This window comes from Lepisma saccharinum, chromosome 8 (genome assembly GCF_977018435.1).
Source record: "Lepisma saccharinum chromosome 8, izLepSacc3.1, whole genome shotgun sequence".
NCBI classification, from domain to species: Eukaryota; Metazoa; Arthropoda; class Insecta; order Zygentoma; family Lepismatidae; genus Lepisma; species Lepisma saccharinum.
In genome coordinates this window covers 83,270,053-83,525,115 of record NC_139236.1, presented here as the reverse complement: position 1 = coordinate 83,525,115, position 255,063 = coordinate 83,270,053, and the positions used below count along the sequence as shown (strand labels likewise).

Genomic DNA, 255,063 nt, shown 5'->3' with positions numbered 1-255,063 from the left:
GTAAGGCTTCTTCTTCTTTTCTTCTTTGATTATGGAAAAGGCATCTTCTTCTTTGATTATGGAAAAAGCTTCTTCTTCTTTTCTTCTTTGATTATGGAAAAGGCTTCTTCTTCTTTTCTCTTTTGATTATAGAATAGGCTTCTTCTTTTTTATTATTTCTTCTATATACAAGAAAATCTAGTAGCGTCGTCTCGCTTCCTTTTCTTTATGCCTTATACATGTTTTCTTTCCTTTCCCCGTGGGTCTTTCTCATTACTTCCCTGGCAATTCCCCAGCAACCAAGCTATACTTATATAAAGGAGTAGGGTCGGCTAAACTGACACTAGCGCCACCTCCTATGTAACGACCAAAAGGGGATAACCAGGATCGCTAATAAAAAGCGCTGCCATGGCCCAGTGCGACTAACAAAGAGCGCAACCGAAAAGTGCTTCGGGGCGTCTAATTTGACACAGCGCCACCGGGGACAAACAACCAAAACACTGACGATGTTCTCCTCGTCAGAGAAATTAAAAGAGATTGAGATACATTTCTGAATTCATTAGCTCACTTAATAAATTTCCTAAACGTTTCATATGCGGCTATATTCTTAATTCTTTTAATTTACTATATACATCATTCTATTTACTTCTATTATAGTATTTGAACTCTTCTTTTATATATTTCTCAATTTACTATAATATATATAATCCCTCTTCTCCGCTCCTAGTTTGTACAATGAGCTCTGCTCTTCTTTATATGGCGTGCTGCCATCTATCGTCGATTCCGAGAAACCATTCCTCCTTGCAACCTTCATTGTGTCATCGAAACTGGCACGTGACAACTTAAGATACTGCCCTACAAAATGCGTGCTTTGCCTTTAAATCTTACAATTGTGATGTTATATTAAAATCGTGCCCAGTTGCATGAGACCCCCCCCCCCATTTAAATTCCTTATGACGAGGGCACTGCATAAAGTAGAAGAGGAGAATACATATTTTCTCACGACTGTATTAATTACAACTCATTGTTCATTTCAGTTTCAAATTAATGTGATTCGATTTTCATATTTCTACCGTCACGGTACTAGTTTACTATCCTTCGGACAGATTTCTTCATTTCTACAGAAGAAACTACTTACCGTAATAAGTTCCTGTAGTATTGTCTAACATCGGGAAGGTGTTTTGTGTGAAATTCAGGCAAGTTTTCCGTATCCTGGAAACGGATTTCTTCAAATTTAAAAGTTTGAGGTTCATTTGGGGGCAGGTGACTCCGGCCAATTTCTAACATGCCTTTAACAGGGACTCTATAGGGGCTATCCACCGGAAGGAAGTGCCTTCGCGCGGACGCCATACTTGTAGCACAACAACTTCCGGTTCGTAGGCTCATAGCATGCCGCTAAAGGGAGCTGAGATTGTGTCATGTATGAAAGGAACGAATGGGTGTGTACAAGGGGGATGTAAACTACGATCAGGGCTAAATAATCTTTCACGGATCTCTCTTCATCCATTTCCTCGAGATCTAGGCGCAAAATTTATTGCATTCAAGCTGTCAGGCGTGATAATTGGAAGCCCATTAGCAGGAGTAGACTCCGCAGTAATGACAACGGATGTGTAGGAACCCAAAAAGTCGGAACCTGAAAAAAAAAAAATCCCGTTCCGATCCAGAGTTCGGAAGAAAAATGATAGAGTTTAAAAGTAGTTTATTCCATACATATTTTTTTTTATACTAAATGTCCGAAATTTATTGAAATTAGCAGTTTTTATTCCAGAAATGCAAAATAAATCATCACCCAAAGGGGAAATTGTGTGTATAATTAACATTTTTTTTAGTATCGGGTAATGTTGAATATTTTCCGCTCCAATAATCTCCCAATTTAGTCGGGAAATAACATTATTTTTCCCGTTCTGAACGTCAGGACTTTAAAAATACCCCGTCCTGTTTCCTTCCCAACCAAAAATTTTGCGTCCCGCACCCCTTGCACTTCATTAAAGGTAGACGAGAAATCATTCAAATCTCGATTTTCTCTCAGTTTTAGTGATATGAGCAAAAATATTACTTTTCCTTTCAAAAGATGCTCGGTCATAGTCAGGTAGGTTACACGTTACGTTCTTGAAGTACACACGAACTACTAAATTTTTGTGTAACCAGATATTATTTTTGTGTGTGTGTAACCAGAGGAAATAAATTTTTGTGCAACCAGAAGAAATATTTTTTTTGTAACCAGAAAATTAAGTGCGGGTACTATTATTAATTTTCGTATTTTGCAATGGAAATCTTTTCAACATTGATAGAGAAGAGGTCCTAGGTTTGAACACCATGGCCAGGCAATGGTGTGTCATTGTGTTTGTCCCATCAGTAATTTTTCCAGTTTATTATTTATCTTCATCGTCATGTTTAACACAAATAGCAGAAAATTGACTTAAAATAACAATGAGCGTTTTGTATTTCTGCGTTCAAACGGGAACGAAACCAGCAAGTGTGCATTACCGCATCCCTCTGACTCGCCCTGACTGAAGAAAGAAGAAAAAAGCTCCTTTTCCGTTTTTTATATGTCCGCACATCTCGCATTTTTTCACTTAAAACATAAATGTATGCATCCAAAGATTTACATGCTTTAAGCGCTCTCGCTCTGTAGGAAAAATTACTTTCTATTAAATATGTAGGCTACAAATATCGCCAAATGCAACGACGATCAGCAAATGGATATCATCCTGTAATAATGCCGTATTACTACCTATTTGCTCATCCAATTGATATGGAAAGGCCTCTACTTTGCCCTGATATCTCTTATTCTCCTCGTCGTCAAGTGGTTTTATATGATCCATTTCATCCGGTATACAAAACGAGAAGAAAGGCCTCAAGTACGCGCTTGAATTACCCAGCCGCCGTGAACCGGAAGTTGTTGTGCTACAGTTCGACAATCGATTGTGCCGTTCGATATGTTTTTGTTTACTCGTGGACAGCCCCTATAGAGAAAGCCGGGGAGCCGGAGCGGAGCGGAGGCGGGGCCGCGTTAGCGGTTGGTGGCGGTAGGTCAATTACCAAAGGGGCGGAGCCCGGAATCGGTGGGAAATTTCGACTTGAAATTTCAAACGAAAATAGTGAAGAATTGCAATTACTTTGATCGTCAATACGCCTTAAGGAATGTTCCGCGAAGCTGATACATAAGTACGAATGTCAAAAATTGACGAAACGAAGAATTTATAGGTGTCCCCTTTGGATTACAGAAAATTTATACATGAACAATGTGCACACAATTATTTCTTGAAAATAACACATTTCAAATTACTTCCCTGGCAGGCAACACATTGTGCAAGACGGTCTTGAAAGCTACGCATGACCCATGTTCTCTGGTGTTCTGGCTGTTCTTTTTCTCCCATGCGATTTATTTTGAACACTTCCAACTTCACGCCATTGTTTCCAGCATTCATTGATTGTTTTCCTGTTAGTAACTCGTCCACGGCATTGTTGATCACCATTCTCCCTGCGGAATGAACGATGCACCGCTACAATTGACTTCGTCAACGCTTACTGCTCCACACAAAACATACGTTGCTGTAGAGGTCAACGCTCCATTCCTACTGAAATCCAAAGTCCCAGTGTACACGAGGCAGGAGGAAACCGCCCTCCCAATGCATTTGTTTTGCAGTGTTGCCAACCTCAAACTGTGTAGTCGAAAATGCTCCACCATGTATTACGTAAAACATCGAAATCTGTCTATAAAAACATTCAACGTAATTCTCGAGAGGGTACAGTGGGTAAACTGTCCGAAATTTGTATAAAGACGACTGTCGTGGTAAGGAAATGAATGTCAATAAAGTAACAAATTGAATATGTATTGAATAACGAAAAACGAATGTTAGGTCCTGCTCATTTCAACATTCAGTGCAGACATTTGAGGGGTTAGGGGTGGAAGTAGAGCTATACACATAGCTACAGAATCTCTGGAGGTGAAGTGATCAGCAGCGCAAATAGTTGAAAGGCGGATCTGAGCGTAGCTGCGGTTAACGTAACGCAGATAATTAATTACTTTCTCAATAATTTCGTTATTTTGGGGCCTCCCCTATGGCGCAGTGGTAGCGTGATTGCCTTGTAATCAAGGAGTACCGGGTTCGATACCCGGTGGAGGCACAAGTAGTTCGGATCCCACTTTAAACTGTAGGTCCAGTCCCGATTAGTCTTTCTGTGCATAAAGTGGACACCAACTCAAACCAATAATTTCGTTATGTCATGTTTCAGAAATTATATCAACTGTGAAGCCAAAGAATGTAGATAGGCTAATCGGGACTTTAATCTACAGTTTATTGTGGGATACGAACCGGAGATCAAACCAGGGACTCCTTGGTTACAAGGAGAGAGCGTAGCCAATAGGCCTTCTGAAAGTCCTGTATCCCTGTATGTATCCCCAGAGAAAATGTCATAGTAACCAAATTATATATACGTAATATTAATATATCAGAGGTAAGGGGTAATTTAATGTCATTAAATTAAATTAAGTGCATATTTCGATAAGACTGCAGAAGCATGTCACGACCATACCACAAACTGTTGACTGACTAAACGTTAAAATAGCCGAATGAAGTTGAAATTAGTTACACCGCGGTGGCTCAGTGTCGACCTCCGTGGCGAAGTGGTTAGCAGAGCGCGCTACAACGCCAGGGGTTCCGGGTTCGAGTCCCGGGTAAGGCATGGGTATTTGTGATTGTCTGTCCTGAAAAAGTCCTGAAATAGAAATGTGAATGAAATGATATGAGTGAATGTGATGGGGGGAGCTTTCGCTTAGGGGGCTTTCCTTTTAGTAAAAAAGAAAAAAAAAGTCGGTAACGCGTCTGACTACCATGCTAAAGGTCCCGGGTTCGATCCCCGACCGGTTCAAATCCGGGAACTTTTCTAACGTTGGAAGCGGCCCCGGCGCCCACCCAGAGTCGAATGACATGGGTACCTGGGAGAAACCCTGGGGGGATAAAGGCGGTCAGGGGCGTAATGCTGATCACATCACCCCCACTCACGACCGGATCAAGAAAGTGTGGGGCGTTACCCCCACACCCCCTATACGCCTTCATGGCGTTGTGCTAAGCACAGGGGAACACTTTGCTTTACTTTTTTACACGAGCCCTGCCGCTCTTCACGTGTCCATTGTTGAATTTCAATGACGGACGACAATTTAAATTTGTTCAGTATTTTGATTTTTAATTATAAAGAGGCCTGAATCATTGCTTATTATTATGAAAAAGACAGAAAAAAGTAGGCTCTGCGTTACATTAAAGTAAATGAGAGAAACCAAAAGTGAACATGGTTGCGAGATTTCTTAACTGTTGTCCGTATGCTCTACCAAGTTATGGATTTTTTTTTGGGAGGGGGGAATTTTCTAACTCCGGACAGTGATGTGCCGTACACTATAAGTTTACGTCTACATGCGTTGTCTACACGTAATCTACACGTAGATAACATTGGGTTGTAGTTTACATAGACTACGTAGACAAACTAAAGTACACTAAAATTAATTCTCAAGGCTTTCATGAAAGTGAAGTGACATTTTCGACTATATTAGTTCCCAACGAACTGACAAGAATCCTATTTACAACAAAAGTTATCTTCTCTTCTATCATGAACTATGGAAGAAATACAACAGATGGCAGTCATGAGGCAAAATTAGTCTTTTTTTCATAAAACACTAGAATATTTCCTATGATAGATTTTTCCTAGGTGAGAAATTGTTTGAATTTGGAAGGAAGAGCATGAAAAGTTCTCCTCACACATCAGCAACTGATACGCAGTATGATTTTGTTTTACTTGCACGGCGCCCTTTGCTAAGTTATACCTCTCGCTAGATTACGTCATCTGCGTGTATAAAATAGTCTACGTGTAGGATGTAGACTATCGTTGTTTACGCGTAGACGCACACCAATCACTGCTTCCAGAGATCTTTCCCCAGGTTACCCCGTGAAATCATCATTGCGCAAGTGTAACACGTTACATTCGAAAAGCAAGTATCCTTACTTTATATTACTTTGCTTATGTTTTCCTTTTATATTGGAATGAAATTTATTGTTTGCAAATCAAAAATTGTTGTTTTGCTCTTCTAATGAACAACCAGCATCGTTGTACCACGTTCACACAGAGGATATACAGGGTGTTTCAATAAAAAGGTAACAACATGTGTTTTGGATACTTTCATTCACCATTTTATTGAAACAACCTGTACTATGTAGAAATATAAGCGAAAAACACTTCGTTGCAGTATCACAAGCTGATGCGATTTCCACTCAGGTAAAACAGCGGAAGCAAAAAAAAACAGGCGAAACAATGGCGGGTTCAGTTCACAGAGCCTACTGTCGGATAAAAAAAATATGTATACTAAACTCCAATTAAAAATTAACCAGTAGACCTACATAAAAACGAATTACATCCAAATTTAGCTTATTCAATTCTGCGTTAATCTATGCTAACCAAATTGTTTTTCAAGCATCACTTCAATTTTTTGTCGTTAGAACAAAAGTGCCGGTATTTTTGTGTTTTCCAAACGACCTTTTTTTTAAAAAATTATATAAATAAAAAACGCGTGGTCCAATAGTAATGAAATTGAAATGGGATGCCTGCAGATAGCTTTTTAATGCAATCATTAATTTTTTTTTTTAATCGGACAAAAGAAAAGTTCTTATCAATTTTCTGAAACCACTTTTTCTTAGTATTGAGTAAGTAATCCTATAGCGCTAGAGCCCAATATTGGGCCCTGGCTTACCTACCGACTGCTGGCCTCCCTCCCATGCAGGCCATCAAGGGGGCGTGGAGATCTGCAGCCAGACTAGGGGGACGGGCGGTCGGCCCGACCAACTCCCAGCCGTTGTAGGACTTCGCGACCAGATTACGCTCACTCACTCCGAGCTCCCCAATTTCTTCACGATGGTGGGTTGCCACCGGCCCTATACACAGGCCGAGTATTAGTATTGAGTAGTCCTACAAATTCAATTTTGCTCTTTGTAGTTTTTATCACTGTAAACTCACATTACGAAACCGATTTTATACAGATTAATAATTAACGGAGTAGCTATATGCTTTGTACGTTCGGAGTCCAAACTTGAATATCCACAATTCTTAAATCCGATATAGACCATATTCGATCCTTCGTTTTTCGCTAGTATCGTAACAGCGTGACTGATAATGATGGGAACGTATTATGTAGGTTCACAAATTATGGGGTAAGGGGGTCACTTGACCCTTTTATTTGCATCTCTGTCGATTTTCTAAATTTATCTAATCTTTTCTGTCTTCACTATTTCATTGTTTAGGACTTCCTTTCCCTTTTATTTGAACATAGTTTGCTGTAGATCTTCTCTTGTGAATTTATGGATGTTGTTTATTTAAAAGAGCCAGTAAAAACTTTGATTTCTTGTTATTATCACATAAAATACACTTTATTATCGTCTCATGTCTTTTAGTAGTGAACAAAAACTGTAAAATATCTGCAGACTTTTTATCTATACTTCATTTCTGTGACTAACAAATGCTAATAATTCTGTGCTACCATCTATGAACAAAAATTTCACACTTAATATTTTAAAGAGTTCATTATCAGTAAAAAGTGGGTTAATGAAGATAGATATAATAGTTATAGGCTATTAAAGTTTTTAAAACATTATGAAATCAAATCAATAATACAGTATTCTAAGTATTTCATTTAACCAAACAAACAGTACATGAATTAACATTTTTTTATTGCAATGTACTGCACTATTTGATTAAGGTGAAACATACAGGCAAGATTAACGTTTCTTTCTAACATCGTACCAGCTAATATCATTTGTTTAATAATCCTCGTGCTTAGACAATAGGCAGTGTTTTGGTTTAATACATTCCGATAAAATCCACAACCGCTACAGCGAAGTCAAGTTATGTGGATGATTTTCAAATCTTAAGTTATGCACTGAACTTCAGCAAATAGTATTAGGTTACATTTGTATGAAACTGTTTCGTGCTAACTTTTAAAGCTTTGTATTGTGCTCTACAACTATTATTCTCTCCGGTAATCACTATAGTTATAAAATTACATGTTAGAAGTTCCTTAAAATTGGCAATATTCTACCGTTAAAAATTAAGTCTGCCTATTAATTTAGAAAACAGGACGCAACCGTTGTTTATTTAAATTTGAATATTTTATCATGCATAAAGATTCATAATAATTATAAATTACATTTTCGTACACCATAAATAGATTTTTAAGAACAAAATAATTAAAATTGCATTCATTAGGATGACTGTGTAATGACCGTTTATACTTTAAAGGGGTCATGGTCATTTTTACCGTCGTTGAATGGCAGCTCAAATTGACGCTGTTAGACAGTCTTTCTCTGGTCAAATTTTTACAGCGTATTTCACTTCTGGGTTGAAAGCCGGGACAATTAAGCTTTTCGAAGAAGAAAAAAGATACCTTGACATCTAGGTGCAACCCGGGACTGTCCCATCAAAACCGAGATGTCTGGTCACCTTAAATTAGGGATGTGAATTGTTTGACTATTTTAACTTCAAAAATGTTGGATTTTAAGTTCCCTCATTTGTTTCCAAAACACTATATTTGTAATTATAAATGTATAAAAAACACTGTATTTGTATTATTGTAATTCGACCTTTAATAAATAATGTAGTATGACCTAACTGTGCTTTGGTGTCCAGATGAAAGCACATATGAGAGTTTGACTTGCAATTGAACAAAGCGCCCTGGCCAAAACGTATTTTTTTTCTCATTTCAAAATCATTGTTCGCCTTTTTTGTTGAGGGTACCATAAACATTTGTGGATACAAGGCTTTAAATAAAACTACGAACTGAATTAGGTAATTGTTTAATGCACACTTGCATATTTCTGATAAGAACGTCGCTCTGAAACAATTTACTATTATCCTCAACACCATCCTAAAAATTTCACAAACTCCCTATTTAAGGTCCTTTGGCTCTTAAATTTACACTTACATCCCCCAGGTGGGAAATTCTGGATATACCCTTGAAACAAATAATGAGGAAGGGTTACTCACAAGTAAGATATTACTTTGAACAGTAAGATATGCGAAATCAGGCATTAATGTGTACCTTTTGAAATTCGTTGCAAGGCTGAAAACAACACGAAACAAAGTTAATTGGTGGTTTAATGAAAAGGAATAAAATGGGGAATCAGGAAAAAATCAATACCTTGGAGATAACTAACTTTTAAATATTTGCAGCAAAATTTAATAAGCAAGAGCGTTTATGTCACACAAGGGTTTATAGTCATATTGAATATCCTGGTGTGATAGATTTTCATCTAGGGAATGACGTTGGAAGTGGTACCATTATTTTGGGAGCTTGAGACTCAAGAGGATCACCCAGTCGACTCCCGACTGCTAAACTTCTTCCAGGAGAACCCATTGGCCCTAGTTTCCCACTGATTGATACAAGTCCCGGCCTCACCCGTCGCCTCGAATCGAACTTGGTTTTCCCACTAACTGCAATCTTCCTGTGCGGTCTTGGATAGTAACAAGGAATGGTGATTTCAGTCACTATCCCGGTGTAATAGCCGTTGTTCGTGACGCTGATCGGCCTGCGTCTTGCACAAGGACGGCTAGGCCTGTTTGGGCGCAATGGTGGGTATAGTCCTGGGATGTTGTTGTGTCTAGGATCTATTGGCGGGGCTTCTGTTGTGGTGGTGCAGCAGCAGCTGGGCTTCTTGCCTAGTTTAACACGGTCGGTTGGAGACGTTGCTGATGATATTGATGTGCAAACTGAATTGCATATGGTTTGACAGCTTGGAGTGGTCTGATTGTCAGTGGGAGGTGAGGGGAGTTCCAAGTCAGGATCTTTTGTTGGTTTGGTATTGGTGTTTCCAAAGTTGACACCACCAGAAGGAATGATTGAGCCAGGGTACATACTAGATCCTCCACCACCATCGACATTGCCATTGCCAAAGTTGACAGCACCAGAAGGTGAGATATGGCCAGGATACATACTAGATCCTCCACCACTATTGACATTGCCATTGCCGAAGTTAACTCCACCGGAAGGTGACATAGGGTCAGGGTACATACTCGATCCTCCACCATTGACATTGGTATTGCCGAAGTTCACACCACCTGAAGGGATGATAGAGCCAGGGTGCATACCTCCACCAACATTCCCACCCATGGGGCCGTTGACAATTGAGGGCGAATTGGTTGGCTCATGATACGGAACGTACCCACCACCACTGAAAGTCTGCGCACCCTGGTTCCCATAAGCACCACTGTAGCTGTAGAACCCTGGAGAACTTGGATCCCCAGCAAACCCTGCAGTCAGAGCAGAGCATTTGCCATTGACGCACACTGCACTAGCATTGCTGGCTGCCTGTGCTAACTTCCCAGACTTCTCATAGGCAGCACTTGTGCTTGTGCTGACGCTGACCCGTTGGCCGTTGACCCTCCCGCTGAACGTGGTACTCTGGCTAGAGCTCCCGGAGTACTGTCCAGTTCGGTAGTACCTATCTTGAGTCTTGGTCCTGCTTGCAGAAGCCCCGGACACTGCACCTTGCTGCCGAAGAAGCCTTATGATGGACTGGATGAGTTCTTGGTCCTCGGGTGACTCTGCCTGCGGACAGGGTGGTTGGGAACATCTGATTGGCTGAGGCGAGGAAACGAACGAGCTGCGGTCTCCGGATCTTCCCTGCACAGCAGCAGCCGTCAATGTACTCATCTGAGGTTTACCTTGCTCGACATCGAGAGAGGATAGTTCAAAACTACCAAACCTAGATGAGACTCTTCCATCTCCTTGACCAGTTTCAACAGGAGCTCTTCTGAAACGCAATGCTCTATGTGCTGCTGCATCAGGAATGGTTACAGGACTGCAAGACACCCGATCTGAAATTCAGAAATAATGACTTGAAAGTATCCCAGAACCAGAAAATAACTTACACATACTTTGAACTGACATTGCAATAAGCAGAGTTATGTTTGAATTAGTGCATTACATCTGACTTCAAATTTTAGGACTTTATTTTCCTTCAAGATATTAAATGTACTGATCTACCACATTTGAGGCTCAAGTGGCAGTAGTGTCTAAGGTGTAAGCTGTAAGCCATAGGGCAGTGGTTTTCAACCTTCTTGCGACCGCAGCCCGGCATTTTTTTCTTTAAGTCAAAACCTCGATGTCAACAATTTATAAAACACTGCTCCACTGATTTATCCATGGGCCGACCTCCGTGGCGGAGTGGTTAGCACAGCACGCTACGACGCCATGGGTCCCGGGTTCGAACCCCTGTCTGAACATGGTTGTTCTTTGTGAATATCTTCACTCCATCAATTGCATCATATCATCGTCTACCCTCATCGATTAGGCAAAAGATAAAGCGACTCTAAATAACAACAAAAAATTAAATCAAATAATCCACACCCCAAAATTTCCTCAACAAACCTCTAAAAAGTTTCACGTGGGCCAAAATTTTGGCCATTTTGGGTCTAAATTTACCCTGCACCCCTAAATACGACCTTACACCCCACTCCCTCAGATATAAAAATCTTAATAAACCTTTGCACTACTTAGAGGCTTTACATAATATGTTTTGTGAGGGAAAGGGTGTATGTGTGTGGGTCATGTAGTATACATTTTAAGAACAGGTCAGCCCAGGGAGGTGCAGTCTGGCGTTCGGAAAAGTTCGGAACCATTCGTAAACCTCCACGGATGACGTCAGCCACGGGACATGTCAAAGACAAGCACCAGCAACGGCATAGGAAATCACACTTCTTCCGTGTTTTCGGAAATAAATTTGTTATAAAATCGAATGAATGTTCTAGTGTGTGTATATATAAATAAATGTATATATATATAGAGCAGACTATATCTAGTAAACTGTGTCGCTGAAAGTTAACTATCAATAGAATTACATGTAATGAAAAGCGGGAAAGCCGGCTCGGAGGTGGAGCAGAGAGATTTGTTCAGAATTTTCTATTTGAGTGGTGTAAATTCGTGTTTATGGGGGTGAAAAGTTATAATTAGAGCCAAAATGACCACAAAGTTGTCCTTTTTAAAACATTATGTGGGGTGTTAGGGCGAAGTTGTTGGATAAATCACTGGGGCCGAGATATTACAACTTCACGTTTATAATCCAAAAGTTAATTTTTTAGCACTTTCATCCTGCAGTGTTTGCAGTTTCTTTATTTGTTCTTCACCACATTTTAATTTCTTTTTCAGAGTTTCCAACACACTATCTTGTTGGAGATTGGGTATATTGGGTATATTTCCAGTACTCAAAGTCTCTGAATTATGTGCCATGCAAATTCTTTTGCGAGGAGACAACTCTTCAAGTGTGTCCACTGCTCGCTTTCGAATCTGACGTTTATTGGCACGTAAACTCCGATCAATTATGCCATTTGGCTATTGAACACTACTACAATTCACCACACAACCACGCAAATTTAAACATGATACAGCGTTTCTATTAAGCTGCGGTCTACAGGTAATAATACTCAGCAGTTCTGCTTTTAAGTTCCGTTCGTAATCGGCATACAGAAAATGCGATGAGCACACTGTCGCTGTTTTGGTGTTAACAGGATCTAATCTCTTCACTTTGAAACCCACATCTTGCATGTAATCGGATCCTTTAGGAACGAAAAATAGCTTACACCCAGGCACGTATCCAGGAATTCCTTTAGGCGAGGTGGGTGAACACCATTTTTTAAGGAGTATTTTATGTTTAAGGCCAGTGGTGGCAATTTGTTTCCAAAACTGGGGGGTTTGCAAGGAAAGTTTACTTTCTCTTGATAGACAAGGCTTAGCATTAAGAGGACATAGTGTGGAGGCAAGAAAATGGGGAACAACTATCCCCTAAATCGTCTTCTAGAATACAGTTGGATCGCGAAACAATTAATGCACAGTGAAAACCCTTCCGTTCCCAACACATCTAATGTTTCGTCTCCCAATATGGTTAAATGCTTACTTATTTATCTCCAGTGATGTGCCCAAGGGAGGGTTGGTGGGGTCATAGCCCCATTTGAACGTCAAAGACAGGAAAAGATGGCTAAATGAGAACTGACCACCAAAAATAGTATACGTAACCACTTTCTTTCCCTTCCGAAAATTCTGGAAACGCCACTCGTTATCTCGGACACATTTTTTTAAATATAGTCCCCAGAAGTTTTTATGATTTCATATTGGAGACTGAAGTAAAGCCCCTTGTACACGATCAAATAAATCATGAACAAGTCTTTGAATTGAACACTTAAAAGGCAATGAAGTCAGAAACAACGCAATTTTTCTCATTGGATCCAAGGTCCGGTCAAAGTATATCTATTTAGGAATGGTTCTAATTAACGCATATTTATCCTCATTATATTCTAGAATGTTCCGCAGATAAACGATTCATAGATATTGCCAGTAGTTCGACTCCTCTTATTCAAGAACATTCCCTCTCGCGTCTTCCAGATATTAGAAATTACAACGAATTGCCCTACGTGTGGAGCTACCTTTGTTTACAGCTGCCAAATACTGACAAGTCTCTACATAGTGCTAAAGTTCACTGCGACGACACTGAAAGCTCAAGTAAAGTTTACGTGCAATATTATCAACAACAGGGTAATTCTCAGTCTTGCTTTCATAAGTATTTATCTCCTTAAATTATCGTCACATTATTCAAGAAGATAAAAACCTAATTTTATGTAGTGTAAACTGAAAAATTACCTGAGGGGACTTGAGCCACCTGATCCCCATCTTGGGTACGCGCTAGTAACAATAACAGGATTATAGAACATTCTCAGTCATATTATTCACTAAGCCGAAAGCCTAATTTTATCTAATGTAAACTGAAAAATTTCCTGGAGAGAGGGTGGGTCAAGCCCCTTAAACCCCACTTTGGATGCGTGCTATTATCAATAACAGGGTTACAGAACATTCTCCGTCTTGCCTTGATAATTATTTCTCTCCTTAAATTATCGTCACATTATCTTATTTCACACAACAAGAAACCAAAATCCTCATTTTATCTAGTTTAAACCGAAAACTTTTGCTTAGATATGTGCCTGTCCTACTGTATTTCTTGCGTTGTTTGGGCACAAAGCAACAGCACAATTGCGCGGCATTTTCCTGAAATGTTATTGTTGTTGAAAAAAATTCTCCACTATCACACAAGAGCTACAGAAAAAGAAAACACAAGGCACTTTCACGTTCCCTCACACAAATGCAGATCCTATAACAAGCGGAAAGGTCTGTGACAGCGTCAGTTCTGTCCCGTGAGTGACGTCAGGGTTGGGAACGCCCACGACCCTCTTTTTTCAGCTTCGGGAGGGAAGACTGCGCTACTTTCTCAACTATATTATATACTTACTTTGGGTCAGCCGCCCTGGTGTTTAACGCAATGATGCCAAAAGCAGGGAAATTTCCCTCGGCACAGGGAAATTTGAGGGTGAAAAGGGAAAAGGGAAATTTAATGAAAAATAGCTAAAAAACAGGGAAATTTAAACTCACATTTTCGTTTCATTCTTTTAAAAAGTTCGAAAATATTTTTTTTCAGCGTGTACTTTTTCCAAATGTACAGTGACACTTTTCAGTAAGCTTTCTTTCTCCCTGTTATAGATGACCTTGACCGGTCAGTCTTATATTTGTCGCGTTTCCTAGAAAGGCCTCAAGGCACGAGCCGCGCTGCGGCTGGAAAGAATTTGGGACGGAATTTTCATTTTTTTTCTGTTCCGTCCATCATTTCAGAACGTGTCTTAGTGGCTGTGTGTGTGACTTTGTGTGTCCTGTGTCGTTGCAAGGAGAATGGAAGAGGTGACTGATAGGAAGCTACCTGCAACTCCCAAAAAGGTTAGAAAACATGTGAAAAAAAATCTTATTGAGTGGCTGCCCATTACTTCACACTTTTATGATTTTCATAAATATTTAACAATAATAATAATAATAAAAAAGTTTGTTCCTCAGGCAAAACAGGCGTCAAAAGAAAAATATTAACAGCAGGCCCCTAGCTAAGCTTTGACAATGGGTGGGTTTCAAAGTCCGACAATCATTGCGCCGCAGACGAAATTTTTTTTTTGGTTTGGGGATTTTTTCAATACATTAGTGTTTTATTTTAAATTCAAATGTTTATTTTAGGATAATTATATTATGAAACTATGATCAGTTTCTAGTATTTTATTCAATGGAGGGTTTGAACCCACTAACCCGCCTTATATACGGTCCTGATTAACAGTTATAGTAATACAAAGATACAGCTTCAGATGTGTTTTGAAAATCGAGGGAAATTTAGGTCGAAAAAGGGAAATTTTATACTGGTAAAAGGGAAATTCTGCATTCGGAGATTGGCAACACTGGTTTAACGTATTTCAATTCGGTCCAAGAACCTTTTTTCCGGATGAATTCAAATACTGTCAAGGAACCTTTTTCCGTACGAATTTAAATACGGACCAGGAACCTTTTTTTCCCGGATGGATTTTAATACGGTCCAGGAACCATTTCTCAATGAAACAATACGCCGCAATTTGGACCTAATATGAATTGTGTGAGAAAGTCCTGTTGCGGAACCCAATAGAACCCATTAGATTTTATGGGTTCCTGGACCTTCAACAACCCTGGTTAACCCCCCCCCCCTCTCCCTTGCGTTTTTGACCTCCACTGAAACTTTATTTCATACACAAGTATCCCAGAAGGCCTTGCATTAAGGAAACCAATCTCAACAATCTCGACGTAACGCCTCGCATATGTCTCTCAACGTGGCTACTCCACGCGAATCCCATTGTCCAATTATCACGAAGACACAGTAATTGCTTTCCCTTGCTGTCAAGGTCGTGTTTGCCTACTGCGACGACAGGTGTGGTGACCGTCGTACATCCTCCAGAGGACAAAGGACACTTTTTCCCGTGAGTCATTTCGAAAATAGCACCCTGGGATTTCAAGATGAGGTCGGTGTCGTACAAAGTGTGCAAGTGGACGCACAAAACAATGAAACAGTGGTCATTGGTCTTCAAAAGTTGATTTCTGTGGAAAATCGTCGAGGTGGAAATTATTATCTGCAGTCGGTTAACGTAAAGCATTTTGAATGCAGGGTCTGGTTGTCTCAGATGGGAAATTTTTCGACAATTTCCCTGCATAAACTGCCCTGAGACTGGGGTTTACCCAGAATAAAACACATGGGCATCGCCAGAAATGTTTGTAGGAGGGGTCATGGCTATTGATAAAACTTGAATTGGAAACATAGCTATAACGACTGAGGGTTTGTCGTGCTGACCACACGTCACCCAGTAACTGTTTGGATGATCACAAACCTCTGGTGGTGCGAGTGAGGCCAGCAGTCTGTAGGTAGACACTGGCTCTCACAGGCTGATACGCCACGGGTGGTTGTTGTTATTATTGTTATTATTATTACTTTTATTATTATAGCAAAACATTTATGATTTTCAAGGTGTTACGCGCAAAATTAAAGTATGAAAAGGGCAAAATGTGGTGAAATTCGCGATATAAACTAAAAATTAGGTAAATTAAATTTGCATTATTTTCAACTTAGGATGCACGAAAAATGTGATTTTATCAAAACATTCCGGAACAATAACTTTCTTCCGTGTTACCGTCATTGTACAAATTAAGGTCTCCACGCCTACAGGACATATGATGAAACATTTGTTGATTTTTTTTAGGGGGTGTAGTTACGTTCCTCAAATTACTTGAAAACAGGAGTCCAATCAACAAAAGTTGATTCTATTCTCGTTATTTAGCACCCCTCAAATCTATAAAAATCGTCTCTGTACAACATTGTAAAACAGCGAAATCTGGAAAAATTCCTGGAAAGAGGCTCAGGTTCGGTGAGCTAATGCGTGGCTACGTCAGAGCTCTGATAAATGGTTTTCTGGTGGCAACCCTGGAGAGCAAAGACGGTCAGAGCCAGGTCTACAACCCCCCCACCCCCGTTTAAGTGTCTTAATAGAACTGTGCACTGAACAAGGAGTCAGGGTTGTTCAAGATCCAGGAGCTGTGCCGCGTGCGGAGGAACCAAAACCATCAGATTTCTGTTTAAAATATTTCAATTTGGTCCCGGAAACTAAATCAAATGTAAATGTAATGTAACGAACCTGAATGTTTGCTTAATATTTGAAGACGCAGGGGGGAAAACGATGAATGTCGATTTTCGCCCATTTTGGAATCGCAGCGCCATCTGACAGCTCAGAAGCTGTACTATAAGAATGAGAACGGCCTTGGCTGGGAAACGGTGAGAAGTGACTGAAAAACGCATTATTATTTTGGCATATATTGACGTATTTATGAATAGAAATACTTGTTTTTCATTTCCTGGCAAATCGTCTCGAATGAACATTCATCGTTTTTCCCAGGGGGTGCTCGTTCGGCGGCGCAGATCGTATGCGCAGTTGTCCGTGGATACATGACGTCATCGTCGAGAAGCTCGGCACGGAAAAGGCTGGTTCCTTATGCAAATATTGAGATATTTGACAACGAATATCTTCTAAAATATAGTAGCAGGGGAAAAGTTACAACTTTTACTGTTAAGATTCATCCTTTCTAATCAATTTATCACAAAGTTGATTCAAATGTGTAAAATGGTTTTCAAGAAATCGTGTTACGAAGGAACCCCTGTTTTGTTCTCTCCAGGCTTCCAATATAAGGGAGTTTTAACTTAAGCGCGTTGGATTTCTTTTTGCTGTATGTTTTAAAATAAGATTATTTTGTTCTTGTCAACTGAATTCATGCCTAAATGCTATGGGAAGCTGTGAAAACTATTATCAGAAAACTAACGGAAGAAATCTAAAATATCACAGCCTTTCCAGTCGGTAATTGCGTAAGTAAACGAAAAGACAAGATTGTTATAAAAAATGCGGGATTGCCCATTTTTGTGAAAAAGGCATTGTGCGAGATCTAAAATCAGAACTTTTTAATATTTCATGTAAATGTAAGGGTGTAATAAACGTGACTGCTTCCCGTAAAATATCACTGCACTCTCCACGTTTCTCTTCTGTCTTTTCTTTGGCGCCGTCAATAGCTTCAACACGTTGTTTATATATATATATATATATATATATATTTGTCACATATTTGTTTTAATTAGTATTCTGCTCGTTCCGCCACTTGAACGCAGCAGCTAGGGCTCAAAGGGCAGTGCAGTTACACCGGAAGAAGGCTCGGAAATGGCAGGCTTCAGAAGTTAACTCATCCAAATTAAATTAAACAGGTATGTGCTCTCTCTAAATTTAAATCATAGTTCACAAATAATTTGATTAAAAGTTTTAAAAGTATCTGTTTTATTTAATAACGTATTAATTGGTGCATTCTTCTCCAGCATAGCTATAGGCAGTGACCACACTACAGGGGGAGGAACGCCCCCCTATTCTCGTTCGACAATTTCTCTCTCTCTCTTATCTGCCCCCAGTAAAACGACAGAAATAAATAAATGAATGAATGCTCTTTTAGCCAAAATATGCATTTTTGTGTCGTATGTAACGGAATAATAAACATGATTGCCCCGGAAAAATACGATTTACCCCTGCATCTTTTCTATTGCGTCGTCACTAGCTACAACATACTTGTTTTGATTTCTATTGTTCCCACATATTTATTTTAATTTTAGTATTGTGAATCATATTCCACTGTGTTACCTCACGTAGCCACTCCCCCCTTCCCCACACACACATGTACGATTTCAGTTGTAAGTTTTAGACTAAGCTTGTCAAATGTCCACTTATATCTTTCTATTCTTGAGCCATTTAAAAAGAATCATTTCGCCCCTTCTTCTGAACGATGTTTTTCCACTGGAAGCCCCTTTCCAGATCGAGATCCGGGGCTATAGCCTTCCCAAGCCACCGTCCCCTCCAAATACTGTCCTGGCCTCATGAAAGAAAAATATATGTATTTATACGAAATTTGACTTGGCAGTTTCTTTTTTCGAACAGGAATAAGTTTTAAATTTTAATAGCTTATAAATTTACACTAGCAATTTTGAGTAAAGGTTTTGCGTAACCCTAAAAGTACATTTAGAGACTCCAAGGTCAATTCTCGATATTTCAGATATATTAATAATTTTCATCAGAACGTCCAGTAATAATTATTTGTTACTTCAATAACCTTCTCGCAAATGTTTCTCGCATATTAAAACATAGATGCCATTTTCTGTTTATTTCCTTGTAATGCTGACCTCCGTGGCGAAGTGGTTAGCACAACGCTGCCAAGGGCCCCCAGGTTCGAATCCCCGCCCGGGCATGGGTCTACTTTCCTTTCATCAATTTCATCATATCATCACGCATCCTCATCTTTGCGATTAGCCATATGTGACAGATAAGCGAAGTAAAATAAACTAAGTCTATTAATCAATTATGTTTTTAAACTCTTTAATTCTTCTTTAGAATGCCACGTTTTTGTTAAAATTTAAATCGATTTGTAAAATGACGAAATTCTAAAGGAGAACACGCAACTTTCTTTGTAGCGCATCGGTCAGAAAGTTTCAGGAATGTGGATATTCAAAATACATTTTTTCACATGTACTTTGCCCCCTTTTAAATGTAGCGCGTTTTCAATTATGTTACTAATCATTAAAAGGATGCCTCAATACCATCTTGGAGGATGAAAATTAATATTTTCCCCCTCCTAAAAGTAATAATATACTTTCGCTCTCTGAATCTCCCATATAAATGCTAGGGGCCGTCTGCTTCAGCCGAGCTCACTCCCTCTGTGGTGACGTCACGCGTTCGTGCAAGATCGGCAATCTTCGGATGGCTTTACCTAATCTCTATCTACCTTGGTTTTTCCCCCTGGCCCTTCATTTGTTAAGATATTAAGATTTTTAAATGTTTGTTGCTTCAAATAATGTGCAAGCTGTCACAGACAACTATAGTTAGATTGGTACAGTTTTGTTTGGAACTTGTATATATGTTTATAAATACGTCATAATCTGTTCGCATTGACGTCATTTTTCTATCTCGGCTGAGGAAGTGTATGAATGTTCCGGTCGTTGTTACTGAACCCATTAAAATTTATGGGTTCCTGAACGTTTAACAATCCTTTATCCAGCTAGTGTGAGGCATATCGTGATAATAGGGCCTTTAGGTTCGAATCCCTAATAGAATATGTCATCAGTTTATCATTCATCTTAAAATTCGCGACCAACGAAAGAGGTACGTAAAAGAAAGCTACGTGGAGCAGCCTAAGTAGAAATAGAAATAATTATTAAGATTGATTGATTTGGTTTATTTTACATCGCTTTTCTTCCACTTTTGGCTAATCGCGAAGATGAGGATGAGTGATGGTATGGTAAGATTGATCAAGGGACATCACAAGGAGTACCTATGCCCAGGCTGGGATTCGAACCCGGGACCCGTGGCGTCGTAGCGCCCTGTACTAAACACTCAACTACGGAGGTCGGCAGAAGTATTAAGAATTAAGCACTTAAAACTTAGTGTTTTGTCTATCCTCCAAGAAAGACAGCACTACATAGCCAAATGTCGATGATAAATAATGTAATAAATTACCTAAATATAAACACAATTTAATTTAACTATTGATATGATTTTTATAATGTTTTATGTCCGTCTGCATAATAGTTAGGACACCCTAAGAAAATATTTAATTTAGATTAACAGCATGAACACACATTGGTGAAAAATAATTATTAATTTCGATTTTATATAAAGTTGTAATACTTGTAACATGGCCAGATCTCATTCGTAACATTAGAACCGAGCCTCTTCAATAGCGTAGTGATACTGTCGTTACCTTGTAATCAAGGGACACCGGGTTTGAGATACCTGGTGGGAATCACATAATGGCTCGGATCTCACTGTAGATCCAGTGAAGCCTAGCTGTGATTTTTTAACTTTAAAACTAATACATTTCTAATCCCACTTAATCTAACAACTAGACTTTTTATTATTAGGCCTACTTGAATAATGGACAAATTTACAATAGTTTCTCCCAGCTTCTTATAATTTTAATTGGTACCTTGCGAATATAATCAAGACCATCTGAGAGACTCCAGAAGGCTTGAGAAGGTAATGATATAATCCATTCAGGATCTCACTTGTGTTATCGAAGGTTTTGAATGAAATATTGGAATATTATAAGTAGAGACCGGATGTTAGGCAAAATGCCTATTCTTTCCTCTTAGAGATATGATGAAAACGAATGTTGCGAGGGCCAGGGGGGAGGGATTAGCTTCATTTAAAGGCAATTTAATTTTGCCTATTTTGCCTATTTCATACGATATTGCCTATATTATTTCATAAATGCCAGATATTGCCTATTTTAGGCATTTTCTTTAAAATTGGGACATGACTGAACTCTGTGCATACAATTTCCTGTTCCCAGGATTAGTTTCCGATGCTTCCAAGGAATTTAAAAAATAACAATTAGCGAGTTATTGCAGCTAATAAGAACTTGGACAAATTAAGGGCAATTCAAAAAGTTCTGAAAGGTGAAAATATACAAACTGAGTTAGATCCACATGTTCTCGCGTGCTTTAAGTATGCTCCGGTAGCATCTGTGGAGGTTGAAAGATCTTTTTCAATTCTAAAAAAAATGTGTTGTCCGATCGCAGACATAACTTGTCGGTTGATCACCTGAAGAAATACCTTGTTGTGATGTGCAACCGCAATTAGTGCTTCTTATTCAGAGACTGCCAAACCATACAGTACAAACTTGAAATGCATTTAAACAGTTTCATAGTTTGAACTGCTGTGTAGAATATATAGTGTAAATTTTTTAACTGGAATAACCGTGTGTGCAGTGATAAAGTGTATAATTAAATAATTTGCGTACTGGTTGGAAGTAGCCAACAATTTCTTTTGTCAGACTATTGTGTGTAGCCATTATACAATATGGTATGTTTCTATATTATTGAAACACCTATTTCTTTTTGTATGTCTATCTTCATTATTTTGAGTTAAATTTCATTGCCTTTTTTATTGCCTATTTGTATTTTAATGCCTATTTTGCTCCCTATTTTGAAAATTATAAGTGCTTATTTGCCTGCCTATTTTATATGTTTTTAGTGCCTAAACATCCGGTCTCTAATTATAAGCAACAAACATAAATGTAATTGTTAAGAATAGCATGGAAACGAAATGCACGTATTCAGTAAATTAATGAATTGAAGAGTAGTGGCAATTTTTCTAGTTCAACGAAGTATATGACAATAAGGTAAGAAAATGTAACCGTACTGATTTAGGAAATTAGTTGAAATTCAAATTCTTTATTTCCGTGGTCGAGGTTCTCTTTTGAAACCTAACCTGAGTCACAAATAACTTACATTTCCGATCTGCAGTTATAATAGTAATGTGTATCATACAAAAGTTACGATTAAACAATAAAATGTTAGTATTTGTCACGTAATGGTAATTGTTACTGGGTAGTTTAGTAGTTAATTAAATGCCTGTAACTTATGATATAATCTATATCTTCTGTATGTCATTCTTTAGTTTCTTAGTGTGAGTTTTTAAGTCCTCTTTATTCACAGATAGGCTAATCGGGACTGGACCTACAGTTTAAAGTGGGATCCGAACCACTTTGTGCCTCCATTTAGTTTCTTAGTATTCGTTAAAACATGATAATAATTATGTAATATTATTATTTGTACATTATCTTTCTTTATCCAAAGAAATTGATTTATTTTAATAGGTTTAACTATTTTATTTGTATTTCTCGTTGCTTTGTCTGTCACATTTGGTTATTCGCGACAATTTGTAATTTTATTTTTGGTCGTTTTTCTGCCTCTTTTTTTAGTTTTGCGGTGGTCCATTCGGTGTGGCCACTCGGGAGTCCCGAGTTTGGATTCCCGAGATGGTGACAGCACCATAGATAGATATTTTGACGCTGTAAGCAGGATTATGCTTCCCGCACTACCAAGCACCGACATTTTATGTACGTCTTTCGATATATTCTTCCTGTACCATGGTTTGTGATATATACATCCTACAAATTTTGAAATGAGTAATTTTGTTATAATGTTACATTTAAAGATTCGTAGTTTGCATTTCTGATTTTTTTTTTTAAAAAAAAGTTGAGCATATTCGGAATATTTCATTTATATCTTAGTGTATTTTCCCCTGCCAAGTGCAAATATCTCCGTCACATATTCTGACTTAGTTATCTTCTAAAAAAAAAATGTTGAATGGCGCCTTGAGCTAGCCCCCCCCCCCCTTTTCAACCTTTAGCCTACCCCTTTGTACGGGCATGTAAGGTGAGAATTTTTCCTGCAAGGAGCGGCTCTGGGGTTCACCCAGTCTCTTAAGATCGTGACAGTGTGAAGCACTATCTCCACAAGCTCCCCCCGCTCAAAAGTGGAATTGCCAAATATCGTAACGGAAGTCTGAAACGAGACCGAGATAATCGAGCAGCAAGTCTTAGTCTCGTCTCAACAAGTCTTCAAGGTTATGGTCTCGTTCACATCTCGAGTTTTACAAGGTCGGCTCGCAACCATTCCCATATCAGACAACAATTTGCTCAGTGGCTGAGCACGTTACGTGGTAGAAATTTCGATCTCACCACATGGCTGTTTATGGGTGTCCATCAATTTCAACATTTCATCACTCATCCTCATCGTCTCAATTAGCCAAAAGTTGCAGAAAAGCACCCCTAAATGACAAAAGTACAAACACAAAAATAGACAACAATTAGATTTACCTGGCCAATAATCGAGGAGTAGAATGTCCACCAGGAGGAACACTTGTAACCGAATGTTCATTGTTGAATACGAAGACAGACTAAGATGGACATTGCTTTGTCCTCACAACACAAAACAACACTTATATAATAGTTTTTCTTTTCACATGGCAAATTTCCCTGGTGACTGACTGTCTTCACTTAATAATCATGCACTGAGGTGGAAGCAGTTTTTTGTGAGATTCGTGACGTCACATCCGTTGACAAATTGGAAGTTTGTGCAGGCTGTGTAAGCACAAAAAAAGAAGTGATTGTCTTCTTGAGGTGTCAACGATGGTCGACCGAAATGCACTGATGTTGCAGACTGGAGAAAGAATCAGAACTGGGGGGTGGAGGAAACAGATTACGATCTGCTGGAGAAGATCTGTGCAACGGATTTGCATGTTTTTGAATCTGTCTGAGCATCTTACCTCAGCTGGGAAGTGTGGTAAGAAGGAGGAAGCCCATGTCTTTGATGTTTCCTGCGTGAAGCTTGAGAGACCAAGGTCGTTGTGCTGCTGTGCATCGGATAAATATTTAACCCACCATAAGTAGCATTGTTAAATGTGGGAGGTGAGGTATGGCTATAAAAGACGTCTTGTGTGGTCGACTCACTATCCTGCCACCGATGGTTGCGGGTTCCAGTCTCTGTGTAAATTTGTGAATGTCCCCCTCTTCAATTTCATCTGATGATTCTCATCGTCACAATAGCCAAACGTGGCAGAAACCCGACGCTAACTTAGAAAAATACCTAACACTATATGGCTCTAAAATGCAGTGACGTGCGGTGATGTCGACACTTGGAGTAGCAATAAGTGGCGTGCCAAGGGAGGTTGGTGTGGGTCATAATCCACCTCCCCCCTTTAGGGCCCAGTATTCCTAAAAGTAGAGTTCGATACCCGGTGGAGGTACATGGCATAGTGGTTCAGATCCCACTTTAAACTGTAGGTCCAGTACCGCTTAGCCTTACTGTGCATAAAGTGGACTTAAAACAACAATTCAATCAATCAATCCTAAAAGTAGAACGTCAAAGAAAGGAAAGAATTGCAACATGAGGAAGGACTACTGAAAAGAAGCACGTGTTAATCCCACCCACTTTCGAAAATCCAAAACATGTTGATTTGACTATTAAGCCAGAGATCCCGGTTCGAACCCCGACCTGGGCATGGGTGTTATTTGTGCTTGTCCCTTCATCAATTTTATTGTATCATCTTGACGATTGGGGTGTAAGGGGTGACCTTCCACGTAGTACACCCAAATGTCAACCTCACTTCCACGTTAGTGCACCCTGGACTGAAGACTAACGAGGCTCTGGCGACTGGCCCCATGACCAGTATAATTTTGTTTGTATTGTCCTGTTCATTTTCCTTGTGTGTGCTGAGTGCCCCTTTGCAGCCTCAGCTTTTAACGAAAGTCAGAACATTTTAATATTTTATGATTTTAGTTCTGCAACGTTAGAGTTGTGATTTGTAACGATAAGGGGCTGGACCCCGTATAATGTGACGGGTGCAAAATAGCCTTAGTGCTGGCGTACCCAAAATTTTAAATTCAAATTCAAATTCATCTTGACGATTAGCCAAAAGTGTAGGAAAAGCGAAGTAAAACAAACCAAATCAAACAATCAATCAATCAATGATTTAATTTAACTTATGAAAGTTAGCGTCGCTGACACATTTGGTTAATTGCGAAGATAATACAATACAATTAATGAAGAGACAAACACAAATAACACCCATGCCGAGGTCGGGGTTCGAACCCGGAACTCTTGGTGTCATAGCGTGCAGTGATAACCACTCCCCCGCGGTTGGTTGATTTGGTATTTTACGTCCACTTCTACGTTTATCCAAAAAAAATGTGCATTGCTTGATTTCCCTAATTTCTCCATCTCACGATCTCGTTACTGAATTAGCTGGGCTCGAGCTCTGGCCTGTGCATGAGTGCTCCTTTGTAACCACTCTTCATCCGTTTAATTTAATCAACGTTCATCGTCATGGCAGAATTTAGGTAAAGTGATGGAAAAGCAACTCTAAAGAAAGGGGAAAAAATACAAATAATATCCTCCCAGTGCATCTGCAGGGCACTGTGAAATCAGGAGTCTAGAGTTCTCTGTTTATGATTGTCCCTCGTGACTTCCATATGCTCATTAGCTACTTATCGCGATTAAATCTATGCAGCTAGAAAAAGAGGAAGGTGGCAAAAATTCAATATATTAGAAGAGATAAACAGGTAACAAAACACACTTTTTTCTACTTTCTTCAATGATATTCATTTGGCTTTTTTGAGTTCTGGGATACATTTTTCATTCCAAATTATTTCATTATTCACAGCAGAGTACAACACATAGGAACAAGAATGCGCGCTCGTCATGGGTTCGAATTCCGGCCTGAATTGTTCTTTGTGAGGTCCCTTCATCAATTTCATTATATCATCACTCATCCTCATTTTCGCGATAACCAAATGTGGAAGAAAGGTGAAGTAAAATAAACCAAACCAACAACAATTAGAACGCGCGCTTTCTTGCCCAAATTAATACATCCGTATTTATGACTGTTTAGCTTACCCATTTTTTTTTTGGACGCCAAATTATTAGTATATTTAAATATAACACTACTAAAACGAGAGCGAGAGGGATCGTGAGCAAATATTTGTTATTTAATCATTATATATTCCATACTTGAAAAAGGAGAGAAGAAACCATAACATTTTTGTCTGCACATAATACAAGTACGTTCCCATTCATATACAAATAAAACTACATACCATATTATACGTACATATTGTACAACGTTTAAAGAGAGAGCAATGGAGGTACACGTCCCTTTCTCTTCGGGCGATTGTCTATACCTGGAACTGGTAAGGCGGAAGAAGAGCCAGCTAGGGTATCCAGCCTTGCCAGCTGATCACATCGAGGGACGAGAAGCGCGTGGAAAGAAGTGTTGCATATGAACTGAGGCTTGAAGACAATAAATATTGTGATTTGAAAATAATTAGAGACGTGAGATTGATTGATCTATCTCTGCTAGACTAGCTACTCCTCAGTACACGTCACTGCTAAAATGGTAGTTCTGTTGTACTGGCTACTAACCAGCTCAATTTCCACTGGTATCGACACTGTGGCATATTTTTTTTCAATGGATATCACTCGAAAACTTTTTATTACTGGTGGATCGGCATGTCGGAACATTTTGTAGCGAAGGATCACATCCCGGTACTTTTAGATGATGGCGAATGTCTATTTCGGAAAGTTCCTTTTTTTTTATGGATTACACACACGTCACTGTTTTCCGTACTAGTGGATCTGCGTTTCGAAATATTTAATGCTAAGAAGTCACATTCCAGTTTATTTAATACGGTTTCCTTCACGTCCTAGAACTTTTACTGATGCAGTACATTTTATTATGGCAAGACGGGCTAGTACAGCCAAAGACGAACATAATAAATAGTCCATTGTCTATCACTGTTTAATTTTTTTCTTTACTTTACATCCTGTATTGTTTTAAATAATGGATCAGAGGTTCTAAACTTTTTATACTTGTGGATCAGAGTTCATTTTATATTGGCGGATTGACTTATCAAAACTTTCGATAGTGATGGCTGACAGGCCAGCACTTTTTATATTGGTGGATCGGCCATTTTAAACTTTTGATTCTGAAATATGACAGGCTAGCACTTGTTATACTGGCGGATCGGCTTATCAAAACTTTTGATACTGATGACTGACACGCGAGCACTTGTTATACTGGCGGATCGGCTTATCAAAACTTTCATACTGATGACTGACACGCTAGCACTTGTTATACTGGCGAATTGGTCATTTTAAACTTTTGATTCTGATAGGTGATATGTTAGCACTTATTATACTGGCGGATCGACTTTTCAAAACCTTCAACACTTTTGGCTGACACTCTAAGCACTTTTTATACTGGCGGATCGGCCATTTTAAACTTTTGATTCTGATAGGTGACATGCTAGCATTTATTATACTGGCGGATCGACTTTTCAAATCCTTTAATACTTTTGGCTGACACGCTAGCACTTCTTATACTAGCGGATCGGCTTTTCAAAACTTTTGATACTGATCGCTGACACGCGAGCACTTGTTATACTGGCGGATCGGCTTATCAAAACTTTCATACTGATGACTGACACGCTAGCACTTGTTATACTGGCGAATTGGTCATTTTAAACTTTTGATTCTGATAGGTGATATGTTAGCACTTATTATACTGGCGGATCGACTTTTCAAAACCTTCAACACTTTTGGCTGACACTCTAAGCACTTTTTATACTGGCGGATCGGCCATTTTAAACTTTTGATTCTGATAGGTGACATGCTAGCATTTATTATACTGGCGGATCGACTTTTCAAATCCTTTAATACTTTTGGCTGACACGCTAGCACTTCTTATACTAGCGGATCGGCTTTTCAAAACTTTTGATACTGATCGCTGACACGCTAGCACTTGTTATATTGGCGGATCGGTCATTTTAAACTTTTGATTCTGATAGGTGACATGCTAACACTTATTATACTGGCGGATGGACTATTCAAAACCTTCAATACTTTTGGCTGACACGCTAGCACTTATTATACTGGCGGATCGGCTATTCAGAACTTTTGATACTGTTGGGTGACACCCTAGAGATTCTTATACTGTTGGAACGTTCTTTGTGTACTATATAGTGATAGTTCACACTCAAGTCATGGGCGCCAGTAAGATTTCTTCCACGGTCAGCAAGAAGGACTTTATTTTCAAAGGGACAAGCAACGCATTTTCCCCAAAGCACTGCTTCTAGACAACCAGATTCGTCGCTACATTACCGTAGGCATTTTTTCTTTCTTCGCGGATTTCACGTTATGAAAATATGACATTCAACGCCTCCTCATTGCCCCCATTTGGACGCTCACGACTTCAGAACTTGCAAACCGGCGGCGGACTTACAGAATTTTTCATACTTATGTATGGGCCTTTTGGAACTTTTTATACTTGTGAATTGGCGCTGCGAACTTTTTTATGAAGGTGAAACGCTGCGACAAGGATAACTCTTATAAACTCTTCTTCAACGTCATAATTTCATGGAGGAAATTATTCTGATCTGGATACGCATCAATACATTGTTTTGGTTCCATTGCATTTCTCTAATACCCTTAGCTACAGTGCCTGGTAACAGGCAGTAATATGCAAATATTCATTGCTTTCAAGATTGCTGTATTGTGCAAGCTTTGCAGCCATTGTTACTCCTGTCTTTCGACTGTTATTTTGAATACATTGTTTCATGTTGAAATCTTACTTTTCAACAACAAAGAGGCTGTGTTCCAATGGAAACACAATAAGTGGTGATAACAGTAAACAGATATAAGTAGCAGGGAACTGTAAACAACTCTTTAGCAACCAGGATGTGGCACCGTTGCGCGAAGATGAAGCTTTCTTGGTTGCTGAATTTATTTTTAATATTACAGGTAGTGTGTTTTATTTAGTTTATTTCTAACACTAAAAATTTAATATGCTCTATTATTTTGTCTATTACTTTATGTACTTTCGGTTTTTTAAATTTTATTTTACAGTCAGACCGTAAATTTATAATTTATTACAGTCCAGCCAGAGATAATGTAAGCAATTTCATGCCTTGGAAAAAACGAATGCAATGTGACACTTACTTTATAATTGTAATCGTATTTATGCTTGCTTAACGACGAATAATGAATAGATTATTTCGGGTAATCGACCAGGTGAGATTGCAATCTTCAGAGCTGACGTCACTCGTACAGGGATGGAAATGAAGTAGATATGGTCAATTATTTGTTCTTAATACGTGCATACTTTGTGGTAAAAATGGGTAATTCATCAACTAAACAGTTCTGCAACCACTGTATGGAAAGTGGACATTATGCCTCATCAGGGGCCTGACGACATGTGTGGTACTGAAGCCTCGTCGTGAGATGCACCACGTGGCAAAAACGGGATGCCAAGTACACCAAAACTGATCTGCCTAACCTACTCACATAAGGGGGAAGTATATTAAAAACAGAGAAAACAGAGAATCATAGTGTGTGTAGGTTAGGAGGAGTGAGACCTCAGTAAAGACAATTTACTTTCCCTTTGTATACAAGGTTAGTAACTAAGAGGTCACAGTGCGGGGGCAAAAAAGTTAGGGGCAACTGCCCCCCCCCCTTTAATCGCCGCCACTTGTCTACAGTCATTTGTCAGTCGCAAGCATGGTAATTGTTCTCCGCGATTAGCTTCCTCATAAGAAAGGGATCGGGGGGCGATATAGCATACAGACATCAGAACCAACCGCCTCTTTGGTGTCCGATGTCTGAAAATACATGCCCAAACTACAACAAGCCTAAAAGTAGCAATAAAGTCACCAATGTACTTAAGAGTAAATGATTGCTCCTCTTTTGCGATCAAAGCTCTTGAAACATCTAAAGCCATGTCCATACTTGTATCCGTAGCCTATCGTATATCGGTATGAAATCATGCTATAGGCGAGTTGTCTGATATGGGTATTAGTATTGAACCCATATCCGTATACTGAGTCTTTTTTTTTCACCAACATATCGGCATCGTTTAGATTGAAAGATCATAGAATTCAGGACAAACCATATACAATAATTGCTTGTAGGCAATTACAAATTTGATGTTACTCTTGCAGGAACCGTTGCAGTTCGAACAATATGCACAAAAATATTTATTTCGCTGTGTCAGTTCCATAGGGAGCCAATACTTTTACGTTACAGCGTAACGTTATCTTTCCCCCAACTAAACGCACGACATGAAAATAGGCGGCTGGGCAGAATTGCGCCGGTGCCACATATGGGAAAAGCAAAGCGAAAGCGGGACGAAAGTCGCTGGTTCCCACGCACTGTGTGGCAACGTCAACCTGGCTGCGTTGCCTAGTTCGAGCGTCAGACCGACCTCTCTCCGGGACACTTTTGTGTCATCCCTGACCTTTCGAGCAAATACCGTCAGTTTGTATCGCTTAGCTTCCAAAGACCAACTCTACAACGAGATCTTTCATTCTCTTAAACCTCCAAACACACGGGGTTGTGCTCCGACGTGGCAAAAGCGCGAACTTCTGCCACCCGCCTAATTTCATGGCCGTGGGTTTAGATTCGTTTATATTCGCAGTTTGACGTTGGACTTGATACACAATCTTTCTTCTCCAACCTGAGTGGGGCGTACCCGATGGCGCATTGTTAGCGTCGTCGCCTTGTAATCAAGGATTCCCGGGTTCGATACACGGTGGAGGCACATAGTGGTTCGAATCCCGCTTTAAACTGTAGGTTCAGTCCCGATTAGCTTTACTGTGCATAAAGTGAACTTGAAACATCAAATCAATTAATCAACGAATTCTCCAGGCTGATAGTTCAAGACAGCGGCAGTAGTAAACGTATTATCCCTTTCCTGTGCAGATAATACAACTTTAAAACGATCTAATATAAGTATGCAGAATATTATTGAGGAAAATTACTGGAATGGAAGCTATAGCGTACTTCCACTTTCTTGTGTAGATCCACATGCGAAAGTGTGTGCCCTTCGACAGTGACAGCACGTACGGCCGTAGGCCAGGAGCGCACAAACAAAAGGCTGCGTGCGCTTGTGTATACCACGAGCGCACAAAATCCATGGCGATGTTGCCACGTTATCAACTGTTTTTGCCTTTCAAGGGACCCCGGCTGGGTCTTTATAAGTTGACATATTATGTATCATATATTATGTGAATGGCTATATTCATAACATAATACGGGCAATGTATCGCTGTAGAAGGAGGAAGACACCAGCAGACCGCAGAGACATAGTCGAAGCTAACCTAACCTAACCTATCTTAACCTTATAGTTGATCACTAAAGAGGAAGATATAATTGGTAATATACTGTATATGTGTAATACTTCTTGATATTTGACTTTTTATGCAATTAAATGATCCTCTACACAGGCCAGCCATTACATAGTCGAAGATGTGGAAACGCAGCATTGGATGTTGTGCGCTCGTGGCACCTTTCATCAGGGTGCGAAATCCTGGGGGAAACGGGGGGATTTCCCCCCACCAACAATCTTGTCCTCAAAAATCCCCCCACCAAAAATTTCCGGGGGGGAGAGTTTTTGTTATAACAAACAAAAGATAAGCAATTACTTTTAATTTCAAATATACTATACTAAAAATAATATCGAAAACACACACAAATTAGTGTAGTTGTGAGTATTGAATGCATTCTGTCTCAAGAGATCATTAACAAATCTACATCAATACGCACAATAAAAGTAAAACAAGAATGCAAGACAAAAATAACTATAAAGTCTAATTGATTTATATTAACATAAAGCACAAACTAAACAAAAACTTACACATAATAAAATCACATGAACTTTTTCTTAACTTATTACACATCTTTAACAGTTAGTAAAGGAATTAGTTAGCTGCTTTGCAATATCTGATATGTATACAAGTAACAAATTAATATCCTTTCTGTACTTAATAATAATAATAATAATAATAATAATAATAATAATAATAATAATATATTTTAATTGAGTATTTTTTTTTACTTTTAATAACACTACAAATATGTGTATCGTATAATTTACACATATATTTGTGGGGGAGGGAGTTTGTAAATTAAGAACTTTCTCCCCCACCAGTTTTCGATGATTTCGCAACCTGCCTTTCATATACCAGGAGTGCACGCTTTCACATTTTTGTGCTCTAGTGGACTGCACCCGCACGTACGTCCCTCCCCCCTCCCTCCCACTCGCTTGTTGTGAAGGAAATATTGTAGAAATTGTCCACAGCAGGCACGTAGCCAGGGGGAGGGCTAAGGGGGCTAAAGCTCCCCGAAATCCTTCAAATATCTGATTTAAATAGTGTATAGGTAGTGGTAATTAACTTTACTTCCTTAGCAGGATTATACATTACATCGAAAAAAGTTCAGTGTTTAATAGAGGAACCAGGTTACATTGTTATATTCTACCATTTAATCCAAAGAATAAATGGATCAACAGCTCTCAAACTGTAGTTTTCTTTGTGAGAGGTCACACAATATAAACTTCATGAGTAAAATTTGGCCCTAACTCTTAAAGCTTTTTTTTTAACGGAATATGTAAAAAAATAATAAAAAATACAATAACTATGCATTTCAGTACACTCACTGTATAAAATGTAAGAAAAACAATGGGTAACAGTTGTGTTGGATATTCACTCGTACAGTGGATCGAATAGCAAGGTCTCTCCATTTTATATAATAATAATCATAACAAAACGATAACATTAATAACAGTAATAAATTTGGATTACAATTGGTTTGTTTTTAATTAATTATAATAGTTATTTTTTTAAAATGACAATTATAGCCGTGGTAATAATTATTATCATTATTAATTATACTAATCAAGTTTTATCAGTGACCTGCTGCCCCCATCTACAAATATTTCTGGCGACACCTGTGCTGATAATTGATGAGCCCCTCACCGAAATAAAATCCTGTCTACGGGCCTGGTCCACATTGCTCGTATCCATAGCACGCGTAATTTATTTGATGTTGCGGCAAAAGATGGACTACCATGCGATCATCCGTAGCGATACGGAGTTCCGTTCATACTGGGGTGATCACTAACCTAGGCACGGGAAACTGACACGCTACCACTGCGCCACCGGGCTGCTTGGCAATAGGACAAAATATTCGCCTCGTGATTGAAAAATTGCACTTTTTATCAGCGTTGTAAAATAATTTTAGACGTACAACTATAGCCTACGGCACATAACTGGTTCGTGTGCAACTGTCCAGGCGTGGCATTCTTGATTGTAAAGATATCGTTGAGGTTCAGTAGAGCTTTTCTTTCTCATCATTTTCTGGAAAACTTTTCTTGAAGCACATTGATATTCTAAAGCCTCCTTAGGCTGTCAAGTGCAGTCTAGGGTATACTACGTGGAAGAGGGGCTGACATTTGGATGTTCTAGACAGGTTGGCCTTTTACATCCCGTAAGTTAGAGCAGGCCCGTAGCCAGGATTGTATTTCGGGGGGGGGGGGGGGGCTCATCCCTTAGCACAGGCATCGCCATAAATATTTGTAGAGGGGCAGTCCACTGATGAAACTTGATTAGTATATACATCATAATTATTATTACCACGGTTACAATTGTCATTTTACAATAATAACTATTATAAGTTATTAAAAATAAACCAATTTTAATCCAAATTTATTGTTATTATTATCATGGAGAGACTTTGCTACTCCATCCACCGTATGAGTGAATATCCAACACAATTATTTCCCATTATTTTCTTACATTTTGTAGTTAGTGTACTTAAATTTATAGTTGTTGTATTTTGTTATTAACTTTTACACATTCCGTTAAAAAAAGACTTTAAAGGTAAGGGCCAAATTTCACTCATAAAGTTTATATTGTGTGATATCTCACAGAGAAAACTATACATTTTAATAGCTGTGGATCCATTTATTCTTTGGATTCAATGGTAATAATAATAATAAATATAACCTGGTTTCTCTATTATACACTAAACTCTTTTCGATCTAATGTTTAATCCTACTATGGAATTAAAATTAATTACCACTATAAACTAAATTAGATATTTGTAGGATTTCGGGGGGCTTCAGCCCCTTTAGCCCTCCCCCTGGCTACGTGCCTGAGTTAGAGGGAATACTTTATGCCCCCCCCCCCCCACTCCCCCACGTCCTCAATACATAAGTTTCATTCTTCCGTTCTCTTTTCTTTTGTTGATCATTTTATTGTTCTCCTTTCTAAATACTTTCTTCTGCTCTATTTTCGTTCTCAACACTCGCCTACTACGGTTATAGTTTATTCTGTTCTTTATAGTATTTCCTACTTTTTCTATGCAATATTTCTCTCGCATTTTTATATCTATCTCTTCCTGTTCTGCCCCTTAATCATGCTTTGAAATAAAAGAAATTATACGTAATATTGTTTGTTTCTCTCAATCGTGCGATTAACAATGATCCAAAACCAGGAGCCACGCATGATGACACCACAACATGGTGCTGGCCTGTTTCTGCATATCGACCATTAACTTTGGTGCATTTTATAAAATTTCTGCAGGTACCCTTGGTGTGTTTACATTGTCTACATTAGAGTGCTGCAGGAAGAGGATTTCGCTCCACCGCCAATTAGTTTCCATGGACGACGCTAGATAGCGTACGGAATTGAGAGCTTCTTCGCTCGAGAGAATAACGCTAGAACAGGCAAAACGAGCGGTGTACACTCGAAGCCCAGTAGTACACGTATAACCGCCATCTGTCTGTGGTAGTGGAGACTCAAATACTTAATTTTATTATTTTTTTTTTATTGATAGAGGCAGAGCCCAATTATAGTGCTTTAATTACATAATATTACTACAATAGATTCACTTCAGTGTTCCAGGAATATTATTTTTAAAATTGTATAAACTCATTGTAAAAATGTTATTTACACTTGAAATTGTGTTGAAAGAGTTGCACTCTCTCCACACCGGAGAGGCATAGAGAATTAACGTTTTCGCTCTCTTTCAATGAAAGATTTTGTGCTTGGGACGCGTTTTGGAAACTGGAACATTGAACGATACGGCTGATAACAAGTTGGAATCGTCTATTATACCGTTTATTACTTTATACAAAAAGAGCAGGTCATTTACTTGTCGCCGGAGTGCTAGTTTGTTGAAGTTGTTCTCTGAAACTAGATGATCGTATGAATCGAATGTTGGCTATTCTCCACAGGTTTTGAATTTCAGGTATCTAAAGAAATTTGACTGAATACGTTCTAGTCTATGAATTAAGTATATTTGAGTGGGATTCCAGATTACTGACGCATATTCTAGTTTTGACCGTACGAGGGAATAGTAAAGTATTTTCACTGGTTCTATTTTCGTGAAGTCGTGGCTTGACCGAATTATGAAACCTAAGTTTCTGAAAGCGTCGATAGTAACAACTTCAATATGCTTATTAAATTTGAGCTTGGAGTCGAAGGTCACCCCCAGGTCTTTAATATCATTTTTGCGTGTGACTTGTATATTTTTAATGCGGTATGGAAAACATACGGTGCCTTGCGTTTTGAGTGACTACGCTGCATTTTGTTGGGTTAAGATCTAACTTGTTATTTTTGCACTATATCTTCCTGTAGTTTCAAGCAATCTTCAGATCGTGAAGTGAAAGACGAGGTGAAATTGAAACTCTCAGCGTAACTGGTTTCAGGTATAGACTGCCTTTAGATTTTTTTTTAGAAAAGGTTGCTAAAGTAGCTACTTCCAGCCTGCCCGTTGATCGTAAAGAGGGACGAGAAGCGCGTGAAAAGTGTCACTTATGAACTGTGGCTTCAACAAGACAATAAATATTACTATTTGAAAACAATAAGAGAGGTGATATCGATTGATCTATCAATTTTAAGATAACAATATATTTCTTGTGTACCTTCATTCGAACGTTAATTTGAGTCCAAAAAATAAAGTATCACTGTAAAACGAGTTATTTCTAATTTCAAGAAGTAAACGAGACCTCCCCGATGACGTAATGATAGTCGACCTCCGTGGCAGAGTGGTTAGCACAGCGCGCAACAAAGCCAGGGGTCCCGGGTTCGAATCCCGGCTAGGACTTGGATGTTTGTGTTGTCAGTAAGATGAGCAAAACCGAGAATAAAGAGAGAAACTGATAGGTACGAATGTTGAGAAAAAGTGTGAATGACGGGGGATACCACCTAATAGGGGTATTCCTTTTAAAAAAAGTGGTAACATCGTCGCTTTGTAATCTAGGGGTCCCGGGTTCGATACCCGGTGGAGGCAATTTGCATCTCTGTGCATAAAGTAGACTCAAAACAAATATTCACAAGTAGTAAATGAAATCTACAGGTAAAATGCCAATCCGTATATTTTATAAAATGTTCAATACAATTTCGAAAGTGTAAGTATCAACTGATACAATTCAAAATTTTTCAAATTTTTCAAAACTAGCATTCAGCCAAGTTGTTAGAAATCTATGTAAACCACACTTGTCAAATATGTTCTGCAACACAATTTCAGATTTAAAAAAAAAAATGATGTATTCCTAATCGCAATCTCCGCGGCGGAATGGTCAGCACACCGCGCTACGACGCCAGGGGTCCCGGGTTCGAATTCAGGCTTGAGCATGGATGTTCTTTGTGAGTGCCCCTTCATCAATTTAATCATATTATCACTCATCCTCATCCTCGCGATTGGCTAAATATGGCAGGAAAGCGAAGTAAAATAAGCCAAATTAATGAATCGATTCGAAATTCCAAATTTGTGTTGTAACGCTGATCAATTGAAGTAACATTTTGGCGTGTGTGAGTATGCAAGTTCCAATTTTTGTTATCTTTATGAATTAATTTGTATTGTATGCATGAAATAAAATGAATTTACTTGTGGGATATTTACAAGGAAGATATATGCTTGTTATATCATATCATATAAGAATTTAATAAACGTTACACTTTCTAATCGCTGCGATTAATGGAAAAATATTATTGTGAAAAATACGAATCAGTAACTACATATCGGGATTTTTTTACAATTGAGTAGAAACAGAACCAAAATAATTTATTTTCAAAAACTAGAATAGTAAAATTTTCTGCAGGTTTTAGCCATTAATGATACAATAAATAACATTTTTCTTGTAACAGTGTATTTGTCAAATGCTATGTGGTGGAAATGCTCCTATTTTTCCTGTTTTCTCTATTGATTTTATTTAAGTAAACATACCCTCTTGGTATATAGTTTGACATCGAGAACAATAGAATCTATTAGTTACACTTTACGTAAAAGTTTGTTGTATTTTTGAACAATGGTTACAACGCATTAGCTCGCACAGTGTATGTTGTTTACATTTTTTGTTCAATGAAGTACCATTTCACAATTTAAATAATAACGTACACGTTTGAAAACTTGGTAACTTGGAGAAGGTTATACCGATATCTACCCATCAGACGGTAACTAGACGTCCTCAGAGCAAGATGAAAATTCGGTGGCGCCTCTACTCATGTCTACTTCAACTACTTCTACTTCAGGTATTCATATCTTTCCATAGACCTCAAGTAGTTCAAAAGTTGCCAAAGCTACAATTAGTTTTTTCTTTATACTGCTTTAAACAGTAACTAGTAAGTATAAGTAAGTAGTCTTACCTGCAATCTTACAGAAAAATTGTCATGGAGGATTTCAAGTGTGACGTCATCAAGATGGCCGACAGATCTCTTAGCTTCCATACGTTTAAATTGCTTAACTCCTCACTTTTTGGGAGCAAATGGCAGTTCCTAAAATGTTCGAGACAAGGATTAACATTTTAGTCATTATTAAGCCCTACTTCTATTGTAACATACTGATTCTGGATTTTGGAATAGTTTAACATAAATAAATTTGGAACTATCAAGCTCATATGAGCTCCACCATTGAAGCTTTCATAAGGATTACATTTGTACCGAAACTATATGCTGATACAAATATGTTTCTACGTGTTAATAGAAATAACTTAATACCGTCTGGAAATTATCAGAGACTGAAATTATGAAGTGAGCAAAATTACTCTTATACACTACTGTATTAGCATATAAGATGCAGCTCTTTTACTTTTGGTATTAATGGGGCAAATAAAAGTGATCGAATTTGACTATTACCTGCACGATTCGCTTATTCGAGTAAAGGCTATATGAGCACATTTACTTGGCTTTGAAATATGCTTTTTAGACTTAAGTTTTATGTGACAATCAACTAGAACTTATTCTAAATAAATATTTATCTCTGCAAATTTGTTTCTCCTTTTATAACTTCGTGGAATTGCTTTTAATTCTTGAAGGAATACAGAAGCTGGGAATGTACCTCTACACTCGAGCAATAATTGTAGACCACCCTTTTTGTAAGGTTGAATATATTTTTTTTAAAAAATAAATGCTTCTGTAATTTGCAATCAGAATGATACAGGAAAAAGACTATGAAATGTAGAAAATTGCCTTTGTTCCACTAATAGTCATTCTATACATAGACTTATTGCATGATAAAATAACAGCATTTTAACTGATAACTTTTCACAAGTAAATGGCACATAGAGACTGCAAAAATATCTTCAAAATAACAGTGATCTCTGTAAGTTTATGGACAAATTTCAATGTAGCTATTTGAAAATATTTCCAATCTTTCCTATATATTTTGTATGTTCTTAATTTATGGGTGTCCAAAGCGGGTGAATACAGGTAAACAACGGTCCTTGTGCCAACTAGTTTACTACAAGTTTTGTTTTGTAGAAAGAAACTGGATTCATAATATAACATTGAAAAGTTGACCCAATTTGGAAGCACTATTGAATATTCAAGGAAACTGAGCTTTTGTAAACATAGTAAAATATCTATTTTGGGTTTAAATCGACGGTCATACCAGTACCATTATCAGCGGAAACAATTGGCTTGGAGAGTTGAAACACTAAACCTTGATTTCTTTCTGAAGGAAATATTCAGAGGAGTAGTTCTGAGGGTTTAAGTACAGTAGATTCCACTGACGATACTAAACGGCAAGCTTTGTAAGGGCATTTCGCCAAAGTAGAAGTTGGAAGATGTTTAGCACTACTTAATAAACTTAGTCACCGACAAAGTTTGATTTATTTGCTTTATTTTACTTCGCTTTGTGTGCTACTTTTGGCTAATTTGCGAAGATGGGGATGAATGATGATGAAATTAATGCATTCACACTCACAAACATCCATGCCCAGGCCAGGATTCGAACCCGGGACCCCTGGCGTCGTAGCACGATGTGCTAACCACTCCGCCATGGGGACCGGTTCGCCGACAAAGAGAAGTAATATTCTGGTAGAGAGAGAGAGAGTAAATGCTCAGAAAGATTATTAATGAAGAAATGCAGGCCTAAACTTTGCGCACACGGAGTCGATTGTTCCTGTACGTCTCCACACCGACCCGATAATCCTTGAAGCATTCAAATGGTTTGTTGCTGATCCATGTGACCACCCAGTGGCGTGCCTAGGATTTTCGAAAGGGAGGGGATATGTATACTTTTTCTTGGTCTTCTAAGCATCACCAGTTCGGTACCTTTGACACAACCCCAGAGGAAAGCCGACCGGCCACGTATCTGGTTTCGAGTCACCACCTGTTTTTCGTAAAACCAATGTTGTCACTTTTGCCTGCAGTGTTTAGACATCCATTTATTCACTGCGATGTTATACTCCCATGGTTTTTAAATTGTATTAAAAAATAGCACACCACAATAACACAACCTTGCAAAGACAACGCAATCGCAACCTCACCTTCAGAAATGCCTAAAGAAACTGAATTGGCATCATCTCATTTACTCCACGTTGACTTGACAAGAGCTGTCATTTCTTGGACGGACGCTATTGGTGGGAAAGGTTCGAGGGGACGATTTATTGGACTCCACGTGGACTTGACATGTTGTTGTTAGAGGGAAAACTGATCTTTCGGAACTTTCTTTGAAGTAAAGTGAGGTTGCTTTGGGGACGACAACTATAGTCAGCACTCATTTTGTCTTATTTACCTTTGACGTTCTTTTTTTTTTTAGGAATACTGGGCCAAAGGGGGGGTTATAACCCCTATCAACCCCCCCTTGGGCACGCCACTGTGACCACCCATCCAGAACGACTCGGAACGTTCGGGCGATCTTCGACATCTGACGTGGCTATTCGGTTTATTGGTTTGGTTTCTGCGCGCGCATCCTCGTCTGCGCATTGTGGTGTCGGTTCAGTGTGCGCAAAACTTGGGACTCTTCTTTGAGCACTCCCAGGCGCAAAAGCCACAATGGTCTAGTAGGTAGGGCGTCGAACTGCCACGCGGGAGACCCGGATTCGATTCTCGGGGTGGGTTATAGGTGGGTAAAGAAAAGCAGATGTGCTGAAACAGGCGCGCACATATAAAATTTTTAAACGGGTGGTTCAACTGCTGAAATATATTTTTAAGTGCAATCAGCAATAGAAAATTGCAAAGACCAATAGACCAAAGGGGAGGAGGTTTCTAAACCTCATAACCTCCAATAGTGCCAGATATTCACTCACATGGTATATGAAAATTATTTTCCTTAATTTTACTGTTCAGTGGCTATATCATTAGACCTCAATATTTTTTTCGGGTAGATCTACATAATAAAAGGGAAACATGTTGAAACATAATACGGGGAAATTTAAGCTCGGAATTTTTCGTCGTTCGTAAGGGAAATTTCAATTGGGTCCAGGAACAACAATGCGTTTAGTTCGAGAGCGCTGTATCAATGTGAATGTTTTGTAGGTTGTTGATTTCGATTCGTTTCTGTTTGGCAGGAAAATTGATTTCGAGAAGTGTGTTCTGCTAAAATCCAAACTGAATTTGTACAGGATTATTTGAAGTGAAATAAAAATTTCAGAAGTATAAACTATTTCTTTAAATTCTTGCAACGCAAGTTATATTATGGAAAATCCATATGAGCGCTAAGTTCTTAAAATTCAATTTATAAATTGTGTAAGTGTACACATTGTTTTGTGATTGTGAATACAAATGGGTACTATGCAGGGATGTAGTCCCAAAAATTTCAGAGGCTATAAGGAACATTATTTTTTTAGGATTTGTGAGCATTAGAAAGAGTGGTTTCTTGCAACGTTAGGAGAAGATCCTGTTTCCATTAAATTTTTTAAAAAAATGCATTAAAAAAAGGCCACTGATGCTCGAATACTCATGACGATGATGATATACCCATAATTGTTTGTTTTGAGGCATGTGTCAATGGAGATGGTCATTTTTAAAACATGAAACAAGTGTTTTATTAAGGGAAACAGTAAAACGTGTTATATAGGTATTTTACTTTCTTGTTGATACTGCTTTTGTGAATTGTCAGCTTATGTACTGTTAATAACTTTAATAATTCTGCTAATGACACAAGAATTAAAAACTAGGTACAAATACTTCGAAGACCTCACCATTTACATTGAGCAATAGATTCTCCGGTAACGGTTCCGATTTTTTTATGATTTTATTCTCCTAGCAGAAAAACTAATTATCATATAATTTTGGAAATCATTGTCACACGAAATTTGAACCTTCCTTAAAGTAATGAACACTGTGTGGATTAGAAAGAAAAAATATTTATGTTGAGAAGTAAAACACTTAAAAATTACCTTACGCAAGCATGCACACTTCCCATGGACAATCATTTTCCATTGACAAGCGACAGTAAGTATCATAGTGTGAATGAATGCAAAAGTAAATCAGAATCTCAGTACAATGCATTTAGGGATTTTCTTTTAATGCTAAGAGAACCAAACCTTGCAGCCTTACCTTCAGGGTCATCTCAGATTGTAGCAGAAGGTATACGTGAATGGGTAAGATTTACCAGAGTGTATATGGCATATACTGCTGTACCTAGTCATATCATAAATTCTGTTACAAAGTTAATAATGAACTACAGGCACATTGAGCAAGCTAATGTATTAATATTTGAATGTTACAAAGGTACAGGTCTTGCCAACACAGAGCACCAATCACTGTTCAAAATGACCATCTCTGGCCTTCACACAGGCCCAAAGTCTCTGAGGCCAGTCATTGTTCGCAGCATGCATGGTCTCGAGGGGAAAGACTGCCACTGCCTTCACAGAGAACGCTTGAGACTCATAAGGTTTGGATGCCTCTTCCTACAGACCTTGCCCTCCAAAATGGACCACAACCTGTAGTCAAATGGGCTGCTGGAGGGCCAATCAGCCGGAGCAATGAAATCTGGCACATTCCTCTGAAGCCGCCTCTGTGTGCTCTTTGCTTTGTGGGCCGGTGCTGAGTCCTGCTGGAAGCTCCATGGCTCATTGTTGAACATTGTGCATTTCAACGATTTCACAAGTGGCTCCAACACTGTCGCTTGGTACACTTTTGCAGATATTTTCACAGTAGTGGAGGTAAGTTGTGCCATCGACGAAACCCTCCACCAAACCATCACTGAGGTGGGATGATGGCATCTGAGGATCCGTGGCGTGTTTTTACGAGCTTCCTGGGATGTCGAGGCATAAACACGGTTGTTTTGACGATTGTAAGACTCTTCAATCGTGAAGACTTTTTCGTCCGTGAAAAGGATCCTTCTGTGGCCACCATTTGCGTAACGCTGAAGGAGTCTTTTTGTTTTCTGCTCCCTCTGGACCTTAAGCTGTGGAGTGAGGAAGTGACCAGTACTTCACCGATAAGCATGGAGTTCTAGGCCACTTCGGAGCTCACGCGACATCAACATTTTCGAAATGTTCAGCTCTCGAGCCAACACTGCTCGTTTCCTGACAGGATTTAGTCGAATCTGCACCGCCACTGCCTTGAGGAGCTTCTAGCTCCTCACGCTGCGAGGTCTACCTTTCCTGGGGCGGTCCTCAATTGTCCCTGTGGCACAGTATCTGTTGATGGTCTGATGCACGAACATCCTGCTGATATTCAGCTTTCTCAGGGTGTTGAAAATGTCAAATGGTGATTTGCCAACTTTGTGCAGTGCGATTACTGCTACATGGTTCTCGTATAGCTACACCCCACTCCATTCGACTTGCAGTGAAATTCACCTTTCCGCTACCACAGCCAAACACACAATGATACTGATTGTTGTTTGATCCAACATTGCGGGGTTACCTTGCCAACCAGTGTTGCCATCCCTGTCTAAACTTTGCAACAGAATTTATGATATGACTAGGTATGACTACAGCCCTGGTAGTTCGGATTTTAATGATCAATTACTGGTCATGTTTTGAGGATTAAAGGAATCAAATGGCAGTGTAAAAGAGAATTTAGAGAATTAAAGGAATCGAATGACAGTGTGAAACAAGAGTTTAGAAACACCCATTTGCAGAACTCACAAAATCTCAGAAAGAGCAGTTGACAGAACTTGAGGATAGAACCATGATGTGTATGGAAGATATGAAAACATTGTTAGAGAGTTTGGCAACTCACTCTGAATGGAGATTGTTCAAGTATAGAGCGACCACAAAGAAAAGAACCTTGGACGAAAAGTCCCCGCTCAGCTTTCCCTTCTTCCATTCAGCTCGGGGCCATAAGGAAGTATGGTTCACTCTCCCCCTCTCCTCCTCGCGGGAGTGCAGTGCACAGGAGTTGCGGGTCTGTGCAGGTTTCTTTCCTTGTGGTTCCACTATAGTTGTAGCTTGCTAATTAGCAAATGATCAAATAAAGGAACAGCTATGGACGAAAGTTAAAGTGTTGAAGGAAAATTTTGAGTATAATTGGTAAAGTGAATACTAATAACATTTGTAAGTTAGAAGATAGTGTAGCTGGGCTTACAGGTAAACTAACAGTGAAATTCTATCAGTCGGATTAAAGAAAGTAATAGTGAAGGTTTAATTCAGTGTGCTGAGATCTGTGAAACAAAGTTAACTGGAGTAACAACTAAACTGCTGATGACAAATTCTTCATCAACTCATAATGCTGTAGTGAACAATAGCAACATTCCTGAAGTTTCATGTGACACAAGAGTATCTTATCATAATCATCTTTGTCATCTTCCAGTTCTTCAGAAGACGAATCTTTTCAGGTTCATATCTCAGGCAAACATAAATCTATTCTAATTCTGTTTTCTTGGTTCCTAGTTCGTCAATTAAGGTACAAAAATCTCGATATAAGAAGCCTCATAAAACTACACATGTTAGTTGTGTTGATCAACCAAATAATATTTTACATTCTAGTAATGGGTCAGAATCTGATATGTCTGGCAAACTATTTAAACCAAATTATAACTTAAAGCACTATAGGCATACTGAAACGACTAGTAGTGATGTAAATAAATGGTCTACAAATACAAAATTATCCAATTAAATGAATTTGATATGCTGCCTAAATTTTTTTGGAAAATATACGTAGAAGATTGTGGTCCTGTAAAATACATCAAAACATTAACTTCACATCTAGATTTGCTTCAGATTCCCAATGTTCATAGATTGGAATGCATTGAGAAATGTTTTCAATAGCCATCCAGAGGATGGTAGATAATATCCACATGGAATCCTTTACAACATAACAATATTTTGTACAAGAGTTTCTGAACCAGTACATGTCATACTCATTGACACAAGCTCAATTGTCGGAATTGAGGTACAGAGAATATGATCAAAATGGTGGTATGAGTATGGAGGTGTTTGCCACTTGTACTTATTCTATATATTATAATTGGATAGAATATCGTAGAGATGCAGGAATGACAGACATTTTAATTAATCAGTTTCCATTGCTTTCGGCACAGACTTTATTAGGTGCTGGCCTAACGAAGATGGACAACATCATTAATTTACTGAAGAGACTGGATTTAATCAAAACAAGACTGGCAAGAAGTTCAGTTTACCTAGTGAATTTGAAATGAGAACATCTAGGTTCACTTAGGATTCCAATGTGCCAGATTTCAGACATAAGCAATGATACAAAATACAGACAGTTAACATGCAACCAAAGAATAACAAGCCAAATCAGATGAATAAAGAACAGTTTTCCCCTAACAGTAGACACTCAAATTTTGGTTCCATATCTAGCGGTAGCTCTTATAATGCACAAAATGTGAATGACAACTATGTTCGGCTACAGGATTTTACGTTTAGAAAAGGGAACCAAAATGATTATGGTAATCAACAATTCTTTAGAAGAAACTCAAATGTAAATATCAGAAATTATAATAATCATAATGCTCAATTTGGGCAAGAAAAGTGCAACACTACAGAATGGTAGATGTTCTAATTCAGGGCAAGGCTATCAACGAACGAGATCCAATTCAGATTATTGTGATCCTAATATGGCTTGTTTTCCTGAATTCCCCAGACAATAACCAAAGTTTTGACAGTAGTGTAAATTTGTGCTCTAATTGTCATCGACCTTGTGAACAATTCATAAGCTGTTTGATCCCTCAAAGAGTGGGAGACTGTGAATGTCTTCTACACTCACAAATAATAAGTATTTATGTATTTTATATTGTACTTATGCATAAATTAACAGAGAGCTGCTTAGTTCAAGATTGTTGTTTTAAAGGTGTTGATTTTTATTTGTTTTTGTTTGGTAGGAGGATTGATTTTGAGTAGTATGTTGTTAAAATTCAATCTGAATTTGTACAGGATTATTTAAAGTGAAATAACAGTTTTAGAAATTCTTTAAATCCTTGTAACATAATTTATATTTTGGAAAACCCAGTTGAGCACTAAGGACTTAAAATTCAATTTTTAAATTGTATAAGTCTGCTCATCATACACACATCATATGTACTGTAACTATATACTCAGTGTAATGTGTAGTTGCAATGTCATGGTGACTATGGTCGGTCAGTCAATCCTGATCCATTGATTTCATAGATGCCAGCTTCACACTCAACATTTCACTTGCAATATACGAAAACGAGATCACATACACTCCGTGATTCTACCCTCATGTCCTTACAGAAGCTATATAGTCAGAAATTCCTCTCAGACCATCAAATCCTGCTTCACACTAGCTGACAGTCAACAGTTGCCAACCAAATCAACAGAGTGGGGTAAAAAGCAGAAGAGGTTTCTTGGTAAATACATGCGAAGTTACTAACAAACAATGTGAAGTCGGTACATTACAAATGCTTATTCCTTTACCTCAGCCTGATGCTGTAAAGACAGTGGAGTTGAGGGACAGGAGATGGATAAGTTGAAGCAATAAAACTCCAACCTCAATGATGTGTGAGGAAACCTGAAAGAACCACCTGACGGCTGGCATATTTCTCATTCATTCAGGTGAAGGTAAAAGGGATAACAGTAAAATTCTATATCTGGTTTGTTTGCTCTCACCACTGTCATGTGAGTCATCTCTTGCCATTTCAGAAGCATGGGAATATCCTTGCCGAACCATAAAAAAATTAGCCCAGAGAGATCTAGTCACCTGCAGCTAGAAGCAGCAGCGTTAACAAAAACTTCTTTTTTGTTGCTGTTTTGGCAGTCATTGTGTCAGTGCAGCTGTTATGAAATCCACCTTGACACACGTGCAGTATGACAATATCCATAATTCGCATAAACTGAGACCGGGATAAGAATCATTTCCAAAGAACTTTGGAAGGAGCTATTGCGAGCTAAAGAGAACATGGACATCTGTTACCACATACCAGTCCATTTGGCGGAATATTTCACCTGGTGGCCAGGGAAAGAAAATGCATTTTCGAAAGGTCTCAGATCTACCTGAATGGAACTGGCCACAAAACCATTAATGGCAGCTCCTGCCAATGCATCTCTTTCTTGCTTGAGTTTCTTGCCATGGAATATTCAAGAGAAGTGTTTCACATTGTAAGTAAAATTTACTGAATAACTCTTTTGCAGTATTTACCATCAAATAAAATTTCAAATATAATACAGAAGTTTGCCGGAGCCACATGGACGTCTTCGCAGAACTTACACAGAAGTAAGGAATAGTATTCAGCTTTGCGTTAACAGAGCCTGTGAAAATTGCTGAAATATGTAACTATTGCAAATGAACCAACAGGAAATAGTTAATGTGAATATGATGTCAAAAGAACAAAATTTAACAGCCTAATCTAACCACTATCGCATGTGATAAAATACATATTTATTTCCAGAGGAAGATAAATTCTTGCTACATAATCAATCCACCATTACATCACTGCAATTGATCAAATAATATATATTTTTTAAGAAGACGTAAGTGAGTTACTAAATTATTTCCGCGAAACTTACTTCTAAATGTTTGATTAATTTCGGTGGCCTCTGCCACCATCCACTTGGGAACTCGTTGCTCCACTGTTGGGTTGACTTCCGGTTCCTATTATTTCCTCGCTTACCTCTAAAGAAGCGCTGGTGTAGTAATTTAGTAACTCACTTATATCTGCTTATTATCAACCACGTTTTTATTCCCCCTAACATAAATATATTTTTTAATGTAGCGTTAGTTGTTTATCACCCATAGTTAGTTGCTTAAGTGGCTGTTGAAATGAACTGAAGAAAATGTGACCAAAAAAATATCATGGTCCAAAGTGCTTTGTGCCCCTTTGCCAGTGTCTGCACTGGAGGAGGTGCAAGTGGGTGTAAATGTCCACGAAGCTGACCACTCTCTCCTGACTACTTCCCTCAAAACAAGAAAAATAGATAAATATATGCTCTTTTAGACCAAATATGCATTTTTTTATATATCATTTAGGCATATACTAAATGTGACCACCACAGAAAATATTTTCATCTCCCCTCTGCTACATCACTAATAATTTTCTGTCACTGTCACTGGCCCTTGCAAGTTGCTATTATTATTATTGTGCTAAGGAAGTAACTCGAGCTATTACTTTCAAAAAGTAATTTCTGAAACATATATTTTAAGAAGATTAATTTCAATTAATAGTAATGGAGAATATGGAATTTTCAGAGTAAAAGATCATATCATGGTGAACCTTTACATTCTAACCATCTTACACGTCTCAAAATATTTATTCTCACAGTGAAAAGGTTTATTATTACGATCTTTATGTGTACTTACAAAAGACAATAAGAGAATGGTACTGAGTTTTAATCTGTTAAACTTATTCCATTATGCATTGTGTTGGAAACCATAACAAAAGATAGTGATTAACATAAACCATCGCACTTCATTAGTTGGCAAGTTCTAGTTGAGACGCGCTATGTCACGTCTCTACACCATGATACCTTTAAAAGTATTAGGACTTTTATTAATATTACAGGTATGGTATTTATTTTATTAAAATTTATTAGTAATTTAAAATTAATATTTGAGACTTCTAATCAAGAATTTTAATACTTCTGTGATAGGTTTGCTGTATCGTGTACCAATATTGGGCCATGTAGGAACTATTTAAGATTTGCCAATTCATTGCTTTTGATATCATGTTGCAGTTTATTTATAAGTATCATCTTATTAATAATGGTGATATTGCTCTTTATATTCGTAAGACATCGTATTGTAAACTCCTCATCTTAACTTCTGATAATGTGGTTTGGTGCAATTTACTGCTTCAATTAGTACAAAATGAACCAGTCGCATGCCCAGGATTTTCGAAAGGGAGGGGTTATGTACACTTTTTCTGGTAGTCAGCCCTCATTTCACCATCTCTTCCTACCATTGATGTTCTTTTTTTTAGGAGTACTAAGCCAAAAGGGGGTGGGGGTTATAACCCCCCCTTGGACACGCCACTGAAATGAACTAATTAAGAGTGAACATTTCTGTACGATCAACCATAGATTATTATAATGTATTTTCTGACAGAATTTAACTTAAGCACCCACCCTGTTTGCCAGACCTGGCTTTGTGGAATTTCTTATTAGATAAAATGAAGCCATTCTTTGCCAGTTGAAAATGAAAAACTGTTGTCTTTCTTATCTCCCTCTCAATAGTTTTATATTATATATATCTTATCTTACATGAAAATCTGATATATTTCTGAATGTTTTAATAGCAGGGTAGGGCAAAATCTTTTCTTTTGTTTCAAGATGCATCAGTGGATCTTAATGGGATATTTTTACCTGTGAAGTAGCTACATTTAACCAATGTGAAATATGAATAAATTCCAAAGGAATAAATATGTTGAAAGTATTGTCTTGATCCATATTTAGGTTAACAAAACTGCCTGATAACCAGGTAGAATCATAATTTAAAGTCTTCCATGTTTGCAAATTGTTACTATTTACTTTTTCCATACAATATAGCCTTTCAATTGAACTTAGAAATATATATTTTACGGCTGATATAATCATGATTGCATTTTTAAATATTTACTAAGAGAATGTTAAATTTACCTTTAACATTCATCTTTGTTGCACTTAGAAAACAATTGTTAATGCAGAAGTTTATTAAACTTCACTTATTGTTTAACTGTAATGTAAACATAATTGATGTTAGAGAATGAGGATGTGGCACATTGTCTTGCCAGACAAGCCAGCTGTAAGATGTCCTGTCCTTTCACTATTAAGAAGAATCCTTTAAAATTATTTATATTAGTTTCATTTCTGCAGGTATGTTAAAGATAATTTTATTTTTGAAAAATTGCAACTATTTGAAAGTATAAAATTATTTTCATGTTATAACAATAATTTGACCATCATGGAATTTTTGAAAACTTCATCAGAATTTTAAGCAATGTTTAGCTGTTCTATTCAAAAAATAATGTAAAGGTTTAAAAAAATTGCCATGTGATTGAGAGTTTTTAAAATTTTATATTTATTTTCTATAACGTGCATTAGACATGTTCAACATGTGCGTTTGTTTTTGTCATTCTGCAGATATCTATTGCATTCTGTGATCTGGTTCATTTTTCCTTCTAATACTAAAAACAGTGTTTACTTTATCTCTTACACATAAACACTGTATCCTGACATTGGGCAAGCAACTTGTGAATGCCATTGTCTGAGGGTGCACGTTTCCGAAATTGCCACTGGAAATGTTAACAAGCTGACATTGATGAAACCCGAATGCACAAAATGCCTTCAGCGTACTATTTTTTTTTTGGCATTTGTGCTTTATTTTAGGGCTCCGGTGTAACCTAGTGTTTAGTGCTGTCACCTTTAATGTGAGTGGTCCTAGGTTCAATTTCTGGTGGGAGCCCCCAAAATTTCGGTGTTGACCCAGCATTGTGAAGACAATAGGGGAGTTACTTGAAAAGAAGTAGTAACGGGCTATGGTCATTAAAAGCATGCATCACTCAAGGAAAAAGTCACTCTGGCCCTTAGAGGGCTGTTGCAAAATGGAGTTTTAATTAGTGTATTCTATGTTGCTTTTCTGCCACCTTCTGCTAATTGCAATGATGATAATGAGTGATTATTAAATAAATTTGATGAAGGGACAGTCACAAAGTACTTGCATGTCCAGGTCAGAACTTGGTGGCGAGTTCGAAAGTGCTGCTTATTATCAGCTGCTGTAGTGCCGAAGCTACATCCTAGTGACCAATTCACAACCTAGTGAATGATGTTTTGTTCAAAACGAACTTTTCAGACCCTCTATATCCACTGCTGTGTTTACAATTTAATGCATCCCTGCCCCCTACAAAACGTTACAAATCCTGACACTCATTATAATTGAACAGCCTTTTATTGCTGGCTTGGTGGCAAGGCGCTAAGTGGTTGACTTTCCATTTTACTTTCCAAGTTCCTGGGTTCGATTCCTGGCATGGGTGTAATTTGTGAGTGTCCCTCCATCATCATCATCACCCATCTTCATCGTTGTGATTAGCAAATAGTGGCAGAAAACTCAGGACTAACTTCCAAAATTCCACTTCAAATCTGCCTTATTTTAACTCACACTGAGAATTTCAGATACTGTTGCAATTGAATTAATACTGTTGTAATTTGTTCCGCAGATATCCTCATCATTAAGTCAAAGGATACCAGATGCAAATACACGTTCAGTTAGATCATTAGGTGAGTGTTCACAGAATTGTTATAATGTAGATTTCACTGTCTACAAAATATAGAGTTTCATAAGTAAAAATTGTGGTAAAAGAACTAAGAGCTACTTTGCGCATCCATTGTCCTAATTTCTATGATTTACTTCAGGATATAAAAATGAAAAAAATGTTTTTATTAACACCTAAGGCCGGTTTGACGTACAGCGTACTGACCTACATGTTTCTACCATGGGTGCTTTTTACCATACATCCACATCATGGTTCTAAATGAATGTCTGTTCCATGCCATCTATTGGCATGGAAGGAATCAGATTTTCTTCTGCTTGCTACTGAGACTGTATTTTACTGCCACCTAGTGCCCTTTTGCAAACATATTTCGAAAGTTACTTTTGTTTGCCCCTTGTTGTGGTAGTTTTTCATAAAAAAGGATGGTGGGGAGCAGCAGATTGAAGGGTCTTGTAAGTGACAACATTCGTGAAATTATTGAAGAAAGTGACGATGATTCATCCTCTAGATTATTGTCAGGTAGCGAGGAAAGTGATTTAGACTTGATACATGCTTCAAGGTGTTTCACACAAAATTGGACTTCTAAGAGCAAAAGAAGAATGAAACAGGAACTGATGCACAGGCAAAGTAACAACATAATGTGAGTGCTTAACTTTGCTTATGTTGAAAGTTTCGATTGAATTACATTAGTGGTTCCGAAGATTCAGCATTTTAAACAATGTTGTCCGAATCTACCGTGTTTCTGAGTTTAAAATTATGGTCCAGGCGCTAGACTTCTGGGTATTAAAATCCCGGCCTTAGGGGTTAAAGTAGTTACATCCAATCAATGTTAAGCTGTATGGCAGAGGGATTAGTGCAATGTGTTATGAACCAGAGGTTTTGGATGCATTTGTGAATATATTATTTTTATTATTAACACTGTATTATTGAAGGACTACTTATCAAACTTTACTCAGTTTTAGGTAAATATATGTGTGATCATTAAGGGGAGCAGTATCAGAATATTTTATATTTCTATCTTTTCTATGTTCAAAAATTTCAACAAAAGTAAAATGTTCTTGAAGAGTTGTTTTGGATGTACTTTCCTGGGAAATTTGAGTAGCTAGCTTAAATAGCCCCAATTCTAGAACCAATTTTTGAGATTCATCTTTCGGATGGTGACTAACCTGTTTTCTTTAATGATGAAAATGGAACAATTTTTCAACATTACTTTGCATGGTTTTAGGTACATAACCAGGTTACATTGTGGAGTTTTATCTGCTCACATTTGTTCATTGAGAGGGTTATAGTGATTGACTCAGAGATTTTTCAAATCGCCTTTTCTTCTATTTCTAAGTGCACTTGTGAAATGTTAAAATTTCAATTTCTGACAGAACCTGGTTCTTTGAAAGAATTCTGCCCTCTGTGATGCCTTCCAAATAGCATAGTAGTAACATTGTCACCTTGTAATCAAGGGCTCCAAGGTTCGATATCTTTGGTGGAGGCAATTGCTCTGTATTTCAAATTCTAATTTAAACTGTAGTCCCAGTACAGATTGGTCCATCTTAACAAAAAATTGACTCAAAAAGAACTTTATGATTTATGATTGTTAAAGAATTTTTTGTTCATGTCTAACATTTGAAAGCTTCACTCTAACAAGTTCTATTTGCAAAAAATTCAAAACAATTCATTCCTACAAAATATATTTTAAAAATATTTTATTTATGTAAAATTAATAATAATTTATTACCTTTTTTATTTCAGGTTACGATTATGGGTGTAAGTATTTTGTCGGATGATTAGTTTTGTCTTGCTGACAATGCATACTCAGATATTGCTCACAATTAAGTAATTGCTTCTTCTTCTTCTTCTCTTCCATTCCCTTATGCCGTTAAGCGTTGGGTACCTCATTCTGCCCATCTCATCCACACCGTCCGGTCTCGACCCATTCTTCTCATTTCGTTCTTAGTTTTTCCATATTTTAATCCTATCTTTTCTATTCTATCTTCCCATGTATTTCTTGGCCTGCCTCTTCCTACTCTACCCTCAACCCTCATCTCCATCACTTGCTTGGCTTTCCTATCTTCATTCACTCTATTTACATGTCCATATCACTTCAGCTGGCGTTCCTCTACTACTTCAGTCATTGTCTTCTTTTGTTTTACCTCTTCTCTTAATCTTTCATTTCTTATTCTGTCTCTTCGAGTTTTCCCCACTGTTCTTCTAAGATATTTCATCTCTATTGCTTGAAATTTACTTAGATGTTTATCTTGGAGTGCTAAGCTTTCTGTGCCATAGCCCATGATGGGAACTACAATTGAGTTGTAGAGGTGCATTTTTGTTTTTGTACTGATCTCTCTTTTTCCCATTAAAGTATTACTCATTTGATAATATGCTGATGCTGCCTTCTTTGTCCTATTCATTATCTCTTGATCAATTTTCCCACTGCTACTTATGATAGTTCCTAAGTATTCATATGTTTCTACTTTCTCTAGTTGTTTCCCTCAGCATATTACATTCAGGGCTTCATTTTCCTTGTCCTCTTTAGTCACCTGCATGATCTTACTCTTTTCTATATTAATCTTCATGCCTTTCCTTTTAAGTTCTTCATACCATTCTTCCACTGCTTGCTGAAGTCTCTCAGGTGTATTTGATATCAGTACGATATCATCGGCATATATATATATATATATATGTCATTGCTAAAAGAGTTAAATTGTATAGTGGAACAACAAGCAAAAAAGCCTGCGCAGACCCGCAACTCCTGTGCACCGTACTTCCGTGTGGAGGGGAGCATTTCCTTATGGCCCAAGTTGAACGGAAGAAGGGAAAGGTGCACAGAGACTTTTCACCAAAGGTTCTTTTGTTTGTGGTCGCTCTATAATAACGATGAAGAGAATTGTACCACTCTAAAAATACAAATTTCTGAGAGAGACATTTTGAAGGAACAGTTGACATGAAAATTCTCTGAGCTTACAGGTATAAATGAATGTCATATATTGTAGTAGCTTAATACATTGATTTCATTGAAAAAAAAATAGTTCATAATAACAAGTGTGTTTATACATCCATATTTTGATGTCAGCAATTTTTGTATTTCACGAACTTAAGAATGCATTGCTATTATTGAAAAGATGTAAATCTACTCATGAATATGAAATTGTATGCATAAAAAACACAAGTTGTACTAGCATGCTACTTCATTGCAGTACAAGTTTCAAATGCTTCATATCTTCGTAGAATCTCATTAAACCTAAAAGAAATGGCCTAAGGGTACCAGAATTTGGCCCAGAATTCCTGAAACAAGAAGAAAATCAAAAACAGGAAATATGACTATATAAAATTGACTACTTAAAAAAAAAAAATACCCTCCCCCCTCTCTATTACAGCTGTATCTACCTTTAACAAAAATCCTTTGTATGCCATTGCCTACAACTATGGTTAGGATGTTCAAAATTTAGAAAAATAAGCAAGATTTTTGTAGCTAACAACTTTCAAGTTTCAATTGCTAAGTGCTACTCACCTTAAAATAGTTGTTTTCTTAACTGTAACATATTTATCTTTTGGTTTTGTTTCTGAGAGTAAACATATGTTCATTAAGAAATCATTATTTTTAAAAATATAAATTTTCTTCTTTCCAGCTATTTACAATGATGCAGGTAAGTGCTTTAAATATCTGTTAATGTATAATTCCTTTGAGTAATAGTCCTACCTATATTCTGAGAGTATGAAAAGTTTATACTATTATTGTTGGTTGTGCGAGTAATTGTAAAAAATAAAGGTCATATTGTGATTCTTCACAACATCGTATAACAGTACCTTATTTCTAGTTTGGTTATTTTAGATTGATTTTCTATCTTTTTATTTTGAGAATGAATGCTGGTACAATCATCATCCATGCACAGCTATGGATTCTCAAACCTTGTAGCGTCTATGAATGCCTGCTTTGCCTTTTTGCTAATACCCACGATTTTTTGCTATTTTTTTATCTTAAATATTTGTGAAAGTCACTTTAACAACTTCATTTAATAACTATTCATCATCATCATGCTTAGCCAAAAGCAACAAAAAAGTAACAAAAATGAGAAAATATATGTAATTAAATACATAAAATTTAAGTCGATAAGCGTGCAACTAAGAAAATTGCATAACAGTGCTCTTTTATGTGCCTATTTTCTTAATTTATGTAAAGTTGAAGTCCTGATTCAAACGCCAGTTTGGTATCTTTGACACAGCTCGAGAGGAAGTTGACCGAATGCTTATCTGGTTTCGAGCCAGCATGTTTTTCTCAAGAGCTCTCTCTTTTAACCTGCAGTGTTTAGACATCCATTCATTTACTGCGATGTTATACTCCCAAGGTATCCACATTGTATTGAGAAAATTGCACAATACAATAACATAACCTAACAAAGACAACACAACTGTAACCTCATGTTAAGAAATCTCTAAAGAAACTGAATTGGCAACATCTCATTTACTCCACATGGACTTGACAAGAGCTTTCAGCTCCTTAAACGAACACTATTGGTGGGAAGGGTTTGAGGGGAGCATATACTGGTCTCGACGTGGATGTGACAGATGGTTGTTTACTCCTGTAACAGAGGGAATTGATCTTTCAGAGCTTTCATTGAAGTATAGTTGTGTTCGAACCTGGACTTCAACTATACCTACTTGCCTATTTTGTAAGATTTTTGTGCCTATAAATCTGAACCCAAATTATAATCATGAGTGAGTACTGTTGTAAGTTAAGGGAATTTGCTTTTCAAAAGTAACTTCAAATAGAGGACTTAGTCAATTCCATTCACTCTCTTGCAGCTTCTGCAGCGGGTGCAGCGGCAGCTGGCGGTGGTGGTGGAGGTGGTTATGGAGGAGCAGGAGCAGCTAGTGGTGCGGCTGCAGGTATGGAATCGACATGTGACATAATGAAAGACCACAGTATTTGATTATAATGGGAGAAGTATTATGTCTAGGTCTGAGCTGATACTACTTTGAATCAATACCAACATTCTCTGAATGTTGGTGACAATGGTTCCACATTAGCATTATAACACCATTAAGCCTTGTTTCCATGATTATGAAAAACTAAAAGAAGACCTTGCTAGAAGGTTGAAACGTTACGTTTAGTTTATGTTTTTAATAAAATAAATTACTGCCTTGGTCAGCATATTTAGTTTTTCACATTAGCATGCAATGTTAATTGGGCATTATCCATTGTCTGGTCCTTTAAACTATACTTATTTTAACAAAACATTAAAATACTGACCAAGGCAAAATTTTATAGTATAAAGAAATATATACACTAAAATCGTAACGTTTCCACCCTCTAACAGGCTCTTCTTCAGACGACACTGCATTTCGAGAGACCACCTCTTCTTTTGTCTTCATGTGAAATTTCTTTTGCCGATTGTGGGAATTGAACCTACGACAGACCTGTGACTTTGCAACAGATCCGTTGTTCTAATGAACTACTCCACGGCACCTCCCAAAAAATATTTTTTTGTGAGTAACACAAAGAACCAAATTGGAAACTAAGGAAAAATCAAAGCAGCAGCCTTCATAAGAATGGTCCCAAACCCAATAAGCCATTCCAGGGTAGCCCCTCCATATGGGACTGCCTTGACGTGGCTAGGGGCTCAGTAGAGAGGTTTTTCATCATTTCATTCATCTCCATCTCCATTAAACCTCCCTGTAACTAAGGGTTTTAGTAGAGGAGACAACTTCTATAAAAAAAAAACCTATCCCAAGGTGTTAGTTGCACGTGCCGATGGGACAGTGTTGGCTGCAGGGGTAGTTGCAGTCGCGAACGTGGTCTCGGGGATTTCGGTTTGGTCCTTGAGCAGCCATCATTTTTGGGGATGGCCTTCCTCGACATGGAGGGCATATCGAGGTGACAATGCTAATTACAAGGTAACGTGGCACTGACGTGACGTTACTTGTCCTTTCCAATATACTAGGTGGGCTCTGGGGCCTCGCACGTTTTGGAGGTTTCCATCCATTTGAAGGTGATTTTGTACCCATATACTAATTAATATTTAAAGGAGGGTCAGCTTCTCATCAACTCCAACTGGCGATAAACTGTTTGGTTGAGTGGTCCTCCCAAACTGGTTTCACCTTCTCATCCGAGAAATCCATGTGCATCCACTTTTGCCATCAGCGTACATGTCATCTTGACCCTGACCTGTACATGGGGAAATCTCCACTGTGCTTCGTGAATGAGGTCCGCTTTTTGGGCCTCATTTTTGATAAGAAATTATCATGGCTACCTCACCTTCGCCAGTTAAAGTTCTCTTGTCTTAGAGTTCTCAACCTTTTACAAGTTTTATCTCGTACTTCTTGGGCTGCTGATAGTACTGTACTGCTCCTCCTGTACCGTTCACTTATCAAGTCGAAGTTCGATTGCGGATGTGTTGTCTATTCATCTGCCTGTTCATCTAGGTTTCACATCCTAGACACCGTCCACCATGCTAGTATTTGTGTGTTGTGGTGCTTTCCATACCAGTCCAGTTGCCAGTTCGTACGTCGAGGCATCTGAGCCATCGCTGTCTCTGCGAAGACAGTGGCTGGTAGTGAACTACTTCCTCCATCTTTGCTTGATGCCCTGACATCCTTCATATTATACCGTCTCAGACGAGAGTAGGCTGGCAAGCTATCAGCTCCAACATAGTGCCACTAGACCCTTTGGTGTTCGTGGAGACGAGATCCTGTCTACACTTGGTGTTGACAGTGATCTTCCTGGCACCTCTTCACTCATTCCGTGTCTCCCGACCTGGGAGTTTCCTCCACCTTCTATCGATTTTTCTCTGACTGCCCTTCCAAAGGCAGAAACACCAATGGTCGAATACCAGCTGTGGTTTCTACAACTTCGTGCAAAGCACCCCTCTTTTAATGTGTTCTATATGAATGGGTCCAAGACAGTCAAATCAGTCGGTTGTGCTTTCGTCCTAGACTCGCAAAGTTCCAGTTACTCTCTACAACCTGCCTGTTCCATCTATACGGTAGAGTTGTATGACATTCTAAAGTCAATGGACTTTGCAGACATCAATGGTCTGAAGAAAGTCCTTGTGTACAGTGATTCGACCAGCGCGTTGCAGACTCTGGATTTGCTGAATTCCCGGCAGGAAGAGTAGAATGCGGAAATGGGGAACAAGCTTCATGCTATTAAGCCCACCATTGGTGTTTGGCATTCCTCCGTCCCTCTCGTTGTGAAGAAGTTCTTATTACTTGACTTCGTATTGGACACAGCTGTCTAACACACGGTCACTTACTGCAGGGGCTGGATCCTATGATGTGTCGTATTTGTGATATTGTCTTAAGTGTCTGTCATATTCTTATTGAATGAACCGATCTTTTTTTCCTCCGACAGGCTTTTAATATTCACAGCCATTTGTAATGACATTTGGGCGATGACGACAATGTTTTATCACGTGTTTTTATCTTTTTGAGAAGAGCTGCCCTTTTCCACAGTCTGTGAGAAAGCTTTTAGTGATTCTGACTTTTTAATGTGTTGTGTTTGTCTAGTGCAGATCTCTTTACAACCTTCCACTTTTAATTTCTCCCAAGGGGCATTTTACACCCCTTGTTTTAATTTTTCATTCAAAGTCATAATTTTAGGTTAGGGGATATTTCCCCGAATATATTGAAGGCTGCAAAATGACCTCAAGTGCAGACGCACCCTAATTCATTCCATTCCAGGGTAGAATTCAAGCACATAAGGTACCCATCTTGTCAAAAATTACAAATAGTATCCTAAATGGAGCAAAACATATTACAGAATTCAGGTGGGCACCGTGGAGTAGTTGATTAGAGCAACAAATTTGTTGTGAAATATATCATTTTTGAAATATATCATTTTTGAGCCAATGTTTTTTTTTCAAGAACAAATTGATTGCTATATCTGTAATAATAAATAGACAAACATAAGTAATTATGTAAGGAAAAGAATGTCACTTATGCTTGTAATTATTCACACAAATGATAGAAATAGCTGATAAAGTTCAGTGTTTATTTTTAAAAAGTTAACAGACTTTAGAATTGCATGAAGTGTCTTAGTATAGATGTAAGGAAGGAAGGTAATTGTAACATAAAAAATTCAAGAGATTTGTTGTTTTTGTAAGGTAATTTCAATAGACCTTACAACTACATTGGATTGATAATTTTATGCAATAACTGTACTTTTCTGTATTTTATTAATGTTGTCCTTTTTTCAGTACTAAGCATTCTAAGGTATAATTTTTTAATAGTTTATTGTTTCAGAGTTAAATATATTTACCATGAACATGAAGACAATTGGCAACAATGTTTGCATTGTTTGATTATATCTCTATGGAAAAATTAATCTTTATTAAACACAAGCTAAGTCCAAATTTCTTGGACTTAGAGTGTGTGTCTTTGGAGTTTGGAAATGAAATTTAAAATTATATACACAACATGATCTAATTGGCGAAAACAACATGTGAATCTTATTTATATGATCTATGCCCAAGGCTTCCACATATTTGGTTATGTAAATGACATTCCCTTCATAAGCACATGCACTGTTTGCACCACCAATTGGTGTGGGATTTCTACTAATAAGAATTTTTCTTGTAGACAGTGAGGAGGATGATTCATATTCAGGTGAGTTTAAAAATGTAACTGTGAATTGTGTCATGTGTGCTAAGTTATGAGCTATTAAATAAAACCAGCTGTAAAATGGGTTATTGTAATGCATCATTCGAGATAGTAGATGAAACACATTCTTAACTTCGCAGAAATTAACATCTTACTTCCTATTTCACTGCTGTCAAATCGTCGTACCAATGACAAAACCAGGAATGTACTAAATCTTACTTTGGAGATAAAGCATTTTATTATTATTATTATTAATAATAATAATAATTAATAATAATAACATTGGTAAATGTCATCATCGGTAAAATATGTACGTACTTAGACTGCTCTTTAGTAGGTTATATAAGTTAGCATAAGAATCTTATCAACAGAAATTTCACTAGATAAAAAAAAATCAAAATTTCCACATTCGCAGTTTTGGCATTGGTGCAACGAAATACTTTTGAGGAATTATATAAAAATTACCTTTTCATTAAACCATAATAATATAAAACTCCTTATCCTCACGATTAACCAAAATGGCAGAAGTAAAATAAATCAATCAATATAAAATCATCCATATCTCACTCAGTACACTACTTAGAAACATGTAGGAGTCTCACAACACTAAAAGTTCTGGAAAAGTCAGGGAAATAAATCTATGATAAAAAACTGGAAATTTTAGGTGATATTAAGTGTGATTGCTAGCTTATGCAAAGTCTGATGGTTAAAGCTTAATTTTAGGAATAGACTGAAGTGAAAATTTTTGCTGATATTGGTAAAATAGACAAAATTTAGTGATACCAATAACTGATATACCGATCAGATATATACTGCTGCACAATGAAAACCGGACACTTTAATATTTGACATCTGAATTGCAATAACAGCTAGCAGGTATATTACAGAATGTTCGGCAGATCATGTAGTACCATATGCACCATTCATAGGCTCGGACTTTGTTTATGCATTCGTACTTAATTCAGTTTCTGCAACATTTAGTTAGCCCTAGAATCAGAGCTTTTATCGACCCATATCACAAAAAATGCAAGTGTCCGGTTTATTTTGTCCAGCAGTATAGAATTCCAAAAGTTCAGTGAAGAACCTGAATTTCTTTTTCATCTCTTTAATTTATAAATTAACCATGTATTGGAAAGGATTCATCTATTGGAATGAAACTATCTATTTTAGACACTTACTTGATAAATCAAGGTTATATGAATTATACCTTTAAATCCATATAAATACTAACAAAATGGCAGAATTTTACACTAATTTTCAGTCTATTTATAGACATATTGAATCAGTAAATCATTTGTAATTTTACCAACAAACTAATATCAATCAAAAATACCTGTTTCAGATGATACCAAGAGAGTAGTGATAAATCAATCGCATCCCCTACATAACTTGTAAAGACAAGTGTTTACTTGTGTTCCAGAAGGAATTTTTATGTAAGAAAGACATTGGTAGAAAATAACGTCACATTCCTCAATGAGACTGGGATCAAATCTGGGTAGTGTAGCTCATTCATCACTCATCCTCAACAATGGTGTACTCGCTATTCATGGAGAGCTTAATGGTAACGTGTGAGAGGTAATAAATACACACGTGAATGGCAAAACACAACACTTGAGTTTTAAGCCCTCAAAGACTGGACCAGCATAATGATTAGGTATACCTGTTTCTGTCTGTTAGACGAGAAGTTCTGCAGTGAAGAGTTGTACTTGAGACTGTACGTTGCATAGAGAGTCTGACTGACAACCGTCTCACTGCTTGTACTGCCCAAAGCTCACTGACCGATCTGATCTGACTGGTCCCTCATCGCCGCTGTTCCGCTTATTTATTGCAATCGAATTTGCTTAAGTAATGCCAAGTCAGTCTGTAGCTTCTTCCTCGATTACACCTGTTTACATGTTTACAACGTGATGACCTGGTTAGTTTAGGCAATGTCTGACAAGGCATTCCTTAGATATTTCCTGTCTGGGATACAATGGCTGGTCTAGTGGTTTGGAGTTTTTTTCATATTGTCATTTTCCTATTTATGGATTGTTACGATGACACCTCTCCCAACTAAAGATAATTCAACATCTTAGTTGCTTATACTATGGGAATGAGAGACGCGGTAATAGATAATTAAGGTACTCATGTTTTCCGCGAAGCTGTTTTACATTATTTTTTGTTAATTTCGGTAGCCACTGCCACCATCCTCATTGGAATTCGTTGTGTTGTTGCTTGGCACGCCACTGATGGCAGTGGCTACCGAAATTAATAGAAAATAATGTTAAACAGCTTCTTAGTTGTGCGAGTGGAATCCTAGTCAGTATACTGATATGCTACCATCACAGGAATTAAACAATTTTGATGCTAATTTCATAAACTATCACAAATAGTCATTGAAGATCTCTTAAGATAACTAAACATACTTCCATAAATTAAATTACAGTCTATTTGACTAATTTATGTTATTTGAAATTCATATGAAACAGAAGTGTGGTAACCAACAAAATATTTTAATCTGTAAATTTTAAAATATTTTAATTTGATTAATTCCTGCTTAACATATGTTTTAATTGCTTACATTTAAAACGTAAAACAATTCTTTTTTAGGTACAACCTCACTTGTAGCAGCAGGTAGGGGAATTTATTATTTGTTTATTTCTAAACATATTTTCATAATTTATGGCTTATATTAGCATTAAAATATTTGTTTTCAGCAAAATTAACTATTTGCTGAATAGGGCGATGCTGAATAGGGCGAGTTTCATAGGTTCAGCATTTCCTAGAAAGTTACAATAATTTATCCAGACTATTTTTTTTGCTTTTTTGGCAATTTTGTGGAAATATAATAAATGAACATAAACAAACATAATTATGACATACAAAATATTTTGGTAATGAACTAATGAATTTTGGAATTTCTGTTTGCTATTGCAATAGATTCATGTTTATATGTACACTGTAAACATTTTTTTGTGCACAAGAGACTGGTAAGACAAACTCATATTCAGAAGAAACGTATTATGAAATTTATAGTAATTTCCTTCTGAAAGGTTATGGATAAAAGCTTGGCTGAATACTGATTTTATTGAATGTTTTACATTTTCAATTATTAATGCCTATGAGTTGAAAATTTAGAGGTAGGGGTTATTAATGAGAGGGAATAACTGTTTATACTGTATTGTACAATTTTTTCAGGTTCCATAGGTGTGGTAGGTACACAGGCACAAGGAGGTTCAATAGGTAAGCACATACTGTTTTGCCTTAATTTTTTAAGAGAGAATATGTGTGTGTGTGTGTGTGTGTGAGAGAGAGAGAGAGAGATAGATATCGAGATCATTTCATACAAAATTACAGTTTTACATATTCAATGAGGGTTACATGTTCGATATCATGAAAATCTGATAAGCACTTATGAAAATATATTAGATTATTATAAAGTAACAAATAAATTTTATTTGGAAAGGTGTTCAGAAAATAAATACAGTGTCTTTTCCGGTCGAGTCGCCTGCGGAACAGCGGTTAGCGCAGCGAAAAGTAAGATTGCGTCTGCCGGCAAACAGGATGCAATATTTGCATAACTGGAGCCGCTGTATAATTACATTGACAGTTACAATTAAAATGAGCATGTACTTTGTTACACGAGGTGTTGGAAATGATGTCCTCCTGCATCCACACATTTACGGATGGCATCACTAACACAATCAGCTCCTCTTCCAAAATTGCTGCAATTTCCCTCCTGATATTTTCTTTCAATTTTGCTAATGTATGGTTTCAGGTTTGAAAGCTTGATAGCTTGCCATGCAGTTGTCATGAAAATGTCTGTTTCTTGTGCAAGGTGCCGGAAGGATTTCTGAACGTACTTCAATGTTTCTCCTCATTAAGCACACGCCGTTTTACCCTTTGCTTCTTATCAAGAACAGGCCCTGATTACCTAAATTTGTTCACAAGTATCCGAACACTGTCTCCGTGTGAAACAGTAACATCTGGGAATTGTGCTACAAAACGTATTTTAACGTCCCTACAAGAATCCGTAATGAGGTAAGAGTCTTTCATAAAAATTCATTGTTTCAAATTGTACAGATAGCGTGGCATTATTAGATTGCAGAAAAGCACCTGTAATACATAAACTAAAGCAAGACAAACTAAAACACTTGTTAACACCTTAACAATTCACAAACACGTGCAAACTGGACACCAGCTTTCTGGATAATGAAGCACTGACCCGACCAGTGGCAAGTCAGCGTAAATCTGTGGGTCTAAATGCCGGCAGATGCGATCTTACTTCCCGCCGAGCTAATCGCCATTCTGTGGGCGACTAAAAAAGGCACTGTATAACTGTAATAGTTTGAGTACTGAGTGAAGGTGATCCAGTTGAACTGCAATTGAGAGACTTTGCTGTTCCCAGGGTGGGTGATTTCATGTTGCAAATATTAAAGTAAAGCAGCTTTACTCTAATAAATGGGTACCCAAAGGAGCAACCCTGGAGGTTAAAGATGACTGAACCATTGTGTTGACATTCGGGCAGAGATTTTGAATGTGTGGGACCCTACCTCCCCAACCCTCATATGCCTTCATGGCATTTTGTAATGTAAAAGGGATTGATGAAAGAATATTTTGAGCACATATTTTGCAAACTTTATGTAAAATCTATTTTTTTTGCTAAGAAAAGAAAGCTCAGACAAGTGCTTGAAGATGTCTAGCTGCTATAAAAAAGTCAACTCAATAGTTCTAAATTTAAAGACAATTACAGTGGTCACTAAATTGGTATTTAGTTGCACTTGCAGATCCTGCCCTTGCTAAATTACACTCTGAATTTTAAATATTCTAATGTCAAACTGTAACTGAAGTGATGTCAGAAAGCTAGTGTGATTTTCAATATCTAATCCTGAAAATTGTCAAAATGTGCCAATTCTGAGAACACAGCTCAAGATTAATACATATCACATGGTCCTGGACACTATGAGAATCTTCACAAATGCATTAAAAACAGTTAAATTATTTTCAGAAGCTATTTATGTAATAAATCATATTGTGTAATAAATTTGCATATAATTTTCATGGATATGATTTTATTATTTTACAGGAGGTGGTTCTTCACAAGCAGCTATGACTCAATCTATAGCTACTGGTATGTAAAAGTTTAAATATTTTGATATTTGTAATACAGATCTACAAGTCTTCCTTTTATTATATTATATTGTTATTATAGCAATAGTATAACTAACTACTGATTACAAGATTGTGGTCCATATATGCAGAGCTAGCTAGTTCATTCAAAATATCACATTTCTACCAAGGCTTCATGTATCTACATTGTACTGCTTTGTTTAATTGTAATTCAGAACTAGGTTCTAGACGGCTTCAATTTTGATACACCATACTCCATTGCCTCTATTTTGTGCACATAAACATTTTTAAAGAGCACCTCAATTGGCTTCTGGAACACACCTCATCATTCTCTTTTCTGTGATAGAGATTGATCTATTGGACAAAACACCATTCTGTGAGAGAGATTGAAATGCCAGAAACGATGGTTAAAGATAAAAATTATAATAGAAAACTGAATGTAATTTATTCTAAAAAATAAAATGAGAGAGAGACTTACATGACACAGATACATACCCGAAAGTCTGATCTTCAATTTTTTTTTATAATATCCTGTTAATTTTCTTCAGGTGATAGGAATAGAAGCTAAAAACATACATACGATTCAAAGGTACAAATTAATACATATAATAGTCCTCAACTTCGTTAAATGTCCTCTGTTTCCCCCAATCAAAGGAAAACCACAGCCATAAATCTGGGGAGAAGGGGGTGCTGGCCTCTGTGGCAGAGTGATTAGCACAGGTTCAAACCCCATCCTGGGAATGGGTGTTCTTTGCGAGCGTCCCTTTATCAGTTTCATTATATGCCTGATCCTCATCTTTGCGATTAGCCAAAAGTGTCTGAAAAGCAAAGGAAAGTAAGCCAATTCAACCAATCAAATCTAGGGATGTAGGCAGGCATGTTCCGAGTTACCAAGCATCTTGCCACTCACTCCCCCTTAAACAGGACAGGGAGAGAAAAGATGTGACAATGCTTTCTACTGTCAACCGTGGTATGCTGTGGTTTTGGCAGGAAGAGGGATGGGCTAAGGATGCTTGTGTGCCACAAACAGAATGGAACAGATCTGATACATTTTTATCTGTTCATTTCTAATACACCTTTTGAAGAGTATGCAAGGTTTTAGCTTATCTTTTCATCCCCTGGGAAGAATAATGGATGGTTATTGATAATTTGAGGAACAAACTTTTTAGTGAAATTTGTTTATTGCATTTTTATTGCTATGAAATAAGACGAGTATCTAATAAATCCATTCTTTTTCTTTGCAGGTTCTGGATATACAGCCACTCAGACAGATGCTATGTCCAGGGGTAGACAGACAGGTAATTTTATGATCATGCTTCGTGAGAATTAAAGACAAGGGGAATTTTAACATCTTACGTACTTAATTCAAAATTAGTGTGAAACACACAATAATATATTTTTGAAATGTTAATTACCATGTCCTATGTATGTCTTTGATACATTTCCTCATCTATCTGAGCAGTTATGGATACTGTGGTGGCAGAGCACCCACAGACTGAACATAATCTACAAGTAAAGAATTTCAAATTCTAATATTTATTGTAGTGGTGCACCTGTTAGAAAGTGCTTTTCATCCATTCATACAACAACAAAATCATAAAAGTAAATGTAATCTTAATTAAATGTTTTAATGAGTGTGACTCAATTATCTTAAGATAAATGAGAAGTAGTAGTATATCTGTGAAAAAGACGTTTGTTATGGATGTGACATTGTAATAGTATCTAGTGAAAAAATCTCTTTCGTACATCTAAGTCACTAAGTCAATGGGGTTGTTACAACGCAGGAGTGTCCGTGACTATAGTAGGTATAAAGTATGTAAAATGAAATGATTTTGCCTAAATGCAAAACCAGACTAGTCCTTTGAGGTATCTAGGTGTTAGGACAATTTCAGCTCAGAGGATCTAGATGGTGGTCTGTCCTCCTAGTTCATGAACTATTACAAAATCTTCATTACGGAATTGTAGCTCAAGTGGTGTCATTTCTTAATCTCCAAAAATATAGTTCAGTTACAAATTTGAAAATAACATCAAAATTTGGAGTGTTAGCAGGACAGTGATAATCATCTTTACATTAATCTTGAAATGCATTGATGGATTTTACATAAATGCCACACTATACCCTGTCCCATCTAACTGTAGAGCAGGGCCGCACATATCGGTAGAGGAGGAGGAAAATCGAGTTTTGAAAGCACAGTGTTGCCAAATGTATGGTCCTGACCCTACATGTACGGTCCAGACCTTAGCCCGTACGCTAAATGCATGGCTTGTCAAAATTTGCTCTTGCAGTTTCATCCTTAATATTTCCCTAAGAGATTCTTAAACCAATCGTTTACGGACCTGGAGACAAAAATACGGTCAGTTTGCCATGTGCGTTCGGTATTATCTTTTTCAAAAGTTTGCAATGCTGCATAGCAGCAAAGGAGAAAATTGGGTAACTCCCATCGCCCATTACACAATCCCGTTTCTCTCACTGTTCACTGGTGGAACAGTCTTGTGTCACTACTTGTGCAGAGACTTGTTCTCGTTCGCCTGGTCTACAGTTAGCTGGTACGGAGTTTAGTCCAGTTCTCTAAGGTATTTAGTTTGCAGCAGTTATCATGGTTAAAAATACCCTGACACTCCTACTTCTATCAGTTGTGTTCACCAATGCTCCAAAAATATAACCTATACAGTGTTTTGAAAATGTCAAAAATGTGCAAATGCCATTCATAATGTCCTCTGTAACAATATATTTAAATATTTTGATGACACACATACATACATACATACATACATACTTGTGTGTTCTTCACTCCAAGATCGATGGTTTGGGGCTCTCATTCTGCCATGAAGGAATAATAGTATATTTTCAGGAAAATGCACTAAAAGAAATAATATTTTCCTTTTATTGTCATGAGTGCTCCTTTGCAAAATATTGGGGCATGCAACTGAATGTAAATAAATGCAAACTCTTTTGCTTATTTGCAAAATAATTTCAGCAAACCTACGAGGGCAGATCGAAAAGTCTTTGCCCCAATTTTTTTCAGCCGAAATAATAAACATGCAGGGAAATCAAAATATAGGAATTGTTCTATGTACCTTGCACTATTTTTCCACGTAGGCACCACAGCGGTTCAGGCATTTGTCCCATTGCGGCACTAGTTTGGAGATGCCGCTGTTGTAGAATTTGATCGGTTGATCGTGTAACCATCGCCAGACAGCGGTCTTCGCTTCGTCATTGCAAATTAACCTCTGTCCTGCCAGGAACATCTTCAGCAGACCGAACATGTGGAAATCACTTGGGGCAAGGTCTGGCTATAGGGTGCATGCTCCAGAATCTCCCATTCAAATGACTGAAGTCTGTCGATGGTCCTATTTGCCACATGAGGCCTGGCGTTATCATGGAGGATAACCATATTGTCCACATCGAGCATCCCTTGGCGCTTTTTTCTGATGGCAGCTCACAGGCATGAGAGTACGCCACAATAACTGTTAGCGTTGATGGTGTCATCTCGTGACATGAAATTCAGCAGGAGTGGTCCTTGGTGATCCCAGAAGACCGTGAGCATCACCATGGCAATGTTTTCTGTTGTGAGCGAGGATGCTCCGACCAGTCATTGTCATGAAGGTCTTCTCAGCCAATTTCCAACTCACAACACCCCCATCCACCGCACACTTCTTAAAGCGAGACACTTGTACCCATATGTCGGCTGCATTTCCCTATGGATCTTGATGGGCATTCGTCCCTTGCTTCATAGAAAACAAATAACACTTTGCTGCTCATACAACGTGGACGTGTTCAGTACTACAGCCATCTTTGCAAACTGACAGCAGTGCCATACCGCGGAACAGCCGAGAGTTAAATGGGCCGTTTCAAGAAAAACCTATTACATTGAATGTGTATCTCAGTTTTTCAATCTCGCTAATATTTCGGCTGAGAAAAAATAGTGGCAAAGACTTTTCGATTTGCCCTCATATTTGAAACTAAACTAATTGCCAAGAATATTATTCTTAATGATTGAAGGCCATTTAAGTTCCACATTCTCTGCTTTGTCATTGGAAATATATTTCCACTGGCACATATTAGTTGTACCTACAATCTAAAGAAAATTTTATCTTGTGTGTTAGTATTGTTCATGCTTCTATAAAACATTGCAATTGGTATTTTCATATATCTACACGAGATTTATTTCCTAAAAATTCTTGATGTATTGAATCCTGATTTACAAAACTGAATTTTAAACTTTAACATCAATAATTGCAAAATTTAAGGTTTAACATAGACAGAAACACTAATTTGGTTTCAAACTTTCTAATACATATTTAAGCTATCAACAATTAATTTGACAAAGTCTATTCTCATCTAGGAATATGCTTAGGAATAATTCTATGTTTGAAGAACATCTGTAGTTATTTCAGAAATAAAATTTGTAACTGGCTGAAAGTAAGTAGCTATGTAATAGTGTTAAATTGAATTAGTAATAAATTTATATTAACAGATGAATGAAATTGTGCATTAACTGCATTCGCAGTTTTGTGTATGAAAACATTAGTTTTCAAGTAACTACACATTCGTAAATTTCTTTGTAACTCAAACATATCAGATTACTGGATGAGTTACATGGCAGGAGGGGGAGTAATGACGATAAGATTAATTTATGTAATGTTTTTGGGCCCATGATCACAGTTGAACACTCTGTAGATTTCCGAGCTTACTTGAACATTATTCCTGAGAGCTTGTATTTATTTTGGCCATTGTGTATGCATCATGAATGGCTTTCATAAAATAACAATTTCCGCATGGTCAAAGAGATCATTCAACAATGCGAAAAACATTTGTTCAAAGTTGAAATCTGGTTGAAGCTCGGATAGACTAACACTGCATTTCAATTGGGATCTGAACCATTGTGCAATGTGCCTCAACTGGAAATAGAACTCAAGGCTCTTTGATTTCAAGGCAAAAGTGTTATCACTATGCCAATAGAGGAAGCCCTTGCATTCAGCAGGGATCGAACCCCGGGCACCTTGAGTACTAGTCATTATTACGATACCAAAAAGGGGGTCCACCAACATGGAGAAAATTACAGGATATACATGACACCATATAATTCGTATGTATCAGCAAATTAAAGAACATGTATGATACTCTTTCAGAATGGAATCATTTATGTAACATACTGTTCTAAAACTGAAGTAAAAGTTGGTTTTAAGTTCACTTTGTGCTAATCAGGACTGAAACTACAGTTTAAAGTAGATCCGAACCACCACATTCCACCACTGGGGATTGAACTCATTAGTGTAAAAGTAGGTCCCACTTTTGAATAGTGTGTTCCAGATAGTGCGGTTATTAAATATAAATAACAGCTTATTTGTGATATTATGACATTTAAAATATAAATGAAAATTCTTTTTTTATTTTCTACATTGTAACTAATAACATTTTAAAAATATATCCTCAATAAAAATTCAGAAGTCTATGTATATATTAAGCTAAATATGATGTTAACGATATAAGTGCATAATTACATTGCAAATATTGGAAGTCTTTGGCATGGATTAAATACTTTTGCGCCTATCATGAAAGGCATAATGCATTGAGAAAAATATCAACCTCTAAGCTCCTTTTGTATGCAAATATTAAAATCAGTATATTTTTAATACATAAACTTTCTTGTTCACACTATTTCTAAAACATAAAATTCATTTATACTCTGTTCTCGTTTATCCTCAGGTGGATATGGAGGAGGAGGTACGTGCTCAATAGGATTATTAGTAGTAATATTTAACATATGAATTAAGCTATGATCGTTCAAAAGAAAATTTATTTGCATATATGATATAGCATTATAAATAAAGTGAAAATAAAACAAGAATGGACCATCACAAACACAATATTCGCAGAACTTACTTGATTGGCATTTCTGTAAATCTGTGCGGGTTTTGTTTTCCTTAGGAAGACTTTTCAACTTCCAAATTGTTTGTTTGTCGTCCTTGTCGGGAAATGACGACAGAGTTTTAACAAATGCTTTTAAATTTTTATGAAAAGCTGGCCTCTTCCACAGTCTGTTAAGAAGTTTTAATTTCTTTCTTACTTCTTAATGTGTTGTTTGTCTTGTACATCTCCCTTTACAACCTCACAGTTTTAACCTTACTCAAAGGGCTTCTTACACCCCTTGTTTTCAACTTTAAGTAAGAATTTTAGATAAGGGGATATTTCCCTGTATACATTGAAGGGTGCAAAATGGACATATATGCCGACCCACCCACCAATTTTAAATTAATCAATCAATCACTAATCAAAATTTGTTCTATTATTTTTACAGGTTATGCAGGTGCCAATTCTTTAGCTGCAGGTAACTATCAGTAATTATTTTTACTTAGAATACTTTAATGGAATATCATAAATGTTCATTGCAACTATAGTGTGAAATAACAGTTGTAAAATATTGCAAGAAGAAACAAATTGAATTGAAAATGTATTTAAAACTTCTTATCAATGGACTTCACAATGTAAAAGAAAGATCTTCATAAAATAGTACCAAGTATAAGGAAACTACCCTGTTTTTTTCATTTTTCTAGTAATTTTATTGCATATTACATTTCACTTTCTGATTACTCAAATGCACCTTATTTATGCACTACTGGTTCTTGAAAACATTTTACTCTTTTCGCTGTTTTATGTGAAAATGCCAAGAAGAGGTTTCTTCTATTCAATGTTATATACATAGAAGGCGCACACTAAGCTGATAATGTAACCAATTCATAAATACAAAACTTGAAATGGAAAAAAAAACTTAATAAAGTAGTGCAATGTTTCTGAACACTACTCAATACTCATGTTTTCTGTGCATTTGGTACTTTACTGTTTTTTATGTTATTAAGTTATGGGGACTGGTCAAAACAGAAGCATGTCAAATATTGATGATGATGATGAAGTGGTTAACATTTTTAAAATTATTTCTTTTGCATTTTAGGTGGAGGAGGCTATGGTGGAGGTAAGAACATATTTTTACACAAATTTTAAGAAATTGCAGAAACACAATATTAACATCAGTCAAAAAATACTTTAAAATAAATGATATTCTCTTGTGACAAAAGTAAATCAGAAAATCGGTGAGTGTGTGTTCATTAATAAAATTAACAGTCTCAGAGAATACAGCTGGCAAATGTTATGCAAAGGAAGACCGGCTTTATTGTTCTAAAGCAATGCTTTTCACTCCCGCCTGGTAACTGCATTCGAAGGAAGCTTGTTCATCAGTATCCGATGTCAAAATGAAAGTTTTCCATGTGGGCGCAAGCAGGGGGTGGGGGTGGGAGAGGGGGAAGACCGGTTGTTGAATCAGCATTGTGAGAATGGAATTTCGAGGCACGCTGAAGGAAACCTTAGTTTTTTAGCACAAGTGTTCCACAAGTTGCAACACAGGTATGCTGAATGTGCATAAATTATATATCGTCTGAATCTGTGATTCATTCTGCATATAACGGTATATCTTTCATATCTCTAGGGCATTTAGTTTCTGAGCTATAGTCATTTCATTGTTACTCTGCATTTCACTCAATTCCGAAGCTTGAGACAGTGGCATACAAGCCTTTCGTTTCAGGGGTTCAACTCGCGTTACATTGGTCATATGACAATGATGCAAAATTTTTCTGTTTCTTACATGCCAGCGATAATTTCTATGTGCATTTTGAACTTTTCATATCCTTTTTTTTTGGGGGGGGGGGGGGGAGAGAATCCCCATTTTTTTAAAAAAAAGTATTTTTCAGTATTTTTTCCCCCCTTTCCCTCTCCATATGTACGCCGAATGTGCATAAATTATATATCGTCTGAATCTGTGATTCATTCTGCGTACAACGGTATATCGTTCATATATCCAGAGCAAATAGTCTCTGATCTATAGTCATTTCAAGGTACCGCTGCATTTTGAAGCTTGAATCAGTGGCATGCCAACCATTTCTTTTGGGGGTACAACTCACGTTACATTGGTCATATGATAATAATGCAAATATTTTTGTGTTCCTTACATGTCAGCGATCATTTCCATGTACATGTCGACACTGTCATGTACTTTTTTTTGGGGGGAGGGGGACCCCATGTTTTTAATTTTAAGTTAGCCCCCTCCCCCCACCACATATACACCGAATTTGCATAAATTTTATATAGTCTGAATCTCTGGTTCTTTCCACGTACAACGGTATATCACTCATCTTTCTAGGGCAATTAGCCTTCGATCTACACTCATGTAATTGAAACTGTGCATTTTGCTCAAAATCGGCTCGGGACCAAGGGGGTTACATATGAAAATGGCCTTGGGACTCGAGAGGTTAAGGATGGGATCGAATAATTGGTACTCTATTGATATTGATCAAAACAGGCATATCGATGAATTGGTTTATTGGCAAAATTGTCGATATTTAATTGATCCAGTATTTTTAAAAAAATACTCAGAAACTTGGTGTATTAGTATTTGTTATTACTTTCATAATAAATATAAATATAATTATGTACGCCTTGAAGTTTCTTTTCAAAAGCAAGGTCCATTGCAGCAACTTAGTTATGTACATTGATTAAAGTTGGGAATAAACCATTGAAGATCTTCATGGAACATTTGAAATTTTATATGGGATCTGTAGATCATTAGGCATCTATATCATTAAATTTTATATTGGTACTTTATTGTATCAGCAAACAATTCACACTGTGTTTCATCTGTACTAAATATTATTTGATACTTTTATGAGATTTCATTACGTGCAAACACAAATTCAATACCGTAAAATTTGTCTCCTCTGTTTCTTGCAGGATTTGGTATGGCTCAATCTTCAGGTAATCTTTATATTAAAAAATATTTAAGGGAAAGGACTTATGTTAAATTAGTCATGTTTTAAAAAGAATCATCAGAATATGAATCCCCACAGTGTTTTTTTTTTTCTACCTGCTAGATATTAGTTTCAGCTAATATTTTTTTAAGAACTGAATATATTGATTGTAAACTTACAAACGTGCCATCTCATGTTATCCTAATTGAAGGTTCAAAGTGTGAGTATTGGCTTGGGCATGGATCTTGTTTTGTATAGTATGTGTGTGTGTGTGTTGATCCTCATCAATATCATCTAATCACAACAATAATTAATTAATAACAAATAAATAATAATGATTGTGAGTAGCTGAAAGTGAAAGAAAAATTAAACTAAATAAAATAACAGGTAGTAAATACTGTTATAGAGCAGTGTACAAAATTCCAATATCAATCAATACATTTCTCTGTAACTTTTCTGATTTATTTATTATATTCAATTATAGCATTGGCAGCTGGTGAGTACTAAAGTTTCTTACATTTCCTCCCATTGTTAATGTTGGAAGTTATTTACATATACTACAACAACATATTAACTCAATTATTGCTTATTGTATTTGAAGCAATCTTTTATGAACTGAGTTTATTTTTTAAAATTATATTCTTATGCAGTTTTACATAAGTGATTATTATTACTCCAAATCTTGTTTTTCTATGGAAAATACTGAGAGTTTACCTTCATATATAATCCTATTAGAGCAATGTTTTCTATGTAGAAACAAAAATAGCTCACATCTTGACATGCTCAAACTATCTGTATTTTTATTTACCAACTTTTACTTTAAAAAAATAATTTTTAATATTTCAATTTTGTTTCAGGTTCAGGAGGTAACTATGTTATTCTAAGTTTTGGATGATTGTAGGCATTGTACACTATTTTTAAGCTTTCTAGTTATTTTGGAAATGAAGTTATAAACACTATTACAACACTTCTTTGTTGTCAGTGCGCCATTCAAATTTTTCATACATTTTCAGAAATTGAAATCTACCATAGAAAAATTACATTACCTTTAGCTTTAACCTGCTTTATGTAAGCACTAAACCTAAAGTTTTAATTAATATTTTTGCAGATTAATATTGCAGTAATATCTATTAAAATAAGTTAGTGGCTCTTACCTCACATATTTTCCCATATTTTATAGTGATATTTACATGCATTTTTAAGCTTTAGTGAGGAATAAAATAAAGACTAACATCTGTTTCACAGTACACAACTCTTCACAAAAACATTTTTAAAACTTATCATTATTTTATGTAAAACTTGTTGCTCAGCCATATATCAAACCTGGATATTTTGCACACACTGCTAATGGCTTATCTCTGTCATCATCTCACTTTCAGCAGATTAAAAGACTGATTACCAGTGTCATCTCAGGAATTTTAAGAACAAATACAAAGTTAGTAAGCTATAAAAACATGTGAAAGGTCAGAACTTGGCTTCGTAGCTTAATGGTTGAACGCTGATACCGAATGCCAAAGTCCCAGCTTGTATCCCTGTTCAGCCACATGACTTTCATTAAGTTATAACAATGTCTGAGCACCTTAATATATTTCATATGTCTATTCAAGTTTGAAAGCATCTCTAAGCTTGAAAATAAATAATATTCATCTGTATAACAAGGAATAACAATCTCCAAAATTAATATTAACATTGGAACTCATTGCATAAAGGAAAGTGCTTTGTAATGGGGCAAAGTACACCACTGTGTTATCGCTAGTTCAATTCCTTGACAGTATACATTATCAGTTTAGCTTGCACTTTAAACCGTAGCTTCAGTCACTTTATTTACTTTACTTTGGACTGACAATGTTTCTGATAGTTCTTAAATTACTTAATATAAATTAAGGGTGTAAGCTTTTAAGAGAGTTTTAAGAATATTGTTGTAAACCAATACATATTTTTTATGAATGAACCTGTACACCGATGAGCCATTACATTATGACCACCTACCTAATACGGTGTAGGACCACCTTTAACCTGCAGAACTGCAGCCACTTGGTGAGGCATCGATTCAACGAGGTGGCGGAAGGTATCCTGGGGTATCTCATGCCACAAGCGCAACAGCAGATCCTCCAGTTGGCGTACAGTGCGAGGCGGCGGTGATGTAGCATGCACACGCTTCTCCAAGTCAAACCACAAATGTTCAATGGGGTTCATATGTAGGTCAAGGCATTAAAGCAAATTCACTGTTATGTTCCTCGAACCAGTCCTGCACAATCCCGGCAGTGTGGCATGGTGCATTGTCCTGTTGGAAGTAGCCGTCACCAGCAGGGAACTCTGTTGGCATGAAGGGATGGACTTGGTTCCCAATAATGTCCAGATACCGGAGAGCTGTCAGGGATTGGTGTACCGGAATAATGGGCCCCAGTGTGTTCCATGAAAACATTGCCCAGACCATCACACCTCCTCCACCGCCTCTCTCTGCCCAACCGTACAATGACGTGCCACAGCCTCCAATGGAAATCGGTGTACATGCTCTCGGCCGTTGATGTGACGAACCAGGAATCTGGATTCATCAGACCAGGCGACGTTTTTCCAATCATCCACGTTCCAGTGTCTATGATTTTGTGCCCACTTTATGCGCTGCTTTCGGTGGAGTGCAGTCACAGTCAGCATTGGGGTATGACTGGGCCTTCGACTCCGAAGTCGCATGTGCACCAGTGTTCGATGAATTGTGTGTTGTGAAACATTGTCCTGGTCACCATTGTTGTACCTGTGGGCGATTTCTCGCACTGTGGCCTTGTGGTCGCTCCGAACAAGGCGCGAAAGTCTGTGCTGGCCTCTGGCATCAATGAGCTGCTGTCGATACATGGCTGGACGATGTGTCGTTATTTGCCCATTGTTGCACCACTTTCAATACTTGCTCACAACAGCGGCACGAGAGCAGCCAATGAGCCGCTCGGTTTCAGAAATGCTGGTACCTAGGTGCCATGCCATCACAATTTGGCCTCTATCAAACAGGGAGAGATCGGCCGCTTATCCCATTTTGATGCTGGAGACACTACTAAGAGCGAGCCTGTAGACCTGCCCATTATATACCATGCTGCCAGCCTGTCACGTGTTACTCTCTGTGTTCTAGGCATACTTAATGTTCCCGGTTCGGGGTGGTCATAATATAATGGCTCATTGGTGTATATGTTAATTGAATTTCTAAGATTATCATTATTTCTTTTTAACAGGCTATGGACGATCTATTGCTAATTCTCAAGGTATGTGGTGGAAAGACTGCAAATATTTCTTAATGTTTTGTTATGATTGAAAAAAAACAACATGTGAACAACACTGTGTTGTTGCTGATATTTTTGTATCCACCATATTGCCAATAATGACTGGACACTCCCTGAACTGTAGGAGGATCGCCCATACACCATCAATACACATCATGTACTACTAGAATGACTCATGAAAGACAGTGAGTGTGCTTAGATGTGTATACTGCTGCCAGCAGTCAAAATGAGCAGACAACGCAAGCTGACAGGCTGAATAGGGTATGATTATCGGTGCCCACTGATTCAGGCATTTCATCCGAGAGATTTTGGACAGGTTCCAGATACCAGGTACAACAGTCGGTGATGTAGTTGTGAAATGGAAATGTGAGAGTGTGATACAACCACGGCCTGGAAAGTCAAAAAAAAATGAGCAATAGGGATCAGCAAGTGCCCTGATATGTAGTGAAGTCAAACCAACAGGCTTTATTGGACACCGTGACCACAGACTTGCAAATGGGATCAGGAAGTGACATCAGTACTTGTACCATCCATTGAGAAGTGGTGCCACTGGGTCCATGGGAGATCTGCAACACATAATCCAATGATTACTACCTGGAATGTGCTTGATTACAGTGGTACAAAGAATGTGTCTTCTAGAACAATGGAAAAACATTCTATGGAGTGATGAATCATGCTACATGTTGTGGTAATCTGAGAGATGTATGTGGACATGGTGAATGCTCAGCCAGTGGTTCTTACCGGAGTGTATTGATCCCACAGGGAAATTCGACAGGGATAGAATCATGGTATGGGGCTGTTCTTCATGGTGTTGGTCCCATGGTTTTGGTGCCTGGAACCCAAAATGAAAATACCTATCATGCAATACTAGACAACTCTGTGCTCCCCCCATTGTGACAACAGTTCAGAAGTGGCCCTTTTCATTTCCAGCATGACAATGTACCCATCCATGCAAGGGCCATAGCTGAGTGGTTTGATGACATGGGAGTGAATAAACTCAACTGGCCACCCCAAAGCCCATTGAACAGCTGTGGGACGAGTGTGCCACCCAAACACCATTTTGCAGAAGGAACAGAAGCCAATACTGGCCGACATTTACTGCAGCATCGTGGAAAGTCTTCTTCAAAGGATAGAGGCTTTAATAGCAGTGAATGGTGGACCAATCTCATACTGACACCAGACCTTCTCCAGGTAAGCACATTCCTATAAGTGTCCGGTCATTAGCGGCAATATATTAAAATAGCATCTAGAAATCTTACGAAGGCAAATATTTCTGTGTGCCCTTATTAAACAATTCCAATTCAGATTATTCGCAGCCAATGTAATTATATCATTCAATTTGTCCAAGAGCGGAAGGTGGTTGATAAGGGTTACATTCTCCATTGACTAAACTCTTTTCTTAAAAAATATATATATATATATATATATATATATATATGTTGCACGTGTGTGTTTCTGTGTGTAAGTGGTATTCAATACTAAAAGTAGGGGTGTGCGGAACAGACATTTTTTGGTCGGGACAGGATCGGGATGGGAAATTTTTTAAATCCTGACATTCAGGGTGGGAAAAAAATCGCAATTTTGGAAAATTTTTGGGTCGGAAAATGTTCAAAATTTCCCGAAGCTCTGGAAATCTCAAATTCTACACATCATTTTCACTTTAAGTGATTGGTTTTCTGAAAAAAAGACTAACAATTTTCGATTTCAATTAAAAGTTCCAGACACTAACAAGCAGAAAACATTGAGAATTAACGACCTTTTAAAATGACCACCTGGTATTTCCCAACTTCTCGGGATCCCAAAAAGTCAGGAAGTCATTTCCTGAAGTCAGTATCGGGATGGGAAATGTTTTTCCCGATCCTGGTCCTGACTTTTTGGGATCCCGCACACCCCTAACTAAAAGTATTTAAAAGAGCTCATAACTCTCCTTATGAAATCTGCACCCACTACTGGATTATTTTTTCTATTAATAATAGTTGACTCAATGTTGTGTACAAATTACAACTTATGAAACTCTCAGTTTCTGTGATTCCATAGACAATATACGTAATTATGTAATAAAATTGTATCTTCAAAATAAGGAATTCAATTTACTATGAAGTATTCAACCTAATTTTGGTACGGTTTCACATGTGTTTTATTTTCTTTCTAGCATTGTCAGCTGGTATGTACTTATTTATTACAAGAATTTGAGTGTTTTAAATATAATATTATGCTTGACTGTATACCAGGCTAGACTTAGGACAAATAGTTACTACAAGACTTACAAATTTATTTTTGTTTATGTTCTAATTAAATTAGGGTCAGGTTCAGAATTTCAGAGCAATTAAGTTACTTCTTCCCTTTATCAAAATTCATGTCAACTAGATAAAATTTCTGCAACAGCATTGATATACTTCATAAGCATTCATTCTTTGCATTTCGTATTTTTACTCGGCCTGAGTGAAAATTAGCAACGTTAAATGAAAATTTCAAACTTTTATTCAAAATAAAATGTGTGATTTCTTTTAATGTTTTAAGAGGTATAATATGATCTTCTGTTTTATGAATTATGATTTCATATTTCCTTTCATTTCAGGTGGAATGGGTAATTGATTTTTATTTTATTCTTTACTTATAAGTGTTATGGAAACGAAAAAGTTCTCTAATACCACATAGAGAATATACTTTGTTAGTACAACTATTCTTATTAATTTTATAGTAACAAATATAGTTTATAGTGGATTATAATAGAATGATAGTTTGTTTCCTGGGTGAACTCTTAATTCATAAGAATAAACGAGAGTACTCTATGTGGAATATTTCTATTTCAAGGTAACAAAAGGTAATGCATCTTATTCATTACAGAAATAACTTCCTTGGATTGCAGGAAATGTTCAATGCAGATAAGGGGCACTGCATTTAAAGCTATCATATAGGTTGAAGCCTGAAGGATAGGTTTACAAATCCAATCCCTAAATGCAATTATGTCTAGTTCTAGTGCCACACAAAATACTCTTAACTACTGGAGAGGTTGGTTACTAAAAACTGTGTTTTATGGTACTACATAATTCGATTTGGTAACTTCAGTATCTACCTTATGAGTAAACACACGTAGGCTATGTTAGTGTTAATATTTAGTGGTGTTTCATGTGTATTTCTAAATATGTTGTGATTCTTTCATTTCTTTACTTCTTGTTCTTCAGCTTAGTGAATTGAACAATAAAAATTATATCTTTGTAATTGTTATATTTTTTCATGGATGAGTTTTGATATTTCTACATTAATAAGGATAATTATTATATATACTAAGTGGTATGATTATGATATGTATAAAAATATTTTCTAAGTTAAAGTAGTACATATTATAACTTGAATGGTGTATTATTATTTAATATCCACTCAACCATGATTGTGTAAGAGTTAATGAAGATAGGAACATTGTTTGTAGATTACTTCGTGTCAAATGGTAAAAGGATTGCAGTATGTCTAAAAAAAGTATGAGCATTGCCTGCATTATGAACATTGTTACAGATAATGCTAATGATTTTCCGTGACACAACTAGGAGGTACTACATTTAGTATTTTTTTTAAAATTATGAGTTATTTATTATTTATGCAGGTGCCATACTTTGTTAGTAGTACCAATTCTTTTACCTCACATAATGTAAAACATGTTTCATTTTCTGTTATTTTTATAGTTTCAACAGCAGAAGGATATAAATGCATAAATTCTTCAACAGTGCATAAATGATGTGCTTGTAACATGTTTGTGTGAATATCAAACTTCCTTAAAATTTCCAGGGATGTCTCATTCACTTGCAAATTCAAGAGGATACGGAGCTGGTAGGTGTCATGTTTTTAATTCATGTACATAATTTGAGAAGCCAAATGTTTGAATAGTAACTAACATCAGATCAGTTGATGTTTCAAGCCAGCTGTGGTGTGCCCTTATTCAAAATATATCTAAGATTTCTCTTCTGTTACTCAAAAAAAGTTTCATTTTCCAAATCTGCATTGACAAATTCCATTTCTGAATCACTTTCTAAGGCATATGTTCAACTAATCACGTAATATAAATACTTGACCTTGCTAAAGTGCAAAAGATATCTGAAAGAGAGAATAACTATAAAGTTATGAAAACCATCTAACTAACTCTCTAACCTTCTTAAACCCGAAGGTTCATGGCTGCAGCAACACAGGCCTTCCATCTTTCCCTATCTTGAGCAAGTTCTATATACTCTTTTCCATCCCTACTGATTTCCTTTAGGTCCATCTCAACGCTATCCCTCCATCTTCATCTTGGCCTTCCTACAAATCTCTTACCATCAGGTTTCCCAACAAGAATCCTGTAAACTCTTCTTTCCTCTCCCATTTGTGGACATGAATACAAATTATGTAGTTCTAAATTATGTAACCTTCTCCATTCACCTGTCTCCTCATCCCTTTTAGGTCCATATATATTTTCCTAAGGATTTTATTTTCAAATACTCTCAATTTACTCCTTTTTCAATGTAAGGGACCAAGTTTCACATCCATATAATAATACAGGCAAAATTACTGTTTTGTATATTTTAACTTTTAGTTTCTTAGATATTAAACGAGAAGACAAAAGTTTATGAAGAGAAAAGTTACATGCATTTCCTGAATTAAGCCTGCTTTTTATTTCCTCTTTAATATCATTTTCATTTGTTAGTTTTACTTCTGAGTACTTGAATTTGGAAACTCGTTCAAACGAGTTGTTATCAATAATTAGATTTTGATTATTACCCAACACTTGGTTTCGGCCTGTAAGCATATATTTTGTTTTCTCTTTGCTAAGTTCCAAACCTATCTCTTTAGCTGCTTTGAAAAATATTTTAGCATTATTCTTAATTGTATTTAGATCATTCCCTAATAAGTCTACATCATCTGCATATGCTAACATCTGAGTCACACCATTTAATTTTAGTCCTTCGTTAGTTTCTTTTACCTTCCTACAAGCATATTCTAAGGCAAAATTAAAGAGCAATGGAGATAATGCATCTCCTTGTTGTAACCCATCATGAACTGTAAATTTGTCAGACACATTAATGCCCACACGAATTTTACTTTCTGTTTAACTGGTGCATACTTTTAACATATAGCAAGCTTCTTATGTATTCCAAACTCGACTAATATATTATATAATTTATCTCTTTTGACTGATTCATATGCTTTTTTGAAATCAATGAATAGCTGATGGACACTTTGATTATATTCCCACTTTTTCTCAAGTGTCTGTCTGATGAGAAAAATTTGATCTGTTGTTAATCTACTACGTTTAAATCCACATTGATAATCACCTATAATTTCATTAGCATATGGTGTTAGTCTTGTTAAAAGAATGTTAGATAATATTATTTATGTTGTTGAGAGTAGAGTAATTTCACGGTAATTATTGCAGTTCATTTTATCACCTTTTTTAAACACAGGAACAATTATGGATTCTTTCCACTATTGAGGGATTGATTCTTTATTCCATATTAAACAAATTACTCTATGAATTTGACATATTAAGGAATTTCCACCATATTTAATTAACTCAGCTGGTATTAAATCAATGCCAGGTGCTTTGTTATTCTTTAGCCTTTTAATAGCATCTTTAACTTCAGTCAAGTTAGGTTCTGGAAATAAAGGTTCTGCTGTGTGTACTTCATTTACTTCTGATTTATCTCCTACATGAACATTTAAGAGGTCATTAAAGTAGTTCTTGCATCTATTTAAAATATCGCTTGGATCAGGCAAAAATCCGTTTTTATCTTTTATCAAGTTTACTTTAGGTTCCCACCCCTTTCTAAATTCATTTACATCTTTATATAAATCTCTGATATTTTTGTTTTGAAAAGCGTGAAAATTTGAATTTCTTATTCTGACTCAAAATGACTTTCTGCAATCTAATAAGAGTCTTCAGCCATCAAGAAAACCAAGAAACACATCCATAGACACACCAAACTCCTGCCTATATTTTAGTACACTATTTCGATGTATTTTGCTAATAAAAAGGCATTTTTCTCACTTACCAAAGTCTAGAGAAGAGGCTGAACTTACTTTCAAGCATTTTTTGTGCTGCATAGAGTATGCAGTAAAATTCTTTTAAAACTATTTGATGAGAAAGTTGCAACTTAGTAGGTTAGGTACTTTAGTTTGGATGTATGTGAGGACTTGCAAACAATTGATCACTTGGCAACTGATCGACTTCCATTTATTGCCTGAATTTTAGTCATTGTTATCTCAGTATATGAAGAATGTATTGTTTCAAAAGCAATAATTACGTAGGTGATTATTTGCTTGACTGTTTTTCACTTAATTGTTTTCTCATTGATCATCAAGGGTCCTAAAATTTCTCTCTAATATTGCAGTATGATACTGATCGCTTCTTCCTTCCTCTTTATTTCTTATGCAATTTTTTTCATGGCTGCAACTCGGTGAAAATGTATTTGATCAATTTTTGGTGCCTACTCTAATTATATTAAAACATTTAGGACTCATACTGCACATATGAAGATGATGATGATCAAGAGATAAGAAGAAACCATAAATTTTATCAGTTTTTGAAACCTGAAATTGAAACACCTTACATTTGTTGGAATAATTTCCTCTCTGAATTGTTGTGGTATTAATCATGTTTAAACCTTGAAGTTGCTGTAGGCACACTCAATTTCCTCCCTTTCCTTATATTCTCTCTACATCTTCTGCATCTAATTTGAAGCATTAATTATAAATGAACTCTGAAAAATGAATTGAAATTATTTTTGTTCTTAATCGTGATACAGTTATTCAATATTTTCTCTGAAAAATATGTGAAAAATATATTCCAATACACACGAAATACTTTTATTTCAATACAATAAAAAAATATCTTTCAAATGCACATAATTATAGGATATTAAAATTCTCTACGATATTCAATTTATTTTCTAGGAACACAGCTTCTGGCTTGAAATATTCAATATTGATCTCTCTTGCTAACTATTTTTTCTTTCATGTTTCTCATTTCAAATATTTTTTTCAATGTGACTAATATTATTCTATTCTTACAAACCAACTAATATTGAAGCAGGCTTATGGGAAACAAAACAAAAATGATATTGATAATAATTTTGGAACAGAAATATTTACCTGTATTAAAAACTATAAATAATAATGTAATATAAATTTTGCTAGTATATTCTATTATTACCTCAACTTTATGTGTATATCTTTTACATAGATAGCACACTACTGAAGCTGTTGGTGAAAAAGTTTTCTAATGCTTTTCTTAATTGAAGGGCTCGGTGGTAAATAATGGTGACATTTTGGTTATTATTGAATTACAAAGTAAAAATAGAAATCCTTCAATTTTCACGGGTAATTGTCATGTCATGCAATTTGTGTTGGACTCATTGAACGCTTCTGAAATTTGTAAGCACAACACAAGAACAATTTATCTACAGTATAGCTTCTAATAACCTTTCTGCTTAATAGACTATAACCCTTGTCTGGTATTACGGCAGGTGGCCTACATGCTGGGTAAAGAATTGAGGAGTGGAGAATATGCCACAGACCAATCAGACAACAGTGGTGACGCTGAGAGTTACAAAGTTATGGGAGGAGGTGCTGCATGGACCTCGTTCTACAAGCTGCTGTTTTTCTCACCTTGCTGGATTGGTCACTTCCCCGCTCCCCAATTACCCTGCCAGCATGTAGGCTGCCTGCCGTAAGACAAGACAAGAGCTATAATAAGACCAAAATGTCATTACACCCGAGCCCTTCAATTTATCTATGGATAATTTATCATTTATTTGTTACAGTATTGTTATATAAAAAAATCCTGCAATATTCCTTCAATGTTTCAATATATGCTACCTTTATAAAACTTGCAGTTTATAACCGTTTTATAAAGTTTTTAAGCCAGATTTTTGTCATATCGTGAAACAAATGTTTGCTTGATAGAATAGGAAGCTTGATGACAGTTGACATCTGATGTTGTTTGCTTTGAATCTTATTACTGCAATACATTTTTAAATTTTAAAAATCTATGAGATTATTTAAACTTGAATGAAAAGTTATGTTAATAATATTAGATCGTCATGCATGAAAATAGGATAACAGCATTCACAAAATTCATGCATGAAACATGTTACCTGAAATAAAGTAACTGTAAAAGTTATTAGTTTTAAAAGTAACAGTAATTGAAACTGAGCTACTTATTGAAGTAATATTAACTGATTTACTTTCTAAAATGAGTAATTTGTAAATATACCTCAGACACCCTTAATCGTTTTTTTCAAATACTGGTATTGACTAACACACCCTATAATATTACAACATATGCACTGCTATTCTGTGCTGAGATAGGTTAATCGGGAATGTATGTATAGGCCATAGTTGAATTTGAAGCAAGCTTCAACTGTGAACTGAAATTAGTATTCCCAAAATGACAGGGTGCAATACTAGCCACTGCATTATAATATATATGTATATCACATTTTACCACTAATGAAAGTTATTTCTGAAACAATTTACTCCACATAGAGATATAACAGTCTTATTAATTTTGAATAGGTAAATTTTCCTTCTAGAGCCGTATCTTGTACACTGATTTTAATATAGTATATTTCTAAAAAGCTACTGTATATAAAGGAATACATTTGATATTTGTACAACTATATACGAGGGCTATTTTTTTTTCAACCTCCGATAGGGGATGAAATCTTAACCACACTAAATAGCAAAATGGGTTTATTGTCAAAAGTTACGTACACGTATAATCTACTATTCAACGTAATCACCAAGAAGATTCAGACATTTATCATACCGATGTACCAGCTTTCCAGTACCCTCTGCACAGAAAAGTGCCACCTATCTGTTGAACCAGGCCTGCCGAAGCTTTGCATTTGTGTGGAAGCACCGTCCTCCCAATCACTACTTCATCGCCCGGAAAAGGTGGAAAGTCACGGCACCAGGTCTGGAATGTAGGGAGGGTGATCAAACACTTCCCAGTGGATTTGTTGAAGAAGGTCTTGTGTTGATGCTGCAACATGCGGTCGGGCATTGTCATGAAGGAAGACAATGCTCGAAGACAGCATGCCTCTCCAGCACACAGCTCATTCGATGGTGAATTTCCGCTGTATTGTGCCCCTCTGCCTGTCGAAATTGTATCACACTTCAACTGAAGCGTTGGCCTTAGCAGTGGTGGTGGTAGTGGCAGGGGGCATGCCAATCACGCTGCAGGATGCCCCACTTCCTAGCGCTTCACGGGCCTCCTGGCGGCACCATAGGAGGTTGAAAAGAAAATAGCCCTCGTACATTTGTTAAGGGAAATAATACATATTTAAGTTCTTGAACTAAATATTTATCACTCTTCATGAAATTGATGCATTTTCTGCATCATCAGTACTTTCTCATAACAGTAAAATGTTTATAGTTGTGCAGTACTGATACATTTGAGGAAATAATAATGGTATGAGGACAAATTTTCTAATAGATATTTAAATGTATGTTGGTATGTTTTGTCATTGTTTTCCCTTCTTTTACTTCTTAAAATTATTACTGCGCTACAGTTTCTACATATTTTCATTCAAAAAATGATTTAAAAAACTTGTTAATTATTGGCTTACAATTAATTGAATGTAACTTTCCATATCAGTAAGTTAATAGATGAAAGATAAACTTAAATATATTTGTGGCAAGCAATTATTTGAAGGATACATTAGTTTTTAATTATCCCACAGAAATCAATGAACCCAGGGAGGAAATGTTTTACTCCAGGGCTCAATTTTATGTGAAATCCCTTTGGTTTTGGCAAATACTGAATATTGGCAGCAATAATGATATGTCTGCTACATTTTTGCAAAAGGTACTGATTAACTCATACCTCAGAAATGTGACCACCTTCAGGCATGATCTAAATATTTTGGGAATGATCACCAAAAGGTTTATGCACATGCCAAACTTCTGATTATTGTAACTCTTCCTGCATTAGGAGGCAAAATCAAAATGTCTGTCAAGAAAGTTTTAAAAAAAAGATAAGAAAATAAGTTGATTTCCTTGCATGTATGTGTTAACTACCCACCACATGGGATTACCTAGACTTCACTTGATATTTGACTTTGATAATCAATGCCTTTTCTTCTCTAATTGAAAGACGTGTGTTCGTGCATGTGCATGTGGGAGGGAGATAATGCTTATCCCATAGCAAAGGACTGATCACTTTAAAAATACTGTAAATAGAATATGATGGATTACTACACAGTCAATCAAAGTGCCATTTTTCCTGTATCTACCGCCAACCTCTGTGACTGACATGCTATGATGCCATGGGTTCCAGCTGAGGCACGGGTTTTCTTTGTGAGCATCCATTCATCAATTTCATAATATCATCACTCATCCTCATCTTTGTGATTAGCCAAAAGCGAGAGGAAAGTGAAGTAAAATAAATCAAATCAATCAATTCTATGTCTTTTCACTGTAATACCAGAATTAGAAGTTGAAATGTGTCTTAAATACAGTGAACAATCTTTGTACTGTACATGTGGATTCTGACCTAGAAAAACAAAGCAAAATTTGAAAATATTATATTTTCATAGAGAACATTCTAATCACATAACTTTTGCTGATTACATTGGAAGGGCGTAGCATGATATAACTGTATCCAACAGCCTATTATACATGAATTAATTAATAGCATAGAAAATAAAAACACATAAGTATTATCGTCATTAATAAAACACTTTTCAAATCTCATAATAGTTTGTGTACTTTAGACAAAAAAATTATCAAGATTTGCACTAATGTAAGTTCATTTTATGATTTATAAATTCTCATAGTAAGAATAATTATGCATACAAATAATATAGGTAAAGAGGTTTCATCTAATTTTCTGTTTTCATATCTAGCTACACAAGGTTTATCTGCAGGTATGTAAGCCAGGGAAATTAATATCACACTGAGAGGACATGAAAATCTACTTTCATTAAACTTACAAAAGAAATTAACACGTTCCTTCTCATTTCTACACTACCTATCTATAATGCTTTCGTATCTCTAACAGATTAATTGAAATTATTATTTGAAACGCTTGCTGTAAACATTATTACATTGTGACAATAAATTGTTGTTACAAATCTTGTAGCATCTATTGTATAATTGAAGCAAATTAATCTAAACTTCATTTTGCATTGTTTATGCTTAAACAATGGGCAGTTGAATTATGGATTACTATAGGTTAGGAGTAAAACTAAAGAATGAGAAGGTTTTGTGAATTGATTCCAAAAATTGAAAAATTAAACTTTAAATCTGTGCCCTTGTGCACATTTGTCTGCCAAATTAATCATTTAAATAACTCAACATGGTGATTAACTTTAGTTAGAAAATATTTTATATTGTGAAAAGTTTGAAATTATCTAAATAACATATTTCCATTTAAATTATTTCATAACAGCAATAAATAAAACTAGAACAGTTGATTTGTTAAATCACACTGACAAACAAATGTCTCTGCTTTAATAGTATAAAGGTTACATTTTTATTGATCTGAGTAACATACACACATGCTAAAATTTACATTTTGGACAACAATAATTCTTAAATTTTGACATAATTGAAATATAAATATTATGTGAATGTTTACAAATTGCCACTGTTTACAGCTTTAAATTAATCATCTTTTGATTTCTACCTGTTGAAAGTGCATTATATTTAAATATATTTGCATTAGTTGATGCATATGAAATTTAAATTACTTGTTACGAAGGTTACATTAAAAATACTTGCATATCATTTTTGCATAAAACTTTACTTTTAGTAATTTTTAGGAACAATTTAATTTTCATGGAATATTTTAAGAGAAATGTCGACATTTACATAGTTCTAGAAATTCATGGAAAATTTTGTGTATTTATTTTCTGTTTTAAGTGCACATTTTATAATTATAAAACTGAATTTAATTCATTTGTATTAAGAATTGATGTGACACAGCAGGAAAGTTGTCGATTTCAATGACTTTAAAAGTACATTTGTTAGGTTTTTATTAACATGAAAACAGTACAAGATTGTACTGTAAGTTGGAGTTTTATTGAGTCTGATTTTATTGACCAGTATTCACATATTGGAAACTGACTCTGTTACATCCTACTATTAATAGATTGTTAATAAATTATAAATAATCTTGCTGAAAACAATTTGTTGAAATATTATATCTAAATGACCTACATGGAGAATGTTTTGGAATATAAATTAAATACAAGATTGAAATGTTGTTTGATTTCTTAGGTGGGTTATCACTATCTCAAGGCATGTCATTAGCTGGTATGTAACAACTCATATTAATTTTTAAACAATCCTCCATTCTTCCACACTGACATTTCCAGACAACTCTAAAAGATTTGTTGGATCTATATTCCAACATTAGAGCAAATTTTATATGGATCACATAGGCTCAGTGAATGAGGACATTATGTGGTCAACTTTGAAGTCCTGATCTGGGCATAAACATTCTTTGTGAGTGTCCCTTCATGAATTTGATCTAGTCACCATTCCTGTATCGGACAATCTACTTTTTCCAAGTAGGAATTTTTATATCAGCAATTTTTGGGTTTATTATGCTTGCCAGTTATCAACTGTTGGCACTTCTTACACCAAAAAGAAGAAATAACCAAATTTGCTGGAAGCATTTTCAAAGGGATTTTATGTTTTTTTAGAGCATAGAAGACATCTTTTTTAGTACTTTTTATTAATCCACTTCAATTGCCAACCTAATTTTCAACAAGAATAGAAAAATAATGCCAAAACTAAGTGTTTTTTAAAGTACAGCTGACCTGAAACATTTTAGTTGGCTTCACAAACGTTTGGTCATCTGTGGCTATTAATATGGATATAAACAATTTATTTTTGTAGCTTATTTCTGATACAACCACATCATTTGCTCTGATTTTTTATGAGCTTCATTATATTAAATATGTCGTTTGAACACAAGCTATGCAATTTTCCCCTGCACGTAAGTCCAATAGACCTCCTCAGTTATAACAGCGCTGCCTTGCAATCAAGGGGTCCTAGGTTAGAGCTCTGGTGGTTTGGATCTCACTTTAAACTGTAGGCCCAATCTCAATTAACCTATCTCAGCATGAAGGTGACTTTATACAAGCTTTGGACATCTAAATCGAAGATACATATATCCGCAATATGCCTTTCATTTATCATCCAATTAATTTGATTCAGTAAAGTATGTATGCACCATACATAAAACACGTGTTGACTCAAGCATAATGTTCAGCATTTATCCAATATGAATTAATGTAAAGTTAAAACATTATAACCAACAAAAGTTCAATTTCAGGTACAAATAAGTACATTCCAAACTATTCTAGCTACTTATGTAAAGTATAAATATTAGAGATTAACAAGCTTGTAAGGACAATTTACATCTTAAGGCACTTCCATAGTATTACAACTTGAAGACATTGAAAGTAAAGTGATTATAATGTTCAGAAAGTTTCAAGTTTGTACTAAAATTCTTTTAAAGTATGATTTTTGCATCTTTGAGTGTTCTTATATGTTGCAATAAAGTAAACTTGAATATTTAAAATTTAAATGAAACCGCAAGAAAATGAATCAGGAAATTGATTCCTGTTTGTGCATTACAAAAACAAATCTTGTAGATATTTTTTTTACTATCATGACTACTTTTCCATTCAAAATTCTCATACATAAATTCGTCTCCATTTTGTAGGCGATGGTAGTGCCTTAGGATTAACTAAAGGAACTGCAATATCTGGAGGTAATTGAATTCTTGTACTATTAGCAATTATTATAAAGTATAGTATGTCCAGATAATAATCTTACCTATTGAAGATTCATGCAATCACTGAACAGCAAGAAAGCAAACTATAAAATAGGACTGTGAGAAGTGAAATTTACTTTGTTATTTTTATAAGAAATGTATCTTTGACTACTGTTAAATCATTGTTGCAAACAATCAAAAATCCAGCCTAACAATATAGATCCCTACAATGCACCAATGCCTACTTCTTGCAGTGGCAATCTTATTTATCCATGTTTCCACACAATGCTTAAAAAACAACAACTTATTGACAGTGTGATATTTTATAGTGTGCTTTTATGTGAATCAGTGTCTATCACTATGTAGAGACAAGTATTATGTTTTTCAATAGGTTTTCAAGTTTATCAAAGTTTTAAGTCCACTTTATGACTAGAAAGGTTAATCAGGACTGTATCTACAGTTTAAAGTAGAATCCAAATGGACGACATTGTCCACTATGTCGTATTGCAGTCCAGAACCAAACATGGAATTTTCAACTAAGAATTTCTGTATAATTGTCTGTTCAGATTTTGAATTTGTATTTCCTAGGACAATGACAAAGCATTTTTCGAAATACATAGCTACATTCATAAAGTTGAAAATTAAATTTAAGGTCTGAATAAGTTCAAAAATATAAAAACGAGTTGTATATTTACAATCTTCGACATTAAACTTTTCAAACTAAATGAGTTTACAAAACTTATATATTCTAAAGACACATAGTCTTACTTTGTATGTTCTAGACACACACATCTCTAGTTCATATATTATAGAGAACTATCCTTGGTTCATAATTCAGGCATATTATACATAAACCTGAAACAAAATCAATGAGATTATTGTGTTTATCATGTTGCTTAACACAGCTCAGAATATTATATCTTATAAATTCTTCTGCAACCTGTTAAATGGATGATATATACACCAATATTTTCCTTGAAACAAATAATACTGATTATGTGATGAAAGTGTTAAATTGAAATTGAATTTTGAGCAATGCAAAATAAAATTGTGTTTTATACTCTCACTCATATCAGTACATCATATTGCAGAAGATTTTATAATTTGATTCATTGATTTATGTTTTAACTTAGTATCTTATAGAAAATAAGATGGATTGTTTAAAATAAAATATTATTTCTTTGAGATGGTGACCTAAAGGTTTTGATAAGCATTTAAAAGATTAAGCTCTTTGAAACAGAAATACTGATATGCAAGTATTTTTATGTAAAATATACCACCATTTACATAAAATGAAGTTCTCATGTGTGAATACAGCTAATGTTACTAAAATAATTACCACTTAATTCTTATACCATCATCATGTTTATTTTCCTTTTGTCAGTTTCATGAATTTCATAAACTTTAAAAAACAAGATTCACATCTGTACATGTTCATTAACTTTCTTCATTATCAATGTCCTCTTAGTGTGATTATAACAACAGTTAAAATGTGCATTTCTGATTTAGAAAAGCAAAATATTAGATGAATGATTATGTAATAGTTCCAATCAGCCTGCTTCTTGTAATTTACCATACCTTTAAAATGTACCAGATTTTCTATTCCCATCTATCTCCTTCTTTGTAACATATGTGCTTGTGGTTCTCTGTGCCAAAATAGTTGCTTTTAGTCGACTTTTCTAATTCATGTTTTAACATTTTTCAGGTGGTGCATCATCAATGGTAGGCTCAAATCCATATGCTGCTGGTAAGATTAATTTCTATGTTTAATTTTTAAAAGTAAGAGGGCAATGAAATAAATTTGAATTTGCTTCCCTGATTGGCATGTATTATTTTTAAATGGGTGTTTACACCTTTGTTGACCATCCCATTACTGTATACACAAAAACCTTTGGAAATGGGGGAGAATGGCTCACCCATAATTGGTCCTGTACTGAACATTATTGTGCACAGTCACTGTGCGCTAGAGTAATGCATGGGACCATTTTCACTCGCTTGTATGGTACCTCTGACCCCCTGTACCCCCTAGAGAAAGTGAAATATCTTGCATGGTTTATGCCCGAAGGCTTCGCTGAAGTGAATATAGCACCCAAATGACCATTCACAACAGCAGCTTTAATTTTACGTAGTTAGGTTAGGATTGTCAGGTTTGGTACTGATAGTTATTTTCGACTTGTTCTTTCGCTATTTTAGTGTGCATACAAATAGTTTTTACTAACAAAAAGCAGCGAAAATACTCTGAAATTACAGGTTTTAACTTACGTGGGCCATTCTTTGGGATCAAATATCTCCGTTATTTGTACTTTCCTAAAGCTGGAATCACTTTTACATTACATAAAACATTGAAATCTGTCGATTAAAAGAAAAGTCGACGTAATTCTCGAGGGGGTACAGTGGCTCGACGGCCCTGCTTGTACTTGTATTCAAGTATCTCAAGTTCAAGCATGCTTGAGTTTCAATTTCATTGTGTCTTTCATGTCACAATCCGTATTTGAGAGCCAGCTACCAGACAAATTACAGTTATACGTGTACGAATGGGCTTCGAGTGTATACCTCTTGTTGTGCCTCTTCAAAGAGACAAAATTATTCGATCGAGCAAAGAAGCTCCCAATTCCGTATGCTGTCTAACTTCGTCCATGCAAAATATTTGGTGCTCTAGAAAAATGCTCTCTCTGCAGCACTATACAAGCGTATGTTTTATGGAATCCAAATTTAGGCTGAATCTATGTACTATGCCCACAGCTGAGTGGAGGGAAGGGGCAAGTTGATCATAAGCCAGAAGCGACAAGTCCTAGGTTTGACCTCTTGTAAAGAGGGATTCAAACCATATCCATCAATGCAGGGAATTATGAGGCAACTATAAGTGAATTTTCAGCCTGAACCAAGAACAACACTGGAAGAAGGATGGTCATAAGTGAAAGTGGAGAGCTTGTGGGTGGGCTGTGCTTTAAAGAATAAAAACTGTTTCGCAGTGGCGCAGATATATATATATATATATATATATATATATATATATATATATATATATATATATATATATAGAGAGAGAGAGAGAGAGAGAGAGAGAGAGAGAGAGAGAGAGAGAGAGAGAGAGAGGCAGGCTCTGTCCGAAAGGTACAAAGTACAGACTTGAAGTAGTATGGTCTTGGCAGAAGTGACGTCACCTAGCACAGTTCAAAAGCGCCAAGAACAGAAGCACACAAGTGCACAGCTTGCAATGCAGATGGTTGGTGACTAGATCACGTGGTTTTCGCACTCGTTGTTCATTTGTTTTATATCACGGAGGTAGAAAGCCAGCAACACAGGTAGATATATACATTATGGGCCAGCAAGTTGTTGGTTATAGTTCTTCTAATGTGTGGAAATGTATGTGTACGAACATTTGAAAATGCTATGTGATTTCTATGGTGAAAAATAAAAGTGTTTAAAACGCGAGGAAAACAACAAGTACTCGGTTTTATCTACTGATCGTATTTGGCGCTGCAGTCGAAGTGCAATTCGAAAGACGTGTACTTCCAGTCCACGACTTGAAGACCACACTCCAAGACCATACTCGGAGGATGCTCGCTTCAAGTACGGTCCTGCACCTTTTGGACATGGCCATAGTGTGTACGTCACACATATATGTATACCTAGGTGAAATGTGGGGCATGAGAAATTCAATTTTAGATGCGAATATGGAGTTTTTAATGCAAAATTTGCCTAAATAATTTTTATTTATTTTTGTTATTGTTTATTTTTTACAATTTATGACTATTTTATAAAAACAGGTTTCAAGACCAAATAGCAATTCCAAAACATAACAAGTTCTGGAGCTTCTTCTGAGCTCATTTTGAATTTAATGGGATTGAAAATCAGGAGTTCGTAGTAATGTGAAAATTGCAAGTAAAACCACATCTATTCATTTTAATGCAGGTTGCGATTTAAAGGGGTTGAGGAGGATTCCCCCACCTCTAACTTGAGTCATTCCAAATGAGGAATAATCATTTCCCACCCACTGAACATGAAAATCATATTTTTAAATATATCGTACTTAACAGAATTTCACTTCAGTTCAGTTCACTTTAGAGCCCGATAGCTATATATAAAATATCTTTAAATTAATTTATGGCAGATATGTACCATATACAGTGCCTTTTAGAAGCCATATATTCAGTATTTTCTCAGACTTCTAGGAGGTGCTTTACAAGTACATTTTTTTTATCAAATACGAAAACGGTGCCCTGTCTTGAACGTATGTTAACAGTACTTTTTGAATGCTTGTGGACAGCTATAGCATTGTGTTGTTGTTTTTTTAAAAAATACTGAATCGAGATGATTCCCGATCAACTCGCAAGAGATCTAACTTTGAAATATTTATAAAACATTTGACATAGTAATTATTTGTAATGTAATTAGCTACATTTTATGATGCTCTTCGAACACTGAAAGTACTATCATTGCATATGCAAAACCAAAATCCTTCAGGTCTCAGAGCAAAATAATTTTTTTGGTGGGCAATATGAAGAGGCGGTTTGTAGAGTTAGGTTTCTTTCCGGATGTAGTCTTATTAAAATCAGATACATATGTGTGTTTTATGGTGACATGTTAATTCCTCGTTTATATAAAAAGTTGAACTTTAATGTAAGCGAAATATCTACAAAGAAAATTCAATACACATTCACACCTCACTTAAAGACCTCGTGAATCCAATCTAAATTGTACCAATGCAGCCACATTGTACAGCCAGAGCTGAATGTGAAAGCGGGTTCAGTGTCATGAACCTTACCTTACTGATTAGAGAAATCATTTAGAAGTTTAAACCTGCTTTTCATTTCAATAAACTCTCAGTGCATTGTTTTTATTCTGAAAAATTTGCAACATAATGGATCAAGTCAGAAGCATTAAAGTGTCCTTGAAAGCCAACTGGCAAATCATCGAACCTGCAGTGAGTTTCATATATTTCGTGCATTCAACTGACTAATGCAATTTTCTTACAGTTTGACTTTAGAATTTAACTTAAAATGGTGACACCATTAAGTTTAGTTTATGTTTTTAATAAAATAAATTACTGCCTTGGTCAGCATATTTATTTTTTTAAAATGGTATTGTGTTTGTGTTGCATTACATACCAAAATTAGATTTTAAGCAATTTATGTCCAATTCTAAGCATACCTTTCTGCTTTACGTTTGTTCGATGCTGTGAACCATCGAAATACAGAATTTTATCCTGAATTGATTAAACCGTGCATCACAGGTTCACAATTGTTACTAATGGATTAACTTTGAAATTACAATAAACATAAAGGATTTATTTGAAATATGAACAAGATATACGCTTGGTATAGTAGTTTAAATTTATTTTAAGTAAAATATTCAAATGTGATACCAAAGTTTCGAAACTAGATCATCTCAGACATCAAGTATCGTCTCGTTTTGATATTGCAGAGATTTATTTCAGTCTCGTCTCTAAATTTGAGACTTTTTTTGTCTTAGTACCATCTCTATTTTCAAAGAATCTCTTAATATATAGGTTTAAGTACAGTTTTCCGAACACCCTCTGACAAAGTTAAAAATCGGTGAGGTACAGGAGTACATTGTACCCCCCAAATTGGTCGTCTGTCGTGTTGCGTCTCGAAAACAAGACGAGGCAGAAATTGTGGCAGTATTTGGTTTCGGAACATTCCATTGAAAAATTCAAAATGAAAGATGGTCAGTCATATACTCTTCTGATGCAGGTTTATATCTTCGAATCGACGCGATCACTTGTTTACAAAACATGTACCCCTGTTACATGAAGGGGCATTCATCTGCAGCGTGATTTTCTGAAAGTAAACTTTAGCTCATTCCATCATTCCACACACATTTTAAACAATTTCCATCCCCTTAAAAAGATTTCCAGACACAGGTCAATGAACTAACTAGTAACAAGCACAATGTAGTAGAATAAGTTTACAATAGATTGAATTCCTATGGTAAGGAAAATAATGCTTATAAACAATTTACACTTTTTGTATTGAGCAATCAGAAATTACTAGGTTATTTTAACAGTATCGTCTTGTGTCTATCAAATAATCTGAGAGGAGGATACAAGAGGTACAACTAGAATATTCGATTTAGGGGGTGCAGTACCCCCACCTTCAAAAATTGGGGGGGGGGGTACAATGTACCACTGTACTCCCCCGTTTCTGTGCCACTGATGTTTCGTGAAAGTTTCAAGATTTGCAAATGTTTGAAAACTCTAGCTCTGTCGGCCTTGTTTGATAGCCTAATATACTCTGTACATCCATTTGCATATTCGAGATGTGTAAATGATGATTGGTTCCACCAAAATGACAGAAATGTTCTACTTATCTAGAAGGGAGATCATGCATGTTAAAAATTACAAAATAACACTTCAAATTGTTAGCGAAAAATGCAGGCTCGACCAGGACTCGAATCTGGGTCTCGAGCATTCCGTGCCATTGCTCTACCACTGAGCTACCGAGCCAGGCTGGCTTTGCCTGATTTTTCACTTCTGCTGTTTTACCTGTGTGGAATCGTCTCTGCTAGTGCTACCACAACACACAGTAGACGTTGACTTTGCCTCTTTCCTCCCAGTATAGAGATGTTACTTCATTAAATGAGGCACACACACAGGAGATGTACTACATAGAACTGTTAGCGAAAAATGCAGGCTCGACCAGGACTTGAACCCAGTCCTGAACTGTCTCTGATCTCTACACTTTGAGGAAAGAGGCAATATTAATGTCTACTGTGTTTCAAAGGCAACAGATCTCGTTGCAGTAGCACTAGCTGAGACAATTCCACACAGGTAAAACAGTGGAAGCGAAAAATCAGGCGAAGCCAGGCCGACTCGGTAGCTCAGTGGTAGAGCAATGGCACAGAATGCCAGAGACCCAGGTTTGAGTCCTGGTCGAGCCTGTATTTTTCGCCAACAATTCTCCGTAGTACATCTCCTGTGCATGTCTAATTTAATGAAACACTTCAAATGTTATGAAATTCCTTTTTAAGGCCTGCTTCTGCAACATGTCTGGCATGCATATTATAATGTGATAGAAATTAACAATTGTCAATGTTTATTGTAAATATAACCATGCTAAGGATGTAGAAACTGAAGTAAAAAATAGTTGTATAGATGGGAAAGGGGCATCAGCTTTATTCTCTTCTTTTACTATTATTTGTTTAAATTTCTGAAGTGAATCTTGCCATTAAGTGTTTTCAGAATAACAGAACTGCTTGATGGAAATTTCTACAAATACAATGTTTTATCAAGAGAATCTTATACTTATGTCTTTAAGCATATCAGTTTTGTTTAAATAATTATTTCCAAACACAATTTTCAAGTATTGAGTACAAATGGACTCTCATGTAGTACATAATCATAATAAAATTAAAGTTAACGCAAGAATCTATGAACACATGCAAGTATTGCACGAGAGTTCAAAATTTATTTGTTGTCAGTATTCTCGCTAAGGCAACCAAATTGATTTGTAGTGATATCAAGAATTACTATTAGCAATAAGTTCATAAATGTGTTTAATTTTTCTCCAACAGGAGGATATGGTGGATCTTATGCAGGCGGTAGTTCACAGGCAATAGCTGGTGAGTTCATATATTATTCTTTGCTTATGATTTTGATCAAACTTAAGCTCTTTATTAATGTATACATTTATACTTTTTTTGTAAAAAAAAATGTAATGGAAAATATTTAAAATGCCCAAAATTGTGCTGCAGCAAGAAATTTGCACATTGTACTTTTTGTTATAGTGAATGTACGAGGGCTATTTTTTTCAACCTTCGATAGGGCATGAAATCATAAGCACAGTGAATAGTGTAATGAGTTTATTGACAAAAGTTACGTACACGTATAATCTACTTTTCAATGTAATCACCAAGAAGATTCAGACATTTATTGTACAGATGCACCAGCTTTCCAATACCCTCTGCAAAGAAAGGTGTTGCCTGTCTGTTGAGCCTGGTCTGCTGAAGCTCCACATTGGTGTGGAAGCACCATCCTCCCATTCACTTCTTCATCGCCGGGAAAAGGTGGGAAGTCACTCGGCGCGAGGTCTGGGATGTAGGGAGGGTGATCAAACACTTTCCAGTGGAGTTGTTGAAGAAGGTCTTGGGTTGATGCAGCAACATGCGGTCGGGCATTCTCATGAAGCAAGAATGCCCAAAGACAGCTCATTCGACGATGAATTTGTGCTTCATTGTCCCGCTCTGCCTGTAGAAACCGTATCACAATACGCACCTAACACTTGGCAGGAGAGTCAATTGTAGTAGACATCTCTACGTGCCTGTCACTCAGCTTCAACTTAATCATTGGCCTTGGCAGTGGTGGTGGTAGTAGCAGGGGGTACACCAATCATGCTGCGTGATGCCCTGCTTCCTAGCGCTTCATGGACCTCCAGGCGGCACGATCGGAGGTTGAAAAAGAATAGCCCTCGTACATACATTTGTTACTCCAAGAAACATTATTATGTTTCATGTTATTTGTAGTGGTGGTCTATTGGGGTATTGATAAAGTTGATTAAGTATAAATGGTTACATTTTCTTTTTACAAAATTACCAAGTATAATTCCTGTAACAGGTATAATCAATTACAGGAACTGTGCTTGAACTATGTTAAACATAACCTTAATGTTAAAAAATATCAAATTTTACAGTAAATAAATTTTAACAAACAATTAATTGACATGTTTTTAACTAACTGGTTACTTCCGAACACTGATGTAAATACTATTTATACATTATATTGCAGGAGGTCCTGGTGCTTTGGCAGACACATCATCATTGGCCTTGTCTCGAGGTGTGTATCTTGTAGAATATTCCAAAATATCTCTTCCTCACGTCAATTGTGCCAAGTATATTTTCCAAAGCTTTGTCACAATATGTACATCTATCAAGGAAAGAAGCTCCCAATTCTGTGCGCTGTACGTATGTCCATCATATTCAAATTCTGATTTTCAAAGCAGTCATTCAAAGAATTTGGCTGCTATGCACATTTCAAATTAAAAGTAATTGTGGTTACAGCATTGGTGATTTGCCATTCCAATTTGGCAGTCTGATCCTCGACAACAATGTACTATTGTTCAAAGTGCACATTACCAAACTAATACTTAAGGGATGTCCTAAAATTGCTGTGAAATATTTTCTTTATTCTCCGGAAATGTAAACATGACAGCACTTTGACAGCAGTTTGAAAATATCAAGTTCTTGCTACAATCTTGAAGTGATTCAAATGATTTTACTCCAATTCTATATATCCAGCAAAAATATCTAGCTATTCTACATAAATATTGTTTAGAGAATCGAAAATATCAGCAGACTATAGCCTGCAACATTACAAAAATTTATTATTCATCTGCTTTGACCAATTTTACTCAAAACAATACTGGATCAGCCATCAAAAGTATCTACAGGTTGGCTCAAAAAGTCACTTAACACCCTCGGTACAAGGCCAGTGCAGAGCGCAACATGGAAATGGTGATGATCAATCATTATCACATCAAGGGGAAACCACATTTACGCCACCCACGCGGTTGGTGGCCATCTTGATGTACGTCATCTTGAATTCAACTTCAGAATTTTAAATGGGAAGGTGTGATATGATATATCAAATCAGGCTAAAATTTTACGAGAAATGCAATGGCGAAGGCTTCTTCGACCTATCTTTAACCAGTAAAAAGTTATGACTGAATTCTTGTACCAATTTGCTCCTATTCGAGGTGTTACAAAAATGCCTTAAAATTTGTTTAGCGCATCAGTAATGCATCAAGATCAAAGTGATGTCTAGGGAGAGAAGTTCGCATGCCATTGCACATGATTTTAATCGGATACATCCACGAAGAGCTGTGCATTATGAATGGTTGTTGTGAACAATTTACAATGTGACGCTTCCATTGAATTAAAAGTCCTTCACAGTGACAAGGCTAATGTTTATGTCATAACTTTTTACTCGTTAAAGATACATAAAAAAAAAACCTTCACCATTGCATTTCTAGCCTGATTTGATATATCATATCACCCCCTTCCCATTTAAAATTCTGAAGTTGAATTCAAGATGGCCACCAACTGTGCGGATGGCGTCAATGTCAATGTTGGCCTGGCAACATTGGTCATCACCATTTCCACGTTGCGTGCTGCAGTGGCCTTGTACCGAGGGTGTTAAGTGACTTTTTGAGCCACCCTGTAGTTATATATGCTATGTGAACTTCTGCTAAACAAATCTCTAAAAATGTATGACTTCATATATCTGATGACTGATGAAATCAGTCTTCTAAACAGTGCAATATAATTTTTATTGTGAAATTAACTATGCAGAAGTTTTTGATAATTATGGTTGTTGTTATTGGTGACGGCTGTGCAATCTGGGATCTGATTGAAAGAGCTGAGGTTACAGATGATGGGGATGAGAGTGGTAGATATTTTCTCTAAGTCAGTCATCACAGATATCACTGATGAGGATGTAATTCTCTTTGAAAGAGTAGCTGGTCTTCTTATGGTGCAGGTGTGCAAAAATGTTGGTTGATTTGATTTTTTTTTTTTAGTTTCGCTTTTCTGTCATTTTCGGCTAATTGCAAGGATGAGGATGAGTGATGATATGATGGAAGAACATCCATGCTCAGACCAGGATTCGAAAGTGGGACCCCTGACAAAAGTGTTGGTTAGGGGAGGTAATAGATGGGGCAAATTTTGCATGTCATATTATTTTTATTTTAATTTTTATGAATAGGAGGGCATGAAGTGTGGAGCATATATATGTATATTTTTGACCAAGATATTTGTGAAGTTAAGAGGGTGATGAAACACAATCCTAGCATTGCCTGGAAATATATCACAGTGACTGAAATGGTCACTGTACAGGATATGTTGTCCCATGAGGGCTAGGGAAAATGTACTGGCCCTATTAGCGTTATAATGGTGAGAACTGCAAATATGGAGGTGTTAGAGGTGAGTGGTGTGGTGGTAATTTACCAAATGTACAAACGTGATTGTAATGACACTTCATTACTTTGTGTTAACTTGATAAATCCAGAACTGGAGGATGTGTTCTAGAACATGCTTTGTTGTGTTATTTTAAAGTTATACATGTAAAGTTACACTGGGAAAACCTACACTACATAGAACAGATGCGATACTTGTGTGAGCAGTTTAATGACCTTATTGCAGTGCTTGAAGTGACGGGAATGGCTTTTCCTGTCTGCAAATTTCCACAAAGCATCCCTTTTCCCCCAGATATCTCATTGTCACCATGTTAAGCTATTGGAGCCTCCCCAGCTAAAGCTTGACCACACATCCCCCAGACAACATTTTCCACTTCAAGCACTGCCTTATTGTGTTGCTACTGGCCTTACCCACAACAATCTGTAGTGGAAGAGAATCACATGATCACGGAACCCATAAGTAGTTCACTGTGCTGCTAGTGCAGAGAAGAACCAATTCTACTGTAGGGGCACTAGGAACAGTGGGGCTCAAGCCCGGGTCCTATCCAGAGGAGCAACCTATGACCATCTGCTTGACCCAGCACTGAGGATCGACGTTGGACCCAGAGGAGGAGGACAGCAACCCAGATAAGTAACCTGCTCCTGTTGATGTGTTCACTTACTCATCCTTGCTTACCTTTGTCATAAGCTGCATCATGAGTGGGGTACTTTTCTTCAGTAACAGGAATTCACATATACATATTTAAAAAACTTATAATTGTAATTACTCTCCAACATTTCACTGCATAATCGTGACCATCGTTTTGGGGGCCTCCCATTCAAGGGGTCCCGGGTGGAGGTGCATAGTGGTTCGGATCCCACTTCAAACTGTAGGTCCAGTCCCGATTAGCCTTACTGTGCATAAAGTGGACTTAAAACACCAAATCAATCGTGACCATCGCATAATCATCACACCTCTTCTTTTTAGTGCAAAAATTAGTTTATAACCTTTCATCGCATAAATGTTGTATCAGTGCATCAGATAATGAAACCACTGATAGAGGTTCAGAATATTTGGACACAGAAGTTTAAATTTTGTAAGTCCGTAATTCACAACACTGTAGTAATTTTTTTCAAGTGTAATATATTTCGACTGTAATGCACAAATCAATAACAAATAATGTGTTAACTTTTTCGGACCAGAAAGTAATAATATGCATCAATTTGTACTGTTCAATTTCAACATTCGCTCATGAGCATTTGGTGCATCCTAATAATGGAATGACAGTTTACTAATAAATAATTTTTAAGTACCAGTAATACCGGCACAATTTTCTTTAAAACTTCACATTAAGGTCCCACCCCATTTTTTGCAAAATAATTTGGCATAAAATCTGTGATGATTATTCAGTGAAATATGGCACTTTAAAGAGACCTAGATTCTAGGACATAAGATAAATACTCAGTTGGGGTGATTGGTGGGGGGGGGGGGGGCGCTCTCGTTGTCTCCAAATTTTGACACCCAAATACCCATATATAGGTCTTGTGTAATATTACTTTTGGAAGCTAAGTAACAGTAACTGCAATACAGTAGTGTCTCGTTTATCCGACCTTCGCTTATCCGACATTCTATATTATCCGACATACCACCGGGAAAAAAAAAATCATCAATCTGCAACAAGAACTGCAAGTTGTGAGCGTAGTCTATTTTTTGTTTCTCCCGACTCTACAGCGTGGAGCGCACACCTACACTATGACTCATGTGTCTGTCATTCGCTACTCAGTGCAGTGCAGTTTAATGTGTAAAATTATAACATTAGTTTGACGTTGAATAGGCTTTTTCTTAACACCTCCCTATTATTCGACATTTTCGAAGTTTTGCTGGCCTGTTTATGTCAGCTAAGCGAGACACTACTGTACATAATTTTTTGGGATAAACTTCCCAAGTTTACTGTTTTGAGCCTTGTGCACTAAAAATCATTCCTCGGATACATTCTCTTCCAATTTGCACTATTAGCCTTATCTCTGAAATATACTTTTTTCAATTAATTACTTCTCTCAATTGTATTTTATGATGAAAATTTTCCCCTAATTATCTATATAGGCTATCGAGGTGGTGGAATGGGACTTGTTGCTCCAGCTAGACCCTTAACACGTAAGACTATTTTTTACTCAATTCAATAATATAATTATACTAACTAAGACACCATTGATACTGCCTTGAACAGACTAAAATACTGATATTGATAATCTTACGTAATAAGTAAAACGTAGCAAGAAATTGTGGTCGAAAAGTTATAAACCATTAATATATTATGTTTTCAACAAGAATACGCATTATTTTTGTTTGATGGTTTTTTTTAATATTTACAAATACAATTAACCCTTCGTTGGTTGCGTGCGGTATCTCGTTCCAGGTGTGTGATTTTAACCTAATTATTTATCAATTATTGTTTTGTCAACACCCTCCCTCTGTCTAGCTGAGTTTGTAACCTCCCTCTTTTACACCACAATTTCGTTTTCAGTGTTAGTAAGATATTCGAGCCACTAGGGGGGGTTCGTTGAAGTCACTTGCTCTCTGAGTCCATACGTGGCTATAGACGTACTACATAGTTTTCACTGAAAATCTGATATGCCATTCCATGCCTGATTAAATAAGAGTACCTTTTTATAATTTTATAGAATTTCAATTTTTATAGTTTTATAGAATCTCAATTGTTGAAAGAAAAGATCTAATCGTAATAATTGAGGATTTGGTGTTTTAGAACATTAATTTGGCATATTTTATAAACCTGGTCTCTGAGACCATGTGTGATGTATGTAATTAAAGGTTGTCATACCTTCATATGCATATGTGTAAAAAAAACAAAAAAAAACTAATTATCATGGCTTTGGATAAATAGCATTCAGACCAAATACTATGAATGGTTTACAAACAGTGATACTACAGTCTGAGGGGAGCCTCCCTGATGGCATAGTGGTAACATCATTACCTTGCAATCAAGGGGTCCCAGGTTCGATACCTGGTAAAGGCACATCGCACAGAGGTTCGGATCCCACTTTAAACTGTAGTTCCAGTCCCGATTAGCCATCCTGTGCATAAAGTGGACTTAAAGCAACAATTCAATACAGTCTGAGGGAATGTGGATTATCATGCCACTCATGAGTTAAATATTCCTCAGCTTTGATTTGGAAGGTGTTTGACAACAAACATGAAACCATACAAGTTTGTAGCTTCTGCTTGCAATCATGATGACTGACAAAGGGCAGGATAATGAATTCACACCCAATATGTGAATTGCTTTGGCTCGTAGAGACAAGAAGGGGGGTTGATTAACTTGATTAACTTTCAATAAATTGTTACAACCCAGATGTGTCCATGACTGTAAATGCTGCAATTTTATATCAGCTTTTAGTATGTTGTTTGACAACTGGCATGAAATACCAATGGTCACTTTAATGGTTCAAGTGGGCCAAACTCACAATCTGGTCACACCAGAAGTCACAACCAGGACCCCTTGATTACAAGATACAGCATAACCACTGCTTCAAAGTAGAGATGTGCAATGTATTCGTATGGCTGATAAAAAGTGATTTTCACTCAGAAATGAGTATTCATTCTTAATACCAGGCTCATATTTGTCTGAAATTGGGATATTTTGCACAACTTGTTTAACCCATCGGTTTAATGATTGGTTGCGCTTGCTTGAGTCACGCCTTTGGTCACAGGTGAGCACAGTGCTCACCCATGCTTTTCAGGCATTTTCACCACATTTTAATTTTTTAAAACTTATTTTTTGTACTTCTAGTGATCTGTTAATTATATCCCTTCTTTATTACATTTTTGTTTCAAAATGTTTATTTGTTTTCAAACAGCATAATATATCATTGAAGCAAACAACTCTCAGTCCTAACAAAACGAGCATGTTTCTCAAAGCTGCCCTGAAGAACTCTGGGGCAGTTCCATTTGTGCTTCACAAATCTGATATAATATAAAATTGCTTCGACATTCTTCATATTTTCTATTAATACGTCAAAAACATGTAGGTACAAAAACTCACTAGAAACAGTGTAGAGTTATTGACTAAATAATGCACAAACCTAAATAAAAATAATAATAATAATGTAATTGGTTTGTGAGTGAGCTGTGCACAACACTCATGGTCTCTCTCAAACTTCCGTTTACATCATCTCATTAGAATGTGATCAGGTCATGTAACACATTAAAAGTCAGCTAGGGAGCACCACAGACCAATATTTTAAATACAGTAAAATCTAGTTAATCCAGACTAATGGGTGGGAGGGATAAGTTGACCAGTTTAACGAAAGTCCAGATTAACTGAAATAACCTAAAAGAACAGTAGAAAGTGCATTAAAACTCCGTTTATAGCAGCAAAACATGTTTATTATGGTGTATTTAAAGGGCATAGGCCCAAATTCACTATACAGTACAGTACAAAGTCTGCGGGAAACAGAATTTCATCAGTGGTTGACTGCCTTTGCTTTGGGAAGTTTTCTTGTTGACTTCTAGCCACATTTAAAACCTTGCATTATGTTTTTTTGCCTGTCCGAATTAAGCGAAATCCGGATTAACAAGGTTTTACTGTACTGTTAAAATAACACTTCATTAAAATAAAAGTGAGTGCAGGTTAAGTGCGTTTTATAAGTCAAATTCACTTTTACTTTTCTTATCTATTAAATCATTGCAATATTTCAAATAATTGTCTCTTGCCTTACAGCTAACTATGGAAATGGTTATGGATCATATGGTAAGAAATTTTTACTAATGCTCATGATAACGAAGTAAAGGTATACATTGACCATTATCAGTAGTATATTAATCTGAAGAAAAAAGAGTAAACATATGCTAGTTCAGTCAGAATATACTAGTACATAACTGCAATATTTATTCTCTTATCAGTTGTTGACCATGGAAATAATTAGAGGTGTGTCGGATAGAAATTTTTTGGTTTGGATGGGAAATGTTTTAAATCGGGAAGGTATAAATTCCCAATTTCTGAACTAACAAGAAGAGGCTACAGCTTGGAAAATTGAGTATGGACAGTTCTTTGTGTAGTGTTAGGGAACATTATAGGTATGAAGCTAGCATCACTAGCCAGCCATTTCTGAGGAAAAGTGTTACAAATTTCAAAGCTTTACAAGCATGCCTCATGAGACCAACATATTGTCTGACTGCCAAGGGGTTCCGTGGTAGCACATCAGTTTCACATTCTGAATCTTGTAGGTTTCATTTCCATTCAATTTCTCCTACTTTTTTATTAACTTGAGCAGCACTGTGAATATCTTGAATGCTACACACTATTTCATTTCTCAGGAATAAAAAAGGACATTCCTAAGAAATGTCAGACATGTACAGTGCGGAAACGATGAAGAATTAACCACTTTCATTACGATCATTTTGAATTTCCCAACTGGTTGGAAAAACATTTCCCAAAGCTGGGATCGGGCAAGAAATATTTATCCCAATCCCAGTGTCAAATTTTGGAGATCTCGCACCCTAGAAATAATTCATACTGAATATGTTTGCTATAATAATAATAATTTTCGCTGCGGGAGCTCAGTCATTAGGGCATCTGACTACCATGCGAGAGACCCGGGATCGATCCCTGGCGGGTGAGAACCAGGATGTTTTCCAGCTATTCAAGTGGCTCCAGCACCCTCCCAGCCTCGTATAAATTGGGTACCTGGAGGAAATTCTAAGGCGTAAAGGTGTCCAGGGGCCTGATGCTAATCATATCACACTCACCTTTGGCCATGATCAAGCAAGTGTGGTGCCCACACCCCTTATATGCGTTCATGGCATCCTGCATAGCACAGGGGAGCACTTTACCTTTTTTTAATAATAAAAATAATCTTCACGGAAACATAACAAAAATAATTCAACTGACTCTCTCTTGTATGTAACTACTGTATTATTGCCACATTTTTTTACAGTTGGGTCTGTTGTGTTTTTTCTATTTCAGGTGGCCCAAGCACTGCTTATGCACCTAATTATGGAGCATATGGTAAGAACCTATATATGAGTGTCTGAAGTAAATCTTCACTATGGGGTGATTCTCATTTAACATATAAGGATGGAATGGATGACCTACTAAATTACCACAATATCCACATTTTTTTGAAGAGGAGTAGGGCGTAAAGGTGGCCAGGGGCATGGTGCTAATCACATCACACTCACCTTTGTCCATGATCAAGCAAGTGTGGGGCCCTAAACCCACACCCCCTATATGCCTTCATGGCGTCGTGCATAGCACAGGGGAGTACTTTACCTTTTTTAAATATTAATAATAATAATCTTCACGGAAACATAACAAAAATAATTCTACTGACTCCTTCTTGTATGTAAATACTGTATTATTGCCACAATTTTTTACAGTTGGGTCTGTTGTGTTTCTTCTATTTCAGGTGGCCCAAGCACTGCTCATCCACCTAATTATGGAGCATACGGTAAGAACCTATATATGAGTGTCGGAAGTAAATCTTCCCTATGGGGTGATTCTCAATTAACATATAAGGAGGGAATGGATGACCTACCAAAGCTTAATTACCACAATATCCACATTTTTTGAAGAGGAGTAATGATAAATACAGTTTCTTTGAATATAATTTGTTGATGACAACTGCATAAGTAGATCATTCAATCATCTACATTTTCATACTGCTTTCTGAGTCATTCTGTTAAAATCAGGATGGATAAAAATCATGATTTTTTATTAAAAAATCATTTTGATGCTTTATTTTTATTTAAATCGAATTTTTTAAATTAAAATCTATATATATATATATATATATATATATATTTTAAAAATACAGTTAAAATTCCTTGTATGGTTTTTGGCACCATACATATAGATATATGTTTTTTGTATAGAAATGCTTTTTCTGGTAAATGGCCCTGTAAAATATTTGAACAGTTTGATTAATGCAAATAAAAAATATATGTAAATATACATTTTTCTGTTTCTGATACTGTATATATGAACCTACTATGGAGAAGTTTGTTGCATGTGTTAATGAAACTATAATAATTTCAGAAACTTTCTTCCAGTGAAAATAAAACATTCTGGATGTACTATATGATTGTAACTTAAAATATTTTAAAAAAGTCTTTGTAGCTGAATTTGGCAATTTTTTAATGATAGTTTGCAAAATATCAACTACCATATTTATTTACAGTTTAATGATAATGACAATATTTGAAGTTTAACATGATTAGTATGTTATACATTATTCTACACAAAATATTTGTTATAATTTGCCTACAAAAATTATTGATTTTTAGTCAATAGCAATGTAAGTGTGTATATAGCACCATATTACATTTCCTTTCCTATGAGCTTCACCCCATCAGTACATATATTTTGTTTCCTTTCTTAGAGCTTAATAAACACCATTCAATTATTGCGCGATTAATGTACATACTTTCACCAAAAGTGATTCTGATGTCTACAGAATCCTTATGTACGTTAATCTATAAATTATTTACTTAAACTGATTTAAATCAATGATTTAAATCAATTCACACTGGTTATAATACAAGTAATATTGACATTTTGCTCTTCAATTAACTCTTGATTTCTACTGTTGTCTCTATTATTTCAGGTGGTGGAAATCCTGCTTACAGAAATCCTTATGGAGCATATGGTGAGGATGTGTTTCCGTGTATTTGTTCAAAATACTCTTAACTAGAGCTAAGCCGATACCAACACTGATACACATACAGTTCAAAGTAGTTCAAAATGGTATTACGTGGGCGAATCAAAAAGTAAGGTGCACCCGAGCCATGTTCCTGTACTAAAAGAGAGAAAATAATCACACTTGGTGGCAGTGCTGTCCGGAATGTATTCTCCCCATATCCAAAGCAGCCATGCTGCAGATACTTTTATATGAGAGTAGTCACCTTGTCTGTATGGTGTGTCATATTGAGGTGGCGTCCAACATTGAGTTGCGCTCAGTCGTCCGATTTTTGTGGACACGAAGGCATAATCAGAGTGAAATCCATCACCAAATTGTCGAAGTGTATGGTGGGAATGCAATGTCACATCCCATGATCAGGAAATTGCCAGATGTTCGAAAAAACAAACGTGAACGATGAACAGTGTGTCAGTCTGCCTGCAATTGGAACACTATCGACAAAACGGAGTATGTGAATGCAATCATCCGTGCCAACCACCATGTGAAAATTAAAAGAGATTGCAATTGAATTGAACATATCATACAATAGTGTGTGTAGGCTGAGTCATGAGCAGTTGGGTGTATAGTAAACTGTGCTCTCACTGGGTGCCACGATTGTTAACCGATGAGCACAAAAGTCAACTCAATTGAAATTGGATGGAATTTTTACACGCAAGAGATAAAAAAAACTGGTCACACGATTCGAAAAGTGCTTGGAATACCTTAGTGACTATGTCGAAAAAAGTTAAATGTTCATGCATTTTTCTCCAATAATTATTTTCTTTCTTATGTGTCTTGTTTGTTTTATACAGGGGGGGTGTAACTTACTTTTTGATTTGCCCTAGTATGTAAGCACTCCAGTGGAACTCTATCATTGACTTAAAATATTCATAATTTCATGTGTCATGATTATTTAGTCACTTAGTTCATTTCTCTCCACAATGTTTTATGAATAAATATTATGCAGTTTGCATAATTTCCAGGATATTCCAGACACTGTGAAACTGCACAGACTACACCAGCAGTTCAAGTGCATACAACAAGCATTCACCAGTATCTATGGGCTGCTTCACATGCCACCCCTATCAAAATGCACAGGCTGGTGTGCAGTAATTTGGTGACAAACAATTAATTACTTATTTATGTAGTTCATGGTCAAATTTCCAATTTTGAAAGTAACACTTCTCTTGATTTGTTTTTGAGATATGTGTATTGGACTTAATGTATGTTTTCAATTCATGTAATGGTCAGCCATCTATTCACTTTTTGAGAAACTGAACTTGTTGCAGATTTGTTCCTGTAGAAAAAGATCAAGTGAATGCCTTCTTTGTGAAGCTTGGATATTACAGAGTGTCCGAAAAATCATGCAACCCGGTGTTTCCGACCGTATAACGGAATAGCAAAATTGAATGAGAAGAAACGCTTTCTGCCAAGAGAATGCCCTGTATATTGGGAAAATTTAGAGAGACAAACATATGTAAGAACATGCATGTTTTAATAACAAATAAGTAGTGTTGCCAAAGGCGGAAATTTTTTTTTTTTTGCAAATCGTGTGTATTGATGCACAGAACTCACTGAGGTAAATTATTATGACATTTCACAATACCAGTGAACAATTTGGATGGCAGTCTATTAAATTTGACAGAAGAAGAACTTTGACGAAGTTTCAAAAACATTGCACAAGGAAATAAATGGGCTGTTTCAAAAATCGATGTTTTCACAATATTACGAAGGACACTGGCAACACTGTTGCTGTCACGTGTCACTAACAGACGTGTTTCACCTCAGGCTGTCACACAAAGACACTTTTAACGACAAAGGAGAAAGTTGGTTATTCTCGAACATATGCAATAAATTACATACACCTTGCAACCCTGAAATGTGGGTACAGAAGAAATCAATTGTTATGTTTTCTGTGCTGTTTGCCTCGAAGGGCATTCCAGATTGTGTCTACTTATGTTGATGTCCTGTGTGTGTTTTCAAAATGCCATAAGGCACAGAAAACATAACAATTGACACAGGTTCTTAGTGTGATAGCCTGAGGTGAAACACATCTGTTAGTGACATGTGACAGCAACAGTGTTGCCAGTGTCCCTCATAACATTGTGAAAACATCGATTTTTGGAACAGCCCATTTATTCCCTTGTGCAATGGTTTTGAAACTTCGTCAAATTTCTTTTTCTGTCAAATTCAGTAGATGGCCATCCAAATTGTTTGTTGGTATTGTGAACTGTTGCAATAATTTACCTCACTTCTGTGCATCAATACACACGATTTGAAAAAAAAAAAAAAATCCGCCTTTGGCAACACTTTGCTTATTTGTTACTAAAACATGCATGTTCTTACATATGTTTGTCTCTCTAAATTTTCCCAATATATCAGACATTCTCTTGGCAGAAAGCATTTCTTCTCATTCCGTTTTTCTATTCCGTTATACGGTTGTAAACACCGGGTTGCGTGACTTTTCGGATACTCTGTAGAATGTTTTTTTTTGTGTGTCTTTTTCTAAGTCCACTTTATGCACAGAAAGGCTAATTGGAAATGAACCTATACTTTAAAGTGGGATCCGAACCACCATGTTTGGAAGGACCTCATTGATGGCGTAGAGGTACTGTCATTGCCTTGTAATCAAGGAGTCCTGGGTTTGATACCTGGTGGAGGGACATAGTGGTTTGGATCCCATTTTAAACTGTAGGTCCAGTCCCTATTAGCCTATCTGTGCATAAAGTGAACTTAAAACACCAAATCAATCAATCAACCACTATGTTTGGATATTATTGTATAAATGTATTGACTAGTTGTATATTTTGCATTACAGGAGGTGGAAATGCTGGTTACGGAAGAGGCGGAGGAGGATATGGTAATAATTATTTCATAACATAAAATTGGAAATAATGGTGAATTTTATTAGATATTGGTTAAATATGTTTCCATATATACAGCGTTATTAAAAAAGAATGGTACAAAAGTAAGGTTAATTTATTTTTAAGTGAAAAGAGATACAAAAACAATTCTGGTGGGAAAGATGAAAGGAAGGTTTTCACTTAAAAATAAATTAACCTTACTTTTGTTCCATTCTTTTTGAATAACCCTGTATATACACAATAATATTTTATAAAATGAATTCTACATGCACATTGAATGGGGTGGGAGGGCCGCATAACCTGGGAAAAAAATGGTGTGTACATATTACAATTGTTTGAATACTTATATTTTATTATCCTGCATCGAATTGATAGTCAAAAGTTTTGTAAATTATTGCTAGCATTAGATTTCCATGTAATTATTTTGTAAATCTTTTGAATATATGCCGTGTGAATTATTTCCTAATATGCATCAGCCGAACCTGAAAAATTACTGCTTTATTTAACAAATTCCACTTCGTTCCCTAAAATATAAGTATGAACAAACTCAGGTTTCTTAAAAAAGGAACTCATGATTTTGGAATTCTTTGCTTCTGCATGCTTGTGAACATACACACACAGAAACACTTACTTATTTGTATGCTCATCCCCCCAAAATTTGTGTCAATTTTCTTTGGAAATAAGGAAATGAAGTTCATTTAGTTTTACTAGAACATGCTTCTGGTTGTTGAACTATATTCTGAGATTGAAATACTTCTTTCCATCTTGTCTGTTTTTACCAATGTGATCATGTTCTTTATTGATACTCATTTTTGTGGTCATTGCTGGGAGTAGCAAATTTGAACCAACATTCAACCAGATTTTTTTTTAAACTAAATGTAAGTGTCGCTTACATGGATTCACTTTATGTTCACACTTTGAAAACTTGAGGAAACTTTTCACCATCCCAAAATAGAATGCAAGATCAAGTACAAGAAAACTAAGAATACAACCCTAATGGTGTAACAGCCTTCTGAGGCCCAGGCCCTCACATCGAATCCCATTGCTGCTGCTTTTAGCTTTCGAGACCAGAGCCTGCTACTTTTGTCCTATTAACACCAAAATTTTGGGAATAAAACCCAGGATGTAAGGCATTTCGCTACACAGGAGCTGTCAAGTTCACAAAATATATGGAAGATATGTCCTAAAGGAAGTAGAAAAATTATCAGTTGATTTGCATCTTTTGCAAATATGCTGTGCAATCACCTGTGCATAAACTATTGCAATGTTAAGTAACATGAGCAATGTAATCTACTAGTCAAGTATCAATTTGATGTCTAATTCAACAGACTAAATTTTTCTAGTGGAAAATCTAGCTCCTTTGCCAGTACGCTTAAGCTTAAACTCATTATAGGTAGCAAGTAAAACTAGTTAGGAGATGAATATCCTTATTTAAAGTAAAAGTAGTTAGGAGATGAATATCCATCTTTAAAGGAAAAGTAATGATTGCAAAGGTAACTTCATAAAAGCATTGTAATTTGTATATAATTGAAACTAAGCCTAGAATTTTACTAAGTTTCCAAATTAGAATGAATGTATTCTGTCCTCTTTCCTGAAAATGAATTACAACTTAAGTAATATGTTTTGTTTGAGCTTTTGAAGATTGAATATATTCACCAGCTGTGTGTTGGTTTTTTTTGTAGGTGGTGCAAATACTGCTTACGGAAATGGACTTGGAGCATATGGTAAGATATTTTTTGTACATGTTTCTTCAAAATCTGCGTATACGTACAGGGGCATAGGAATATTGAATATTGAAATGGTTTCTTGGTATCAGAGAATATTCGGTCAGATTTAGTCGCTAGTGTCAGTTAATACTTTTATGGTTTACAAGAAAACTACTGACATGTACTCATAGATCAATTATCCTAGACATTTTGCTGGACAAGATGGTGATCATACCTGTGCTTGAACATTGACTAAATAATTGGGGGTTGGTGTGGATACCTGTGTCAGGTGGAGTTTTCAAAATTTTAGTAGGTTAAGGAAAGAGATCTAAGACAAGGGATTATGTTTATAGCTGATTTGCTTGAGCACAGTGCATCTGTTTGCATATATATATTCATATTTGTCGCTCTTGTCTTGTAGGTGGTGGAAATCCTGCTTATGGAGGTGGTCAAGGGCATGGAGTATATGGTAAGAATTTTCTTAAATTGTAATGTGTAAATTCATTTCTCCAATATCTTGCTTTCTGTTATCAATGATCTTTACTTGGTAAAACTCTTGAAAAACATCAAACTTTTCCTATGAGTTGCAAGTAATTTTGATTATGATCCACCTCAATATAAGAATTTGATCATCAATATAGATCACGGTTTTCTAGAAATAGTTAATTGCTACATAATTTTGAAATAAATGTCTATAAATGATATACATAATTCAGTTTGGTGTCATATTTCACATGATTTAGTTTATGTACAAGAATGAATGAGAATCAATGTGGAACACCTTTGTCAGCATTCCAATAAAACCATTCCAATATCCCATTTTTCAAAGTAGCCCTGTTGACTGCATTATACTTTCACTCATAATCTGGTGAAATTTTGTAAGGTGCATACTACTTTTTGAAGAAGACTTTTGATTATCCTTGCATCCAACCATGCACAAAGGTAATCTCTTCATCACTATTCTTGTATCATTGAACACTCAGAAAGTACTTCAGTGGTCGAAAGAAATGATAGTCTAAGGCAACCAAGTCAAGCCTATGTACAGTCAGAGGAGGTAGTTTATCTGCCACGTGACCTACGATATCGTAACATCTTAAAGCCTGTTGTCTATGCAACCCAAATAACAAAATTGTCACTTAGGTTTGCCTGGTGGACCTGGATACTCGGAAACGATTGAGCATTGACAGCAGCGTGAATCATACCCCCAAGCCCAGCCATAACAAAACAGCTAGGTGCCATGAGACCTCCAGAAAAAGTTTCAGGAACTGGTTTCTTAACAACAGCTACTCGTAAGGAAATGTTTTCTTTACTGATATTAGAGGCATTGTCAAGAAAGGTCACTGAAGTGGTGGTTTTCATCGAATCATTATCGCGCAACACACATGCTGTCAACCCAGAACTCCTTGAAAAAGATTTGAGTTAAAAACTACTACTTGACAAATCATAAGACGAATCGATATCCGTTAGTTTTGTGTAAGGCATGGATCATCAATTTCATAACTCATTAATCATCCTCATCGCCTTAGTTGCTGCAAGTGCTAGAAAAGCAATATAAAATAAGCAAATTTACGAAATAAATAAATGACATTTTTAGCGATTTTACGCAGCGACTCAGTTGCATGTAGAAATAGTTCATTTAATCGAGAACCAAGGGCTCCTCATTCTGCTTCCTTGTCATTTTCCCTCCACTTTCCCTGCCGTGATTAACCTGATGTTGATTAATGCAACATTAAATAAAAGCCGGCTCCCATGGCAGAGTGGTTAGCACATCGTGCTATGATGCCAGGGGTCACGGGTTAGAATCATGGCTTGGGCATGGATGTTTGTGAGTGTCCATTCATCAATTTCATCAAATCATCACTCATCCCCATATTCGCAAATTAGCCAAAAATGGCACAAACGTGAAGTAAAATAAAGGAAATCGATCAATCAACATTAAATAAAGCAACCAACCAACGACACAATCCACAAGGTGCACCAAAGTGGCGCACATTATGAATAGGTAAACTATGTGATATGATAATTTAGAATTTAGTAATAAAATGGGAATTGGAATCCAGTTAAGTGGCTGCATGATTCATGCACATCTATTATGTAATTGTGATACAATCAAATTGTATGAAGCGTGTTGATATAATATGTGTGGTGCAAAGCCAGGGCTTTAAGATCAAATTTGGTTTGTTATTGTTTTTATTAGTAATTGCCTCAATTTTATTCCTCTGTAGGTTAATTTTTCATGACAACGACTTATGATTACATTAAACACATAAATGAACATATACAATGAACCTATTTTGGTCGGGACTCAAACTCAGAACCTTGTTCGGCGAGAAATGCAAGTTCTCGATAAGACATGAGTGTTCCATTGTAGTTGTTCCTCTACTTCAATCTCTCTCTTAAATATACGAAAATTAATAACAACTACCTAAAAATAAATTTTATATTGTATTTTCACATACATATGTTTTTTGACTGTTAGAGTTTTAACTCGCACCTGTTTTATTTACATTGTTCTTTTTTCGTGTGTAGTTAAAGATAGGAAAAATTCTTGTGGAGTGGGAAGGCTATAAGAATTCCGACCGTGACAGACTGGTTAGCACAGTACGCTGCGATGTCTGGTGTCATGGGTTCGAATCCCGCCATGGGTAGGAGTGTACTTTGTGAGTGCCCCTTCCTCAATTTCATCATATCACTGATTCTCATCATCGCGATTAGCAAAAAGTGACAGAAAAACCATGCTAAATAAGATAATATAAAGGGGATATAAGAAGCATTCTTATTTTCGGGCGTGTTCTACATTTTAGAGTTGTGTCTGGCCTCCGGAAGGAATTTGAAAGAAATCACAAATGTCTTATATTTTGTGTATCACGTAACTTCAAATTAGATGGAGAAACAGATAATCTGAGGGAAGTCTGAGCTAGCCTGGTTCCTTGGAGAAGTATGCTTAAGACAAGGACTTCACTGTTGCTACTGGATGTTTTTTAAAAAAAAATCCAATCCTCATATCTGACACACAACACAAAATTTGTCTTTTGAGTTTGTGTCAAGATGCAGGAATTTAAATTCTTGTTGCAGATCCATATCCAAACTACATGTACCCTTCTTGGCCATGCTTATTCACTGCTCTTCAAATAACAGAACCCCACAAAACAATACAACTTGCGATGCGAGCTAATTTAAACAGAAAACTGCTGTCTGCTCAAACAATGTTGACGACAAAGGAACATTTTGATTGTTATGAAGTGCTTGAAATGCTGTGTACCTATTTTGCCAGTGTTGCCATGACACTAGTTTAAAAATTCTATCAATTTTTTTTTCAGCATGAAATATCTCAAAATACATATTCAAGCTAACTCCTAGACTTTTATAGAATGTGACAAACAGTGATTTTCTAATAATATTGACATGATGATTGGGAGATGCCTACGAAATGGGACTGTCCCGATTCTAATGGGACGTATGGTCACCCTACTCCAAAATAAATTTTTACATTGGTATGTGCCAGGAAAATGAGCTAATTTTACTATTTCCTACACTTTACAAAGGGTAACTTCAATTCAGGTACATTCTGAAGAAAAAGGTAACAGTTTCAAGAAATATATTTAAGTAACTTCTTCTTCTTGCTGAGTCCTCGACATCGTATTTTCATTTGTTTCTCTTGTATTGTAGGTAGCAGAGGCATTGGTTACTTAAACGGGTATGGAGCATATGGTAAGAATGACTGCATAGAGTGTGTCAAACTCTACTTGTGCAAGGTATATCCATACAATCCAAAGCACATTTATGCACCCATCTTATATGTTCACATTAGATATAATTCTAGTGAAAAATTCGTGGACTTATTAGTAATTACACTTTATATTAATTTTGAAATAAGATAAATGAGTGCTTTGCTTGAAAATTAAATTAGTACATCCATGATACAAAAAACTCACTCTATTGTGAAGTAGATAAAATGTTTTACACTGTGATTATAACAACGTCACAACATGCTGGTATTTACTTGTAAAGTAATTTTTGAATTTAGTATTGATTTCCTTTTTTGAAATGTGTTACACCTTAATTTCTATGATGTCACACATTTAATATAACATCAAAAAATTATTATATTGTATTATCTGATTGTAAATTTTATACATATTTCATTTTATAGGTGGTGCAGGTGCAGCAGACCCTGTAGGTTCAGGTATACATTAAAAAGTAAAATTGAGTTTCCTATGAATCACAGGTAACTTTTTCAAACTTTCCTAGCTTGTAAGGCTCCTAAAGTGGAATCACACTTGTTGCAATCATTTGTCCATTTGTGAGTTACGCAACATACTAGTTACAGCAATATTAGTTGAATTTAGTGTAAAATATACATTGTCCCTGTGATATTTAATGTTTAATATATTACATTATCAATTATAAACACATCAATCTTGTATATATGTTGATATAGAGAGGCAAGAAAACTTCTGTTTAAGAAAAATATAGTTAACTATGTAGATCACTTTAGTGATGAAACTGAAATATCTTTGTAGCTGATAAAATATTACAGAATTTATTGTTACAACTATTTCTTCACAAAGTGTCCATGAAATATGAACATCTTTACTGTGATTGTATGATCAAGCTAATGATGATTTGCAAATGCAACTATTAGATACGTATTTTATTATATGTAGCGAGTAAAAGCTATGCGACTTTTGGTGTATTTCTTCTACAAGAATAATAAAGGGATTCTGATACAATATTTTCTTCTTAGATATAATCAGTGATGTGAACAAGAGTGCATTGGTGGGGGTCATGGCCTCTTGATTTGTCTTATCATACTTTAAAAAATGTCAAATGCAGGAAAGATTTCAAGCAATAGGACTAACTAACTTACTCTGTAGTCTTCTTAAACCCGAAAATTTATGGCTGCAGCAACAAGACTTGTCAAGCCTTCCATCTGTCCCTATCCTGGGCGAGATCAATCCAATGTTCTCCATCCTCACCAATTTCCTGTAGGTACATCTCAACATTATCCCTCCATCTTCGTTTTCATATAAGAATCGTGTAAACTCTTCTCTTCTCTCCCATTCGTGCCACATGGCCTGCCCACCTAAGACTTCATTTAATTATTCTAATAATATCTGCATAGGAATACAAAATGTTCCGTTCTAAATTATGAACTCTCATCTGCCTCCTCTTCTCTTTTAAATCCAAATACTTTTCTAAGAATTTTATTTTCAAATATTCTTAATTCATGTTCCTCTTTTAAGCCAGACAGAGAAACCAGATGATATAAAACTGACTAATAAAAAAAATGTAATGTTTGCTTATAATCATAACACCCCTTCTTCTTCCTGAACACATCACTGCAGATAATAGAAGGATTTGACTTAGACAGCCTCTGATATAGCTAAACTATGCTATTGATAGAGAACTAATGTTGGCAAAAGTTACTCACAGAGATTTAATTTTCTCTTTGCATTGGATACATATAATGGTAGAGAATTGTGTTGGGCGATATATTGTCCAGACGGTATATTGCAATATTCAAAAAATATTGTCCAGGTGATATCAACTAGATGATATATCGTCACAATATTTTGCGATATATATCATGTCAGCAATATATCCTCATGATATTTGGAAATATATATCATGTTGGTGATATATTGTCACAATATTTTAGGAATATATATCATGTCAGTGATATATCATCACAATATTTGGTAATATATATCATGGATATCACCAATATCACGATACAGAAAAATATCACATCATATCATCTGTGATGATATTTTCTTTATATATTATGATATTAAATTTCCGATATCATCGATCCCTGGTAGAGAATACATTTTTATGGGAGCTCAACTTCAGTGATTATTGCTATGAGAGTGCAACCTTTTATAGTTGAAGATTCTATCACATTTTAGGTCTGAAATTTCTTAACATTCAAATAACCACTAAAGGTTTAGGAGGGGTGCAGAAGTGGGTGAGGGGGGAGGAGTTGAATTGTCTGTACTTACTTGTGGCTGATAACTTTGCTCTTGGGATGATTCAAAACTACTTCCAGTTTCTTGTTTTGGAGAGGGCACGAATTAAAACATTAAATATTAGGAATGGGCTGATTTGAAATTTTGGCCGATAACAATAACCAATATTCTACTGATCCTATATAAAATTCTAAATGGTCCTTGAAGAACCTGAATAGTTCATTGACCTCTTCAGTAAATATTTTTAACTTTTTTAAAAAGTAAGGCATGGAGATCATACATAAAAATTATAACAAAATGGCAGAATTTTGCACTAAATTATAAGATATTTATCGACATATCAGATTGGTAAAATAACCTGTAATTTTACCAATGAACCAATATGCCTACATCGGCTGATACAGATAGAGTACCGGTTAATCTGCCCCATCCCTATTAAATATAATTGAAAGGATAGAAAGATAGCAGGGATGATATTGACAGCCCTAATTTATATTTGTATGTATTTGTTATTTTACATCACTTTTCTGCCACTCTTGTGTGATGATGAGGAAGAATGAAGATTAGACATTATTAATGAAAGGACACAAAGAATACTCATGCTCAAGTTGGGACTTGAACTCTGGAATTTTGGTGGTGATCTGCATGTTCAGCCATGGAACCAGCACAGTCCTAATTCAGCAGGGATGCTCACAGTAGCAGGCTTGTTCATAGCAGGTCTGCTCCCACAGTCTCAACTAGGGATGGACAATATCGGAAATTTGATGTCGCGGTATATCGTCAAGAAAATATTGTTACGATAAGATGCGATATTTTTATCGTCTCCACGATAAATATCTTGATGATATATTGCTGACATGATATATATCACCAAAATATCATGACGATATATTGCCAACGTGATATACCATATATCACCAAATATAGTGACGATATATCACCTACACAATATATATCGCCAAAAATATCATGACAATATATCACCTACAAGATATATATATCCAAAATACCATGACAATATATAGCCAGCATGATATATATCACCAAAATATTGTGATGATATATCATCTAGTTGATATCACCTGGATGATGTTTTTTCAATATCACAATATATCATCTGGATGATATATCACCCAACTCTAATCTCAACCCTAGAATCCCTGTGATAAAAGCCAGAAATGATTTCAGAATGTTGCAACAAATTTGAGTCACATATAAATGCATACATCTTCATATTTTTAGACATTTTTATTTTTAACTTCAGACCTGCTTCATACTTTTTTCATACTTTGTTTAAAGAAATTGTAAATATAGATAATGTTCTTCCTTGTGTATTGCACTTTAACATGAAGGAACTTGGGGTGTGTTCAACGGGGGCTACACTGGTCCTATACCGTTACAAGGTTTCCAACTTTGGGACCTCTTGGAGGACTGAATAAAGGACCCTGTATAAATCGAGTGTTGTAACTTTTCAACTATGGTTCGAAAAATTAATATCTTCTAAATCTAGATTACCAATATTACAACAGTTCTTACAAGCATATAACAACAATTTTCAATGTAACTTTCAGAAGAACATGCACTTCCCTTCATCAGATATTTATTCTTGTTTGATTAATGTTACAGTTACAACAATGTAGTCAAGTTAACAGAAAAAGAGGCAGTTATGCAATGAATCCTGTCAACAGTGGGACATTGTTGGAACATAAGAATTGTTAAACAAGAATTATTTACATACATTAATAACATTACAAATTAAGATGTTATAAATCTTCAATCATCGATCCTACATACCATCAGGCAATTCAAAATCATTCTCCTCTCTACAGAAATTATTGATCTCTTCTGTAGGACTAAATTTCAAAGGTGGCGGCATTATGATCTCATAAGAAATATTGAAATTTGACTAATTTTGTGGCACTAACTTAATGATAATTAAGTTCGAAGGAATCATTTGAACTCTTGCATGAGATTTTTGTCAGAATGTTTCAACTAAAATAGAAGTCAGTGGTCAAATTGAAGTAGGAAAAAGGGGATATGCTATTCTCCAGCTAGGAAAAATACGCGAAGCTCTTCTTCCCTCCAAATAGTCCCAAGGCTTGTGCAAACATCCCTCCAGCTAACAATTCCACTTCAAGCACGAATTAAGTTCTCTTTAATTGTATACATTGGTTGTTAAAACATTTAACTAGCTGTATATTGAATTAAGCCATACAAAGTTCCAAGCAAACAGTACTATTATTTTGTTATGGTAACAAGGAACACAAATGTAGTTAAATTACAAAATCGACAAGTAAAAATGAACCTATTCCTCCCATGTCATGTTTTATGTTATACTTGTATTTTTTTAAAGAGTATCACAAAGCTATGCTTTCAGTTTACGATTATTTTTGAACAAAACTCACTGTTACCCTACACTATTATTGATGGCATTTGATCTGATGGAAGCTTGATGTGATAATATGAAACGGTGACAACAATAAAAAAAAACACTGTTTGCCTAGAATTTTGTAGTAACTAATTACAATTTATGTCAATGACATTGAAACTTTTTGTTATTTTGTTTCATGTACTATTTCATCAGATTTAATCATTGTTTTTCTTCCCAACTTGGCTAATACATCACTGGCAACAAAAATATATTTTGTACACATTTTGTAGAAATTATGATATTGAAATAACAGTAGTGATGGCTTAAGGCAGCTATTTATTAATGCTATTTTATTGTCCCTTATCTGGATTGAACACTCCTTGAAAATAATACACATCTATTAGAAGTTTATTCTTAATGTTATGCATGATGAAAAGGAAGAAATATTGTCTCGTGCAAAATAAAAGTTCACAAGGCATGTTGCAAGGGTAGAGGGAGAAAAAGAAAGGAAAATATAAGAATGAAAGTACATACCTGCATTGCATTAAGATAGAAGCGCCACAAGTCACACCGCACAAATGTAGGAACAATTAAATAAAATACAAGTCTCGACTTACATGTCGTTTAACAAGTTCTTTCTAAAGAATGCCATTTTGGATCTGTTGCCAGACCCTTGTTTGTGGTAGTCCAAAGAAATCACACTAAAAGAATATAATACAAGAGTCAAATGAAAGCTTTAAAAGTCCAATATAAAATTTAGGGTAGACTGTATACAGTTGAAATTTACATGAGGTATCGACTGTTATTTACAGAACTACCTCAAAGCTGCAACACTAATCAAGTGAGCTTCAAAACACCATTTTTGTTATTTTGAAGATGGCGCCTCCTATACACACTTGCACCAGTGAATTGGAGTGGTATCTTGCTCTCCTTCAGCTAAAACTTACAGAAATTTCTTGGCAAATAAAAATTCAATATTTCTGTACATGCTTACCACACCATCAAGTTTACCAATGGAGGAGAGAGTTCAACAATGGACTCAGTTCACAGGCAGATGGGTGAAAAGGCCTGTGAAGAGGCTCAAAAGTGACTGCACATGGGCCCCGATGACTTATTCTTCTTAAGGTACACAGGCACTAACTCAAAGTTGAAATATATGTAGATCAGCGACATGTCTGTGCTAAAATTCAACAAACTTGTGCAACTGTACATACATAAATCTACTATATAAGAAACAAAAACAAATTAAGATTTTCATTTGACTCCCTTGTAAATGCAATAAAGAAAATGGTGAAATTGATAAAAAAACAAAGGATTAAAAAAAACTGCATCATGGCCACCAGCTTCTCTTTCGTAAAAGACACATGTCACTATCTACCGCCTTTGACACTGACATTTCAGACCCATTTCTCGTAACAGTTCCAAAAAATTGGTTTTTGGAAAGAACCTGTTAAACCACATATAGGTAGTGACTTGTTTGTGTTTTTTTATAAATAATTGCAAGCTGTGGTTATGCGATCATTTAGGAAATTTACGTAAGTATAGGGTATCTTAAAGGTATCAAATTGAGACATTGATACCTTTTTGTGCTTTTTGTCCTTGCGATGTGTGGTGCTTTTATCTTGATTTTAATGTATAAAATTGTGTACTGTTCTAGACATTGAGAGGCATCTTTTCACATGGAAGCAAGAACAAATGTGATGCTATAACATCATGCTTCTGTGAGCTTCGTTGCATGAGATTGTCCAAAATTGTAATTTAATAAATTAAAAAGTTCTGTAGGAAAAATTCAACATTAGCTCGTAAGGTATATCTGCATGGAAATAAGGACTTTCACTATGTTCAGACTATTGTAAACATACAACTGTTATAATTATTGTATGTGATAGAGAATATAACATAAATTTACTCATTTTCTACATGTTTATGAGAGCACTGTGGTACAATAACTTGTTCATGTATGCTTATATCAATATGTCATTCATTATCTTCAACAGCTCAATTACCAGCTTCAGGAGGTAAGTTGTTTTATAAATTTTGTGTTTGATTTAGATATTACAAACACCGGAGTGTTTAAAAGTAATCATCATGTTTTAAATTTATTGGAGTGTTGTTGTGACCATTCTTTGGAAAGTTACTTTGCTCAAGAAGTAACTGAGTAATAGTTACAGTTATGCATTTTGAAAAGTAACTCATTTAAAAAGTAACTAATTACAGTTACTGTAATTTGAAAACAGTAACTGGCATTTGTCACTGCATTACAATTAACTGTAACTTCCAAACAATAATGTGACAACTGATCCTTGTTGATTAATACTTGCGCCACATGGTTAAATAAATGGTTTAATTATGTGTATACACCATGTTTCAAAGTTATTTGAACAATAAAATCACGTTCCATGAGCAACACAACATTATCACCAATCGAATATCCTGTGAAATACATTCGAACACATACTTATGTTTTTTTTTTTTTGGAACAGTCACAGTAGTTCTAAATTCTAACGCAGGTGCCAGGCTGACCAGTTGTAAAATGGCTGCCAGTGGTGAGGAGAAAGCATTTTGCATCTTACAATTTCACGAGAGTAGTTCGGTTGTGAGTAAACCATGTCAGTTTCGTACAGAATTTCATAAAGATCCACCAACCAAGAACTCTATTGCATTAATGCTACAGTGTAAAACATTGATGAGAACATGCTGAAACATGCTTATACGTGTCTGGATGGAATTACATTACCGTATTGACTTGTGCAGAGTAACGAAGGGTGCTCACATTGAGCATTTGAGAGTTAACTTCACGAAAACCACTGGCACTTAAACTTGTACAGTTACAATACATATATGTGAAATTTTATCTTATTTTGACAATTTATGAATAAACTACGACGAGTTGAAATCATTCAAATCATTTTGAAACATCCGGTATATATTACAGGTTTGATACCAATCACAAGAATTGATTCATAATACAATGTATTGTAACACTAATTGAACTTGATAAGATGTATTAGTGAATACTTTTTGTATTTTTTTTAGGTCGAAGTGATGCAGTCTCCAAATCAAAAGCAGTAGCAGCTGGCGGTAAGAATTTTGTTTTGGAGTAATGTTGAGAAATATCCAATTAGCATGCAATAATTGATTGGCTCAGAAACATTTGGCAGAAAAGTAGAACAAAATGGGGGAGTGTCAAAAACATTAGAAACATCCAAGTGCCTTGTTCTTTCAACCCAAGTAACCAAAAGTGGTTGGCCCAACCGTACTGAAAATGGTTGGCCCAACGTAAAGGCATACCGTTGGGCAACGGTAATTTTGGCCATGGTTCCAACGTTGGCTCAAAGAGTGGTTTTTACGTTGGCCCAAAGTGTGGTTTTTACGTTGGCCCAAAGCATGGTTTTTACGTTGGCCCAAAGTGTGGTTTTTACATTGGCTCAAAGCATGTTTTTTACATTGGCTCAAAGCATGTTTTTACATTGGCTCAAAGCGTGATTTTTACATTGGCTCAAAAGTGGTTTTTACGTTGGCCCAAAGCATGGTTTTTACTTTGGGCCAATGTGTGGTTTTTAGATTGGGTCAATGTGTGGTTTTTAGATTGGGTCAATGTGTGGTTTTTATGTTGGGCCAACATACTGAAAACTAAAGAATGGATAGGTTTGTGTTCAGATATATACATAATTTATTGTGAGGCCAAATGTAAACAATAGTACTATTTTTTTATGAAAATAAAAATATACACAGCACTTTCTCAGTTACTTGGTATGATTGTTTTCAAGGCACTGTACCTCCAAGTGGTAGCACAAACATTTTCTACAGTTTACTTAGTTTTACACCTTTCCTGGAATTTAGTCTGCACATAACTACCTTCATAATAATACCTGTAAGAATGCTCTTCTACTACTGCTAAAGAGACAAACAATAAGCAATTACCAACACATCCATGGGGGCTGGCAAAAAACTGGCGAGTGACTACAAGTTAAAAATAGCTTCTACTTTCATTAAAAATATATTATATTTCGAGTATGTGCTGTGACTGAAATATTCGAAAAGCAACACTGTTACATGTCACTTAGTTTACACTCTAGAATTTACAGCACACTCCTGAAAGTTGTTTAACAGGAAAAAGTTGTTTTTAAAACTGATTTTGACTCACTTTTCTATGATTGGGCCAATATTGGCAACCACCGTTGGCCCAACGTAAGATCAACATCAATTTGCCAACCAACGTAAACCCAACCTTTCCTACGTAAAAACTGACGTTGGCCTAACTGTTGTGGTTACTTGGGAAAAGAAGCTAATTCCACTCGAGAATATTGGGCCAAGTTTACAAGTGAGCAGTTTAATAGTACTCATGACAGAAAACCATGCTCTGTCATGTATTTGCTCTTACAACTATATAAGCGCACTATTAGAAGAGAAATGTTTGTGTTATAAGTATAGTTTTTCAATCAAATGTAGGATTATATTAACCATTTTAACATCAAAATGTCATATTATATACCACTTTTGATCTCAAAATATGCCCAGTTGCACTGAAATCTTGATCTATTATTTACCATAAATATGTGGCTCATTTATTTATTTATTTTATTTACTAGTGGAAGCTCCAAAAGGGAGCTACTCGAAAGCAATATTAATGTACTCCATTCTTGAGAGCCAAGTAACTGTGGCATTTGGATGCAATTCTCAGACCAAGTATTACCCAATGAAAAAACACTTGGCAGGCCTTAGTCCTGTGGGGTTTGTTAACAAATATAATGGTAGGCAAATTTTCTATCGCTATTTACTCCTGAGCCTCTTCAATGATATGGTATTAATGCTGTCGAATAAATGACATGTATTCTCTTTAACAGCTATTTATAATTGAAGGGTCATTGGAAAAAAACGAACAGTTAAGTCAATTTTCTGTTGTAAATGAGGTAGTGGTGTCATTTTCTCCCATGTTGATGCTGTACTGGACTTTATAACATGCTTTCTTTCATTAAATTAAACACACACAGGAGATGTATTATGTAGAATTTTCAGTGAAAAATGCAGACTACACCAGGACACAAACCCGGGTCTCTGGCATACCCTGCCATTACTCTACCACAGAGCTATTGGGCCAGCCTGGCTTTGCCTGATTTTTTTGCTCCTGCTGTTTTGCCTGCGTGGAATCATCTCCACTAGGGCTACCGCAATGGGATCTGTACTTTTGAAACACTGTAGACATCGACGTTGCCTGGTTCCTCCCAGCGTAGAGATGTTCATTTTATTAAATTATGCACACACAGAACTTGTACTACATAGAATTTCTTTCGTTTCATGCATTTGACACTTTTCATCAAGGTATATGTTTCTTGTACCTTTTCATTTACATGTTCAGTAACATTTTGAAATTAAAAGTTAATTTTTTTTGGAGTTTGACAAGTTTTGACTTAATTTGTTTTGTCCTCTGATCCTTCAATTTTTATATTGCTACATGATTTCCATGTTCTGTACCAATAACATAACTGAGTAATAATTAACTGTTGATTTTTTTTTGTAGGTGGAAGTGCCCATTCCAAAGGAACTGCTATAGCAGCTGGTGGTGAGTACCTAATGCACTCACCATCAAAGTGTCTATTCATGTGAAGAGTATAAAAGGTTATGTAAAAGTTGTTATATGTTGAAAATAAGGGGAGGCGCTTGGGGTTTTCTAGCTTGTGCTGCTTAGCCCTCAAATGCAGTTTTCACCACTAGGTTTAATTGTACATGAAAAAGCCTAGTGTTAAGAATGCTACTTTCAGGTTTAATACACGGCAAGTGGAAAGGAACAAAACAACTTTGCACATTTTGTATAAAAGTTTGTATAAATGCATAAGGTATCAATAAATAAAATAACCCCATGGCGCAACAGCCCATTGAGGGCCTAGGCCTAACTACTGACTGCCACCCTCACTCCCACCTGATCCTACTCACTCACTAACCCAAGGTGGGAAATCATCCAACCAGTTAAGGAGTGACATGTGGTCAGCACGATGAACCCCCAGTCATCGTTGTAGGTTTCCATAACCATGTTACGCTACTCATTCCCAGCTCCCCAATTTCTTCACGATGGTGGGTGACCACCGGTCCCATACCCAGGCTGAAATCTCATTAGAAAAGTTGTTACGCTTCTTCCTGGAGACTCGAACCTGCATGCATCCCATAGTCTGAGCCCAAGGCAAGACACCTTAGACCGCACAGCCACGGTACGGGACATAATGTATCAATAGACTTCGGAAGTTTTATTAACATCACAATTAGCAAACATTCAGAAAAACCCAGGCGATTATAGGGTTCTTGCCATAAATAGGACAGCACCATCACATCTGCAGGTATAATTCTGGTAGCAATTGCAATACTCTGTTGTTGGAACCAGTAGTCACTGGCAAGTATTGGCAGGACTTCCACTTACGTAGCATCCTTCACAATAAGCCTTCTCCTGATAATTTTCCATTTTGTCACATTATTGTTTCATTCTTTTTGACTCTAAAGCATTCTTAAAGCAAACTCTTGTGAACTGCAACGGAGTACCTGGAACTTGTATATTTGTATATGTTGTTACCAAATTTAGATTGTTACAATATTTAAGTATATAACACAGGATCACTGGAAACTGGTAATACACTCCGTGGCAAAGAGAATCGCCCCCTAGTGATAAAATCTAATATTTTATTTCAAGCAGTGTTTTTTTTTTTTAATTATTTTAACAATTGTACATACTGTACGTAATTTTAACATTTTCTGATATTTTACTTACTCTAACAATGAAGGTAATAATGATTTAGTTGATTAAATTGTTAAGCTTTATGGCCTTTATTGCCTTCCATTATTGTTTAGTTACCTTTGTTTGGTCTGATGTATAGTTCAATCGTTACATTTGTTTAGGGATTGGTTTTATAACCTCGCTGAAACGTTTCTTGATCAGAAGTCTTCCTTCTTGCTCACACAAAGTACAGTAAATCGAAATGGGTAGAAAGCAGGGTGTTACAGATCTTAGTCCAAGAAAGCAAGGAAGGATACTTCAAATGTTAGAGGATAATGTGTCCAAGAAAGAAATTTCACGAAGATTTTATATTCATCCAAAATCTGTCACAAATGTTGTTTGGCGGAATACAGAGACTGGAAGTACAGACCATAGAAAAGACAGTGGAAGGAAACGGGTTACAACACCCAGGGATGATAGAAAATTGATTAGCTGACATTTGGAGTGGTGAAATCTGGAAAAAGGTATCGGAACGAACAATGAGAAGAAGGTGTGCAGAGATGAAACTGAAGAAGAAACCACATCAGCGAGGTTATGAAATCAATCCCTAAACAAATGTAACAATTGAACTATACATCAGACCAAACAAAGGTAACTAAACAATAGCGGAAGGCAATAAAGAAAATAAAGCTTAACAATTTAATCAACTAACCGCTTTCTTCGTTGCTTTTTTCATTATTTCCTTCATTGTTAGACTAAGTAAAATATCAGGAAATGTTCAAATTACGTACAATATGTACAATTCTCAAAATAATTACAAAAAAAACAACAAAAAAAACAACCTACTGCTTGAAAGAAGTATTGTAGTATTGGCATCAATTTTGTTTTTATGTTGTGTCAAGGCAGCCAAAATTTCCACTCTGTTTGAAACACTTTTGTAGTTTAAGCAATGAAGTTGATAGGACTTTTAGGCCATTACTTTGGCTATAATTTGTAGAGGTACATATTTTCGGTAAATATAAAAAGCAAAATTTTATTACACAACAGATTTGATTTCAAGTTCAAAAGCAGTAAATAAAATAAAATGTCGATGTTATAGCGGTAAAAAATCGGATCAAGCAGTATATAAAATAACAGTTTGATTTAAAAGTTGTGAAAATAATCTTAAATTTGATTAAAAAACTCCACTTATTACACAGAATAAACATATTCCTTCTAACAGCACAGGAGTATTAAGTTCATTCCTGTATAAGGGGGTCCATTTTTGTATCTCAAATATTTACACCAGAATTAATTAATTTTCCGTGAATTGCATATCTCACAGGATAATTCAAACTTCAGAAAGTGTCGCATCAGTATGCAAACTCTAAATTTCGTGTTTGAGTTTATTTTGCATTTTGTAGTTCAATTCACATCATTTCGTGACAAGACAGGGTAGGAAAATTTACCTCACACCTTTCAGAAACCCCGGTGAAGGCACATAGTGGTTTGGATTCCACTTTAAAAACTGTTGGTCCAGTCCCAATTAGCCTTGCTGTGCATAAAGTGGACTTAAAACGCTAAATCAACCAACCTTTCAGAATCATGAAAATTTAACATTACAATGTGTTATTTCACATTTCGTGTTTTCATCAAAAACGAAATATGCATGCTTCTAATAATTTGGTAATAAAAACAATAAAATGAAATTACTGGTTTAAAAGGGGATGGGAAATATGAAGGAAAGAGGGCAGTGTGGTTATGAATTCCAACTTTGTTAACATGATTACTGCCATATATATAGAGCCTTTCAGCTAGAATTTTTGTGGCAGCTATATACCTTCGAGGACTCGTCTGGTTTTACATCAGAATAAAATTGGTCAATGTGTTTTCTAGATTGTGGATGAAGAACTTATTTGCCTTCTGTTGTATGCCCTCTAAAATTTGAGTATATTTTCACAACTGCTTGAACTACATTTTTGAGTACTTCAAGAATGAAACTATTAGAAGTTTTAGAATATTACTCCTGACTGCAACTTGATAATAAAAAATTCAAATGTGACCAGTGGTTTAAGATGGGTAAAGGCAGTGGTTATTTATCCACCACTAACACCCTCGAAAAATACTTCTATGCTCCCTAATTTTTTTTTAAGAAGGCTAAATTTATGGCAATTATGCTCTAAATTTGCCTTTACACTTTTATAAATACAAACTTACATCCCCCGCATGATGGCAAATTCTGGCGAAACCCCTGAGTAAGAGCAGATTGAAGGTAGGTCACAAATGTGACTGATCTAACTGCAGTAACTTTTGAGCTGAAAATTTTGTAGCATCTAGATACTTTGGACTACTGGCTTGGTTAAATGAGCAAAATCAGTTGTTTCATCTCAAGATGACAAAAATTGTGATTTCCTGTATGTTATTGATTTTATAATATCTGGATATCTTCGAGTATTGATCCAGATTTACATTTGAGAAAAATCAAACAACATATTTCAGTATGATAGAATTTTAAACATATTGTAATCAAACTTTGGATATATAAGATATATTTTAATTTAGTTTTAAAAGTTGCTCTTGACATTTTCTTCCTTCGAGAAAATCTACTAAAGTCAGATTTTGTCTCAGTTAGATGTATTTCATCCATTATTGCAATTTATAATTCATTATTCTTATGCTAACTCTCTGGCTGAGCATGTTGACTACTTGCTCACACTCTTGTCATTGAATGTTCTGAATTTGAATCCCAACCTCAGCACAAGTTTTCCGTTGTATTTTTCAGTTCACACCAAATTGTGATCATCATTCATCCACTTTCAGTAGAGATGTAGCAATATCAAAGTAAAATATGTATTGTGTTTATGGCTGTTAGCCTACAAATAGCATATGAATGATGTATGAGACACATGTTGCCTGCACTTGTGCTGTTTCATGTTTTCATTATGATTTTGGTATGTACCTCTTCCGTTGTTAGGTGGAAATGCTGTTTCTGGATCAACTGCTGCGGCTTTGGGTGGTGGTAATGCTAATTCTAAGGGAACTGCTATAGCAGCAGGTGGTGGAAATGCTAACTCTCACTCAAATGCCCTAGCCGCAGGTGGTGGAAATGCTAACTCCCAATCAAATGCTGCAGCTCTAGGTAAGCAAGATATGTTCTGTAAAAAATATGATTAATTAAATTATTTATAGACTCCCACATATTCCTCATGAACAAATAACTTCAACTTCAAGTTACAGCTAATCAAATGGAAGTTTCGACTTTTCCTAACACAAACCTAAATCTACAAGCTGTGCTCTTCCTGTTCATGTGTTTTTCTACACCATTGGCAGTTTAATATTCTCAAGAGAACAAATAAAGTAAAACTAAGTTTTCTCCCCCTCCTACAACCACCCAGTGCAAAGACATTTCTTACTCTAGCATTCCACATGGAAAGGTCAGTGGGAAAAGGAGCAGTTTCAGGTCCATGCATCTTGCTGGACATGGAAAGTGTTCCTTGTGCCTTTAATGAGTTATATCTAGACCTCGGATTTTTTGGTTCTAAAATGTGTGCTTCTAGGTTCCTAAAATAAGCTCTAAAAATCCTAAAATTGGTTCTAAAATCTTAAAGTAGGTTCTAAAATCCTAAAATAGGCTCTAAATAATCTTAAAATGGATTCTAAAAATCCTAAAATAGGTCCTAAAAATTCTGAAATAAGTTCTAAAAATATTAAATTAGGCTCGAAAAATCCTGAAGTAGGTTCCAAAAAACTTAAATGGTACAAAATTCCTGATAAGTGCTGGTCAGATACAATCGTTAAGAAAAATCACAAGAACCGTAAGAAATTTTAGTAGGTATATGTAACAACCAAATATTAATTTCCTAATGAAATCTTCATTTGTATGAATCATTTTCAAAATTATCAACAAATTATTGCGATACTATACTTGTTCTATTAGCAAAAGTTACTTGTTGACATGAAAAATGAATTAGTATGTAAATTGGCTGCACAATATCAGGGTGGCTACTCACTTGGAATTCTTTGAATTCCGGGAATTTTGCGAGAATTACTGGCTCTGGAAATCATGCATGAATTCTGGTAAAACATGAAGGGAAAAAAAAGTACAATCAGATGATTTTATTTTAATTATCTTTCAACGGAAACATAGTCAGTGGTGCAAATTTGAATGTTGAAATGTTACTTCGCAAGGCGTGAATGCCAAGAAAGGACCGAACTGACGCGAAAGTGAGCAAGACCACGTGGATCACAAGTTTGGGCTGTGCAGGATCACTTTGGGCTCTGCAGGCAGTAGAGGCGATTGGATGCCAAAACTGGAAAGGGGAGGGAGGGGGTGCAAGAAGTGTTCTCTTTCTCTTTAGACAAGGCTTAGCATAGTGTGGGGGCAAAAAGTATAAGGCAACTGCCCCCTCTAATCGCCACCACTGTGTGCAGGTAACAGTGGTGTCAGACATTTTGTTTTGTTTGGAGCTTAGAAAAACATCATAGTCTTGGAGGGAGGAGCGAAACAGACAGAAAAGTTGTTTAAAACACGCAAGTCATTGAATTGTTTGGTCACCGAACCAAGTAAATACCTCTGTGAGATATAAAAATCCTGTAAAATCTAAAAATATATATAAAAGACCTAAAAAAAGGTTTAATTTAGGTACATAAACCTAAAATAGGTTCTAACAAGCAAAATACAGTCCCGTCCAAATTAATCGGAACAAGATATTTTTATGCATGATAGAGTCTCAAACTTTACTATGGTTTCATGATGATGAATCTATGACAAATCGTGTAATACAAATTATATAACAGAAAGAAGAACATATTAGCTATTAAGAAATATTACGAATATGTAATTTATTGTTTCTGAAAAGTGTAATTGATGAATTGGGGTATAAGTACAAAACAACACATAATTTGTGTAGTTGTTGTCATATTTCAATTAATTCGCACGGGACTGTAGACCTCATTTCTGATTGGCCTACTTTATTTGAAATATTTTCTCAATGTTCGTACATTTATTAGTGGGCGAATTCACACATACGTACAGTCTCGTGCGAATTAATTGAAATACGACAATAACTACACACTTTATGTATTTTTTGTACTTATACCCTAATTCATCAATTACACTATTCAGAAAAATAAATTACATATTCGTAATATTTCTTAATAGCTAATATGTTCTTCTTTCTGTTATATTATTTGAATTACACGATTTGTCATAGATTCATCATCATGAAACCATAGTCAAGTTTGAGACTCTATCATGCATAAAAATATCTTGTTCCGATTAATTCGCATGGGACTGTAGGTTATTTTAGTCACTATAAAACTTTGTCAGTTGTTGCATTTTTTAACGAAACACTGACATAACTTGTTATTTCTAATTTGCCTGCAAAGGAAAAAAATAGGTTAAAAACCTAAGATCCGAGGTCTAGTTATATCACACAACTCGCAAAGAGCACATACCTGGGACACCTGGCATCAAAGCTTGCTGTGCTAACCACCCCACCATGGAGTTTGGTGACACTTAGACAAAACTAATGATATAACACCCATACCATGATTTGAACTCTGATCTTTCGTAGGCTACATAGTCAATCAAGACTTAATGTGCTAGATGCTGAGCCACCGTGACAGAAAGTGTATTAATTTTTTGCAATGTTTTTGCTGCAGCTATGATATTTTGCAACAATTATAAAAGAAGTAAAGTAAAAGTAAACTGCTCCCCTGTGCTTTGTGCCATGCAATGATGGCGTATAGGGAGAGTGGAGTTAGGGCCCACACTATCTTGATCACTGCCGAAGGTGGGGGTGATGTGATCAGCACCACACCCCTGGCTGCCTTTACCCCAACAGAGTTTCCTCCAAGTACCCACTTTATATGATGCTGGGTGGGCACTGATGCTGCTTGAACAGGTGGAAAAAGATTTTTTGTTCTCCCCTGCTGGGAATTGAACCCGGGTCTCTCCCCATGGTAGTCAGATGCCTTAACAACTGAGCTAACGTGGCTCCCTAATGTCGACAATTATACAAGAAAATATTTTACAAAAAAATAGCAATGCAAATTTAATTATTTAATAAAATGGTTAATTTATTTGCTAAGCACAAATCACAAATTACCCACTGATCAAGATCTTAATTTACATCAGACTAAAAATGTATTTCCCTTTCTAGGAGGTGGTGATGCACATTCACATTCAAATGCTATAGCCACAGGAGGTGGTGATGCAAATTCAAATGCAAATTCTTTAGCAAAAGGAGGTGGTGATGCATATTCAACTTCAAACTCATTAGCCATGGGAGGCGGTAACGCAAATTCAGCTTCAAACGCAGTAGCCGAAGGAGGCGGTGACGCACATTCAAGTTCAAATGCAGTGGCTACAGGTAAGGAACATTTTGCTTTCTTCGCCTTTCTGTAGCACAGAAACTACAAAGTTGTAACTACATAATACCGTATTTACGCATGCATAATGCAATGTGCACGTGTGCATAATGTGCACCATGGTTTTTGATGGGGAAAAACAACAAACAATTATATCTCATGTGTAATGTGCAGTACAATTCAGATTCAAGAAATGGTTTCTTAGTTGTAGGTCGTAAAGCTGTTGCTATGACGATCAAGACCAAATTACATCATCAATGAGTCACCTGTCGCTATGTGAACCAAGTGGATAATATCATCTTGAAATATACAATCAGTCACCAACCTACACCACCTCTCCCTCTCTGCCTCCACTGTTTTTAGCTTCTTAAAGCTTTCTCTTCTGTAACCACCTTGTTTATTCTGTAGTACAAGGAAGCGAGATCAAAATTACATTATGCATTTGCAGTGCTAAGGAAGTTATTTTCTATTATTTCTTACCCAACAAGTACTGCTGATACGCATCACATGCAATGGGAGGTGCATGCACAAATTCTGCTAGAATGGCACGGTGTCGCAAAATGTTCGCTTACAAAGTGGAAAATCATGGAAAATGGCCATTTCACTTTTATAATGTATTTTTTTAAAATTATTATTACTAAAGAAATCCAACCTGGTAATTTGTATTTGCAGCTGTTGATATATATACGGTCACATAATTATTCGGACAGATAAGATTTCTGAATATTTACTGACGTAGTCGTGATATAATACGATGAAAAATATTTAATATTTATTTAACAAACAAAACACAATATGAGCACACTGTTAATTATCTTCAATTATGTTTAATATAATATATTAGTAAATGTTTTCATTAAACAAAACAAATAATTTTGTGGGTTAAACAAAATTATTCGGACACATGGAAGGAGAAACAGGAAAACACGCTTGAAAAGCAACGAACAGAAATGTCAGTATCTGGTAGGCATCCCTTTCATTTTTAACATCTCGGATAAACGATTTGGCATACTTTCTACCAATTTTCTGGTGTACACTGGCGATATGTTGGCCCATTCATGTTGAAGTCTCTCCTTGAGGTCTGTCTTCGAGGTTAGGTGTTTTCCTCACTTCTTTTTCCAACTTACACCAGAGGTGCTCAATGACGTTCAAGTCTGGAGACTGCGGTGGAGGAAGGAGCACTTTTGGGCAGTTGTACAATAACCATTCTTGTACTATGCGGGAAGTGTGCTTCGGGTCATTATCTTGATAAAACATAAAGTTACAAAGAATGCCCATCATTTCAGCACTAGTTTTTAGATTTGACTTCAGAATGTCAAGGTAACGGTACCTGTCCATTGTCTGTTCGATGAAAGCCAATTTACCAATGCCTTGGGCTGACATGCAGCCCCAAACCATTACGTGACCACCCCCGTGCTTCACTGTTGCTTGCAAATTTTTCCCTCGGTGCTCCTCATTTGGTTTACGCCACACTGTTACCCTCCCATCTGACTCACAAATATTGAATTTACTCTCGTCAGTGAAAATTACCCGATTCCACCATGTCTGATCCTTTCCTAAGTGTTCCTTTGTGAACATCAGTCTTTTTGTCCTGTTTAGCTTACTTACAAATGGCTTTCTCCTGGCTACACGACCATGATAGTTTGCCCTTCTGAGCACTCTTCGTATAGTTTCAGGATGGCTATGCTTTCCACACTCCTCAGCTACCTCAGCACACACCATTGGAGCACTCATCTTTGTTTTTGTTTTTTAATTTTCCTCACGATTACTGTCTCTTCTCTGGGGGAAAAATTCTTGGTCTCCCTGTGAGACCGTGGGACTCGATCCTGTCTTCATCTTTAAATCGCTTAACAATATCTGCAACTGTACTTTTTTTTCATTTTCAACATTGAGGCAATTGCACGGTAAGTTTTACCCTTAGCGTGGTGCCATATCACTAACTGACATTGTTCAAATGAACTTTCCTTTCCTCTTTGCCCCATTTCTACATAGAAAATGTTCTTATATCACAACTTTGTTAAACAAAATGCGATCGTAATTGCTATAGAAACCTACAGGAAACCAGAGTTAATATATATGAACAGAGTATACATACATCAATCAATCCGTAAATCGAAATTGTCACTGTATCGCAAATTTACGTTAACATTTACTATGTGTCCGAATAATTTTGTGGCACTATTTTTGCAATGGTAGGGATTCATCCTTCGTTATATTGTTGCTGATGTTCGTTTTTTAACTTTTTATCGTCCAATTTTGTGCTAAACATGACATTTTTTAAACGAAAACCAACTTCAACGCTGTACACAGATTTCACTCCCTTCCGGCTCTTAAACGTTAGAAATTTACTGTGTGTCCGAATAATTATGTGACTCACTGTGTGTGTCTATATATATATATATATATATATATATATATATATATATATATATATATATATATATATATATGTTATATGCAGCAACATAGTGAAAACATGCGTGGTTTAATGTTAATTACCGTATTTACTCATGAATAATGCACACTTTTTTTTCCAAAATTTTTGCCTCCAAAAACCGTGGTGCATATTATGCTCAGAATAATTCAGACAGCCAACATTAAAACCACGCATGTTTTCACTATGTGTTCACTATATATATATATGTTATATGCAGCAACATAGTGAAAACATGCGTGGTTTTAATGTTGGCTGTCTGAATTATTCTGAGCATAATATGCACCACGGTTTTTGGAGGCAAAAATTTTGGAAAAAAAAGTGTGCATTATTCATGAGTAAATACGGTAATTATTATTTATTTTTAAAATTTAGTTTGCATTAGCAATCGTGCATATTAATTGGTGTTCTAGTAATACCGACCAATATAACCTTGTCAGTGTGTCATCAGTAAACTTAACATGGGTATCATCAAAATGTACATATTAGTGCATCCACTATTTGTATAATGTAAATTAAATTATTTACATTGATACTTTATTAGAAATACAAAAAAAGCAGCAAAATAGTATTAGATTAAAGTACATGTTTTATTTGTTTAATTTTTCTTTAAGTATTTATCCAAACTAAATATTTTCTATATTTTAGCCTTGCATTGCCCGACTTAAAATAGGAGTGTCCATAAAGTCTCATCTCACCCTGGGTATTGTGAGAATCGCTGTAAATAGGAAGAAATGGCAAAACACGTATTCCATGATGTTCAGGGGGAAACGTTTTGAGGCCAACCATTCCCTACCTGGGCCCCCCCACAAAGAGGTAGTAGGCTGGGGTCGACTCAATTTTTTGAAATAGCAAGGGGGTCGAAGAATATGTCGTTTGAAAGGTCTTATCATAACAACAATAATACAGCAAATCTGGGGTCTCTACGTAGCTCCAATTGACAATGGAGTGAAATCAAATGTGGAACATGACCAGCATTGAACAGGACTCCAACTCAGACAGTAATAATCCTAGACAACAGTGGGAGCTGGAAAAATGTTCCTACACTGTAGCATGATTTGGAGATATCCTAGCAGTGCCTACAAATATGTACACCCCCCCCCCCTGCAAGAAATGGATAGCGTCCGTACACAAAACTGCATATCATCGCACCCCCTGAGATTGCTACCAGGAGGACACGAACTGACATGCACAATCGCAACTCAAGGCAAATGGTGAAGGAGGCACGTAGTTACATGTACAATGTCAACTGAAGGCAAATGGGGGGTTACAAGATGTTACAACACGTACACCACTAAAAATCAAATTGAGCTTACCTACTATTTACAGAAGATGTTCGAAATGAGCCCCATTCACTTGTTTGAAGGAGAATGCAGACGGAGTATCGAACCAGACCAAGTAATCAGTGTTACTACTGCGATGAAGATTCAACAGGAGAGGACTTGTGTTCTCGTAAGCAAACAGACTGGATCGCAAAAGTTTAAAGTGACTTTGAAATACTGGACGTAGAAAAGTTGTAGTGTCATACACACTGTGTTCTACTAACGTGTTTCCTGTATCTTCCGTTACCGTGGTTCTGTTTGTGTGTGTGTATTGGTGGTTAAAGTGTTTGCAACGATGAGAAAAATGAATGGTGCCGAAAGGGCACGTTCTGGCGCAGACAAAGTGGAAATTATCTTTATTTTCGGTGAATGTGGCAGAAACTACCGTGGCACTGCTAGATGATTTAACGAATTGTATCCCCAACGCCCTAGTATTGACCATAAGTATGTTTCAGACCTAATGAAAAAATTCCGTGAAACGCAAAACGTCAATGACAGATGACATCCAGGACGACCTCACATAGATGAGGCAACAGTGTTCGAAGTTATAGGACACGTAACTGTAAACCCTGAAACGTCTCTCAGACAAATAGAAGAAGCAAGTAACATTCCACGGAGTTCTAACAGTAAGGTGTTAAAATTACACAAATTTCATCCTTACAAAATGCAGATAAAGCAAGAACTAGGAGATGATGATTTCGGTAGACGAATTGAGTTTTGCGAAATTATGTGCAACAGGATTGCTAACAACGAGAACTTCTTACACAACATCTGTTTCAGTGACGAAAGTTCTTTTTTACCTAAATGGCTGTGTTAATAAACACAATGTTCGAGTATGGGCAGATGTTAATCCCCATGTTGTGAGGGAAGGCCATACGCAAAGACCTGAGAAGGTTAATGTGTGGGCAGGTATTTAAGAAACCACATAATTGTACCCCTATTTCTTAATGGCAATTTAAACTAATCTGTACCTGCAAATTGTACGTGAGACAGTGGATCCCTTGGTAACGGACCTTGTAGAAAACTCGGTCTATGTCAATGGTGTGCCTGAATTTGATGCGGACAATATCGTTTTTCAGTAAGATGGATGTCCTGCACACTACAGCCAGGACGTACGCGAGTACTTGAATTAACATTATTCCAATAGGTGGATAAGCTGTCATGGTACCATCGAATGGCCTGCGAGATTGCCTGATTTGTCTCCGAACGATTTTTTCCGTTGGGGACACCTTAAATCTGTTGTGTACAAAACATAACCTAGTAATCTTGCTGATCTCCAACAAAGAATAATAGCAGCCTGTAGAGACATTTCAGCAGAAATGTTCAGCAATGTGCGACGTGCATTTCATACTCGTCTGTTCTACTGCCAAGAAGTGAATGGGGCTCATTTCGAACATCTTCTGTAAATAGTAGGTAAGCTCAATTTGACTTTTAGTGCTGCACGTGTTGTAACATCTTGTAACCCCCCCCCCCCCCTTCCCCATTTGCCTTCAGTTGACATTGCACATGTAACTACGTGCCTCTTTCACCATTTGCTTTGAGTTGCAATTGTGCATGTTGTGGTTTTGTGTACAGATCTTGCCATCTCTTTGGAAGGGGGTGGGTGTACATATTTGTGGACACTGCTAGGATATCTCCAAATCATGCTACAGTGTAGGAACATTTTTCCAGCTCCCACTGTTTTCTAGGATTACTACTGTAGGAGTTGGAGTCCTGTCCAATGCTGGTCATGTTCCACATTTGATTTCACGCCATTGTCAATTGGAGCTACGTAGAGACCCCTGATTTGCTGTTGTTATGATAAGACATTTCAAACGACATATTCTTCGACCCCCCCTTGCTATTTTAAAAAATTGAGTGGTCCCCAGCCTACCTCCTTGTGGGGGGCCCAGGTAGGGAATGATTGCACTCAAAACGTTTCCCCCCTGAACATCATGGAATACTTGTTTCACCATTTCTTCCTATATACAGCCATTCTCACAATACCCAGGGTGGGGTGAGACTTAATGGACACCCTGTATATTACATAGAAGCATTACCAGCTTAATACCATTTTATGATGAGGATATTTTTAAAAAAAATCCATTTCTTCTATTATATTATTTTATGGTGCTATCTACTACTTGAGTTAATCACAATAATGAGGATAAACTTATAGAATAGGTGATGGAACAAACACAACCATCGCTTACCTGAGCCAAGCATCAAGTTAAGTTTTCAGCAGGTTTTCGCATATGTAGATCCAATCATGCGTGCAAGAATATAGTTCCACTGAGATGGGATCTATTGCGATATCAACTGCATACTTGCAAGAAACCAGTTATTTAATTTGTAAAATACCGACAAGATAATATATCCATTGGCAGGCATGAACTTGATCGGTTGCAATCACTGTGCAGACGAACTTGGATCCGCAGATTTGCCAACTATGATCTCTATTGTGCTGAAGAATCGCTGAAGCCCAAGAGCTAGTCGAGCAAGACTGAATGCGTTGCTGAGTGTGTGTAATCCGTGATACCAGTGTTGCACATCCAACTATTTTAACCCTATGTTTGTTGTGATTAATAATCGTGCTATACAGCGGCAAGAATGGCTGAATCTCCTGTTCAGCGTGCAGTTTTACTAGAGTGTTATTTTGGACTTCATCCAAAGGGAAATGCTCTTCAAAGTCAAACAAGTTGTTTTAAATGCATAGTCCTCCTTGCGGCAACAAGATCAAAGTAAAACAGAGCGTGAGGTGATTTGCCGTCAATGTGCGCATGAACTGTATCACGGGTGTTGAATGAATTTGCAGTTTGAGTTTAGCATGTCTATTATTTGGACGAGAGGTGCTTTTACTTGGTGGGGGGAGGAGGGTGTACATTGAATCAAACATTGAAGGATACCACCATGCAAAACCACCGCCAGGGCTGAAGAAACAGACTAGAAAGGGAGAGGGGAAGGGGAGGCTTATTGTTTCACCCACTGGTGACGAAAGCTTTGTTGAAGGTGCATATTTACTGTGCCGTGCAAAGAAAGGGAAGGGTGATTATCAGCAAGAAATAGACAGACCAATATTTGAATCCTGGTTTAGTGAAATGATTCATAAATTGAAACCAAAGTAATAGCAACAGACAATGCACCTGATTGTATATATCACCAATAACAAATCATGTCTTTTTTGGTGGTATAACTTGAAGTGCATGTGTCTTACAGTAACGGGTGTATTGCGAACGAAGCAACCAAGTTTTTCATAAATGTATTTCTTCCTAAACCAAAAACAATAATTTGTCATTAAATTCAAGAGAAGCCTATCGTTGTTTACTTTTATCTTTGTTTATTTTTCTTTTTGCGTGCTTGAAATATACACACATGCTCTCATGTTTTGAAGATATTTCGCACTTATATTAAGTAATGACACATTTATTAAATAATCTATGTGCAGAAAGTAGTTTTAAAATTTTATGTTTCAGGAGACAAAGAGAAGCAAAAATACATTCCGCTTCACATGCATGCAGGTTTTGATGTGTTGTGCGGTTGGCAATACTGTGGATTTTCTCAGTGTCTGCGATGTTCGCAGCTCGGCGGTTGAGGAAAGACTGGCACGGAAGATTCTGAGCTCAGTTCTCGTGCAGATTGATACATAAAACCTGCTGCAAAGTTAGCTTGACGTGCGGCTTAGGGTTCAAACCTAACTATCTTAGCTTCATAGCACATTACACCTTCCTGTTTATCAACTTATCACACATGTATGTTCATGCATTCACTGAAATTTGTTATTTTTATATAGCTCAGGACGTGATTGCATTTTCTCTTACGGAATTGGCAATTTATTTTTAGTTTCTAAATTATTCTACCCTTTCTTGAATATGCCTGTTGGTAAAGAAGAAATTCTAAATAATTGTACACATTTTTTTTTCATGGTAGGTCGAGGTGGTCCATGCACCCCTTGTGCAATGAGTGACTACTTAGGTAAACAGACTATACCACATTTTTGTTATTTAAAATCGTCAATCTAAATTTACAATTAGAATTAGAAAATATGTGAAGACTTACAAAGGGTGCTTATGAGTGCAGTGGAATTCTGAACACTGGTGAAAATCAGTTATGTTTCATGGCAAAGTCAGCTTGGACACCATTTTGTTCATCATGTCTAACATCATGAGCAAAAATAGAAAGGGCTGTCTTGATACCAGTAATATCTATATTAGAAAGAATCGGTTGGATTTTATTACCTAAAGAATTGAACACAGGCAATTTGCAGCATATTTTTTTTGTAACATTGGATACTTTGAGTACATCAAATGGATATATTCATACTTGCCTGAAAATATATGGAACAAAATATATATATATACATTAAGGTGTTAGGTAATCTAAATAGACAATTTTTTTAAGTTAATTCTATTATAAAATATCAAATTACTTTCTCTTCTCAAATATTTGATTCAATGGAAAATTATTATACTATTAGTTTTAAATTTGTTTGCTTCATGCGCATAACATTTTAACATTCTTTAATAAAGTGTTAATTAAAATATTTTTCTCTTTAAGCAATTTTGAGAGAATTCACTCTAGTAAACTTACAGTTCAACAGTTCATTTTTAAGTGTTTTTTTTTTTTTGTAATCAATTTCACTACATCTTTAGTAGTTCCATCAGACACGTCCATTGTATTAGAGTGAAATACCTCTCTACGTGTAACCACCAAACAGATATCTTTAGATACAAAGCAATTTTGAGGGTTTAAATTGATATGAGTTTAATATAAATGAAGCCCAACTTCATATTTCTAATTTAATATATGAGAATATACTTTAAGAAATTGTGTATTTGTCTTACAATTGTTATATTAAAAAGGAGAGAACCAGCCTCCATGGCAGAGTGGTTAGCACAGCACTCAATGGTGCCAGAGGTTCCAGGTTTGAATCCAGGCCTGGGGATGTGTTTCCTCTGTGAGTGTCCCTTCTTCAATTTCATCACTCATTATCATATTTTTGATTTGCCAAAAGTGGCAGAAATGCAAAGTAAAAGAAACCAAATCAATCAAGCAATCAATAAAGGAAGGAGAACTAAATGCTAGCAAAACTTGTCACATATCAATTACCTCTTACAGCATTGAAACAAATCATACTTTTACTGTGATTGTGTCCTTAAGATTAGTCCTGATTTCAATACCCAGTGGAGGTATGTAGTGGTTCGGCAGCCTATTTGCGCATAAAGTTAACTAATAAACTCTAACATATCCTTATTAATAAAGCAGGAATTAAGTAATTGAAATTATATACATCCTATTAATTTTCATCTATAGAAAAGTTTTGTATTACCTGTTGTATGGATGGGACATATATTTATTTGCACTGAATCAGAATCAACTGGTTATCATATCAGCCAGCTTCTTCGTGAAATTGCTGATAATTTTTATAATATTTCTATGAATATGAAGGACAATCAAAAGATACTTTATCAGCATCAGCCAATACAAACATATTGATGTGTTTGCAAAATTACTGAGAATTTTAGCAATTTGGTATTTCTATCAGTATCCTGCAATTTCCTGCAAAATTACATCATTTTGTTAATTTATGATGAATATGTAAATATAATTCATGTACCCTGGATTTTTTAGTATGTCTCTAAATTTGCAGTTTCTATTCTATAAGATAAAACCAGGATTGCATGCATTATTAAGTAGGAGAATAAATCAGGTTGTTCACGGAGCATTTGTAATTTTACATCAGATTAATAGAATATTTGATACCTAACAAATATATAGCGTGTCTAAATAAAATTTCTGCTCATTTTTTTTATGTGGGTATAGAGGTCTGAGATATCATTTTGTAAAGTAAATTTGCACAATTGTAGTCTCCATGTTGCAAACATTAATTAAAGCAATGGTCATCCCAGGCTTCATCAAGGCATATTTGATAGGCAGAACATTGGTATTGATAATTGTATAGTGTTACATTGTTATTATTAATTAAGCTTTCAAATTTACTTCATACCTACATTCTTGTAATAGAATATCGGAGTATCAAAAGTAATTCATTTAATTTTCAGTATGAAGTTATATTTGTTTCTCGTCCCATACTTACCACTGGGGTTATGATGTATCTACTACAAGTTCTTACAAATTCTCTTTAGATTTTGTATAATCCTAGTAAAGAAACTTTGTATCTGAAAATTCCAGTATTATGTATTTACAAGAACTAATAATATTGAAGATAGAATAGATTGATTTATTAATTGAAAATTTACCCATCCAATAGCATCAAAGCAATTTAGATTAATTACTTAATTTGATAACTTAAGTATAAAATAACCTCACTCCAATGTTCTGAAATATTTTTCTTAAATTTCAGATGGACATGGAACTAGATTTTTCTATGGTGGTAATTTTTAATTGTGTGACATGTAATATTTTGGTTAGCATGCATATTGTACATTTGCGCAAATTAATGTGCATGACAATTACATGCCAAATCGTAATACTAATTCAGTCAGGAAGTAAATGCACTAAATAGGAAGGAAATTAAGCTTGCTCTATTGCAAGTAATTTAAAATATTGATATATTCTTGCTTGCTGTGTGTTTACTTTTGGATTTCTATGTCAGAGTTATAAGTGTAATATTAAATATGAAAATAAGAATTTAATGCAATTTCCTTATCTGATATTCTCTTGCTGAACACAACTAAGGGCAATCAAAATTCATGTTTCAAGTCACTAAATATCCTCTATTTATTTCTTCACCATTATGTCTTCACTTCGATAATTCTGTGTAAACACAATCATATAACCACGTAATTTTAAATTGACAGTATGTATTAAAAAGTGCAGCAATACAATACCTTTGACATGCTTGATAATATGTATATCCATTACTTCACATAAACTATATTTAAGCATGTTCATTCATTCTTTTTTCTAATTTCATTCAGTTAATAACAATTCTTGATTGGTCATAATTCTACACTGCTGTACACTTTAATAATATTGCACACTTCAACTTGGTTTTTGTAACACTTCTCAACACATTAATTACAAAAGTAAATACATGTACTTCAATAATTTATATGATTAGCACAAGCATGAAACTTTTTTCTGTAATGTACAAGTTGCATTACCAAATAGCAGAAAATAAAATATTTAGTATTAGAATTATAGCCCTTTGTAACTTATTACTATCTAGAACAACTTAAACAATACTTAAACATAAAAGTTAAAGACCATAGATATTTATATACCTTATAAAATTCATTAATTACAAGAGTTCACCCAGGATTCTTTGGAAAAAAATGTAGATATATTCATATAAATTGTATTTTTCTCTTTAAATATTGGTTATATTTATTAATTTTACACAAAGTAATCTAGGTAATATTTCACATGTAGTTAGTTAACTAAGTATTAATTCACTATTTGCAAGAAAATAATGATGATTATTGTCAATGAAAGAAATAATTGACAATATTCTTATGGTCATATGGTACATAATTGTAGTAATAGTGGTCCTAAAATATAATATATTTATACATATATTTCTTTTAAGATATGCTAATTTTTGTCATCTTTATTCATATTTTTTTAAGATTGCCAGTGTTTTAAAAAGTTATTCTATGTTTTCATACATGAATGTTGATATCAGATTGCACCTCTACAAAATGATTGTTTCTGTAGGAAATCAACATTTCAGAATGAAGTCAAATATTCTTTCTATCATGTGGTTATAATGCCTGTGTATAGAGTAGTACAGAGAGACATCAAATTTGTGGAATATTAATTACAGAGCATCCTTCAGACAGTAGTTTGTAAAAAAAAAACATTCTGAGATGATTAAGCTAACCTGCAATTATTTTCAAATTTCATTTGGGAAGGATATATTCTTGGATATTATTAATCAAATTCTTTTATGGCCTCAACAAGGAGCATACTCAGCAAATGATTTTATGAAGAGAAATAAGTTTGTTACAAGGATAACTATATTAACTCAAAATGCATTGAATATGCTCAATATTCTCAGTTCATAATCATTGTGTTCATATATTTCTAATATTGCATCTAACAAATGTTCATAACAGTAAACAAATTTGCATTTAAATAACACAGTTCTTGAACAAATCATGATTCCTCAGATTGAGACTATTCAATTAATTCAATCTAGTATCCAATGAACAAAGAATGTGTTTATACACATGGATGGAATTCTCCAATACATTCTCATTAAAAAGGTGCTAAATCCAGCCTAATTACAACCTTAAAGATAAGTTACATTATTGCACATGTTGATAAGGAGAAGAATTACACTTTACTTTGAAATTCATGATGTTAGAATTAATTTTTCTATTAATCGTAAACTTACACAAGTTCTTCTTTATTTTCTTTGCTTTCAACAGGTGGTGGAGGTAAGTTGCATTTTATTTTTAGGAATGTATTAACATTAAATGTTTACTGATAGTGATACCATTAACTGATATCGAACTGATCCACTATAGATTTGCAAACATATCTTGAAAAAATAAAATAATTTGAATAAGTTTTATTTCCATTAAAATCAGGTCAGTAAAATTATCAGAAATTTTGCAGATTACATATGTTATCTCATTATGAGCATATTTAGATAAGTACCAATACCTGCAGTCTGATAATGAAACAGTTTCCAGTGTGTGTGTGTATCCATATGGAGTTCAATACCTGTCATCAATTTGAACATACATTTTGCTTAAAATCACAATCATGGTGAAAAGTCCTTGCATCAATAAATGTTTTCTTATGATTCCTGTCATTATTACATATTTTTAAATATCTTTTCATTCTAATTTTTGTAACAAGCCTAAAAATATACTACAATACAATTTTCACAGGTCATTTCCATAATAATTGCAGTCTGTATTTGAATTATGCTTAGTTTATTACATTCTGCCTCTGCATGTTCATTGCACAATGAGCTTGAATGATGATTATTGCTTAGTTAAAAATTAATCAGGGGACAAAATGTCCATTCCCTCACTAGCAGAAACTCGAGGCCTTTACTAGTAAGATCAGAATCTGAGCCCTCGATGAGTTACATTAGCAAAATGGCCAGTTTAGTTGTGAATAACCTACTTAAATATATATTCAGTAGAGATTAAATTATGTTCAGACAGAAAGCAAAAATAAAATATATATGATTTATATTTTCCACATTCAGTCTTATTAGCTTAACTTACTGGTTAATTCAAGAGACTAGATGTTCATGCAAGTACTTCTGCTTTATACAACGTAGTTTTACTGTTTGCCAGTAAAAATCGGTAATTATTTTTACTTAGTTTGGATTGTAGCAGAAGTTTATTAAAGTTTGAAGAAAATAATTCTATTGTTACCAATATTTTCACTATAAGTATCAGGGCCAAAAGCAGAAGTAGGCTGGAGTATATTTATAAAACACAAAGGAAAAGTAGGCCTAAATTTTGAATGAGACAACTATGATAATTTTTAAAATTCAGTAATCTGCTTTCCACTGGATAAAAAAACAAAGATGATAAAGATAGACTACAACGGAGATGAGTAAAGTTTGACATGTCAGATGAAAGAAGAATAAATATTTCTTCTGCTCTTCATCCATTGTAAGATTGAAGCTAATATAATACTAAATCACGAGTCTTTTGAAATATAGATCCTTTCCTGTTTGTTGGTTCCATTGTTATCTTGTTCGCAGACATATTGGTCATAGCTCATTATATAAGGGTCCCATTATCTCAATATAATAGCTATGATGATGACCATATGCACTACAAGGGAATATCATAAAGTTTTAATTATCACCATGAACAGAGTGAGATAGAAAGATAAATGAGGTATGTTGTACTTAAGTCTTCTCGAAGTCGCCCTGCAGAGCCACACATTTCTGCCAGCACTTAGTGACATTCCTCAACCCATCATTATAGTAGTTGAGAATTGCCTCGAGAATCAGTTCCACCTACATATTAATATCATCTGTATTGTCAAATCCGTAACCCAAAATGGCTTCATCATCTCCATGAAGAGAAAGAAGTTGCTAGCTGCAAGATCAGGCATATAGGAGGGATGAGCAAAATTTCTTACCCACACCTGTCAGCTTCCACATCAGATGCTTGGTCGGAACATTCAAGTGAATCTACACATTATTTGCTTTCACTGTTGTCTACGTATTTTTGTATCACAGATATCAACATAACAATGAAAGCAAAATTTATTAAATTCAATTCAGTGCACAAGAAGGAATATTGAACAGATTTAATTTTTCAGAATTTGGAATATCATAGCACTTTTTTAAAAAAGGAGAGGAATTTTCGAAGATAACCTTGGCTGCATAGGTGAAAGGTCTAGTAAAGTCACCTGTGAATATAATGCCATGCCATTAAGGTGCATTTAGGGGATGTTGAGGTAGGGCCTCATGCATTCTCAATCTCAGCCATTTTGGAGGTGATGTGATCAGCACTACAATTCAGCCACCTTTACCCCTCAGGGTTGCCCCCAGGCATGCATTGATTTGAAGCTGGGTGAGCCCCGGAAGCGCTTTATGCAGGGACAAGGCTGGAGAAATTCTGACCCGACATCACTCACTTGTATTGCAACCCTAAATCAAATTCCATGTTCACTTAGTTACATTATTTACATTGAAACTCCAATCTACTCTTAGTCATTACTGTACACTTAATATGATGTTCAAAATTTACTATAATCTTTGCAGAATTCATTGTGCTTTTCTTATGCTTTCCACATGTTATTACTCTTTCAGCTTCTGCCGCAGGAGCAAGTGCTGCAGGTGGTGGTTTTGGTGGATATGGTGGATCTGCTGCTGCTGCTGCTGCCGCTGCTGCTGCTGGTGGTGGTGGTGGATATGGTGGATCTGCTGCTGCTGCTGCTGCTGCCGCTGCTGCTGGTGGTGGATATGGTGGTGCCGGAGCTGCTGGTGCAGCTGCTGCTGGAAGTGGTGGATACAATAGGTTCTATGGTGGTGGATCTGCTGCTGCAGCAGCTGCTGCTGCAGCTGCTGGAGGTGGATATGGAGGAGGCAGTGCAGCAGCAGCTGCCGCCGCTGCTGCTGGTGCAAGGCATGGATATTACGGAGGAGGAGGTTCTTCCGCTGCTGCTGCCGCGGCAGCTGCTGCATCCGGTGGTGGTTACGGGGGATATCCAGGATATGGTGGTGGTGCTTCCGCAGCCGCAGCAGCAGCAGCTGCTGCTGGAAGGAGACAAGGTGGTGGTGCAGCAGGTGCTGCTTCTGCTGCTGGTGCTGCTGGCGGTGGATATCCTGGGGGATATTTTCCGAATGGTGGTGGTGGTGCAGGAGCTGGTGCGGGAGCGGGTGCCGGGGCTGGAGCTGGTGGATTTGGTGGTGGTGGTGGTGCTGGTGCAGGAGCTGGTGCTGGAGCAGGTGCAGGGGCGGGTTCTGGAGGTTTTGGTGCTGGTGGTGCTGGAGCTGGTGCAGGTGCTGGTGCTGGCGCAGGGGCAGGAGGTGGTGCATTGTTCTATGATGCACGTAAGTTACGATAACTAAATAATTATATTTCTAATTGTCAAAATGCTAAAGTTCATTTTATGTCCACTCTGCTCAGATGGTCTAATGAAGACTGGATGTGCAATGAGTCCTGGATAGGACCACTTTCACTCCACCCTCGAGTGTGGTATGCTTGAGCATACTGCATTCATAATTGAATGTTTGGCAGGCGTTATTACCATGTGAGAGGTTGTTCCGTATTACAGAGCATAATACGCAGCAGTGTCAACCTAAAATGCACACATGGAAGCATACTTCTCCATGCAATTACAATTCAAAATAATAAGTCTGTACATACTATGAAATACCAAAATACAATATACAGAGAGTATGCAGTATCTAGAGACTAAAATGTAAAATGGAACCCTAGGCACACATCCTAACAGACCTACCTAAACAATTCAAAATATCTCAGTGCACCAAATACCTGTACATGATTGTTTACTATGGTAAAGGTTGATTGATTGATTTGCTTTATTTTACTTCACTTTTTGTGCCACTTTTGGCTAATTTGCGAAGATGGGGATGAGTTATGAAATTGATGAATGGACACTTTTAAACATCCATACCCAGACCGGGATTTGTACCTGTTACCCCTGGCATCATAGCATGATGTGCCAACCACTCCACCATGGGAGTTGGCTACTATGGTAAAGGATATTCTGTAAAATAAAATGAAATAAAATGTTACAGTAAAAACATACAATCAAGCATCATTTTAATGTGGCAATAATAGTAAAAACATGAACTATATGTGAAATTTCTGCTTAGGTAGTTTCAGCCCACAACTATGTACTTCATTTTCATATATCCCTTTGTATTAGTAAGATGGACTAAAATACATTTTAACATGGAAATTCCCTGGGTCTCTTACTTCACAATCCATATTTGAGAATATTAAGTATTTAAAAAAATATATTTAAAAATACCCCAAAAAAATAGTTTACTTACGGTTTGTGAGTATGTACAGTATGCCAAAGTATGTTTCAGGACTCAACTCCTCCCTTCCTCAGGTTATCTCCTTGGGTAGCGAAATTGCTTCATAGCCACGTCAAATAGAAGTAAAAAACAAGGAGTAAGTTGATGGGTGTTACTATGGTAAAAAAGAAGGTTTCCTAACAACTTGCCCATTCTTGATAAAACTCCCACGCCCACATGCCTTTCTTTGTAAAGTTCCGAAAGCATAAACAGCCAAAGATAAAAAGGCTTTAAAACTTGAAACATTAAGAAGCATACACGCGACTCCACACTTGCCCACAAGGTATCTGGTTAGCCTTCGTGCAGAATGCAAGAAGTCTCCCGGTTCCAAACTCCACCCACCAGTCCCCCCCTCCCCCCGTATTATGTCATTTCATTCTCGAAATCATGAGTCTCCTGAACCACACGGACTACGTCCAGTGTGACATGAAAACCTATGGGCAACTTGTTAGGAAACCTTCTTTTTTACCATAGTAACACCTATCACCTTACTCCTTGTTTTACTTCTATTTGACGCAGCTATGAAGCAATTTCGCTAGCCAAGGAGATAACCTGATTAAGTGAGCAGTTTACTCCCAAACCGTAGTTTGGCATACTGTACATACTCACAAACCGTAAGCAAACTTTTTTTTTGTATTTTTAATTTTTTGTTTTAAATACTTAATATTCTACTAAGTGAGTAATTCACACACACGCAAGATATGAGTCAATATTTGAGGGCCCGCTACCACAGAGTTTTGTGTGAAAAATTGGATTTTGTGATAAAATAACATACTTTTTAATACTACGATGATTTTTTAATATTTTATAGCAAAACTCTTGGTAAATAGATGTATAATAATAATTTAGTGTTTAGTGAAATTATTCACATTTGTTTATTTTTTCAATTAGAGGAATATTATGCATAGATTTTACTTTTCTCATTGATTACATTAAATGTATTTACATATATCACTAATTTGACTTCTCTTTCTTTTTTTACAACAGCTGCAAGAGGTATACATTTTACTTACTTGGTCAATTTGCTTTAGCATTTGATTTGTTTAGAATTTACAAAGGAAGCGTTTTTAGGAATAAATGTAATACTGCTGAGTGCCTGAAGAATATTTTCTAATGAAGACTGTGGGGAGGTTAAAACTGAATAGTTGTGATGTATTGAAGTCGTGTTTGTATATCATCAGAAGAAAGAAACAGTTTGGAGAATCAATAGAGGAATTCTATGATGTTTGGAAAAAAGCACTAGTCAAAAAATGCAATTTTACAGCAGACAGATTTACTATATATACGTATATATACAGCATGTCCACAAAAACACTCCTCGATTTTATTTGGTTATAAAATGAAAACTTTGAGGAATATTGTGTTCATTTTTTGGGTAAACGTGTAAAAACTCATAAAGTTTCATGTGATTGAATTTCATTACAGACACTCAATGTGTGCCCCACCTGTCACACGGCAAACATCTAGGCGATAATCGAGCTCATTCTAGACTCTGGAAAGCATATCGGGCATGATTGTGTTTACATCTTCTGTGATTCTGTCCTGCAGAATTTCAATGGATGCAGGTAGGGGAGGTACGAACACTATGTCTTTGATATACCCCACAAGAAAAAATCGCAAACACTAAGGTCCGGTGACCTAGGAGGCCAGGGAAGAAACACCTGATCATGGCATCCAGCACGACCTATCCATCTGTTTGGCAGGACCTCATTGAGAAAGTTACAGACGTTACGATGCCAGTGCGGTGGTGCCCCATCTTGTTGGAAAAGGTAGTCACCTACCTCAGTAAGTTGAGGCATCAACCAGTTTTGTAACACATCCAAGTAACTGTCGCCGGACACAGTTTCGCCTTCAAAGAAAAAAGGACCATAAACTCTCTGTTCAGATATGGCACAAAACACATTACACTTAGGAGAATCACGTTGTATCTCCAGCGTGGCTTGGGGATTCTCCAATCCCCATATCCGCACATTGTGTCTGTTTACCTTACCATGCAGGTGGAAGGTTGCTTCATCACTGAAAATGATCTTCGACAGAAGATTGTCATCATTTTCCATTAACTGCTGGAGATCCGAACAGAACTGCTGTCGCTTTGGACGGTCTTCAGGTTTTAACTTCTGCACCAGTTGCAGTTTATATGGCTGAAAGTGCAAGCGTTTTCGTAACACCTTGCTAATCGTACTTTTTGGGATTTGTAGTTCAATACTCGCTCTGCGCACTCACTTTTTGGGACTCCGAACAAAGGTTTCCCTCACACTCTCAACAACTTGCTGTGGGACTGTCGGTCGGCCAGAGTGCCCTTTCCGCTTGTCACAGATGCACCCTTCTTCGACGAAATCCTTGTACCACTTCAAAATGGACTTGTTCGAAGGTGGTTCCACACCAAATTTATGCCTGAACGAACGTTGAACAGACACGACACTCTTTGTTGTGTGAAATTGTAACACACACCAACTTCGTTGCTGTTTTGAAAGCGCCATCTTGAATTTGCTGCCCTCTAGCGAAAAAATGGGTCAATTTCACAACCTGTAGGGAATAAACAAAAATATTTTGAGTTACTACACCTTCTGACACCATACTTACAAACATATTGCAAAAAGTTTTCATTTTATAATCAAATAAAATCGAGGAGTATTTAAGTCTTTTCACATGGCCAATATAAAATTATACTTATAATATTTTCTTTAATTGATTCAGTGTGACATAAATGAAAGCAATGGAAAATCACAGTTTTTGACTTAATGTGTGTTTCCCGAACACCCTAGTGTTATGAAAGAGGAGAGAGAGAATCAGAAAAGGGAAGATGACGAGGAAGAATGAATTGAGACAGAGAGAATGAACAATAGAAAAAGTAATGGAAATTTAAAAAATGATACACTTTTACATGTAAAGCAAGATAAAAATGAGGGTTCCTTGGTTGATTAATTGATTTGGTTTAGTTTACTTCACTAATAACAAAGATGAGGATGAATGATGACATGATGAAAATGATGAAACAGAACACACCCATGCCCAGGCTGGGATTCAATGCCGGGACCCCTGGCATCTTAGCATGTTGTGCTAACTACTCTGCCATGGAGGCTGGCTAAAAATGAGGGTTGAGAGAGGGGGATGTGGGAGAGAAAGGAAGCAAAATAAACAGGTAGCCACAGTGAGAAATTAGTAAAATGAAGAGATAAAGAAAGAGAGAGGAAGACAAGAAGTAAGAGGCAGACGGAGAACAGAGAATGCAAGTGTGTTAGAGAGAGACAAGGGCAAGAAATATGAGAAAATCATTATCATTGTGTGTGTGTGTGTGTGTGTGTGTGTCTGTGTGTGTGTGAGAGAGAGAGAGAGAGAGAGAGAGAGAGAGAGAAACATAGGAAGATGTGATCAAGGAGAGAGAAAGATTTGATTTGATTTTTTGTTATTTAGCGCTGCTTTTCCACCACTTTTGGCTAATCGCGACTGTGAGGATGAGTGATGATATGATAAAATTGATGAAGGGCCACTCACAAAGAACACCCACACACCCACACCCATACCCAGGCTGGAATTCGAACCTGGAACCCCTTACGTTGTAGTGTGCTGTGCTAACCACTCCACCACGAAGGTTGGCAGAAGATAGAAAGAGTAACCCTGAATGAGAATATACTTTGATTAAGATAATAAGGTGGGACTGTATGAAGTAGATACAATAACAAAGAACATAATAGAGATGCAAATAAAAGGGAGAAGGAAAGAATAATTTTTGCAACTTTTCTCTTTTCCATCCAGGAAGGTCAAGTAACCACACACAATCCTTCCCTGTGGATACCCACAAAAGTATCTATAACGATAAATGGTTATTAAATAAAATGAATATGAATTTTAAAATGTAATTTCCCTGCCAATTAAAGTAAACATGATTTTATATCATGATAAATAAATCACACCTGAACTTTAACTTAATGATTATAGTGATACCATACATCTCTTTTCAAAAGCATCTCAAAACATGAATTGAGTTTGAATTGTTGTTTACAGTCCACTGTATGCACAGATAGGTTATTCAGGACTGGACCTACAGTTTAAAGTGGGATCCAAACCACTGTGCAATGTGCCTCAACTGCATATCGAACCCCAGAACCCTTGATTACAAGGCAATGATGTTACCCTATACTATAAGAAAGGCCCAGTTACCTACGTTATTTGAGTTCTGCCAGTAAACAAGATATTTCCTTTTATAGGAAGACGATTCTTTGGAAGTAAAGCCGGTGAGTCATATTATCGATCCAAAGAAGAAAAAAATATCTAAAATTTCTGCATTATATCGTTCACTTATCTCGAAATGTAAGGACAGAACAGTTTAACTGTCCTCCTTGGTAAAGTGGTTATCACAGCGTGCTGCGAAGTCAGGAGTTCCGGGTTCGAATTCCAACCTGGGCATGGGTGTTCTTTGAGAATGTCCCTTCATCAATTTCATCATTCCATTATTCATCCTCATTTTTGTGTGAAATAAAATAAACCAAATCACTCAAAGACAGAACACTTGTATTGAAACTCCATCAGTATCAGATGATATAAGCTCATCAGTACAGCAGTTTAGGTAAAATTATGGGTAAGTTTACTGACTCAATGTATAAATTAGTAATTTAGTGCAAATCCCTCCATTTTCATTTCTCTCCCAATGAACATTTAAAAAGAATAGTATCTTACAAGTAGAGGGCACGTCATGAAAATGAAGTTTTGGACGAGACTTCGTGTAGTTGTAGAGTACCCTTTATGTATTGATATGCCAAGGTACTAGTGTGCATTAGCCAGCTATTTCCAAGAAGCATTTCAAAGTTTTGAATATTTACAAGTACGCCTCTTGAGGCGAATATATTCATCGATTGCCACGTGGCCTGGTGATGATGTGCAATGTGTCAGTTTCACATGCTGAAGGTTCTATGTTCAATTCCAGTTCGAATGCATCTGGTTTTTTAATGAAATTGAGCAACTATTTACTAAATTTTATTTAATAATTTGTAGTAATAAAGATGAACAAGTTTTATTTCAATATCTTGAGAGAAAAATACTCCTTTTTAATGTTTTTTAAATTTTATTTGTTGAAATGATTTTTCACGGTTCTTTTTCAATATTCGCATCATTTTACAAATATTTGTGTTTTAAATTATCGATATGTTATATTCGACAAAATATTTTCAAGAAAATGATTAAGAAACTAAACACAATAAAACTACTGAAAATCATTGCTTTTATTTACATTTCTTCTACATGATCCACAGAGGTAATTATTATAAATCATGGGAAACAAAATATTTCTTGATAATTTGAACAGCAAATAACATATGAATTTCTGCAATAAATGGTTGCTGTCATTCCAAAGTAACATGCTATTATAACATTTGCACCTAAACTAGCCATAGTCAAAGTGGTTACTACCAACTTCACCATCACATGCAGACCAGCTCTAAAATTAAGAATATATTCTTTTGAATAATTATATAATTAAAAGATGGGTATAACTTTTTTTTCTATAAAATCTCTAACCTCTTGCAATATGTATTTAATCGTTGTGTATCTACAGTGACATTCATAAATACAAGAATATATATATATTCTTGTATAATAGAAAATATGAATTCTACTAGTGATAAGTACTGAAATATTTCAGTACACAGATATGAATGATTATCGAAATGCAAAGAATTTTATTTCAACTTTTGTTTTACTTTTTTAAGAGTCAACATTTTATGTAGAAATTATTTGCGAAATCATTCTTGTCTCAAGTAAAACTTCAGCTTGTATAATATATATAATAATAATTATACATAATAAATAATATATAATTTTTGGATGCTAATGTTGCCTTAATTATTTCAACAGGACTTGGAACACGATGTATGTATTCCTTATTTTTATTGTTACCTTTAATGTTCATATTCTTGTTTCATCATTTTAGGTAGGTTAGTGCAAGTAGAAAGGGACATTCAGTCACAGATGTTTCTCTGTACTGCCACATGCGAATTGAAATTAATATTTCTTGAATAATTGTATTAGAGCTTTGGATCATGGAATTAATGAAAAGAAGGGCAACCCAGGAGGTGGCTCTGATCGCATTACCTCCAGTGTGGTTCATTTACAGAAGTTGTGGGACCATACCTCCTTCATGGCACGATACAATACTATATGTTTGTGTGTTAAAGCATGTTTTTGCTTACTTATCTTGTGTTTAATGTGCAAGTAAGAAATTTGTTTGGTTTGTGTTTGAAATTATGAGAAAGTTTCTGGTCACATTTAGTTTTCAATCTTAGCATGCTTCATAAAAAATCAGAAGTTACATCTGGAGAGTGATTTATGGAAAGAAAATAAATAAAAATTTTGGGTCACCATTAGATATTGGAGAAGATAAACTGACATAAAAAACATAATTCATTACAAAAAGTAACTCATGTTTGAACAGTTATATAAATGTATTTTACTAGTCTACTTATGATGATGTAGGACAGACACAAAGATTGTCATGTAAGGATTTACAAGTATAATGACACAGATAAATGTAAATATATTAGAAGTATATATATATATATATATACAGGGTGACTGGTAATTAGATGTATCCCTTGAAAGGGGTTAAAGTAGAGACAATTTGCAATACATTTGACCATATGATACCCCGTCCGGAAATTAGTAGTTTTCGAGATAATCGAATTTCTATTGTTTTTTTAAAAAATGACAATTTTCCACATAAAAAGATCAATTGAGAAAAAACTGCTCATTGAATGGAACATATTTCAGCATTTTCTGATAGCTATCAAATAAGTGGTTCGTTGAAAAAAAAGTTTTTCCCAAATAACAATCAAATGTAAGTAACGGGTGGGTTTAAACTTACAAGTGATGATAAGAAAATGCACTCTTAGTTTACTTGGCAACGTATTAATAACAAAAATGGTATGACACGAAGCGTACAAATTACGTAAATTACTTCCTTGTGTCATCTGCTATCCAACAAGGTACAAATGTTGCTAACATTCACATTTGTGTACAATAAATAATACTTCATTCACCTTCATGTGAATGGAATCAATGAACAATACAATTAAAGAACATTGCACGTCTTGCTCAAAGTGGGCATCTCCGTTACGAATGCAGGCACGCAGGTTTTTACGGACATTTGTTCTCTTAACTCGTGATATGAAGGTGTCCTTGATGTGTTGACCAGCTGTTAAGATCCTCTCCCTGAGCTCTTCTTGCAAGTTTACCGGTGTCTTGTCATGTGGCTCAAAATGTAAAAGTCGCAAGGCTTCAAATCGATTGGGGGGATCGAGCTGGGCAGTCATCATGATGATAAATCATGTCACGTCTTGTAGCTAGAGGCACATCCTCCAACAACATTGCCATCCCGTTCCTTAAAAAATGTTAATAAGTGATGCCATTTAAGATTTGGGGCAGGAAAAATGGCTCGATCAAATGATTGTTGATTACACCCATCCATACTTCTGCCTGGGCGTGCGACAGTGGCTGGATGAAAATTACCCAAAGAAATGGATTGGCCGAGGCAGCCCGATTCCCTGGCTGGCTCGATCCCCCGATTTGAAGCCTTGCGACTTTTACATTTGGAGCCACATATGACAAGACACCTGTAAACTCGCAAGAAGAGCTCAGGGAAAGGATCTTAACAGCTGGTCAACACATCAAGGACACCATCACATCACGAGTTAAGAGACCAAATGTCCGTAAACACCTGTGTGCCTGCATTCGTACCGGAGGTGCCCACTTTGAGCAAGACGTGTAATGTTCTTTAATTGTATTGTTCATTGATTCCATTCACATGAAGGTGAATGAAGTGTTATTTATTGTACACAAATGTGAATGTTAGCAACATTTGTACCTTGTTGGATAGCAGATGTCACAAGGAAGTAATTTACATAATTTGTACGCTTCATGTCATACCATTTTTGTTATTAATACGTTGTCAAGTAAACTAAGAGTGCATTTTTTTATCATCACTTGTAAGTTTAGACCCACCCGTTACTTACATTTGATTGTTTATTGGGAAAAACGTTTTTTTCAACGAACCACATATTTGTTAGCTATCAGAAATCGCTGAAATAAGTTCCATACAATGAGCAGTTTTTTCTCAATTGATCTTTTTATGTGGAAAATTGTCATTTTTTAAAAAAAAACAATTGAAACTCGATTATCTCGAGAACTACTAATTTTCGGATGGGGTATCATATGGTCAAATGTATTGCAAATTGTCTCTACTTTAACCCCTTTCAAGGAATACATCTAATTACCAGTCACCCTGTATATACAGGGTGATTGGTAATTCGACCTATTCCTGGAAAGGGGTAATACTAGAGCACATTTGCAACAAATTTGACCCTATGCACCGGGGGTCGGAAATCAATGGGTTTCTAGTTATTGCAGTTTGTAGATTTTCGTGACAAATTCCGACTTGCGACCAAAAATCTACTTCACCCAGGCCACTTGATCGACATGGATTGGGGGATTGGGGGAAAAATCTGAATAAAAAGTGGAGAAGGCGCGTTGTAGACCCCAATCATCTGACAAGAATTCTGTGGACAGACGAATCCAAATTCGACCACGATGGTATTACGAATTTTCGTAATGAGCATTTTTGGTCCCCTAAGGGTCATAACCTCAGAAAATCTAAAGAAAAGGCTCACCAGAGAAAATTTGCACTAAATGGGAATCATCCACAATCATGTGATCGGGCCATTCTATCTGCCACAAAACCTAAATGGCATTACCTACGAAAACTAAGGGAAGAATTGACGACGTTGCTGGAGGATGTGCCGCTCGCCACAAAAAGGGGCATGTTTTACCAACATGATGGCTGCCCAGTCCACTATTTCTGGGGTGTGTGACAGTGGCTGGACGACAATTATCCCATTCGATGGATTGGTCGAAGTTGCCCGACCACCTGGCCGGCGAGGAGTCTGGATTTGACGCCATGCGACTTTTACATTTGGGGTCCCATGAAAGAGTTAGTCTACAGTACACCAGTGGATTCCCAAGAAGAGTTGAGAGAGAGAATTGTGACAGGCGCCCAATACATAAGAGACTGAGTGTCAACGCGAGTGACTGTGTCTGAAGTACGCCGCAGGTTGAGTGCTTGCATACGTAACTGGGGAGGCAATTTGAACAGCATTTGTAGTTTTTGTAACAGTTAATTCTGACAACCTGGAATCATGAGAAGGTAAAAAACATTATTATTTAACTAATTTTCGTTCCTTTATTTCTCACAACCGACAACTTCTTTTTACTTTACAAAGAGGTCTACAATGCGCTTTCTCCACTTTTTATTCTGATTTTTCCCCAACCCATGTTCCAGTTGACAACATTTGTATCTTTTTGGAGAGCTTATGAAACGAGGAAGTGTGTTACCATTCTTTGAGTAATCCTCTTTGATTTAATTAATTTCCAAATTTCTTCATGACGTGTGCTCCAATGACTGTTTTGGGCATGAATTATTTTTCCCAGTAGTCACTCATTCGTCAGCTGTTAGCAACATGTCGATAAAGTGCCCAGGGTGTAGTAGTTTTTTCACAATTAGTAGTTTTTTGGTCACAAGTCGGAATATGTCAAGAAAATCTACAAACTGCAATAACTCGAAACCCATTGATTTTCGACCCCCGGTGCATAGGGTCAAATTTGTTGGAAATGTGCTCTAGTATTACCCCTTTCCAGGAATAGGTCGAATTACCAATCACCCTGTGTGTGTGTATATATATATTATATATTAGAAGACTTTAGAAGTACACCTTTTTGATATGCTTTCTTTTTATAATTTCAGCTGCATCTGGAAGACGTAAGGGTCATACTTATATATCTACATCCTTACTAATATCTAATATAATTGCTTGAAAAAAATGTGGATCTTCATAATTTATTCAAATTTTAATTTTACTAAATAAAAACTCATGTATAAATTATCATAATTCAACATGAATCTTTGATAATATACTGGGTTTGTTTCATATAACATTGAAAATGGCAAATCATGAACTTTGAATTTTATTTTTTAGTGAAGTTTCTTATGTTTTATACAAGAGCATGCTTTTCAATTCTTAAAAAAAGTATATATATTAAATTTCACCCTTTCTTATTTATATCTCTCAAACCACATTTAAGAAGCTGGGACTCCTTTTTAATATTTTTATCCACAAGCACTGTGCGAATTAAACTTTTTGCTTTGGGGGGGATACTCACTCCAAGGCCGCCCACAGAAATCTTTCTCAGGAAGGGTGGGAGGCATAGTATAAATTTCATATCTTGCCTTTTTCAGTCATAGAAACTTGAATTGTTATTATTATTGTCATTATTACATTGTTATTTTTGCTATATTATTATTAAAATTAATATTACTTTACAAAACATAAAATTCAAATTGAATTTAAAATACTTGGGAGATGTCTGCTATCTAGATTGAAACTGGATTCAGCTTACTTCCTTTCCATAAACATCTAATCACTTTGTTGATGAACAGTTCTTTGTCTTTTTGTACTATTTCACGAAGAATAGATATCAATCAGACATCACTTAATCCAATGTCCTTCATGGAACTTCTGATCCATGTTTTTACATGCCGAAAAGTACTGTAAAAAAAAGTAATAATTGAAAATTACAGGTCAGAACTCGACTTTTTGTAACCCCGAACAGCCAAGAAATTCCAAAGTATATCTTATTTAAAATAGGCTAATTCTTGATATTTTCTGCACTGTAAATGTCTGAAATTTCTTGAAATCAACAGTTTTTATTCAAGAAGTGCAAAAACAATCACTTGAAGATGAAAGTGTCCACAATTCGAGATTTAAACTGCATCGCGGAATTTCGAAAATTTACAGTTTAGAAAATTTTCCTAAATGATCGGGAAATGGAGAGTTTTTTCGGTTATGAACGTCTGAATTATTAATATTTCCTTACCAATCCCATCCCGACCAACATTTTTCCATCCTGCACGCCCCTGGTTACGGCAGTCAACATGATTCTAATGGATCTTATGAAAACGTTATCTCATTATGTTGTTGGACATGACAGTTAATTGCTGTAACCGACAACCTGTAAATCGCAGAAGACAATATTCTTTATAATAAAATTTTGCTACAATTTCACCATTTGAATTATATGGACTTTTTCCAAATATATTTGGGGGCAAGCACCCCCTACTGGTGCTGATGGCCCACTCAGTGGTGTATTTGTGATTTTATTTTGGGAAGTAAATTTTTGGGTGTGCAAATTTGCATATTTGTTACCAGTCAGTAAACTAAACTATTCCCTTGCGGTTCTAAGTACCGTAGAACATTGGTTCTCACGTACGTAATTAAATCTTACTTAATTCTTAATTATAACGTAATTCAGAAACAGTGTATTTACATTCTAATAAACCCCAAACTCATACAGAAAAGGAGCTATCGAACTAATAACACCAAAAATTTATCCAAATTTCTACTGCCAGGTTCAAGCTTAATGAACACTTGAGGTTGGTCAGTTGCAGAATGGTCCTTCTTTAACCCACAATGCTGCACACTTTTCGGCATGGAAAGATTTCCATGACTTCTCAATTAATTGACACGAATGATTTTTCAGTTGTGTTCGTTACAGTAAAGAAATTGTATACTGTTTGCTTTCAATTCCATCTTCTTTGAGGCAATATAAAAATAATCCCTGACAGGGATAAACATAATTTTCTTTTTCCGGTGATAAAATGTTTTGTGGGAGGGAAATCCCCTGCATCCCCCCAATTAATTCGCACACTGTCCAAAAGTATGTGTTATAACATGAATGCTTGAATATGAAATGTACAAATGTTACCGGAATAGTAAGACAGAACTATAATTATTGACAAATAATTAGTAACATTGGTCTATCATTGAATATATGAAGGTTTGTTTTCTATTTCAAATATTTAATACTTTTGAGAAATCTCTAGAAGTAAATATAGTCTCATTTACGCTTTACCTTTGTTTTTACAGGATCTGCAGGTACGTTGTTTAGTATTTGGAAGGAGAAAATAATATATATATATATATGTTGGATGGCACTTATTGTTGAGAATATTCCCATGGTAGAAATTCATTATTGGTTCTTACATAGAATGCTAGAGGTATTAACTTCAATTAATGTAAGTACTTATGTTTCTATGTGTGTGTGTCAAAATTTTCTGGTGAAAGTTTTAAAATTGTAACTGCAGTAGACTGTTTGTAATTCAAACTCCAAGGGGACATGAGACAGGAAATGAATTATCCAAAATTCGAATTAATAAAAACATGCATCATTATGGATGATTTTGGGAATTTGAATTATCCAAGTTTGAATTTGTGAATTTAAGTTTGCTAAAATTTGCCCATGTAACTATAATTATCACACAATAATAAAATTAAATCAACTGTTTTTCATAGCTACTAAACTTCTTTAATATCTTAGCATTTCAATGTATTACAATTGAAGTATTTTAACCTCCTCAAAACAGTGGTTATTCAAAAATATTGTAATTTAACAATTAAAATAAAAGAGCATATTTTATAAAGTAGTCATTAAACAATAATTGGTAAAAAATTGTGTGTTATTATTCTTCAATTACTACACACTCCAATAACAACAACTCTTGAAGCATTGGGGTTTCACATAAATTATACATATAGGGTCATAAATTAGCAACCAGAGGGGACAACTATCAAGCAAATGAGAAGTTTAGCCACTATGGAAACAATGATTATTGATATTATTATTTCTACGATTTCTGAGGCTACACAGAGAATTTTTTAAAGTCCAAAATAAAGTTATTGCCAAATTAGACTTAGCAAAATTCAAATATTTTAATTTTAGAAATAGCTGCTTATGACGATATATTAATTTGTTGCTTGTTATAAAAATTGATCATATTTATGCTAAAGTTAATATGATACAAAGGATATAATCCAAAGATATTATATTTTCCTTTTCAGTGAAAAAATATCTAACTTGTAAATCCTGAATGAATAGAAGGAAACTGTTCACAACATTATCATAAGAAAAGCCATAAATATTAAGTGCGTGAACTTGTATCTTACGGATCGAAATTTGCTGTATAGCTGTTCTATATCACATTTGTACTGTCAATTTAAAATGTGATAGAATATCATATGTGCACAGATAAACTAATTGGAATGATATGCCCCCGCTGGGAATTGAACCTGAAACCCTTGGTTGCAGTTGATAGTATTAATCATTATGCTAAATATTTCTAGAAGCTTGCCTGGTAGAGAATGAGGAATAGATTCCCTCAGGATATCAGCCAGATCAGTTCTGGATAATCTTCTGAGCTTTCAAGATCTGATGAATCATGGCTTACACTTCAACTGTTGACGATGGGAGTGACATTAGCTCTTGCAAGTTTGAAAGGATATCCAGAGCTCATAACCCGAGAGAATATTTTCATGAACCATTATGCTGTTGTAGAAGTGATTGCTTCATAGGAAGTTACATCCTTTCATGATAAACCATTAAGTCTATTAGGTTGTAATGTTCCTTGCCTAATTACGGATACAGATTAAATAGTACTTTTCCCTCCGAGTTAGTAACAAGCCACTTCTGGAACTGACTGTACATTTATATTGAAATCATAATTCTGCCCACATGGATAGGAATATATTAATGTTATAATATTGTTATTCCACAAAAGCTTCTGCAATGGGTATGGCTGCTGCTGGTGGAGGTGGTAAGTAGCCAGATTAAAAACTAAAAATTGGAGCAACAACTCTGTAATTATCTTTTAACTATATAAAATGCACATATAGGAGAACCCCAATTAAAATTCCCAGATTTTACACTTTCCCACATTGTACCTTCAATCTGAATGATCCAAAAATAGCAAAATGTTCATTGGGCCATAATTTTCCAATCAAATATTTTAAATATAATAAATGCATAGTTGAGAAGCCGAGTGGGAGCCCCAGGCCCAAATATTTTTACTGTGATAACTGTCATTAATTTAAAAACTTGGAGCTGAAATTTTATAGCTTGATATCTTGGAGGATTAGTCTGGTATTGCATTTCAATTAAATTCAGCAATGTTTTGAAGCTAGTTGACCAGAACTTGATTTTCCCTAGCTTCAGATTCTGTTCATATTTGTCTGCCTTACATTTTGTAGATTAACAAAAGGCATCACTTGAGCTATTAGTTTATAATTAAAGAATATAACGAAATGTGTGATTTAGGAGAGGTAAGAGGTCAAATTGAGGATATGTCGGCAACATTATGACCACAATAACTGCCTTAAATTTAGAACGTTTAACCTGAAAGTATTATAATATATATGTACCTTGGACACTACTGGTATACTATTGCATTTGTGAGGAATCTTTCAATGCATTTTAAATGTTGGATAACAAATTATACTAGGTGCTCCAACTTCTGATCATAATTACAATTTTGTTTACATCACATTTACCTTCTAACATCCCTCAGAGACCATGTTTGATTTCTTTGCTAAATACATATTAGAAACTAATATTGAATATATAGTTTATTAATTGTATGAATATAGTATGTCTATTATTTTGCATTTATTTTATTATTTGGCAGATATTTCAACAATTATAGTTTAAGAGAATGTTATGGAATTGAAAAATTAAACTTTGTTTTTCATTTTGTTAGGATATGGTGGTGGTGGAGCTGCTATGGCTGGATCTGCTGCTATGAGTGGAGGTGGAGGTATGGTTATATTCCCTCCCCCCCAGAAAAACTCAAAACAATTTTACTGAATCATTTATATTTCTTAATTCTTCAATTTTTTTTCAATGGTACCTCTTCTCTTATCTTCAGATGATGTTTTTTTTTTGTTTGTTTTTCTGATGGCTGGGATAAAACAAATGAGAGATATGTAAATTACCACTGGGGAAGTTTGCTAACTATTAGTCTACCATTAGGGCAAGATTTATACATTTAGGGGCCTGTTGTTAGCAACCTTATGTGCACCCATGTATAAATGTCATAAAAGAAACACATTGCCACTCGACTTACTGTTTTTAACCCCAGCCAACATAGATTAACATTTAAAAGGAAGATGGAAGCTTGAAACTCTAACCCCCACCTTTAAATCCAAGCCTAATTTTCATTATTTAAATTTAGAATATTGTACAATATTTTAATTCATTACCAAAAAACTGCCGTATATGATGGCCAATGAATGGCACTTTGCATGGCACATGGTAGTCATGTGTGACAACAAATCCACATCACTTGTATTGCTTCTTTTATCGAAAGCATGGTCACCAGGAATTCTGGCAATATCACTATCTATATTCCGCAGCTTTCTCAGTCTGCCTGGATGGCCATTTGCCATCATATGTAGCGATATTTATGATGAATTATGTATGTCTAGAATGGCATGACTCCTGGAGAATTTGAAATAGAGAGTAAAGCTATACTTACTCAACAGGGGCAAATTTAGTCTCCTGTATAAGACACATATTTACACACTTGTGTTCAGGATACTACATAAGAATTACTTTTTCGATATAAATTATGATTTTTTTTATATATAATGATTAATATTTATCTGACAATTATGATTATTGCATTTCGATTTTGAGCCATGGCACATCCATTGTTATGTTTCTAAGGCAAAAGTAATTATTATTTCAAAGCTAAAAATTGAATAACCATGGATACAATATTAACTGAAAAATACATCAAATTATTTTTCTCTTTTCAGGATATGGAGGTGGAGCTGCTATGGCTGGATCTGCTGCATTGGCTGGAGGTTCAGGTACGTTTCAGTGTCTCTTTTCTTGAAACATGTATATATTTTAGTAAGTTGCAGATATTTTGAATATTATATAATCCCTCAGCATTACCAGTAGTAGTTCAAAAAGTTTTCTATCTGCATAATGCTAAACGTTGTCAAGATGGACACCCCTCAAGAAAAAGCTTTCTGGATATCGTCTAAAGTCTTAATATTAAGAGGATCATTGATAGCCTTATGACAGCCTTTAGCCATTCGCTTACTAAGCGAGAGGGGACGTTGTAAGAAAAAGGGGATAGCTCTGAAGAGCTACGTCTACACTCAAACTGCAAGGGGACTAGCCCCGTGAAATAAGAAAACACGGACATCTATTTAAAAACACTACCTTTGACTGAACAGGCAGGGTGAGGAAAGACATATAGAATGTTCGTTTACCTGAAGTTCTGCGGCAATCTCTTCTCCGCTGGTCCTCGTTGTGATGTGGCCCTACTCTGTAAGGAAACGGACGAGGGAGCAACTCCAGGCTCCAAACTCTGTACTTTCGTAGACCAATATTCTAAATGATAACTTTAACTTCCCGATCGTTCGTTCCTTTTTCTAAACTTATGATGCCTGTTGAGCTCTCTCGCAATAACTGGATTCAACGTAATCTGAAAACAACTAGAAACTGAGTTCTTTTGTAACTACTTCATCTGACGGAAAGCGGAAGACAACTAAGAAAGAGATTTTCTCTCGCGACCTATTTAAATGAAATTCGAACTATCGGCCGTTACGATGGTTGATTCGATCGCATCCTTTGGCAACGGCAATTCTGAGGAAAAACGCTGATACCTGATTTCATTTTCTAATGCAATGTCAGCGTTTTTTCAACTTCGCTGAAGGTCGCTGTCATGATGAGCTTTTAAGAAGATATTTTTCAATGCTTCAGCGGGACCCTTTTTATAACATGATTAGCTTATTTATTTATGATGCCCGGGTCCTAGGTTCGACTCACGCCTGCAGAGTGATACTTATGAACAACTTCTTCATAGGTGTTCTTCATACTCCCTTTCATAGTTGAAGAGTCCAGTCTCTTGGACCTGCTTCATTTAAAATCAGACAGCATTGAAAGAGGAATCTTTTTACATTCTGAGTTCTGTAAAAGATATTATAGTCAATGCTTGAAGTGGAAATTCCCAGTGGGGAGATGTTTGCTTGAACCTCAGGGCTAGCTCCTAAGTTAGCCAGTTATTTGAGCTATTACCATAGTTTACTGCCATTACATCTCTGTTACAGTGATGTCACCAGGTAAAAAAAATGGGTAGTTGAGAGGGAGGTGAGTTGAGGATATTTTTGAGGGGAGGCAGCCATATTTAGTGTACACCTAAATATCATGCCACAAAATGCATGTGCATTCTAAGGGAACATTCATTTATAAAGTTTTTCTTGGTTGCTCGTTGTCCATTATATGGTGCGGTCACTGTTCTGTCACAAAGAAACATTGGTTACAATTGTCATTTCATCAGCATCAGTTAAAATTTCATATCTGTCTATCCCAAGTCATTGAAAAAGATGTCCGTGATTTCAAAATGACATAGCTAAACTAATAGCTTATGTGGTAGGTTGCGGTGGCTCAGTCGGTAATGCGTCTGACTACCATGCTAAAGGTCCCGGGTTCGATCCCCAGCCGGTTCAAATCCGGTGACTTTTCTAACGTTGGAAGCAGCCCCGGCACCCACCCAGCATCAAATGACATGGGTACCTGGGGGGTAAAGGCAGTCAGGGGTGTGATGCTGATCACATCACTCCCACTCACGACTGGATCAAGAAAGTGTGGGGCATTACCCCCACAACCCCTATACGCCTTCATGACATGGTGCTAAGCATAGGGGAGCACTTTACCTACTTTTTAACCTTATAGCAAACAAATTATTTATTAATATACCAAAAGATGCAGAAAACATTCAAGATTTTTGCATTACCTACAAAGTTTTCGATGTGAGCTCTCCCAGTTGCTCGGCAAACATCTAGGCGATAGTCAATCTCTGAAAATGAACGCTGAAGCATGTCCGGAGTTATAGTTGTTATCCCAGCATTGATTCCTTCCCTTAAATGGTGCAGGTCCCATATTTTTTCAGCGTAAACAATGTTTTTGAGATAACCCCAAAAGAAAAAGTCCAGAAGACTCAGATCGGGACTTCTAGGTGGCCACAAAACATAACCCTTCCTTCCAATCCAATGACAAGGGAACCTGTTATTGAGAGCTTCTTGTACAACGAGACTGTAATGAGGTGGCGCACCATCTTGCTGAAAAATTACACTTATTCCCTTTTCTCTTTCAATGTCATCAATTTGCGGGAAAACATAAAGTTTGAGCATATTCAAATAAGTGTCACCTGTAATCGTGTTCTCAGCAAAAAATAATGGGCCTACAACACGATTATGCAGTGGTAACACAATCACCTTGTAATCAAGCGGTCCCAGGTTCGATACGCAGTGGAGGCACATAGTGGTTCGGATCCCAATTAGCCTTTCTGTGCATAAAGTGAGCTTAAAATAACAAATCAATCAATCAATCAAAGCAAGTGATGTATTGCTTGTCACTTGTCCCTTTGGTCTGAAAGCTTCTTACAGTGGTTCCGGCCAAAGAACGGACTTGGAAATTATATTTTTGTCTTTTCTGTTGAAAGCCATGGACCGCTGAACCAATCGGCTTTGTCCAGTTGCCGTGGTGAGGGGGAATTCTCGTGGTATTCTGCGTTGCCAAATTTTTCGTTTTGGTTCGTTTTCGAAACAGCTGGCACCCTCATCACAGCCAGCACGACGAAGCCTAATGGTTGCCACCACATAGCAAGCTAATGGGTCTCCGATTCCCTGCCTCTCCCTGAAATGCATGTGAAGGGGGGTTGTTGACAGGAATAGGTGTCCTGTACGACTGGACAAAAGTCAGGCGTGTAGCAACCGGCAGCAACACCGCTTTTCACCCCTTGAACTGGAGGTGGAAAGTCTGGGTTTCCTCAAGTCTGTTCTTTGGCCGGGCGGACTTTAGAGATGGTAAAACATGATGAAGAAGAGGAATCATGATAGGCCAAGGACCTACTGTGCTGAAGAAAATTAAGTAAACTTCTAGAAGAGCTCAAGAAGATGATGTAGAATCAAGCATGTTGGAAATCCTTTGTTGAAAAGGTTATAAATATTGTTTTCAGTCCATTTCAATCATAGATAGGCTAATTAGGGCTGGACCTACAATTTAAAGTAGGATGCAAACCTCTATATGCTTGCACCTGAATCAAACTTGGGACCCCTTGACTGCGAAGCGACATCATGACAAAAATGTTACTCACAAAATTAAAATAAATAAATAAATCAAGTCAATTTCAGTTCGGTTAATGCATTTTAAATATAAAGGCAGTTTTGGGAGAAGTACAGGGATCCCTCTATAATGCGGCACTTCGCCAATCCGGCCCCTCCAGTAGTCCGGCATTGAGTGAGTGGGGATCGTGAAAGGGAAAACAAGTTACTGCATGACGGTGTCAGAGACATTGGCATGAGGTAAACACTAGGCTTAGTATAGCGATATAGCGATCTTTTCGCATCCTTGTTACACACACAACTCCACGTGCACCATTTTTTGTCTGCTTGTTAATTACATATTTTGCAATATTTTGTGCAATGAACATAAGATTTTGCTATTAAAATGCGATTTTTTAAATGAACCTCCACTAATCCGGCATTTTGTTTAATCTGGCAGTCCTCTGGTCTGATATTTGCCGGGTTACTGAAGGATTACTGTATTAAATTATATATTATTATTTTTTTTTTTTTAGTAAATTACAAATGCTCATTTCTTCTTTCTAGGATATGGAGGCGGCCGAGCTGTTTCTCAAGCACAAGCAGCTGCAATGGGAGGAGGTGATTAGTAATGTATAATATAGGCTTAGGAAGTAGCCATATCAGTTCCAACCTTAGAATGAGTAAATATCAAATTTTTTAAACTTAAGGCTTAGAAAGTAGCCGTATCAGATCTAATCTTAGAATGGGGAAAAAACCATTTTTTTAAACTTAAGGCTTAGAAAGTAGCCAAAAATCCTAGAATGAGTGAAAATCCAATTTTTTAAACTTAACCTATTGACTACCAGTACCACTACGTATGGCCCATACGTAGCTGGTACTATTGGCTGACAAGAAAATATTCTTGCATGGTAATGGCCAAGAAAACGTACGAATGCCTCTCGTTGGGAAGGACTGAAGTGTATGTGTTGCTGTACGTCATTTGAGCACGTGAGCAAAGCATGCTTGTTATGCCATCTGTTGCTGAAAGTACGTAACCGTGGTATTGAGGAGACCTGTGTGTTTTTGTTTTGTTGCATATTTTGTAAAACAAAAACACAAAAATATGGAGGAGAAGGATAGTCGGATTATGTCCCGGAAGAAGAGGAGAGTGACTGTAGCGAGTCTGAATATTCAGATATATCCGATGTGGAAGACGAGGCAAAGTCTGTCGGAGATTGGACATATGTGAATGATCCTTTCAGTGATGCACGTGAGAATTCGTCATGTTCTTTTTTTTTTTTTTTAAAAAAAAGAAGAATTATATGAATAATAGAGTTAAAAAGAAATAATTGATTGATAGATTTAGTTTATTTTACTGCCATTTTTGGCCAATTGCGAAGATGAGGAGGAGTGATGATATGTTGATGTTGACGAAGGGACGCTCACAAAGAACACCTATGCCCAGATGCAGTGGCGGCGATTGGGTTCCAAAACTGGGGGGGGGGGGGAGGTTGCAAAACTGGGAGGGGGGGTCAAAGACAGTATAGCATATTTCCCTTTGTATATAAGATTTAGCATAGTGCGGCAAAAAGAGTGGCGAAAGTGGGGGCACTGCCCCCCTCGCCACCACTGCCCAGGCGGGGATTCGAACCTGGGGCCCTTGTCATTGTAGCACACTGTTATAACCAATCCGCAGTGGAGGTCAGCATTAAAAAGAAATAAATACTAAGTGGCGATCATGTTATCCATGTCTTTAATGTGAGAAACATTTACGAGTCTGCAAAACTGAGGGGGGGGGGGGGTGTCAAAGACAGTATAGTATATTTCCCTTTGTATATAAGATTTAGCATAGTGTGCAGAAAGAGTGGCGAAAGTGGGGGCAACTGCCCCCCTCGCCACCACTGCCCAGGCGGGGATTCGAACCTGGGGCCCTTGTCATCGTAGCGCACTGTTTATAACTAATCCGCAGCGGAGGTCAGCATTAAAAAGAAATAAATACTAAGTGACGGTCATGTTATCCATTTCTTTAATGCGAGAAACATTTGCGAGTCTGTTATTGAAGTATCATGGTCGTGGGATCCTGCTCTCTATCTACAGACTGGGATTCAAGGGGTTAAGGCTTAGAAAGTAGCCATATCAGATCTAATATTAGAATGAAAATCATTTTTTTTAAACTTAAGTGCAGCTGTACATACGTAACATCTCTGAGGATAGGAATTGTAGCTTTCCTGGTGACGTGATTCAAACATGTGTTCTTGGTAACGAGCCAAGTTAAATTGGTGTTAGCGTCCAATGTTCCATTCCCTGAAGATGAGAGCAATATTTGCACTCCAAAAGTTGGGCACTAACACCGATTTAACCTGGCTGGTTACCCAAGAACTTGTTCGAATCTCTGAGGAATTGTGTAATGCTAATTTTATAGCATTTTTATTTGGAAGTGTCATAGTATCATTATATACGAACACAGATATTATATATACATATAAATAAAATTTATTTTAGGCTATGGTGGTGCTTTAGCTGGATCAGGTGCAATTGCAGGTGGTGGTGGAGGCACGTTTCAAATAATAATAAAAATAAGTTTTTATTTACCCATCTTTTAACAACAGCTTTATCTTTAAATTAATGTAGGTAAACAAATATTTGCAATGTATATTGTGGAGCTTATGTTTCGAACCCAGAGTTTATCAACCATTCCTTTACATTCATAAAATTATAAAATGGCAGAATTTTCCACTAAATTTGCAGGCTATTTGTAGAAATATCCGATGGTTAAAATTATAGTAATTTCACTGAAAAACCAAATACACTAATATGTCTATATCAGCTGATATCAATAGAATAGCGATTAACCTGTCTCATCCTCAATTTTATTTAGTTACTGATATTTTTACTGATCTGATATATCTGTAAATAACCTGTAAGTTGGTGATAAATATTGATATTTTATGTCCTGGTTGGGTAAAATTAATGTATAAATATGCAGTTCCTTTTTCAAAGGAAAAACCCATCGCCTTGTATTACATGCTTAATGAAGGAGGTTAATGGATCATTTATGTTCTTAAAAGACATTTAAAACTTTATATTAGATAGATAGAATATCGGTTATCAGTATAATATTTTACATTGGCACTTTATCAGTATTGGCAAAAATTTACATCTTGTTCTATCCTTAATTTAATTAATTGGCAATGGCACCATTTTATGGGTTAGAAGTTGACTTGGTGGCCAAGCATGCTAAGTGACTGATTTTGGATCTCACCACTGAAGTTCCTCGGTTCAAATTTTCGCCTGAGCATGGGTGCTCTTTGTGAGCATCTTTTCATCAATTTAATCTAATCATAACTCATCCTCATTGTTACAATAGTCAATAATGGCAAAAAAAAAAAAAACAACTGAAAATAACAAAACTACATGAAATATAAACATGAGGAGATTACTTTTGATGTAAGGCAGATTTCTGGACACTTACATTTCGAATTGAATTCTCTCCATAGGATATGGTGGTTCTATGGCTGGATCTGCTGCATTGGCTGGTGGAGGCGGAGGTATGTTTGCAATGATTTCTTATTAATATTTATCCTTGATTAATATAAACACTAATTTGTAATAATATCTGAGTGAAAAATGCCAGCATCAAAATTTAGTTAAAATCTTGTTTGATAATAAATCAAATCTATATTATTATTTTTCAAAAGAGAAATATTAATAATTATTATAATAGCACATTAATTACAGTGATTTGGATATTTTTTGGGCACAACTACACCTATAATACTAATTGGAATTTCTTTCTTAGGATATGGTGGCGCTATGGCTGGATCGGGTGCATTGGCTGGTGGAGGTATGCTTGTAATGATTTCCTATTATATTTATGCTTTATTCATACAAATACAGTGAAACCTCAACATCTCGAATTCCTTGATAAGTCAAATTTTTTGTAATCCCCTTGAATTGTCCATAACACTCAATACTAATTTTACCTCAAACAACTCGAATAAATCCTTTATAAGACAAATTTTATGGGATGCCTTTCGAGCTCAATAACTCGAAGGTAGACTACGAAAAATCTCTATGAGTCGAAGTTAAATTCTAATCACCTCTACAACTCAAAGTTTTAGTCACACGGACCTCAATAAGTCGAAGTGTAGGGTGCGTACGGACAATGTCAGGTGATCAAAAATCATGTTGGGACTTGAACTCCCCCACCCTGCCATGTAAAATGATGCTACATACGTTATAGGCATATGTAGTGCCAAGGTTCAGAAGGGTCAGTAAATTTTAGACCTCTATAATTCGTAATCAGAGATTTTGGCCCTCAATAACTCGAACCTTGGTAAGTCGAAATCCTTGATACCTCGATTTTTTCTTTTCTCCCTCAAAGTTCGAGTTACCAAGGTTCCACTGTACTAATTTCTTATCATACTTCAGTGAAAAGAAAAATGCTATTGGCAAAATTCAGTTAAAATTTTAGTTAAGAAATCAAATCAATATCATTATACAGTGACATTTGAATGTGGCCTGTGTCGTGGCTGGGAGCATGTTGCTTGCTGGCAGAATTGGATACACATTACCCTTCAACTCAAGCACATGGCTTTATTTGAATTATTCTAATTAAGTTATTTCAGAATTGCAATTAATCACATACCTTTGATGCAGAATATGCTGGAATGTATGTATGTTCTAGCATTTTAACAACACTATCAACACTTAAATGCTTGACAGTTATCACCTTAGTAAACTACACTGAAGTGAATATAACTCCTGCAACATAACACATCCACCCATATCAAAGCAAGATACAGTGGAACCTCGATTTTTACATTTTTCAGGGAACCAACCTGAAAGAACTTAAAATCGAGGACAATTTTACAGCATTTTGCTGTGCCGGGCCCATCAAGATTGAATATGTAATACAGGAAAATTTAAAATTCCAGGAATGTAAACGGGTTTCCACTGTACTGAGTTCCATGTCAGGCAAGCAAGCAGACAGAGAAATGTCACGTTTCAACAGCATGAGGTTGATTCTCGATAACATGTTGTAGGTCAAAAATGAGAATTTGAGCTGGAAATTGTTTGAGGCAAGCACTGCATAGAAAGTGCAATGCTTTTTGTTTATTGTCCACGAACTTCGATTAACAACAGAGTTATACCCTGTCCCAGGCATCTCTGGAGCAGGCGAACGAAAGCAAGTGTCTGTGTAAGTAGTGATGCGAGATGGCTCCACCAATGGACATGTGAGAGGGAACTGGATTGCCTGGATGGGAGGAAAGTGACAGCAGTTACCAGTCTTAGCAGCAGAGCATTCTGCCTTGCTCTGCCATTTCCTCCCCTTCTCTGATGCTATGCATGACCTTGCTCCAGAATAGCTCCTGGTTTCTCAGAAGTCTCAAGCCGATATGACCGCACACTACAACCTTACATGAGTAGTCACTCTTCACTTCTAAGGAATGTATAGTTTGTATCCTTGTTTGTTCCTATGAAGACTGTTTTTTTCGCCTTGCTGTACCTCCTCAGGTGTCAGAACTGGTTGTTTCTTCCCTTTTCTCTTCATCCTGCGACCTACTCTTCTTGTCTTCCCTCCCCTCTCCTCCTCCTCCTCGTCCTGATGGCATTGACCTCTACTTTTGTGGTTAACTGGACTGGCAAGTCAAAATCTTCCACTTTTGTGCTGAAAATTGAAGGTGGCTCTGGAGACTTAACTAAACTGAGAAACCAGGATGAGACGTTGCATGAAAAATAAAATAAAAACCACTTGAGATAACTACATATTATTTTGCATCTATAAAAAGTGCTTATGCAAACCTTTAAGAACAACCTAGAGTTAGCCCTCTTGCAGTGTACGTTCTGCTGTGTGCTTACCAAGGAGAAACTTGATGAAATCTCAGCTTGGAAAACTACCAAATGCATTATGCACTGTATTTCGACAGAGACAAGAATGATTATTATGATAGCACATGAATTATGATTATTATCAGCAGATGGCAGATTTCAGGGCACTTACATTTCTAATTGAAATTTTTCTCTTAGGATATGGTGGTGCTATGTCTGCATCAGGTGCAATGGCTGGTGGAGGTGGTATGTTTGCAATGATTTCCTATTAATATTCAGGCTTGATTTATACAAATACTAATTTGTAATCACTCTCAAGTTGCTATGGCCTTAACTTGTAGCATAGTTCGGTCAACAAAATTAATTGCCTTCAGTGTAGGGTGAAAGAAATAACTAGGTTTATTGTTTGTTTTTGTAACTTTGAATTCATAGTAAGTTATGCTCTATTGTGTGTTTGATGTCTATATACTGTAAATCGGTCCTCCAGGACTGAAGTTCTTTGTATAATTTGAGTTTGTAAACATACAATACCCAGATAGCACAGACAACTTGCTGCAAGCCTGAAGCAAACTTGCATCCAACTTGCAGCAAACTTGTCAAGTCAAGCCTGCATTAAAATTGTCATAACTAGCTGTAAGCTTTCAGCAGTAGCCTCACGTGCTGAGTACCACTTACATCAAACTTGCATCCAGCTTACCATATCAAACTTACTTTGACAAGCTATAAGCAAGCTATCATAAGCTACAAAGAAGCTTACATGCTGTCTGGGTAAGGTTAATAAGTTGATATTGGTGTGGTTGTGAGCATGCAGCACTAAATTATCTCAACAGAGACATAATATGCTCAGTGCATCACAATTTGCAGTCAATAGATGCCAACTCAGCAATGCAGAGCACTTAGTTACACTTTCACTTTCTGCCAATGTGCTCACTGTCTCTAACAAAAAGGTCCCTTAGAAGGATGATGAAAAAAAGGATCCAGAGAAGATGCAGCCAATACCTATATCACTTGTCCAATCCTAGTCAAATTTGACCGAACAGAACCAGGGGCAATCCTATTTCACTTTATTCATCCATACAAAAATGATGTGCTTCTTTTAACCTTTTATCTGATTCCAGTTGTTTGTGTCAAACCAATATAACTTTCTTTTACTTCATCTTGTCTGTTTCCAATCAGTTGGCTGCAGCCATTTGTTTCATTTTATTAGATGGATTTGATTACATAAGGGGTAATATGGGCATTAGCTTTTAAAAGGGAAAGGTGAATAAGCTTTTTCCTTCATCATGCCCATAACTGAGATAAAATGTAAATGGTTGCTAAGGAAATTATGTTACTAACTGAGATAAAAAACTGTAATTTGTATAGATCTTGAAATTGGTATGCAATTATATTGGTATTTAACAGGTTAATTTTCCAACTGAGATAAAGATAAAATATTTTTTTAATTTGATTGTGTTGTTCCTAAGTGATATAAACATTATAATTTCTCTAAATTGCAAGTCAAAGAACATAATGTGAAAGGAGGAAATTGTGAAATAATCTTTCATGTATAACTGAGATAAACTTTAGAACACTGTCATGAGATTGTAAATTGCAATTTGGTATTGCTACTATTATTGAATTTAATGCAGGTTCTTTTACAACTTGGCATTTTAACCTTTCTTAAGGGTCTCTTTACATCTCTTTTTTTCTTATTATTCTAATTTTAAGGTAAAGGAATTTTCCCTGTATACACTCAAGGGAAAGTGGCCACCTAAAAATTTTAAATCAATCCGTACAAATAAAACAACAATAAACAAATAAATTACAACAATTAATAATTTTCTATTTATTTCTCTTTTTGTATCACTCCACAGAATGTAGTAACACTGACAAGGGAGGTTATCTAAGTGTCCCCCTCCGATTTCCATGAAACTTGGCAGGTGTATAGAGGGGCCCAAAGGAAGAAATACGTGTTTTTATGTTTAGGCTAAAAAAAGGTGTTAGGGGCAAACCCCCCCTCAAATGTCAAGATGAGGAGAAATTGAAGTGGGGATCTGACCACTGCGCCTCCCTCCAATTTCCATGAAACTTGGCAGGTGTATAGAGGGGCCCAAAGGAAGAAATACGTGTTTTGGTGTTTCAGCTAAAAAACTTTTAGGAGGCAAAACCCCCCTCAAATGTCAAGATGAGGAGAAATTGAAGTGGGGATCTGACCCCGAAACCACGTAAATATGGCATAGGAAGAACACACACAGCACAGAGCTGTGTTTGCCAGTGATATGCACTTCATATCTCAAGTGTCCCACTTGTGTATCTGCCAGTGATATGCACTTCATATCTCAAGTGTCCCACTTGTGTATCTGCCAGTACTATTAGCACAGAACTTCAACCACCATCATCCTTCACGATAGTATTTGCGTTTGGTACCTACAATCGTACAGTTCTGCGCTTTTAAAATTCAGTGAAAATCTTCTTTGTAAGAAATCAAATCGATATCATTATGTTTCTACACAGAAAAAAAATAATGTTACGATATATTTGACAAAGTGACATTACAGGGCACTTACATTTCTAATTGAATTCTCTATCTCTTAGGATATGGTGGTGCTATGGCTGGATCAGGTGGATATAGTAAGAAAAAGAAGTAAAGTGCTGTGCTATGCACGATATCATGAAGGTGTATAAGGGGTGTGGAGTTATGGCCCCACACTTTCTTGATCACGGCCAAAGATGGGGGTGATGTGATCAGCACCATTCCACTGGCCACCTTTACCCCCCAGAGTTTCCTCTAGGTACCCACTTTATGTGATGCTGGGTGGGTGCTGGAGAAGCTTGAACAAGTGGAAAAATCCCGGTTCTCCCTTGCCGAGGATTGAACCCAGGTCTCCCGCATGGTAGTCAGATGCCCTAATGACTTAGCTACCTATGGCTCAAGCACCAAAATAGAGTTTAAAATAATATTTGATGAGAAATCAAATCAAGATGTATACAGGGTACAGGGTGTGCAATGTAACTAATACTACATTTAATGAGACAAAAATACAAACACAATTTTACACATTTCCATTTGCAAAATGTGCAATTTCACAGCTAATCATATTCACATGTTCAAAATTACGTGCTGCAGGTGAGCATTTCGTTGTTGACACTTGGTCGATCCGTGCTCAAAGTCGTCTGTTGCACATTCCAACATGCGAATAGACAAATTTCTGCTTCAGTGCACTTCCTCTAGTTTCAAAGTTCTTTAGGCACATCCTGATTGCACTGGCCGATGGAATAAGATCATGTCTACCGAGATGAAAATTATGCTGATATTCTCATCTCACAGTGACAACAGAGTTGCCATTTTCATAGAATGCCCTCAGACCTACAAAATGTTGAGCTCCGATTCAGTGAACAATGTCTGTAAATTTATTTATTTATTGAAATTTCCAGTACAGCAGAAGCCATTTTAAACTGGAAAGAAACAACAGTAAAACAGTACACTAGTGTTAAAATGAACACACCAAACAAGATAAAATAAAATAAAATAAACAAAATATAAAAATAAACATAAACAAGTCAAGACAGTTCCAAGGTAAACAGATGTGTTTTACAAAAGCATTACTTATATACAATTTTTTCTATGTTGGTGATGAAAGATGGATATGAACTGAATATATCGGTTTGGTTTGAGATTACATTGAACTGATTTGGTAGCCTATGAAATAGTGAACGTTGAATGAGTGAGAGTCTTGGAGTTGGAGTGTGGAAAGTTTCCTTGCTCCGTGTTTTATGTTTGGGCACTCTGAGGGAGAGTTCGTGGAGTGGGATGCTGCATCTTAGGTTTCCATTAATTATCTTATGTAGGTAATTTCATATCTGCAACGTATCTACGTGATTCTGGAGTATTTATGTTTAAGTTTAGAAGCAGATCTCTCTTAGGTAGATGTCTCAGGGCCGGCACTCTATATCGAACGATAGAGAGGAAAAAGCTGAGAACATTACCATTACATTGGTAATGCAAATAACAATCAATAAGTTTTGCCAACACCATTATAGAAACTCTCCCAATGAAAACAATAGCATATTAAATGAAGTGAATGTGAATATTTCTAAATGAAGGCATATTTGAGGACACTTATATTATTGAATTCTCTCTTTCTTAGGATATGGTGGTGCTATGGCTGGATCGAGTGCACTGGCTGGTGGAGGCGGAGGTATGCTTGCAACTCATGTTTTCCACAAAGCTATTTTTAGTTGTATTTATGAGGATGGTTGCAGTGGTCACTGGAATTAATAGAACAACTGAAAACAGCTTCGTGGAAAAAGGGTAGTACTAAGTTTCTCTGTAATTATTTACTACCACATCTCTTGTTTCAAAAATATCATAAGTCAGTTAAAATATCAGAACACTCACATTTCTAATTAGAATTTCTCTCTTAGGATATGGTGGTGCTCTTGCTGGATCAAAGGCTACAGGTATGCTTGTGATGATTCCATAATAATATTTATGAGACGTAAGCGAGTAACTAACGTTATATCCACAAAACTTACTTGTAAATGTTCTATTAATTTCGGTGGCCTCTGCCACCATCCACATGAGAACTCGATGCTTTACTGTTGGGTTGACATCCAGTTCCTGTTGTTTCCCTGCTTACCGCTAGGGGCGCTGATGTAGCCATTTTGTCTGCTGCGCATGATGGGTTTGAGTTGTTGTAATAGCGGGAGCCAAACTTCATGTGCCTGACCACTGTCAATGTTCAGCTCGTGCGGAAAGTGCATAATTGCATGTGTCTTTGATTTTTGTGTCGATTAGGGTGTGCGATGTATGTCTAACTGAACCTTTTTGGATCCTGTGTTTGTTAAAACACAGTGAGTTGGGATTTTTTTTGCATCTGTTAAGTGCTGTTGTATAAGCTCGTTGACGGATTTGATGTATCTACCAATGTAATGCACGTTGCACTCACACTGGGCATCATATACACCTGGGTTGTCAAGTGGTGAAAGGAAGGATCTCTTGTGTTTGCTTAGGACACTGGCTATTTTGTTCACTGGTTTGTGTGCGAGTTTGATGTCGTACTGTTTCAAGGTCTTGGCTAGGTGGTTGGATGTAGTCTGGTGGTAAATGAAGGCAATCCATTTAGTCTTATTGCTGCTGGCTGGGTGGTATTGGTTTGGTTGTCGTACTTGCATTTCAGCTTTGGTGCACCATGTAGAGAGTTGATGTACTGTGTATCCATATTGAAGTCCAATGTCCGTAACTATGGTAACTTCTTCCTTCAAATCTTCTTCACTTGAACAGTGTGAGAAAGCTCTTTGGTAGAAGTTAAGCCATACATTAGCCTTATGTTGGGGTGGGTGGTTGGAAAAGGAGTGGATATATTGGTTCCCTGCTCCTGGTTTTCTATAGACCGTGGTGGTGAATTTCTTGCCCATTCTTTTGATGGTTAGATCTAGGAAGTTAATGATGCCTAGGTCTTCCCATTCTATTGTAAATTTCAACCTGGGGTGAATGTTGCTAAGTTTTTCCATAAGCAGATCTATTTCCTCTTCCTTTTTGTAAACGACAATAGTGTCGTCTGCATATCTGGCATATCGTATGTATTGGAGTTCTGGTGAGTGAAGGATATATTTTTCTGCTAGGTGCATAACAATGTTGGCTATGTGAGCAGACAAGGGGTTGCCCATGGCTAATCCTTCTGTTTGTAAGAAATACTTGTCTTCAAATTGAAAATAGTTGTGCCTGAGGCAGATTTCCAATAACTTGGATACCTCAGACACTTCCACTGGTGAGACCTCATTGGCAGAAAGCCATCTTTCCACTGAGGTCAGGGCTAGGTCGATTGGGATGGAGTTATACATTTCGACGATATCAATGCTAGCAATTTTGGCATGGTTGGCTTGCACTATTGAGGTTATTAGTTCTTTGGCATCTGTGCTATTTCAGAAAATGGATTGCCTTCCCTTACCACCAGACTACATCCAACCGCCTAGCCAAGACCCTGAAACAGTATGATATTAAACTTGCACACAAACCAGTGAACAAAATATCCAGTGCCCTAAGCAAACACACGAGATCCTTCCTTTCACCACTAGACAACACAGGTGTATATGATGCCCTGTGTGAGTGCAACTTGCATTACATTGGCAGATCCATCAGATCCGATTCAGTGAACCATGTCTCATGTCTGTAAATGGTATACATTGGTAATGCAAATAACAATCAATAAGTTTTGCCAACATCATTACAGAAACTCTCCCAATGAAAACAATAGCATATTAAATGAAGTGAATGTGAATATTTCAGGACACACATATTTCTAATTTAACTATTGAATTCTCTTTCTCTTAGGATATGGTGGTGCTATGGCTGGATCGAGTGCACTGGCTGGTGGAGGCGGAGGTATGCTTGCAACTCATGTTTTCCACAAAGCTGTTTTTAGTTGTATTTATGAGGATGGTTGCAGTGGTCACCGGAATTAATAGAACAACTGAAAACAGTTTCATGGAAAAAGGGTAGTACTAAGTTTCTCTGTAATTATTTTACTACCACATCTCTCGTTTCCCAAAATATCATAATTCAGTTAAAATATCAGAACAATCACATTTCTAATTAGAATTTTTTGTTTAGGATATGGTGGTGCTCTTGCTGGATCAAAGGCTACAGGTATGCTTGTGATGATTACATATTAATATTTATGTTTGATTGATTGTTTTAATTTATTCTACGTACTTTGTTTTTCAGCCACTTTGGCACGATGAGTACTGGTAACAAAATTGACGAAAATACACCCTCAAGGAAAAACTGATGCCCAGGTTGGGATTCAAACCCAACACCCCTGGCATCGTAATATGCTCGACCCTCTTATATGTCTTCCATTCCCCCCAATAGGAGAGAAAACCACAGCCACAAATCTAGGGGTGTATATCACACCAACAAGAAATGCTAGTTTGGTGTTAATAAACATCTTGCCACCCTCTTCCCCCAAAACAAGACAGGGAGGGTGTGGCCTCAGTGGATATACTTCCCTTGCTTCCTTGAGACTTTTTCCGAGAGTCACGAAAAGTTCCAGTCCCTTTCATTTTTAACCTTCATGTCTTCATCCCTTCCTCCTTCGCATACGTGCCTCTGGGTGATTCAGTAGCCATACCCAGAGAAGAGCTGCTGATAGACAACAAGAGGGAAAAGATTGTCAACCCTGGCATGCTCTGTGGTAATGGCAAGAAGAGGAATGGGGTAAAATGCTGGAGCTGCTTGAACAGGTGGAAAAATCCCGGTTCTCCCTTGCCGAGGATTGAACCCAGGTCTCCCGCATGGTAGTCAGATGCCCTAATCACTGAGCTACCACAGCTCAAGCACCAAAATAGAGTTTAAAATAATATTTGATGAGAAATCAAATCAAGATGTATACAGGGTACAGGGTGTGCAATGCAACTAATACTACATTTAATGAGACAAAAATACAAACACACAATTTTACATATTTCCATTTGCAAAATGTGCAAATTCACAGCTAGTCATATTCACATGTTCAAAATTACATCCTGCAGGTGACCATTTTTTTGTTGACACTTGGTCGATCCATGATCAAAGTCGTCTGTTGCATTCCAACATGCGAATACACACATTTCTGCTTCAGTGCACTTCCTCTAGATTCAAAGTTCTTTAGGCACATCCTGATTGCACTGGCCGATGGAATAAGATCATGTCTACCGAGATGAAAATGATGCTGATATTCTCATCTCACAGTGACAACAGAGTTGCCATTTTTATAGAATACCCTCAGAGCTACAGAATGTTGAACTCCGATTCAGTGAACCATGCCTGTAAGTAGTACATTGGTAATGCAAAATAACAATCAATAAGTTGTAATATAATTAAGCCTTGTTTCCATATTAAAACCAATAAGTTGCTGACCAAGGCAGTTTATTAAGATAAAACACTTAACACGTAACGTTTCGACCCTGTATCAGGGTCTTCCTCAGACGAAGAACTAAACTAATTTTTTTTTTTTTTTTTAGTTTAGTTTAGTTTAGTTTAGTTTAGTTCTTCGTCTGAGGAAGACCCTGATACAGGGTCGAAACGTTACGTGTTAAGTGTTTTATCTTAATAAACTGCCTTGGTCAGCAACTTATTGGTATCAATAAGTTTTGCCAACATCATTACAGAAACTCTACCAATGAACAATAGCATATTAAATGAAGTGAATGTGAATATTTCCAACTCAAGACATATTTGAGGACACATATATTTCTAATTTAACTATTGAATTCTCTCTTTCTTAGGATATGGTGGTGCTATGGCTGGATCGAATGCAGTGGCTGGTGGAGGCGGAGGTATGCTTGCAACTCATGTTTTCCACAAAGCTGTTTTTAGTTGTATTTATGAGGATGGTTGCAGTGGTCACTGGAATTAATAGTACAACTGAAAACAGCTTCGTGGAAAAAGGGTAGTACTAAGTTTCTCTGTAATTATTTACTACCACATTTCTAGTTTCCCAAAATATCATAGTTCATATACCATATTGGTTATGTACGTGTTACTCACGAGCTATAAATAAAAATACGTTAGAGAATTGAATTTCGTCTACTTATGTAAGTGAGTATATGTTCGTTGTAAACTACGTTTCGGAAGCTTTACTGCTTCCTTCTTCAGATGGTCATATTTTAGGATCAGAACATCAAGCCGCATCAGAGAAGTGTCATGTGAGGATACTAGGTAAAAGGTTGGGGTTAAAACACTTCATGGTGCTCGATACATACAAATTTAAAAGTACCTTTATTAAAAACCCTTTAAACCCATGAAAAAGCACGTTAAAATCACCACCACAATGTGCTTGAGTTGCCATTGAAAGCCCTAGTTCCTTTCCAAGGTGAAGCGTGCAAGCAGCTTGCGTCGCACTACAGATTTGTGGGGTACTTCCTCTCCCACGAGTGGTCCCTACCCCCCTTTTCCCCCCCGTCACCAATCCAAAGAGAATTTGCGTTCCACTTTGGCTGCTTTCTTTACCTCTGATGTGACATGGAAGCCTATTGGGGCACTTTTGTCATTCATATTGTCCCATTTTTTAAAAAAAGCTAATCCATACATCATCCACATTGCCGTCGTCTCGGTTCAGTTTATTTCTATTTCCTGCACAAATAAGTGCCATTTCGTATACGTTCCTATCCAATTTACTATTACTTATTTTGATAACCTCCCTTTTTATGATTCTATGCCCACTGTTTATTAAATGCTCTGCAAGCCCCATTTTCGGATCCCTTTCCTTGATATTCTTATCATGTTCCCCCCATCTAACACGCATGTTCCTGCCTGTGTGCCCATTATATTCCATACCGCAGTCGCACTCGATCCTATAAACCCCTTTTTGTTAATCAGGGTTGCTTCAGATTTTTACCCCCCTTCTTATAATCTGTGAAGTGCTTTTCAATATTTCTAGGGGCTTCCGTCCCACATTTCACACCATACTTTTTTACTATTTTCTCAATTTTCTCCGTGAGTCCTTTCCAATACGGGATCCCAACGTAGTGAACTTTACTATCCGACTCTCCCTCCTCAAATTTCTCCTTTCCTAACCTGCTATCAAAATCTGAGTTCTCCTTCACGGTATTCTTCCTCACTCTTCTGGCTAACACATTCATTTCATATTCGAAGTACCCATTCTTCAATCCTACTTCTATTATCCATGATATTTCCTTTTCTTTTCCCACGGCATTACTACATAACCTCTCAGCCCTTACAAAAATGTTTAAATAAACATTTGATTTGACCCTACTAGAATGTTCGGATTCTTTATTAATATAAAGATTGCCTGCTAGGTTTTTATGGAACACCCTCATTCTTATTCCCCTTTTCAGTTTTAGTAATCCTTAGTCCAGGTAGATAATTTTACCGTCTACCAAGTTCTCGCTGGTGAAGCCTATTCTGTCTTCTTATTTCTCTAATTCAGCAAAAACAGCGTTAAGATCTTTTTCTTTTCCGATTATAAGGATATTGTCTACATATCTACCATAATACTGTAAGCTTAATCCTACTTGTTCCAAAACAGCTTTGTCTAGGTAGACGAAATTCAATTCTCTAATGTATTTTTATTTATCATAATTCAGTTAAAATATTAGAACAATCACATTTCTAATTAGAATTTTTCGTTTAGGATATGGTGGTGCTCTTGCTGCATCAAAGGCTACAGGTATGCTTGTGATGATTACATATTAATATTTATGTTTGATTGATTGTTTTAATTTATTCTACGTACTTTGTTTTTCAGCCACTTTTAGCACAATGAGTACTGGTAACAAAATTGACGAAAAGACACCCTCAAGGAAAAACTGATGCCCAGGTTGGGATTCAAACCCAACACCCCTGGCATCGTAATATGCTCAACCTTCTTATATAACCTCCATTCCCCTCAATAGGAGAGAAAACCACAGCCACAAATCTAGGGGTGTATATCACACCGACAAGAAATGCTAGTTTGGCGTTACCAAACATCTTGCCACCCTCTTCCCCCAAAGTAAGACAATGAGGTGTTGGCCTCATTGGATATACTTCCCTTGCTTCCTTGAGACTTTTTCCGAGAGTCATGAAAAGTTCCAGTCCCTTTCATTTTTAACCTTCGTGTCTTCATCCCTTCCTCCCTCGCATATGTGCCTCTGGGTGATTCAGTGGCTATACCCAGAGAAGTGCTGCTGATATGCAACATGAGGGACAAGATTATCAACCCTGGCATGCTCTGTGGTTTTGGCAAGAAGAGGGATGGGGGTAAAGACACTTATTCATGGCACAATAAGTGTGCTGTGCTAATACTAGATTGATCGACTACATATACAACCTTGGTGACAATGAAGTTCGACCAGAAAGGAATACGTGATTAAATGCACAGAGGCATAGGCGGTGGAATGGGTGACCCGCAGAAGTGACGCATGTGAGTAAGAGGAGGCGTGTGAGCACGCAAGAATCGTGATCCCAACATGTTGCACCCAAGGTCACGTAAAGAACGAAAACGGGAACTATACGCGTGACATTGAACTTCGACCAGGCACCAGACCCATACGGAAATTCCAGATAGTGGCGCATTCGACGGAAGCATGACGTCACGGACACGATAAGGGAGTCCGCCGTATATAAGCGCATGCTGTGCATCGAGGAAACGCAGTGCATCATCACCATGGCCAGGGGCAAACCTATTGACAACACCGTGAGGAGAAGAGTGGTGGAGTTGCAACGGGATGGACTCAGTGAATGGGAAATAGGGCGCCAACTGAACTTACCCAAGTCAACCGTCCACTGCATCATCAAACACCACCAAAATACGGGTACTACAGAGCCAGGTAAGGCCCCCGGTCGAAAACGCCTGCTGAGCGTGCGTGACCTACGGATATTTAGGCGCTATATCCAGACCAACAATCATGTTTCTGTGGCCGAATTACGACTGTGGACTCGAGAACGCTTTCACATTGAAGTGTCAACCAGAACCATTCGCCGTTACCTACAGCGATGCAGTTACCGAGTGTACAAGGCGAAACGTAAACCCTTCCTTTCCATGTTGAACAAAGGCATCGACTACGGTGGGCACAAATGTACCGGGGATTTACATTTCGGCAGTGGAACAGGGTTTTGTGAACGGACGAATCCATTTTCAATGTTGTGTACGGGAAAATACGGAAAACAGTCATTTGTTGGAAGGAGGAACAGAATGAAGCAAAATGTTATGCACGTCGGGTACAGAAACCTGCGTCAGTGATGGTATGGGGATGCATGACGGCATCTGGGGTTGGCTCACTACACGTCTGTGAGGGCATTGTGAATGCACACGCCTATACACGCATACTGGAGCGGCATCTTCCCACAGTGCGAAGGCACCTGTACCACAGGCGGCGTCTCATCTTTCAACACGACAATGCCAGGCCTCATACAGCGCGGCTGACAAGATAATGGTTGACTCGCCATCACGTGCGAACTCTGCCATGGCCACCATCGAGTCCCGACCTCTCGCCCATTGAGAATGTGTGGCGTGTTCTTAAGCGACGTGTGCAACAGAGGGGACCCACGACAGTGGCTGCTCTTATCGCCTGCCTGCAGGAGGAATGGCACCGCATCGATGTGGAATACCTTGAACGACTCGTCCGCAGCATGCCCCGACGCATTGCCACAGTTATTCGCCGACGGGGCGGCGTCACACCATGGTAAACAGGATCCCCTCTAACAGTGGTCGAACTTCAATGTCACGTGTAGATGGACGAAAATGTTTTATTTTATGTGGACACCATACATTGCTGCGTTGCAGCGGAAATTTATGTTTTCCTTTGTTCCATGTAGCCTGCTGAATAAAATATGTTCAGCATATGCATGTGTTCTCCTTCTTTCACAATGCACTCCTATATTTGTGACTGGTCGAACTTCATTGTCACGAAGGTTGTATCTCATAGATTGGCAGTCATGTGGTCTGACAAACCCTCCCCTTTTTAGAGATGTCACCAATGAAGAACTTTGCCTACTGGATAATTGAAAAGAATTTTTCCTTGTAAAAAGAAACTACATATTTAGAACTTCACAAAATCCAGGTAATGAACTACACAGTTACATTCATGCAAATCAGAACAAAATGGCGGAATTGGCACCAAATCCAAACTATATCATGGATGTTTCAACACCTCCAATTTCAGAAATGCATAGTATGTAGTGTATACAGTGTTGCACGTCCACGGTTAAAGTCAACAGTGGTGTGGCCATGTTGTACGATCTGCTGTGCAGACATGTATCGCTTGATCATTTTGTGTCCTGAAATAATTCTTTCTTTTTGTGCATACTTTTGCATTCACTTTACAATAAAATTCCTGTTATTTAAGGACTTTTCTTCATGTATAACCAATATACATAATATAAGTATTATGTCAATAAATATGATAATACATTTATTGTCCTATATTATTATTATTATTATTATTATTATTATTTTTTTTTACAATCATGCTGACTTTAAATAAATGAAATTCTATGAGATATCATCCGTGATGGAGTGGTTATTACAGCATGATATGCTGTGCCAGGAGTCCAGGGTTCGAATACCAGCCTGGGCATGGGTGTTCTTTGTAAGTGTCCCTTCCTCAATTTCATATCATCACTCATCTTCATCTTCACTAGTAGCCAAAGTGGCAGAGCATAGTAAAACAAATCAAATCAATCAACTTTAGGTACAATATAATTTACAAATAATGATTGTAGTACTACACACTTCTGTATCAAAAGCATACGAATGTGTTCATGGGAACAACTTAGGTACATGGGGCAAAATCCATGCTCTAGTAACTATTAACTAATTTTATTTCAAATTTTCAAATTTTTCTAGGATATGGTGGTGCTGGATATGGAAGGGGTGGTGGAGGTAATTATTAATGCAATAGTACCAAGAAATGCAAATTTTTAATGTTCTGATAGTCTTTACGCATAGATGTAACTGTTTTATATCAATCATTTCTCATTCTACTGATTCTCTACTAGGCTGTGTAGTAATCAATGCATTAACCAAATGGAGTTCATGTGCTACCAATGGAGTTCATGTGCTACCAAAATGACAGTACTATGTGTACTATTAACAGGCACTCTCAATCTATCTATATATTATTTTTTATATATATAAAAATGGATCTCTGTGTGTTTGTGTGTGTGTGTGTGTGTGTGTGTGTGTGTGTGTGTGTGTGTGTTTGTGTTTGTGTTTTGTTTGTTTGTTTGTTTGTTTGTTCCGGCATAACTCTCGAACACCTGGAGCAATTTCAACCAAACTTGGTACACATATCACTTGCAATCTGGGAAGAAATACTGTGGGGTAAGACACACCTGGAATTCCTAGGGGGTGAGGGTGGGAAGGGAACATAAAATAGCATTCTGTTGCGAGGCATTTTCATGTCATATCCTGCAAGTATGCTTCCTACTACACAGCATGGCAAAGTTGGTTGCTTACGCAGAAGGTGCGATATTGCTATCCTGAAGCAATTCCAAGAAAACTTGATACACATATCACTTACAATCTGGAAATAAAAACTGTGAGGGTAAGACACCCCTTGCACCCCTAGGGGTGGGGGTGGGAAAGAGGTGACATGTAAAAATAATCGAAAACTACCGATAATAGTGTGGAATCCATAGTTTTCGGGGTCGCTAAGATTGATAGTGACACTCCCAATGTTGTTCAACTCCAAGTTCTTACACTATAGTTAGAATTCATTATTTTCCTCTCTACTAGAAGATTGCTATGCTGGGCAATCAGCTAGTTGGATATTATTCATTCAGCCACTCTAAGTAGTGACAATTTTGTCATCTTGGGAAAGGAATTGCTCAATTGTAGTTGCCAAGGGAGAATCGTAGAATCATTTCTACCTGTGACTGAAGTTAGGTGAAGAGCTAGTAGGAAAAAATGTAGTACATTCTTTTTATCTTTGTGTTTCCAATAAGAAAATGGGATTTCTAAGAAAACACACAGTAAATCATGAGCAGGATTCATATGTCACTTAAAACTGCATGGAAGGGAAAGACATGGATAACAATGTGCACTCAGTTCAACTCCTTGAAGGCAAGTGCAGTAGTTTGTCTTGTCTGCCCTTAGCTCTGCAGTCATGTAAAGGCAAAGCAGTGACATCACTTGTTGTAATGGCAACCAACGTAACACAGCTACCTTTGTGTGCATTGATATCGCTTACCGAGCTAAAGTTGTGCACTAAAGGTTTGTGCGGCAGAAGCTGTTGCCGAGAGCACGCACCACTAACAGACTACAGTGCACAAAATATGTTTCTTTTTATACTAATACAGTAGAGTCTTGCTTATCCGACATAAACAGGCCAGCAGAATGTCGGATAATAGGGAGGTGTTAAGAAAAAGGCTATTAAACGTTAAACTAATGTTATAATTTTACACATTACGAACATAATACAGTAATCAAGTTTTACAACAATACAGAAAAAATTAACTGGAAAAATGAACTTACAGTTACAGAATTGTCTGAAGTCAAACACTTCAAGAGTTCAGTCCTGTGATGATTGAAATAAATTTTTGATCCTAGTCTGCTTTCCTGACGATTGCTATTTCTTTCACGTGGTAGAGTCAGGAGAAACTAAAAATAGACTACACTCATGCTCGCAACTTGCAGTTCTTGTTTCCGATTGATGATTTTTTTTTTCCGGTGGTATGTCGAATAATACGGAATGTCGGATAAGCGAAGGCCGAATAAATGAGACTCTACTGTATATGTAATAAGGATAATTTAATAAAATCATTTTCTACATTAATATGTGGTGAAGTGCTGCTGCACTTACTTCACTTGAATAGCCATCCACAACTGACTAGATATTAAGGGAGTGTTACTTTAAATATCCATAGTTTTAAAACCAATTTATGCACAGAAAGGGAAGTACAGTTTAATGTGGACTCAAAGCACTGGCATCCAGGATTCATTGATTACAAAGAGACAGTGGCATCGAATGAGCAGATGCAGTACATTATACAAATTATAATAGCTATTAGAGATGAACCAATATGAATCTTTGCCAATATCGATAAAGAACTGATATTAAATTTATGGATACCAATAACTAATATGTTACTGATCTGATAAATAATTGCAAATGTAATTTGGAGGAAAGCATTATTTCTTCTTTGGGTTTATCAACATCCTTAATTAATACAGGCCATAATGTTACTGCATTTCCTTTACAAAACTAGGTCATGTGGATTGTATGTTATAAATAAAAAAATTATAACAACATTTTCCATAAAATTACAGGTATTTATGTACATGAGTAAATTACTGGTAGTTGGCAATTTTACCAATAATCTGATACAGTGATATGCCTGTATTGCCACTACTGAGAATTTGCCAATTAATGTCCCACCTGAATAGTTATACATAAGTTACTGTATAAATATATTTTATAATGATATCCTATCAGTAAAGATATATTCATATCAGTATATTCATATTATCCAGTGTTTTCTGCCAATTCTTAGTCATTTTGAGCATAAATAATTAGATACCTTAGGTATCTTACAAAATGAGTAGGGACAGGATGGGATGAAACCTGCCATTATCCATAAGAATATGTGTGTGTGGTGGCTCAGTCGGTAACACGTCTGACTACCATGCTAAAGGTCCCGGGTTCGATCCCCGGCCGGTTCAATTCCGGGAACTTTTCTAACGATGGAAGCGGCCCCGGCACCTACCCAGCGTCGAATAACATGGGTACCTGGGGGAAACCCTGGGGGGTAAAGGCAGTCAGGGGCATGATGCTGATCACATCACCCCCACTCACGACCGGATCAAGAAAGTGTGGGGCGTTACCCCCACACCTCCTATACGCCTTCATGGCATGGTGCTATGCACAGGGGAGCACTTTACCTTTTTTTTATATGTGTGTGTGTGTGTGTGTTTGTATATACTTGTTAGATAGTGGTATATTATACAGCATGTCCCCTATTATATTGTAAAATATATTTAAAATTGGATTTGAGTGTAATTTTATTTGAGAAAAATACTTTAAATTATCGACTCTGAGGCATGCACACATCACCCGATGCTCTCATTTATGTACACGAGGTTAAGTTGTAACGAATAGGCATATCAGAAAGTGTGCCTTGCCAGTTTTCAAAATCCCTGCAAAAAGTCAATGGTAGCAACTTCTATGGTATATTGTACTGTTTTTCCATCACTATAATCATAAAGAAGACATATTTTGAACTATCAAACCGTAATGGGCAATTTTTTCCCCTCTTTTCAAGGATATGGAGGAGCTATGGCTGGATCAATGGCAATGGGAGCTGGTGGTTCAGGTGAATATTACTATTATTAATACATTTTAAATTTTGTGTACTTGAGAATTGAATCTATTTTTCACACAATTCACATTCTTTAAAGGAAAATAAGCTGGCCCCCATGACGGAATGGTTAGCACATCATGCTACGACGTCAGGGGTCCTGGGTTTGAATCCTGGCCTGGGCATGGATGTTTGTGAGTGTCCATTCATCATATCATCACTCATCCCCATCTTCACATAGCCAAAAGATGCACAAAAGGCAAAGTAAAATAAAGCAAATGAATCAATGAAATTTAAAATAAAATGACAGTACTCTAGTTGGTAACAGATTTGGAGGCAAGGAAGTTGTTTATAATAATTAGGGCTCGGAAGTTGAAGACCTATAAATTGCCAAAAAAATACCAATAAAAAGACCTAAGAATATCAAGAAAAGGACCTAAAAACGGAAAAAAGGACGTATAAATGTGATCCAAATTAATTAATCACTTCAGTTTTAATTACATATTTAAAGAATAAAAAAAATAAAAAAATTCTGGTGGTATGGAACACACAGTGCGAATAAACTATATGAATGAAATGCATCTTCTTTCAGACATTATATATATTTTTAGACTAACATAATTAATTTGAAAAATCATATTTGGCCTAACCACACTAGGGTTACAGAAATAGCACTTCGGAAACCTTACCTCAGATATTTACAGGCGTGTGCTGTCTGACATCATCACTCATTCACAATTATCCGAAATTGGCCGAGAAGTGATGGAAATGGGCCAGAGTCACCACTAGGTACAAGTTTTCTACATTCCAAACATTTCAAAGCTGGCTGGATAGACTGAGCACATTAGTCAGTTGACTTTCTATCTCACCACTGAAGTTTCATTGTTGCAATAAATGCAAAGTGGCAGAAAAGTCATGTTAAATAACAAAAAATGCAAATACAACGTAACAGAGAAGAAAGCAGATGGAGAATGCAAATGATGGAAATATGATCAATAAGTGTATTAAAATAATCAAGAAGAAGATTAAATAATAATAATAAAATAATAACCTGTGGCGCAGCAGCCCTTGACAGCCAGGGCCTACATACCAACTGCCAGCCTCACTCTTAAATGCAACAAAGGTGGGTCGTCATCTAAGGTGACATGTGGTCAACATGACGAACCCCCAGACATTGTAGGTCTCCATGACCACGCTACACTATTAATTCGTAACTTCCCAATTTCCTCATGATGGTGGAGGGTGGCGACTGGTCCCAACAATTGGCTGAAATCTCAGGAGAAAAGTTGTTACGCTTCCCCCAGGAGACTTGAACAAGTGTGCATCCTGTAGCACAAGCCCAAAGCCTGATGCCTTAGACTGCGTTGCTACGGTGTACAGTGAATATCGAGTCACCACAATCTTGTCACGACTAGCAGACATGAAATTTTTGCATAAATTCATTAATGGAAAAATTAAAACCAAATTCCTAGTAAACCAATTTCCTCTACTAGTACCCGCACGGCCAACTTGCAACGTAAAGCTCTTTCACATTCCCGCTACAAGGCTCTCTCTTCTACAGCAGTCTCTTTACTATATGCTCCCCCATTTATATAATAACCTGCCTGTAAATATTGATATTTTCTTGTCAGAACACTGTTTCCGACAATCGCTAAGAATCGTACAAACACCCGAATGTTTTAAATTAAGGGATCGTAGATAGGCTATGTGAAGCCTGATATTCGAAGTTATTTGGCTGCGAGAGGTGTATCATAAGAGGGGGGTATAACTCTGAAAAGCTATGTCTACACTTAACCAAGCAAGGGGGCTAGCCCCGTGAAATAAGAACACTCACGATTAACTTTAAACACTACAATTGACTGGTCTGGCAAGGGTGTAAGAGAATGAAAGACAAGGATAGAGGAACGTTCGTTACCTGTAGATCTCGAAGTGACGATCGACTCGCTGGTTCGTTGATGAAACTCTCTTGAAATAAAACTCCTTTCCGATATTGTACTACTCCTCGCTGTAACTCCTTTTGTAACGTTCGGTAACAACTATTCACGCCATAACTTTCTTATTTCAACGTTGTATAATTCCGAGTCACTAACTGTGCACGCGATAGATTTCAGATACCGACTGGGGCGAGAAATATTCTCTCAAGCTATTTAAACGAAATTCGAACTTCGGCCGTTGAGAGGACGCGTCTCTCAATAACGGTGCTTCCAGCATAAAGCTGTGTTTGCAGTATCTTTCCTGCGATTCCCGAAGAATTCGTATCCGCTGAAGATCGCAGGTGGCATTTGCTTGAAAGAAGCTCTTTCCAGCTTCTTTCATACTCGGGCCCTTTTTATGAAATGATTAGGCTATCGGACTATGGCGCCCGGGGTCCCGGATTCGAGTCATGCCTTGGGCATGATACGGAATGTACATGTAACATTTTTTTCCTCTGCCATCTTATATTGTCTTGTTTTTATTTTTATTTTATTCTTGTTGCTACACTTTCAGTATAAAATGGTCTTTCAGTACTGTATCTGAAACTTTAAGTAAATAAATAAATAAATATTTCCCTCCACACATCATATGTTAAATATGATAAATACAGAAGGGAAGTAAGAGGATAGATAGAAAAAAATTAAAATTAATTGAAATAATATAACTGGGACATTCTATTGTCATTGGTGGGACATGTGGACTAAATTTTTGAAATTAAAGTAACTATTCTGCTCATAATTAAGCAACATTTTTCTTAGTTTCTGTGCAATGAAATATGAAACTTGACACTGTTAATTAAGCATAAATACCCTTAAAATATTTTGCCAGATTTGTAGCTACATGAACAATTTTGTGTCATGTGTGGGACAGACAAAACACTGCCTCTTCACTTAATAAGAAATTTATTTTAATTTCTGTGAATTGTCAAATGATGAAAAATAAATTATTTAAGGCAAATAGAGAAGGTAATTGACCTTTGAATATTCTAGTGGAGGTGAGGGGAAAATGTAACACTTAAAGGTGAAATGAATTGCTTTTTGGTGTCACGGGTGGGACACAATAGAAAACAGAAATAAATAAAAAATTTGAAATAAACGAACAATATATTAAATACCTTCTGGCTTCTAACTTAATTATGTCCCAGATAACACATAAGTTAACTGCAAGTTAAATCAAATCTCGATTTAACATGCAGTCAACTTATGTGCTATCTAATACTTGAATTTTTATGCAAATGACAATTTGTAGATTGCCCATTATTGTTTAATAGTTCAAAATATACAGCATTGTATACATCCCATACTTAGAATAATGAAGTCTTTTCTTTTTACTTTTTTAAATTTGGGATAAATAAATCCTCAGGAAATATAGTAACATAAGTTTTTAATACTTGACTTACCATAAATTGAAATAAAAGGTATGACAATTGAAAATCTGCGAAATTTCATTGCAAAAGGTTTGATTTATTAGGTACCCACGACCAGTTGGTATTTTCAGCTCCAAAACTGAGCTTCCCCCATATTTTTATCAATGTAGCAGTACATGCAGCTTAAGATAGGCAGTGGCATGCCCAGGAATTTCAAAAGGGAGGGGAGGGGGTTACATATACTTTTTTAGTATACAGCCCTGTTTTTGCCACATTACCCTGCCTTTGATTGGGTTATGACCCCCACAAATCCCTCCTTGGGCACTCCACTGAAAGTAGGCTATTTATTTTGGAGTGTCAAAGCTGGTAGAATATATTATCTTTTGTTTCCTTTATTTTCCACTTTTTTTTTCCAAGAAAAGACATTCGTTGAAATAGATGTGAGTCATGCACAGCAGAAGATTCAGAGACATGTTTTGATAGGATGTGAGGCAAGCCTGGAATTGATCTGTGCATGTACAATCTCTGCTGTCATTCTTCCTTTGCCTAATGTGCTGAGAGTAGTGACTTGTGAATGTTTGTTATCTATGACAGGAAATGGAGTGTTCTGTAATATTTTTAACTGGAGAGGACTGTCAAAAATACCCTTTTCGTAAGGTTCCCAAAGACCTAACTAATCTTAACAAAGTCAGTGAAAATGATAACACTTCTTAGGTCAAGACTACAGGTGTATGGCTTAGAGATAATATGCAAATACCATTAAATATAGCTTTTTAGATGGTAAAGTATGTTGTGATCTTCAGAAGTACCACTTAAAGAAAATGTTAAGTAAGGTAAGGTAATAAAAAGTGTCAAGAAAGCCTTATACCAGTTAAATCAATATGCCTGATATGTTGTAGTAAAAGTTTCATATGCGGAGAAAGTGACTCCCTTAAATGCCAGAATTGAAATCATGTCTTTGTGCCAAGCCAAGGAAAACTAAAGGAAATGCATGATGTCTGTTCTGTTTTTTATGCAACTGGGGAGGCTGATTGCAGAAAAACAATAAAGTGATCTTGCTCGAAAAACTATTCACATCCTACAAGGAGTGCAAAGGAAACTGTAAAGTTGCTTTTCACTAAGTATTAAAACTGAAGAAAAGGAAAGCAAGTGTGACAATTCTTTGCTTGGCCAGTACAATCATATAATTGAAATTATAAGAAGAAAAATGTAAATTAGAAAAAAAACTAATGTTGAAAAGGTCAGAATCATCAGTTTGATTGCTACCACTTGGTCAAGAAAAAATATGTGATGAACTGAAGGTTTCTGATAATTTACTTAGGAACTTGGTGAAAGAACAAGGAATCCTGCCTGATTTAACAAAGAGAATGAATAGGACAATACCAACTGGTCATGGGTACCTAATAAATCAAACCTTTTGCAATGAAATTTCGCAGATTTTCAATTGTCATACCTTGTATTTTCAATTTATGTTAAGTCAAGTATTAAAAACTTATGTTACTATATTTTCTGAGCCTTTATTTAACCAAAATTTAAAAAAGAAAAAAGAAAAGACTTCATTATTCTAAGTATTGGATGTAGTTTAACCTTACTTTGCAACGTCAGAAATTAGGTGACATACGTTACCTCATATTGACCAAAACGAGTTGAATCTAAAAGTTGAGATTTTTACTGTGAGTTAGGTTCATGAAGGGCTTCCTATGTGCCAAATTTCAGAATTTTTAAAGGGGACCCATCTGAATTATTTAACTCCGAAAACTGTCAAAATTCAATGAACGGCCATGTTTGAGCCCATGCTGTAAAAAAAAGGGGTGCATTTCTAAGCACTGATATTTTATTTACAGACACCCTGCAGGTAGGTCTACAAATGAAAAAAAATTCAAGCCTTAGACTAAACCCCTTCATTAAAAAAATCGGGCTTAAAAATGCAATTTTTTAACTATTGTTACCCTATTTTCCACCATAATTTTCATACTTACGATGCAATTTCAAGCAAAACATACCTGAATATCATAGGAAGTATACTTCATCAGCTACAAAATAAATTTTGTTTCAGGTCTCTAGCTTTAATGGTTTTTGAGATATTAATGTTTCTGTATACTGCTACATGAGCAAGAAAAGCCATGCGCCATGTTGGAAAAATGGCTGCTCCAGGAGAACTAAAGACAATAAATTTTTTTGAACATTGGTTTTGATATCTAGAAACATGTACAAACCTATGTACTAAAAATGAATTTTTTCTAAAATGGTCATGCAACCACCATTGGATGGTTTGGCATGGAATGACCCTTACGTAATATAAGTCAAAGGTAGCAACTTTTATGGTGTAGTGTACTGTTTATTCCATCACTATAAATGTAAAGAAAAACATACGTTGAAACTATTAAACAATAATAGGCAATTTCTACTCTTCCCTAGGATATGGTGGATCTATGGCTGGTTCAATGGCAATGGGTGGAGGTAAATGTTACTATTAAAAATATTAGTTTATACTTGAGAACTGAGTCTATTATTCACACTCTGAAAAAGAAAATAATAATACAGTGGTCCCTCTATAATCTGGCACTTCGCCAATCCGGCTCCTCCGGTAGTCCGGCATTGATGAGTGGGGAGCGTGAAAGGGAAAACAAGTTACTGCATTTTGGTGTCAGAGATCTCAGCATGAGGTAAACACTAGACTCAGTATAGCAATCTGTACACGTCATTGTTGCACACACAACCTCCACGTGCACAGGTTTTTTGTCTCTGTGTTAATTACATGTGAGTGCTGTGAGTGAAAAAAGTCCCTACAGAACAAACTAAAACATAAAACGTTATCTCTAGTTTAGAAACACACCATTTTAAAGAGGCTTGAAAAAGATGAAAGTTAGTGAATCTCGCTAATGAATTTGGAGTAGGCCGTGCTACAATACATGACATAAGGAAGAACAGTGAAAAGATTAAATCTTTCTTACATGCGTACATATTTTGCAATATTTTGTGCAACAAACATAGGTTTTGCTATTAAAATGTTTTTTTTAATGAACCTCCACTAATCCGGTGTTTTCGTTAATCCGGCAGTCCTCTGGTCTGATATCTGCCAGATTACTGAGGGATTACTGTACTCTAGTTGTTAACAGATTTGGAGGCAAGACAGTTGTTTATAATAATATGTATTTGTAAACACAGGTGTAATAGTTTTTCTTGTATGTACGCATTGCTTGCATTATAGAATTATTTTCCTGTAGTTTACGGTTATTACAAGCATAAGAAAACAGTTTTTCTTTTTTCTTTTTCTTTGTGACGTTTCAGGAGAACACACGCTCCTTTCATCAGACATTTATTTTCATTTTGATTAAAGATACAGTTATAACAATGGTTAGTAATTTTTTAAACAAAAAGAATCTGTTATATAATGGATGTTGTCAATACGACCCATCATTGCAACTTTCACACATCCTGCATACAAACTATCCAAATATTTAGTTGAAAGACTTGCTATAATTAAACAACAAACACCATTCAGTGTTAAAAATGCATTTGAAGTGAAACAGAAACTAAAAAATATTGTTTGGAATAATGAGTATCGTATTGCAAGTTTTGATGTTGAAAATTTATATCCTAGTGTCCCAATAGAAGGTGCCACAGATGCATTGCACAGATGGCTTATTGAGATGAAGGTTAACCCAGTAGAATCATGGGAAATGGTTCGATGGTTTACTGTATGTGCAAATTACAATTACTTTATATTTGATGGCAAAATCTATCAGCAAAGTAATGGTCTATCAATGGGAAACCCAGTATCCGGAATCATCTCCAGCATTTTCCTTCATTACATAGAATCTCCAATTGTTAATGCCATAGGTGCGGATATCAAACTCTACATCAGATATGTGGATGATGTGCTAATTATCGCTAAAAATGAGAACACCATCATGGACGTATTTAAATTGTTAAATGAATCGCATCATCGCATAAAATTCACTTGTGAACCCATGAATAACAATGTAATTTCTTTCCTTGATCTGCAAATTAAGACAACTAACTCAACAATTCAAACATCAGTCCATAGGAAAAAATTAGCGGGGGAAAAATACATCCATGCCAAATCAGAACATTCGCGTATAACAATGGATAACATATTTTTTAATTTTTTCCTGAGAGCACAAAGACTATGTTCTAATAATGAGGATATCAAAAATGAAGAAGAAAGGCTCTTTAATATAGCAAAAGAAAATGGTTTTCACACTAACAGAATAAACCAAATCAAAAAACAAGTTGCAAGAAAACTAAAGGAAAAGAGAAATACAGACAAAGATGAAAAATCTGTTGAAAAGAAATTTGTGTGCATTCCATTCCACAAGGGATTCTCACATAAAATTGCAAAAATTTTTAGAAGTTTTAATTTCAAAATTGTTTTTAAATCACCAAGAAGTTTGGAATGTACATTTAATGAATTCAAAATGAGAAACTCTCTACCAGATGTGGAAACCACAGGAATATATAATATAAGTTGTTCATGTTCAAAAGATTATGTGGGACAAACAGCAAGGAAAATGGCAATAAGATGGCATGAACACGATTTGGACATTATAAATCTAAACCCAAGAACAGGTTTGTCAAGTCATATCATCGAAGAGAAGCATTTGATTAAAAAGAGAAGGGTTTTAAAAAGATTAACGGGAAACACAGAGTTGAATGTCTGGGAAGCTTCGTTCATTGCAGAAGAACACTGGAATAAATTAAATAATGAAAATGGTAACATAGATCCAGTATGGAGTTTTCTTTTTCACAAATGGAGTAAGCCACCATCTTTAAAATTTAATGTAACAGAAAACATCAAGAGACTTTGTGAAATCAATGATGAATTTGAATTACCTGATGATATTTTGGATTCATAATTTTTTTTTTTTTTTTTTTTAAAAAAATCTAAAAATCTGAAATAAAAATAAAACAGACTGCTTTTTTCACAGTTAAGTTGCTATATTACAACAATGTAACATTGACAACATCCATTATATAACAGATTCTTTTTGTTTAAAAAATTACTAACCATTGTTATAACTGTATCTTTAATCAAAATGAAAATAAATGTCTGATGAAAGGAGCGTGTGTTCTCCTGAAACGTCACAAAGAAAAACTGTTTTCTTATGCTTGTAATAACCGTAAACTACAGGAAAATAATTCACAGGTGTAATGTATGTTAATGACTAAAGTTGGATCTTTAATTTTTTTCTAAGAGGGGCATGTAATGTGCTATAAGCACATGGCAAAATGCAACACATGAAATATAATGGGCAGACTTTTCGACATGTTAAAACTAGCACACACAAACACACAAATATATAATATGTACATGTACATATAATATACATGTGTACAAACATATATGTATGTATAGGTTCATATGTTTGAGACCCAGCATGGGCACGGAAGTTCTTTCCAAGTGTCCTTTCATAACATCCTCATTGTCGCAATGGATGATATTTAACTTGATGTTATTATGCTGCATTAGCTGTATCCTAAGGCTGCGGAAATTAAATATTTCCAATCCTGAAGAAACAAAAGTTCTTATTAATATAAATTATCCATCCAATTAACATTTTTGCACTTCCGAATCTGTAGTCTTATGGTTAAATAATAATATCTATTTGTCAAATAATTGATATTTATTATAATCACATTGAGCTTAAATAATTTAGAAACCCCCAAAATAAGTTGTATATTGCACAGTTTGTTGATTCCACCATTGTAAGTGTTAATGTAATATTTTGAAGAATTATTATTAAATAATTTCTGCTTTTTTCCCAGGATATGGTGGACCAATTGGACATCATGGTGGTGGAGGTGAGTATTATCATAAAAAACTAGGTCTGTCAATACCAGCGAGTAGTATTGGTATCAGAAAGTATTGATTGGATTTTATTTGCCTATACCTGCCGATACTTTTCCGGCATTTTGATCTTTCACGGAGTCCTCAAAAATTCTGTTTTATACTTTCTCGGAGTCTTAATTATCCCGGAAATTTTGCAAAAATCGAAGTTTCTTTTAATGGTGCACTATTGTGAAAAACCTGCATTCTGTGATAACAATCATGCCTCGCAATAAATTTTTTTGGTCACATAATATTAATTGTATGAGAAAAAATAATATTTTTTTTTTTGTCTTTTTAGGATATGGAGGAGCCCTTGCAAATTCACAAGGTATGGAATTATGATTGTTCCCAAAATGGCTGGGTTTTAATATTTTTTAATAGTAGAACATTTGTATAGCTTTGTACATTGTAGATATTTCCAAGGATTTTATAAAAATATTTGAACTATTGGTTACCACTTACTATTTGCAGAAATTATAGATAGGCCAATATGAAATTTTATCTAATACTAGCTGATTGCCTGGCGTTGCCCGGGTATTTATTTATCCCAATCTTCTATTAGACAGGAAAATAATCAATTGTAACTATAGTGTAAAATTAACTTGGAGTTGAACGGCATTGGGAGTGTCACTATTCATCTTACCGACCCCAAAAACTATAGATTCCACACTAATATCGGTTGTTTTCGATTATTTTTACATGTCAACCGCTTCCCACCCCAAACCCTAGGGGTGCCAGGGGTGTCTTACCCCCACAGTATTTCTTTCGAGATTGCAAGTGATAAGTGTACCAAGTTTGGTTGAAATTGCTCCAGGCGTTCGAGAGTTATTGCTGAACAAACAAACAAACACACACATATACACATATACACTCAAACATCGATTTTTATATATATATATATATATATATATATATTGATCTAAGTTTGACAAATATCGATAATGGCCATCATACTAATGTGATATATTAAATGACAAACATGAACTTGAAATGCTCATTTGTTGCATTAGAACCAGAGGAACGTAACTCCAAAATGCTGTTTTTAGTTTTGTTTAAATTAACTCCTCTCAAGAGCTCTATTTGAAGTGAGATCGACATGTCTCCACTTCTGATCCTCAGCAGTAAGATGGAGTCATGTATCTCCTATTTACTGACTTTTTTAAAACCTCTCTCCTGTAAATTTGATAAATTGAAGTTATATCCCTTTGGTTCACACAATGCATTCATCTAGAGGAGAGTGAGAAAAAAGTGAATCTCTCTCAAAAAACATGCTTTGTCACCATACTTTATATGGAATCAATACTACACTAACAGAAAGTATTGGGTTTTATTACGAAGGTATGCTTGATACAAGAGGGAAGTACATTTTTGAAGTGTGTTTTGTTTGTTTACCATCATGAACTGTTGCATGTATTTATTTTAACCATTTTTCTATCCAAAATAATATACTTCATACAATTTGAATCTCACACTTTCTCAAATACTAATGTTTTCTTGTTTAAAAGCTGATGTAGTTAATAACATACAGGGTGGCCCATGTGGTCGGCGGCCATCTTGAATTCAACTTCAGAATTTTAAATGGGAAGGGGGTGATATGGTATATCAAATCAGGCTAGCATTTCACGAGAAATGTAACGGTGAAGATTTTTTCGACGTATATTTAACCAGTAAAAAGTTATGACTGAATTCTTGTACCAATTTGCTCCTTTTCGAGGTGTTAGAAAAATGCCTTAAGATTTGTTTAGTGCATCGGTAATACATCGAGATCAAAGTGATGTCTAGGGAGAGAAGTTCGCATGCCATTGCACGTGATTTTAATCGGACACATCCACAAAGAGCTGCGCATTATGAATGGTTGTCACGAACAATTTACAGTGGGACGCTTCCATTGAATTAAATGTCCTTCACAGTGACAAAGCTAATGTTTATGTTCATAAGGAAGTTCATAAACAGAATATGCGACCCTTGTCATCTGATAACTAACTTTGGACAGAAACTGCTTCACAACGTTCCCATAGTGTTCTGGTGTTCCTCCCTATTGAAAAAAAAAACTGTAAAAAGTACCTTCTGTAACGTGATGGTTGCTTACCTGCTCGTGAAGCAAGCACGGAGCAAAAGGTCAGTAGAGACCTCTAGTGGTGACTAGTATAACCTTTTTAACAAAGTGACGCAAGGCGTACGAAGAATGAGGAAGTGTGAGGCTTTTTCCACGTAAAATTATTACGTAATACTTTTTATTACGAATCGCGTGGGAAAAAACGTCACACTTCTTCCATAAGCAAGGATGAAAAAAACTGTTTATTTAACAAATCCAAGTAGCCCTAAGCATTGAAGGTTCTGTTGATGAAAAATTGACTAACCAATTGTGTTCCACACAGCACACCACACCATTAACTTACCAGCACTAACCATTCAGCTTTGATCTATCAAAATTGGGTTATCAGATAAAAAGCATCGAATATTCTGTTTATGAACTTACTTATGAGGACTTTTCATTTAATGAAAGCGTCACACTGTAATTGTTCGCGACAACCATTCATAGTGCGCAGCTTTTCGTGGATGTATCAGATTAAAATCTTGTGCAATGGCATGCAAACTTTTCTCCCTAGACATCACTTTGATCTCAATGCGTTACCGATGCGCTAAACAAATTTTAAGGCATCTTTCTAGCACCTCGAAAAGGAGCAAATTGGTACAAGAATTTAGTCATAACTTTTTACTGGTTAAAGATACATAAAAAAACCTTCACAATTGCATTTCTAGTAAAATTCTAGCCTGATTTGATATATCATATCACCCCCATCCTATTTAAAATTCTGAAGTTGAATTCAATATGGCAGACATCAAAATGCCCGCCGAGCGTGCAGGTGGCATCAATGTGGTTCCCCCTTGGCCTGGCAATGATTGGTCATCACTATATCCATGTTGCGCCCTGCAGTGGCCTTGTACCGAGGGTGTTAAGTGACTTTTTGAGCCACCCTGTAGTTTACTGTCAGACTAAGTTATTGAATTATTGAAAAGTTAATAAAGATTTCGGTATAGAGCAATAGTTGAACCTGGATCTGTGGCTTTTTGTGTTAATGTGCTCTCACTGAACTACCAAGTCATCCATATACCTAAGTAGTGAAATTGGTACTGACTCAGATATAAAGTTAATCCCCAAATTTTCATTAACTTGTCAATAAATTAGCATCACTGACTGGGTACTAGATTCAATTCATTGCAAATACTGACTTCATTTGCTATGGTATTGCTAATGAATAATTTCGTTTTTTCTTTTATGCAGCTTATGGCGGTGCAGGTAAATGAAATATACTCTTTTGAATCCAAAGAACAGTAAGAGAATACTTAATAACATTGTTATGAATATTCGTGTTTGCTAGTTGAACTCATAGCAACAAAGAATTTCTATTTTATGTAGAAGAAAGTAAAGTTATTTTATTATTACAATAATTATTGCCTGGATTATTAGCAATTGGTGCAAATTTCTCTTTATACACAAGCTACATTATTACATATAAAGGGTGCTTTTTTTTTAGAGAGGTGGAGAACTTTAAACTGGCAACACTGTTTTCTGTGACAGCATAGAAGGCAGTTCCCACTTGTTTCGAGGTTAGTTTGGTTTGGCAAGTCATCATGAATAGACTCATGCCGGAGCAACGGTTGCAAATTGTGCAACTGTATTTTGAAAATCATGGTTCCGTTCGACAAACTCATCGAGCATTACGTGCAATTTACAGTGCTCATAATCGTCAATCTGAGCGATTAATTCGAGGAACTATGGATCGTTTTGCAATACATTTACTCTACACGATAATAAGCATCCCGTCAGACGTCGTACAGTGCGGACAGAGCAAGCAATAGGAGTAGTGCAGCGTAGTGTTGATGATGATCCAAATGCCTCGATTCGTCATCGTGCTCAACAATTAAATTTGTGTCCATCCACGTTATGGAATATTTTGCGTCAATATCTTGGTTTACGTGCATACAAGATTCAACTGGTACAGGAATTGAAGCCACATGATCATCATTCACGCCGTACATTTGGTGAATGGGCTGAAGGACAAATTGCTATTGATCCACAATTTCATTTGAAACTTCTGTTCAGTGATGAAGCACACTTTTGGTTAAATGGTTATGTCAATAAACAAAATTTCCGCATAAGGAGTGATGGTAAGTAATCCACAAGCCATTGTCGAAACACCATTACATCCAGAAAAGGTGACCGTGTGGTGCGCTCTATGGTCCGTATGTCTTCAACAATGATTTTGGTCAGAGAGTGACAGTCAACGGTGCGCGGTACGGGGACATAGGGACATGATTACTAACTTTTTCGTGCCTCAATTGCAAGACATGAATGTGGCAGACATGTGGTTTCAGCAGGACGGGGCCACCTGTCATACAGCGCATGCCACAATTCATTAACTGCAAGAAACGTTCGACGACCGAGTAATTTCACGCAATGGCCCTGTTAACTGGCCACCGCGTTCATGCTATTTGACGCCGTTGGATTATTTTCTCTGGGGATATGTCAAGTCGCACGTCTACGCCGATAAACCAGAAACAATTGAGCACTTGGAAGCCAATATTCGACGCATTATTGCCGACATACAGCCTGATGTACTGCGAAGAGTGTGTGAAAATTGGACCTCCAGATTACGTCATGTACGCGCCAGTCGCGGTGGCCACATGCCTGAAATCATATTCAAACATTAATGCCATAATATGATCTGTAAAGTACAACCAATTACATGGATATTGAAATAATTTTTCTGTGTTTTATTTTAACTTAAAGTTCTTCGCCTCTAAAAAAAACACCCTTTACAATTAAATTCTGTTCTCTAATATTATAAACAATTTAATATACTCTACATCTATATGCTTCATTTGTGATAATGTGATTATATTTGGTCTTGCCTGCGGAGGAGGGTGCATGTGTGTCAAAATGTATCAATGGCAATGTTCATTGAGTAAACAATATAAGGTTTCTTAATATGTTTTTAATAAGGTGACACCATTTTTTATAATTTATTTTCACTTTTCTTTCATAACAGGTTATGGTGGGAGTAAGTCTTTTTTTACTTTTTTAATAAGTGCATTAATTTTGAGTGAATGAAATTTCATTTTGAGCAAATCTATATTGATCAAATTTCAAATATTTGGAAATAGTATGGAACGACAAATTTATCTAATTAACCACTTTTCTAATGGGAGGATTTAGGAGGTACCAATGTGCCTTATAATTTCTAAGACTATGATTTATGCATGCAGATCTGTATGTATCTTACATATGTGCACAGATATGTAAACAGAATATGAAACTGCAGAAATATGTGGTATACAAAACTAAAAAGAAGGTTATCATTAGGAATTTCGTGACTGTGTGTACAGAATGAATCACTATTGTATATATTTTTTTCACAGCTGGTTTGGGCTATGGTAGACCACAAGGTAAAAGTTATAATTATATTATTAATTATAATTAATGTATGTTGTTCTTAAAGGTTCGCATAACCACTTTTTGTAGACTGAAAATAATCTAACACATATATAATTAAGAAAAACATTAAAATTTCTCTAACGTAAAGCACAGATTGTGCAGATTACATATTTTTAAATTTTTTTGTATGTAAATTTTAGTATATTTTACTTCGCTTTTCTGCCACTTTTGGCCAATTGTGAAGATGAGGATGAGTGATGACATGAAATTCATGAAGGGACAATCACAAAGAATGCTCATGCATAGTGAGGGATTTAAACTTGGGATGCCTGGCATCATGAGCACTGTGCTAACCACTCATCGGCCTATCATTAATTCTGGAGTGGATATTTAAATGTATTTGCAATTTCACTGCAAAAAGCAGATGAAAGGTGGTAGTGAAAATGTAATAATGCTTCACTATACTCTATCCTGGAAATCTCTGGAGCAAAGCTGTGCATAATGGTAGAGAAGGGGAGAAAGTGAATGGGCAGATCAAAGCTGTACATGCTCCTGCAAATGGCTGGTAGCTGCAGTCGCTTCTCCCCTTCATGCAATTATGTGTTGATTGGTCGAGTCCTCTCAAGTAGTACTTGCACAGAGACTTGCTTTCGTTCACTTCTCCAGAGATAACAACGACAGAGATTAGGGATGTCTGTAAGGAGTACCTTAAATATGTTAAATGTAAGAGAGGATTAAGTGACGCCTCTTTGATAGATCCAACGTCAAACAAGTTTTCAGGAAATATTTTTTTATGTGAGCTCTTTTACTACTATTAACTTCATGATTACCAGTATTTCATATTCTTTTCCTATAATTCTTACTTATATATTTTTCTTTTTCACATTTGATGGCTGTTAGAATAGAATAATAACATAAGAAAACATATTGCTATCAACTATAACTCTGCACCTGAGAGAAATTTGTACTTGTTAATTGTTATGATACAAATTACAGCAAACAAGTAACAGTACTTTCTTTTTTATCTGCACTCAATAAGCATTATAATTGCATATTAAGGAATGAATTACTAATTCTATTACTAAGTAATATCAAAGAATTAGATATTACATCAACTCCAACAAAATAATTAATCAAGGTGTTATTTTAAACTAGGACTAGATACAACTGGCTGTGGGCTCTCTAGGTAGCTTAGTTGTTAGAGCAAAGAGACAATATACCAGAGACCCAGTATGAGTAAAGATTGAGCTTGGATTCTTTGTTTAAATTTGTGTAGTATATCTCCTGTGTATGTGCCAAATCATTTCCACACTGGAAAATCTTAGGCACGGTCAATAAACAAGTGTTTCAAAGGCTAAAGATTCCACTGGTAGCACTGGCAGAGACCAGTTCACATGAGTAAAACAGTGGAACGTGAAAAATCAAGCAAAACCAGTAGCTCAGTTGGTAGATCAAGGGCATGGTATGCCAGAGACCTGGGTTTGTGTTCGGGTGGAGCCTGCTTTGTTGCTTCAATTTCAAAGTGATTCATTTACTGACCTGTTTTTGTATGTGTGAAGCCATATCTGAAATACTGTTCTACTAAATTTTGAATTTATTCATTGCAGGTTTAGGTGGATATTCTGCGGCTGGAAGTAAGGCTGTTGCTCTGGGTGGTGGAGGTGAGTCATATTACCCTTGCACAGATATGCAATGGTATTTCTAGAATGAAAAAAAATTGCTGCTCCTCATGATTGATTGATTGATTTAGTTTATTTTACTTCGCGTTTTGTGCCTCTTGGGCTAATTTGCGAAGATGAGGATGAGTGATGAAATGATGAAATTGATGAATGGACATAACCGGGATTCGAACCTGGGACCCTTGGCGTCGCAGCGCGATGTGCTAACCACTCGGCCACAGGGTCGGGCTGCTCCTCTTGAGTTGGTTCTTTGTGGTGATGCAAATGATAAGTAACAAATATTGACATAGTTTATTGTGAAAATCATTCATAGTTAATTGTAACAGGAGCAACAAATACAGTATATTAAAACAAAGCAAACAAGTATTCATATTCATGCATGTATGCTTTATTCTGGATGAAACAAGGTGCCTTTAAGCTTGCTGTCAGAAAAAGTTGTGTATATAAACATACCTGAATTTATTATATTTGTCATTCTTCTTAGTCTATTGTAAAAACTCATATTCAGGTCTTATATGTGAACAATAAGTATTTCATAAAATATAAAAAAATGTTTACTTACGTTATGTGAGTACGTTCCGTTTGTAAAAGCAACGTTTCAGGGGTCTACTGCTCCCTTCTTCAGGCTCCTTGGTGCAAATTTCTGATTTTGCGATGTGTTGACGTTTGCTTGAATTTCTTCGGTTTTGGTGAACCAGAGTGACACCATTGCATGGATTGCTGCTTCAACTCACGAGTGACGTACGATATCCAGGTTTTGTCTCCAGTCACTATGTGAGAAATCAAGTCATCCCAATCAGTCCCCCAGCGGGCCAAAAAATCACGTACTGATTTCATTCTTTCGTCTTTGTGAGTGTTTGTCAACATTTTTGGCACCCACCTCGCGCACAGTTTGTGATAACCCAGATTATCCGTTACAATTCGGTACAATGTTTTATCAGACACTTCAGGGAACTCCTTGCCTAGATCAGTAATAGTGAAACTGCGATTGAATTGCACTTTCTCATCAACACGTTGCACAAGGTCATCCGTCTTAACACTAGGCCTGCCGCTCCGCTCGTCGTCGTGAACATTTGAATATCCTTCCCGAAAAGCACAGCACCATCGTCTTACCTTTCCTTCACTCATTACTGTTGGTCCATAAATGGCACACAAATCCCTATGAATGTCAGCTGCACTCAATCCTTTTGCGTTGAGAAATCCAATAACCACCTCACCTCGCATTTGGTGGGATTTTCTATTACAGCAGCCATTTCAACTTCCTGCTACTCACACATACGCAACTCCACACTGAGAAATATACCTCTGTTGCAGACACAGAATACTAAAGCATGCTTCTGTGCACGTGCAGCTTCGTCAGGGTTGCCAGTCCCAAGTAAATAATTATCGGCCCTTTTTTTTTTTTTTACATGTGCCTCATACTACAGTGCTTTTCACTGTCAAGTCTTCCGTTAAGCAGCGGCTAACACACCAGGTGGTGGAAGGGCGTCTGCTGGCATTTAGACCCACAGCTGTATGCTGACCTTGGAACTGGACACGTCAGTGCCTCAGTATGCAGATAACTGGTGTCCAGTTTGCACATGTTTGTGAAGTGTTAAGGTGTTAACAAGTGTTTTAGATTGTTTTTTTTTAGTTTACGTACTTTTCTGCGGTCTAATAATGCCACGCTACCCGTACAATTTAAAACAACGCATTTTTATGTACGATTCTTATGTCATTAAGAATTCTTGTGGGGATATCAGAAGGTGTTTGGCATCGAAATTCTCAGATGTTCCTGTTCCACACAGAGACAATGTTCGAGAACTTACGAGCAAATTTAGAGAAACAGGGTCTGTTCTTGATAAGAAGCGAAGGGTAAAACATTGTGTGCTTACTGGGGAGAAACTAGATGACGTTGGAGCACGACTGGAACACCCTTTTCAAAAAACCCTCCGGTGCCTTGCACAAGAAACAGACATTTGCATGGCGTCTGCATGGTGAGCTACCAAGCTTTTAAACCTGAAGCCATACATTAGAAGAATTGAAAGAATATATCAGGAGAGTGATTGAAGCAATTTCGGAAGAGGAACTGATTCGTGTTAGTGAAAATTTTCTTAGAAAATTCTGTAATATCAATTGTACTTGTATTTGATTTTATTTATTACATATTACATAATCATGTCCTTTTGTTCCAACAGGTTATGGTGGAGGTAACATTTGATTTTTTTTTTTTTTTAAGTATTGTATTTTTAGTTAAACTTTTACTTTTGACCAATCTGTCATAGTTTTATTGCAAATATTGGGAAGTTTATGGTCATGTCTTTTGGGGTTAGATCAATGCTTTCATTTTAACATTTCATGGTGAACTGTATGAAGTTGTAAGATATTTATGATATACAACCTACGACAGGGGCATGACTGAAAAAAAATTTGGATCATAATTTTCATAAATGGTGCGAGTTTATAGCGAGAGAAATAGTGTGAGGGAGGAAAGAAGGCGGCTATTAATTTTATTATTTTAGCCTGTTTGACACTATTCCTAATGTAGAATTATACACTAGGAATTGTACTGCACAGCGCTGAAATATTTTTCTGGTGCTTCTGAAACAGACCATGGAGTTGTGCTGCGACATGTGGGATGAATGAAGTTAACAATTTATTCTTTACTAGCCTACATTTTAAAATGCTCTATAAGTTGAGATATTAAAGATATATCTTGTGTGAATTGAACAATTATGCAACTCAAGGTCCATGCACTAATTTGCAAAACTTTAAAAATATGTGACAACACTTTATTTATGACTTACTTTGCCAAAGGCTTTGTCTTTTTTATGCAATGTTATTATTTCAATAGGTTTAAAGTTCAGAAAAGTTTTTGCTTCAACACAGACTGTCAATTATTTAGATAACACTTCTACTCCATCTGTAGCCAAAAATTGACAACTTTGTGGTTAGATGTTATGTAAAGTGATCAAACAAAGCTAATTTTCCAAATTTAATTTTAGTACTAAATACTACCACTTCAACGATATTTTGGGGAAAGTTTGAATCTCGCCACAAAAAACATCAGCATGCCCTTGTTAATTGGAAAAATATGAAATGATAACTATTTTTAGCTTATTAAAACTCATAAAGCAATATTACGTGTTCATGTGAAAGTATTAATTACAATTACAATTACTGCAATTTGTTGGATATTTCATCAATCAATCATTAATTGCTATTTTCATAAGATGAACAACTTTCTTTGGTAAGAATTTGTTAAAGAATGATAAAGATGCAAAACCTTTGAATATGCACTCTTGTTTTGATAAGTAAATAGAATGTACTTGAATGCAATAATTTTGCAGTATGTAAATCTCAAGGCTGTTCTTAATATTTCATGAAATAAGAAGTAGCGTGGCATTCTTTAAAAATGACATATTTTTTTAGATTAATTTGTGCTCATATTTTGATCTATATGATATGATTTCTCCACTAAATATTTGCCACACTGAATCTATACACTATACATTGACAGTAAATATAATTAGTACATGGTTTTCCACATAAAACTGGTACTCGCTGTATTGTTCATTACAGGAGTACTGTACGCAAGACACCATGAATTATAGAATATGAAAAGCAAACATGTAATTTTCTTGCAAATAATTATTAGATTGTCATGAATTATGAACATGTAATGAATTATGTAATGCTCTTTATAGCTGGAAGTATGGGTATGGCTCAAGCTAGAGGACAAGGTATAGTTTGAGTTTAGATTAAAATTATTTACCATAAATGTTTTTGTTTATTTCATCTGTTAAGTATCTATAAACAAAATAAGTGTATAATACCCATTCTATAATAATAATAAGATACATTGAACACATTAATAAAGATAAAAAGTTTTTTTCTGATGAATTTATATTATTAAATTTAACACATTCAAGTTATACTTAACTATAACCATGCTTGTTCAATGTGTTTGGAACAAAGCTATCCAAAGAGAAAAGTGTTTGGTTTCATGATGTTGTACATTGGGGGGGGGGGGGGGGGGGTGCTGCACATTCGACATGTTCCTAGTATAGCCACATGGTATCACAATGAATGTCAGTGTGTACTCTAACATGTTGGCCTCCAAGCAACAATGGCTAATGCTAAGAGGAAAACATTCTCTGTCATGTATTTTCAGAGTAATTTTCCCATTGCCATTGTGATTGATTGATTGATTTGCTTTATTTTACTTCGTTTTTTGTGCCACTTTTGGCTAATTTGAGAAGATTGGGATGAGTGATGACATGATGAAACTGATGAGTGGACCCTCACAGACATCCATGCCTATGCTTGGATTCAAATCCGGTACCCCTGGCATCCTAGCACAATGTGCTAACCACTATGATATGGGGGCCAGCCCATTACCAGTGTTTCTCGGCAATTCTGTCCAAAATTTTGGAAGAATCGGTTTCATTTGCAAATGGTTCATGCCAAATTTCAAGAGACATGGTATCTAGGTATGAGGAAAACAGTGGTCACATTGAAAGTGTGTATCGGAACAATCATTTAAGCAACGATCATTGACATATTGGTGAATGTGTGATAAAAGTGGGATATTTTGTAAATGTCTGTGAAGGACAAGCGAGGCACATATATTGAACCTTTGTGATGCATGTTGGAAAAAAAAACATGGAGATTTCGCAGTAACTACTGCATACAGCATTTAAAAAAAACACATTTTTTTAAAAGTAAAAAAGGAGTAGCTCAAATACAAACATTTAGTTGAAAAAGGACCCAAATTTAAGAGAGTTTCTTCAATTTTAGAGAATACAACCCACCAAAACAGTAAGAGGAGAAACTTTATACACAGCATCACAGTGTACAAGCACCTGCACAAATGAAAGACTAACAAAATCCAAAGTTTATGAGAAGTTTGTTGTTCAAAATATGCATACACACATGCACAGTCAATGTTAGATTGATTGATTGATTTAGTGTTTTAAGTCCAAATGCACAGTAAGGCCAATCGGAACTGGACGTATAGTTTAAAGTTGGATCTGAACCACTATGTGCCTCCACCGGGTATCGAACCCAGGACCCCTTGATTACAAGGCGACGATGCTACCACTGTGCCATCGGGGAGGCCTAACCGATGTTAGAAAAGTTCCATCTGTAATGTAGATATGTACACCGAAGTTGTTCCAATATGTTGTATTCAAATACCTGCATGGTTTACCTTGATAGATTGGGTGGCTTCTTTACTGTGGCAGGAGGATGTCTATAACACATCTTGCATGCTGTGCTGATTTAAGATATTCATTTTATGGGAATATTTTCACATAGTAGGTACTAGGAAAAATATCACAGAATTTTCAATGTGCATGACATTACACGACTTGATTAAATATTTCACTGAATTATACCATCAAAATACTGTATAACTCTTTTCCGTATTTTTCTCAACAGCATATGGAGGTGGAGGTAATACACAACTACTTTCTAAATATCTGTAAATTTTATCAATAAGTAAATTACAAAATTGTACACTTAGTTATACAAGCTATGTACTGCATTGGCACATAATATCGATAAAAGTATTTGCAATTTTACCAATAAACAACACACTGATTGGTCTGTACTGAGAGTGTGCAATTAATCTGTTCCTTTCTAGGTCTTATTTCATTTGATAACGTGTATATAAACAAATGAGAGATAAAAACAGAAAGCCTAATTATATTAATTAGGTGTTGTCAAAATTGAAATAGTTGAAGCATTTGTATGATTTTAAGAAATATTTTTGTATATTACAAGTTAAAAAACAAATTCAATTAAGACTTACTCAAAGTTTCTTACATTAAAACTTGACTTTAATAAATATAATATAATTAATTCTTCGTACTTTCTTTAAATAGGTTATGGCGGAGGTAAAAATTTAACTTTCTTTAACACTAATATTTTTAACTTTCTAATTAATAGTCCTACTTTGCATTCATTGTTGGTATTTGGAGTTCCAATATATTATTATTTTGTTTCTATACAGTTCTTACAGATTTGAATGAAGCATGTTAGAATTTTATGTTCAAGTTTCTATTTATATTAGAACTTGAATTTTACGTGATTCAAAGTTTTGTGCAGTGCAACACATCTTGCAAACAATTTGCAATCGAAATGATGGTAGGTTCTAGGAATACCTCTCTCATTGTTTTAATTAACTTAAGCATAACAAACAAAAAATAACTTAAACGAAATTAAGTAAATGTTGCTAAGAGATGTTATAAATTTTGCACCCCAACATGTATGTATATTTAGTGTGCTCTTGCTATCACAAAATTTTGTTATCAGATCATGCAAAATGCATATATAAAAAGTAAATTTTATGTTCATAATACTCAAGAACAAAATAATTTGTGCACAGAATGTCATGAATTATTATATTTTCACAGCTGGCGCATCAAGTTTAGCAGCTAGTCGAGCACAAGGTATGTATTCCTTCATTATTAAGGGAAACATAAGAAATGCTTTTAGTAGTTCATTTTTTAACTTGTGTAGTTCAGTTGAAGTTAAGAGGACAAAATATAGTTCTTTGTTAGTATGGATAGCAATTAGTTAATTATTACTTGTAGAAATACTATTTTCATTATATTGTGTGTTAAACAGGTATTTTAATCTATATATACAAGTAATAGGGATGGGTCAATATGAAATTGAAATTTTTGCCAATATTGATAAAGTACTGATATAAAATTAAATGGCATATTCTGAAAATTTGACCTCGTTTACTGCAACAATTCTTATTTATTGTATATACCATATTGGCCCAAATATAAGCCGCATCCTAAAATTTGAGGGAGCAAAAAAAAAAAAAAATTATACCCGAATATAAGCCGAAGGAAGAAAATAAAATTGGTCCCCTGAAAGATCATCTCGTTGAAAGTGCATTTTTCAGTTTCGACTCAGCAGTAACCCAACATCGCACATTAGATTCGTCAAGTCCATATTTACTTTCGGCCTCTCTGTTGCTTTAGCATAATGAACAACTGCAAGTTTCAAACTTGCATCATGACTACGCCTTATTCCCAGGCTTAATGATGTTTTCTTCTCCACATGATCGTTCATATTGGTGACAAACCTGTAGATCCACTTCAGTAGAAATGAATACCTGTATAAGCTTAGAGAAGAACGAACACAATCTTAATAAAATCACAGAGTACGTTATCAAGAATGCTGACAGTTTTTACAATGCCCAGTTAGAAACAACAATGCTGTTGTTCCAGTTAGAAACAACAATGCTATTGTTGTATAACATTATGGTATCTACAATGCTATTGTTGCATTATCATTATTTCAAATGAAAAATCAGTACATTTTGAACAGCATATGGTTTGACGAAATGTCATATTTTTTTTTAGGTCGCGAATATAAGACTCATCCTAATTTTTTACAATTAAAATTTGGATAAAATTGCCACTTATATTAGAACCCAATACGATATTTATTATATATTAATTAGATACATAATAAATCCAACACTAATGCAGGCATGCAAGTAAAGCAAAACAGAATTCCAACTGCTTCAAATTTTGTGGTAATTTCTTGTGTATGAAAAAATTTGGTTTCCTAGCAGTAAACCAGGTAACATGATAAACCATGAAATGTATTGATACTAATAAACAATACTTTACTGATCCAATATAAAATTGCAAATATTTCTTGAGCATGAATAGTTCATTACCCTCCTTAATTAATCCACCTATCCAGATGATGCTAATGAGTTTTCCCATTTAATCAAAACTACATATTTAAATATTTACTGTACAAAATTCGTACAAGCTATAAATAGTATCTTGGAAAGCACTTTAATTTTGCTTGCTGTAAGCTTGTGCAGCCTTGAATAAAGCAAACTAGTTACCATGCATCACACTTGGCAGCAGACTTGCCAAATGATGCCTTCTGTACTTGCCTGAGAATATGACACAAGAACAAGCTTGCAGCAAGCACGTCCTATCAAACTAACTTTGGCAAGTTATACACAACTGAACAGAGGTACTGGGTGGGCCCTAGCCCACCCTAAAATAGTCTCTGCCCAAATAGAATTATTACATGCAGGCTCTATAATAATTATTGTAAAAGGACACAAAGTAGCCTTAACAATTGACTAACATAACTCAGTTTCACTTTTAAAGTGAAGAATGCTTCTACATTCTCTATCTCGGTTGGTTGAGATATGCAGTAAGCATGTAAAGAAAACATCATTCGGTGCTTTTCATCAACCTGGTTTCCATTCTTGATGATTGATGTTCTCTTCTCTTGTTTTTCATAAAATTTCGTTGACCGTAATTTTAACTCTGCCCTTGGGTGGAGCAAGTGGAGTGACCATACTATGAGTCATCTTCTGGGGGTGCCAAATAATCAAATTAAACTTTTAACACACAAAAATAGTGAGAAAACACAAAAATAATAAAAAAATATTGAATAAATTTGATTAAAATGGTTATTCCAGAATTCTATTTACTATTACATTAACTGCGAAAAAGTGAGTTTTGGTAAATTATGTTTTTTATGTGATCAGTTGAAAATGACTTTTCCCATTACAAGAGTCATTTGTCTTATAGTAGAAGCACAGAGCAGCTTTTCTTTAACCCCTTAAGTGTGGAATTTGTTGAACATATCCTTACTGGAAAATGTAGCTTTTTCATCAAATTCAGTTGAACAAAATTTATTGAAATAATACACCAATATTTGAATGCCTCTTTCTTTTATAGTTTTTATCTATACAAAGGCTTTCAGATTTCACGACACATGTAAATAATACAATGATACACAAATACTTATACAATACAATAATACCAACATACAGTAATACACAACATGTTGGTGTGGTGGCGATTAGAGGTGAAAGGGGACAGTTGCACCCCACTTTTAGCCACTTTTGCCCCCGCACTATGCTAAATCATATCTACAAAGGGAAATATACTGTCTTTGCGTCTCCCCCAGTTTTGGAACCCAATCGCTGCCACTGGCACCTTGGCATATATGTACTTCTAGTTCATGTAGAATATTTCTTCCTGGTGTCTTTTCGTCTTCTTCCTCTCTTGCTACTATTTTTTGTTACTACTACAGCTAGAACTATCTCACCAAACGTCTGTGTGATTATATATGCCACAGTAAATCAAATATAGTTGAAACACTCGTGAAATGTTGCTCCACTTTGAAAAATTCCTAGCGCAGTCCCTGGTCGTGATCACCGAACCAGAGCCACACCTAAAAATATTTTATCCACCCTTGAGCCCACCATAAGAAAAAATTCTGGCGACGCCACTGCAACCAAAGGTAAGTTTGACACAAATTTGCATGCCAACTGGGATTGGATTTGTAATATTATGCCTATATTGACCAATACCGATACAGTACTAATTAACCTGTCGCATCTCTGCTTTAAAATTTGAAATAAAATAGATAGGAAGTCCACATATATTTTCTACAGTTCAGATTTGAAACAAATAGTTAAGTATACAAATGTGCTAAATATTTTATCACATAAAATTTATGTTACATTTAAATTATTTTCCACAGCAGCTGGATATGGAGGAATGGCAGGGAGTAGTGCACTAGCCAGTGGTGGTGGATATGGAGGTAAGACTGCCATTTAAAAATGCAAGGTCCTTCGAGATCTTATCTCGAGTACTAGAGCACACAGAAGAAAGGATTCTATGAACAATTAAGCTGTTAGTTTAAAATAGCTAATTCACCAACAGAGATTGCCTCATACAAAGTGTGTTCATCATTGAATACAACTAAAGGTAACATCCATTGAATGGATTAATTGAACAAAACAAGAATTGGTGGAAATATAAATTGGATATAGTTACATGTTTGCTCAAGAGAGAGCACTGATTGATCATATGTATGACTTGGTACAAGTATTGTCTCCATGAGTTGAGTTAAATTGTGATGAAGGGAGATTATCATGGTCACAGGTGAACTTGATTTCTGTAGTAAGATGATGTTCAACTCAAAAATTTACCATCTATTAAGTGCAGCATGTGGGGAATCAGTAGTAGGCTGTAGAAGGTTAAAGTGGCAGGTACAGTCATGAAGACTTCTGGGTTGTAACAACCCCATTGACTGTCAGTGGAATTGTTGCAACCCAGAAGTGTCTGTGACTGTACTACAATGAGTTGAAGAATTTGCATTGACAAATCCTACTGCATAGTTGAGACAAAAAAAAAGGTAAAGTGCTCCCCTGTGCATAGCACCATACCATGAAGGCATATAGGGGGTGTGGGGATAATGCCCCACACATTCTTGATCCGGTCATGAGTGGGGGTGATGTGATCAGCACCATGCCCCTGACCGCCTTTACCTCCCAGGGTTTCCCCCAGGTACCCATGTCATTCGACGCTGGGTGGGCACCAGGGCCGCTTCCAACGTTAGAAAAGTTCCCGGATTTGAACCAGCTGGGGATCAAACCCGGGACCTTGAGCATGGTAGTCAGATGCATTACCGACTGAGCCACTGCAGAAAATTGATTAATTCTGCTGTAAATATTTGAGAAGCAAAAATGGACCGACCCCTTTATACAGGAATAAACTTAATATTCTGGTAATGATTTAATGTGCTATTAGAAGGGATATATGTATTTTGTGTAATAGTGCAGTTTTAAAATCAAATTTGGGATTATATTCTCATTTTTTAAAACCAAGTCATTTTATTTGGTGCTTTTTTATCGCTATAACAGTGAAATTTCAATTTAATTTACCGCTTTTGACCCAAAATTGACTGTTTTTGTACCGAACTTTTGCTTTTTTATTTACAAAAAATATGTGCCTCTACTTATAAGACAATCTCATGGTTACAACACTGATCAAGTGAGCTTCAAAACTCCATTTTTGTCATTTTAAAGATGGCGCTTACTCTATACACTTGCACCAATGAAGAGGAGTGGTTTCTTGCTCTCTGTGGGTGGGCATAGGTGGGCAAGCACCCACTCAAAAATTCCTCTGCCCACCTGAACAGATTCAAGAAGTATTAATAAATATTTGTGAAAATACGAATGCTTCAATAAAAATATATTCTTGGCTCGACTCTGTGCATACTTTTCTGATGAATATCATCGATACTAAGTAGAAAGGCTCACAAATTATCATCCAGTAAGAAGTTTCGCTATCTTTGGATTTACGTAATTTACTGATTAAGATAGCGAAAATGGTATAAAAGTTTATAATTTTATTCCTTCCTTAAACCTTGAAACGTAAGACTAGTGATTGAGTTAACACTTCTGTGGCTATAAGAATTGCAATATCTATCTACAGCCGAAGTACACTTTTTCCGAGGTGGGAGTGCAAAATCATGATACGATATGATAAAAAATCTAAAAAAACGAGCAAATGAATTAGTAAAATCATCTTTGCATTACTTTGAAAAGAACTTCGATTCAGGAATAAGCTGCTTAACCTAACGTTTTGGGTACTGGACAATTTATTTCGCTCGTGTGGTAACTGTCAGTAACTGAAACTGTTTCCATGAGTTTCAAAGCACAATGAACAAGAGAAACCCCATTTCTATGAAGATAAGATATGAACAAGAGAAACCCCATTTCTATGAAGATAAGATATGAACAAGAGAAACCCCATTTCTATGAAGATAAGATATGAACAAGAGAGAAATTGCTACATGGCTACCATGATCAAATTTCATAATTTTTTGGTCTAAATTACTTCCTACAATGAATTTAAAGGCATTATTTTTTTTTTAATCTCTATGCATATTTCTATCGAACCATAATTACCTAGCATCTAGAAATTCATCTTGCACAAATTCCTTCATTTTTACTATTTTTAGTCTTATCTTATGTGAAAGTTTGGTTATTGTGCCAGGAAATTTTAATACGGAATGACCAAACTAAATTCATTAAATTCAAATATTCATATTTACGTATTGATTTGGAACACCCCTGTGAGCCAAGTAAAAGGATCATTCATTAACCCTCAATGAAGAAGCAGTGCTCATTTTAGTTAAAATCTCATAATATTATTAAAACTGTATATTAAAGATCACTCATTTGAATTATGGAGAAAAAATATTTCTTCACTATTGTCAGTGTTCACCGTACTTTCTGTCATAATCCTTGAATATATGACGTACGGGACATACAACATTGTATCACAAGAAAAACAAGTTATTTCGTTTTGAAAAGGAAGTTAACAGTAGTAAATAAAGGTGGTTAGTTTGAACTTTCGCAACTATAAATGTCGAATTTTGGCATAACTTGCTTTCTGAATCTAAAACAATAAAATTACATTTCATGTAGTTGTGCTCCGAAGTTGATTCCATCCATGAAGCATAAGGTCTTGCCCCTCCCCTATAGACACTGCCAGTTTCACACATAGAAATACTTCTTCTAGCCTTTGTTTCTTTTTTTTTTCTTTTTTTGTAAATACTTTTATCCATATTTCTCATGATTGTTGCCTGAATTAAACAATATATTCTAATCTGCCACCAAAATGTCAGCCTTTCTTCCACGTAGTACACCCTGAACTGTATTTAGGAGACTATCCAGGCTCTGGCACCTGAACCAGTACAATCCTTTGTGGAGCTTGTTTTGTGATCTGCCCAGGTATGCGTGTGTGATTGTCTCACTTCATCCTTATCTTCGTGATTAGCCAAAAGTGGAAGAGAGGGAAGTTCAATATATCAAATAAATTAATCTGCTTCCTTCAAGTAATAAAGTGTGGGCTGTGTTAAATTTCTTCTTAATTTAAAGGGATAAGATAAAATACACGTAAGCAAAATACACAGTGAGCAATTGAAGGACATCAGAGAACGAACACTTAAATGAGAGAAAGGAGGTTGTATCAAGATTGACATAGGAATAATAGCCAAGTGGCTTTAACATAGGTGATGATATCAAGTCCTTTCGCAACTTGTTTCTAGATTGGAGTGGATTGAGAAAAGCTTTATCAAGATTTGGTGAACAGTTTACCCGTGTGTGTGTGTGTGTTTGTGAAGTCGAGAGAGAAGAGGGGGTAATACATCAGAGGAAAATGGTAGAAAATGATGACGTGTAACAGCAAAGAGAAAAGACGAAAGAATTACAAAGGATTTTGGGAGACAGAATGTGTGTGTGAAACTCAAACTTTATATCTGCCCACCCTAATTTATCAGTATTTGGCTCCTGCCCACTCGGTCAAAATTTTCTGGCACAGCCCCTGTCTGTCAGCCTAAATCTTGCAGAAATTTCTCTGAAAATGATAGTTCACTAACTCTGTGCATGCTTTCCACACCAGCAAGTTTACTAATGGAGAAGAAAGTTCGACAATAGCCTCAGTTCACAGGCAGATGGGTGGAAAGGTCTTCCCAGTGGCTCATTAGTTGACTGCACGTGGACCCCAAAGACTTATTCTTCTTGAGGCATACAGACACTAACTCAAATTTGAGAATGTGCTAAAATGCAGCAACAAACTTGTACAACTCACATACAAAAATCTACCAGATAAGAAACAAAAAAGGATTAAGGCTTTCATTTGACTCTTCATTGCATATTTGTTAATTTGTGTAGTTTCTCTGCATCTTTAGATTAGTTCCAATGGTGAGGATGAATGGTGATTAAATTAAATTGATGAAGGGATGCTCATAAAGAAAAATCCATGGTTTAGTTTGTCACCATTCATCATATGTGGACAGTAACATGGTTGAGTGATAATCAATTAAGAGTATCCCTCCTCGTTAGCAATGATGTATTTAATATTTTACAACATTTCAAATAACTCTTTCACAGGAATGGCTGGAAGTTCTTCATTGGCTGCTGCTCACGGAGGTAATAATAATATCTTTATTGATTTAAATTAATAACAAAAATTACAGTGATGGAGTAGATATTTTGTATCACTGTTACAGATATTTCAAGCCTAATGTACTTTTTTTAAAAACAAAAGAGTAGTGCTAAAACTTTTCCTTTGTGTTTGAACTTTTAAACTGTGACTTATTTTGTAATGTCTTAAATTTATATTTGTTAATATATTTGATGAATACTAAGTGTTAAGTAGATATGGAATTATATATTTTAGGATGGAATGTTAGCATACATAATTATACATTTGAACATAATTAATTTGCTCAGTTGTTTTATTCTGACACATATAGGTTTAAATAGAACAACAATGTCTATTTTTCTTATGTATTGTACTCGCTGAGAATTGAATCTATGATTTACGGATCAGTTGGTCTGGCGAATTAATGACTGTTCTAAGTAATAAATAGTAAACCTGATAACAAAGGAAGATATTATGTCTGAGATGATAATGATACACCACTGATATATTGATACACCTAGGTACACCCAAACTTGTTCCTGCAACATCTGAAATTTTGACTTTCCAGAGCTTCTCTCACATGGCTTGACAATAAGGGCATGTTCTACAAACTTGTGGGGAAGAACATATTCAAATTTAGAGCATCAGAGGCTAATGGATCAATAGTTTGCAATGTTTTTCAGCCATAAAAGCTTGCCACTAACTGCATTTTGTTCCCTAGGTGACTTTGACAGTATCCCTATATCCATAGAATATGTATGGATTTGTCAATGAAACTTCCAGTAAGTTCAACACACTAGTTCGCAAATTGTATATTTCACAGCTTATACAATTGAAATGCATACTAATTGGCTAGAATTAGAACTTATCTACATCCAAACTTTGCTTTCCAACTGGAGCCTAATACAGAATCTTATCTAGATATGGATTTTACCATTGCTATTATGAATCAGATTTTGACACAGAACCAGGTCAAATATATATTAGGGAAAAGCAAAACATGATAGAATTCCATGCCACTTGAACAACATACATTTTTTTAAATATAATTCTTGAACCTTGACTGGCTGCGATGAAGAGGTTATCTCAGGATATCAGTCAGGTGATTTCCAGATAGGCCTTTGAGCTTTTGAGATATGGAAATCACATGGCTCATATCCAGAAAACCCTCTTCATACATTTTTTTGTTAATGCAATAATAGTCATTAAGTCTTTTTAATAGAAGCCAACAAAAGATTCATGTATTGCTCATAGAAAAATGTTTTTCTTTGTAGGTGGTTATGGCGGTAGTGCTGCTTTGTCAGGAGGTATATTTGTATTTTAATTATTTATTGGTTGTAGTGTAATATCTGACACTGATATGTAATAATTACATCAAAGAGATGAACTCAACACATATAAGGAAATCCTTCATTGGTGTTGAAAATTGTGAAAGTAATAATAAAAGCTCCAATTGTACTCAATATCACATAGAGATGTTCAAATCACAAAGAAGTAATCAAACTATGAATATATGTATTATATAATATGCATTAGCTTTCACTTATTCCTTTGTTTGTATCTTTTGACAGCATCAGCTTATGGTGGTAGCACTGCTGGAGGTAAAACATCATCAACCTGATATTCCTTTTAATTAAGGCCATACTTTAACAAATGATTAAATAATTCAGATTTCAATACTTTTAATTTGTTTTATTGTAGAACATGAACCTTAATAAGCAAATGTTTATAGTTTTGAATTTTATAGATTTCCAATTTATCACTTGCTTTTTCAGTAATACTGAATTCTCCATTTAATTTTTGTTGTTAAGAAATATATTTTTAGATATAACAATTTCATGGAAATAAATTAATAATTGTAAGACTGCATTAAAAAATGAACAACATATTAAACCATAAACAGCAAATAAATGTATTGTTTCATATTAATTTTTATCCATGTTACTTTGTGTAATATTTTTCTTTGGTTAAATTAATTTAACTTGCAGGACTATCTGGATATGGTGGAGGTAAGACTCAATTAATATTATTAATGTTTTCTATCAGTCATTTATGTGTTAATGTGCTCAGCAATCATTCAAGTAAACTTCTTTTTTTAGATATTCTGCCAAGCTGTAAAGCATGGCAGCATGAGTCACATACAAAGTTATACCAATAAGATTTTATGTGCGCGTGTGTGTATGAAGATGTAACATATTACTGAAATTCAACAGTTCTATGTTGTTGTGAAACTGGCATGAAGAAACTTCATTGCAACATTAATAGCCTAATTGATTTTATATAATATGTAAAGAGCATATGTAATGTTTTTTACAAGAAGTCAAAGCAGTATAGTTTATTTCTAATCTATAACAGAGTTTGTAAAAAATGTAAACAATATTTCTCATATTATATTAAAACTTACTGCTCCATTATTACACTGAATTGATTAAATATATTTCAAATTTCTTTTGAGTTAAATATGTCTTCAGGAATTTTTTACTGAAAATGTCTGAAAAAATATATCTTTCCTTGCAGTTAAAATTTAATATTCATCTATAATAATTGGTTTAATTATTTTCTTTTCTCTTTTTATTTTTAGCTGGTTCTGGTGCAGGTGCTGGTGCTGGTGCTTCTGGATACAGAGGTATGTTAATTAATTATTTTTTTTACTAATTGACATTAAATTGCAACCTTGTACACAATGAACAATATTTCTTTCCTAGCTGAAGACCCATCCAACATTAATTTTAATTTGGGTCATGTCAGTATTTTCTCTTTTAAATTGGTTAACTAATTATTCTGCAATCATAAATTTTACCATTTTTTATTAAAAACTATGACATTAAGGAAAAATGATATTGGTTAATGGTTATTTAATTATATTATAGAATTTCTATTTTTACCCATTGCATGAAGGATAGAATTGTTTAAGAAACTTTAATACAAAAAAAATGTTTACATGAACACTATATCTAAGAATTCAGTTTATTTATTTATTTATTTAATAGAAGATTCCAAATACAGCATTAGCCATTTTACATTGCAACGATTTTATTGAACATAAAGACAAAAATAATAACAGAATAGAACAAAAATAATAACATAGAAAAATCACATGTGGTTAAGAGACTTACATATTTTTAGTTAACTTGCTGTTTCACCATATGATCTAAATGTGTTGGTCAATAAATAGTTTGCAAAGTAGATAAAGGAAGTTGTGAATGTTTGTTTTTTTTCACATATAATGCAAAAGTTGATTGAGGCAAGTCAGTAATGACGCTAAGACAAAAATTAGATCATTGCCAGAAGGAGGCAGGAATATTTTTGAGAGATAGAGGGAGTTTAGTTTTGGTATGCATTCAATAACAAAATTAAGAGACTGAACATAGAATAGCAATGTGTGCAAAAAGTAGCAGAGAGAATGCAAAGATATTCGGCATGAATACACATAAGTATACAACAACCTACACCACCATATGACAATGCAGGTACGCCGGCATGGGCGTCGACAATGAGTATCACACCATAAGTGTCCAAATGTAGAGGTCGTAGAACTCACCCGATATGGCATTAGTAGGACGTGTGGTCACCCCTCACAGCCACACAGGTCACACGACGATGTCCCAGTAACATCCACTCCTGCACCAAAGTATTCCTTAGCTCCTGGATGGTTCGGGGATGATGATGTCCAATGGCCCTGCCAAGAGCATCCCAGGCATGTTCTATCGTGTTCAGGTCAGGGGACCTGGCTGGCCAAACCATACGCCGGATATCCTCGGTTTCCAAATATTCATCCACCAGATGGCCGTATGTGGACATGCATTGTCATCCATGAAGATGAATTGTGGACTAACAGCACCCTGGAAAAGATGCACATAGGGCTCCAGGATCTCCACCCTATACCTGTGACCACTCAGGATGCCTCCATCAAACACATGGAGCTGTGTGCAGCCAACCAAATGATGCCGGCCCACACCCTAACATCACCCCCCCCCCCCCCCATAGCGATCTCTTTCAATGATGTTTGAGGGCTGGTATCAGGTGGCAGTTCTCTCCATATGAAGATGCATTGAGAATCACTGTCCAAACTGAACCTGGACTCATCACTGAACAGAACATGGCCCCACTGGTCTTGGGTCCACGGCTGATGTTCCCGACACACACAGCGGGTCATCTGGCATACAGTCCCCTCTCATGTGAAGCCTTCGGGACATGGTTCGTTGGGAAACAATGGTTCCGGTGGCTGCAGGGAGGTCATATGAGAGCTCTTCTGTTGCACCTTGCTGTCAGTGCCACATAACAGTCCTCGTTGGCTGTTGTGACCCATGGATGCCCTTGCCCAGGCCTTCTGGTTATGGATCCTGACTCCTGGAACTTCCTCCATAAATTACAGATGATGCTGGGGGTTACATTGAGCTCTTGAGACACCTGCGCTTGAGTCTGGCCTGTCTCTAATCTGCCCACTATTCTCCATTGCAATCCGTTGTCTAGGCGTACTTGGGTACCCATTGAACCACACTGCGTATCAACTCACCAAGACTGTCACAACACACGATACATACACGCTGAACTGTTCGGATGCAATACGCAGTGGGTGGGCCTGCAGTGCTATTTATGCCTACGGCGACCTCAACACTGCCACCACCGTCCCATTCACCTATGTATGCACATCCGTCATTGGGGCACAATCTTTGCACGTTTCAGTCGGTGATTCACCTGGAAAACGACATTGTGTTCATTCTCTTAATTTTGTCCATGTGTATACATTACAAATATACATGGGTTGGAAATTTAATAGTGGCAACACTGCTGTATATTGAACCAGTGCTTCTCACTTATACCACATGGTAATTTGATACCTAAGCTACCTCCCAGTAAATAGACTCTTCTATCCAACACTACGTGCATGCGCAGTGACGAGAGGAATAGAGTGTCGTTGGTGGTCTAAAGTTGTGTAGTCAGGCTCAGAACCCCACTAATGTGAAAGTTCTGGTGATTTTCGCCATACCTCCAAGACGGACCATCAATGCACAGTAGTACTGTTCATTTTTGGAACATAACCTGCGACCTGCATTGCGAAAGAAGAGGAGGACACTTTCTGCTGAATCCTTCCATTATTTTGCGGGACAATGCTCAGACGCATGTAGCACAACCTGTGGCTGATTTGTTAGCTCAATGGGGCTGGCAGATGCTCTACCAGCCCCTGTGACTTTGATTTGATCCCTAAGATGAAGAAACCACTTCGTGGTATTCGCTTGTGAACTTTTCCAGAGGTTCTTCAGGCAATAGACCGCTCCATTCAAACCATCAGAACAGGCACTGCTACAGAAAAACTACAACTTCCACATTGCTGGCAACTGTTGTACACAATGCTGGTGACTACATCAAATAGCTGTCAATGTTTCACAGAGGTACCTCTTTCATATGATTTATAAATTAATAGTTCTCAGTATTAAATTTCCAACCCACGTGTTTATCTATTTTCATTGTATCTAAAGATATCCATTTAGCAGTTACATGGAGAGACGTAGTTTACTTTTAAAAACTTACTGTTCATGTCTGATGAAGCCAGGTGGTGAAATCAATCGCAAAGAAAAGCAGTACGGACAGATGGACCATAAGTTTATTGGAGTGAATATATGTACCGGGTGGCCATATTTAAAGTTACCCAACTCAGAGCCCTCTGTAGCCTGTTTAAGGCATCGTAGAACTCTGAAATTTGGTGAATCCACTATGCAGACCATGGGGAAGAGGATGGAGATAAAAAAGAATAGTTCAATTTTCCACCAGCAGGTTGAAATGTGGCACTATACTTTCATGATGGGTTGTAATAATGACGGAAACTGCTCCAATTGGTTATGGATTTGCGTTTACCTTGCAATCTTGCAATAAACGAGAGATTATTTTCTCGCAACTTCCAGCCACTAACAAATGTCTTTCTAATTAATAACTCAGCTAAATCACTTAACGTGAGTGCTGAACAAAAGTTTGGAAGTAACCACCATGCCATTAAATAAGAAAGAACGTGCATTGCTGGTGAAGTTGTTCTATCAGAACGGTAGTAATATTGCAGCTGCACTGCGAGGTTATCGTCATGCGAAAGGACTTTGAAAGGGGCCCATGACGATGCATGAAGGGGCCCATGACGATGCATGGGTTAAGAAAGATGATGAAGAAATTTGAAGAGACTGGAGATCTGGGTGTTGCAGCAGGAAGGGGCCGCCGGCCAATTGCAGAAGAATTGTCACCGAAGTGACTGTTGCAGTAGCAGAAAGAGCCTCTTGTTCCCGATATTCTGCGACTAGTGTGCAAGCTTACGTCATTATTACAACCCATCATGGAAGTACAGCACCACATTTCAACCTGGTGGTGGAAAATTGAACTAATTTTTTTTATCACCATCCTCTTCCCCATGGTCTGCATAGTGGATTCCCCAAATTTCAGAGTTTTACGATTCTTCAAACAGGCTACAGAGGGCTCTGAGTTGGGTAACTTTAACTCTGGCCTCTCGGTATTTGTGTTTTTCGTATTTAGCTCTGCCTTTCTGCCAGTTTTGGCTAATTGCAACTATGAGGATAAATGATGATTCTATGAAAATGATGAAGGACCTTGCAAATAATACCTATGCCCAGGCTAGGGTTCAAACCAAGAAACCAGTAGTTAGTCTGAAAGTCAGTCACTTGACATGCTTGGCTACTGGGCTGACAACATGAAAATTGTAAGGGAACATTTATTTATATAGATTTATTTGTTCAGTGGAGAAACTCAGGCTTTCCCTAGCCCCAATCTGATGTCATCAGTGTAACAACTGATATGATCTTGTGTAACAAAAATATCGACTGAATGAAGTAGAATATAAATAAATATATTAACAGCTTTAAGCAATTATCTCATTACTACATATCCATAATTTTCTACAACGTACTATTTAATTTTTCATCATTACCTTTTATAATTAATGTATTGCTTGAGGTATTTATAAAATGATTCTACATTTCTTCTTTAAAATTAATTATTTTTTTTAACCATTTTAGGTGCATATGGTAGACGAGGTAAGAATAGATAAAATCTGGATTGATCCCATAGTTATCTCCCAAAGAGAAAAATTTTAATAGTGCAGTGCCTAGTTTTATTGATTAATTGTGAATGATTCTTCAAGTATATAAACATTAGTTTCTTCTTTTGTTGACACATCAGTAATTTTGATATATAATGATATGTAACAAAATGTGAGCACTGTTTTATCTGATGGTCATATAGCAAAATGTAGGAAGTTATTTTAGCATTGAAATAGCAGCAATTCAAGTTAATATTAACTGTTTTGAAGACTGCAATGTACAGTAGAACCCCGATTGTACGTTCCTGTACATTTAATCTTGATGGTCCCAACTTAGCAAAATGTTATGAAATTTTTCTTGATTTTACATTTTCACCTTGGTCCCCTGAAAAACATAAATTGTACTTCTATTAAGCACATAGCATTGTACATCAAGAGCGTTGCTTGTTTACTGCCTATTTTTCATAATTTTATCTATATCTAATACCATTACAAATAATCATGCATTTGTTTGTTACCAATAGGTGCTGCTGCAGCTGCCGCAGCAGCTGCTGCTGGTGGTGGATACTTCGGAGGTGGTTCAGCTGCTGCTGCCGCTGCTGCTGCTTCTGGTGGAGGTAAGAAAGAAATTTAATTTAAGGATTGACTGATGGGAAATGGTTGTTGAAGTATTTAACCCTGTGTTGGGTACATAATTTGGTGCATGTCATTCCTTGTACAATCCCTCCCATCGAGAAGAGGTAATCTTAACTCGACTTGGAATCAGACATACATATTTTACTCTCCACTGTGCCATGCCTGTAACGTTGTTTTAAGTGTTTGTCACATTATTCTTGAATGTGCCAATTATAATTTCCTCAATGTTTTAGCCTTCCCAAAGATATCATTCATGTTGACAATCTTTTAGAAAATGATTTTAGTTTTTTTAGAAGAGTGGGCATTTTACACTGTTTCTGAGGAAGATTTTAGTCTATCCTGACCTCCAGTGCAGGTCCTTTTATGTACTGCACTTTTAACCTTTCCAAAGAGGCTCTTTACACCCCTTTTTAAACTTTTATGTAAAGGTTTTAGATAAGTGGATATTTCCTCTTATCAACGGCGTGCATTCAGGATACACAAGGTACGCACTGCGTACCCACAACACAGTAAGAAAAAATAAACATTTTTTCGTCTTCCCCGAACATGAAAATTCAACAATTATCGCTCCGAAAGCAGTTCCACTGCAAGAAATTCCAATTTCCGCACGAGCACGCTGCTGCCTTCCTGAAGGCAGTCCCGAATGATCCCGATTGAGACTTCGGCAACCACCCGATCCGCGTCCCTGCCGATTTCCGCAGAAAGATGCTGTTTCTTCTGCTTGGTACCCTACAAATTCGGAAGGTAACCCCATTGGCTCATATCAGCCCCGGCCACGTGTTTGGATCTGCCCGCGCTTCCCTCTCTCCCACTTCTTTCCCGGTTCTAAGCTTCGAGGGTACCCAAGATTTTGACAGCGTATGCAGTGTTGACAGTAGTCAACATATTTTTTTCTGAAAAACTTAGCTTACTAGCATTTAGCAGCCACGCGTAGATAGATCACTGTTGGATTGCAATAAAAATACATTATAAAAAGTGATGCAGGAATCAGACAGGAGGGCAAGAATATGTAGTGGTGGAAGATCATATTTAATATAAGCGTAAACTATCACATATAAAATATTTATGTGAGGTTAAAGTTACGCTAGCAAGTTTTTTTTTCGTATAGGGAGGTGAAGACCAGAATGGACTGTCACTGTGTCGAGGGGAAAATATGTGAACAATTTGCAAGTTTCGAACAATTCTCAGAGTATGAAAGTATCTGTTTATCTCCTTTCCGGATCAACATTTCCTTTGAGTTCCATAGCATGGGTGTTGATTGTTGACCCGACGATATGAATGAATGATAAAATAAAAACATAATAAAACACAATGCTTACAATGGGATTCGAATGAGCCCCCCTCACTTTTGAAGTGTTCTGGGATGTATGCTGACGTATTTTCTACTTGCCCTTAATTATCTCCCTTCTACAAAATACTTTGTCGACTGGCAACTCCGATTCATTCGTCCACAAGAACGTGTGGTTTTCGGGCATAGCGGGACCGGACACAACGTACCGTGCGAGGTTGACTTTTGCTTTCTTCTGTTGTGTGAAATTTGCAGCGAGTGTTTCGTTCATATTATTTACATTACAGGATCTCTATTGTTTGTCGGTGCCGTGAAGTGATAAAATAGGGGGACCGGGAGTTATTGATGACATACTGGAGAAGGTATTTTCGGAATTTACGAAAAAAGTGTAAACAATCCGAAATGGAAGGTCTGTTCCTGATTTGGAAAAATTGTTTCAGGCAGGAGTTGTGAAGGATGGTAAGCAGTATATTAGGCATTTTGATTTTTGACAAGAAGAAAAAATATCTCTACAGAGTGATTGACTGAGTAGAAAAACAGTGAAACTTTATTGTTGGTCTTATTCGTTGGTTTCCTCTGCAAAAGGTGTTGTGTAATAGTAGAGGATACTGAGATTTATCTAATTTATTACATGAAATTTGAAAGGACGGAAAATGATTGTGCCATTTCCTTCCCGTTCAATGTTCATCGCACTGCATGAAGGAAATAATCAAAGTTGAATTGTTGGGCTCTACGTACCTACATCAGAATATATTTGCGAATAAAATATCATACGTATATTTTACCTCGTTACATTTGGATATTGATACAAGGATGAGAAATTTCCCATTATAAAATTGTAGAAAAAAGTTATTTTCTGAATAACATGATGGCCGGGGGGGGGGGTTCTGGCCCCCATAATTCATTTCGGTTGGCCCATGTTGCGTACCCTAGTTTAAATGTCACCGCACGCCACTGCCTCTTATACTTAGAAGGGTGCAAGGCCATACATGCCGAATCACACAAATATTTTAGCTCAATCAATCAATGAATTCTGGAATACTTAGGTGCACGGGGTACACATGTCAACCAACCATTTAACTATCTTTAAGGTATAAAATATGCTGTGAATGATGCTTTGCATGGATGATGAACGTTCTTCTAGATACGTTTTTGTTGCTACACATACTCCTCTTTTTCACTAACCCACTTCCATACAACATCTGAATCTGAATATTTCAACCCTACAATATTTTTCTTATGTATTTAGGCAAGTGGGTGATAACTGTCTCCCAAGCATGTGACTGATGTGAACTTTACAATATTATGTGGCTTAGAAGTGCAACAGAACAACACAGCTGAGCTTAGAACAAATACAAAGAAAACGTTCAGCTCTCATGTACAGTATAGTTCAGTGCCGCAATCTTGCTATGAATATCAATGCGTGACACTGGTACCCCATATGCCTAACACAGGGTCCAAATACTGATAAAATTTACCAATACTGTGAACATACTACCATTTCAGTATAAAATTGCAAAGCCTCTGAAATATGCATACATGTACACAGTGTGGTATTTAAGAAATTTCCAGAGGGGAAGAAATTCTACTGACTGTCTAGAGACAGCATGAGATAATGGTGTGTGTGCATGGGCATCCGCAGTTTTTCCGAGGAGGGGCAAATAAGGTAATTTTTCAGGGGGGGGCAAAGGAAGCATATTTTCCCCCATAATAGTGATGCCCCTTCAAAAAACACTGCGTCAGTCTGAAAGTATCATGTTTCCTCAACGCCCTTATAATAATTGACATAAATTACTGTGACTGAAATGAAATTATGTGCAAAACATATACTTTTTACCTGGACTTCCGTGTGGGCCTCCCCGATGGCGCAGTGGTAGCATCCTCGCCTTGTAATCAAGGGGTCCAGGGTTCGATACCCGGTAGAGGCACATAGTGGTTCGGATCCCACTTTAAACTGTAGGCGCCCGACCCTGTGGCCGAGCGGTTAGCACATCGCGCTGCGACGCCAAGGGTCCCGGGTTCGAATCCTGGTCGGGCTTGGTTGTTTGTGAATGTCCATTCATCAATTTCATCCTTTCATCACTCATCCTCATCTTCGCAAATTAGCCAAGAGGCACAAAACGCGAAGTAAAATAAACTAAATCAATCAATCAATCAATTTAAACTGTAGGTCCAGTCCCGATTAGCCTTACTGTGCATAAAGTGGACTTAAAACACCAACTCAATCCAATCCAATCCGGACATTCGTGAGTGTGTGTTTGTACCTTTGTCGCCTCTAGAGGAGAGAGGTTGCAGGGAGAAGAGGGTTTCCTCGACAATTTTAAATGGTAAATGGGGTCACTCCACACTTCGATTTATCTCACAACTTAAAAACTTTAACAAAACATGTTTTTAATAATTGCTGACAAATTGCCGATTTAAATTTGTATCTTGACAGAAACAAAAGTTCAAGTCTACTTCATGATCAGAACAGCTAACCGGGACTGACTGGACCACACTTTATTAAAGTGAGATTTTGACATCCATCTCCAGAAATCTAGTCTGGGACCTAATTTTTTGGGAACTGATTTGTACTTGGGCATATCTTTGGGCGAGGGCAGAATCAAAAAGTTTTATACCCCATAAAAATAGCACCAAAAACTACTTTGCTATATTACTGTTACATTTGTGAAATCATAAAAATGACTCATTAACTTGCTTCTCAGTTCACAGGAACTTAACACAAGTTCCATTAGGTTCTTAATGCTGAAAATTTGTTAGGTAGGCAAGTGCCTCTGCCAAGTTACGCTAATTAGTCCGGAACTCCTTGATTACCACTACTGAAACATCATACATAATTTCATGATCAATTGTTACGGAACTGATCAAGAGAATGAATTCAATATTGATTCTTCTGTATCTTTATTCTTTATTTAATATTTAATAAATATGTTTAGCTTGCTGCAAGATTACAAAACTACCAACTTAACGCATGCTGAAATCGAAAAAATATTTCCAACAAAGGATACCACCTTCCAACTCACCATATGTTTTAATTCAGTGATGTTGAAAGATTATGTATGTGTAACTTCATCACTAGGTACATCAAGCCTTGATCCTGTAATTTTCCATTCATTAAACTTTCCTCGGGCAACCAACAATCAAAAGGAACTTGCCACTTTACTACTACTACTACTGCCTTCTTGTGTAGGTGCACTTGGAAATTTTCAGGACCGTTCCTTTGATCATCAGAGTAACCCAGTCTTCACCGCCACCAGCTTTATTAGATTTTGTTCATTTTGAAGCCAGTGGAGGCACATAGTGGTTCGGCACCCATTTTAAAGCTCTAGTTTCCAGTCTTGATCAGCTTATCTGAGTATAAAGTGGACTTAAAAACAAACTTAATTGCAGTGGAATGCTTATTAGTAAAGTACTCTCAGTTCAGTCCTAGTTGTACTTGTCGTCATCATCATTTTGTTGGCTCGCACCACCTATTGTTAGCAATTTCTAGCCAAGGGTGCCAAGATCTAGTATTATTATAAATTTTCCAACACATTGTTCACTTTCTTCAGGAAGTTGTGTCCTTCATTTTTACTTTGTGAACGCTCTTGTCCTTTCTGTTTCTATGGTATTTCAAGGTCTTGTTCTAGTGAGTTGAGTATTGCAACAAGTGTATACTACATACTATCCACACGACCGCAATACAATGTTCAGAAATTAATATTGATATGTATGTGGGAAATAGGATTCCTACACGTTGAAGGTTGTACTCATCCTCCGAACAATTTTCAAAAAACAAATCCACAAACCATCTTTTGAATATGTACTTGAAATGTTGACAATCTGGATTCAGTTGTAACAATCAGTTTCATCTTCAACAATACCACACAGAATAAACCATGGAAGTTGTAATATTTATTAACGGGAACGGAAATACTTCAGGAAATTACAGGTGAATGCATAATGCTTGAGAAAGGCTGCAAGTAGATAAAGGAAAAAAGCAAAGAAAATGTATGTGGAAAACTTTTCTTGCAAGTGATAAACAAGAGACAACAGGTTATCCATTAGAAGCAGGGAATAATAGTATAATGCACCATGAATCCCAGTGATTTTGTAAGGAGGCGTGTAACTGTAAGTACTTTATGGGTCAGTGCTAATTATTACTACTATATTTTACATCAGACATTTCTTGAGTACCCTACTAAGTGGAGGTTATAGCTTCTTCCAGTTCACTTGGACATGGTACCGATCAGGGGCATGTATTAATAGCAGATACCAACTGATGAACATGTGTACAGTCACGGACACTGCCAGGTTGTAATGAATGCATTGACTTTCAATGGAATTGTTACAACCCAGCAATGTCCATGACTGTACATAATATATCTATCAATTTCAAAACATTTCACAATTTTTCATTAAATTTACTTACAATTAACCTTTTGTGAAAATTCCAGGTTTCATGAGAGATTATGCTGGTCGTTCAGGACGTGAGTAATAATTATAACAATAAAGTTTTAAGACACATTCTAATCATTTGGTAACGCAAGCGCAAATATTCAACTGGAATAGTACACCAACTTTTGATACCACACAAATCATTATGTGTTTATATTTAATTGTATAGTTCAATAATAAAAAAATCTTAATTTCTTAGTGATAAATTTTGCAGTGTATGTATAAGATTTCAATACATTGAAAATCTTTATAATAATGAAGTTAGTGGTGTAAATGATACAGATCAAAATTATTTGTGTTACATATTATATTTTCAATAGTGTTCAGTATATTTGATCTATAAATTTTTCTACCAAGTTCTTCCAATTGCTAGTCACATATATTTTTTTGGCATTATTATTATTAATAACGTGCTATTGGCATTAGTAGACATATCAGTCTGTGAAACCACACCTGTGAAGATGGTTTATGACATATAATGGTAAAAAATTTACTTAAATTTCCCTTATAAAATGCACATAAAATCTACAAATCCTCTTAAAGGCAAATGATTATTATACATAGAGAAATTATTAAATTTGTGATTAAATTTAATTCTGTATGTGCAAAAGTCTTTAGTTGACAACACAAATATTTTACATTATTTGACATAGAAAATACTGTGTCTGAGTGACAGACATTACTATGAAGAAATAACATAGATTGTACGAGGGTCACTATTTATATTTTGAGCCTAACAATGAAAAAACAGGAATTTGGCATTGAAAACTGCTTTATTGTTTTTCGAAGTATTCTCCTTTATGGTCAATACACTTTTGCATTCGTTCGAACCATTTGTCAAAGCAGTTTTTCCAGTCTTCTTGAGACACCTCCATAATATGGTTTTTGAACGCATCAACGGCGTCTTCTGCCGACGAAAATCGTTGTCCACGCAATTTATTCTTGACATTCGGGAACAAGAAGAAGTCATTGGGTGCCAAATCAGGACTGTACGGCAGATGACCCATCAATTCGATTTTTTGACTGTTTATAAAGTCGGTTGTTAGACGAGATGTGTGACAGCTGGCATTGTCTTGATGAAGAATGATCCGACGGCGTTTGTTTGTTTTCCGTATTTCACCGAAGACCTCTGGCAAACAAATTGTTGTGTACCATTCAGAGTTGACCGTTCTACGTTCCTCTAAAGGCACAGTTGCCACATGACCAGTTTTCCCGAAAAAAACAGGCGACCATTTGTTTCGATGTGCTTCGAGCGCGAACAACTTTTGTTGGATTGGGTTCATCTTGAAACACCCATACAGTCGACTGCTGTTTACGTTCCGGCTCATATGCATATATCCATGATTCGTCACCTGTTACAATCTTATATACGTCTTTTGAAGCACCACGATTGTATTTATTGAGCATTTGTTTGCACCAATTGACGCGAGCGTCTTTTTGAGTTTTTGTCAAATTGTGTGGGATCCAACGAGAACATACCTTTCTCACAGCTAAATGATCATGTAATATTTTATATATACTGGTGGAACTAATGCCTATGGTTGCCTCAATCTCACAGTATGTCACATGACGATCTTGCAGTACTAGGTTTTGAACAGCATTAATGTTTTCTTGAACAACAACTGATTTTGGACGACCTTCGCGAATCTCGTCGGTGAGCAAATGGCGGCCATGATTAAATTCGTTATACCAGCGTTTCACATTGGCAAAGGATGGGGCTTCATCGCCAAATGTGGAAGTAAGTTGATCGATGCACTCTTGTCTTGATAATCCACGTCGAAAATCGTAAAAAATCATCGCACAAAAATGTTCACGAGTTAATTCCATTTTATTGTTCTCGCGCAATCTCCAAGGCAACATAAACAACACAAATGAAGCTATTGCCAAAACATTTGAAGTACGTTATGGTCAATAATGCCAGACGATTCCATGCAAACGTCAAATTGCACCTAACTTCAATCAGTGTTGCCAAGGCTCAAAATATAAATAGTGACCCTCGTAGAAGGTTCACAGCAGATATCTGCAACAAACTCCCAACTAGAAATGCTGAAGAAAATGAGACAGTAGTGACACCAACAAACAAAAAATGACAAAATACCACACCAAACATATATCCTTAATCTGGGATACAGATTTGTTGGTTAAGGATATAATGTTATAACAGGATATAATTGTGAATAATTTGATGAATATAGATCTCAACAATGTAACAACTTGTTTAAATAATAGTTTCTGCAACACAGACACATACACAGAAAATATAAATCTGATATAATATTAAAATGAACTACATATTTTTTGATTCACTGTGTATTACAAATGTAAATACACAATTGGAATAGTATAGGAACCTTACATTTATTAAAAATGTTATAAATTATGCAATAATCTTATACATAAAAGTTACATATGCATTGGCGTCCATAGATGTTTTTGTTCCAACAATACAATGATTACATTCTAACAAATAGTTTTGTTGAAAATTAATCTGTGGGTCTGGAGATATCAGATAATATAACTAATTTTTAAGTATGAGGGAGTCGAGTACCTATAAATCTCATATTCCAGTAACAAAAATTTCAGATGTCAGTTTTAGACTGTTACATTGGACAGAGATTTTAAAACATGCACTTGTAATGGAAGAAGAAACTGATATCTTATTATCTTTTATTCATGCTTTGCTGTCCTATAATTTATTCATTAATAATAGTTTTTTAAATATCGAGTATAAATTATCAAAAGGAATATTCTCTGTATTGTTTCTCTTCATAATGTATTTTCTGTTTGAATTAACACATATTTTTTCAGTGAAATATCACAAATTTCACTTTTACTCAGTTTATAGATGCAATGAAGCACTGTAGTTTCATATATATAGTTATATGACACAAGTATAATAAAAACATGAATGTGTCTGTTAAATAGTTCTATTTTAAAAGTACAATATGTAAACTATATATTATATACTAATAAAAACTTAATAATATTATATGGCATTTATATAAATTTTCTTTATAATAAATTTGCCATTTTTCTTTATGTAAACCCTTATTTTTAATATATTTTTAAATATAAAAATGGACGCCCATGCATCAGCTTAATTGCATTTACATGCACATTTTTTTTATCTGCAAGTGCCATGCATCCAGTTTAATGGAAGCTTTCTATAAAGAATGGCTGTGTTACATTGAAATGTACAAGAATAATACTAAAAGTTGTAAATTCTGTGCAAAAATGATTACTCGTCTTTATTGGCTTTTCTGTTTAAACTTGAAATTTGCTAAGTAGGATAAGAATAATATAATTCGTGCGATATTTCATCGAGCATGGCCATATCAACGATATACATCTGAAGAATGGGACATTTGTTTGTTTTGCGTTTGTTTTTGCTGGGCAGGAAGCATTTTATGCAAAAGGTAAGATATACATGTTTATCAAGTTTAACTTTTATTTATGAAAAGAAATTTGTATTAAATAATTCATTGATTTCATGTTTACAAGGGCATTTGAAATATTGTAATAACTTTCCTAGAGACAAAGCTAAAATAATAATAATAAATTCTAACTTCAATATAGAAATTATTTAATTCCTATTTAATTTAATTTGTTACGTCACTCAACCATATATTTTTAAGGTTTCAGAACAAGATATATTAATACCAACACACAATTTACAGAACACTGAGAGTTATTGAGAAATAAAAAATAAATATTTTTTCTGTATATTTAGAAACATATTTAAATGTTCACGTAGGTTCACTATATCATACTTAATTTCACCTTCATTCCTTTCCAGGAGCAAATGTCTTGCCAATAGAAAATTAACTACAACAGTATTCTATATCATTGTACAGTAGCCAATCAGAAAGCTTCCTACAACAGTGGCTTCGTGGCACTTGTAGGAGAAAAGACGTGATAGCTCAAAATTCCCATTAGAGAAAGAAATTATTATTTTGAATCAAAAAGTGCAAAAATTACATCAACACACAATTTAGAATTTTTATATCCATGATAGGTCTGTAACACAAGATTTTATAAAAATGAAATAATTTTTCTTATTTTTTCAAAAAAACATCATAAATAACTTGCTAATAAAATCATATATACTTTATAAAAATAATTTTCTTCTTTAGGAATTGCAACAAGTTAACCCAAATAAATTTGTTTAATGAATTTGAGGAAATGAATTAAATTTATTTGGTGATGACATTACCAAACAAAAGACACCAAAATAACAATGAATTGTCATTGTCTCAAGACACAATTGACATTCATCAGAATTCAAGCTTTCTGTCTAGTCTGCTTTTAACTTCAGATTTAAATGAATGTGTTCAGACATGTGCATATTAACTACATTCAATTATGTCATTCCAAACATTTTTACTCCTCCATTCTACATTGTCATTATGTGATTTACAATTTATGAGATTTAAAAAAATGATAAAAAAATATCTTGTTCTGTAAACCACAAGCAATCGTGATCAAATTTAGAAAAAAAAAGTATGATTGTAATTTCTAATTGCATGCATGCAAAAATGAGTAGTATCAGAGTACAATTTTGAAAATGCAAGGGAAATAATGTTTCAATAATAATGATTTTGAATGCTTTCAGGGAATGATACATTGCCTACAAATGGCTCCAAAGGTATGCAGATATTAAACTTAAATGTTACATAAAACTTTGTGGTGGAAATTTTCATTGTTAGGAAATTGTTTTTTTATATAATACAGGGTGTGGCATAAAGATTTTTTTTTGTTTGTTTTTAGTTGGGAGAGTTTCTGTATTGTTGTCATTTGCATCACCAATGTATGCTATTTACAGACACAGATTGCTGGAGCGGAGCTCAATGTGCTTTAGCTGTTGCACTTAAAAAAAAACATTTCTAGGCCACACCCTTTATTTTAATATATATATTCTAAATTTTCTAAACTATACATTAATTAGTCGGAATGAATTAATATTGACATTTATCTAGTAATGGATGATATGATTATTTGATGTAAAACCAGAGTTTTTTGGTTCAAATAATTATATGCTGTATGTGATTGCTTTTCCATAATTTCAATATGCATTCCTATTGCCATTGCTGCATTTAACAGAATAAATGCCAACAAAATATAAGTTCAGCTGCTTTTTACAGATGAGTTACTTTATTAAAAACAAGTATATTATGTGGAGTAACAACAACAAATAAGGCAAATTACATACATTTTATATAGTAGCATATTTGTTACACAATGTGCTATTTACAAAGCAACTCTTAGTTAATTTCCTTTAATAAATTTGCTGCTGTGTACAGTTGGGACAGAATAGGTAACTATGTGATTTTTGCTCTATTACTTTGTTCGTAATGTTTGCAATTATAAGCATTAAACACATTAATAAGTAGAGCTAGGAATTTTAGGTGCTGCACCTTAAATTTTTTTGTGTGAAAATGGGTAAAAAAGTGACTCATCCCCAAAATAAGCATGTATTGAACTCTACTGATGGTGTTTCGGTTGCACCTTTTTGCACCTTTTTCACAATCTCAGAACCTTTTCCACCTTTTTCACAATCTCAGAACCTTTTGCACCTTTTCACCCTTTTTGCATCTTTATCATTTTTTTTAAATACAACTCGTGCGCTGTTTAACCCCACCCACATTCGAGGCACGGCTTCTTGGCATGCGATTCTTGTTTACCGCACAATAATGAATCAGCTTTCTTCAGTTCTTGGATGTTAATGTAGTAAGCGCCCGGACTTGAAACAGTGCCAACAATGATGCGTTACAATTGCTAGAAGTTGTGCTCTTTTTGTCCTATGCTGTATTGTTTACAAATTGTTTGTAGGAAAGCTGTTTTGTTTTTGTTTCCTTCTCCCGTCTCAGCCAGCAAGATAACTGCAGTCTGTGATCGACTGATCGATGAAACAGATTTGCTTGTTCACCATGCCAAAACATAAAGTAAATGTTGGGAAACTGCAGGACATTGTTAAACAGTTTAGTGGTGACGGCATTCCGAGTGATGGATCGTTCTGAGGTGTGATGTGAGTGATATTTCTATTGCTGTTGATGACAAACACCAACGCACTCGGGTTGTGCAGCATCTACAAAGTGGGAAGCACGTCAGGAATAAAGAACTACGAGATGGTAAAGATGGGAAGCGACAGCAATTCATTGGTGAGGTGCTTGCATCTTCGAGTTCCAGAAATACAAATGAATTTTTCAGTGAGACAGCAAGGACATTTATAGTGTGTGGAATACCTCTTTCGAAACTTAACAATCCTGTCATGAAATCATATTTGCAAAAATATACTGTATCCTAACTTAAACCATGTGATCCGCATTGTTCATGATTGCATTGAGTTTGTGAAGCTCTTAAAGATGAATATACATATGTGAACGAATTTGTTTCTAGCATTAAGAAAATACTAAAAAAGGCTCCTTCTAGAATACAGAAGTACAGTAGAGCGTCGATTATCCGAAGTAATTGGGGGACATGGGTGTTCGGAAAACTGGTTTGTTCGGATAAACGAACTGTACATGTTTATTTGCCAAAAAGAAGTACTGTACAGTAAATTTATTCATAAAAACAGGCATCTCTTTAAGTATTACAAAGTAACGTACAAAGGCAACTTTAGTAGGAATATATAGTATGTGGTACAGTTTATTAAACAAAAATATGTACATATTACATACGCATTTTGCATGAACAATACACACAGTACACAAAATTAACGTTTAAAAAAATCCTTTATTTTGGTCTGTCTAAGCAAGCCTACACGCTTACGAGCAGCTAAGTCACGTACTTTTTTCATTACAGATATCTGAAAGTGAGCGAGTACACAGTTCGGTTAAGCGGTCGTTCGGTTGACCGACGTTCGGATAATCGACGCTCTACTGTACGTATAAATTACGAAACTTCCACTACCACCCTCTTCCATCCTCACTAGATAGGGTACATGATTAAAAGCTGCAGTGTTTATTTGCAATCATTTCCATACAATATCGAAAAATTTAGATGCTATGCCTAGTGATTCCTCAGCTGTAGAAAAAGCCAAAAAACTTGCACTTAAACAGGAATTGCAACACGAGCTCTATATTGTACATGGCTTGTCTTTCCTTACTACTGCAATCACAAAACTGGAGGAGCAGTGTCCTGAAAAGGAAGCACAATGGGCTGTTTTGATGGATGTGCAACGAGAGCTGCAAGGGGTCGGGAAAGAGAAGTTAGAACAAAGTTTAGCCAAAAACCCTGATTTTCAAGAAGTCGCAACCAACAAGGATGTGGATTACCAGTTGAAAACAAAATAAGCACCACTTGTAACTGCCTAGTGGCCGCCGATGTAGCCTCACTCAGAAGAACATAGAAATTTTGAATGTAATCTATTTAAACAGTTTTCTAGATGACTAATTCTAAGCAAGTAAGAAGAAGCATGTTTTCCTTTATGTCGCTTTCTAATGTATCACAGAATTGCTTTTGCTTAGTTAGGCTATATTAAACTATTTAAAACCAGAAAATGCTCTGTGTGTTTATCCAGACAAGTTGAATCATATATGTATGCACTGCTCACAATAAATTTTACATCTGAAAATTAGCACCTATTTTAGCACCTTTTTTGTACAAAAATTGGCACCTTTTTTGCACCTTTATTGGCAAATTTTCGCACCTAAAATTCCTAGCTCTGTTAATAAGTAATTAAATTTTAATAAATATACTAAAGTGCAAATTGTTGCATTTGATACTCTATATTTAAAAAAAACAAAAAAATTAATCATGTTATCTTTTATTTCAACAGATTCTACAAAATCGGGTCAAACAAGCAAAAGTAGTGGTCAACCTGAAGGAGGTCTTAAAATAGAAAAAAATGCAACTGATATTAAAGTAACTAAAGTGTTGGGTGGAAATAATTCCATTGTGGGGACTACTGTTATACAGGAAAGTAAGGACCCAAGAACTGGATCAGAGGCAATACAAGTAGCGAGCGCATCACATAGTAAAGACTCAAATGATGCTAGTTCTATGGTAGCCACAGGAAATATTTCTGGTTTACAAAAGATTAAATCAAAACTAAATGCACTGACATCTATTTTCACTGCATTTCCAAGTGTCGCCCTTAGACAAGGACCAGAAGAAGATGCTGAGACACTTGCACCAAATAATGGTTATGCACCTCCTGTGGCTAATGATGCAAGTCCTGGTGGAGTATCACGCCAAGGGGCATTAGATCAGTCTGGAGGTGCTGGTCATTTGAGTCAACCTGGTGTTGGACATTTGAGTCGACCCAGTGCTGGTTATTTGGGCCAACCCAGTGCTGGTTATTTGAACCAACCCAGTGTTGGTTATTTGGGTCAACCTACTACTGGTCTTTTGAGCCAACCTGGTGCTGGTTACTTGGGCCAACCTGGTGCTGGTTACTTGGGCCAACCTGGTGCTGGTTACTTGGGCCAACCCATTGCTGGTTATCTGGGTCAACCCAGTGCTGGTTATCTGGGTCAACCTGGTGCTGGTTATCTGGGTCAACCTGCTGCAAGCCAATTGAGTCAACATGGAAATTTTGCCCCTTCAAGGGAATATCCACAAGGTGTGGTACCAAGTAGTGGAATGGTGACCAAGTATAACCGAGAATTGGGAGGACATCCTAACAACCAACCTTACTATCTCCAAGGTTCTCAAATAGGATCAGCACCTGTGGTTTATGGTGGAAGACAACAGGGCACATATTATCCAAGAGCCAGCATAGAAGATATGGGAGCAAGTGCTAGATCTAGTTCAACCAATGCCACAAAGAAACCTCAAGATAAAGGTGCACATCCTACCAACAGTTCATCAACAACTAATGCTGTTTCAATTGAACACAGCGTGGAAAAGAAAGCAGATGCTGACGGTTCCACTGGTGACCAAGAGAAGAAAGACAATGGCAACCCTCCACCTACAACAACCAATGGGAATGTAAATAGCTCCACTATAAAGCCTGCTGAACCAGCAAAAACAGCTACAAATAAAGAAAACTCAGGTAAGTTAATGTCTTGTGTATTTGTCACTATAGTTGTAGAAATATCTTGTTTTGCTAATTCAGCTATGTTTAAAATGTGATAGGTCTCAAATAGGGCTGAGTCGATATCGGTGCTGATGTATTGCTATTGGCCAATTCCAGTGGTGTCTCACAACACTTTCGTGGACACTAATTATCCTTGAATCTATGAAAAATTCAGTTTCCATTAATTTTTGCCAATATTAGGTGAAAAAAGTGTATTTTGTGATTACATACCACACAATTTAATATTCTGATGTATTTTTTAAAATATTTTAAAGCAAAACTCTGTTAAATTGATGCTTATAATTGGAGTGGAATGTGCTCACCTGCTAATATTAACTAATATTTTGAACAACTTTTAATAAATACAATTTACAAGCATCTGTATTGTTGGGAATCTGCATGGGGTGTAAGTTCAAAGTGGTATCGGCTCATCTCTAGTCTTAAATCATTATCTATAAAACAATACTCACTATAACTCCTATGCTACAACTGAAGAAAAATTATCTGTCAGCTTCATGTCACGTCATGTCAATACATGAAAAGGCTTTTTAGTATAAAACATTATTCCAAGTTGCCACAAATTTAACTTAATGAATAATTGTCATCAATCAGTTCTACAAATTTAAAAGCAGAAAGTCATTATAATAATCATTATGCTTTTTATATTTCTTGATTGCCAGTGCATTATGCTTTTTTAGAGTCGCCAAATAGTAGATGTTGAATTGGATATTAGAATGACTGTTTAAATGTAATGAATCAATCTTTTGTTTTTGGAACTGCAAGACAAATAAAACTGAATGTTTTAGAATAACAAATAAATATATATTTATAAAGTTCCTGTGCTACTAGGGAAATGATACTTTTTACACATACTCAGTATACTAGTAAGGTAAAAAATTGTAGTCCAAAGAATTTCTTATGAAACATTTATTTACGAGAAAGCTTTAACCAATTCATTTCTAATTGTTCTGATTGTTACAGTTTATTCAATTGTGTGAAAATAATTATTGTATATTTATATGACACAATTTTGAGGCATAGAGAGCAAATTTTTTAAAGAAAAATTAAGTTGTGGAATCCACAATATTTTTAAAAGTTTCTTATTCAGAGCAAAATAAATTATCATGAATTAGAAGTTTTATATGTTACCTCTGACACTATGTTATCACTAAAATGCATGGTATACAATCTAGATGTAAAGTATTTTGGAAGTGAATGAAATATCTGCAAGTAAATAACTATCAGTAACATACTGTATTTTAATATTTATAAAATTAAATCATATTCAATATCCAATAAGAACCAACAAAATTATTTCTAATTTCTGCTATTACAGGTAAACAAAGTGATTACATAATGCCAAAATCTTACTCGGGATATGGAAATGTATATGGTGAGTATTTACATATTAATATTTATTTTGAGAAAAGAAAGAGAGTTAATGTTACTTATCATTAGAGGTTTTCAGACATTAATATTACGTAAGTTGTTACATACCCTGTTTTTTCTATGTGCAACATCTTACTATAATTTTATGATACTAGTTTCATAAGGTGGTGAACTGTACATTTTCTATAGTTACGCATAGTACTGTCTGAATGTATGTGTATGTGTGTGGGGGTTAGGTGGTGTGTGTGCCCATGCATGCATCTGTATATTAGGAAAGGGACAGATCAATTGGTAATCTATTGTATTGCAATATAGGTGCATTGGTTTACCAGTTCAACATCAAAATTGCTGATAATTGTATAATTTGAGATTTCTACAAATAGTTTGTAATACTGCGATCTCTGCCGAACGGATTTCTTCATTTTTACAGAAGAAACTACTTACGGAAATGAGTTTCTGTAGCATTCTGAAAGTTCGTGGAGCTATTTTCTTCCATCGTGGAATCTATTAGACATCTTCATGCATTTTTGAAGAAAAATATCCTTGTCATTGTTTCCAACCACGCCGTTGTTTTGCAAGAAGTGAAGGTGAATTGTATCATATTGTTTTACGAACAAAATTTTAACTATGCTTGCCTAACCTAACCCAACCTAACCTAACCTAACCTTACCGGAAATGGTTTTTGGGGCTATCTGTAAATTGTTTTTGGGGCTATCGGTCAATGGTCTGTGGGGCTCTTCTGGTATTTTTCGGTTATGAAGGTTGAAGACACTGCATACACACATGATAGACGACGCGACTCAAGGTGTGCCTGCCATATTATGTGTCACGGAAGCCAAGAAAGGAAGAACAATAATTACTGTTAATGTGAAAAATTGAAATTATTTTCATGAAAAAAGCAAAATGCCACCATAAAGAATCTTCCACAATGCAGAATAGGTAAGTACAAATGTTAAAAATGAGGAAATAAATGAGTGAGAGGGGTTCGGTGGAGATCGCACAGCTACAGTTTCTCCATATTTATATACTACTGTGTTTCTCTTTTCTCAATTATAAATATATTTCTAAATGCATAATTTCTTTATCTAAAGAAAAGTGCATTCTATCATCTACTTATGTACATTAATGAAGAGGATGGACCATTATTTCTTGTCAGGGATTTGACTGACATTAATGTCTGAAATAATTTCTGTAGTAGTCTGAATGATTTCTATTTCAGATTTATCCATCATTTTGAATCCATACTTCTTGTTAGCAGCACTATAGTAAGAAAACGCTTGCACCTTTTTGTACATTACTCATGGTAAACAAGAACAGATATGATGTTTCAATGAAAATTACTGATACTAATTACTAATTTACTGATCTGTTACTGCTTGCCAAAACACCCATAAATATCTTTCATTAATCATTATTGAACAAGTTCTGGTTAAAATCAAAACCCACTTTCTTAGACATTTACTGTATCCAACCATATTATGTGAATTATACTTTATTTTTTTAAAAAAAGTCATAATTTTGCACTCATTTACAGGCTATTTGTAAAAATATTGTATAAGTTAAATCAGCAATTGTACCCCTATGCCAGTATACCTCCATCAGTGATCCCAACACTAAGGATTAGTCTGTCCTTTCTTTGAAATTGTTTTATATAATTCACGAATTGAGATATAACTCCTTTGTTTCCGTTTACAGGTGGTATGGAATGTATGCCTGGCTACCGCTGGGTTGAAGACTGTAACATCTGTAGATGTACTGTTAGAGGAAGGATCTATTGCACAAGATACATATGTTTCTCAAAGAGACGTAAGTATTTCTGAATTTAATGTAAAGATTGGATTCATAAAGCAACTCAACATATTAAAGTACTTCTTGCCAGAGAGTTAATATTTCATTCGAGCAAAAATATTTTCAAAATGTCAAAATCACAATTTTAAAATGCTATAAATTTTGTTAGAAAATTTGTTCATGCAATCTGATGAATTAATGTAATTACATAATGCAATTCTAATATCCTGGTTTTGTGAAGTAAGTTCCAAATATATGGCTTCGTTTTCTAAGATAAAATTGTTTCAGTTACTTGGTTATACACATCCATTAATTAAGGTGGAGAATGAGTATTTATAATGTCATATCAAGTTGGTAGAGTATTGGTTCTTAATATTAATTTTAAGAATTTCAGTTTTTCATTTCAGTATTTTTATTACAATTCCCAAAATTTTAATATTATGTATAATATTCATTTCCAGCTATGAATTTACATGAAATATATAACATACTTCTACAAATTTACAAAGTATGTATTTGCTACTTTTCAGAGGCACACCGAGGTCTCCGACGAAAAATGTTACGAAAGAGTAAGTAGTAATTATTTCCTTACATTACAATTATGTTAGTGGTTTCACACTACATATAATTATATTTTTCATATTAAATGCATCTGCCATGTGCTGGTCATAAAAAGACCGAACATTTGCAATACAAACTTTATTACCACAATTACAACATTACACATGCTTGACCCTTCAAAGTACTTCCCCGTGCTTGCAATGCTGTGCTCACCTCATTTCTGCCAGTGTTTGGACACCACTTCGAGTACATTTTTGTGGATAGCTCTCATCTGTGTTGTCGCATTCTGCTGAATTTCGTCTATGCTTTCAAAACAACGTTCCTTTCAAGGTTTTATTCAAGTGTGGAAAAAGGAAAAAAAAATCTGCTGTTCGAACACTATGGCAAAAGTCCAGTCTTTTTTTGAACAGCGTATGTACATTAAAATATTACGTGTGACAATTAACCAATTATTATTTCATGTTATCGAAAAAGATGTTGTTATATCCATATTAAGAAAATGCTATTTACTTTCAGGTTATAATGATTGGGATTACTCTATCCCTGATCTTTACAGAGGTAAGATGATCTTTCAGTTATTTCAAAATATTTCATTATAATATATTAGAAATAATAATTTATGTCTATGCACAGAAATCTCTGCTTATCAATCTTTCTCCTGTTCATAACATGTTTCAGGTTTACTAGATTTGTATATAAATCTCTATTTCTAAAATTTCTATAGAATTTATAAAAAAATATACATTATGTCACCTGTTTAATACAATGACACTTGTGTGCATTTTAAGCACATATCACTTTATAATTTAATTAAAACTTGCTTTTGGCATTAGAATTTCCAAATATATATATAATTTTATTTTACTGAGACTACGACGATATGTTGAATTATTTAGACATTAAAAACTAATGCAATTATGAGGAGTCAAATAAATTGCTTTATGTACACTTAAATGTTAATGTTGAAAGCAAAAATACATAATTTATTACATACAGATATTTCTTGAAAATTAATTTCATTGTAATGATTATTTTACAGGTATAAGAATGTGAGTTTTACTCCAGATATGAGAAGTGGCGATTCAAATTGTAAGTATTTGTGTAATATATAGCATCAATTGTTTTAGAAAATAATAATGTTATTAGACATTTAGACATAACAATAAATATATTATCATAAAATGTTACAATTGTTTCATTTAAATACTTTTCCCTAGACTTGAGCACCAAATTAGGATTGTAAGTATGATTTATTTGTACAAATATTGTTATAATTTCATAAGTTACACTGTTCGTATTACTTTTATGATACCTAGGTAGTCGTTGATTTTGATGCAACTCAGTAAGTGAATTCAATTATCATTTACTTTCCCTTCATTTCCTTTGTTTTATTAAAGTAAAATAATCAAATTTCCATTGTTTCATACAAATCCTACATTTGTAATCCCAAGAAATATAGGATGTTTTAATTCATACAAATGCATTTAATTGTATGTATGAAATGCATAGAATTTGCGCTTGCGTTAGCATATGAACTATGTATTTCCTGCATATTGAAACATATATATTCAGTTACAATTGTCATTGTGTTACCTGACAATAATAACATACATCTATTTCAATTTTCTTTATGGCAGTACATTACTAACAATCCTGTTTATTATTTTCTTTGTTTAGGTTAAAACACAAGACTTGACAACCTGATGCACAAGAACATGTTTTTGTATAATAAAATCTAAGAAAACTGGAATAAAGTCTTGTAATTTTTGTAAATTGAATAAATGTGTATGGTAATTTTATAACAACTTTTTATTTCTTATTCCTTATTTTAAATCATTCTTCCAACCATAATTCATTGCTTATCTGATAGATGAGTAGGAACTAAATGCAATTTTTGCAGATTTCTTTATATCTGAAGGAAGAATACAAGTGTCACAAGGGAGAAAGTTATAATATTTTATTTGAATATTTTTTAAGCTTTCATCTATGATCATGCCTCTTGTGTCCAATGACTCTTGCAAGATGGTAATTCTAAGGGTGGAGTGAGGAGTGTGTCAAGTTATGCTTGCTCATCAGGCAAGCAACTAATTACGTATGAAGGCATAGTGTACATGCCATCACCTTGTAATCAAGGTGTCCTGGGTTTGATACCTGATACTTGCACAGTGGTTAGAATTCCACTTTAAACTATAGGTCTAGTCCTAATTAGTCTATCTGTACATAAAGTGGAATTGAAACCCAAATCAAACAAAGAAAAAATAATTACATATTAAAAGTACTTTGTAAGAATCAAAATTACAGTATTTCAATCTTAATTTTGCATTTGGTTTCCCAAAGCAATGATATAAATTATTCATAAATTCCCAAAATATTTGTGAAAATTACAGTTGTACAGTGGGATCCATAAGTACTACCAAGCAAATTGTCCATCACCACGTTTACTCCCTCTGTTTTATGCAATGAGAGCTACAAGAACTCACACAAAACACCAATCTGCTTACAACCTCTGAACCAGTATACGTAATAATACAGCCCTTCAAAATAAATAGGATGAAGATAAAAACCAACGAAAATAGTCATGGACAATTTACTAAGCAATACTTATGGGTCCCACAGTACTAGGGATTTAACCTGGGCCTTTGACATGCCATGTCTGTATGGTTTTTCTCTTTGGTTTACTCAGTGAGAGCTTCAAGATCTCAAACAAGCTGCAGACAATCTCTGCACCAGCGTATGTAAAAATCATACCTCAAAAACACACAGGATGCAGGAGAAAAAGTAACGAAAATAGTCGTGGACAAATTGCAAAGTGATACTTGGTCATTCCACTGTACAGATTTATTGTTTCAACTCTATTGGGTTTATTGATATGAACAATGACCTTGTGAAATGAAAAAGCATACACTGTTCATGATATTAACTGGGTATATGATGAATATAAAGATATATGTACGAGAGCAATTTTTCTTATGGCAACACTGTTGGTATATGCTTGTCAGTTGTCGCTGGGACAAAAGACGATCGATCGGGTCTTGTTTAGTCTTGTACTAAGGATCGTGTGTAGGTGTTTGGTGCTGAATAGTTCTGTTGTGTGGCAGTTAGAATACATTAAAGTGAAGTGTGTATATAATACCACCCTGAACAATGTTCACGCATGAAGAACAGCGAATATTCATTACATTTCAGGTTGCATGTGGCATATGACCATGAAGGGGTTATCCTTGCACATAGTGTTCAACAAAGGTGTTACAGTGAATGCAGACTGTTATGTCAGTTACCTTCGTGACCATTTGCACCCTGCTCTTAGGGGCAAATGACCACATATCCTGCAATAAGGGCCCATCATTCTCCATGATAACGCAGGATGTCATACAGCACAAGTGGTGCAGAACATACTGCATCAATGGGGTTGGGAGATGTTGGAGCACCCACCTTATTCTCCTGACATGAGATTACTTTGATTCGTTTGCCAAGATGAAGGTAGCGCTGAGGGGGAAACACTTCACAGAAGTCCTGAGCATCATTTTTGCCACAGGGTAGTCTCCGAGCACACAGGCACGAACAGGAGCTATCAATGGCATCCAATGACTGCCAGATGTTTGGAAACGTGTTCTCGCAGCAGCAGAAGATTACATTGAAGGATTGTAAATGATTCCAGGTATGCATCTTCTTTCATGTCTCTTTTTCATACATGTTGCCACTACAAGAAAAATAGCCCTCGTATTATGTTAATGGTAATAATAAAACTCTACCCTGCATATTGTATGAAGGCATATAAAGGGCGTGGAAGGACACTACACATTCACGATCTCAACCACAATCCCCCATACACAGACATCTTTCTTTACCTCCCAGGATTGCACACAGGTACCCACTGTTGAGAGGCTGGGTGACTTCCAGGGACATTTATGCAGAAATATTATTAAAAAAATTCCCCACTAGAGATCACCCACCCCTGGAACTGGAGCTTGCACATGGCAGTCAAACACCATACCACTTGATCACTATGGTAAATATATTTATTATATTTTGTTTATTTGTCACTTTTATGCTTCAATAGGCAAATCGGTATTGAACTATATTTAAAGTGGGGTCAGCAACACTGCTCAAAGTACCTCCACTGTTGCTTTAACTATTTCTATTTTGTTTATTTAAACATTGCTTTTCGACTTCTCTACATTTTTCCAGAACAATGAGGTTGAATCATTAACAGTGAAAGTAGATAATGGGTTAAACACAATGATACTTAACACAATGTCTTAACTAAGATTGACATTTAGGATCCCTTGCTTTGTAGCATTTTGCCACAGAAGCAAGGATTTTTTCTCAGGGAAAGGGGGGGGGGAGCAGGACTCAGTGGGGAACATAGAATGATTCTATTCCCATAGTAAATAAAATTCCCATGAAACATCCTCCCAATTGGATAATTTGCAGAGACACCCCCCCCCCCACCTTTCCCTAAACCATTCAAAGCATCCTCCCTCCCACAGCCTGGAATTTCCACTCTGAGCCTTGTGTGTTGTGTGTGTTGACATCTTATCATATACAATGATTTTTTCTCACTGATACATGTTCTGTGTCAGTTTGAAAAAAAGAACAAAGAAATTGAGGATGACATTTCATTTTTTCCCAACTGAACAATAATTAATAGATTTGGTTCTTACAGCAGGAAATAATTCAATAAGCAAGTGAACTTCACACAATATATGTTTATACAGCTACAGAATGTTACTGATTTTTGTTTTTGAATTCATCCATTGAGTAACCAATTTTTTAAAAATAAAATTAAGAAAAAGAGAGATTATGCAGAAGTAACAAATGGTTTTCTACAAGTTACTTACTCAGGGCTACCATTCGATATGTGCAATACATGCAACCCCCAAAGAGCCTCATGCTGTGAGGGGCCTCACACTTCTGTAATATACCTAGGTATATAGGCCTACAATGTCACTGAATCGTTTATTCATTAATTTCTTGTGCAAGTGCTACCACATTTGAAGAGAATAAACGAATGGAAACTAAATTAGCAATGTAGCTCCACTTGTAATCAAAGGAAATAAATACGTTAAATGGTATTGATTAATTTAACTACTTACGTGAGTGAGTATGGAGTCTTATTAGGACAACGTTTCGGAGGTCAGACTGCCTCCTTCATCAGGTTCGTGGATGTTTCTACGCACAGAGCATAGTGCCACCTAAAAAAAGTGTTGAATGAGTATTTGGTTAAGGGTTAAGATTAAAATCACTTACATAAACTCTGCCATATTCCAACTTAAAAAGTCTCAGCATGTTAAAAACTATGTAAAAATACTCCACACTTATATTAAAATAACTTAAAAAGGATCCCAAGTGGCCGTTACGAGCCCACGCTGGTTGTGAGGCCTATTCTGGTGAGCAGACCCCACCTCAACTGAAAGGAAAAAGCTACTTCCCCTCCTATAAACCATCCCTCCTTTATCCATTACGTCACCAATCCAAAGTGAATTCATGTTGTTGTTCTCCTGCTTTGATGCCTTCAGAAGTAACATGGAAACCTATTTTAGCATCAGTTTTCACTGCCTTATCCCATTTTTTAAGAAAAGTGATCCATACGTCCTCTAAATTACTGTCGTCTCTGTTGAATTTATTCCTATTTCCCGTGCAAATATATGCTGCTTCATAATTTATTTAATTTATTATTATCTTTCCTAATGACTTTTCTTTTTACAATCTTATATCCACTTTCAATAATATGTTCAGAGAGACCAGTTTTGGGTACTCCCTCCCCAATATCCTTGTCATGCTCGTCCCATCTTATGCGCATGCTTCTTCTGGTCGGTCCTATGTATTCTTTGCCGCATTCGCATTCTATCCTATAGACTCCTTTTTGCTCTTCCAGGATTCCCTGCTCCTTCCCCCTATTTATATTCAGTGAAATGTTTTTCAGTGTTCCGGGGGGCCTTCATACCACATTTTATACCATATTCTCTTAGTTTTCTTCTATTTTCTCCGATAGCTCTTT

The 255,063-nt window shown here is 36.1% G+C and overlaps 3 protein-coding genes across 3 annotated transcripts; 2 read left to right on the top strand and 1 right to left on the bottom strand.

Annotated features, from left to right (window-relative positions):
* Positions 1 to 7,728: 7,728 nt before the first annotated feature.
* LOC145991593 (uncharacterized) lies at positions 7,729 to 23,904 on the bottom strand. Its single transcript, XM_083127651.1, has 2 exons — positions 23,579 to 23,904; positions 7,729 to 10,836 (listed from the first exon to the last, which is right to left on the bottom strand). Exons 1-2 carry the CDS (start codon positions 23,637 to 23,639, stop codon positions 9,269 to 9,271), a joined length of 1,629 nt encoding a protein of 542 aa, XP_082983777.1. The 5' UTR covers positions 23,640 to 23,904; the 3' UTR covers positions 7,729 to 9,268.
* Positions 23,905 to 49,439: 25,535 nt separating this feature from the next.
* LOC145991871 (uncharacterized) lies at positions 49,440 to 73,937 on the top strand. Its single transcript, XM_083127907.1, has 15 exons — positions 49,440 to 49,539; positions 50,880 to 50,940; positions 52,677 to 52,691; positions 54,554 to 54,571; positions 55,728 to 55,811; positions 59,502 to 59,528; positions 62,112 to 62,135; positions 62,700 to 62,744; positions 64,588 to 64,632; positions 65,876 to 65,929; positions 70,342 to 70,359; positions 70,934 to 70,963; positions 71,585 to 71,605; positions 73,414 to 73,437; positions 73,915 to 73,937. The coding sequence occupies exons 1-15, from the start codon at positions 49,474 to 49,476 to the stop codon at positions 73,935 to 73,937; spliced, it is 555 nt and encodes a 184-aa protein (XP_082984033.1). The 5' UTR covers positions 49,440 to 49,473.
* Positions 73,938 to 80,461: 6,524 nt separating this feature from the next.
* LOC145991870 (uncharacterized) lies at positions 80,462 to 250,183 on the top strand. Its single transcript, XM_083127906.1, has 65 exons — positions 80,462 to 80,521; positions 87,574 to 87,594; positions 88,949 to 88,984; positions 90,405 to 90,452; positions 92,161 to 92,202; positions 97,992 to 98,039; positions 99,202 to 99,249; positions 103,470 to 103,520; positions 106,105 to 106,134; positions 107,350 to 107,391; positions 107,792 to 107,833; positions 108,989 to 109,030; positions 111,879 to 111,920; positions 113,607 to 113,648; positions 114,052 to 114,099; positions 117,300 to 117,341; positions 117,784 to 117,816; positions 123,971 to 123,991; positions 125,010 to 125,054; positions 127,495 to 127,536; positions 131,630 to 131,794; positions 134,820 to 135,029; positions 142,690 to 142,734; positions 145,124 to 145,155; positions 165,899 to 165,944; positions 166,948 to 167,001; positions 170,815 to 170,868; positions 173,727 to 173,777; positions 174,029 to 174,073; positions 176,260 to 176,307; positions 180,192 to 180,242; positions 180,469 to 180,504; positions 182,378 to 182,428; positions 182,657 to 182,692; positions 184,312 to 184,362; positions 186,180 to 186,215; positions 189,375 to 189,410; positions 192,791 to 192,841; positions 198,585 to 198,626; positions 201,957 to 201,992; positions 202,319 to 202,348; positions 205,307 to 205,321; positions 207,075 to 207,086; positions 207,445 to 207,471; positions 209,068 to 209,121; positions 211,317 to 211,328; positions 212,826 to 212,861; positions 215,007 to 215,018; positions 215,538 to 215,573; positions 218,668 to 218,727; positions 222,872 to 222,910; positions 224,180 to 224,212; positions 224,477 to 224,506; positions 224,894 to 224,914; positions 225,487 to 225,531; positions 229,922 to 229,939; positions 230,469 to 230,561; positions 236,305 to 236,337; positions 240,918 to 240,950; positions 244,083 to 245,300; positions 246,661 to 246,717; positions 248,409 to 248,519; positions 249,032 to 249,070; positions 249,579 to 249,620; positions 250,102 to 250,183. The coding sequence occupies exons 1-65, from the start codon at positions 80,482 to 80,484 to the stop codon at positions 250,113 to 250,115; spliced, it is 4,101 nt and encodes a 1,366-aa protein (XP_082984032.1). The 5' UTR covers positions 80,462 to 80,481; the 3' UTR covers positions 250,116 to 250,183.
* Positions 250,184 to 255,063: the final 4,880 nt, after the last annotated feature.

Bases quoted from the DNA above. Each gene is read 5' to 3' on its own strand.
- LOC145991871 (XM_083127907.1), top strand. From the start codon at position 49,474: ATGTCCTGTCCTTTCACTATTAAGAAGAATCCTTTAAAATTATTTATA. The intron at 49,540-50,879 runs GTATGTTAAAGA...TTTGTTCCGCAG, and splicing joins TATTAGTTTCATTTCTGCAG to ATATCCTCATCATTAAGTCA. The intron at 59,529-62,111 runs GTGAGTTTAAAA...ATTCTTTTTTAG, and splicing joins GGAGGATGATTCATATTCAG to GTACAACCTCACTTGTAGCA.
- LOC145991870 (XM_083127906.1), top strand. From the start codon at position 80,482: ATGTCTCATTCACTTGCAAATTCAAGAGGATACGGAGCTG. The intron at 127,537-131,629 runs GTGAGTACCTAA...TTCCGTTGTTAG, and splicing joins AACTGCTATAGCAGCTGGTG to GTGGAAATGCTGTTTCTGGA. The intron at 240,951-244,082 runs GTATGCAGATAT...TTATTTCAACAG, and splicing joins GCCTACAAATGGCTCCAAAG to ATTCTACAAAATCGGGTCAA.
- LOC145991593 (XM_083127651.1), bottom strand. From the start codon at position 23,639: ATGAACATTCGGTTACAAGTGTTCCTCCTGGTGGACATTCTACTCCTC. The intron at 10,837-23,578 runs GTAAATCTAATT...TCTGAATTTCAG, and splicing joins ACTCCTCGATTATTGGCCAG to ATCGGGTGTCTTGCAGTCCT.